Below are 288358 nucleotides of genomic sequence, written 5' to 3'. Positions count from 1 at the left end.
TACATAGAGTTGGGAGGAGAAAACAAAACAAAATCAGGGGATTTCTCTGGAGGTTCATTGGTTAAGCATCCACACTTCCAGTAGAGAGAGTGAGGGTTCTATCCCTGGTCGGGGAACTAAGAGCCTGCACTCCATGTGGTGAGGCCAAAACAAACAAACAAACAAAACAAAAAATAAGGCTTCAGAGATAGACTGAGTTTAAATCCCAATTCTGCCACTTCTTACTAGGTGCTTGACCTTGGACAAGTCACTTCAACCCTCTGAGCTTCAGTGTGTCATCTTTAAAAGTGGGCACAGGAACTTTACTTGATACTCTTTAATGACTTATATGAGAAAATAATCTTAAAAAGAGTAGATATATGTATAACTGATTCACTTCACTGTACACTTGAAACTAACACAACATTGTAAATTGACTATACTTCAATAAAATTTTTTAAAAATTAAAAATAAATTTCAAAGAGGTGGGCTGAAGGAACTATATTCATTATCTTGTAATAATCTATAATGGAAAAAAATCTGAAAAAGAATATATATCTATAAAAGAATATATACATATACATGTGTATATATATATATATATATATATATAATGGAATCACTTTTCTGTGCACCTGTAATTAACACCTGAACATTGTAAATCAACTCTGCTTCCATAATAAACACAAATAAATAAATATAAATTAAAAAGTGGACTGAGAAAGAGTGGTCGTGTGGACATGCCTTCTGTGTCCTGAGCACTTAGTAAATGTAAGTTCTGCTCTAAGGAATGAAGCTCTGATTTGAACTCAGCAGCGCTGTCTTAATTCTGTTGCTCCCAAGACTTCAGCATCCTTGCCTTTTTTTTTAAATGAGAAAGAATACAAAGAAGAGCTGCATTTTAATTGTTTCACTGCTCAACTGCTAACTGTTTTGATAGATTGAACAAAGTCCATTGATTCCTCATGGAGGAGTGCCTGCTGGAGAGTGTGAGTCAGTGTCTGCGTTATTAACTTGTTCAGAAGCTTTTTGTGGCAGATTGATTTAAAAGCTCCCAACAACATGGGAGGATTTTATTTAATAGAAATATTGTCAGGACGGCATTGAGATTTTGAGTTTGGCTTTCAAATCAAGCAATACAAGTTGAATAAAGGTCTTTCTTCTGGCAGATTGAAGAATCATGATGGGTTGTGGAAATACTCTGCATCATCTTGTAGGGCTTTGCCTGGGGGAGGTAATATTCCCCTGGAGCACCCTGACGCCAATCAGCGGGCATGGCTTTCTTTTGTAAAGGTGAGCATATGGATTTGATATAGAGAGCTGGTGAAATATGGTCACTAGTACTTTCAACCTATAGGGTTATGTGGTTTACCTGCATTGAACAAAATGAGTGTGTCCGACTGTGTCTCTGTGGGTTTCCATCCTGTGGTTCTGGGATTAAGGACAAATAAAAGAAAGTTGTTAAAGAAAAGAAGAATGTTTCCATAGCGCCTTCAAAAGCAGGCTCCAGATTGGTATCCTCCAGCCTGGAAGGAAGATATTGTCTCCTTCCGGAGGAGTCTCACATGCAGAGAGTCGCAATATTCTTTCTTGAGTGTCTTGGTCCTTATTTGGACTCTGGGCTGAAACATCCGGATCAGTTTCACAGAAGAGGTTTTGAGTAGGTTCCTTGCAACCCTGAAAGTCACACTTCTCTGAAATTGGTTTTAACACCAATCCAAACCCCACTGGTGTTCCTGTTACGTTTTACAGCTATTCATATGCCCTTTAGTAAATGACCTCTGGAGAGAAAGAGGGATCACTAGTTCACTGTGCAGGAGGATCAGGCCCTCACAACTGGCCACAGCTTGTTCAAAACCTGCATTGCTTCACCAGAGTTTCTGACATTAGGCAAACTTCTTCTTAAAGGGCCAGTGAACACCCTTTTTTTTTTGGCTTTGCAGGCCACAAGGTCTCTGGCATAGTCCTTCAATGCTGCTGTCATAGCTCAAAAGTAGCCATAAACAGTAGGTGAGAGGGATGAGTGTGACTGTGTTTTAATAAAACTTTATTTACCAAATAGGCCATTGGCCTGCCACCCCTGGTTCGCTGACATCTGCGTAGATCATCATAAACTTCCTGTAACCTTGTGAGTGTGAAAATTACACTTTGGAGTAAAAAACTCATTTGAATATAAATTTGTGTTTAGAGTTTCCATATTGATGTATCACAATGTTTTCTTACAACTTACTTAGTTTTTATTTAAACATTCCACGTTTATTGCCTCAAAATTGGATTCCTCATTTTCATTGCTTGGTAAGGACACTCATGTTTGATAGGAAACAAATTAATTGATAATGTTGGAATTCCTATTCATAATGAAGTTCGCTTTTACTTGCCAGTGACATTTTCAGCACCCTGTTCCGAGTGTCTCTTCTTTGTAGCAAATGCAAGCATGGGGTCTACTCTGGAGGTGCCATACTGGGCCACTCTCCTAGTCTTGATTCCTGCCGGGAGAAATTCTTCTGGTCATAGTTCACATTAATACATAGGCTTTGTGGCACTGTGAGATCCTGGCTACATTACTGCTTTCCCACAATTTACAGTCTCTCACTATTAAAACCTTCGATTTCTCTCACAAGAGCGTGTGAGCCAGGTTTGCCGGATTTTCAAAGTCATCCTCTATTGCACGTGAACACTGGCTGCACCCGGAGCTTGGCTGTGAACTGACTATTCTCACCACGACCTGTTAACACAAATTCCATCACTCCCAAGGCTAAAAATATGCCATATTTAACACTTGGAAGCAAAATTCCAAGCAAATATATAATCTGCTTTGATTGAATCCTCATTGAAAATGTTCATGGTGGAGTCAAGTGCTGACTTTTAAGGTGGAAGATTACCCCTGATAACTCAGTTAATAAAGAATCAGCCTGCAATGCGGGAGACCCCGGTTCGATTCCTGGGTCTGGAAGATCCACTGGAGAAGGGTTAGGCTACCCATTCCAGTATTCTTGGGCTTCCCTGGTGGCTCAGATGGATTCTTTACCATCTGAGCCACCAGGAATCCTCCTGCAACACGAGAGACCTGGGTTCGATCCCTGGGTTGGGAAGATCCCCTGGAGAAGGGAACAGCTACCCACTCCAGTATTCTGGCCTGGAGAGTCCATGGGGTTGCAAAGAGTCAGACACGACTGAGTGACTTTCACTTAAGGTGGAAGATTGCATTCCTTCTGTGAGCAGGTAGATAGAAATCAATTCCCCCTTATCAATTGATGTAATCACAGAGACTAATAGATGCCTCAGCCTCAGCATCCAAAATTGCACTAGTTCATCTTGTTTAAGAGTATTTCCCCTCTCCCCAGAATTCCTTGGTGCTCCAGTGGTTAGGTCTGGCTGCTTTCACTGCCATGGGCCCTGGTGTGATCCCTGGTTGGGAACTAAGATCCCACAAGCCACATGGTGCAGCCAAAATAAAAACAAAAATGTGTGTTCTCCCTCATTTGTGGCACAAAGCCACTGAGGATCAGGCTTATATTTAAATCATGGTGCAATGTTAGAGGACTTAGCAATATTTAGTGTTTGTGTGTCCAGCTAGTGTTTGTGTAATATAAAAACATGCTTAGGAGATAAAGCTATTAATAATAGTCATTTGTGAGTGATGGAATTATAGATGATTTTAAACTTTCTTCTTATACAGTTTTTCTGTTTTACAAATGTTCAATAAAGAATATGCATTACTCTGAGAAAAACAGCACAAAGGCTTTCAAAGTTTTTTTGACCGTGACCCCCAGTAAGAAGTAAAATTTACATCCTAACACAGTACAAACATGCATTTATATAGTATACAATTAAAGCAAGCATTTTATGAAGCGTTCATTAACCTTAATGCTACCTGTCCTTATCTCCTGGTGTTTTCAATTTTTTATTCAATTTTATTGACATAGAAAGAAAGAGTGCAGGTATTGACCAACTAAAATGACCTCATAAACCCCTGATGGGTAAATTGAAAAATACTGGCTATTGTGCAATAGTGCCAGTCTTTTATTTCATGGGTCAGTAAAATTTCGAAAGAAATTTTGGCACTTGATGCAAGATCAACTTTTTATGTTGCAGAGTAAGGCTATTTAAAAAACTTCTGCTATTCTTTTCATTAATTTTTCATGTTAAAATTTGTTTTTTATGATTGGGGGAAATTTTCATGTGAAATGTCCTTTATTTTATGGAAGTATGTTTGAACATGAAATGATTTCAGGATTTAAACAGTGAGTAAATTTAGCCTTATGAGAACAGACTACACTGGCTTTGTTTTTTTCCGTTTGGCATTGAACCTGTGCAAACTTGGTGACGCAAGAGCACTTGGGAATCATTGAGGAATTATTATCAGTGCAGCCAAAAGAGTTCCACTTTGGAACAAACACAGTTGCAGCTCTGCATCCCCACTACTTGGGAACAAATCACTTAACTTTTCTGATCTGAACCCCATTCTGCTCACCTGTAAAAGAAGTACCTTTCACACGTGTAAAGGTATGATTTATATAGAGTTTAAGACAGTTTCAGATGCAAGGGAGTTTATAAATGGTAACATCTCAGGAACCATTAACTCTTTCTGCTTCTCTGTACTATAAAAAAACTTGGAAGTTTTAAAGACATTTATTCATTAGATGTTTCTACTTTATGATGAGCTGCCCCTTTAACTATCATTAATATAAACAACACTTTTTTTTTTTTACGTTTCCTGTCTTGTCTCACCGTCAAGCTTTACCCTTCTTACTATATTTTTTCCCATCTTTTAACCTCCTGTCAACCTCTTGATACCCTTATTCATGATGGGAACATGGCTCGTCTGGCAGTTTTAGGGGACAGTTAGAAAATATTCCTTGACAGTACCATGAGCTTGCAGTTTTTGAGTTGTGGTTTTGGCTAGAGGGGACTTAGATGGTGAGCGGAATACTAAGAATAAGGGAAGGATGTGCTTAAAATAGATCTTGTGAGCCTTCTGTTTAATTACATGGTAATTTGTAAAACAGACTGGATTCTGTGGCCTTGAATACTAATGTAGATTTGTCCCTTACTAATCTTAAAAGCATATATCCCGAGAAATGCATAATTCACACATTTCCACACATTTTATGTCTTCAAAGGCTCCACGTGAATCAGTCTGAAACCTTTTCTTCATTTATCTTTTAAAGTGGGGACTTTTTTTGGACAATGGGCTGTATGTTTATTTCATCAGCAACACCTATATTTAAAATGTCCTCTGTTTGGCTTAGATATTTTCAGTTTCCGTTGGTACCAACCACACCCCCATATTTCCCCAATGGATTAACCCTCCAGGAAAGTTCTAGCTGTCTGAAACTCTCAGGAAACAAGCTGGGTGTGCCTGATAAGGAAGGTTTAACAAAATCATGTACATTTTTCTAGAATGTTTTCTATCATAATAGCTAACATTTTGCTGGGCTTGCTATGTTCTAGAAACTTTGTTAAAGGCTTGCGGAACATCTTATTGAATCCAAAGAAAAAAGTAAATATTTTTCTGCCTTGATTGCTTGAGAGATCTGTTGTAAAGATCAGCAGTTACAGTGTATCCTATGGATTTCAGTTCTGTGGTACTATTGTTCTCATTTAGCTTACCAGTATTTACTGAGTAGTTATTATGTGCCAGATACCCTTCTGGGCACTAGGGATGTGCAGCCACAAGTCACGGAATGCCTGGCACCACTAGAAACTTCCTGCCTTCTGCATGCGAGGACCCAGATATTAATGTTGTTGTTGTTCAGTTGCTAAGTCGTGTCCGACTTTTTGCGACCCTGTGGACTATAGCACGCCAGGCTCCTCTGTCTTCCACTATCTCCTGGAGTTTACTCTGATTCATGTCCATTGAATTGGTGATGCTATCTACCAACCATCTCATCCTCTGCTGCCCCCTTCTCCTTTTGCCTTCAATCTTTCCCAGCATCAGGGCCTTTTCCAATGAGTTGGCTCTTTGGATGATAATGTATAAACATACAAATATAATGTCAGGTAGAGACTCTAAAAAGGCAGGATAAAGGAGCAGGGAGTGGCAATGGGGAAAGTGATGGGGAAGGCCTTTGATGAGATGACATCTGAGCAGAGACCTGCATGAATCACGGGAAGAAGCCTCGCAGATATTTGGCAAAAGAGCCAGTTGCTTCTGCACTAAATGGTTCTCCCTCTCCTGCTTTTTATAGTCTTCCTGTCTCCTCCTTGCTTGAGCCAGACCAACGGAAGCCAGATCTAGAGAGGAGACAGAACGAAAAGTGTGCAGTAGGGAAGGCAAAGGACTTAGCTGCAGCTGCGGAAGCAGGTCTGGACACGTGGGTGACACCACATGGGAGAGTGTGGTGGCTGCTATGATCCACACCAAGCTTGCAGACAGATGCATCACCAGAGGGCCAGCCAGCCCTGGGCAGTGGAACCACCTAGCTATGGGAGAAGATGCACCCAAAGAGGAGTCTGACGGCCAGCAGAGTACAGCACAGGCTGGGTGTGGGTATTGTCAGCATGGGGCAGAGGGGCCGAGACCACAGGTAGCACTGCTACTGGGGCTCAGAACAGAACCTGGTTCTCCGAGGAGATGGAACAGACCAAGGCAGAGGGCAGACTGTATTGGGCTTTGGGGGCCTGGCCAGGAGTTTGGGATGTTGCCTTTTTACTGCGGGAGCCACTGAGAGTTAAAAACAGGGGAGTGACATGATTTGATTTCTGTCTCTGATGTGTGGAGGGCTTCCCTGGTGGCTCAGGGGTAAAGAATCTGCCTGCAATGCAGGAGACCCGGGTTCAATCCCTGGGTTGGGAAAATCCCCTGGAGAAGGGAATGGCTACCCACTCCAATATTCTTACTTGGAGAATTCCAGGGACCTAGGAGCCTGGGCTACAGTCCGTGGGGTTGCCAAGAGTCGGACACGACTAAACAACTAACAGTTTTCTGATGTGTGGAAAGTCAAGGCAAGAGGAGGAGTGGGGATAAAATGGAACCAGGGATCCTTGGGCTTCAGGGATGTTGAGGTTCAGGGATTCATGCTGATGGCCTTTCAGGGGAGGTGGGATACTCAGTTATCAGTTTAGTGATAGCCTTCTGTGGGGGTCCAATAGTCTCCTCAAGATTCATGCTTGTCCGGATCCTCAGAATGTGACCTTATTTGGAAATAGGGTTTTTGCAGATGTAGTCAGTTAAGAAGTTAAAAACCTTGAGATGAAATCATTCTGGATATAGGATGACAGGGATCCTTATAAGAAAAGAGGAGACAGACACAAAGATGGCCTTGTGAAAGTGGAGGCAGAGATTGAGGATATGCAGCCACAGGGATCTCCTGGGGCCACCGAAAGCTGGAAGAGGCAGGAAAGATTCTTCCCTACGGCCTTCAGGGGGAGTGTAGCCCTGCTGACATCTTGATTTTGGACTTCTACCTACAGAGCCAAGTGAAAGAAAGTGAAAGTGAAAGTCGCTCAGTTGTGTCTGACTTTTTTCGACCCTGTGGACTATACAGTCCCTGGAATTCTCTAGGCCAGAATACTGGAGTGGGAGCCTTTCTCTTCTCCAGGGGATCTTCCCAATCCAGGTCTCCCGCATTGCAGGTGGATTCTTTACCAGCTGAGCCACAAGGGAAGCAAGAGCTGTGAGAGAGTAACATTTCTGTTGCTTGAAGTGACATCGTTGGTAGTACTGTCTCATTGCTGCTACAGGAAACTAATGCTGTTCCTAAGGATCTTTGATCGCTTAGGAGGTTTCACTGGGGTAGAAAGTGGGAGTCTTACAGGCACATTGGCAGCTCTATAAACCTCCCTTAACGTCAAGGAGGGTGGTATTACCAAGAACTTGAATGAGCATTAGTAGCCCTGAGGAGGCAGGGCTGGTTGAATGAATGAATGAAAGAGTGAGTGAATGAATAGGTCTGTCTGTGAGCGAATAGGGCCTTGTCTGCCCTGAAGGTCATTAAATAGCCCCAGTCATGATAATTATAAGCAGCCATGGACAGTGTGTGGGCGCTCCTTTGCTGTGTGCCTTCTAAGCTCCTGCAGGTTGAAATACCAGATTAATTAATAATCTGTCTTAAAATATGGATGAGGAGGACTGAGTTCCTGAGTGAGAGCCTAAGTACCTCTCTAATGCATAGACTGTGTGGATTTTAGAATCTGGACCCTTAACATTGATTTTCTGAGCTGAGAGGTAATTTTCCCTTCCTCCCTTTTAAATGTTTATTAGCTGGGTCAAGTTGGGAGAACTGGAGAAGCAATCCAGAAGTATAATCCTCTACCCCAGCAACAAAAAGCAGTCCCGCAGATGGTTTATTGCTACTATTTGTTTTTGTTTTGTTTTGTTCAGAGGTTGCAAGTGCTGAAAAAGGAGAGGAAACTCCAGGACACAAACATCTGATTTTATTGTAATCCTGCCAGAGGCCTACCCGCTCTGCTTCTATAAATTTCCCTTGGCCTGTCCTGTAGAAAGTGTACATGGACATCGATCAAGCTTTTTTTTTTTTTTTCACTTAATTAAACTAATGGACTGGCCTCTCTTCCATAAAACACAGATCCAAGTAGTGATGCCCTGGCCAAGCATCCGCCTCTCCCAGAAAACCTGGCCCTTTGTCTTCATGATACAAATTCCTGGTCTTGTCTGAACATACAGCAGGTCCTGAATGAATGCTTCTTTAACTTAAACCAGGGCTGAAATGCAAAACTGGTTAGGCACGAATACCTGGACAGTGTCAGCTTCTATGTCAGTTTCTCTTCTGTGTAATTGATGAGCTTCCTAATGTTGATTTAAAAAAAAAAAAAAGCAAACCAAGCACTGTATTTAGTTAATTAAAAAAATACAGACTAGGATTCAAAACAGCTGTGTTTGCTGTTGGCGTGGCCTTTATCCTCCTCATACTTGTGTTATGTCACAACAATACCACATTGTAGAAACAAAAGTTTAGAAAGAATAAGGATGACTTTTCTCCCTCCAGTTACCAGTACAACCCTCAGCCTCAGCTCATAATATTTATTTAATTTTGTATCTGGTAATAGGGCTCAGAGACAATTCTGTGAGGCAGATGTGTGAAGAGCTGATCCTTATGGAAGCTAATTTCTTGTAGAAATAAATATACTCAGAGGCCTTGGACAGGCCATTATTCTAAGATCTTCCCTTTTGAGTACACTTGAATATGTTCATGGGTTGTGTAGAATTTTTTGCATCCTGTTATCCAATTTATCACTTTGGCCACATTTCTTGGTTGTAAGTTTCCCGGTCAGTGTCAGTGGTGAATAGAGAAAGAAGATAAAGGGAAGAAGTAAAATGAACAGGGATAAAACGAAGCAAACAACTAAGTAAAAAAAAGAACAAAACAACACAACACTGAAAACCTCTTTCACAGTAGGCAATACCTTTGAATGTAAAACTTATCAGGCAGGCTGGAGGAGAGGGATATGTCTGCTTAAAATGAGAGCTGTCAGTAGGCTGCATTCAGGTTATCACAGGTCACCCGTAGCCTGGAGGGCAGCCAAAGCTAGGATGAGGCTAGTGAGACATGCCCCTGGACCCCAAATTGATGGGGAAGCCCCCAAACTCAATAATCATGATGAATAATATTTTTAATCTGATATATTATAAAAACATCATTAATATAAAATATCCCATGCTGAATAAAATATCCAAATGTTGAGTGCAGGATCTGACCCTGCACTGGTGAACTCAAACTTATTCACCTCCCACTAACCGAAAGTAAGTTACTGAGAGCTCAAAAGGAAAAGTTTCTCCTTGCTCTAAGCCCGGCTTTGCTCTGGGTTTAAATTTTAGTTCCTTTATGACCAGCTCTGTGACCTCAGGCTCATGACTCAACCTCTCAGAGCTTCCTTTTGTAGAGAAAAGATAGCACTTTCCTTTGCAGGACTTTGGGATGGCTTAAAGTTACACCTGTGAGGCTACTGGGTGCATGGTAGATGGCCATTAAACCATGGCTTGAAATAATTCATAGTTATTCACAGGGAATTCAGTTCTTCAGGCAACCCAAGCAGGTCCTGCCTCTTAGACGAGTCTTTTACACATCTGGCAGGGTTAACACAGCTGTGCTTTCACTTTATAGGATGTCTCCGAGTATAGCCTGGTGCCTGCGCTTTGAACACTCATACATCCGTTCAACAGCTAAGGAACCAGTTTCCTGTTTAGTCATAGCTCTTTGCCTGGGCTGGGACATGGGCAGTAAGTTGATATCTCTGTACCTCCCTCTCAGAGCAAGTCAGCCTTCCAAAGCCATCCAGAAGTTAGATTTGATAGCAGCTCTTTTTCTGGCTGCTCTGGGCATGTGGGATTCCCCCACCAGGGATCAAAGCCACTCGCTCAGGTGTGGAAGTACAGAGTCTTAACCACTGGACCACCAGGAAAGTCTCATAGCAGCTTTCTATTTATTAAAACCTCCTCCATCATTGAGTCTCTCTTGAGCGCATTTCCACACCTAGTGATTTATCTGGATAACGTGTCCATGATCCTGAACGGCCTCTGATTTGCTCCACAGAGAAGAGGCCATATTCCATAACATAGGACTGAAGCTAATATGGGGCAAGTGGAAGTCACATGGGCAGGAAGGTTGGAGTGGGAATCTGGTTACTATCTGATACAGAAAACTGTAAAGCTCCCTCCCCCCATCCCTTCTCTCCTATTGTCCCAGCCAGGTGTAACCAACCCTTTTTTCAGCCTTTCTTCTAATCTGATCATAGCTGCAGAGACAATAAAGCAGAGCCCTCATTTCAATTACTCTCCTCCTTGGTCCTAAGGATACAAAATGAGATAGGAGAACGACAGGAGAGTGTCACTCAAAAAGCTTATTAGACTTTGGGGGTCTTAGTTATCATGAATGGGGATTCATCACTGCTCCCTGCTCTTCAGCGAGAGGCAGTTTGCGAAACAGTACCACACACTCCTGGCTTCAGTGGTGCGTGCTTTGGACTTAAGCTCTTCTTTGCCACTTAATTAGTTAATAGGAATTTATTGAGTTGGGCACAATATGATACAAAAAGCTAGGAGAATGGAATTTTTGCCCCTGAAGTGTCTATGATGTAGTTGGGGAGAATAAATTATACTCCAGCTGAGGCTTTAGGCTTATATTCCTACTGTGTTCGTGCATTCTCTCATTTCTGCCCTAGAAACGTTGCTTGAATCCGGCCTCTTCCTCTTTCACCCTCCGGGCGTTTGCTCTTGCTTCGGGGCTGTCCGTCCTCATTTACTGCCCAGGCTGTGGCAGAGCCCTGCCAAGCTCTTACAGGCACTTTCAGGCAAAGAAAACTGTGCACCCCATGTCCACTTACCAAAATATCCTCCCATACTGAGAACCGAGCAGGAAAAGTTAATAAAAGCTCCACAACAGTGACCAAAAAAAAAAAAAGAAACTATATATTAAGCCTCATGTTATCCAGTCTGTTCCAATATCACTGTCTACCTTTGTAAACCCACCCAGCATGGTGGAGGGTGGGGCTTGTGGAGGTGGGGTGGTGTTTTCCATTGCAAATAAGGCAGGGTGGTAAAACAAACAGCAACATTCTGTTTTTACCTACAATTTGGATTTTGTTTTCCCTCGTGGATTTTTTTTTTTTTGCTTTAATTTTGATTTCTGAAAAGGAAAATTGCATTAAAATAATATTCATCCGGATCGCTGAATTCTTCGGTGTCCCTGTAAATTTTGTACCTCACTTGATCACCCTAAGCCTGGCTCTGATCCGTTGCAAAACCCCATGCCAGCCTGTTAGGCACACAGCTGACAGTGACCTTCCTAATAGACCAACAACGATCATGTTACTTCCGCATTTGTTCCTGATTGTCTAAGAGGTGAAATCCGGCCCCACTGGCTTGGCTACAAGCCCCTTCTGGTCTGTATGCATGTTAGTCGCTCAGTCATGTCCAACTCTTTGCAACCTGGTGGACTGTAGCCCGCCAGGCTCCTCTGTCCATGGGATCCTCCAGGCAAGAATACTGGAGTGGGTTGCCATGCCCTCCTCCAGGGGATCTTCCCCACCCAGGGATCAAACCCAGGTCTCCTGCCTTGCAGGCAGATTCTTTACCATCTGAGTCACCTGGGAAGTCTTCACAGTCTGGGCCCACACTTACCGTGCCAGGGCATCTTCCGCATCTGACCCTGTTCCTTCCTCACCACTCCACTTCAGAACTGCATCTTGCTGCTGCTGCTGCTAAGTAGCTGCAGTCGTGTCCGACTCTGTGCGACCCCATAGACGGCAGCCCACCAGGCTCCCCTGTCCCTGGGATTTTCCAGGCAAGAACACTTGGTCCAGGCCGTATCTTCTGCCAGAGTTGTACTCCTGGCCCCAAACTCATTCACATTGGACGTCCCTGCTTAGCTCTTGAGTTCCACTTCCTGGCTGCACTGCCTTTTTGAGCTCCCCAAAGCAGGCTTACTTGCTCTGTTTTCCCATAGAAACCTGTTTGTTTCCACTCGATTTCTGTCCTGGCTGTTTCACTTACGTTTCCACTGTGATTTATCTGTTTACCTGTGTCCCCGGTTATACTGCCAGCTCTCCTTGAGGAGAGCAGCCGGGCTTTTCATGTCAAGTGAATAATGAATACAATTGGATACAGTGAAAGCAGTAACATAAGCAGTGACAGCAACTATGAAATAATCCATGAAAAACAATAGCACAGCCAAGAGGCTCTGCTCTTAACAGCCCTTAACGTCAGGCAATCCTGTGTTTCGAATGTCGGTTGTCATTAGCTAGCTTTGTGACACTAAATATTTTCAGATTTTTACTGTGGAAACTTTCAAACAGAAGCAAAAGTAGAGAGACCCCTCTGATGAACCCACATGGGCCCACCCCACAACTACAACAGTCAGCTTATAGCTAATCTAGTATCTTGTAATACCCCACCCTCCACTCCTATTCTTGGATTTTTTTAGAAGCAAATCCCAGATGACATATCATTCCACATAGAATCACTTCAATAAGAACATTAAACTTTTAATTGAATGCAAACTAAGTATCATCCATGTGCAAGGAAGCGCTGCCAGTGGGCTAGGGTCATGGGAAAGCCTTTTTAAAGCAAGCCTTGAAGGATGAAGATAGATTTTAGCAAACAAAGTTATTAAGTGGGAAGCTGTACATCTTGTGTGCGCAAGGTGTCAGCACATAGTTTTTGCTGAAACAGAGGTCAGGGCAAGGAGAGGCAACAAGAAGGAAAACCTAGGTGTGGAACAGATAGGGTACCAGGCCCTTGATGCTTTAGAGGTAGCCTTGTAGGTGAGGGGATGGACTGTGGGATCTTTTAGTTTTAGGTAACAGTGTGTTCTTTGGAGGTCTCTGCTCACAGTTGTGACACGGGGCTGAGGACAGTAGTAATATTGACTTAGTGCGCCTCAATTGTCTCTCAAAGCACTTTGTTTGTTAACTGATTTCTCCTTAAACAGCGAAAGAAATTGTCACAGAACATTTAAAGAATTGGTGCCTGTACCAACCACCAGGCTTTAGTGGAGAAGAAATGGGAACTCGGTTTTCCACGCTCAGCCCTATGCAAAGATGACCTGGCAACTGTGTATTTTATCCCACTGAGCTTAATCCTTATTATGAATAACAGAGCGAAGCTTTGTTATTCACGGGAGTGGATTTCTGCTGCTGGGAGAATTAGCTGCACTCTTATTCGCAAGGTGCCTTCTGATGCAATGAGTCCTTTTGAACTGTGCATAAATAGAGGCTATTGTTTAGGCATTTGGAGGTAAGGCTTCGATTGCCCCAGAATTTCCAATCAGACTTCAGGTATCTTTGTTTGACTGATTCTATTTTTTTTTTCTTTTCTCCCCGAGGCTACAAGTAGTAGTTTTCTCCATGTTGCTTTAGCGACTTGCCTTTTCATCACCTTCTAAAACTAGGGCACAACCAACCCTTTTTCTGGAGGCTTTTCAGCTTAGAGAAGGAGGAAATTCTTCTGAGTTCCAAAAAAAAATAGAATGGAGAAAAAATGAGCAAGCTTAAGCAGGATATCACACAGAATTGGAGTCTTTGGTAAAGAAATAAGTTCGTTTCCGATTAAGATTAAAAAAAAAACCTAGGAGAAATAGAAGCATAGAATCTCATAAAAAGATACTTCAGGATCTCTAAAGGAGACTTGATTATTTGCGTAAGTCTCCAAGTTTGCACACCCCAGTTGCCCAGCACAATAAGTCTTTCTGGGTCTTTGGAGCGGTGGATGTGAAACTCTGTCTTCAAAACCACAGAGAGAAGTCTCCTTTCTTTGAAGGTGTCAATTTTCTGAAATTTTCACCTGGGATCCGAAAACACATGGCTGTTTTGGGGTTTTTAGGTGTTTTTTTTTTTTCTTACGCGAACTTTTAAGATCTACTGTCTTAGCAACTTTCAAATGTATAATAGCATATCGTTACCCACAGTCTCCATGCCAGTATGTCACATCTCCAGGACTTAATTATCTCACCACAATGTTTTTCTGGAAAGGCTTATTGAAAATGATTTATGGGCTTAACCTGGGTATTTTCTTTTTATCACCTTGGTCTTTGTGTGTCCCTGACTATGTGCCTGTCTGTGGTTCTTCCACCCAGATTGAAGTCATTTTCTCATCCAGAACCAGATGCTTCCAGTATGGGGGGGAGCTACCTCAACATGCAGAAGAGGGTACCAGGCTTCTCCAGGACCCAGGAAGCTGCCCTTTGTAGGTGCTTCCTGCATTCTTTATTCACATCTTCATGTTACCTCTGTTTCTCCCTTCCACTGGATCTGTCTAGAGCCACAGGGTCAGTTCAGTTCAGTTCAGTCGCTCAGTCGTGTCCGACTCTTTGTGACCCCATGAATCACAGCACGCCAGGCCTCCCTGTCCATCACCCACTCCCTGAGTTTACCCAAACTCAAGTCCATCGAGTCAGTGACGCCATCCAGCCATCTCATCCTCTGTCGTCCCCTTCTCCTCCTGCCCCTAATCCTTCCCAGCATCAGGGTCTTTTCCAATGAGTCAACTCTTCGCATGAGGTGGCCAAAGTATTGGAGTTTCAGCTTCAACATCAGTCCTTCCAATGAACACCCAGGACTGATCTCCTTTAGAATGACCACGGGGTCATTCACCCCTTTTTTGTGACTGTGATTCTCATCCTTCTCAAGGGATAAGATCTTCTGGTAAAAAGTCCTGTCTCACCACCCAAAGACAAAAATTACCATTAGTCTGTGTTTACTGAACTGCAAAGGTGGATGCATCACCTCTTTTAAGCGCTTACCACTTTTATCTCTTCGCTCTTTCCCGCCTGTCACCTGTGCCTTGTCACCCACATGATTAAAACCATTTGGTTGTATTTCTTTGATTTGCACTGACTTCCTAAGGAATGTCCACATTGACATAGCAAAGCCCCTTCTCTTGCCTTTTCTCCGCCGCAATGTTTGATTTTGGAAAGACTTGGTGTTTGGAAGAAGTTAAAAGTGACCCCCAAAGACTTCCTTTGGACGATGCTGATACACAACTTTTGACACCTTAGATTGGGTAGTGTCGATTTAATTTGGAGTCTATCAGCTTCTTACATCTGATCATTGGTTTTGAAAGCTTGCTGAGGACCTGTGATTATTTGTTAAACCACCATTGGAATAAACACACTTTTCTTTAAAGGGAAAAGAACTTTTTAAAGAAAGTAATAACCATACCTTTATATTTTCTTGACAGATATCAAAGGAAAATATCTTCCTGCTTTTACCTTGACAAGACATCTAACATCTTTGGGAGGTTTTACCTGCATAAGAACTTCAGCATTATAATCTAGAAATCTCAAGCTCAACAAATTTCTCTGTCTGGGGGTGAGGAAAGGGGGATGATAAAATAGTTTTCTATACAGCTGGTTACCAAAATAGTCAAATATGAAAGCTAACTCATCTCCTTTTAAAAGGTTAGTCTTTTGATATATGAGTCACAATTGATGCTAAAAGGAAAGTGTTAGAAACATAAACTTTTTTTCTCTGCTAGTTCAGGTTTTGGATGTTTTAATTGCTTAAATGTTTATCTTTCTGGTAGTGAGGTTAGCGCTGGTAGCCAGTGATTACCAACAATTAAAATAACAAGTCAACCAAGACAACACTTGCAGGTCCAGAAAACTGAATTAAAACCACACTTCTTCTTTTGCTCTCACAGTTTAGAAGTAAACTTTGAATCAGTTTCATGAATCTTGTGGTATTTTTTCAGATTAATGACTTTGGACCTTTGGACACTGAGGTGTGTGAATGCTAAATGTGTTTTTTTCCCTTTGCTATCAATTAGATATTTAAGAACGCAACTTATGAGGAAATAGCCATCTAAAAATGGGCTAAAGGCCACAGTCCTGTATCCTTCTTTAGAATACTGCATAGGAGACTTAAAAATATTGTGGTTATATGTGTCATAAAATCTACATTTTAACTTATTTTAAGTGTATAGTTCAGTGGCATTAAGTACATTCATAATTCTGTGTAACCTTTGCCACTACTCATCTCCAGAACTTTTTTGTCAACCCAAACAGAAGCGCCGTACCCCTTAAACACTAACCCCCCCGTATCCCCTCACACCACCATTCTACTTTCCGTTTCTAGGAATTTGACTATTCTAGCTACTTGTATAAGTGGAATAATTTGTCTGGATTATTTCACCAAGTGTAATGCTTCCTAGTTTCATCCATGTGGTAGCATCTGTCAGAATTTCCTTCCTTTAGAAGGCTGGATAATATTTCATTGTATGTAGGTACCACATGCTGTATGTGTATCCACTCATCTGTGGCTTAATGCACAGGAAACTTTTAAAATATAATTTTTCCTTTCATCACACACATACACAAAAAGGTAACCACAAGAGGAAATATGTTAATGAGCTTGACTGTAGTAATCATTTCACTATGTATATGTATCCCAAATCATCACCTCATATACCCTAAGTTTGTGTGTGTGGGATCTGAGTTCCCTAACCAGGGATTGAACCTGGGTCCCTACAGTGGAAGTGCAGAGTCCTGTCCATTGGACTGCCAGGGGATTCCCAAGTATATACAGTTTTTATTTTAAAAAATAGGATAGTACAAAAATTATTTTTAATATGTGCCATTGGGCATCTTTCCTCCTAATTTCCTGCTATGCTTTCACTTGGGGATCATTTTTTGAACCCTACATGATGCCATGTGCTGAGAAGACAGGGACAAATGAGCTCTACCCTGCATGCAGAGAACGTTTTGTCTGGCCAGGTAGACAGACCAGGAAACTGGGTTTCAGGCTTGATGGGCTGCCACCTAAGCAGAAGGCATGGAGAAGAGGGTGACTCGGTGCTCGGGAAGAGCCACATCCACTGTGGGTGGGGGCCTGAGGAATGCAGTCCTCTAGGTCATGTTCTAAGTTCTCTTACCCAAAAGGCTAGAAAGAGATGTGAGCAGAATTAAAGGTCATGTGTAGAAGGAGAATCTGTTATACTGCAGTAGTCCACCTCTAGGCATGACTTCTTGTAAATTATTTTCAAGTTTTATCATCAAAGACACCTCTCTCCTAAAATAATAGAGCACAACTTTAACTCCTTTGGCCCCTAAATAGACAGGAGGTTGTGTGTGGTAATGACTAACTTTCAAGCAGTATTGCCATGTACTATGAAACACATTTTCAAAATTTGATCTGTGCATCCTATTCCCATTTGTACATAAAAAGAATATAATTAACTTGTCCATGGTGGAAGAATAGAGTATAAAATCTGGCTCTTCTGGCATTTAGCCTACTGTTCTTTTGTCTGTATTTCCTAGTACCCTGTATACAATAATCTGTGAAATTTTTTGTCCTCTCCATGTGTACCATTTGGGAGCATTAGGAAGTTAAAGAAGTAGATCTCCAAGGTACCAACCTGCACAATACATTATTGACAAGAGAGTAGAACTGATGTGAATATGGTTGGTGTAGATGAGCTTAGGGCAATAGATGGACTGACCCACCTACCCTTAACTTGAAAGAGCAGAGTAGTACTCATATTCACCGTAAGAGAGTTTCAAAGACAACTAAAGCATGCACCTTGCTTTCTAGATAGCAGATTCTATATGGTCCAGATTGCCTCTGATATGTTCAGCATTCTGCTCTCCAATCTATATATCTGTTCTCAGTTGGGGCATCATCTTTGGCCTTGTTCGTTTTGAGATCTCTAACTGCAAAAATCGGTTGGCAGTCTGCTGGGAGCAAACCGAAGAACAGCAACACGGCTATTGCAAGGGTGAGGGACGCCAGTGTGCACCGACGCATGCGCAAATGTGAGTCAGCGCACAAGACGTGCACGTCGCACCACCAAGGCTCAAGCGCCGGGCGCCATTTTGTAGCTTTCTCTGATGAAGAAACCGCTGCCACTGCCACATCCGTGAGGCTCTTGTCAGGGTGGTAACGCTGTTCATCGGAAACCTGCTCTGGGAGGAAGAGCAGGAGATCCACTCTTTGAGCAGCATGGGAAGGTGCTAGAATGTGACATCATTAAGTGCTATGTCTTCGGGAATGTGCTGGCGGTAGGTCCTGTGGTTAGGAAGGACCACTGAGCTTTCACCATCAGTGAGGGCCAGCAAACTGTCACGGGCCGGGTTCCATCCCTGGTCAGGGAACTTAGATCCCACAAGCCCCGCCAAAACAACAAAACAAAACTACAGCAACCAAACAAAACCTTCTTTGTGCACATAGAGAAAAAGATGCAGCTGAGTGTGCCATATGCAACCTGCACCAGTAAAAGCTGCAGAGAGTGAACATCAATCAGGAAGCCAGCAAGAATAGGAACAAAGCGTCAAGCAAGCTGCATGTAGGCATCATGTGTCCTGTTTGTACCAAACGAGAGCTTCAGGACAAGCTTGAGGAGTGTGGTCCAGTCGTGGAATGAAATGTGACGTCGTGAAAGGTTATACCTTCCTACACGTGGAACGGGCAGAGGACCTTGAGTCACCGAGTTTCAAGGCAAATGAATGCGCGTGGCGTTGTACACGAGCCAGCTTCCAATCGCCCCTGGTGTGGGAGAAGACCAGGGTGGCTGCTATCAGTTGTGGAAAAGAGGAGCACTGGTCGAAAGATATCGAAGGGATGACATGGTCGACTTTACTGAGTAGTACAGTAAGAAGTATGGAGCGGACCCCGTGGGCTATAGGGAATCCATGTATGCTGCTGCTGCTGCGTCGCTTCAGTCGTGTCCGACTCTGCGACCCCATAGACGGCAGCCTACCAGGCTTCCCCATCCCTGGGATTCTCCAGGCAAGAACACTGGAGTGGGTTGCCATTTCCTTCTCCAGTGCATGAAAGTGAAAGTGAAGTCGCTCAGTCGTGTCTGACTCTTAGCGACCCCATGGACTGCAGCCTACCAGGCTTCTCCGTCCATGGGATTTTCCAGGCAAGAGTACTGCATTGGGGTGCCATTGCCTTCTCCGATCCATGTATGAGGAGGATGCATTGGGAGCACTCGGCTGCTGACTAGGCTAAGCCCATACGGAGTCCACTTTCAGGAGGCAATGGCAGCAGCAGCTTCCTTGTACAGCTGCGTGTCCCATGTGCTTCAAGACCAGAGCACAGCTGTGACCAGTCACCTCACCTCCAGGTTTTTTGTTTGTTTGGACTGCACCGCATGCGAGATCTTAGTTGCTTCTCCAGGGATCGAACCTGTGTCCCCTGCAGTGGAAGTGCAGGATCCTAACAACTGGACCAGCAGGGAAGTCCCTCCACTCCTGTTGATCCCTGGACAGACCCCCCCATAGGCAAGCTCAAACCAAGCTGCCACCTCAGCTGCTATGACTGTTGCCACTGCCACCACTAGATTCTATTATGAAAGGGACAGGAGCCCCACCACCCCCATTCCTGCCGCAGCTATGCTCCCACAGCTGGAGAGGGCTTCGTTATGGGCCGGAGGGTGCGCTGTCTCAGGCTTCACCAGCTGCGCAGAATTTTCGGTATGATGTGGCCCGGTATGAGGAGGAGCAGGATGTGGACAGAGGAGTGGTACTCAGCCTTTTACAAACTGGAGGTAGGACAGTGGCAGACTGAGCCTTTGGGCTGCGGTCCTGTAGGAGAACTTACTCCATACAGCCCTTTTTGCTGAGATGGTTCCATTCTTTCATGTTTAGGTTAAAAAAAGGAGTCTGTGACCAACTATGTTTTCTTAATTTAATTTTCTAAGTTGACTTTTTTTCTTCCTGATACTAGTCTCAATAGCGTTTTGATCCATTCTGTATATTCTCAGCCACTGAGCTGCCCAAGGTAAGGATGATGCCGGCCATCCCTTTTTTCCTGTGCAGTGGAATCCCTCTCATCTTGCTTTCCTTAAGAGTTGAACTCTCCTCTCTGTCTACCTGCAACATGTCCGTTTCCCTTTATTTTTATTTGTTTAAAATTTGAAATGAAAAAGATTTTTTTCATTTGGCTCCTGTGCATGGCATGCAGGAATCTTAGTTCCCTGACCAGGGATGGAACCTGACCCCCAGCAGTGAAAGCAGAGTCCTAACCACTGGGAACTACCTCGTCCTAACCAAGGGCACCACCAGGGAACTCCTCTCTTTTCCTTTTAAAATGACTGTGAGAAGGCAAGCAACCTTTTACTTTTCTCTGTTAGCTCTGGACTCTAACATTGAAGCTAATCTTCTGAAATTACTAGGACCATTGGGGTTTGGGTTGTTGAGTTGTTTATGTCTGACCTATGGTCATGGTACAGCATTAGCTGAAACTTAGCCTTGTTTTACTCCACTCTTCCCATATTTCTAAAAGATATTTTGACAAATAAATGTTTCTAACCCTTTAAAAAAAAACAACAGGAGAAGGAAAAGCATTTTCTTAATGTCTTTGCGAGGACAGAGTAGACGCTATAATTAGCCTTTTTTGGGCCTTCATGTTTGTGAGGATCTTAGTTCCCCCACCAGGTATCAAACCTAGCCCCCAACGTTGAAAGTGTGGAGTCCTAACCACTGGACCACCAGGCAGTTCTCTGTAATTAGCCTTTTTGATTTTGAGCCATAACTTCTTGCTGTTTGTCTCAGTCCATAGGAATCTTAGTTCAGTGGTTTCAGTGACTATTTCTTTGCTAAGGTTTCTCCAAGCCACAGCATCACCTCCAGTCTTTCCATTTCTGCATGTTTGTATGCTGGATATTTGTACTTGGATATCTTGATAGCATCGCACAATCAACCTAAGACAATATTTATGTCACCTCTTTCCCCCAAACCTGCTTTTGCTCCTATTGTGGGCTTCTCTGATGGCTCAGTGGTAAAGATTCCACCTGTAATGCAGGAGATGCACTTAGACACAGGTTTGATTCCTGGGTTGGGAAGAACCCCTGGAGGAGGGCATGGCAACCCACTCTAGTATTCTTGCCTGGAGAATCTCATGGACAGAGGAGCCTGGGGGGCTACAGTCCATGGGGTCACAAAGAGTCGGACACGACTGAAGCACGACTGAGCACTCAGCACTCATCCTTATTTGTTTTAGTGACACCTAGAAATTTTCTTCTTTCCCACCACCTCATTAGAAACTAAATAGTTGGTTCTATGTCTTTTACCTGGACACTGCCTGTTGCTTTTTTCCCTTTTACATTGCCTTCTGAGTTACCTTTCTAAAACTCAGATGTGATAGTCATTCACCCCCCACCTCAAATTCCTTAGTGACTTCCCATGACCTGTGAGATGAAGTACCAACTTCTTACCACCTTTCTATTTTCTCACTTACCTAAGTGTAGCCTAGCTTTTAGTATCACCTCTTTCTTTTCTTTCCCTAAATCCTTCTTAAGTTTTCATGCCTTCCAGTTCCAGCCTATGCATACTGTTAAATCCCTGTTTCAGTTAAATGTCCGTTATCAGAATATTACCTCAAAATTTCTCTCTTCTAAAGCTTTCCTACATTTTCTTCCAGTTCAAGCATACAGCTGCCCCTTTGCTCCTGTAGTTTTGTTTTAAACGGCTTTATTAAAGCCTCATTTGCATGCCATAAGTCCACCCATAAGTGTACTGATGAGTTTTGGTAAATCCATACATGTTTGCAGTCACAACCACGATTCAGTTGTAGAACTTTCCATCACCCTGCAAAGTTCCCTTTTGCCTGTTTGTAGATAGTCCTTGCTCTCACCCTAATCCTGGGCAACCACTGATTTGCTTCTGTCTCTATAGTTTGTCTTTTCTAGAAATATCTTTTTAAAACATACAATATACAGTCTTTTGAGACTTGCTTCTCTCCCTCAGCATGCTGTTTTTGAGTTCACCCATGTTGTTGAGTGTATCATAGTTGGTCCTTTTTTATTGCCAAGTAGTGTTCCATTGTGTGGATATACGACATTTTGTTTATCCAGTTACCAGTTGATGGACATTTGAGTTCTTTCCAGTTTGGAACTATTATGAAAATACTGCTGTGATCATCTGTATACCAATCTTGGTATGGATGCATGTGTCCATTCCTCTGGGGTAGATACTTAGGAGTTGAATTTTTGAGTCATATGTTTAACTTTCAGAGAAACCACCAGGCCATTTTCCAAAGTGACTGTTGCATTTTATGTTTTATGTTCTAACTAGCACTGTATGAGGGTTTTGCTTTCTCCACATCCTTGCCGATACTTAGTACTGTCTGTCCTTTTGATTATAGATACTTGAATGGGTGTGGTGATGTCTCACGGTGATTTTAATTTGTATTTCCTGTAGTCATTTAAAACTGCTTCTATTATAAAATGTGTTTTGTTGTATTGATACATATCTTCTGATCTGTAAGCTGTGCTAGGGTATGTTATGTGAATGAATGAACAAACCCATACTTAGGATGGGCCAAATTCTCAGTTATTTTGGTAACGAAAAAACACTGAAAAGTTAACTTCAGAAATGACATAAAAGTCAATCTCTTCCCTTGAGCAAATTTTTGCTAGAAGCAATGACGTTGACTGTACTAAGTTTTACTTTCTTTTTTTAGTGCACCCCTTGATGGGAGGTAATGGATAAATATATATATATAGACATAGCAGTAGAAAGAGCTGTAGAATAGCTTGAAAGAGAGAACCATTAGGGTTCTTGGTTACTCTGTGGTTCCAAGTGTGTGTGTGCTTAGTTGCTCAGTCATGTCCAACTCTTTGTGACCCCATGGACTGTAGCCCCCCGAGGCCCCTCTGTCCATGGGGATTCTCCAGACAAGAATAATGGAGTGGGTTGCCATGCCCTTTCTACAACTTTTTATTGATGAAATTCAAAACAGAATAATAATAATGAAAGGGTACAATTTTCTATAATGCAGGTCTAGTTATGAAAAGAATGGAAAATTTTTTTTAGTTTATTTAATTCATTGCTGCACGGAGGTTTTCTCTAGTTGTGGTGAGCAGGGGCTACTCTTTGCTGCAGTGAGCAGGCTTCTTATTGTGCTGGCTTCTCTTGTTGCAGAGCACAGGCTCTAGGAGTGCGGGCTTAGTAGTTGTGGTGCATGGGCTTAGCTGCTCCATAGCATGTGGGATCTTCCTGGATCAGGGATTAAACCCATGTCCCCTGCATTGGCAGGTGTTTTCTTAACATTCAGCCACCAGAGAAGTGCTTGAATTCTTTTTTTTGCCCTGGAATTCTTTTGAGGAGGGTGACATTTTGGTTAATTGAAGTTCAGAATTTGTGTTTCCTATCATCATGAGCTTTCCAGATGGCATTAGTGGTAAAGAACCCCCGCCTGCCAGTGCAGGAGATATAAGAGACGTGAATTCAAACCCAGGGTCAGGAAGATTCCCTGGAGGAGGGCATGGCAACCCACTCCAGTGTTCTTGCCTGGAGAATCCCATGGACAGAGGAGCCTGGCGGGCTACAATCCATAGCATCACAAAGAGTTGGACACGAAGGAAGCAACTGAGCACAGCACATTATCATGGTAGAAACAGGGCCCATTCTCAAACAAAGCTTCCCTGAAACACTGTGGTCTTCCACCCTGAGATTCACCTATGCAGATCTGCCCTCACCATGGTGGAGGATTTTTCACATGGAGGAAACAGATTAGGTAAAGTCTGGGGTAAGACTCCTTGGGTTTGAATTTCCGCAAAGACTTGATAACTATGAGATCTTGGACTACTTACCTGACCAATCTTGGAGCTTCTCTTCCTTTGTCTATAAAACAGGCCATAGTACCAACTTCACAGGGTTGTTGTAAAGACTGAATACAAAGATTAGAATGACAGATTATAAATATTATTCTGCTTTTGATTTTTTTCGAGGATTTAAAAATGTAAAACCGTTCTTAACTCACAGGCAGGGTGGCAGGCTGGATTTGGCCTGCAGGATATAGTTTGTGGATCCCTGCAATAGAGTAAAAACTGGAATTATTGCCACTTACTTTAGAAATAATGATTGCTCCCCCGCCGCCCCAACTGCAAAGCACCATACACTCATTGCAGACAATTTGGAAAACAGAGGAAAGCACAATGAAAAAAGTCATTCAGAATCTCTGCCATCCAGAAGTGCCTCACTGGTGGTCCTTTGTCTGTTTACATATATACACATATGGTTTTTTTTAATTAAAACAAGCTCATACTATGCATAATGCTTTGTTTCTTTTTTCACTTATTAATATATACTTGTCATTAGCAATCTTTTATAACCTTAACCTGAATTTCAATAATTGCATACTATTCTGTTATACAGATGCATTACAGTTAAGCAGTTCCCAACAACATTAAAGTTGTTTGAATTTTTCACCATTACGTGTAACTCAGTTATAAACTAATACATACGTGTTTGTACACACCTCTGATTAATTCCTTGGGATAAATTACAAGAATTGAATCACTGGGCTAAAGAGTATTTACATTTTTAAAGTTTTTGTATATCTTACAAAATTGTTTTCTAGGAAAGGTGTATAGTTCAACCCTCCCAAATGATATATAAGAACATTGTCATTTACTGTGGTCTTATATTTTTATTTGATTATAGGACTTAATATATTTAAACAGTTAAAAAAAAATTTTTTTTTGGCCATGCCGCATGGCATGTGGAATCTTAGTTCCCCCAGCAGCACTTGAAGCTATGCCTCCTGCAGTGGGAGCTCGGAGCCCTAACCGCTGGACTGCCAGCACTTATTTTTGAAACAACTCAAATAGATTAAAATATATCGACAATAATGAAACTTGCACCTGTGTACCCGCCAGAACGATTACAGAAATGTTAACATTTTGCTGTGTCGCTGGTGGCTCAGGTGGTAAAGAATCTGCCTGCAATGCAAGAGACCTAGGTTCAATCCCTGGGTTGCGAAGATCCCCCCGAGAAGGGAATGGTAACCTACTCCAGTATTCTTGCCTGGAGAATTCCATGGACAGAGGAGCCTTGGGGGCTACAGTGGACTACAGTCCATGGGGTTGCAAAGAGTCAGACATGACTGAGTGGTTAACATTTTCATTTCACTTCTTTGTGTTATTTTAAGAAAAATGTATTATAGACTCAAAAATAAATCTATCATTATCATCCCATTTTACAGATGAGAATAGGATCTCATCTCATTGATGAGATCAATAAGTCTTGTGTAAGAACCAGTAGTTGGTTTAACTTAGTGGTAAAGTAAGTAAGAGGTTTTTATTTATAAGAACCTCTTGTAAACAGCATATGGCTAAATTTTAACCAGCTATTTTAATCTGTTTGCATTTATAGTAACTATTGATATTTTAAATTATTTCTCTTACTTCATGTTCTCTATTTCCCATAGTCTTCTTTGCTTTCTTTTTCTCCTTTCCTATCTCTTACTGAATTGAGTTTTATCAATTCCTCCCTTTTTCCTTCTGCTGAATTTATTATCCTTAAATTTGTGTTCTTAGAAAGCAGTCTGAAATTAACTCCAATTATCCTACCTACCAATTTATTTTCTTTTCATTTAGTTCAAATTTCTCCTTGTTTTTGGCATTTTATAGCCTTTGATATTCTGCCATTTAACTGTCGCGTGTGTAGATTTGCTTTGATTTATTCTGCTCGGAACTTGCTATTATTCTCTACATGGAGGATATATGGCTTTTACAATTCTGGAAAATCCTTCACTATTGTCTCTTAAAATATTGCTCCCCTTCATTTTGGCAGCCATGAAAACATACCTCCCAGATCTTCTGCTTTGGGAAGCATAGTTGAGAGACCCCAGATGCTGTGTCTCAAGATTTACTCAAAAGCCACACTTGCCCTGGGCTGTTCCCAGTTGCTGGCTTAGTAAGACGTGCGTACTAGTGCTAGCCCATTCCTGCAGGATGTAGAACTCGTCTAATGCATGACTTTGGCTCAAGGTCTCTCCACTGCATGACCAGAATTTTCTTAGAACTGAGCTTTACTCTGCGTCTCATCCTATCCAACACTCCTTCTTTCTCCCTTTCCTTTCACAGGTCCCACTTGCATCATGGTCTGAGGCTTCTCTTTGCGTATCCCTCTCTTCCCAACATCTTTTCTTGGCATCTGCTTATTAGAGGGTCCAAACTGACACAGTCTCTCTATTTACATCATCTGAGTCTTGCATTAAATGCTTTTGGAATCAAGCTATTCTTTCATGCCCCTTTTATTTCTGTGCTACACCTTGGCAATTTCCTCAAATCTGTCTTCCATTTTACTTAATTTTCTCTTTATTTGTGTCTAATCTGTTTAACCTAATCTGTTGACTTTTTAATTTCAGTGATTATAATATTCATTTCTATTTGGCTTATTTTTACATCTGACTGTTTTTCATATTTTTTCCCTCAGGGTTTTATTCCCTACTTTTATGTCTTTTATAGTTTTAGACACACTTATTTTGTATTTTGTATTCTCTTTTTCAAATTTGAATTTTATGATCCCAAGTTCCTGGCATAATAACAATTTTGTTTGTTGTGGTTGGTGTTTTCTGCTTCTGGTATACTGTAATTTTACATTTTTCTTATAAGCTGATCTTGAGTGGGGATTACTTTTTGTGTGGGGGGATCTCATGTGGCCTGATAACAGAACCCCTCCAGAACAATTTGCATTGCTTATTCTAGAACTCTCAGGAGTATCACTGGTTTGGGGCCAATGTTTCTGCTAATTTTTTAGTTTGGAACTTTCTGGATTATTTTGTTAAAGGCTCAGGTCTGGATATCCGTATTTCAGAGGAGAGGTTTTTTTGTTTTTCTTTTTCAGTCAGAGTTCAGGGACACACAGGCTTGTCCTATTGGATCCCTTTTCTAGGGGGTGAGCTTTTCGCCCAGTCTTCATTGGGGAAGCCACCCGTTGAGGATCCTGCCTCTCCTAAAGGGTTTTAATTTCAACTCTCTGCCTCGTGGCAGCTCATGGTTTTACTCCTTTATCCACTTGGGTTTTATAATGCAAGTCTGTAAGTTACCGAAGCAGTCTCAGAATCCACTCATATGCTCTCACGTGGCTTTTTCCTTTTTCATATTTTACTCAGTTCTTAAATATTTGTAGTGAGAAATTTTTTTTCCACATTGTCTTAATTTGCCACCGTATTGCTGCACCAGAAAGTCCCATTTACCATATTCAGTTCTGTGCTGCAGTGCTTCTCAGGGTACCAGTTTCTAAACAGTATCATTGGTGAAACCCATAAACGCATCCATTGTTAGAAAAGCCAAGTGCTTGTGATCCTGTTGAGACTGTGGATATATAGGTGTGTGCTAAGGGATTTGGGAAGAAAGCTAACTTTATTTTCCAACCCATAGTCACTTCATTGGTACATCCAGAAAGTGCTGTAAGATTTTACAGATGGAGCTGATACTTAGAAAACAGTGACACTGCACATCATCGTCATCATCATCATTATTTCTTACACTGTACAGGCCAAAGGATAGAGCTCTTCTGTTTTTCTTCCTTTTTTCTCCCAGTTTTCCCACCATCCTTCTCAATTTGTCCTTTGTCAACAGGGCAGAAAAGAGAGGCCAAAGTGATGTATGGGTATAATCCACTGTGCGCTGCTAAAAAGATAAATTTAAAGGAGGTGATTTATTACCTGTGGCAGGTATTCTGCCCCCAGAATTATCTGTCAGAGTGAGTACTTGTTGATTTTCCATGCTTTCTCTGTCAGCCTCTGGATTGCCACTGTTCATTAGAGATGGATAAGGAGTTTAAGGTGCCAGGGTATTTTCCAGCCTCAGCACCCTGCTGCAGGGGTTAGCTTTTATTTGTGTTCTAGGGCTCAGAACTCTTTCTTTCTCTTGCCTAAAACTGTGTGTATAAGAGCAAATCCCATGGGTACCTCAAATTACTCAAATTAGAAGTAAAACATATTCTGTATTCTCATTTTGAAAATGCTTCTAAAATTTTCCTACTTGAGTCAAATAGATAATAGGTGTTAGTAGAATAGCACAGAATAGTATATAGCTATCAGGGCAGTGCCTGAGTTAGTCTGGTCTGTCTTAGAAGAAAGATACTCCATACCCTTTGGGAACACATGAAATAGGTAATTTTTTTCACTTAAGGGGACCACACACATGTCATTTAGGACATGTCTTTCCTGTTTTTCTCCAAACCTATCCCATTGTGTTAGAGAGTGACAAGCAAAATCTGTCCAGCAGCCACAGTGCAGCCTTGGGAGTCAGGATCAGTGTCGTGGAGTCTTAGCAATGCCTAGGTGTTGAAGAAATAGCCTTAAAAATCTTAGAATTTTGAACTGGCATGGACCTTAGACCATTTCATCCAGTGTTTTAACTGTAGATGAAGGATATGAAGCCGCAAAGTATGTTATAACTTGCTCATCATCACAGAACTAGTCAGTTACACAGTCAGCACTCAACCTGGTCCTTGGATTTCCTGCCCATCGCTGTTCCCTGGGGAGTTTCTCTTCCACGTCTCACTGGGTAACATTCCATGTGCTTTCACAGTGTACTGCTTGAATTTAAAGATCACTGTGTTGTTGTCAGCTCTCATCGTTGAAATTCGTGTGTCTGGTCCTTTGACAGGAAAGTGTTTTGCTGATTATGAGTTGGGAGGAGGGACCTTAGCTACAATTTTGCTTTTTCCTTTTTTTCTGTTGCATGCTAAAATGTGGTGATGTGGACAAGAACACCACATAGCAGGCACTTTCCAAACACACATTGTGCTGGAAAAAAGACTACTGTGCTTGTGCTGTGCTTTAGTTGCTCAGTTGTGTCCGACTCTTTGCAACGCTTTGGACTGTAGCCTGCCAGGCTCCTCTGTCCATGGGATTTTTCTGGTGTGAATACTGGAGTGGGTTGCTATTGACTGCTTTTGCACCCCGCTCCAGTACTCTTGCCTGGAAAATCCCATGGACGGAGGAGCCTGGTAGGCTACAGTCCATGGGGTCGCTAAGAGTCGGACACGATGGGGCGATTTCACTTTCACTTTTCCCTTTCATGCACTGGAGAAGGAAATGGCAACCCACTCCAGTATTCTTGCCTGGAGAATTCCGAGGACGGTGGAGCCTGGTGGGCTGCCGTCTATGGGGTCGCACAGAGTCGGACACGACTGAAGCGACTTAGCAGCAGCAGGGAAATTATTTACATAATGTAATAGAGTTTTCTAAATAGCATGTTACAGGGAAAAAAAAGACTATTTGGATCACTGAATCTGTTGGTTCAGTTCAGTCACTCAATCGGGTTGGACTCTTTGTGACCCCATGGACTGCAGCACGCCAGGCTTCCCTGTCGCTGAATAATTATAGTCAAATACATAGATTGTAGTTATATATATATACACATGTATATAATGTAATGTAGTACTTGTATTTAGCATTTGTGTTTTTTAAGACGATAAGCATCCTGTAGTAATCTGGACTTATAAATGCCTTTGCATAGCAAGTAACAGTTTATAGTAGCTAAAGAAAGATAAACACTCATCCTATTTTTCTCTTTGTACCTCTGATTGACAGGTAGGGAGAGAGAACTGAAAGCTGGATTTGGGTTAATTTTGTTTTTTTTCAATACTTAGTTACAAGACTGTTTAATCACTTTCTTAATTGAATTTGTGGCATGTATTTCCTTAATATGCATTTATGGCAATATTGATTCAGCTTTCCCTGAGCCCATACCATCAGTTCTTACAAGTTAAGCAGGATGTTGTTGTATTCATGCTATAATAATGTTGTACTTCATTGAGTGCTTTGGGGGCTTCCCAGATGGTGCTAGTGGTAAAGAACACACAACACACCTGCCAATACAGGAGACATAAGAGACGTGGGTTTGACCCCTGGGTCAGGAAGATCCCCTGGGGGAGGATGTGAGAACCCACTCCAATATTTTTGCCTGGAGAATCCCATGGACAGAGGAGCCTGGCGGGCTACTGTCTTCACACAGTCTGACATAACTGAAGCGACTTAGCACACACGCATGCTCATAGTGCTTTGGAAGTCAGAGGAAGCAAATTCAGCCCCCAGAAGTCCTTAACTTAGAGTTGAGAAGCATCACTGATACCAAGAGAAGCTACCTGAATATGTATTTGGTGGTAAAAGTGAAGAGATATTTCATGTGTTCAGACAAGCAGAGAAAAAAAATGTGTAGACCCGCGTTCTATTAATTTTCTTCCCTGTGTTCCCTAGTGGCCTGATTATTCATCTGGCTGAGATGTAAGATCTTTTGAGTTTCTAACATAATAGTTATTCATAAAGGCATTTAGACTGATGGCTTTCTCAGAACGTCCTGCTGTTCAGGATGGACTTCATCTTTATTTCAATGAATTTCTAAATGAAGGAAACAGAACATTTTCCCTTTGATTAAACCATTGGTTTCTTTAGCCCTTAAGGACCCATATGCCAGAGAACTCCAAAAGGAAGTCAGTAAAGGAATAATGGTAAATTGGAATTGGAACCATGAACTGGCCCCATAAAAATCTTTGAACACCGTCCTAAATTCAACATCTGAAATATAATGGAGCAGGTAAGATTTATGAAAGCTAATTTTAAAAGCTAATTTAAAATTGTACCAAAGAAGCACATTGTTATGAGTTGTAAAAAATTCTTAGGCTGTTTCAGACCACTCTTTTACAACTCTCTGGCTTTTAACTGCTTTGCCCAAGAATCAAGTGCTTTAGCAAGTTACAACTGGTTAGGTTACATTCTTGGGCTGTTCACTAAGAGTATGAGCTCTGGAAATAAGATTTTAAGATTTTACGTTGCTGGATGTACACTGTCCTAGAGTGATCCCCAGAGGTCAGCCCTAAGATGAGAAGTGGGGAGGTAATCCTAGGAAGCCCCAAGAGGAGCACAGGGCAGGAAGAAAGGCGAAGGAGGGAAGGCAGTGGGGAGTGTATGTAAAGCAGAAAGTTTCCTGCTGATCCTGTAAAGAGGAAACAGCCTTGGAAAACACCAAGGAAAGATCATCTGTGCTGTGATTCTAGCACCAGTGCAAAATCTCATTTTAAATACCTTTTTGAAAAAGACTTGATAGCTGACGTAACTCTTTTTTGCCTTATAAGTGATCTGTGAGATTGGATTTGCCAGTGTTTAGTTTTTCCCAGCTTGGGTACATGGTGTCCAGTAACTAGCAAAATCAGCCTTTTGTTGTAGAATCTTTTTAGGACATGGCTCTGTCACCCAGATATGGGGGATGCATCTCCTTCTGATATCCTTTGTCTAATCGTAATAAGGAAGCACCAGGACATGAGCTTTCTCTCTAGTGTTTGGGGCATCAGTGGGCTTGGGTCTTAGTCTTCTCTGCCTAGTTGTTCTCAAGGGAGCACTGGAGTCCTTGAACTGGAAATTCTCTTCCCACGATCTACCAACCACCCCCCCACCCACCCCAAAACTTCAGGGAAGCTTAGTTACCAGGATCTTGGGTCAGGTTCTTTAGAAGTCAAGAGATTTGCATGGAGATGATGTGTTAGTCTAGGGATTGGGGGTGGGCAGAGGGGCAGGGTGGGGCTTCCCTGGTGGCTCAGACAGTAAAGAATCCGTCTGCAATGCCAGAGACCTGGGTTCGATCTCTTGGTTGGGAAGATTCCCTGGAGGAGGGCAAGGCAGCCCATTTCAGTGTTCTCGGCTGGAGAATCCCCATGGACAGAAGAACCTGGCACGTTTCAGTCCGTGGGGTTGCAAAAAGTTGGACATGACTGAGCAACTAAGCACAGCACAGAGTGGCGGGGCAGTGGAGGAAAGGTGAGTTTTAGCTGGGTTGTTGAGGAGCTCTGTCTCCCCTTGCCCAAGGGTCAGCTTTTTGCTCCCCTCTCCCAGGTCAGCCATTGATTGGTTTTGAGCCTCCCTCAGGGTAAGTATAACCTTCCAGGTGGAGATACTCCTATAGGCCAAAGGCCGTTTTACAGACTAGGGGACCAGATGGGACCCATTAGCAGTGACACTTACAGCAGCCCTTACCCAGTAAAGGCACACATGCAGGGCACTCTGGCCTTACTCAGCAGAGAATAGGGCCAGGCACTCGCCTTTTCTTACTCGTACTCTTTAACACAATTCACCACTCTTCCAAGTGTCCCTCTTCAAAGACCTTCCAAATACAGTGTCCTCAGCCTGCTCCCTTGAAAAACCTACTCCTGGACACCAGAAAGACGAATCAGATGCCCATGCCTTCTGGTAGGTGTGGCTTGAGTTGGATCCCACTGGGGGTTCCCTGGCTCTGGGAGGAGTGGTGGCTCCTGGCGTTGATAGGATGGGAGATGATAACGCTTTCATCCTGATCCATCTTTCAAACACTTGCTTCCAGAGTCAACTCATGGCAGACAGGACTCAGCAGTGAATATTAATTTTCTGCCCCCAATAATTTTCCTCCTATTAACAGGGCTTTGACCCTACTGTTTGCAAAATAACAAGCTGGCATTCTTGTGCTAAGGTTCATTTGATTGCTTCTTGAACCTGCTCTTGTTTGCATTTTAGCTGAGAAGAACTCTGAGGCATCCAGCTTTTTTCCCTGACCTCAGATTTCCAGATACAAGATGAAGGGAGGGAGGTGTGGACTGGTGGGAGAGGTTTCAGTTGTACCTGTTTCATATTTACTCTGATGCAGAATGACTGGGGTATTAATTTAATGGATGTTGTCACCAAGGCTTTTGAAATGGTTGTGGTCAGTAAGTGAATGGCTGTTAAAAAAAATTCTAAATTGGGGAACCAGCTATTGTTCTTTTGCTACACCAACCTGTCACTTTAGGCACGTTATAAGGTTTGCTTTGCCTGTGCCCCAGCCAGATTTGCTCTGCAAATTAATGTCACTCAGGGTGAATGCTATGCTATCTGTGCACCAAAGCCACCTGCCAGCCACACCCAGGTGTATGATGCATTTGGATATTGTGTCAAGATATCTCAATGACCTCTAAGAATAAAACTGCCAGAAGTCATCCTGATAATTCTAGAAAGCTGTCCCTGGGACCTACTCCATTCATTAGTAGTGAGTCACTGAATCCAGCCTATATTCAAGGGGAGGGGAATGAAAGCTCTACCCAATAGAGAGAGGAGTATGAAAACAAGGTTGTTCACAGGTGCTAAAACCCCCAAAGTGATTGATAAATGCTTTTGGAGAGATGCTCTGAGGCTGTGCAAGTATCTTGTTTCTCCTTTAAAAACTTTGAACTTTCATCAGTGGATCTTACCAGCAGCCATTATTACCATTGTGCTCTGCTAGTGATTTTCTATTTTTTTTTTTCAATCTTTTCTACATTTATTACTTGGAATTCTTCTGTGAGGATGTTTTGTTCCTTCTCTTCCATTTATTTATTTATCCAGTTACTTGTTTATATCAGTATGGACTCAACAAGTATTTGAGTCCTGTTTATTTTATTCTCTAGGTGAGAGGGGGAAACAGCCTCTCTGAACCAGATAGAGGGAGGTGGTGAGGGAGAGTGTAGATGCTCAGGAGTAGGTCATGGTGGAGGGAGCATAGTTCCTGAGAATCAGGTCCAGAAGGGGGGGAGGTTGGCAAAAACAGGGAACACTCTGTACTCAAAAACAGGGACAGAGAAAGCTTGGGAGGGTTGATTTTTGTCTCCAGGAGGGAGTTCCCATTAATTAGCTTTTGTCTTCCCAGTCAGGATGTTTTTTGGTAACGACAGTAGGAAATTGACTTTTGGAATTTAAATTTTCTTGGCTGAAATTCCTGGCCTCTAGAGGAGGCTTTCTTGAACCACAGCACCGTTGGCATTGGCTCATTCTTTTTTGTGAGGGGCTGCCCTGTCCTTTGTAGAGCGCTTAGCGGCATCCTTGGCCTCCACCCACTAGATGCCAGTTGCATCCTCCCTTCTTTCCCCAGTGTGACCACCAGAATGTCTCCTGTGCCACCAAGTGGAAGCAGTGCCACCAGATGTGCTCTGGAGAATAAAATCACCCCTGGCTGAGAACCGCTGATCTTAAATAACATACACCATTCTGGCCATGCACAGGGTTCCTGAGTGTTACTTCTGAAAGACTAAGACGATGGCATTCATTCTAGTTCCTGCACAGAGAACTCAGCTGCCCTGATGTGGACATCAGTGTGCCCACGGTTGATAAGGGGTGGGAGGTTCTTAGGAACAGCTGATGGTATTCTCAGCTCTCAGAGGGAACAGAGCTCTGGTTCCCAGAGGGTCTTTGTTCTGGTGAGTGTTGCTGAGGTTATAGCCTTGCCTTATGGTGGTGGGTTGTTCTGTTTTCTGTGTGGATTTGAGAAGAAACTTCAGTGTGATATCAGCTAGGGACAAGAGGCTCTTCTCACTAGTGGGGTTCCGCAAGCCTGTTTGTTCTAAATCCAACATGACACTAACCTAGCCTAGCTTGGGTACCTGTTGCTGGTAAAATTGTTTTCTTAGTGAGTCAGAGATGTCGAGGTCTCTTACTCCTTTATTACTCTTGTTTTATTATCCAAAGACACTTGCATTTCATTTTGACTCTTTTTCTTCTTTTTTTTTTTAACTTTCAGTTAGTTTTTAACAAGACATTGCATTTCATAGATAGCAAACGTGACAGAGATTAAGGAACCAGGCCAAGGCCGAAGCTGAAAGGACCTTGCACGACCACTGATGCCATCTGTTGGTGGCTGGCAGAACTGATGCCCTTAGACGCTTTGTTTATTGCACAGAAAGTCCAAAATTGGCAGCAGAAGACCTTTCTTGCATCCAGGGAGCTCGGGATTGTCATTTAAGAATCACAACGCACTGGGCTTGGGGCATTAACAGAACAACAGGGAGATCTCAGCTAAAAACCATTCTATTCCATAGAATTAGCATGCAGCTGATATTTGTGAAATCTGATTAATCAGGGACTATGAACTCATTCCAATCAAGGAAATTAAGAACTCAAATAAAGTAACTATTATATTTTATCTTCTTTCAAAGTGCTTTCAGAAACACTTGTTTCTATACCAATCCATTTCGGCCAGCATACCCCCTTTTTTGGATATCAAACTGAGATTCCTAGAGATTAAGTTTCCTGGGTCCACATACCTAGTTGATAAGGAGAGTCAGAATAGTCCAGCTAGTGGGTCCCCAACTCTGCTTGCATATAAAACTCACCTGGGAAACTTAAAAAAAAATCCCAGTGGTTGGCCTCACTGCCACAAATACTGATTTAATTTGTCATGGGAAGGACTGGGCCAGGGGTTTCCCTTTCAGAACTACAGTGATTCTAATGTGTTGCCTGGGTTGAACTGTTACAACTCAGAGTATGGTCTGTAGACCAGCAGCAGAGCATCATTTGGAAGCTTGTTAGAAATGCAGAATCTCAGGCCCCATCCTCTGACCCCTTCTGAGTCAGAATCTGCACTGTAACAAGATTCCCAGGTAAAGTTTAGAAACACTGGGTTTTGCCTCTGAGGCAAGGTTTCCTGAGCTGCCCATTGGTATCGCCACTGGTGACTCCAGGTTTTATTTTTACCATTCAGATAGCATTCAAGGATTGGGTGACCTCTGTTGAGGGTCCTGGCTTCCCTCTGCCCTGTGGGTTCTCCTAGATTGAGAACCCTGGTGCTCCCCTCCTCCCCCTTAAAGTCTTTCTCAGCACTTGCATGTAGAGTGTTTTCACAACCTGCAATTTCTAGGTGCATCATAGTATCATCACCAAACCAAGACTCCAGTCTGGGTGCCTCCAGGCTCTTCCTGTTAACAGCTATGGCATCCGGCTGTGATGAAACGGTCACCTTGTATACATCCCCTGAGACTCTCACTTTACCTCTAGCTTAAAGCCTGCTTGGATTAGCAAGGAAGGAGGTAGTGCCTTTTTTTTTTTTCTTCCAAAAGAGAAAGTGCTCTGGGTCAGTGTTTGTTTTTTGAATATTTGAATGAAATAAAGCCTGTGTGGGTATCTGGGAAACTTTTTGACATTACAAACAGGCTTTATCCATCCTAGCTGGACTTGGGTTTTGATGGAAGGACCTCTTACCCAGCAAATCCATCTATTGTCTTTCTAAAAGAGATCTTTTTTTTTAGTTCATTTCTTCAAATCCAGTGCTATATAAGTGATCTTTTCTAAATCCGTAGTTGCATTTTGGGTAGTGCCTGAAAGAGACACAGAAGTCCCTGTTCAAACTCTTTTTGGGAAACTGAGCATCTTGGCTTCTTTTCCACGCATCCACTGCCATTTTTAAGAACAAGCCCCCTTTGATGAAGGGCCATTCCGAGCCAGGCAGAGCCAGCAGTTTCTCCCCTCTTCTACGCTCCACTCCACCATCTCCTTTCCCTCTTCCAACCTTCCTCCTTGCAAAACAAAACAACAACAAACTAAACTGGGAAAAAACAAGGGAGGTTTGTCCCCATTTGTGAAATCCTTTGAAAGGGTGTTATTGAAAGAGGATTCAAAAGTGCGTGGAGGGTTTCTGTGTCTCTCTTTTTCTGGAAGCCTTGGGAGGTCTCTGTGCACCCAATCTGGAGAGACTGGAGTGGTCATTTCTGTGCAGAAGCCATTCATTAGTGGCTACCACCAAGAAGACCTTGCCAATTGCCTGTCGTGCCTCTAATTCAGAGGTTTTGAAAAGACCCTAAACAGGGCTTGTGGCTTTCTTCAGTCTAGTTGTTTTTTTTCCTTCTCCTGTCGCTCTGTTCTCTGCTCAGTGTTTCTCCTCTGTTGCCCACAACAACCCCAGCAGTTGGTACCAGAGTGAGGGGAGCAGGAGGCCAGGTTACCTCAGAGTCAAGAAATCCTCACTGAGCAAGTCACCAGAGCCAGACAAAGGAATAGGTTTCTCTGAAAATTTCTGACTCAAAGCACCCTCCGCAGCTCCCCGCAACTGCCACCTTGCCTTTCCAGAGAGGCCTGTTTCTTCTGATCCCTGAGAAACCAGGAACTGAGACACCCAGGGCCCCACCTCTGGAGGCATATGTTTACCAACAGTGCTGCATAAACTCTGTAACACGTTTCTTGTCTGCTCACACTTTCCCTCCACACACAGAGTCGCAGGCTTTTCTACAGTGGAGGGTGTTACTGAATCTAATATCACTCTCCCGATGCAGAGAGACAGACTAGGGGAAGAATTAGCCCATGGCCACCCGGGTAGAATAGGCAGCCAGGCTGTAAGTTTTTTCGTTTGCTCTTTACCACAAGAAAGCGCTTTGTCGAGAGGAAGTGCTAGTGTCGTCATGGAAATAAATGATCAGGTGGTGGCAGCCAGATGAATTGAGCCGCTCTTAATTTGGGGGACCTCTTCCATTAATACTTCTAAATCTCGGCGTACAGATGAGCATGGATGACTTGATCTGGGACACTTCTTGCAATTCTTTTGCACCTCAGTTAGTAAATTTCCTTTCCCTTTGAATACCACAACACTCTCTCAGACCCGGAGAATGAGCAGGTAGAGTGCTAAAGAGAGACCAAGTCAAAGAAGGTATATTTTTCTGAAGGAGGGAAAAAAGCATGAAACGTGAAATAGTGTTCCTCATTTAGATCCTGCCTTCTAATATCTTAAGTGTACCAGTTCCTTTAAATTACAAGGACTGGCGGGCTGTTTGGATATTTGTCAATGACAAGTGAAGTATGGGTTGAGTAAAGGCATTTTCTTCTGCAGTGTCCGTTTTTCTATTTCCATGGTTTGCCTCAGTCCTTTTCTTTAATTAATGCTGTTTATGCTCACTGATGAATAATTCAGAGTCATACAAGCAACAGATGTCAGAGGATTCAAAAGGACTTTCTCTGAATTATTTATTATTTCCAAAAAAGTAACAGGTTTGTTGAACAAGTAATTGGCAATACAGATGTAGATCAAGGTTTGTCAGCAGGAAACAAGCTCTACTACTGCTTTCCTTTTTGTACATGTTACTAGCCAGGACTACATTGTACAGGGAGAATTTGTCTTATATGTGTAGGGAGTCAGTTATTAATTCCAGGTGCCGACTGGGAGCTGGACCTTGTTTGGCTTTTCTGGTTGACAAAACATAAATAGGAGTTTGTTCAAAAATATAATGAGTGAAGGCAGCCTTATAAATACTTATCAGACATATGATTTAATGTAGGCCCCGAGAAAGAGGGAACATCTTTGCAGATTTATGCTGAGAATAGAGACCTAGGGGAAAAAAAAACCTGATGGATATGTAAAGGTTTGTGTGCAAAAATGTTATCTGCAGTGTTGTTTATAACAGAATTTTTAAGAGGAAAAAATGCAAATAGCCAACAATGAAAAGTTAGCTGAGTTTATTTTGATAAATCCAGGCGGTAGAATATTATATAGCCATTAAGATTAAATGTATGTTCTGCTATATTTAAAATGGATAACCAAAAAGGACCTACTGTATAGCACATGGAACTCTGCTCAGTTGGATGGGAGGGGAGTTTGGGGGAGAATGGATACTTGTATATGTATGGCTGAGTCTTTCCACTGTTTGCCTGAAACTATCACATTGTTTGTTAATTGGCTATACCCCAATACAAAGTAAGTCTTTTTTAAAAAGATTAAATGTATATATTTTTGATACTGAAAAATATTAGGAAATTCCCTGGGGGTTCAGTGGTTAGGATTCGCACTTTCATTGCCAGGGCCCTGGGTTCAATCCCTGGTCAGGGAACTAAGATCCTGCAAGCTGCAAGGTGCAGCCAAAAACAAGAAAGAAAAATATTAATAGATAGAAGATGATATGAAGTAAGAGAGGCTGTATTTCTGTAGAAAAATACATGTATGTGGTTCTTCTCTAGATACAGAGAAAAGTCAAGAGGTTAATAATTATTAGGTGGTGTAGGGTTCAGGTGGCTTTTCTCCTGCTTCTCGTATTTTCTCATCCTTTCCACTATACATACACATGTATTGAGTTCAGTTCAGTCGCTCAGTTTTCCATATTTGCTGGCATATTGAGTACAGCACTTTAACAGCATCATCTTTTAGTATTTGAAATAACTCAACTGAAATTCCATCACCTCCACTAGCTTTGTTCATAGTGATACTTCCAAAGGCCCACTAGACTTCGCATTCCAGGACGTCTGGCTCTAGGTGAGTGATCACACCATCGTGGTTATCTGAGTCATGAAGATCTTTTTTGTACAATTCTTCTGTGTATTCTTACCACCTCTTCTTAATATCTTCTGCTTCTGTTAGGTCCATACCATGTCTGTCCTTTATTGTGCCCATTTTTGCATGAAATGTTCTCTTGGTATCTCTAATTTTCTTGAAGCGATCTTTAGTCTTTCCCATTCTGTTGTTTTCCTCTATTTCTTTGCACTGATCACTAAGAAAGAAGTCTTTCTTATCTCTCATTGCTTTTCTTTGGAACTCTGCATTCAAATGGGTTTATCTTTCCTTTTCTCCTTTGCCTTTAGCTCTCTTCTTTTCTCAGCTATTTGTAAGGCCTCCTCAGACAACCATTTTGCCTTTTTGCATTTCTTTTTTGGGGGGATGGTCTTGATCACTGCCTCCTGTACAATGTCACGAACCTCTGTCCAAAGTTCTTCAGGGACTCTATCAGATCTAATCTCTTGAATCTATTGTCACTTCCACTGTGTAGTCGTAAGGGATTTGATTTAGGTCATACCTGAATGATGTAGTTGTTTTCCCTACTTTCTTCAATTTAAGTCTGAATTTTGCAATAAGGAGTTCATGATCTTGGAGAAGGAAATGGCACCCCACTCCAGTCGTCTTGCCTGGAGAATCCTGTGGACAGAGGAACCTGGTGGGCTGCTGTCCATGGGGTCGCACAGAGTTGGACACGACTGAAGCAACTTAGCATGCATGCATGCATTGGAGAAGGAAATGGCAAGCCACTGCACTTTTCTTGCCTGGAAAATCCCAGGGACGGAGGAGCCTGGTGGGCTGCCGTCTATGGGGTCACACAGAGTCGGACACGACCGAAGCGACTTAGCAGCAGCAGTTCATGATCTGAGCCACAGTCAGCTCCTGGTCTGTTTTTGCTAACTGTATAGAGCTTCTACATCTTTGACATGTATTAGTTAGAGTAAAAATCCACACTGCTAAGAAATCCACAGTATAAAGACAGTGAATTTCTCTCTCATTTAGCAGTTTGACATAGGTATTCCAGATATGCAAGGGGGTTCTGGTCCATTCAGATATTCACAGACATGGGTTCCTTCTATCCTGTGTCTCCTCCTTTCCCCAGGGCCTTGTCCTCTTGTACATGGTCAAGGCTGGGTGTTGTCACAAGAAGGAAAAAGGGGAGTGGAAGAGACTCTGCTCCCAAAGTGGCACACATCACTTCAGCTCACACTCCTTACCAGAGAAACAGTCACATGGCTATACCCAACTGCCAACCACAAGGCAGGCAGGGAACAAAATCCTGATAGGTATCTAAGTGGCCAGCGACAGTGCTAATCTATGGAGGAAGGAGAAAATGAATTTTGCTGGAAAGTTTTCAGTCTCTGCTAAAGGTATTACCTGTATAAGAAAATATGATTTTTTCCTAAAGGGATAAAACTTTGGATTAGGTGTCTTCAGAGGGCAGTTCATTTAGGAGTTAAACTTTACCAAGGAAATATAAAATTTGGATACCGCCTTCAAGGGATTTACAATTCTATGCAGTAACTAGGCCAGTAACAATTCAAAGACTTATATGCAAAGAGCCAAAAGAGGAGCCATATCAATGCAGAGGAGAAAATTGGCTAGGATCTTGGAATAAGGCTTAGGGTGAATTGAAAAGTTTGCAATTCTGCTTCATTGAACTACAAGGATTACTTGTACCTTTAGAAGAAGTAAAACTATTTGTGTTTTGTGGCATTTTACAGTACTATGATCCCCCTTTACACCTTAGAGGATCTGAATCATGATTTCCTACTGATTGACCGTCAGTTAGCTGTTGTTTATTGTATGTCTCTGTTAAATCTGTAGTGATCTTTAACTTAGGATATTTTAGAAGGGCTACAATTTGAACAGACCTCAACAATAATTTATCAGTTATTTTAAAAATAAATTTAAAAAATAGTTCTAAAGTTTTAAAATATAGTTATCTGTAGTAGAATATTTCTAGACTTGTGTGGAAGGCAAACCAGAAGTATACTATAAAGAGTTTTTTTTTTTCTCCTTTGGATTGAAAATTTTCTATCTTTGTTATATTTTTAGTAATCAAAGATACATTACCTCCTTCACAATAGGATCAGATTTTCATTATCTTTTACCTAACATCAGATTTTTCAAGTCTGTTTCATTTAGGCTAACAAAACTGAAAAAATGTTCTGGTTTTACATATTAAACTTCTGAAAGTCAAATGGTGGGTTTCAGTCTCTTGTTTTCTTTTTTAAAGTATAGATGATTTATAATGTTGTGTTAGTTTCAGGTGTACAGCAAAGTGATTTATATTCACATTATAGTGTATTACAAGATACTGAATATAGTTCCCTGTGCTATATATATAGTAGGTCCTTACTGTTAGTCTGTTCTTTCAGTTCAATTCAGTTCAGTCGCTCAATCGTGTCTGACTCTTTGCAACCCCATGAACTGCAGCACGCCAGGCCTCCCTGTCTGTCCATCACCAACTCCTGGAGTCCACCCAAACCCATGTCCATTGAGTTGGTGATGCCATCCAACCATCTCATCCTCTGTCGTCCCCTTCTCCTGCCCTCAGTCTTTCCCAGCATCAGGGTATTTTCAAATGAGTCAGCTCTTTGCATCAGGTGGCCAAAATATTGGAGTTTCAGCTTCAACGTCAGTCCTACCAATGAACACCCAGGACTGATCTCCTTTAGGATGGACTGGTTGGATCTCCTTGCAGTCCAAGGGACTCTCAAGAGTCTTCTCTAACACCACAGTTCAAAAGCATCAATTCCTCGGTGCTCAGCTTTCTTTATAGTCCAACTCTCACATCCATGTATGACCACTAGAAAAACCATAGCCTTCACTAGATGGACCTTTGTTGACAAAGTAATGTCTCTGCTTTTTAATATGCTGTCTAGGTTGGTCATAACTTTCCTTCCAAGGAGTAAGCGTCTTTTAATTTCATGGCTGCAATCACCATCTGCAGTGATTTTGGAGCCCAGAAAAATAAAGTCAGCCACTATTTTCACTGTTTCCCCATCTATTTGCCATGAAGTGATGGGACCGGATGCCATGATCTTAGTTTTCTGAACGTTGAGCTTTAAGCCAACTTTTTCACTCTCCTCTTTCACCTTCATCAAGAGGCTCTTTAGTTCTTCACTTTCTGTCATAAGGGTGGTGTCACCTGCATATCTGAGGTTATTGATATTTCTCCCGGCAATCTTGATTCCAGCTTGTGCTTCCTCCAGCCCAGCGTTTCTCATGATGTACTCTGCATATAAGTTAAATAAGCAGGGTGACAATATACAGCCTTGATGTACTCCTTTTCCTATTTGGAACCAGTCTGTTGTTCCATGTCCAGTTCTAACTGTTGCTTCCTGACCTGCATACAGATTTCTCAAGAGGCAGGTCAGGTGGTCTGGTATTCCCATCTCTTTCAGAATTTTCCACAGTTTATTGTGATCCACACAGTCAAAGGCTTCAGCATAGTCAATAAAGCAATAAAGTCAATAAAGTCTCTTCTTTAATCCACCCCAAATATGGTCCCTTAAGACATACTGGAATCCAAATGCCTGTGACTTGACATTAATACTTCCCTGATAGTTCATGAGATGCAACAACATGTTTGAAGGAAGACATTAAGAATCATTTGGTGCTTTGGGGTTTTTTGTTTTGTTTGGCTTCAGGAAATGCAGGATGCAGAAGCCCCATAGGCAAGAATTCTTGCAAATGAGGCCCAAATTCGAAAATTGCTGTTTTGTAAATTGTGCTTATCCTTGTAATAAAGATTTCTACAGTTGGAAACAATTTTAAAACTTGGGTGATCCACTTGCCCTATTTTGCAGATGAGGAACTGAGATGCAAACAGGTCAAGTCACTTACTGAGGTCATATCATTCATTTATGGCAAAATTCAGAACCATGGCTTTGACTTTCTATCCTCAAGTCACGGTGTCCCACACCATGCCATGTCTCTCTATCTTATGCCTCTGAGGATTTCCAGCTTGCTTTCTACCAGTGACAAGAGCCTCAGATAGAAACTCCAACGAAGAGAGGGCAATAATTTTACAGCCCCTGACCCATGGGACTGATGGGTTGGCATCAGGATGAAGTGGGAGTGAGGGCACCATGTTTATACCCCAGCTCTCCCTGCCCCTTTCTTGATGCTTTGTCTACTGAACATCTGCAGAGATGTTCTGGACTCATCAGTTCAGTACAGTTCAGTTCAGTCGCTCAGTCGTGTCCGACTCTTTGCGACCCTATGAATTGCAGCACGCCAGGCCTCTCTGTCCATCACCAACTCCCGGAGGCTACCCAAACCCATGTCCATCGAGTCGGTGATGCCATCCAACCATCTCATCCTCTGTCGTCCCCTTCTCCTCCCGCCCCCAATCCCACCCAGCATTAGGGTCTTTTCCAATGAGTCAACCCTTCGCATGAGGTGGCCAAAGTATTGGAGTTTCAGCTTCAACATCAGACCTTCCAATGAACACCCAGGATTGATCTCTTTTAGGATGGATTGATTGGATCTCCTTGCAGTCCAAGGGACTCTCAAGAGTCTTCTCCAACACCACAGTTCAAAAGCATCAATTCTTCGGTGCTCAGCTTTCTTCACCATCCAACTCTCACATCCATACATGACCACTGGAAAAACCATAGCCTTGACTAGACGGACTTTTGTTGGCAAAGTAATGTCTCTGCTTTTAAATATGCTATCTAGGTTGGCCATAACCTTCCTTCCAAGGAGTAAGTGTCTTTTAATTTCATGGCTGCAGTCACCATCAGCAGTGATTCTGGAGCCCAAAAAAATAAAGTCTGACACTGTTTCCACTGTTTCCCCATCTATTTCCCATGAAGTGATGGGACCAGATGCCATGATCTTAGTTTTCTGAACGTTGAGCTTTAAGCCAACTTTTTCACTCTCCTCTTTCACCTTCATCAAGAGGCTCTTTAGTTCTTCTTCACTTTCTGCCATAAGGGTGGTGTCATCCGCATATCTGAGGTTATTGATATTTCTCCCCGCAATCTTGATTCCAGCTTGTGTTTCTTCCAGCCCAGCGTTTCTCATGATGTATTCTGCATATAAGTTAAATAAGCAGGGTGACAATATACAGCCTTGATGTACTCCTTTTCCTGTTTGGAACCAGTCTGTTGTTCCATGTCCAGTTCTAACTGTTGCTTCCTGACCTGCATACAGGTTTCTCAAGAGACAGGTCAGATGGTCTGGTATTCCCATCTCTTTCAGAATTTTCCACAGTTTATTGTGATCCACACAGTCAAAGGCTTTGGCATAGTCAATAAAGCAGAAATAGATGTTTTTCTGGAACTCTCTTGCTTTTTCAATGATCCAGCGGATATTGGCAATTTGATCTCTGGTTCCTCTGCCTTTTCTAAAACCAGCTTGAACATCTGGAAGTTCACGGTTCACGTATTGCTGAAGCCTGGCTTGGAGAATTTTGAGCATTACTTTACTAGTGTGTGAGATGAGTGCAATTGTGCGGTAGTTTGAGCATTCTTTGGCATGGGCTTTCTTTGGGATTGGAATGAAAACTGACCTTTTCCAGTTCTGTGGCCATTGCTGAGTTTTCCAAATTTGCTGGCATATTGAGTGCAGCACTTTCACAGCATCACCTTTGAGGATTTGAAATAGCTCAACTGGAATTCCATCACCTCCACTAGCTTTGTTCGTAGTGATGCTTTCTAAGGCCCACTTGACTTCACATTCCAGGATGTCTGGCTCTAGGTGAGTGGTCACACCATCGTGATTATCTGGGTCGTGAAGATCTTTTTTGTACAGTTCTTCTGTGTATTGTTGCCACCTCTTCTTAATATCTTCTGCTTCTGTTAGGTCCATACCATTTCTGTCCTTTATCGAGGTCCATACCATTTCTGTCCTTTATCGAGCCCATCTTTGCATGAAATGTTCCTTTGGTATCTCTAATTTTCTTGAAGAGATCTCTAGTCTTTCCCAATCTGTTGTTTTCCTCTATTTCTTTGCACTGATCGCTGAGGAAGGCTTTCTTATCTCTCCTTGCTATTCTTTGGAACTCTGCATTCAGATGGGAATATCTTTCCTTTTCTCCTTTGCCTTTCGCTTCTCTTCTCTTCCCAGCTATCTGTAAGGCCTCCTCAGACAGCCATTTTGCTTTTTTGCATTTCTTTCCCATGGGGATTTTCTTGATCCCTGTTTCCTGTACAGTGTCACGAACCTCTCTCCATAGTTCATCAGGCACTCTGTCTATCAGATCTAGTCCCTTAAATCTATTTGTCACTTCCACTGTATACTCATAAGGGATTTGATCTAGGTCATACCTGAATGGACTAGTGGTTTTCCCTACTTTCTTCAATTTAAGTCTGAATTTGGCAATAAGCAGTTCATGATCTGAGCCACAGTCTGCTTCCAGTCTTGTTTTTGCTGACTGTATAGAGCTTCTCCATCTTTGGCTGCAAAGAATATAATCAATCTGATTTCGGTGTTGACCATCTGGTGATGTCCACGTGTAGAGTCTTCTCTTGTGTTGTTGGAATAGGGTGTTTGCTATGACCAGTGCGTTCTCTTGGCAAAACTCTATTAGCCTTTGCCCTGCTTCATTCTGTACTCCAAGGCCAAACTTGCCTGTTACGCCAGGTGTCTCTTGACTTCCTACTTTTGCATTCCAGTCCCCTATAATGAAAAGGACATCTTTTTTGGGTGTTAGTTCTAGAAGGTCTTGTAGGTCTTCATAGAACCGTTCAACTTCAGCTTCTTCGGCATTACTGGTCGGGGCATAGACTTGGATTATCGTTATATTGAATGGTTTGCCTTGGAAACGAACAGAGATCATTCTATCGTTTTTGAGATTGCATCCAAGTATTGCATTTTGGACTCTTTTGTTGACCATGATGGCTACTCCATTTCTTCTAAGGGTTTCTTGCCCACTGTAGTAGATATAATGGTCATCTGAGTTAAATTCACCCATTCCAGTCCATCTTAGTTCGCTGATTCCTAGAATGTCAACGTTCACTCTTGCCATCTCCTGTTTGACCACTTCCAATTTGCCTTGATTCATGGACCTAACATTCCAGGTTCCTGGACTCATAATACTAAATAAACACATTTGGGGCAGAGATCAGACTTGCAGCCAATTTTGTAAGAAGATTCACTGCCAACACATAGATCCAAAGGAGAAAAAAAACCTTCTTTATGTGTAGTATATTTCTGGTTTGCCTTCCACACAAGTCTAGAAATACCCTACTCCAGATAACCATATTTTAAAACTTTGAAACTCTATTTTTTAAAGTTGATTTTTAAAATAACTGATAAGTCATTGTTAAGAGTTCCATTCAAACTGTAGCTCTTCTAAGAAGAAGTTTTATTGCCCAACACATAAGAAATTTCAAGGTTGAGCACTGAGAGTTGAAATCTCACAGTGACTATGAAAATGAAAGATTTTCTTCTTGTTGTAAAGTGGTCAAAGAGCTAAAAAGCTATTCCATCTTTAAAAATCATTTTCTTTTTCTTTTTTGATCAATATTAAAATGAATTGTGTCTTTGGGGTGTGATTCTGGTTTAATTGGTACAAATGTTATGGAAAAATTTTTATGACCTATAGGTTTATTGATTTCAAAGACCATAAATCCGTCTGTCCATCTCTCCATCACCTATCTACCCGTCTGAGGGCAGAATGGTAGAATGGAAAGTTTGCAAGGAAGTACCAACAGCTTTAATTGGTGGGTAACGTGTGCAGACTTAGTACTTTATACTTTGATTTTTCTACTTGAATACTTGAATAGCATATAGATCTTAATTTTCAAAATATAGCTCTGTTAGTAATGGAAGAGTAGTATAATGTAGCCAACATTGTTGATTGTCATAAAATAGCCATCCTCCCTTTATCCTTATTAACCCTTTTCTTTATTCAGTTTCCTTGCTTGAAATATGGGCATAATACCTAGCTCAGAAGTGCCTATGTGGTAGATGCTTGTGTTAGTTCTCACTGTCTCGCCTTGCCTAATTAGATTTCTGTTAAGTTTGAGATCATTTATAGTCAACTTTTTCCAGATTAAAAACATAAGCCTTTGTAGAGCTATCTTGTCATTCTAAATTGGGACCATTTTGACTTTGTATTAAAGAATTCATTTTTAGTTCAGTTACCATATAAACTGGCTTAATCCTCTAGGGGCTGCTGTCATTGTTAATTTACATCTGACCTTGTTCTGAAAAAAATATTTAAAGCAGTAGAACCCTGATTTAGAACTTGCTGGTGCTTGCTTTGCCTATTTGTCTGGACCTATAAAAATTAGTCCAGTTCCCTAAGAAATCAGACTAAAGATTTTGATAAAAACTTCACATGCCACCCTAAGTACCAGAGCTTCTTTTGATTCTTGGTCATTGCATCAGCAAAGGTAGATACAATCAGTCAGTATTCCCATCTTACAAATAGGGGAAGAACAGAGGCTCAGAGAGACATGGTGACTTACCTACTTCTAACCACTTGGCCAGATTCTGTGTGTCTGTGTGTGTGTGTGTTCCCTCGTCCTCAGGCTACTGGGAGCATCTGTCACAGGCACAGTGGGAAGTGTGTGGAGCATGCTAGAAAGCGTCTGGCTTTTCATCTGGATTTGTGGGTTTATTTCATAATAGGGTATCTGCCAGACCATGTGCCTGGGAGTCAGCAATAGCTGTAGTTGATGAATGTTTCTGGGGGAGAAGAACAGACTTGCCAAGTCAGTCTGGCATGTCAGAAGTTGAGAGACATTAGAACTACAGAAAAAACATTATTAAAGATGACTCATAAGATGTCAAGAGGGGAAAAAAAATTACTCCTTGGGTCAGAAAAGCAAAAGCGATCACACTCTGTGAGCCCTGCCCTGTGAGATGGCTTCTCAAGGACAGCTTAAATGTATTAGATTAGTCTGCAGTGTGGATTAAGGGACTGTGGGATTTAATAACTTGTGTATTAAAGAAAGGCCCTGTGAATGTTACTCTACCATAAAAATGTAACCACTCTAATTGAATTTAGAAGCGATATTAAAATTACTCTTTTGGTGATTCTTTCTAGATATATTAAATAAAATAACAAAAGTCACAGTTGATTAAACGGAAACTTCAGTATGTAAGTTATTAAGCACTAAATTTTGCTGCTAGAGGTTTTATTTTATTTATTCTGGACTGTATAAAGAAATTTCTCCTTTTACACAATTTATGGTCATGCCACTATTTCAGTGAGCCAGAGAATGTACTGAGAGCCTTAACAGTGTTTTGGAACACAGTATATTATCTCACTGTTGGGCTGTATGTATAATGAACACTCAATATCAATTGATGGTGGTATTTCATGAGCTGAATTCTCTCTTATGGGCAAAGACAGGAATAGGCTGTTAAGTTAACATACAGTGCTTAGGGCGGTTTTTAAGGAGCAACGGTGGAAAAATACACCTTTTTTTCCTCCTCCCATGTCAATATGTGTAATAGTTTTGCTCGCCTTATGTCTACACACAGAGACCTGAGAAGATGACATTGATCTGGGGTGGTGTGTATGGCTGGGATGCTGCTGTCCACATACTCTATGGGCCACTTCATAGTTCCAGAGTTCCGTCGACTCCAGAGAGCCTTGTGGAAATCATGAAGCACCCATGGCAGTTATAAGCAAGGGAGTCTTTTTCTTTCTGTCCAAGCAAGGGGGATCTTTTCCCTTCCATTCATGGGGCAAACCTGAGGTGGGAGTGGAGGAGGCAGGAAGGTTACGTTTATGTGTCTGAATTCAGATATGTAATGAGGAATATAGCTGAAAAATGTCTATGCATTTGGAGCAGATGGTAGCCATTAGGAGCACCTAGTAAACCAGCTTCCCTTTTGCTCTTCAGGCTGTCTTCTGGAGTCCCCAAGGTGGCATGCCTTATATTATGGAGTATTGTGAAACTGATTTGTAAATATCAATATGGAAAGAACCCATAAAAATATGGACACTGGTTAAAACTTATCACAAATAAGTCATATTGTTTAAGTTAGATTTCCTTTTCCAACCATGGACAAGAACCTCTCCCCTTTTCTGTTATTGCTCAGATGTAGGGAAATTTATTTTGTCTTGCAAAACCTTATGCCAAAGAAACAAGTCAGTGTTTCACTGTGTCTGAGCTCAGTAGAAGGATGTCCAAGTACTTAATCCAACTCCTGTTGAGTGATTGACTTCTGGTAGAACTGTTAATTTGCAAATTCTTAAAGCAGAAAGTTTACATTTTTCCAGCTGCCAAACTTTGGGCTTCCTGATGAATCACTGGGACAGACTTTCTGGGTCAAGTGTGAGTGGTGCTCTGGGGCTGCCGGTCCGAGGCTGGAGAATCATGACAAGCTTTTAGATGCCTGGCCAGAGCTCAAACACGTTGGCTTGGGGAGCAGCCTCTAGGGCCCAGGTGACTTCCCCTAGAAAACGTCTTCACAAGTCATCCCCTGTATAGAATCATCACAGGGTGAAGGAAAGGGTTAGGACCACTGATCAGAAAAGAGCTGCACATTTTTTCCTTCTCTGTCTGCCGCAGAGATGTTAGTCAAGGAGAAAGCTTACTCACTTGAAAGCTGTGGATTACAGAGCAACTCAAAAAGAGCCATTGGTGACGGAATTTTCTCCTTATTGAATATGTTCTTTGCCCCTAGAATACCAAGCCAAAAGGAAAGAAAAGATGAAAAATAAGTCCCTGTTTCACAATACATTGGAGTCAACCCACCAAAGAGGAAACGAGATTTCTCAACTAACAAATAAGTGGCATTACTGCATTTGGGAATTAGAAAAAGGCTCCTTGATAAAGTTACTTGGGAATTAATCATCAGTTGACACCTCATAGACACAGAGCACATCAGAATTCACCTCGTCTTGTTTGGAAACTGGCAGCTTGGTGATTATATAGCATGAAACGCAAGGCCGGCCCTCAGTGTGTCCCCGGAGGAGTCACGAGGCTCTCTAACTCTTTCTTGAGTCAGTCAGTCCTGCCAAACAGATTTCAGCGGCCTGGGGTATGTTGGGCATGAACCTCAGACTTCACAATTTTATAGATGACACATCTACCTTGTGATTTTTGTCCTCAATAACCTTTGCCAACACCAGAGAGAAGTAAATGAGAGGCACTCATTGGGTGCCCCCCCTACTTGCTAAGAAATATACCATCTTAAGCATTTTAACTAATTCAGTGGCATGGAGTACATTCACATTGTTATGCTACTGTCACCACCATCCCTCCAAGTTTTCATCTTGCAAAACTGACACTCTGTGCCCGTTAAACAATAATACTCTGTGTCCTCCCTACCCCCAGCAACCATCATTCAATTTTCTGTCTCTATGATTTGACTACTCTAGGGGCTTCATATAAGTGGGATCATACAGTATTTGTACTGTGACTGGCTTATTTCATTTGGTGTAACGTCCTCAAGGTTCATCCATGTTGTAGCCTATATCAGAATGCCCCTTCCTTTTTCAGGTTCAATAATGTTCCATTATCTGTATAGAACACATTTTCTTTATCCATTCCTCTGTTGATAGATGGATGGATTGCTTCTACCTTTTGGCTGCTGTGAATAATGTTGCTGTGAACTTGAGTGTAGAGACATTTGTTTGATTCCTTGCATTTTAGTCTTTTAGTTATATACCAAAGTGTGGAATTGCTGGATCATATGGTAATAGGTGCCCTTTTTAAAAAGGAGAAGTATCATGAGAACCTGTGAGGAGTACAGGACCTGATTGCTTGCTATGTCCCCCTTTTCTCTAGTTGTAGCCTGCGTGCTTCTGTAACCGCAGGCGTGGTGGGGAAAGGTGACCTTGTCCCAGGCTGAGATCACCAGTGTAAATCTTCTCGGTTTGACCACACATCCAATTAGCCTTCTGAAGCACAGAGGATGACAAAGTAAATTGAAGATCATATCATATAAATGACCCCTCCCTCCTCTTTTCCTTTTTCTTTTCTTTTCTCTTTTTTCTTTTGAAAACTATGATTTTATGATTTTGGTCTCTACATAGCTGTTTTGGTCTCAGTTTTAGTTCAGTTCAGTTGCTCAGTCGTGTCCGACTCTTTGCGACCTAATGGACTGCAGCACGCCAGGCTTCCCTGTCCATCACCAACTCCCAGAGCCTACTCAAACTCATGTCCATTGTGTCGGTGATGCCACCCAACCATCTATCTCATCCTCTGTCGTCCCCTTCTCCTCCCACCTTCAATCTTTCCCAGCATCAGGGTATTTTCCACTGAGTCAGTTCTTTGCATCAGATGGCCAGAGAATTGGAGTTTCAGCTTTAGCATCTGTCCTTCCAGTGAATATTCAGGACTGATTTCCTTTAGGATTAACTGGTTGGATCTCCTTGCAGTCCAAGGGACTCTCAAGAGCCTTCCTCAACACTACAGTTCAAAAGCATCAATTCTTCGGTGCTCAGCTTTCTTTATAGTTCAGCTCTCACATCCATACTTGGTCTAACCTCCAGTTAATCAGTGGCACTCCAAGTCGTCTATACATTGGAGTCACCTGGTTGCTACTGCCATCCAAACCCCACACCCATAGATTCTGACTTAATTCGTTTGAAGCCTGACCTGGGCATGGGGGTTTGGGAAAGCCCCCAGGTGAGTCTGCTGGGCAGCCAGGATTCTGAAGCATCAGGTAAATGATTGAATATAAATGAATATTTTCTCCATCCTTTTCTTTCTGTCTTCTTCTTAGTTATTTCTTTAGAACACATCTGCAGATTTGTAAATCTCAACCCAAATTTGAGTCTTTTAATAGACTTTTTTTTTTTAATTAATGAGGCCTCATGATGTAATTTTGAAACCAGGAGTGAGGAGACCTGGGTCGTACATTGTGTTTGACATTATCTAAACAGGGCTGATGAATTACTTAACTTGTCAGGATCACAGGTTTCTTGTGTTTTGGCTTTAAAATTAGAATATGGCTTGGCAAACCAGTTAGAAGAATAAAATTAAAGATTTTGTAAAAAAAAAAAAAAAAATGTCCTCTCTAGCTCTAACATGCCATGACTCTGAATGAATAGGTGGAATTGATGGGGAGTGAGGCAGGCTTGGACTGTAGTTCCATAAGTGTGAATTACATCATATTCTAGTCATAATGAGCAAGAGGATAAAGAACCTCCCCACACAGTGCTGCTGTGAGTTCTGTCCCAGAAGCAGCCTCAGGGCAGTTCTGATCAGTTACTAAAAGGATACAAAGTAAAGATCTCAAAGGCTCTGTGGTTAATCAGAAAGCAGGAATGTCTTGCTAGGTAGACTGTGAGAGAGTCTTGGGGCTTTTTAAATGATGGAGAGAACTAGCAGGACTCAGAAGCCCCCTTCTCCATGAAAATTGTCACCTCTTTGCCACCATCCACCTTGTGCTACCTGCTGTTTAAATCAGTATTTCTTCTTGGAAATTCTTTCAAATTTTATACTTATTTCTCTCCTCTAATCCTGTTTGAGAAATGTGAATGGCTTGGTTTTTTATCTTTGGTTTTTTCCTCTCTCCAGATTAACACAGCTAGTGTTGAATTATAGTGCTAGGAGCTATTAGTGTAGAAAAGCAGAAAAGGGAGTCCTCCCTTGGACACCTCTGGCATGGAATTTTACTTCCATGGTGACTTCTTAGGCCCATGGGAAAGTGAGAGGAGGCGGCCTCCTGGGGGGCAGCCGACTCAGCCTCTGGAACAGGGAGCTGGAGCCAGCCCCATAGTGTGTGGCCGTCAGGATGACGCAGAGAGGCGTGTGAATGCAGCCAGCTGCTGCAGCTGGTGCACTTGACTCTGGGCAGTGCGTTCCCAGGAACCCACAGGACACTGAGGACTGAGGGTGATGTAACCCAGATCTGCCAGATGTGGGAGCCAGTGTGAGTCACGCTGGACGGTTGATTAAGAACATTTTCTGGGTCATCTGGGCAGGAAACACTGGCTGCTTTCCCTGCCATCTGGGGTTGGAGGCACCCAAGTCCACACACCAGGAATCCCCAAATTTATGAACATCTGTCTAAAATGACAGCCTGGTTTCCTGAGATGACACAATGCAGAACTCGGACCTTCTGATGGCCCCTGGCTTATAATTTGTTAAAAGATTTCACCACTTTGGGTAGTGGAGGAAGGGGGAAGTCAGTTAATAAAAACATATGTGGAAGTTGCTGTGAGGTTTCTGTACATTCTGCTAAGAGCCAGAAGTGAGATGGGAGGTTGTAAAAAGCCAAAAACTCTGCAGGCATTGTGGCCAATGAAATGCCAGGGATTGTGGTCTTCTTTTTCCTTAGATGTGTGCAAGATGCCTCATGGTGAATAACAAATGTATTTCTGAGAAGTTGTAAGCTGTCTTTAAACAAAAATTCATGTGGGTATATAACATACAATCAGAAAAGTGCATGTATGCATCACTGGGTAAAATTTCACACCCAAGTAACTGTAGTGGTTGAATGATGGCTCCCAGGAAGAGATGTCCTCCTGAACCTGTGAATGTGATCTTATTTGGAAATGGGTCTTTGAGATTAAATTAAGGCTCTTGAGATGAGATCATCCTGAGTAGTCCCTAAATCCAATGACCAATGTCCTTACAAGAGACAGAAGAGGAGAGAGGCCATGGGAGAGAAGACCGCGTGACGATAGAGACAGAGATTTGAAAGATACAGCCACAAGAACAGCTGGAGTCACCAGAAGCTAGAAAAGGCAAGGAACAGATGGTCCCAAAGAGCCTTCAGAGGGAGCCTGACCCTGTAGACATCTTGATTTCTGACTTCTGGCTTCCAGAACTGAGAGAATAAATCTGTGCTGGGTTAAGCCACCAAGTTTGTAGCAATTTGATATGGAAACTAAAATGATAACCAACACCCAGCTCAAGAAATAGTATCCTCACGCCTCATTCCTGTCTTCTCATCACCCCAGGATAACCACTGTCCTGACTTCCAACACTGTAGATAGATTTTATGCTCTGAGAACCTAATTAAATGGAATCATATGTGTGTGATCTTCCATAGTGGGCTTCTTCCACTCAGCACTGTGTTTGTGAGATGTGTCCTATTGTTGTATGTTTGATCATTCCCATTGCTGTGTAGTCTTTCATGGTGTGAAGATGCCACAATTTATTTATTCTTCTCCTGGGGACTTTGAGTAGCTTCCTGTTTGGAGTTATTACAAGTAGTGCCTTTAGGGAACATATTGTGTATTTTGTTGGTGATATTCTCAGGAATTGAAATGTTGTATATTCAGCTTTAGTAGATATTGCTAGTTTTACAGTTCATTTTTAAAATATCCAGTCATATTTGGAATCCTTTTGTTAAAAAGAGAACCCAATGGGGAATTCAGTAGCTGTTCTTTAATGTGGATGTTTTGTAAGATCCAAATGTTGGACATAGGATTTTCTAGGAACAAGGACCCTCTTCCTTAGGTGGGAGCTCTGCATTCTCAATGAGGAATACTTCATGTGTCAGAAGCTGCTGCTGCTGCTGCTAAGTCACTTTAGTCGTGTCCGACTCTGTGCGACCCCATATATGGAAGCCCACCATGCTCCCCTGTCCCTGGGATTCTCCAGGCAAGAATACTGGAGTGGGTTGCCATTTCCTTCTCCAATGCATGCAAGTGAAAAGTGAAAGTGAAGTCGCTCAGTCGTGTCCGACTCTTAGCGACCCCATGGACTGCAGCCCACAAGACTCCTCTGTCCATGGGATTTTCCAGGCAAGAGTACTGGAGTGGGGTGCCATTGTGTCAGAAGACCCCATCACAAGTTGGCAAGTGTAAGAGCCCCAGTTTTTGAGAATCAGAGAAGGTGCTAAGCTACTGACTGTGAATTCTAAATACTCTTCACCCATCACTGGAAAGATGAATGGCACAGCTTCTGTGCCTTCCACTTGAGTCTCAGCAACGAATTTGCAGTCTCGTAAGAGCTCTAGTTTTAAGTCACCTTTATAGATTTCAAGTTTAGTTCTGTGCTCTATAACTTAGAGAGTGATCAAATGATACGAGATATCAAATGATGTCAAATTTCTAAACATCCTGCTTTGATAAGTCTGTAGAATGAGTACTGGTGTAGTGGAATAAGCTAGATTAAAATGCAGGTCCACACCTATCTAAAGTGGAGGCAGCTTCTCATTTGCCTGATGCTTCTAGACTCGGTGGAGCTAGGAGAGGGTGGGCGTGACCTTAAAGTACTGAAATGGGGCTTGAAAAAGGGAGGAAGATGTGGTAGCAGCAACCGAGCCATCACTCTAAAAAAATGTCTTTGTTTTCTGACTCCAAAAGCAATTCATCTTCCTTGTAAGAATGAGAAAAATACAGGTCTACCAGAAAGTATCCACAGACTTGATACCCAGAGTTAACCACTGTTGAATGTATTTGCATATACACTGCATATATAAACCTTCCATTCTATGCAAACATCTGTTTCTGAAGTTAACAAATATTTATTGAATGCCTGCCATGTGCCATCCCTAGGGATAGAGCATAAACAGACAAAAGCCCCTGTCTGCATGGAGCTGACATTCCAGGGAGATTATATATACAATACTAAATACTAAAATGAGATCATACGGCACACATTTATTATCAGCTGCTTTCTTCCACTAAACTATACTTTTAACCTCTTTCCACAGTATCAGATATTCTGGTATAACTTTTGTAGATTTGTCAATGAACAAAACCCGAACTAAACGTCTGCTGGTAAGAAGTCTGCTATTATCAGTAGTCAGTCAGCCTGCCCTATCTCTAGGCTCAATTTGCTTTGTATGTGTGCATGCTCAGTCGTGTCCAACTCTTTTGCAAGCCCATGGACTGTAGCCTGCCAGACTCCTCCATCCATGCAATTTTCCATGCAAGAAATACTGGAGTGGCTTGCCATTTCCTTCTCTTAAGGCGTCTTCCCAACCCAGGGATTGAACCTGCATCTCTTGCTTCTCCTGTATCTCTTGCATCTCCTGCATTGGCAGGCAGATTCTTTACCACGTGTGGCACCTGGGAAGCCCCCAATTTGCCTTGGAACAAATCAAATCATAGTAAATCAAAATTTGAAAAATAAAAGAGCCTTTTTCAGAGCATGAGTTACCATTGGATGAAATTTACCTGAGCACCTTTTGTTACGGAATTTGTGCTTTGGTGTTGTCTAGAAATGGGCCAGCCATTGGTATTCTTTACTGTTTGAGCCGCCAGGGAAGTCCAAGAATACTGGAGTGGGTAGCCTATCCCTTCTCCAGCAGATCTTCCTGACCCAGGAGTTGAACTGGGTCTCCTGCATTGCAGGCGGATTCTTTACCAGCTGAGCTACCAGGGAAGCCCCCATTGGTAGCCACATGAGATATTTTCTTTTTTTGATGGAAGACCAGACTCTTGATTATTTATTTGTTTTTCCAATTTGACTGAGCTATAATTGATATGCTGCTGCTGCTGCTAAGTCGCTTCAGTCGTGTCCGACTCTGTGTGACCCCATAGATGGCAGCCCACCAGGCTCCGCCGTCCCTAGGATTCTCCAGGCAAGAATACTGGAGTGGGTTGCCATTTCCTTCTACAATAATTGATATGCAACACTGTGTAAATTTAAGGTGAATAGTATAATGATTTGACTTACACATATTGTGAATTTTTTCTGTTTCTTAAGGAGTGGCCTTTACTTCCTTCAGTCTCTTGAATTTCCCACAGTGAATATTTCTAGTGTATCCCTCAGTTTATTAACCATGTCACACTCACTAAAGTTATTCTCAGTCTTGCTGGCTTTGTCATCTCTTGACTAGCATTTATCATTATTCCCAGGGAAAATTAATTTCCAGGATAAAAGGGTCCCATGGTTGGGAATTGGTGGTCCGATGGTTAAGACTCTGCACTTTCACTATGAGGGCACAAGTTCAATCCATGTCAGGGAACTAAGATCCCACAAGTTGTGCAGTGTGACCAAAGAAATAAATAAAAAGTTCCATGGTTAAATAAATTTGAGATGTGCTAGGTTAAATAACTATGTCCTATGATAAAGAACTTTTCAGAGCCTATGCCCGTGGGCTTTGGGATCTCTTTGGAAAGGCAATCTTTTATTCATTTAACTACTGTTTATTGAGCATCCAGGGCTTCCCTGGTGGCTCAGAAGGTAAAGAATCTGCCTGCAATGCAGGAGACCCAGGTTCAATTTCCTGGGTCAGGAAAATCCCCTGGAGAAGGGAATGACTACCCACTCGAGTTTTCTTGCCTGGAGAATTCCATGAACAGAGGAGCCTGGCGAGCTACAGTCCATGAAGTTGCAAAGAGTTGAACATGACTGAGCGACTAACACACATATACATACACATGCTGGTTGATGCTGGGATTACACTAGTAAACAGGACAGACAAGGTCTCTCTTTTCACACGCTAAGTGGTTGAAACAACTACAAACAAGTAAATCCATACATGAAATAAATGAGTAAATAATTTCTGATAGTGATAAAAGCTGAAAAGATTGTAAAACAAGATGATATGATAGAGTGGGGATTGAGTGTTTTCACTTTGGGAAATGTTGCTTTTGGTATAAAACTGTAGTTTTGTGCATCTTAACTTTTTCTTGCTGTTGTTGTTTAGTTGCAAAGTTGTGTCTGACTCTTTTGCGAACCCATGGACTATAGCCCACCAGGCTCCTCTGTTCATGGGATTTCCCAGGCAAGAATACTGGAGTGGGTTGCCATTTCCTTCTCCAGGGGATCTTCCTGACCCAGGGATCTCCTGCATTGGCATTTGGGTCCTTTACTGCTGAGCCACCTGGGAAGCCCTTCTTGATGGTTCACCATTAATTTTATTACTACGAAGTGTATTTAAACTATCTTCATCTTGGACTGCCACTATTTTAACATTACAAGTTGACCTTTGGAAATGCAGGCATGTATGACTCACTACTGATGCTTCTAGTGACCAATAACAAGGCATTTGCCTGGAGTTAGACTCAGAGCTGATGGCCATTACCTGATGTGTTAGTACTGTCCTATAGCAGATGTGATTGGTACCTTGCCCATATTCTTTCATCTTTACCACTTCAGTACTCATGGGCCTGACTTCTGAATTACAGAACTTGCATTTCTTGGCCTGAGGATTTTTCTGGCCTATAGATCACTGTGCTACCCCTGAAGGAATACTTGCTTCCCAGGAGCAGCCCAAACAATGACTGACAGGGACTGGTATATAAATACCCCAGCTCCCTCACCCTTTGGAGTGGGTAAGTCTAAGGTGTTCATCTACATAGTTTTTGCAGGTTCTGCTAGTGAGGTTCAACTCAGTTGCTCAGGATGGCAATTGGCTTGAAACACACCATTTATCTCATATCTTCCCTTCCATATATCACTTTTCCATTCCTTTCACCTCCCAAATAAATTGCTTGCACTTGAGTTCTTATTTCATCATTGACTACTGGGGAGAACACATGTTAAGCACTAGCCCATGTCAGAATCAAAGCTATGACCTTGAATTTTACTCCCAGTGATTAGTCAGATAGATAGATGACTGGTCTTGTCATTTAGCTGATCAAGACAAATGAAAAAAGAGAAGACAATCTAATGACGTCTATCTATAGAATTCTTCCAACATGAGGGAACTCAAGTCTAGAACATGTGACCTGTTTTTAGTGGCTGTCTTGACCAATGACTTGGGGAACTGTATGTTGCATACACTGATAAGTAATTAAATGTGAGTTAGCAGTTTGTAACTATATATTAATCAATATAAATTCTGTCTTAAGAAAGCCAGAATGATATCTTAGATAACAGCAGGCAACAGCTGCCTACTTTCCATTTAGACATTTGATTGAACTGGCAAATCACATTTCTGATTTTAAAAAAATTAATGGCTAAATGCATCTGGATTTTAGCTCAGATTGTTTTAGATAACCTGAAAAGCTAGACATTTCTCTGGCTTGATATCCTGTTATGCCCAAATAATGAGATAAAACAGGAAAAGGTTTGTACTATTACTAATGCAGCAGATCCTAATAATTAGTCACATTTCCTCCTTAAAAAGCAAACCTCTATAAAAAATCAAATAGTGAAAGTTTATTTTTTTTACTTCTTAGGCCTCAAGAAATACTTACAAAAGATAGAATGATATATGGAGCTGGGCTGCAAACTTGAACTTGTAAAGACAACCTTGATGGGGATAAAGCTTTCTCAGCCTAGAGGCTGACATCTTGGTATTGTCACCCAGATGGAATTCCAGAACATTACATCCACTTTGACAACAGAATTACATTAAAAAAAAAAACCCGAAACAAAAAAATCCCACCTATTTTATAGTCTTATTTCTAGTGTTTTTGAAAAGCTACCAGTTATTGTTTGTTGCTGTTCTTCAAATATTTCTAGTACTCTCTTCCTGGACATACAAGAGAACCGTGTTCCTGGCCTTTTGTGGCTGAGTGAGGCGATGTGACTCGTTCTGGCCAATGAGCTGTAACACGAGTGACAAAGTGTCACATTGCACGTTTCCTTACTGGTGTGGGCTCTTGAAGAGTTCTCGGTTTCCCTTTTGTATGGTGACCAGCAAAGTTCAAGGGGGTGACTGCTCTGTCCTGGTGATGAGGAGAATCAGAGCAGCCTTGTTGACCTGCTTGAGCAAGAAGTAAACTTTGGCTGTTTTGAGCCGTGGAGATCTTGGGATTCTTTGTTACCACAGGGTTAACAAAGAAGACAACTCTTGACTGTTGGTCAGGTTACAGACCAACCCTGACTGATGCAGCTACAGGCATAACATACAGCAACCTTCAGGGAGAGCCCTTCTAGCTAATTCTATTATGTTATCAAAGTGACATTGATGTAGAGTTTTTGTTGGTATTTTAAAAAACTGGACACATATAATCAGCATTTAGAAATAAATGTCTTTGGATATGGGATAGTTTTTTCTGTATCAGCCATCTTTTTTTTTTAATTGAAGTTTACATGTATATACATATTATTCTCCGTTATGATTTATTACAGAATATTGAATATAGTTTCCTGTGCTATACAATAGGACCTTGTTATTTATCTATTTTTTTATGTAGTAATTTGTATCTGCTAATCCCAAACTCCTAATTTGTCCTTCCCCCACCCTCTTACCTCTTTAGTGACCATAAGTTTGTTTTCTATGTCCTTGAGCCTGTTTCTGTTTCATCAGTAAGTTCATTTGTGTCATATTTTAGATTCCACATATAACTGATACACATGATATTTGTCTTCCTCTGTCTGACTTACTTCACTTAGTATGATAATCTCTAGGCCCATCAACGTTGCTGCAAATGACATTATTTCACTCTTGTTTATGGTTGAGTAGTATTCTATTGAGTACGTATACCACATCTTCTTCATCCATTCATCTTTTGATGGATTCCATGGCTTGGCTTTTGTAAACAGTGCTGCTATGAATGTTGGGGTGCATGTATCTTTTCAAGTTAGGGGTTTTGTCTTTCCTAGATATACGCCTAGGAGTGGGATTGCTGAATCATATGGCAACTCTACTTTTAGTTTTTTGAGGAACTTCTGTACTGTTGTCCATAGGGGCTGCACCAATTTACAGACCCACCAACAGCGTAGGAGGGTTCCCTTTTCTCCACATCCTTTCCAGCATTCATTATTTGTAGACTTTCTAACTGATGGTCATTTTAACCGGTATGAGATGGTATTTCATTGTATTTTTGATTTGCATTTCTCTAATAATTAATGATTTAGCATCTTTTCATATGCCTATTGGTGTATTGACCATCTTTCATTTAATTATTATGCTTGAGATTTGGAAATTCTGAAATACAAATGAATTGTTGGTGTTGTGGGGGAGTTAAATTCTGAGAAGAAAACGTTGCAGGAATTATAGAGAGCATTTTTGGTGTCGTGCCAAGCATAGAGAAAAAAATGCCAAAGAGCACAACTCGAATTGGCGGAGAAAAAAAGAACAAATTTTCAAAATACCACCCCTCTAACAAATATTTTTCTGAGAGAGAACTTTCCCCTTCCCCGTTATTTTTCTTCTCTGTTTCCTCCTACTATTGAACTACAGATTTTTGCATGTGGTAATTTCCCCATGAAAATTACACAAAAAATATTTTCAGTTCTCTAACTACATAATCAAATATGTCGGTGTTTAACTAGTTCCATGAGACATCTAAGTCCCATTCCTGGCTTTCTTTGAGTTGAGTCATGTAAAGGTTATTGCTTGTTTTTGCAAAAACCAAGATAGATTGGGTCCATTCGTGACTAGTCTTACCCCAAAATTGAGCCTTAATCTCCCCCAGTTTACTGTGGAATTTCTGAGTCAGCCTTTGAATTCCAGTTCACTAAGGCACTTGGAAAGCACTCACTGTTCCCCTCTGGTTGAGCCCTCCTGAAAGTGTTAGGTGCAATTCATTCTAGAAAAAAACATTTTCACTTCTGTTAGACTTCTTGAGTGATTTTAACTCAGACTCATACATGGTGATTGAAAGAGTTTGTGTTTCATAGGAGATTAGCAGAATTATTTCTGTTTAGAACAGAGAAGAGAAGGTTGAGGGTGATAATGTCAAAAGTGGATGAGTGGGTATTTTTTTTTTATTTGAAAGTGATACACAAATAGCCCATGTATATTTAAAGTCGTCTTTCAACCTTGCCAATTTTGTCCCTCTCTGCAGAGTTTATCGACATCAAAAATGTGCTGTTTATCCTTTCAGACTTTATTCTGTGCATTTATAAACATGGGAATAAAGACTTACCTAGATTTGTTTTTTTTTTAACGTAAATGTCCACACAAGACACATTGTGATAAACTCGTTTTTTTAAAAACTTTATTTATAATGGAAGTCTCTTTGCAGGTACGCTTTTATCTACCACTTTCTTTTTAGCAGCAGTTCATCAGGTAGATGACAAGATGTAACTATTCCCTTAACGATGGACATTTTAAAAGTTTCAGTTTTTTGCTTATTGCAAATAAGATAAATCTCCATTTCCACAAACTCATTTGTGTGTTTCTTTATGTCTTTGGTGCAGATGTGAGCATTTTCCCAGGATGTATTCCTAAGGTGGAATTGCTGTTCCAAAATATGCGTATCTTCAGTCTGGGGAGACACTGCCTTCGTGCCTTCCCAGAAGACTTACCACCTCATAGTCCTACCAACAGTGTTCCATGATCTGTTTTTTCCCAGTTGTTTCTGTTTCCTTCTCTTTCATTCGCCATAGTTACTGGCTATCCATAGAGTTGTCAGATAAAACATAGGATGCCCAGTTAAATTTGAGTTACAGAGAAAAAATAATTTTTTTAGTAAAAATATGCCCCAAGTATAAAAAAAAAAAAAAAAAAATATGCCCCAAGTATTGCATGGGAGGTACTGATACTAAACAAATTTATGTTGTTTGTCTGAAACTCGGATTTAATTGGATGTCCTGTGTTTTTCTTCATTGAACCTGACAACTCCAGCTTAGCTAATACCAGAGACAAGACCTCACTTGCTCCTCAAGGAACTTACCTTCTAGTGATTGAGAAAGACTGTTGGGAAACTCTGTTTTCCTTACTGCTGCCAGAAGGATTATTTTGACAAGATCCTAATCTCTCCTTGTCGAGATGAACCTTTTCCTTCAAGATATGCACCCCCTGCTGAGCACAAGGCCCATTTCCCCACCACTAACAGCCATGGCTGCTTCAGCCATATATGTCCTCCCCTCTGTCAGCTTTTTTTTTAATTGTGGTAAAAAAAAAAGCACACAACCTGAATTTACACTCTTAAAAAGGGTGTTTTTTTTTGAAGTATATAGTATACTATTAGTAACTTTATGCACATTGTTGTACAACAATTCTAGAACTTTTTTATCTTGCATGGTTAAAACTCTGTACTCATTCTCAGGTGAGCTTTCCTGGTGGTTGGTTCAGTGGTAAAGAATCTACCTGCCAATGTTGGAGATGTAGGTTTGATCCCTGGGTCAGGAAGATCCCTTAAAGAAGATCCATGGGCAATCCCATGGACAGAGGAACCTGGCAGGCTACAGTCTGTGGGTCACAAAAGAGTTGGACGTGACTGCGTGACTAAACAACAACAACTAATCTTCTGGTAAACCTGGTGACCACCATTCTACTTCCTGCTTCTGAGTTTGATTACTTCACATACCTTATTTAAGTGGAATCATGCAGTATTTATCTAGTTTGTGGTTGGTTTATTTCACTTAACATAATGTCCTCAGATTCATCCATGTTATAGCATATGGCAGAATTTCTTTTTTAAGGCTGAATAGAATCCATTGTATGTTCACACATTTTTTTCCATCCATGGATTGTTAGATGGATGCTTCCATGTCTTGACTATTGTGAATAATGCTTCAGTGAACATGGGTGTAAAATATTTCTTTGAAGGAATGCCCTAGCAGTCCAGTGGGTAAGGCTCTGCACTTCTACTGCAGGGGGCCCATGCATGACCCCGATTGGAGAACTTAGATGCCGCAAGCCACACAGCACAGCCAAAATATTTTTTTTCCTTTGAGGTTGTATTTTCAGTTCTTTTAGATATGTACCTAGAAGTGAGATTGGTTCTGAATATGGTCGTTTTAATTTTTTGAGGAACTTCTCTTCCATACTGTTTCCCATAGCAGCTGCACCATTTTATATTCCCACCACAAGGATTCCAGTTTCTTCACATCCTTGTCAGTACTTGTCACTTTCTGTGTTTTTGATAGTAACCATCCTAAGGGTGTGAGGTGATGTCTTATTGTGATTTTGATTTACATTTTCCTGATGATTAATAATGTTGAGTACCTTTTCTCCCATTTTTACCTGCTGACGTTCTGGATAAATATGGCATATCCATACAATGAAATGTTATTTGGCCATGAAAACATATGAAGTACTGATACATGCTCCAAGATGGAAAAAACTTGAAAATATCATGCTAAGTGTAAGAAGACAGACCCAAAAGGCCACATGTTAAAAAAAAAAAAAGGTCACACACTGTGTGATTCCATTTATATGAAATGTCTAGAACAGGCACATCCAAAGAGACAGAGAACTGATTACTGGTTTCCATAGGCTAGGGAGAATGGGAACTAAGTGCTCATGGATATGAGACTTCTTTTGGGAGTGATGAGAATGTTCTGAAATTAGATAGGTTATACAACATTGTGTGTGTGTATTCAAAACAAATGAAATTAATATTTTAGAAGAGTTAGTTTTAGGAATTCTCTGGTGGTCCAGTGGTTAGAATGCTGCACTTTCACTGTCGAGGTTCCTGGGTTCAATCCCTGGTCAGGGAACTAAGATCCCACAAGCTGGTGGAGGAAGGGAGCAGAGTTAGTTTTATGATCTGTGACTTCTATCTCAATTAAAGAACTCTTAACAGTTACATGCCATTCTATCCCTAATACCTTTGAAAGTGAAAGTGAAAGTTAAGTCGCTCAGTCGTGTCCGACTCTTTGCGACCCCATGGACTGTAGCCTACCAGGCTACTCTGTCCGTGGGATTCTCCAGACGAGAACACTGGAGTGGGTTGCCATTTTCTTCTCCAGGGGATCTTCCCGACCCAGGGATCGAACCCGGGTCTCCCACATTGGAGGCAGAAGCTTTAACCTCTGAGCCACCAGGGAAGGTTGTTTCTAAAACTTGAACACCAGTAAGCAACATTTATATGATTATTTCTGTGTAAACACTTTCACTGCAGATCCAAGGGCTATATTATTTTCTCTATGTCATTAAAACCACAATGCATTGACCACCTAAAAAAACAGTGTTCATGTATCAGGATCCAAATGAATTCTCTTTTCTGTACTATCCACTACAGATTTTTTGTTTTCCTGGAGTTTCTACTTATCTTTCTTTTTCATGTGGGCAAAAAATAATGTATTTCCATCACGTAATGTGATTAAAGGACATCCTCTTACTTCACAGAGTCATCATCATTTTGTCCCAAGTCACTAGTCAATGTCCTTATCATTTCACTGCCTTGGCTCATCATTTTATTGAATTTCTTGTCCTCTTTTTGTTCCATTCCCTTATTTTGTAGCTTCTTGAATGGGTATGTTGCAGGAAAGGGGACCGCTTCCAGGGCCTGAAACTGAGCTCTTGTCTAACACTTGGAAATGAATTGCCTGAGGAGACACATGTGCTGACAAAGCAAGAGATTTTATTGGGAAAGGGCACCCGGGTGGAGAGCAGTAGGGTAAGGAAACCCAGGAGAACAGCTCTGCCATGTGGCTCGCAGTCTCAGGTTTTATGGTGATGGGATTAGCTTCGAGGTTGTCTTGAGCCTTTTCAGATCAGTGGAGAAATAACTACAGAAAGAATGAAGGGATGGAGCCAAAGCAAAAACAACACCCATTTGTGAATGGGACTGGTGATAGAAGCGAGATTTGATGCTGTAAAGAGCAATATTTCATAGGAACCTGGAATGTTAGGTCCATGAATCAGGGCAAATTGGAAGTGGTCAAACAGGAGATGACAAGAGTGAACATCGATATTCTAGAAATCAGTGAACTAACATGGACTGGAATGGGTGAATTTAACTCAGATGACCATTATATCTACTAGTGTGGGCAGGAATCGCTTAGAAGAAATGGAGTAGCCATCATAGTCAACAAAAGAGTCCGAAATGCAGTACTTGGATGCAATCTCAAAAATGACAGAATGATCTCTGTTCATTTCCAAGGCAAACCATTCAATATCACAGTAATACAAGTCTATGCTCCAACCCGTAACACTGAAGAAGCTGAACTTGAACAGTTCTGTGAAGACCTACAAGACCTTCTAGAACTAACACCCAAAAAAGTTGTCCTTTTCATTATAGGGGACTGGAATGCAAAAGTAGGAAGTCAAGAAATACCTGGAGTAACAGGCAAATTTGGCCTTGGAGTACAGAATGAAGCAGGGCAAACACTAATAGAGTTCTGCCACGAGAACGCACTGGTCATAGCAAACACCTTCTGCCAATAACACAAGAGAAGACTACACATGGGCATCACCAGATGGTCAATACCGAAATCAGATTGATTATATTCTTTGCAGCCAAAGATGGAGGAGCTCTATACAGTCAACAAAAACAAGACCAGGAGCTGACTGTGGATCATATCATGAACTCCTTATTGCCAAATTCAGACTGAAATTGAAGAAAGTGAAGAAAACCGCTAGACCATTCAGGTATGACCTAAATCAAATCCCTTATGACTGTACAGTAAAAGTGAGAAATAGATTTAAAGGACTAGATCTGATAGACAGAGTGCCTGATGAACTATGGATGGAGGTTCGTGACATACAAGAGATAGGAATCCAGACCATCCCCAAGAAAAAGAAATGCAAAAAAGCAAAATGGCTGTCTGAGGAGGACTTACAAATAGCTATGAAAAGATGGGAAGCAAAAAGCAAAGGAGAAAAGGAAAGATATACCCATTTGAATGCAGAGTTCCAAAGAATAGCAAGGAGAGATAAGAAAGCCTTCCTCAGCGATCAATGCAAAGAAATAGAGGAAAACAATAGAATGGGAAAGACTAGAGATCTTTTCAAGAAAATTAGAGATACCAAGGAAACATTTCATGCAAAGATGGGCTCAATAAAGGACAGAAATGGTAGGGACCTAACAGAAGCAGAAGATATTAAGAAGAGGTGGCAAGAATTCACAGAAGAATTGTACAAAAAAGTTCTTCACGACCCAGATAACCACGATGGTGTGATCACTCCCCTAGAACCAGACATCCTGGAATGTGAAGTCAAGTGGGCCTTAGGAAGCATCACTACGAACAAAGCTAGTGGAGATGATGGAATTCCAATTGAGCTATTTCAAATTCTGAAAGGTGATGCTGTGAAAGTGCTGCACTCAGTATGCCAGCAAATCTGGAAAACTCAGCAGTGGCCACAGGACTGGAAAAGGTCAGTTTTCATTCCAATCCCAAAGAAAGGCAATGCCAAAGCATGCTAAACTACCGCACAATTGCACTCATCTCACACGTTAGTAAAGTAATGATCAAAATTCTCCAAGCCAGGCTTCAGCAATACGTGAACCGTGACCTTCCAGATGTTCAAGCTGGTTTTAGAAAAGGCAGAGGAACTAGAGATCAAATTGCCAACATCCGGATCATCGAAAAAGCAAGAGAGTTCCAGAAAAATGTCTGTTTCTGCTTTATTGACTATGCCAAAGCCTTTGACTGTGTGGATCACAATAAACTGTGGAAAATTCTGAAAGAGATGGGAATACCAGACCATCTGACCTGTCTCTTGAGAAACCTGTATGCAGGTCAGGAAGCAACAGTTAGAACTGGACATGGAACAATAGACTGGTTCCAAATAGGAAAAGGAGTACATCAAGGCTGTATATTGTCACCCTGCTTATTTAACTTCTATGCAGAGTACATCATGAGAAACGCTGGGCTGGAGGAAGCAAAAGCTGGAATCAAGATTGCTGGGAGAAATATCAATAACCTCAGATATGCGGATGACACCACCCTTATGACAGAAAGTAAAGAACTGAAGAGCCTCTTGATGAAAGTGAAAGAGAAGAGTGAAAAAATTGGCTTAAAGCTCAACATTCAGAAAACTAAGATCATGGCATCCGGTCCCATCACTTCATGACAGATAGATGGGGAAACAGTGGAAACAGTGGCTGACTTTATTTTTCTGTGCTCCAAAATCACTGCAGATGGTGACTGCAGCCATGAAATTAAAAGACGCTTACTCCTTGGAAGGAAAGTTATGACCAACCTAGACAGCATATTAAAAAGCAGAGACATTACTTTGCCAACATAGGTCCGTCTAGTCAAGGCTATGGTTTTTCCAGTGGTCATGTATGGATGTGAGAGTTGGACTATAAAGAAAGCTAAGCGCCAAAGAATTGATGCTTTTGAACTGTGGTGCTGGAGAAGACTCTTGAGAATCCCTTTAACTGCAAGGAGATCCAACCAGTCCATCCTAAAGGAGATCAGTCCTGGGTGTTCATTGGAAGGACTGATGTTGAAGCTGAAACACCAATCTTTGGCCACCTGATGCGGAGAGCTGACTCATTTGAAAAGACCCTGATGCTGGGAAAGATTGAGGGCAGGAGGAGAAGGGGACGACAGAGGATGAGATGGCTGGATGGCATCACCGACTCGATGGACATGGGTTTGAGTGGACTCTGGGAGTTGGTGATGGACAGGGAGGCCTGGCGTGCTATGGTTCATGGGGTCACAAAGAGTCGGACGCGACTGAGAGACTGAACTGAATTGTCTTTATCCAGTCATTCTGACTCAGAGTCCTTCCTGGTGGTGCACGCCTTGTTCAGCCAAGATGGATGCCAGAGAGGATTCTGGGAGGTGGTCAGACATGTGGTGTCTCCTTTTGACTTTTCCCGAACTCTTCCGGTTGGTGGTGGCTTATTAGTTCTGTGTTCCTTACCAGGACCTCCTGTTGTAAAACAGCTCATGCAAATGGTTGCTCTGGTGCCTGGCCACGGTGGGCGGTTTCAGTCAGTGTGCTTCCCCTAACAGGTATATCCTCTTGGAAGTTCCTCATAAGAAAATGTGTAAGAGAGAGAAACTTTTTGAATCCTAGCATGTCTGATGGAGAAGGAAATGGCAACCCACTCCAGTGTTCTTGCCTGGAGAATCCCAGGGACGGCGGAGCCTGGTGGGCTGCCGTCTATGGGGTCGCACAGAATTGGACACGACTGAAGTGACTTAGCAGCAGCAGCAGCATGTCTGAAAATATCTTAATTTTAGTCTCCTGCTTTGCCTGTGGCTCAGTTCTCTCATCTGTGCAGTAGGAGTGATCATAATTGCACCTGTCTCAGAGTTATTAATGAGGATTAAAAGAATTAGTGTGCAGAAAGCTGTTAGACAGTCTTTGGCACATTAAGAAATTTGTTCAGTAAACATTAGTCCTTAATGTCCTAATTGAAGCCCTTAGATGAACCATAGTGTTCAGCACTCTGAAAACACTGTATGGACTAACAGTAAAGTAATAAGATGAAAGTTTGTGTGATTAAGTAAATAATCCTATTACCATAGCTGCATCATAGGCTTATGAATTATTAATATTTATTCCTTAGTGTTTTTCTTCTCTCTTTTTTTATGAACTCATAAGCAGGGTTGTAGGATTTACTTGTGCTTTTTTTCTTTTTTTTTAGAGTCACTAGGCTGTTCTCAGCTCTCTGGGATTTTAGTAAAGTACGATCTTTTCCAGGAAATGGCTTTAAATTGTAATGCAAATTTGGTTTAAATGTTTGAAGGTAGCTTGAGAGAGTAACAATGCAAACTACTTAAGGAGTTTGAAAAAATTAGGACATTGAATATTTAAGGAGTAAATTGGCTCAGGTACAAAAGCACTAAAACATAAAACCATCAGGCTGGTCAATCTGTAGGGGCCATTGAAGAGGATTATGGAGGCAGTTAGGCTGTTGACAAGTAAGTGATGTCTGCCACTGGAGAGTTGGTACATTTGTCAATCCCGGTCCCACCTTAACCTTTTCTCAAGAAGGAAGGGACAATGGGTTATAAGGAGGCTCTGACTGGGAGAATGGATCTAGTCTTGGGTACTCAGGGAGAAGTTTGGTGAGCTCAGTCAGATAATGTTAACTACGCAAAGGAAAGGAGATTGAGAGAACCATGCATTCAGAAGCTCCTAGGAGGAGGGGAGTAAGCCAGTGTATCTGAAACACAAAACTGTAAAGGCGAGGAGGGTACACCCTCCAGTTAGAGGAGGTACCCAATCCATCAGGGTGGGCATCTGTCATGGACCATGCTGAAGCCTGGGGATTGATTCCAAGAGCAGTTGAAGGATTTAGTCTTGGCAACACTGAGATGACCCTGAGGGATGGGACGGGGAGGGAGGTAGGAGGGGGGTTCAGGATGGGGGACACATGTACACCCATGGCTGATTCATGTCAGTGTATGGCAAAAACAACTACAATATTGTAAAGTAATTAGCCTTCAATTAAAATAAATAAATAAATTTTTTAAAAAAGAAACAGATTTATAGTGAGGAGAAAGAAATGGAGAGGGACAGGAGTGGATTCGAGCATTGCTTTCTGGAAGCTATTATGGGGTCCAGAAATGGTTGTATCTTTGACCAGGGCAACGGCTGTGGGATGAAGAGAATCAGTGGAGGTGAGAGTTATTGAGAAATAAATCTCCAGGATATGCTGGGGGGTGGAGTAGGAAGGCATAAAGGATGACACCTTGGATTTCCCATTTATAGAACTGGACAGAAGGTGCAGGAACTTGGAGAAATTATCACACACTGAACCACTTCCTCTCACTCATGAGTGTACGAAAGCTTAGCAAAGCGAATGGACTCTGATTTGAAAGGAAAAGGGTTTCTGGGTAACTTTTTTACAGCCCTGGTATTTTCTTCAACCTTCTAGGAGTCTGTGGAGCATCTGTCTCCAAAGGAATAGGACCACTTGACCACTCTATTGAACATAGGTTGTTTTTATTTTACTTTGTATCTGCCTGGAAGTTTACAGCAAATGAAAACATGACAACACCGTATAAACAAAACACAAAAAAGTCACTTGTATCTTCCTATTTTCTGAGGTTGGTGCCAAACAGGTCTTTTCTAAAGCAACTAAAAAGGCACAGAGGTAATAATTGTTTTGCTGTTCCAGGAACTGGCAGCTACATGTGCAAAACTATTGAAGAGCACAATTTTAAGCTTCTGCTAAAAAGTTATAAGAAAATGGCTAAAAATCTTTCTAGAACTCATTCTCCACCCTGGGGCAAAAGGACCTGGAAAACATATTCTAGCAAAGCAGTGTTTAATGATATTCCTAATTTGAGTCATCTGTTTTCTCGGTCAGTCTAGCTAAAAGATTGTCAATTTTGTTGATCTTTTCAAAGCACCAACTTTTGGATTCATTGATTTTTCTCTGCTGCTTTTCTCTGTTTTAACTGCATCTCATACTTTTTGATATGTTTTGTCTTAACTTTTATTTCTAATTTCTCTTGTGATTTCTTCTTTGACCCATTGGTTGCTTAAGAGTGAGTTGTTATATTCATACCTATTTGTGAATTTCTCAAATTTCTAATTTCATTCCATTGTTGTCAGAGAACATGCTTTGAATGAAGTCAGTCTTTTTAAATTTATTGAAGTTTGTTTTGCGTTCTACCATTTGGTCTCTTCTGGAGACTGTTCCTTCTGCACTGAAAAAAATGTATTCTGCTGTGTTGGGTGGAATGTTCTGTGGTTATGTTAGGTCTGGTTGGTTTTTGGTGTTCAAGTCTTTTGTTTCCTTGTTGAACTTCTGCCTAACCATTCTGTCCATTATTGAGATGGAGTTTCGAAGTCTCCAAATTAATCTATTTCTCCCATTAATTTTTGCCTTATGTATTTCAGAGCTTTTTTAGGTGCATACGTATTTATAATTGTATGTTCCTGAGAAGTTGGCCCTTTTATCATTGTAAATTGTCCCTCTTTGTGTGGAGAAAAGGGCCTCCTACACTGTTGGTGAGAATGCAAATTGGTGCAATCATTGTGGGTAACAGTATGGAGGTTCCTTAAAAAAACTATAACTAGAACTGCCATATGATTTGGCAATCCCACTCCTGGTCATATAAGTGGAAAAAACTTTAATTCGAAAAGATACATGCACTCCAGTATTCATAGCAGCACTATTTACAATAAGCAAGACATGCAAGTAACCAAAATGTCCATTGACAGATGACTGGATAAAGATATGGTACTTATATATGATGGAATGTTACTGAGCCACAAAAAAGATTGAAATAACGCCATTTGCAGCAACATGGATGGACATAGAGATGATCATATAAGTGAAGTAATTCTGACAAAGACAAATATCAGATGATATCGTTTATATGTGAAATCTAAAAAATGATACAAATGAACTTACAACAAACCAGAAATAGAGTCACAGATGTAGAAGACAAGCATGATTATCAGGGGGAAGTGTGGGGAAGGATAAATTGGGAGATTGGGACTGACATATGTATATTACTATATAAAATAGACATATTCACATTAATATATAAAATAAGAACCTACTGTATAGCACAGGGAACTCTACTCAATACTCTGTAATGAGCTATATGGGAAAAAATTTTTAAAAAAGAATGGATATATAAATATGTATAACTGATTCACTTTGTTGTACAGCAGAAACTAACACAATATTGTAAATAAACCATTCTTCAATAAAAACGTTTTTATAGTTTACTATAGTAACCTGCTTATTTACTGTTTCTGGCTCTCTTCATTGGTGTCTTGGATATGAGTTACCATCTGGTACCATTTCCTTACTCTCATATAGCTTTGTTCATACTCATCTCCTCTGTGCACTTATTGTCAAATATACTACATTTCTGTTATAGACCCAACAGTACACTTCTAGACATACTGTTTTATACTACTATTGAGATGTAGTTGATTTACAATGTTGTGTTAGTTTCAGGTATACAGCAAAGTGAATCTGTTACACACACACACACACACACACACACATACACGGCTTCCCTGGTGTCACACACACACACACACACAGGACACACACACACACACACACACAGGGCTTCCCTGGTGTCTCAGTGGTAACACACACACACACACACACATACACGGCTTCCCTGGTGTCACACACACACACAGGACACACACACACACACACACACACACAGGGCTTCCCTGGTGTCTCAGTGGTAACACACACACACACACACACACAGCGCTTCCCTGGTGTCTCAGTGGTAAAGAATCTGCCTGCAATACAGGAGATGCAGGAGATGTGGGTTTGATCCCTGGATTGGGAAGATCCCCTGGAGGAAGGAATGGCAACCCACTCCAGGACTCTTGCCAGGAAAATCCTAAGGACAGAGGAGCCTAGCGGGCTACAGTCCATAGAGTTGCAGTGGGTTGGATACTTCTGAGCTCACACACATCTATCTTTTATCTATCTGTCTGTCTGTCTATCTGTATGTATATATCTGTGCATGAGTGCTTGCTCAGTTGTGTGCATCTCTTTGAGACCCCAAGGACGGTAGCCCACCACTTTCCTCTGTCCATGGAATTTTCTAGACAAGAGTACTAGAGTGGGTTGCCATTTCCTTTATCAGGGGATCTTCTTGGCCCAGGGATCAAATCTATGTCTCTTGTGTCTCCTGCATTGCCAGGCAGCTTCTGTACCGCTGTGCCACCTGGGAAGATATCTATATCTACACCTATATCTATATCTGTATCTATATCCTGTACTAAATCAGTTAAGAAAGAAGAGATATGTATTTGTTCTATATTTTAAATTACATTATTACCTTTACTGGCACTTTTTTAATGTGGGTTTGAATTGCTGCCTGGGGTTGCTTCTGATATTTGAAGTGTCATTTATATTAACTCCCACCTATTTGTTTTTTAAAACAAACAAAAAACCCAAAACAACACACAACAAAAGAGGAAATTCTCTTCAGCCATTTATTTTTTTTCCCATCAATTCTGTAATGCAGATGCTGTCCTATCACACTGGTAACCTTAAAAACATAGCAGTCACTGAACTGTCTGCGGTTCCCCACTTTCCTGAACGCTTGACTTTCCCTAAACAGGCAGCAGCGGTTAGGAGTTGTCAACCTGTGCACACCATATCCCATGTTCAGGCACAAGACCAGAGGATGGAACTGTGCTGAAACAATAAAACCAGGCTAGTAATAACCATCAACAGGCTGGTGCTTAAAAGTCAAAGAAAAGGAGATAATTTTAATTGCCTTGATTATTTTGGCAAGATGTTGTTTTGTTTTGTTCCTACCCTCTGATGACTGTAAATTATGTTTTGTTGTGCTTTTAATTTTGTTCTGATTATAAAAGTGATACTTTCTCATTGAGAATATTTAGGAAACTCAGAAAGAAAGAAATTCCACAACCCAGAGATAGCTACTCTTTAAATTGTTTTTCACTCAATGTTATGGAGAGTCTTTTCTTCCTTCCTCCCTCCCTTCCTTCCTTCCTTCCCCTCTCTCTCTAATGTGTATATGTTTATATGTACATATAGTATTTAAATGGCATCCGAATTTGGATTTAGGTTGCTTTAAGCAACCTAAGAGTTAGATAATAGTCATGTTCCCATCGGTTTACCTTGCCTCTGATAACAACTTTTCCTGTATCACCTAATATTTAATATGAAGTGTTCCTGTTGTTATTTTCTATTTTTTAATTGTTTGTAGCTGTAGTTTTGATTTCTACCATAACCAAAAGTTTATCAAAAAGGATTTTCTTAAGTTTCCAAGAGTTACGGTTTTGATTTAGACTTCTGCTGTTTTAAGTGAGTATTTTAGAGGATGAGGGAAGGTGTGACAGTGAGTCCAATATAGTTCCATTTGGAATTTATTTAGGTTTTTATTGTGATTTACTCTATGGTTAGTTTTTTATAAATGTTCCATGAGTACATAAAAAGAAAATACAGCCTCTGTTATCATGAATCATAGTCAGTTCATTTTGTTTGTTGTCTGCCAAATCTTTGATCATCCTTTTATTGTGACCATTTCTGTCTCATTTTGTTTTAGTCCTGTCTCTTATAAGCAAAGTGTCACTGGATTGTATTTTTTCAACCCAAATGAAAGTTATTTCCTTTAAACATGGAAGTATAGCATCTTCTTAAAATTAATAGTAAGATCTTATTTCATCTTATTTTATTTTTACTTTTCCTTTAACATTTGCTATTTGCTCTATGCACTATATTTTCTCTATGACTTGAAAATTTACATCCTGTTTTAATTCTTCCTTTAAATTTTGCAAAAGCATTCTCAACCTTTGCTTTTTCTGATTACCAAAGTCAATGTAATCAGTACGTGGAGAAATACGTTTTTTCTTCCCTCCCCTTCTTCATTTATGTTTTCTCAAGCCACTGTCACCTACTATAATATGTAGCACTCAGAAAATTATTAGTATTTTTGGCATTGTATATTACAATTTTTATTTTCAGTCAGTATTTTGTATTTCCATTATTTAGACATAGCTATTTTGCTGGTTTCCATGTACATCATTAGATCTTTTCTGCCTTGATTTATCCTATTTTGAGCTCTTAATTTTGATACTTCTTAGGCTTCTAGAGGAGATCTTCAAATAGTAGTTTCTGAGAAAAAGATATGGTTGAACCTCTGCATATGTACCTTTTCACACAAATGTCAGCTGGGCCATGTGTAAAATTGTGGAGTAACATTTCTTCCCATGTTTGTTTGTTGTTGTTTTTTTGTATTCTGGCCAGCAATGTGACTTCTTCGCCTAATTAGCACTGGGGCTTCTCTCAAGGCTTTTTGGCCCTTTGCCTTGTCCAGTTGTTGGCCCACTACTGTTAGCCCATTCTTGAAGCCCCTTGCCTGCCCTTATGGGCACTGAGCTGATCTCAGTCCCATTCAGTTCCTTTCCATTTCCTCTCCTCTCCTTCCTTAAATCATCATGCTTGGGAGATACAACTAAGTGACAGGTGGATTAGTTAGTGATACTGAAAGTTCACTTGATTGTGAGCAAGTGCATAAATGCAATTTAACTAGCTTTTACCAACTGAAAAAAGTCAGTATGTTTTAATGTGATGAGATATACAGAAGAAAGGATAAATGAAAAAAGATGAAATAAGATTTTCACAGATTTCTAGATTAGACGATACTGAAGATCTGTAGAAGTTTTCTGAACATGCAGTCTCTCTGTAGATTTACGATATTGTTGGTTTTGTTCACATTACTGCCTTACTTACGGGTTTCAGTCTTTGGAAGAAGATGCGGTGGCCTTCATGGGCTGGGGAAGGCAGTGCTTTCTTCAGTTCTAATTTGCTTTTCTGACTAAAGTTTATAAATTCTGTAAGTCCATGTTATCACAGAACCTGAAAACAACTTTTTTCCACTTAAATGATTTATTTTCAGGAATTCCCTGGTGGCCTAGTGGTTAGGACTACAAGCTTTCACTTTGCGCCAATAAATAAATAATTTTTTTGCTATTTGAATGCTGAAGTAAATTGAGAACAGGAATTGGCTATTGCTATCGATAATAAAATTCAGTTCAACAAATGTCTTCTGAATACTTACTATGTGTAAATATACTTACTATGTGTAATGCGCTGGAGTAAACAAACATTTTTAAAATTCTTATTTGGTAGCTGGGAATTTGTTAAATTATGTCCATACAATGGGCTACCTTTTGCGCTGTTAATAATTTTTGGAGCATGCGTGCTGTGCTCAGTTGTGTTTTTGTGACCCCATGGGCTGGAGCCTGCCTGGGATTTTCCAGGCAAGAATACTGAAGTGAGTTGCCATTTCCTTCTCCAAAAATATTTTGAAGAATATTTAAAGATACAGGAAATGCTGACAAAATATTAAGTTAGGAAAAGCACTTTACAAAGTGATATATTCAATTTAATTTTAATTTAGCTTAAAAACATTTCAAGAAGCTAAAAAGAATATGTCCCTAAATGTTACTATTGTTTACTTCTAGATGAGTTGAAAAAAAATACCTTATACATATTCTAATTTTTCTATAGGGAAAACTAACCAACTTAGTAACCAGATGATAATATGATTTTGTTGTTTTTTTAAGGATATAGCCCAGCTCTGTAGGATTCTCGGAGATGGGCCCAATCATCCCCATTTCAGGACTCTATTTTCACCTCTCAGAAAAGGTGGAATGGAAGCAGGGCCTTGAGAGGAGGGCAGAATATCACTAGGCAGATACGCAGAAAGAGTGACACTTGGGCCTCCCAGATGCACGTTGGTTAAAGAATCCGCCTGCCAATGCAGGAAATGCGTTTCTGTGATGTATATTTTACCACAATTAAAAACTAAAAAAAGTAAATAAAACCTGTTCAACCTGGTTTGAACCAGTTTCTCCCAGACTTGTTTGATTATGGAGTTCTCTGATCAAAAAGAAAAAAAAATATGTTAAAGTGGAACATATATTCACATCCTTTAGATGTAAGAAGAACATACTTTGGGGAACATTCACGCTTACCTGGGGGCAGGGAAGAGGAGTTAAGTTCCTCATTTCCTCACACCCTGTTGGAACTCAGTGCATTTCTTTAAAAAAACATTATTAGAATGGTGGTTGGGCTTTTATTTAGGAAAATTATGGATCAGTTAGTCTTTCCCAGCCTGACCTAGTGACGTTATTTCTATGGGAGCTTTAAAACACTTTAGCCTGAAAAGGAAATTCTAGAACCCAATCCACTCAAATTAAAGGCAGATTTACTTCAATAAGACACAGTCTCACTTTATGCAGAGCTTTGCAAATTACTTTGAAAAGTTAGGAGCTTCTGCCTATTTTGGGCAACTTCTGCCCTCTCTTCTCTGGGCCGCCTTCTAATAATAACCTCCTGTCCTGCATAGATATCAAGACTGCTTTGGTTACCTTTCTGAGTTCTTGTTTCAGTTAACAGTTAGTTGCTCAGTCATGTCCGACTCTTCGCGACCCCATGGAGTGTGGCCCACCAGGCTTCTCTGTCCATGGAATTCTCCAGGCAAGAATACTGGAGTGGGTTGCCATTCCCTTCTCCAGGGGATATTCCTCACACAGAGATTGAACTCGGGTCTCCTGCATTGCAGGCGGACTCCTTACCATCTGAGCCACTAAGAGCCTATCTAAAGCCCCAAGCCCTGTACGACTCAAGAAGGTGTTCTTGTGCAGTACACAACCTGTGCAGCTGCCCTTTCCCAGGAACAACCTCAAGTCGCTTCCTTTTTCTAATGTCCAACCCAGGAATTGGAATCCTGCCTCAAAATTTCAACATAGGGTCACCCTTTCCATACTAACTTATTTCTTTAATTGAAAAATACATGCTTTTTATAAAACTTCAAACCTTATCAGAAGTACATTTCCCACAATCCCATCTTGGATAATTATCGTTAACAACTGACAGATAATTTTTTAAATTTTTCTTACCAATTCATATACTAGTACACACATGGGCATTTTACTGAAACTCCTGCTTTACCTATTGTTTGCAGCTCACTTTGTTTTTTCTTCACTTAAGTATGCATCTGGGGCCTCTTTCCATTTTGGCAAATAGAGATCTATTTCATGATTTAATGGCTGCATTGTATTTCACTATTTGGATCTACCTTGTTATCTAACTGGTCCCATTGATAGACAATTGGAGTTTTTCCAGCTTTGTGCTGTTGCATAAATGGAGCAATGAATAATCTGAAACGTGTACATCTTTGCACAAATGCAAAAGAGTTTCTCTAGGATATATTCCTAGATAGAGTAACTAGGTCAAATGATAAAAACATCTTAAAATTTAACAGACAAAATCATCTTCTCCCTTTGCTCTCCCACCAGTGTGGTCAAGGATCTGTCCCCTCCACCTCGCCAACACTGGCAAGCCTTTTTCGTCTTTACTAATCTAATAGGTGAAATGTATTAGTTTGTGTGAAGAAAATTTTTTTTTACCTGTCTTCCCATTGTGAAATTCTGGAGTCATACTGAATACTTGCGGTTGAACATTTTTCACTTGTTTATCAGCCGTTTGTATTTCTTTGAATTCTCTCCCATGCTTCTACTTGTTTGTGCACTTTAATTCCTCATTTCTGTGTTCTACCTGCCAGGATGGAAAATCTGTTGCTTCCCTCCAGACCCCTGTGCTGACCACCACTTCCTGCCTCAGAGTTAGAGAGGATGATTGATGCCCAGCCCAGGACTCTTGGTGGCAAAGACCTGGGGTGACTGCCAGCTGCTCCACGTATTTGTGTGACTTCTGGTAATTTTCCTAACTTCTCTATGCCCCAGATTCCTCATTTGAAAACTGAGATGGTAAAATTGTCTACAAGAAAGGGTTGCCTTCAGGATTAAATGGGATAATTGTTATGTAAAGCTCTTAGTCTAAACGTTCAGGAAACACTAACTAGTATTATTATTGCTCTAATAAAGTGTACTTGTTTTCTGATTTGTGCTTTCTGGCCAGTATCAGTACTGGGATGGTGAAGGATATGGAGAAAGCCTTTGAAAATGGAGCTATGCTAAAACATTTACTGTGTTCTTATACCTTCTTTATTCCCATAATTGTCATGGGACTCAAACATGAATGAGATAGCTTGGCTCTGAAGATAACACTTTCCAGTATTATTCTGTGCACATCTGTTTTCTCTCTTTATTGTAACTGAGTTACATGTAATCAGAGGTTACAACCTAATGTGGATAAATATTTCAATTTCTCATGTTTATAGAGTGTTGTGGGTTGTTTTTTTTTTTTTTTTTTAAATTTCAGCCAGCATTTAGAAGTTAGGATGTTCATATAAAAATCTAGATTTCCAGCTTTTCTTGAGTAATGGAAATGTTAACAGGCATCTGGGCCTCCCTGGTGGCTCATGCAGTAAAGAATCTACCTGCAGTGCAGGAGACCCGGGTTCTATCCCTGGGTCTGTAAGATTCCTTGGAGAAGGGAATGGCTACTCATTCCACTATTCTTGCCTGGAGAATTCCATGAACAGACAAGCCTGGTGACTGCAGTCATGGTCTTTGACTGTGCGGATTACAACAAACTGTGGAAAATTCTTAAAGAGATAAGAATACCAGACCACCTTACCTGTCACCTGAGAAACCTGTATGCAGGTCAAGAATCAACAGAACTGGGTATCAAACAATGGACTGGTTCCAAATTGGCAAAGGAGTACCTCAAAGCTGTATATTGTCACCCTGCTTGTTTAACTTACATGCAGAGTACATCATGCGAAATGCTGGGCTGGATGAATCACAAGCTGGAGTCAAGATTGCTTGGGGAAATATCAACAATCTCAGGTATGCAGATGGTACCTCTCTAGTGACAGAAAGTAAAGAAGAACTAAAAAAACCTCTTATGAGGATGAAAGAGAGAGTGAAAAGGCTGGCTTAAAACTCAACATTAAAAATACTAAGATCATGGCATCCAGTCCCATCACTTTGTGGCAAATAGAAGAGGAAAAAGTAGAAACAGTGACAGATTTTATTTTCTTGGACTCCAAAATCAGTGTGGACAGTGACTGCAGCCATGAAATTAAAAGACGCTTGCTCCTTGGAAGGAAAACTGTGACATACCTGGACAGTGTATTAAAAAGCCGACAAAGGTCCATATAGTCAAAGATCTGGTTTTTCCAGTAGTCATGTACGGATGTGAAAGTTGGACCATAAAGAAGGCTGAGTGCTGAACAACTGATGCTTTCAAGCTATGGTGCTGGAGAAGACTCTTGAGAGTCCCTTGGACTGCAAGGAGATCCAACCAGTCCATCCTAAAGGAAATCAGTCCTGAATATTCATTGGAAGGACTGATGCTGAAGCTGAAGCTCCAATACTTTGGCCACCTGATGCGAAGAGCCGGCTCATTGGAAAAGACACTGATGGACTGTGGAGTTGCAGACAGTGAAGGCAGACTGCCTGCCTGGCTCTAGTACAGCTCTCCCTGAGCAACAGGGCCCACCAGTTTCAATTGAGGAGGTGAGGTGGAACCCCTCTTGTACTTGAGACCATAGCTAGGGTGAATACTACCTCAACTTGAGCAGCCTCGTGGCCAATATCCCCCCAAAATAACCAGACAAAGACCTGGGTGGTCAGGCCCTGATGACAGATTCCTCATCACAGTGCTGACCCCTCCCGGCTTCCCACAGGCAGACATGTATCTGAGGGCTCCATCCTGTGTTCCCAGGCAGCTTGCACTTCCTTTTCGAGTATTTATATTTTATCATCATTTTCTGTTTATATATCTATTTCCCTTACCAGAATGTAAGCGCCTTGATTGCAGGGACTGTACTTTATCACTTTAATATGCTTGGTGCCCAGGGCATAAGTTTGATAAATATTCTCGAATGGATTTAAATTTTCATAATTTTATTGACTCTTTTGCCATATGAAAAGTTGTTTTCTAAATGCAACACAGGGAGGTTTAAAGTGTAGTTTATATTCTGAAGGAGCTTGTTATCCAGTTGGGCAGATAAGCTCAATCAGTCATTCATTCATCAGTCAGTCATTTGACATACAGTGAGTGTCTAAGTCTGGAGCTTGGCGTTGGGGATATGATATCCAGGTGTGTACTCCACTCTCAGGTGGCTTTCAGTTAAGGAGAGATGTATATAAAATGATATAAAGTGAGTACAACATAAGGTGATAAGTACAGTGATAGGATTTCTAAAAATTGTTAAAAACACGGAATAAAAAATAAATAGCTCAAAACAGTAATGAAAGCACCAACACAAAGCAGTGCATGACTTGGTAGTTGTGATTAGAAGAAAGGCCCAGGTTTCCTGGGGTCCACCAGGGGGGTATTGAGAAGTGTCTGCTGAGAAAGAGTTTCCTGTGAAATCAGTGGTTCACAGTATATATCAGTACACCTAAGGTGCAATGAAAGCCCACATTAGAAACACCTGTTATACATTGCTTGGGCTAGTGTTTCCCAAGCTTATGTGAGTGTGAAACTCTTTTTCTCCCCATTGTTTAACATCCCATGGAACTGACATTCCTTGAAGGCATTCTGGGAAATACTGATGTAGATACCATCTGTAATTATTACTATTTTTTTGGCCTCACCACACACAGTGTGGGATCTTACTTCCCTGACCTGGGATTGAATTCGTACCCCCTTGCAAGTATAAGTGCAGAGTCTTAACCCCTGGACCACCAGGGAATTCCCACCATCTGTAATTAGATAGCTAGTGACTCTTAACATTTTAGGAGATGTGGGTCTTTTGAGAAGTTAACAGTGAGGGGTGGGGAAAATTGTGCACACTTCATGCATTCCTTGAAGCCCATCCAAGACCCCTCTCCATGGTCAGCAAAAGAAGTTCAGTTCAGTTCAATTGCTCAGTGGTGTCCAATTCTTTGCGACCCCATGGACTGCAGCATGCCAGACCTCCCTGTCCATCACCAACTCCCAGAGCTTGCTCAAACTCATGTCCATCAAGTTGGTGATGCCATCCAACCATCTCATCCTCTGTCGTCCCCTTCTCCTCCTGCCTTTGATCTTTCCTAGCATCAGACTCTTTTCCAATGAGTCAGTGCTTCCCATCAGGTGTCTAAAGTATTGGAGCTTCAGCTTCAGCATCAGTCCTTCCAGTGAATATTCAGGGTTGATTTCCTTTAGGATTGACTGGTTTAATCTCTTTGCAGTCTAAAGGACTCTCAAGAGTCTTCTCCAACACCACAGTTCAAAAGCATCAATTCTTCATCGCTCAGCTTTCTTTATGAAAGCTTATATCCATACATGACTACTGGAGAAACCATAGCTTTGACTAGATGGACCTTTGTTGGAAAAGTAGCGTCTCTGCTTTTTAATATGCCATCTAGGTTTGTCATAGCTTTTCTTCTAAGAAACAAGCGACTTTTAATTTCATGGCTGCAGTCACCATCTGCAGTGATTTTGGAGCCCAAGAAAATAAAGCCTCACTGTTTGCATTGTTTCCCCATCTATTTGCCATGAAGAGAAGGGACCGGATGCCATGATCTTAGTTTTTTGAATGTTGAGTTTTAAGCCAACTTTTTCACTCTCCTCTTTCACTTTCATCAAGAGGCTCTTTAGTTCTTCTTCGCTTTCTGCCATAAAGGTGGTGTCATCTGCATATCTGAGGTTATTGATATTTCTCCCAGCAATCTTGATTCCAGCTTTTGCTTCATCCAGCCCGGCATTTCTCATGATGTACTCTGCATAGATGTTAAATTAGCAGGGTGACAATATACACCCTTGACGTACTTCTTTCCCTATTTGGAACCAGTCTGTTGTTCCATGTCCAGTTTTAACTGTTGCTTCTTGACTTGCATACAGATTTTCCAGGAGGCAGATAAGGTGGTCTGGTATTCCCATCTCTTGAAGAATTTTCCACAGTTTATTGTGATCCACACAGTCAAAGGCTTTGGTGTAGTCAATAGAGCAGAAGTAGATGTTTTTCTGGAATTCTCTTGCCTTTTTGATGACCCATCGGATGTTGGCAATTTGATCTCTGGTTCCTCTGCCTTTTCTAAATCTAGCTTGAGCATCTGGAAGTTCACGGTTCACATACTGTTGAAGAGAAGGGAGCAAAAGAAGAGAAGGGAGCAAATCCCAGGTAGGAGGGATCCACGTGGGCAGAGACAAAAGAAGTTGGGGAAAAAGGGTTTAGTGCCCAGCAGTTCGACTTTGAGGGAAGGATAGATGGGGCAGAGAGAGAAGGTACCACAGTGCAGTTGGTGGCAGCCAACTGTAGAAGCCCTGAGAGGGCAGGCATGGAATTACCAGTCCTTAATGACCAATTGCCTGTGAAGGTTAAGGGAGATCCAAGGCCACGAACGACTCTACCAACCGAGTCTGGAGTCAGAAGAATTATTCACAGAAACAGCAAAATCATAGAACTGAAATCTTTTACATGTCAAAACCTATGTTATTATCATGTTGAAATGCTCCAACTTGCCTTTTATCCCCCTCCCTCCCCCAAGTTACCTTTATTAACTAGTGCTGAATCTCCCAACTGAAAAATTCACTTTCAGAATTGGATTTGCCATCTAACTGGGCATCCTACCTTGAACAGTTAAAAATCCAATTGGTCTGACTTCTAATTTTAGAAGGAATCAAGCTGACCTTCATTGCGCTGTTGCTAACTGGAGCCGGTTACCTGGGTGACTAGATTTACAATATGTCAGTATGCAAATACCATCTGCCCAAGAGGAGGAAGGAAGGCCTTCCTCCTCTGGGGGTTGTCAGCAGTTCTGGAAATGTCTTCCTCTGGGAGTGGAGAGGAGGCTCGCCAGAGAGGAGGGAAACCAGAAAAGATGCAATTTTTCAATATTACAGTCTACCTCACTCTAGGAGGGAGCACAAGAGTTTGTGGTTTGCCTTATGGACTGTCCTTTAAGGTAGACCACTAGGGATATATGTGGAGGTCTTAGATTTTGCATTTCTTGGGCAGGGAGGGAGCCAACAAGGTAGGATAGCATCTGTTACTTTAGTGTATTTAGATTCAGATAATTGCGATAGCTTAATGAAACCTTTCAGTATGCGATTCTTGTTTTCCACAATGCCTTTAGAAATCTAATTTCAATTGATAAGAGTGCCTGAGCAGAGAAGGAGCCTGCTGCTTTTCTTGGGCTCTCAAGAAGGTTGAAGAGAAGGGGATATTTCATCTCATTTTCCCTCACATCATCTTCACTGGGGAAGCTGAAGAGGTTTTCTCCACAGAATATCTATATTCAGCTCCTGTCCTGTGTATGGTTTCAGGCTAAGGTTTAGAATCACTTCTGGAAACATTTAAATCCGAAGGCAGGCAGGGAAGTTCTTTTCCTTTTCATGAAATAACTGTCACATCAGCTGTCACTGCAGGAATTTCTTCCACCCACGTGTTTTCTGAGTCCAAATTAGATGGACTCATTAATTTTTACTTTAAAACCTCAAGGACTTGTATGCGTGTGTGCTTCCTTTAATTGCCATGTGTCAGGATTTGTGTAGGAGGAAGAGTTTCCAGCAGTAGAGTGAGAACCGCTGGGCTCTTAGCGTCTAATGTTGTACCCCTGGTAGCTTCCCCTGTGACCTCATCTCTGCTTGCTCTTGTTGGTACTGCTGTCTCCCACCTCTTTGGGAAAAAAAAAAAAAACTCCTAATATCTACCTCAAACTGTCAGCAGCATGAAAGAGTGAGGAGAGTCACTTTACTTCCCAGAGTCCTTTTACCCAGCCTTATGAATAAATAGCCTTTTATTGGGATGTCAAGCAAATGGCTGTGGAGATTAATGCCAGAGACAAAGTATGGTAAATCCTGGAGCTCGACTGCCTGGGTTCAAATCCTTGCGCTGCTACTTTCTAGCTGGGTGATGTTGGGCAAGTTACTTAACCTCTCTGTGCATCAGTTTCTTCACTTGTAAAATAGGGATTTAAATAATGCCTGCCTTATAGAGTTGCTATGCAGATTAGATAAGGATGGAATGCTTTAGGACCATGCTGACCCTAGAAAAGTTAGAACTGTGTAGCAGCATTTTTTTTCTTTTTTTTCCAAACAACCAACTTTTTAATTGATTTGCAATGTTGTGTTCATTTCTGGTGTACAGCAAAGTGATTCAGTTTTTTCCAATTCTTTCTTATAGGTTATTACATGCTATTGAAGATATAGTTCCCTGTGCTAGTCTAGTAAATCCTTGTTGCTTAGTTATTTTATATATATTAGCTGTGTATCTGTTATTCCCAAACTCTTAATTTATCCCCCACCTTTCCCCTTTGGTAACCACAAGTGTGTTTTCTATGTGAGTTTATTTCTGTTTCATAATTAAGTTCATTTGTATCATTTTTTTAGATTCCACATACATCATATGATATTTGTCTGATTTACTTCACTTAGTATGATAATCTCTAGGTTCATTCATGTTGCTACAAATGGCATTTCATTCTTTTTTATGGCTGAGTAGTATTCCTGTGTGTGTGTGTGTGTGTGTGTGTGTGTGTACACCACATCTTTGTCCATTCATCTGTTACTGGACACTTAGGTTGCTTCTGTGTCTTGGCTACTGTAAATAGTGCTACCATGAACATAGGGGTGCATGCCTCTTTTTGAACTAGATTTATTTTTCTGTAGTACGTCTTCAAAGGTCCTGGAACATAGTGAAGTTTTGCTGTGAGCGAGTAAATGTCCAGGATTTATTTGCAGGCTGTGATTTCCTCCTGCTTCCTTCTTAACAGGCTAGTGTCTCTCCACATACAGGTCAAGCCTCATTTTCTATGTGACACCCTTCTGGATATCTGTAGCCCATGCCACTCCCTTTCTAACCCTCACACGCTTTCCATATGTGGATCTGCTATCTTAGCTCCTAATTGTAGTGGCATGTTTAGCTCTTTGTTGTCCCAGCAGAGTAATGAAAAGACACCATGAGGCTGGATACTTGCCCAGGGTATCTGTTGACTGAATGTGCCCAAGTGTCAAATGTGGTGACATGAGCAAGCAAGGCCGTACTTGTTCCATAATTTACTCTTGGTTTTTGAAGTCAATTGTTTGATTTTCTTATTTCCACAGGTAACTTCAGTTCAGTTCACTTCAGTTCAGTCACTCAGTCATGTCCAACTCTTTGCGACCCCATGAATCGCAGCATGCCAGGCCTCCCTGTCCATCACCAACTCCCGGAGTTTACCCAAACCCATGTCCATCGAGTCGGTGATGCCATCCAACCATCTCATCCTCTGTTGTCCCCTTCTCCTCCCACCCCCAATCCTACCCAGCATTAGGGTCTTTTCCACTGAGTCAACTCTTCGCATGAGGTGGCCAAAGTATTGGAGTTCGGCTTCAACATCAGTCCTTCCAATGAACACCCAGGACTGATCTCCTTTAGGATGGACTGGTTGGATCTCCTTGCAGTCCAAGGGACTCCTAAGAGTCTTCTCCAACACCACAGTTCAAAAGCATCAATTCTTCGTCACTCAGCTTTCTTCACCATCCAACTCACACATCTATGCATGACCACTGGAAAAACCAAAGCCTTGACTAGACGGACCTTTGTTGGCAAAGTAATGTCTCTGCTTTTAAATATGCTATCTAGGTTGGTCATAACCTTCCTTCCAAGGAGTAACCGTCTTTTAATTTCATGGCTGCAATCACCATCAGTAGTGATTTTGGAGCCCAAACAAATAAAGTCTGACACTGTTTCCACTGTTTCCCCATCTATTTCCCATGAAGTGATGGGACCAGATGACATGATCTTAGTTTTCTGAACATTGAGCTTCAAGCCAACTTTTTCACTCTCCTCTTTCGCTTTCATCAAGAGGCTCTTTAGTTCTTCTTCCCTTTCTGCCATAAGGGTGGTGTCATCTGCATATCTGAAGTTATTGATATTTCTCCCGGCAATCTTGATTCCAGCTTGTGTTTCTTCCAGCCCAGCGTTTCTCATGATGTACTCTGCATATAAGTTAAATAAGCAGGGTGACAATATACAGCCTTGACGTACTCCTTTTCCTATTTGGAACCAGTCTGTTGTTCCATGTCCAGTTCTAACTGTTGCTTCCTGACCTGCATACAGGTTTCTCAAGAGACAGGTCAGGTGGTCTGGTATTCCCATCTCTTTCAGAATTTTCCACAGTTAATTGTGATTCACACAGTCAAAGGCTTTGGCATAGTCAATAAAGCAGAAATAGATGTTTTTCTGGTACTCTCTTGCTTTTTCGATGATCCAGCAGATGTTGGCAATTTGATCTCTGGTTCCTCTGCCTTTTCTAAAACCAGCTTGAACATCTGGAAGTTCACGGTTCACATATTGCTGAAGCCTGGCTTGGAGAATTTTGAGCATTACTTTAGTAGCATGTGAGATGAGTGCAATTGTGCGGTAGTTTGAACTTTCTTTGGCATTGCCTTTCTTTGGGATTGGAACGAAAACTGACCTTTTCCAGTCCTGTGGCCACTGCTGAGTTTTCCAGATTTGCTGGCATATTGAGTGCAGCACTTTCACAGCATCATCTTTCAGGATTTGAAATAGCTCAACTGGAATTCCATCACCTCCACTAGCTTTGTTCGTAGTGATGCTTTCTAAGGCCCACTTGACTTCACATTCCAGGATGTCTGGCTCTAGGTGAGTGATCACACCATTGTGGTTATCTGGTTTGTGAAGATCTTTTTTGTACAGTTCTTCTGTGTATTCTTCCCACCTCTTCTTAATATCTTCTGCTTCTGTTAGGTCCCTACCATTTCTGTCCTTTATCGAGCCCATCTTTGCATGAAATGTTCCTTTGGTATCTCTAATTTTCTTGAAGAGATCTCTAGTCTTTCCCATTCTGTTGTTTTCCTCTATTTTTTTGCACTGATCACTGAGGAAGGCTTTCTTATCTCTCCTTGCTATTCTTTGGAACTCTGCATTCAGATGGGAATATCTTTCCTTTTCTCCTTTGCTTTTTGCTTCTCTTCTTTTCCCAGCTATTTGTAAGGTCTCCTCAGACAGCCATTTTGCTTTTTTGCATTTCTTTTCCTTGGGGATGGTCTTGTTCTCTGTCTCCTGTACAATGTCACGAACCTCTGTCCATAGTTCATCAGGCACTCTGGCTATCAGATCTAGTCCCTTAAATCTATTTGTCACTTCCACTGTATAATCATAAGGGATTTGATTTAGGTCATACCTGAATGGTCTAGTAGTTTTCCCTACTTTCTTCAATTTCAGTCTGAATTTGGCAATAAGGAGTTCATGATCTGAGCCACAGTCTGCTCCCGGTCTTGTTTTTGCTGACTGTATAGAGCTTCTCCATCTTTGGCTGCAAAGAATATAATCAATCTGATTTCGGTATTGACCATCTGGTGATGTCCATGTGTAGAGTCTTCTCTTGTGTTGTTGAAAGAGGGTGTTTGCTATGACCAGTGCGTTCTCTTGGCAAAACTCTATTAGCCTTTGCCCTGCTTCATTCTGTACTCCAAGGCCAAATTTGCCTGTTATGCCCGGTGTTTCCTGACTTCCTACTTTTGCCTTCCAGTCCCTTATAATGAAAAGGACATCTTTTTTGTGTGTTAGTTCTAGAAGGTCTTGTAGGTCTTCATAGAACCGTTCAAGTTCAGCTTCTTCAGCATTACTGGTCGGGGCATAGACTTGGATTACCGTGATATTGAATGGTTTGCCTTGGAAACGAACAGAGACCATTCTGTCGTTTTTGAGATTGCATCCAAGTACTGCATTTCAGACTCTTTTGTTGACCATGATGGCTACTCCATTTCTTCTAAGGGATTCCTGTCCACACTAGTAGATATAATGGTCATCTGAGTTAAATTCCAGTCCATCTTTGTTCGCTGATTGCTAGAATGTCAACGTTCACTCTTGCCATCTCCTTTTTGACCACTTCTAATTTGCCTTGATTCATGGACCTAACATTCCAGGTTCCTATGCAATATTGCTCTTTACAGCATCGGACTTTGCTTCTATCACCAGTCACATCCACAGCTGGGTATTGTTTTTGCTTTGGCTCCATCCCATCATTCTTTCTGGAGTTATTTCTCCACTGATCTCCAGTAGCATATTGGGCATCTACCGACCTTGGGAGTTCATCTTTCAGTGTCCTATTTTTTGCCTTTATATACTGTTCATGGGGTTCTCAAGGCAAGAATACTGAAACGGTTTGCCATGCCCTTCTCCAGTGGACCACATTCTGTCAGATCTCTCCACCATGACCCATCCATCTTGGGTGGCCCCACATGGCATGGCTTAGTTTCACTGAGATAGACAAGGCTGTGGTCTGTGTGCTCAGATTGGCTAGTTTTCTGTGATTATAGTTTCAGTGTGTCTGCCCTCTGATGCCCCCTCACAACACCTACCATCTTACTTGGGTTTCTCTTACCTTGGATGTGAGGTATCTTAGAATTAAAATTATCTAAAGTAAGTATGAGACATTATTGGTGAGAATGTAAAATGGTGCACCTGCTATGGACGTCTGGCAGTTCCTCAAAAAGTTAAACATAGATATGGCCAAGCAAGTCCACCCCTAGGTATCTACCCAAGACACATGGAAGCAAGTCCACACAAAGACTCATACACATACATTCATTGCAGCATTACTCGTTAATAGCCCAAAAGTGGAAATAACCCAAATGTCTGTCAAGTGATAAATGAACAAATGTGGAATATTATTTGGTAGTTAAAAAGGAAGGAAATACTGATACATGTTACAACATGAAGGAATCTCAAAAACATTATGCTAGCACTATTTATAATAGCCAAGACATGGAAACAACCTAAATGTCTATTGACAGACGAATGGATAAAGCAGGTGTGTTATATGGAATACTACTCAGCCATAAAAAGGAATGAAATATTGCCATTTGCAGTAACATGGACAAACCTAGAGATTATCATACCAAATGAAGTTAAGTCAGAAAGAGAAAGACAAATATCATATGATACCACTTATATGTGGAATCTAAAATATGGCCCAAGTATCTGCGAAACAAATAGACTGGCAGACATAGAGAACAGACTTGTGGTTGTGGAGGCAGGAAGGTGAAGGAAGGATGGATTGGGAGTTTGGGATTAGCAGATGCAAACTATTATATATAGAATGGATAAACAACAAGGTCTGACTGTATAGCACAGGGAACTATATTCAATATCCTTTGATAAACCATAAAGGAAAGTATATGAAAAAGAATATATTAATATATGTATAATTGAATCACTTTGCTGTACACCAGAAATTGACACAGCATTGTAAATCAACTGTGTGCTTATGTGTACTTAGTTGCTTCAGTCATATTCGACTCTTTGCAACCCTATGGACTGTAGCCCACCAGGCTCCTCTGTCCATGGGATTCTCTAGGCAAGAATGCTGGAGTGGGTGGCCATACCCTCCTCCAGGGGATCTTCCTGACCGAGGGATTGAACCCGCTAAGCCACAGGGGAAGCCCAAATCAACTATACTTCAATTTAGAAAGAAAGAATACACTAAGTGAAAGAAGTCAGTTACAAAAGTCACACATATTTTATGATTCCATTTATATTAAGTGTCCAGAATGGACACATCTGTAGTGACCAAAAGTAGATTAGTGGTTGCAGGAGCTGGGAGGAGGGAAGAATGGGGAGTTAGCACTAATAGGTGTGGAGTTTCTTTTGGGGATTATGAAAATATTCTGGAATCAGATAGTGGCGACGGTTGCACAACCTTGTGAATAGACTAAAAACTACTGCATTGTGTACTTTAAAAAAAACAACTAGCAAGTACTCAAAACTACTTAAATCTAATGCAGAGTTTAAAGTCATTTCCAAGATTACTTTTTCAAGAGTAGCTGTCACCTAAAATAGAATGAAGAATGGCTTAAACTGTAAGAAAAACACAAAAACGGCAAATTACCAAGAATGACTTTTTTTTTTGCCTCAAATCTTTGACTGTAAGTCATACACATTTGATTCATAAGTAAATTCTGCAGGACTGTTTGCTGCCTTCTACATTGTGATTCTGTAATTTGCTGCGTTCCTGGCTGGGCCATCTAAATAATGCTGTATGCAGCTTCTATAACAGAAATAGAAGTGCCTTTTCAGGTCATGCCCACCACCCCCCACACCCAGACTCCCTAAGGTAATGATTCATAGCTGCTTCTTTGTGGTGCCCTTATAGAGTGATGTAACTATTGTGAATATGTTGGGGCCTTTTTGACTTAAAGGGATTTGTTGCATTTTCATCTTCTGTTTGCAGACAGAGCATTTCAAAGGGACACCCTCCAACCCCCTGAAAAATGATCATCTCAGTTCATCATTGCTTTATCAGAAAGGTCTTCTGACTTAAATAAATGGTAGAGTTGAAATCTCTCCCGGGGCTGTCTCAGTACTTATTTTGGAAGACTGATTTGACATGCCCAAGCACCACTTAAAATGAGCCTTTCAAGAGTGAGATCCAAGAAAGAAATTAGCATTGACTCTAAAACATCATGTGACCACATCACACCCATTAGGATGGCTATTATTGAAAAATAAACAAACAAAAACCAGAAAGTGACCAGTGTTGGCAAGGATGCAGAGAAATTGGAATCTTTGTGCATTGCTGCTGGAAATAAAATAGTGCAGCTGCTGTGGAAAACAGTTTTGCGATTCCTTAAAAAGTTAAACATAGAATTATCATATGATCCAGCAATTCCCCGTATAGGTGTGAGCTCAAAAGAATTGAAAGTGGGGACTCAGATACTTGTACAGCACTGTTCATAGCAGCATTAGACACAATAATAGCCAGAGGGTGGAAGCAACCCAAATACCCATCAGCAGATGAATGAAGAAGTATCTATGGTACACACATACAATGGAATGTTTTTCAGCCTTAAAAAAGAATGACATTCTGACACATGCTACAGCATAGATGAACCTTGAAAACGGGATGCTAAAGTGAAGTAAACCAGTCAAAAGGACACCCATTGTATGATTTCACTTATATGAGGTGTCTAGAACAGACACATCAGAGAAGGCAATGGCACCCCACTCCAGTACTCTTGCCTGGAAAATCCCAGGGATGGAGGAGCCTGGTAGACTGCAGTCCATGGGGTCGCTAAGAGTTGGACACGACTGAGCGACCTCACTTTCAGTTTTCACTTTCATGCATTGGAGAAGGAAATGGCAACCCACTCCAGTGTTCTTGCCTGGAGAATCCCAGGTACGGGGGAGCCTGATGGGCTGCCGTCTATGGGGTCGCACAGAGTCGGACACAACTGAAGCGACTTAGCAGCAGCAGCAGCAGAATAGACACATTCGTAGACAAGAAGTAGATTAGAGGTTACTAGGGACTGGGCGGAGGATGAAAATTGCTATCTAATAGGGATGGAGTTTCTTTTTGAAATGATGAAAAAGTTCAGAAATGGACGGTAGTGATGGTTGCACAAATGTTATGAATGCACTTACTGCCCCTGAATTGTACATTTAAAAATGGCTAAAATGGTAGATTTTGTTAAGTATATTTATATGCCACAATTTAAAAAGATGAAAAAGAGTATCCTGTGAATAGCAACATTCCAGCTCATCATTTTGTCTCTACATCCTTTTTTCTCCCCACTCTTTGAAAACATGGTGAACTATATTTTATCGTGGCATTGCCTCCCTTAGCAGGATATGCACAGAGACGAAAGGATTACCAATTGCTTATAGAGAAAGAGCAGGGCCACCACTCGGTCTTAAAAGTACCGGTTGATAGAATCTCTCTCCAGGTCACTAGAATAAGTCTGAGATGTGTCAGAGAGTTATTTATTTATTTATAATTTTATTGCAGTGTAGTTGATTTATAATGTTCTGTTAGTTTCTGATGTACAGCAAAGTAATTCAGGTACACACATACATATTTTTTCCATATTCTTTTCCATTACAGTTTATTACAGGATATTGAATATAGTTCCCTATGCTATACAGTAGGGCCTTGTTTTTTCATCCAGTCTAAATATAAGAGTTTGCAATGGCTAATCTGAAACTCCCAACCCATCCCTCCTCCATCACCATCCCCGCTTGGCAACCACAAGTCTGTTCTCTATGTCCGTGAGTCTGTTTCAGCTTCATAGATCTCATAAGCGATATATGTTTGAGAAAGGCAAATATAGTCTTTCTCTTTAAAGTCTTTCTCTTTCTGACTTACTTCACTTAGTATGATCATCTCCTGGTCCACCCATGTTGCTGCAGATGGCATCATTTCAGTCTTTATTTGTTGTTGTCGTCTAGTCGCTCAGTCGTGTCCGACTCTTTGCGACCCCATGGACTGCAGCACACCAGGCTTCCCTGTCCTTCACCATCTCCTGGAGCTTGCTCAAACTCATGTCCATCATGTCGGTGATGCCATCCAACCATCTCATTCCTTTGTTGTCCCCTTCTCCTCCTTCCTTCAATCTTTCCCGAGGTCCTTTCCAATGAGTCTTAGTCAGCTCTTCACATCAGGTGGCCAAAGTATTGGAGCTTCAGCTTCAGCATCAGTCCTTCCAATGAATATTCAGGGTTGATTTCCTTTAGGATTGACTGGTTTGATCTCCTTGCAGTCCAAGGGACTCTCAAGAGTCTTCTCCAACACCACAGCTCAAAAGTATCAATTCATCAGCATTCAGCCTTCTTTCCAACTCTCATATCCATACATGACTTCTGGAGAAATCATAGCTTTGTCTAGACGGACCTTTGTCAGCAAAGTAATATCTTTGCTTTTTAATATGCTTTGTAGGTTTGTCATAGCTTTTATTCCAAGAAGCAAGTGTCTTTTAATTTCATGGCTGCAGTCACCATCTGCAGTGATTTTGGAGCCCAAGAAAATAAAGTCTGTCACTGTTTCCATTGTTTCCCCATCTATATGCCATGAAGTGATGGGAGTGGATGCCATGATCTTAATTTTTTGAATGTTGAATTTAAAGCCAACTTTTTCACTCTACCCTCTCACCTTCATCAAGAGTCTCTTTAGTTCCTCTTCACTTTCTGCCACAAAGGTGCTGTCATCTGCATATCTGAGGTTATTGATATTTCTCCTGGAAATCTTTATGGCTGAGTAGTATTTGTGTGTGTGTGTGTATGTGTGTCTGTGTGTATACCGTATCATTATCCAATTATCTGTCGATGGACATTTAGGTTGCTTCTATGTCTTGGCTATTGTGAATAGTGATGCTGCGGAACATTGGGGTGCATGTATCTCAGAATGATAGATTTTTAAATGTATCAATTTCTGGAAATGTACCCAATTTACTCTATTTTGCCTCCCTTCATTAACTATCTCTGGAGAGCAGGAATAAATGACCATATACTTTTCTCCATCAGTCATCTTCCTTTTACCAAGGAGGAAACACCTATAGGATGCTATTGCTTAGGAGAATGGTACCTTCCCTGCAGCCAACCACATATCCTATGAGCATCTATGGGCTACAGGCACCACTGCAGGCAAGTGAAACCTGGGGCCAGTCCCCCAAAGTGGGGTGAAGACAGATGCTAGAATTTTTCCAACTCTGATCCACAGATCTAACTCAGTCATAACTCTCTCTCCTCATTGCTAGATAGTTAGCAGAGTGCTGAAACCATTTGCCATGCCAGCTAGCACTTAAGCAAGCAAAGAGGTTCAGTGACCTTCAAATATTACTGAGATCTTGTTGTTCTAGGCTTGAAGTGGCTTGAATAATTCTTCAAAACATTAAGTTGTTCATTGTTCAGTTGTACATGAAGCAATAAGGGCTTCTCTTTGCATTCAGTGTGCCCTTCTGTTCCCAGAAGGTCTCAAAGACACTGAAACTAATTGCTATCATTCCTACAAGTGTATTTCTAGCTTTAACCAAAACAATAGCATCCTTTGATGCCACCGAGTGGGTGCAATAGGCTTCAGAAACAGGGGCTTTTCCAGTTCTGGAAAGAGCCTGTTACCTCCATAAGGATAGACCTCTTTCCCAGAATCACTTCTGGAGAGGCCAAGGTTAGGGAGGTGAGCAGTGACACAGGCGGTGTGGCAAGAAGATGACACAGGATACATTTCCCAGGAAAGTACTATCTTAGTTTTCTCCCTTTTTGGTCTTGTGATTGACTGTGGGTTTCCTCTTGGTAGTAAACAAAGAGACTTGATTGCTTTGTAAAGGTCAGCCCTGTCACCAAACCTCTCCATTTACTTGAGTTGCATTTGATTTCTCATTTCTTGGAAAATGGTTCGATGGCTATGATGTCAGCCTCAAGTTCCTTGGGCTTATAGGCCTTGTATATTTGAGATGGAACTCGGAAACGCTTCTCTTTGCTGGAGACCAGGTCAACCTTGTTTATGGCTCTACCTCCAGTGTCTACAGGGCCTAGTGTACTCTATTAGTTCAATGCATGAACCAGAAGGAACTGGACTCTCTACACCCAGAGTGTCTCCCAACCCATGTCTGGAGAAATCCCATGTTCTGCCCCAAGGGCAGACTACCCTTGTGGTTTTGAACTGAGTCCTGGCAGTTCCTGTCTTTACTCTCTGTGGTTTCACACACTGCTCTCTAAAAGCTAATGTGTTCAGCTTCTCATTTATCAATACTGGGGAATGACACCTCTCACTTGAGCTAATGCTTATAAAGTAGCCTCTATGTGCTGATAGTTATCATTTTGGCTTTTAAATCTGTGCATTAAGTGAGTTCTCAGGGCTAGAATACCTCCCCCAAGGATAAGTCTGTGTTGGAAGGAGCAGTTAAAGTATGCACTCTTATTTTTCATATACTACACCCTCCTGTACTCAGTCAAGTGGATTATGCTCCTAGACCTCCCAGTGTACTGGAAACAATTTGCGGTTTTGCACAGTTATAAGCATAGAGTTCTGGTTGCACCAGCACGAAGCATACCCTCAGCCCTTCCCCTGGCATTAAGTTGCTCTATTTCTATTCAGTTCAGTCCAAAACTTAGGACAGGTTAAGCACCAGCATATGATGCTGTTTATATTAGTTTGTCATGAAAAGGGGATTTTTGAATTAAATGTCGATAACCCAGCTCCTTCTTAAATCTTTTTATCAGCTTTTCCATTCCTGCACCCTAGCATAATGACAGGTATTACGTAAACAACGCACCTCTGAGGGCTGCTTATAAAGATCCAGGAGAAAAGATAAATATGTGATGATGCACTGATATCCTGACATATGAGCTGCAGGTTTGTATTCTCTTTGTGGCATCGGATATTGGTTTTCGTGCTTTATTGACCTGGCAGGGAGAGAGCTGACGAAACACCGAAGAACTTTACACCTTTTTTTTTTAAACCTCTCTGTCTATATGGAGAAATCTGAACATTGAATCACAGAGCCAGAAAGACTGATGGGGCTAGCCAGTGTCTTTGCAGAGCCCAAATCAGATTCAACCCTCAGAAGTAAAAATACACACCTTACCTTCCCAATGGAAAAAGGAATTGGAATTGGGTTTTTTGCAGAGTTGCTCCCAGGCAAATGGAGGAGTTGGGCTGTGAACTGTAACAGTCCTGTTCAATAAGAAGCTGGTGTTCTCAGTGACCTGCGTTAAGGTCGGCAGGATTAGAGTGAGTTTGTATTCGGTTAATCACTCTTTCCCTTCTGTCAGGGTCTTTGTCAGTACTGCGTTGCTTGGGAACATCAGCAACAAGAATCCTCCAGAATGCTAATGTTAAAGACATTTAAGTTTAGGGCAGAGTGAGCCAGACATCTCTTCCTGCATGACAGGAATCAGGCATCTTGTAGAGCATTGTCTCTGGAGGAAGTCATTTTATAATTCTGTCCCCTGGGCTTAACACCTTCAAATAAGCTTCTAAACCAAAGATCCAGCAAATACAAAAGTCCCTGTCCTTAAAAAAAAAAAGAAAGAAAAAACTTTTGCATAATCATAAAAATAGAATCACTGATAGATGGCCACCTTGAGGTGTGAAGTAAGTAAGCCACACTCAGGGAGAAAATGACATGTTCCAAGTTTTTGAAAGAATTGTGATGAAATATACATCACATAAAATTTACCATTCTAACCATTTTTAAGTGTACTGTTCAGTGGCATTGAGTGCATTCACATTGTTATGCAACCATCAACACCATCCATTCATCCCCAGAACTGTTTCATCATCCCAAAGGGAAACTCTGTCCTGCTGAGTGCTAACTCCCCACCCCTGGCAACCACCATTCTACTTTCGGTCTCTGTGAATTTGACTAGGGATGTCATGTAAGTGGACATTCCCAAGCTTTTTATAATATTTTGGGAAGTGTTTGATCTGACTTCCATCTAAGAAAACTTTTACAGGAGGAAACGATGGTCTTGGGCTGATGGTCAGGTTTTCCTGATTTTTGCATCATAGCGGTGTATATGGTGGATGCCTTGTTCTTTTAGCCTTCATAGAACTATAGCCAAATGGAAACAAATGAAACAGATCTTCACCTCCCAGTCAGATGTGTTGCCAAACAGGAGCCATAGCTACTTAGTGTAGTTTTACATTTTAATGAAGCATATTAATTTGTAAGTTTTTTTCTCACTTGATTCTCACCATGTCCTATGAGGTATTTGCTTAGTCACATTTTAATGATGAGAAACTGTGGCTCAGTTCAGATTGTCTAGGGCTACAAAACTCATCAACAGCAGAATCGGGACTTTGGCCGCCAATTTTCAATTTTAAAAGTGCAGTGCCTTCCACCATAGCACACTGTGAACAATTATCACCTCTCTGGAGGTCCACGCAATGCTAGCCCTCAGAAAAGGAAGGCTCCTCCAAATTTCTCCCTAATTATCTGTGCTCTCCCTCACTAGCTTGGAAACACATGGAAACCCTTGACCTGACAAGCCAGCCTCCAAAGTCTTGGTGTGGACTGAAGGCCTGACTGTCTGTCACTGATGGCCAAGTTTAGGGCTTAGGCCAGCACTGTCCAGTAGAAATACGTGAGCCACAAATGCAAGCCACATATGTAAAAGAAACAGGTGAAGTTACGTAAGAATAGATTTTAGGGACTTCCCTGGCCAGTTCATCCTAAAGGAAATCAGTCCTGAATATTCACTGGAAGGACTGATGCTGAAGCTGAAACTCCAATACTTTGGCCACCTGATGCGAAGAGCTGACTCATTTGAAAAGACCCTGATGCTGGGAAAGATTGAGGGCAGGAGGAGAAGGGGACGACAGAGGATGAGATGGTTGGATGGCATCACGACTCAATGGACATGGGTTTGGCTGGCCTCTGGGAGTTGGTGATGGACAGGGAGGCCTGGCATGTTCATGGGGTCGCAAAGAGTTGGACACGACTGAGTGACTGAACTGAACTGAACTGAACTGGCAGTCTGGTGGGTTAAGACCCCACACTTCCAATGCAGTGGGTTTGGGTTCAATCCTAGTTGGGGAACAAAGATTCTACATGCCACGGGGTGCAGCCAAAAAAAAAAAGAATACATTTTAGTTAACCTCATATCTCCAAATTATTTCAATATGCAATCAGTTTAAAAATTATTAATGAGCTATATTACTTTTTTGTTATTATCAAGTTTTTGTTGTTACTAAGTATCCATTTTACACTTTTAAGCAATCTCAAGCCAGATGCTAAAATTTTATCAGAGGTACCTGATGTGAATTGAGATTTCATAAAAATTTCCAGTTGAAACAGTAGGTTGATGTAGCCGAAGGTGTCTCACATATATGGAAAAGTTTTCTTATAGCTGAATTGAGTATCAGTTTTAAAATTTAATTTAAAAGAAGGAAAATTTAAAATTCAGTCCCTCCATTGCACAAGCCACATTTCAAATTTTCATAAGCTACATGTGGTGAGTGGCCACCATACTGGACAGCACTGGTTAGGTGAGCAGCTAAGGCTGCCCCAGACTGGACCCGGCAGCACTGGACTAGACAGGGGTCAGCAACCTTTTTCCTAAAAGGCCAGATAGTAAATATTTTCACCTCTGCAAACCACATAGTATCTGTTGAAATTCTACTCTGATATCATGAGAGCAGCCTCAGAGTGAATGAGTATGACTGTTCCAATAAAACTTTATTTTACAAAACAAGTTTGCCCACTGCTGGACTAGAGCATTTGTTCCGCTGCTTCACCCATGCCGTGAGAGTCTGGAACACAGCCGGCTCTAGCCTCTAGTTTTCTGAGATGAGACTGTTAAAACCTGACCCCATCGTATCCCCTTCCCAGTGTGTAATTACAATTTTGGCACCACCTGGCGTGAAAACTGCAGTGCACCGGAGTCCTGGGTGACGTTTTATCTTTCAGACACACTCTTTGGGGGGCTCCTTGTACATGGGGAGGCAATGGCTTCACAATGCTTTCAGGTCTGTGTATTGAGAGTGGAGAAAACTGGGGGTAAAAAAGCCAATAAAAGCATTATGGGTGATGTGAATAACATGTGAAACTCCAAGGAATACCAGGGTATACCACCCTCTACTCTTTGCTCTCTCCACACAGCCAGAGAGAGGCAGGAATCATGCCCACTTCACAGATGGAAGCATACACAATAATCATGTTAAATCAGAGGGACAGATATTTCTCCATGGTTATGATATTATGTGGCATGCATCCATTTTGATGTTAAAAGCAAAAGTAGTTGCAAATTCTGATTCCCAACCTGGGGTCTTGAGGTCTTGAGTCATATCATCAGGAAATAACTCCATCCAGACTAGGTAATATTTATTGCAAAGCAATGGTCTCATTGCTTTCACATCATGATGTTTGAAAATGGTATCGGTACTAATGGAGAAGAGAAAGAGGACAGGAAGGGAGGGATTGGAAGAAAGATAACACCCCATGGTTCTTTAGGGAGGGGGAAATATAGGAGTCTGGCCTTGCAGGGATCTCTGAAGCTCAGCAACTGGGGGGAAGGGGCAGTTAATTGAAAATCAGTCATAGCTTGGGGTTCTATTGAACCTAACTCTTCAGGTCCAAAACTTTTTCCGGCAAGAATGATGTTCAGGTGTTGGTGGTGGTCATTTAATAATCCCTTAACTTATGCAGGAGTTTTGACTTGGGGGTCACCTTTTCTAAAATCAGGATTTGAGGCTGAACTGAATTAAGTACCTTGATCACGTCTGGTCCCATTTGCGAAGTACAAGGTGATGAAACTGCTTGGTTTTTCCAGGCACATTATGCAACTCTGCCTTCCCTCAAGTTCTGCAGCTCTATTAAATGTTCAGTGCTGAGTGCAAGTGGGAAAGATCTGCATCCCCATGATGGGTTTTATTTTTTATTTTTTTTTGACTACAGAGATAATTATTTGGGGTAGCTGTTCTGATGATGGCTCACACGGAGGCTCAGCCCTGCAGCGCAGAGCTGTCTCTAATCGTGATTGCCTGTAATGATGATTACCCCAAACTCTGGAATTATAACAATAGATTTTACAAAGTTAGAGCATAATTACTCCGCCGTTGCATATGTGAACACAGTTTAAACATCTTTGATCTTTTGAATGATATCAGGCTTTTGTTCTTCATCTTCTGAAACAGTGAAGTTCAAAGGCAGTGGCTCCAAACTGTCCCTCTTTGTTCCTCATAGTGAGGTCAGGTTTATTAAAGCAGTTCACCTGTTAGAGAAATAAGGGCTGAATTTGGGTGGAGAAGAAAGAGTACATGCCTGTGGTGTTCAGATCCCAGTTCTGCCACCTGGAAGCCACATGGCAGGAGAAAGTCTCTAGCCTCTTGGAGACTCAGATCCCTCATCTGTAAATACCTACCTGGCTGAATCATTATGAGTCTTAGAAATGAATATAAAGCACCTAATTGGTGCCTCACACCGATAGGCAATCAGTGAAGCTTTTTCACCACCACCATCATTATCATCGCCTTCACCATCATCATCAATTCTGTTGTTGATTCTCTGGATTTAACATCTTCAAAATCCTTCTGAGTCTATGGATTTTGCAGCCTTCACTTTACATAAAAGTTAGTTTGAAGCTGGTGATCTGTGGTGTGGTGTTCTCACTAACTTAGGGATGAAGCTTTATGAGAAATTAGTGTTAAAGAGGAAAGAAGAAACAGGCCCTCTAAAGATGGAACATTCTGGTCTTGGTTCCAACTGGTACTGAGCAAGTGAATGAATACCTTCTTCACCCTCTGCAGAAGTGGTTCTCAGCTTTTAGCTTGTGTTTGAGTAAGATCCCAAACTCCCTATATCTCACAATGTGAATGTAAAATGGGCTGGAATTGACCCAGGATTTAGCATTTTTAGGAATATCTCTGGTGATTTTGAGACATGGTTCAAAGACTCTCTGTTTTGCCCTGTCCCCTCCAGTTGAGAAACTTCTAGATGCATGTGTCTTTGAGTGAATTTGTGTTTTAAAACCTCTACTTCTGGATGGCCCAGCTCAGATGGCCACAAACAGGCCTGATTTGCTTGAGAGCAAAGGAGGTGACAGCTGCAGAGCCCTTGATCATCTCGGTGTCTGGGCTTGAGTGTCCCGCCATCCCCAGCACTGTCACCCACGTGACTGAATCCAGCGTCTGTCGGTCGCCCACAGGCTGACGCTATCTTAGTGAGCTAACCCTGGTGTCTGCCCTGCGATGGCTCATTCAGGAGCCACTGGAATGATCAATGAGGCTGGGCAGCCAGGCCCTCCTCTGGCTGCCGGTGAATCAGCCTCTGGCTGCCTTGGCCCTTTGCTTTCAACACAGAGCAGGAAGCACTTGAGCTGAGCGCAGCCAGGCTGACTTGAGTCTGGCTAATGGCTTTTCTGTGTCATGCATCGTCCTTGGTCCCATGTGTTTCCATGCGTGAGTGGGTTGAAGCTCCTGGAGATGGTCCAGGAATAGATAGCCCTTCTGCATCCCTGCCCCTGACTAAAGCCCTGGACAGCATTTTGGTTTAAGGGTATCTGCTTCGGAAGCGGGGTCAACGCTTTAAAACAAATTGAAGTTGTCAACTCAAGAAAAATTCGCAACCTAAAAGATGTGTTAAATTGTATTTGAGGAGCTTACTGAGAACTAGAGAGAGCTCTGAGAAGGGAGGAGCCAGAATATATAGGAGTTTTGCCTGGGGGAAAAATACCATGTAGTCGAACAGTAAAAAAAAATACCATGTAGCAAGAAAAGCTATGCTAATCACACAAAAAAACAGACATCTCAAGTTAATGATTTTAGTGCTTTTTTTTTCCATGAATGGGAAGGTGCATGAGTCTAGGTTCTCTGAAATGTCTCCTTAGGTTTGCATCTGGGGCCAGTGTCCAAAGCACAGAATGTTATCTGTTGTTCTCCATCCTGAATTCTGCTGAGGGCTCAACACTGAGGCTTGTTGTGGGTTGGAGTCAAGAGGCTACGGTGGCTGATGGCATGATGGCAGGCAAATATATTCGTTGTTTACTGGAATGGCAGCAACATTCCCTTTCCACAAGGTAGAAGTCAGATAACACAGAATTAACCATTTTAAAGTCAATTCAGCAGCATCTAGTACATTCACCACATTGTACGACCACCACCTCTAACCAGATCCAGACCTTTCATCACCCCAGAAGGAAACCTCGTAATCACTGTGTTGGTTGGCTCGGGCTGCCATAGCAAAGCACCACAGGATGGGTGGCTTAATCAACCAGCATTGTAAGGGCTGACAGTTGTGGATGGTGGAAATCAAAGATCAAGTGTCAGTAGTCAGGACTGGTTCCCTCTGGGAAGGCTGGGAGGGAAGGATCTATTCTGGGTCAATCCTTGGCTTGTAAATGGCCATCCTCCTGCATCACTTCACCACATCTTCTTCCCTGAGTGTCTCTATGTCCATCTTGCCCCTTGGGGGCTTCCCAAGTGGCACTAATGGTAAAGAACCGATCTGCCAATGCAGGAAACATAAGAGACCTGGGTTCAATCCCTGGGTCAGGAAGATCCCCTGAAAGAGGAAATAGCAGCCCACTCCAGTACTCTTGTCTGGAGAATCGCATGGACAGCGGAGCCTGCCAGGCTACAGTCCATAGGGTCACAAAGAGTCAGACACGACTGAAGCAACTTAGCATGCACATAAGGAAACCAGCCCTGTTGGATTAGTGCCCATACCAATGACCTCATTTTAATTTGATTGCCTCTGTAAGGAGCCTGTCTCCAAATAAGGTCATATTCTGAGGTACTAGGACTTACATTTGACTTTTGGGAAACACTATTCAACTGGTTAACACCCATGAAGCAGTATCAGTATCAGTACTTCCCTCCTTTTTATGGCAGAGTAATATTCCTTTGAAAGTAAACATATTTTCTTTGAACACCAAGTACAAAGCAACTTCTAGTGAAATCTCCATCCCCTGGGCAGCTTGGCATTCTGTTCTAGGCTTGTGTGCCTATCCATATAAGGTGGAGTGTTGGTCTCACAGGTGTATCTCACAGATCTCCAGCCTGTAACCTTTTTCTCATTGTCTTCCTCCTGGGAAGAGGGTTAGTTAGTCTTTATGAGCAAAGGAAAGAGGACTTACTAAAGGGAAGCTAAGACAAGCTTCTAATCCCAAAATGTGTTTAAAAATAAATTTTATCTTTGATTTCCTTTCTCCTCTCGCTCCCTTCATCCTTAGCACAGACACAGATACATTAAAAGCATTTTAAATGCAGACCCTTCTGGGGAGGAGTGTGGCACAGACAGGAAGCTCTGCCCTTTGAGAAGAGCCAGACTCTGACTGCTCTTTCCATTGTCACGGTGACTGGGCCTGGTCCCTTGGGCTGACCTCACACCAGAGCCTTTCCTATTCTCTTCACACTCCCCTCCCTGCACCTGCCTCAGAATAAAACAGGGACCTTCAGACCTGTGAGTCCTCTCAGCTTTAGAACTGACTGCACTGTTGGTTTGTACATTTCACCTTGCCCCCTTAATTTAAAATCTATTTCTCTTACGCACATAGACAGGAGACCCACATCCCTGCTGACCTTGGCTCTTTGGGAATAACCCAGAACCGTCTAATGAGCTAATGCTCACTGCAGGCTCAGGTCCCTTCCCCCATCCCATGGGCCTTGATGATGCTGACACTGTGTTGTTTCACACCAAATCTGCAAGAAGGACCACAGCAGGGTCTCATCACCCTGCCTTCTGATTCTGAGCAGACTTCCTTCATGCAAAAGTTGTTTTACTCCCTCCTTCGCCTCTCTTTTTCTTCTTTTCCCCTCCATTAAATTAGTTTTTGTCACTTGGGAAGTTCACTGGGTGAAGAGATGCATGCTGGCTCCAGGGTTTTCAGAGAGGCAAAAAAGAGACTGGAACAGCTCAAAACAGCAGACAGCACAGAAAATATTCACATTACGTGTTATTCTATTTTATCATTTTCATGTAAGCACATGTGCCTTCAGGGCCCTCAGGCTAGAAGGCCACACACTGTTAGTGGAATTGGTTGAGAAGGATTTATACTGTATAGATATTCTCCCTTGTGGACCAGAGTAATGGTGGGGTCACAGTTTCCACTCAAGGAAGAGTCTGGGCATCTGGAGTTTTTTTTAAGCTTCCAGGTCATTCTGATGTCCATCCAACTTTGAGAACCGCTGTTCTAGGGGACAGAGACCTCCAGGAGAGTTTTAATACTTTGAGAGAGGCAACGAAAGAAACAGGTGACATCTAATCCTCTGTGTCCAGCAATGCAGTTAATTAGGCAGAAAGAATGGACAGAAATAACACACCCTGGTCTGTCTTGTGCCAAGCAAAATAGGAATTTAGCTCCACTTAACCCTGTAAGGCCCGTGTAAAAAGGGAGATTCCAGTGTGCCCACCTCCCTGCTGCTAACTATGGGTTGGGTGATTGGCTGCCAAACCTTGAAGACCATCAGCCCCCTGGTGAACATTCGCCAAGATGATGCAAATGTTCACAGGAACAAGCCGTTTCTGCATTCTACTCACAATTAGTTCTCCTTCTTATTCCTGAGGAAAAGTAACATCAGGCCCCCGTGCCTGCTTTCTTTTCTCAACAGAAAGTGCTGATGCCATGAGTTGCTTGCAGCACCATCATTGGGAAGGGTTGTCTTTAAAAGTGAGTGGTGGGGCTGACCTGTCTGCATCCGTGTGTTTTGTAGTACAGAATTGGACAGCTGTACATGATCAGCAAGCACAGCCACGAACAGAGTGACCGAGGAGAAGGGGTGGAGGTCGTCCAGAATGAGCCCTTCGAGGACCCTCACCATGGCAATGGGCAGTTCACAGAGAAGCGAGTATACCTCAACAGGTAAGTCCTGGCAGCTGGCGCTCCACCTCCAGGCGCCTTCCTGCCCAGGAATCCCTCCCACCTGGCTTCATGTCACCCAGTAGAGGCTGTGACGGGGATGAAAAGATGACTTAGAAAGTCTTTAGATCTGCCCTCCAAAACCACCAGTCTAGTTGCTTCTCCCGCATTCTGCAAAATAGTCCTCAAATGCATTTTCATCAGGAGACGCTTTCCTCTTACCATTCCCAACCCTTCCACCACATGTTAGGATGAAATCTGATCTTAAGGATTAAAGGACTTTGTCTTCTCCTTTGGTTCTGGGATTTGCAGAAGGAAAGAGGCAGCTTTGCCTGTAAGTTGTAGAGAAGTAAGTGCTGAAGATAGTCGTATGCCATTCAGGTCTTAACTCAGTAAGATTTCCAATTCCTGTCAGGTGACCACTCTAGTGTCCCCAAAGGGATTGACAAAACTAACAGTCACCTGTGACCAAAGTGAGATACAGTATGCACGTGTCTCCTATTTCTCAACCACTTGAGAAACTTTATAGCTTTTCCTGCAACAGAACAAGAAGTGGTCAGCTGTCTCAGTCATGTCTGTTTTCTCTATCAAAATATTCACATTTATCTTAATGGAGAGTAATAAACATTAGTAAGAGGGAAATTTGTTATAAATAAGATATTTGGACTTTCAGTAATAATTCCATTCTTCCCAGGGTGAAGGATGTCACCTCTCCTTTGGAAGGGTAAAAATTCAAGGATGATCATCCAGCACTGATCAAGACTGTCATATCTGTTTTGCAAAATACATTTTTTAATCTTTTCTGTTTTCTTATCGCTAATGACATAATTGATTGTTGGGGCTTGTCTGATGGTCTCCCTACCTTACACCCCCCTCTAGGTCATTTTCTTCCTTTTACTTTTCTGGGTCAGAACATTTGTAGTCACATGCCATATGGGGTGTATTTTCTTAAAACTAACTGTCTATGTCAGTGAACCAGTGCATGACCATTCTGGTCTTTGCTATCCTCTCCATGAATACTCTACTACCATCTATGGCCTCCCTTATTGGCCCATTTCTCATTATTCAGAAAACACTACCAACATAATAGTTGGACTGTGTCCCCATTTTGTCCACTGACACTTGTGAATATTTCTCCATTCTCGGTGCTTTGACCACAAACAGATTTTCCCTAGAGAGCCATATTTGGATTTTCTCGTTCTTGCATGACCTCCACCCTCCGACAGGCTGAAGGGGACTATTTCTTCTTGATGGGAGTGTTTGTGTTCTGTCACTAGAGTGTTTGGAAATCTCTCAGGCCAATATCCTGACACTGAAGGCCTTGGGCTGTTTAAACCAACACATTTTAATCAGCCCAAGGATGCAGTACCAGGGAATTCCTGAATCATTATGAAATGCAAATGAGATTGATCCTGTTCACCTATTAGTAGCTGTGAATTCCCAGGATTTGGAACCAGTTCAGCCTGCAACCAGCTGTTGATTTGCAGGAGTAGCTGAACTCCACATCTAGTCTGAGGATGGCTTCCTTCACAGAGAGGTTTCTCAATATGCTGCTTTGACATTCTTAGTGCTAAGGGTGTAAATAAAATATTGAGCATCATTCACCTCTGTAGAGCAAAGAGAAGTGAGGAGAGTGCAAGAAAATAGATACAAACCTACAGAAAATTCTATTTCTCAGCAGACAATTGCATTTTCCCAAGTTATTGCCTGGGGAATGTTCCCTATGTACCAAATTTAAGAAATTAGAAAACTTTATAACTTTTCCTGAAACAGAACAAGAGGTGTCCAGCTGTCTCTGTCATGTCTATTTTCTCTATCAAAATATATGACATTTATTTTAAAGGAGAATAATAAGCATTAGTAGGAGGGAAACTTGTTATAAATAGAATATCTGGACTTCCAGTAATAATAACTAAAAAGATTAATATAGACCTTCCCCCTGCACCTCGTATGACAAACACAGGATGAAATATAACAATATAAAACTGAATTCAAAACAAAGAAAGGGAAATCCTCAGATACTAGAAATAAAGAGGAGACTCTAACAGGAGTGGAAAGCAGATGAGCTAATGCTAGGGAAGCTGGGGGGTGTCAGAACTGAGTGTGGGCCCTGCCCTCCAGGGGTTGGGGGTGTCATGCCCATAGTGTTAGTTGCTTAGTCGTATCCAGCTCTTTGCGACCCCATGGACTGTAGCCCACCAGGCTCCTCTGTCCATAGGATTTCCCAGGCAAGAATACTAGAGTGGGTAGCCATTCCCTTCTCTGGGGATCTTTCCAATGCAAGGATTGAACCCCGGTCTCCCACACTGCAGGCAGATCCTTTACCTCCCATAAAGGGACAAGAAATGAGGTAAATGGGGCATTGTGATTAAGAATCATGGAAAAAAAAAAAAGTTTTTGACAAAGACTGAGAAAACTTACTACTAAGAGATGCACACTGAAAGAACTGCTGGGACTTACCTGGTGGTCCAGTGGCTGAGTCTCTGCTCCCAGTGCAGGGCGCCCAGGTCCAGTTTCTGGTCAGAAAACTAAATCCCACATGCTTCAATGAAGATCAAAGATTCTGCATACTGAAACCAAATAAGTAATTAATTAATTTTTTAAAGTACTACTGGACTTCCCTGTGGTGCAGTGGATAAGAATTGGCCTTCCAATGCAGGGGACACGGGTTCAATCTCTGGTCCAGGAAGATTCCACATGCTGCGGAGCCACTATGCCCGTGCACCACAACTACTGAGCCCATCTGTGCTCTAGAGCCAGCGAGTCGCAACTACTGAGCCCTCAAGCTGCAGCTAGTGAGCTGGTGTGTCCTAGAGCCTGTGCTGTACAGCAGGAGAAGCCACTCCAATGGGAAGACCACACACCACAATGAAGAGTAGCCCCTGCTTGCTACAACTAGAGATAGCCTGAGCACAGCAGTGAAGACCCAGTGTAGCCACAAAACGTACGAATAAAGGCTGTATTTTTAGGTAAAAGGAAATTGAAACCAAGAAGAATGAGGAGGGAATCTAGAAGAAATAGTAAATATCTGGACAAATCTGAATAAGCATAGAATGCTGCAAATATATGAATAATGAGTAATTGGAAATATACTCATGGAATTTAAATAATTCAGATAACAATAACAGAAGATGTGATGTTCAGTTCAGTCGCTCAGTCGTGTCCGACTCTTTGCGACCCCATGGACTGCAGCACGCCAGGCCTCCCTGTCTATCACCAACTCCCGGAGTTTACCCAAACTCATGTCCATTGAGTTGGTAGGGGTAGTAAAAAAGAAATGCTGTAAGTTGCTAATATTATATAGAAAGAGGAAAGACATGCTTATTAATTGTAAAAATTTAAAGCAAATATGCTTATCCAAAATGTAAAAGTAACCTCTAAAAGAATAGTAAAATAATGTTTTGATCATACATGGTTTTAGAAAGCATGACCAATCCAATAGAAGGCAGAGGAAGAACAAAGAGAAATCTACAAAAAATTATGGTAAATAGAAAACATAAATTGTGTTTGTCAGATGATAAATCAAAATATATCAGTGATCACAATAATGTGTTAAATCCTAAACCTGAACCTAGCTCAACAAAGATATGGTAACACTGACAAAATCATAAACGCCCTAAAGTTATAACAGGAGATTTTAACCTACTTCTTTAATAAACTGATAGATCAAGTAGACAGCTTATTAATAACAAGCATAAAGAAGATATAAACAACTGAATTACAAGCTTGACCTAGTGAATATTAATAGACTGTGGAACCAGCATACCTTTCAAACACACATGAAAGTATATAAAAACTGAATACAAAGTAGGCCAGAAACCAGTCTCAAATACTAGAAAATTGATATCATGTAGGTCCTATTGGCTGATTTCAAGGCATGACAATAACAAATTGCTAAAACAATAAGTGAACTCCCACAACATATAGAAATATAAACATTTCTAAGCATTTAATGGGTTGAAAATGTCAGATAAGATACTTAATTTCCCAGCCACCTTTGCAGCTAGGGGTGACATGTAACCTAGTTCCAGCCAATGAGATGTGAGATTTTCCTCCCTGATTAAAAAGGGTAAGATATTCAAGATGCTTCTAAGAAAGAGGGTGAGAAACACGTGGTGATGGATGAGAAGGCAACAAATAGTGCCTACCACATGAATCTTGATAACAAAACTGAGCAATAACATTACAAAGGGAAACTTACAGATCGATTTCAATTAAGAACGTAGACATGAAAATCCTATATGAAACTTTAGCAAATCAAATACTTCAGAGTATAATAGTAATAATAATTCATGACTTGATCAGATTTTTGTTCATTAATATTAATATGAGAATTTGACAAGATTCCTGGGTATAAAATCATAATAGAAAAATCAATAGCACTATTACACAGTGGGAGCAATAAATGGAAAAAATAAGTTTTAAAAATTCCATTTATAAGAGAAAAGGAAACTTAAGGTACCCAGTAAAAAAAATCTACAGATACACAAAAATCTTTTTGGAGGAAAATATGAACAATTAGTAGAGGACATTTTTTAAAAACCTGGACAAATGAAAGTATTCATGAATGGGACATGCTGCGTTATAAAGTTCTGATCAATTTTCAGGTCCGTTGTAAATTTAAGGTAGATCTAATTAAAATGCCAACAAGGTTGTTTTTAGATAGAATTTAAGGATGTAATCCTAAAATTCCCAATTACTATAGCTTTATAAATAGTCTTGATGTCTGGTAAGCTAAGTCTCTCCTACTTACTGAACATTTCCAAAATTCTTCATATGAATCTTAGGATTAGAAACCCAAGTGATGTGAAGAATACTGGATGAAGCCAAGGACATTTAACCTGGAAAAGCTATATTAGGGCATATAATGGTGTGATCAGGTGGGAGAATAATTAGGCCCATGTATTCTATATGACCTCAGGAGGACCAATTAGACTAAGACCAGTGGGTGAGAATGCCAAGAGAAAGATTTAGGCTCAGTTTAAGGAAGAAATCTAAGTATTCAAGCCATCAGAAAACATAGTAGGGTGATTTATATAGTACATTATGCTATTGCTGGGGGTGTTTGAGCATAGGTAGAATACTCAGTTCTCAGGCAGATTCAGACATCAACTAGGTGGTTAAAATAGCCTTTCAGATCCTTTTGAACCCTAATTTTCTACTCTTGAAGTGTGTTTCAGACATTACTCCAACTCTCCTCCAGCATACGTAAGTGAGTAACCAACAAGACACAGGAAAAAGAGTACTTTTAGCTCCTTTCCCACAAATCTAAGTAAGTCCATTATTTTGTCTCAGAACCAGGAAGATATGGTTTAGTAAGAAAAGAAAAAAATTAATATGTGACATAACTATAAAATACATATTTTCATAGTCATAACCATAAAAGTAAACCATCTTCCCTGGTGGCTCAAACTGTAAAGAATCCATGTGCAATACAGGAGAGCCAAGTTTGATCCCTGGGTCAGGAAGATCCTCTGGAGGAGGAAATGGCAACCCATTCCAGTATTCTTGCCTGGGAAGTCCCATGGACAGAGGAGCCTGGCAGGCTACAGTCCACAGGGTCTCAAAGAATAGGACATGACTGAGTGACGAGCTATGGCATGACTATGGCGTGACTACGCCAAAGCCTTTGACTGTGTGGATCAAGTTGCCAACATCCGTTGGATCATCAAAAAAGCAAGAGAGTTCCAGAAAAACATCTACTTCTGCTTTATTGACTATGCCAAAGCCTTTGACCATGTGGATAACCACAAACTGTGGAAAATTCTTCAAGAGATGGGAAAACCAGACCACCTGACCTGCCTCTTGAGAAACCTGTATGCAGGTCAGGAAGCAACAGTTAAAACTGGACGTGGAACAGACTGGCTCCAAATAGGAAAAGGAGTACGTCAAGGCTGTATATTGTCACCCTGCTTGTTTAAACTTATATGCAGAGTACATCATGAGAAACGCTGGGCTGGAGGAAGCACAAGCTGGAATCAAGATTGCCAGGAGAAATATCAATAACCTCAGGTATGCAGATGACACCACCCTTATGGCAGAAAGAGAAGAAGAACTGAAGAGCCTCTTGATGAAAGTGAAAGAGGAGAGTGAAAAAGTTGGCTTAAAGCTCAACATTCAGAAATGAATATCGCATCCGGACCCATCACTTCATGGGAAATAGATGGGGAAACAGTGGAAACAGTGGCTGACTTTATTTTTTGGGCTCCAAAATCACTGCAGATGGTGATTGCAGCCATGAAATTAAAAGATGCTTACTCCTTGGAAGGAAAGTTATGACCAACCTAGATAGCATATTAAAAAGCAGAGACATTACTTTGTCAACAAAGGTCCGTCTAGTCAAGGATATGGTTTTTCCAGTAGTCATGTATGGATGTGAGAGTTGGACTATAAAGAAAGCTGAGTGCTGAAGAATTGATGGTTTTGAACTGTGGTGTTGGAGAAGACTCTTGAGAGTCCCTTGGACTGCAAGGAGATCCAACCAGTCCATCCTCAAAGAAATCAGTCCTGAATATGCATTGGAAGGACTGATGCTGAAGCTGAAACTCCAATATTTTGGCCACCTCATGCGAAGAGTTGACTCATTGGAAAAGACCCTGATGCTGGGAAAGATTGAGGGCAGGAGGAGAAGAGGACGACAGTGGACGAGATGGTTGGATGGCATTACCGACTCAATGGACATGAATTTGAGTAAACTCTGGGAGTTGGTGATGGACAGGGAGGCCTGGCGTGCTGCTGTTCATGGGGTCGCAAAGAGTCAGACACGACTGAGCAACTGAACTGGCTGAAGCGATGAACACTTTCACTACTTTGTAGTTACAAACTAGAGTTAATCCACCTCAGGCTAACACATGTCCTGCATGCAGAGGTCATGGGATGCTCATTATGGTGAGGCTGCTTTATAATTGTAATTCATTAATTGAATATTTATTGAAATTGACAGTGTGTAACAAATTGTTCTGGTATTAAAGAGAATCTCTTAGTAAGTAAGACGTGGTCCTTGAATTCTGATCAAAGTAGGGCCTAGGTCAACTGGTTTCATTATTTGTAAGTCCAGCTGTTCATCTTATGGGTGGTGTCAAGGAGGAAAAACTTGTCTTCCACCCACTCAGTCGTGTCTGATTCCTTGCGACCCCGTGGACTGCAGCACACCAGGTTTCCGTGTTCTTCACCATCTCCTGGAGCTTGCTCAAACTCACGTCCATTGAGTTGGTGATGCCATCAAAACATCTCATCCACTGTCATTCCCTTCTCCTCCTGCCTTCAATCTTTCCCAGCATCAGGGTATTTTCCAGTAAGTCAGTTCTTCAAATCAGGTGGCCAGAGTATTGGAGCTTCAGCATCAGTCCTTCCATTGAATATTAAGGGTTGATTTCTTTAGGATTGACTGGTTCAATCTCCTTGCAGTCCAAGGGACTCTCAAGAGTTTTCTCCAACACCACAGTTTGAAGGCATCTGTTCTTGGACGCTAAGCTTTCTTTATGGTCCAACTCTTACATCCATACATGACTATTGGAAAAACCATATCTTTGACTAGACGAACCTTTGTCAGCAAAGTAATGTCTCTGCTTTTTAATATGCTGTTTAGGTTGGTCATATCTTTTCTTCCAAGGAGCAAGCATCTTTTAATTTCATGGCTGCAGTCACCATCCGCAGTGATTTTGGAGCCTAAGAAAATAAAATCTGTCACTGTTTGCATTGTTTCCCCATCTATATGCCATGAAGTGATGAGACCGGATGCCATAATCTTAGTTTTTTGAATGCTGAGTTTTAGGCCAGCTTTTTCACTCTCCTCTTTCACTTTCATCAAGAGGCTCTTTAGTTCCTCTTCACTTTCTGCCATAAGGGTGGTGTCATCTGCATATTTGAGGTTATTGATATTTCTCCCGGCAATCTTGATTCCAGCTTTTGCTTTATCCAGCCTGGCATTTTGCTTGATGTACTCTTCATATAAGTTAAATAAACAGGGTGACAATACACAGTCTTGATGCACTCCTTTTCCAATTTTGAACCAGTCTGTTGTTCCATGTCTGGTTCTAACTGATGCTTCTGGACCTGCATACAGATTTCTCAGGAGGCAGGTCAGGTGGCCTGGTATTCCCATCTCTTTAAGAATTTTCCACAGTTTGTTGTGATCCACGCAGTCAAAGGCTTTAGTGTAGTCAATGAAGCAAAAGTAGATGCTTTTCTGGAATTCTCTTGCTTTTTCTATGATCCAACAGATGTTGGCGATTTGATCTCTGGTTCCTCTGCCTTTTCTAAATCCAGGTTGTACATCTGGAGGTTCTCAGTTCATGTACTGTTGAAACGTAGCTTGGAGGATTTTGAGCATGACCTTGCTAGCACGTGAAATGAGTGCAATTGTGCGGTAGTTTGAACATTCTTTAGCATTGCCCTTCTTTGGTATTGAAATGAAAACGTACCTCTTCCAATCCTGTGACCACTGCTGAGTTTTCCAAATTTGGTGACATATTTTGCTAGGTTGCTTCAGTCGTGTCTGACTGTGCGCAACCCCATGGACTGTAGCCCTCCAGGCCCCTCCATCCATGGGATTTTCCAGGCAAGAACACCGGACTGGATTGCCCTTCCCTTCTGCAGCACTTTAACAGCATCATCTTTTATGATTTTTAAATAGCTCAGCTGGAATTCCATCACCTCCACTAGCTTTGTGCATAGTGATGCTTTCTAAGGCCCACTTGACTTTGCATTCCAGGATGTCTGACTCTCAGTGAGTGATCACACCTTCGTGGTTATCTGGGTCATTAAGACCTTTTTTTGTACAGTTCTTCTGTGTATTCTTGCCACCTCTTCTTAATATCTTCTGCTTCTGTTAGGTCCATACCGTTTCTTTCCTTATTGTGCCTATCTTTGCATGAAATGTTCCCTTGGTATCTCTAATTTTCTTGAAGAGATCTCTAGTATTTCCCATTAGGTGTTTTCCTCTATTTCTTTGCATTGTTCACTTAGGAAAGCTTTCTTATCTCTCCTTGCTATTCTTTGGAACTGTGCATTCAAATGGGCATATCTTTCCTTTTCTCCTTTGCCTTTCGATTCTCTTTTCTCAGCTGTTTGTAATCCACTTAGTATTGGTGATTTGGGTCCTGCAAATTAAACTGAAACTGATAGATTAACAGGAGAAAAGACATGTCTTTATCCATGTACATAGGCAAGAGCATCCAGAAAAATATGACTCAAAGGAGTGGTTAGAATTTGGGGCTTATATACCATTTTAATAGGGGAGGGAGAGAAAAGAGACTTATGGGAAAAGAAGTGTCTTGTATGAAAAATAAATGGGGCCTTAGGAGAATGGATGAGAGAGAAGATAGCTTTGTGATGATGTCTATTTAGGTGATTTCTTGTCCTGGTGCTTACTTCTTGTCTTTGGTAATAGGAGTCGATCTTCTCTGGTTGTAAAACTCCTGGAGAGGGGATTTATGACAGTTGAATTCTTTTGGGAGGCTCTGTTTTTATGAGAATAAGCAGAATTCAGAAAAAATGTCTTCCTTCAACTGTTGGATTCTCAAATGTCTTCAGCTCAGAATAATCCTGATGTCACTGTAGCATGTTATGGACCCCCTCACTGACCAAGGTAAATGGGTTCTAAAAGCTGGACTGGAAGTTGCTAAGATGTTCCAGTGCTCACTTAATAACTTACTCAGAGAAATATCAATGTCCTAAGGACCTGAATTCATGATCTGGCAAAGGGAATGGATTCCCTTCTTTACATCAATTTGTATGGCAAGACAAATCACATTCAGAAACTGCTTTATCGATTTATAACCCAGAGCAACTATTTGGAGCACTGGAAGTACTCAGTGTCTGTGTCATCAGGGCCTCCTCTCCAGGTCTCTCTTGATCAGAAAGGACATTTCATGGAAGGATGTTAGTGGTCCACAGAATTATCTGGAGGCTTGAGACTGGATAGCTATCAGGTCAGGGCAGCTCCAAGAGGCCAAGAACAACAATGATGACAACCATCTTTAGTGAAACTGACCTTTTCATTTTGCCATTACCGTCATGGCTGCCATGGGTAGGCCTGAACTGTCCATTTTTTCTTTCTAGCCTTTGTTCTAAAATACCAAACATAGGGAATAACTCTGGTGGTCTAATGGTTAGGATTCCAGGCTTTCACTGCCATGGACCAGGTTCAATCCCTGGTTGGTGAACCAAGATCCCACAAGATGCACAGTATGGCCAAATAAAATAAAATAAAATTCCAGGCATAAACATCCCATTGAGTTCCCAGGTCAAGCCCGGCTGCTAGTAAGTGCGGAGAGGGACTTCCAGACTGTTTTCCAAAGTGACTGCACCATTTTACACTCCCTCCAGCAATGTATGAGGGTTCCAATTTCTCTGCATAATCACCAACACTTGTTATTATCTGTCTTTTTGATTACAGCCATCCTGGTGGGTGTGAAGTTGTATCTTGTTTGAGTTTTGATTGGCATTTCCCTAATGACTAATGATATTGAGCATCTTTTCATGTGCTCATTAGCCATTTATATGTCTTCTTCGAAGCCATGTCTATTGAAATCCTTCGCCCATTTTTAAATTGAGTATAGCGTCTTTTTCAAATGCCATTTATCCTTTTAGTTCTTGTCACTTACCTCCCTGGATTGTGGGGTTACTCCATTCTCTGGCCCTTCCTATAGTGTCTGATACACTGTTGTGTGCAGTACATTTGGGTGGCTGCCCTAATGCATTTAGAACATTACATTAGTACTAATACATTAGTACATTTGGTGGTTGTCCTTGGGCCTTCAGTCCAGTTCAGTCAACCAAATAAGTGGTGTTTCTTGGCTTGTCTGCAAAAATCCTGATTTCAACTGGCATCTGGGGAAAAGAGTCAAGATACTAATCTGGAATAGTGACTCTGAATAAAACCCGTTTCCAGAATCATACGAGGATGGAGCTTTTCTTTTGTCCCCTTTCATTTTCACCTCATTCCTAGCTTCACTTCAGTCCCCTCTCACTGAAACTCATGAGGGGAGAGAAGCAGATGGGGGCGGAGGGGAATTGGAGAAAAGATGGAGCCTATTTTTAGGCTTGTTTATCAGTCATGAAGTGTCATGTTCTTCTCCACTACGGCTGCTGGATTAATTAGGCTGCACTGGCAGCTGCCAGTCAGGGAGGGTTGCCAGCTTCTAGCGGTGATTCCGCCTAATGCCTGAAATGATTTGCATGGCGAAGACCTTTCTCCCACTACATGGCTCTTGCCTTCCAGGGCAACCTCTCCTGGCTTCTAGTAGCTCTGGGTAGGAGAGGGGGCAGCTTCCCTAAGCCATGAATCTTGTTTAACTGGATAAGCAAAGCCACCAGACTGTCACTTTACCTACCAGCTCATTGGTAGAGCCTTGATGCTGTGGCTTGGGTCTGTCTTTCTCATTTTTTCTTCCTATTCTCCCAGATCTTCCCCCAAAGTAAGAGCCTAGAGCCACAGTTCATGTGGCAGTGGGAGAGCCCACTGCCCAGGCAACAGATCATAGAGGAAGTGTTGGAGCCAGAGATTCTGACCTAAGAGCTTATTTCCACGCTATTTTGAAAGACTCTTCATGGTTATTATTGATTTCTGAATATCAAGAGATGATCTTCATTCATTCAGAAAATATTTATTAAGCACCTGCTGTGTGCCAGTCATCATTTTAGGTGCTGGCTGGGGGAGCAGCAGTGAACAGGACAAAGATCTATACCCTGGTGTGACTTGCATTCTAGTTATGGGTAACAGGCAGTACACAATAGCCATCTATATAAGAACATTATATATTTTAGAATGTTTAGTCATATATCCTAAATAAATATTCAATTCATGTCTATTGAATATAATATTAAATAAATTAATAGTATTTTTAATGTATATTGGGAAAAATAGAGCACGTAAGGGCCCTCTTTCAGACGTACCTTTCAGTCCATGCTCTTCATTTGGTCCCCATCTCAATCCTTAAGAACACATCAGGCATTTTCATGGTGCCAGGCCCCCTGCCTTCTGTCCCTTTGACTACTCCCATGGAAAAACCACAGAAGCAGGATGTCTCGGCCTTGTTGGGGTCTTCAAGGTCATTCTGTCAAGCAATTTCCACCTTGATTCTGCCGCGCTCCTACCCAGTGATGCTGACACATGTGGCCGACTCCTCTAGGTGCTCCCCAGCACCCCTGCCACGTTACCCTAACACTGTTCACACACGGGGCCTTCCAAGAACTGACACAAGGTAGGCTTCTTTTCCTGGAATCCAGAACATACTGTCCTTTTATAGGAGGAGTGGCAGCAGTGTCCAAGTTCAAGGAACTTCTGTGGGTGATAGCGCGGCAGCTTTATCTCTCACAGGTAATGGCTCTAGTCTGGAAACTATGTTCATCTCTTTGCTGCAATATAAAGAATTACATTAAGATCAGAACGAAAAGACCAGCCAGAAGACAATGCATTAAGGAGTAAATGATTAAGTCATAGCACCAGAAAAGAAATATAAAGACCTCAGAAATCACTGTACACACAACTGGAGAGGGACAACTGATGATTATCAAATGACTGTCAAATGTCAGATTGGGGCACAAAAAGGAAAAGATCAGAATATCCGTCCTGGACCAGTGGGAAATGGAGATATGAAGGTAGCTAAGACCTTTTAAGAAACACTTAAATGGGACTTTGCTGATGGTAGAGTAGATAAGAATCCACGTGCCAATGCAGGGAACATGGGTTCGATCACTGGTCCAGGAAGAATCCACATGCCGCAGAACAGCTAAGCTGGTGCATCACAACTACTGAAGCCGACAAGCCTAGAGCCTGTGCTCCACCACAAGAGAAGCCACCACAATGAGAAGCCCATGCACAGCAACAAAGAGTAGCCCTGGCTCACCGCAACTAGAGAAAGCCCGCACGCAGCAGTGAAGACCCAGTGCAACCATAAATAAATAAATAAAATTATTTTTTTTTAAATCAGTTAAATGAACTGCAGTTCTTTTGACCCTAATCTTAGCATACGTAGTGGCTAGTTTCAGATATGCAGTTTGGCAGAAAATATTGTGTGACGATGCACTGTTTTTTTGTTTGTGTGTTGGTTGGTTTGGGGGTGGGGGTTTTGGCTGTACCACATGACTTTCAAGATCTTAGTTCTCCAACCAGGGATAGAACCCAGGCCTGGCAGTAAACATGCCGAATCCCAACCACTGGACCCCAGGAAATTCTTCCCAAAGCACTATTATTCTGTGAACTCAGAAGGACTCCCTGCCTGAAATGTTTAAGTTCAAAGTGTCTAGTTGAGACTGTCATAATTCTGACCCCTGTTGAGAAAATGAAATTAGACTCCATTTGGACCACATTTGGCCTGATGATGTTCAAGAACCCCTGAGGCCAAAAAATATTCCCAAATGAACATAAATTGCAAAATGAGATTAGATATGCTGGAGAATGTGGTGATAATCTGTATTGTAAAGCGATAGAAGGGAGAGATGGTTTAGGATTCAGTTCCAAAAACTCTTTATGAAGTAGATAAACATTCTTAACCTGAGGCAAGTTCAGATTATGCCTGCCTTGGGGCATCCTCGGCCTCTCCCTACTAGATGCCGGACCAGCATCGCTCCCCATCCGCACCCCCCAGCTCTCACAACTGAAGATGTCTCCAGACTTTGCCAAATAGCCCCTGGCGGGGGAAATTCCCTCACCTCTTTCCTGTTGAATTGAGAACCACTGCTCTAGAATGACCAGCTTCCCATTTTGCTCATGATCAAAGAATTTAACATGTAGGACCTTTCACTGCTAAAACCAGGACAGTCCCATGTAACCTGGGACAAGTTGACCACCTGGCTGTCATTGATATGTTCTATTTCATACAAAGTAAAGATGTAAATATGCCAGAAAATCTGGAAAACTTCAGCAGTGGCCACAGGACTGGAAAAGGTCAGTTTTCATTCCAATCCCAAAGAAAGGCAATGCCAAAGAATGCTCAAACTACCGCACAATTGCACTCATCTCACACGCTAGTAAAGTAATGCTCAAAATTCTCCAAGCCAGGCTTCAGCAATACGTGAACCGTGAACTTCCAGATGTTCAAGCTGGTTTTAGAAAAGGCAGAAGAACCAGAGATCAAATTGCCAACATCCGCTGGATCATCGAAAAAGCAAGCGAGTTCCAGAAAAACATCTATTTCTGCTTTATTGACTATGCTAAAGCCTTTGACTGTGTGGATCACAATAAACTGTGGAAAATTCTTAAAGAGATGGGGATACCAGATCATCTGACCTGTCTCTTGAGAAACCTGTATGCAGGTCAGGAAGCAACAGTTAGAACTGGACATGGAACAACAGACTGGTTCCAAATAGGAAAAGGAGTATGTCAAGGCTGTATATTGTCACCTTGCTTATTTAACTTATATGCAGAGTACATCATGAGAAATGCTGGGCTGGAAGAAACACAAACTGGAATCAAGATTGCCGGGAGAAATATCAATAACCTCAGATATGCAGATGACACCACCCTTATGGCAGAAAGTGAAGAAGAACTAAAGAGCCTCTTGATGAAAGTGAAAGAGGAGAGTGAAAAAGTTGGCTTAAAGCTCAACATTCAGAAAACTCAGATCATGGCATCTTGTCCCATCACTTCATGGGAAATAGATGGGGAAACAGTGGAAACAGTGTCAGACTTCATTTTTTTGGGCTCCAAAATCACTGCTGATGGTGATTGCAGCCATGAAATGAAAAGACGCTTACTCCTTGGAAGGAAGGTTATGGCCAATCTAGATAGCGTATTTAAAAGCAGAGACATTACTTTGCCAACAAAGGTCCGACTAGTCAAGGCTATGGTTTTTCCAGTAGTCATGTATGGATGTGAGAGTTGGACGGTGAAGAAAGCTGAGCACTGAAGAATTGATGCTTTTGAACTGTGGTGTTGGTGAAGACTCTTGAGAGTCCCTTGGACTGCAAGGAGATCCATCCAGTCCATCCTAAAGGAGATCAGTCCTGGGTGTTCATTGGAGGGACTGATGTTGAAGCTGAAACTCCAATACCTTGGCCACCTCATGCGAAGAGCTGACTCACTGGAAAAGACCCTAATGCTGGGAGGGATTGGGGGCAGGAGAAGAAGAGGACGACAGAGGATGAGATGGTTGGATGGCATCACCGACTCGATGGACATGGGTTTGGGTAAACTCTGGGAGATGGTGATGGACAGGGAGGCCTGGTGTGCTGCGATTCATGGGGTCGCAAAGAGTCGGACACGACTGAGTGACTGTACTGAACTAAACTGAAAATATATAAGAAATGAAACAATATAAAAAGTCTGCCCTTGGGAGACATGGACAAAGGTTTTAGAGAAACACGGTATTTTAGAGTTTTGTCTTTTTACTCAGTGTCTCTAAAGCCTGAGCCATGGTGAGCTGATTTTGGGAGGTTTGATCTCTGCCAGTAGACCAAGAGAACATGATTCAAGTCATGCCACCTTTCCAGCAGAGAGATTCTTGTTTGACGCCAGGTAGCAAGTTTGAGTGACAAGCTTCTCCTTGGAATTGTAGGCTGTGTGGCAGTATACATCATGAAAGTGACAGCAGCAGTGGAGTCTAATTTAATTCCATTTCCTTTGCAGCCCTGATAAATCATTGCTGCAGGGAAAAATGAATTTTACTTTCTCAGACAAAAACGATTTGAGTAATGATGTGCTCTGGGGAAGTCAGGGGCTAAGAGAAGGTCTGTAGCAGGCTTAAAAATATTTAAATGGTATATCATGGAATTTGTTCCAATGCCTCCTGTGCCTGGCCTAATTAAAGGCTTATACCAGAAGGGCCTGCTTCCCAGACTATTTAGAAGAGTCACATAAAATCATATCAGCCATCTTGGCTAAATGTTGTTTTAGGGTGCCTTGGAAAGGGTATTTGATGATAGTGCGGCATATTCTGCATACATTGGCAGAAGAGACAGCTAAGATAAAGATTCTAGAGCCTGTAGTCCTGATCACTTACAAATAGGACAAGTCTCAACATGAATGGAAAATGACTGGCACTTGTCATCTTCCTTCCAGAAAATGATTGTTGCTTAGGAATATGGTTCTGCTGGGAGGCTTTTTAATAATACAGGGAATGAGTTATGGAGGGAGGAAGACTTGGACCCCAAAGTACTATCAAGAGGCTGGTGACTCGGATGGGGGATGGGGGTGTGCAGTGTAGATGAAACAGTGGAGAATGGTTTCTAACAGCTTGAAGGGAGACAAAAAGTACTTGGTCTAAGCTGAACAATGCCTAGCTTACTTTGGGGAGCTTCTACAATCCCATTTCAATCCTTTGAAAGCACGAGAAACCAATTTGCCTATGAATAGAATCAACATCTTGTATGACACAATGGCATATCACGCTGGGGTGTGGGGGCAAGCAGGAGGGGACCCCGGGGGACCTGGTGATCGTGATCACTTCCCGCAAGCCAGCCCAGCACTACTTTCCCGCTCTCAACGTCAATCCCAGTTACCCTCCAGCTTCAATGACTGAAAGAATAAATCCTAGGAGAAAGCTGTAGAATCCTCTGTTGGGAAGCAAGCCTCTTCCTTCCTAGTGGAGCAAAGGGAAGGTAAATGAGCAGTTACTGCAGAAACGATTTTATGAGAGTGAGACATTCTGCATTACAGCAGCAAAAAGAACTGTTACGTGAATTATAATACCGCTCTGCACGACCCTCACAGCGCACCTAGGAGCAGTGGCCTTCATCCGATGCCCACCCGGCTTCAGGGGGGACTCTGATTTCCCCATTTATCTTAACCATGATAAATGGCCCAGAGCTTTCTTTGAGTTAGGTCTGGCCAACCATCAAAAATACGTATTTGTGTTTTAAAAAGCAGATCCTGGATACTGTCAGAAAGAAGAGAAGCAATTTGGGAAGACATACAAGGTGCACAGTATTTTACTGGCTCTGGATGTCATTTAAACCCTGTGTCCAAGAGGGAGATTTGGGGTTTATTACGCCACTGGTGTCCCCACTCTCTTTGCGAGATCAGCTTGCAATTCACAACTGCTTCTTGATGTTTTTTATTGCCAACTGCCGAGAGTCTGCATCCTCTCTCTGGGTCTGATGTACTGCTAGACGTTGGTGTCCCAGACACTTAGCTGTAGGCACCAGCACAGGAAAGAAACGAGGTAGTAGCAACCGGAAAAACAGAAAGCCCCGGAGTAGAGTGTGGGGGGAAATGAAATGCAAACATATTACAGGAATATATAAGGAATTTTCTGGGCCTGCAGAAAGCTGTAAAGTTTGCCTCGGAAGGAAAACAGAATGAAGCAAAGCAAAATGTAATTAGTCCTTGGTTACTAAGGGTAGGATCTGTGCCCTTGGGTTTTCCCTGTTTTGAGAATGTTTTTTTGCAAATGACTGCCCGGGTTCCTGTTCCAGAGAAATGGCTCTGTCGTTGCCTTAGTTTCCTGGGGCAGCAGTAACAAATTGCGGTGAACTGGATGGCTTAAGACAACACACATTAATCCTCTCCCAGGATGGAGGTCGGAAGTCTGAAATCAAGGTATTGGCAGTGTTGGTTCCTTCTGGGGAACCAGTCTGTTCTGTACCTCTTTCCTGCCTTCTATTGTCTGTGGCCATCCTACATGTCCTAAATACTAATACGAACAGAGGACAGTTTAACAGTGATGAAGACCAGGGAGATAGGGACCAAGTGGCCGTGGAGAGGAGAGCAGCAGTAGAAGCCCTCTGATTTCTCTAGCAGTCAATTTCTCTGGAAAGATACGGTAGCAGGGGGAGACACTGGACAGACTCTAATTGTCGTTTTTCTTTCTTTCCTCTTAGCAAACTGCCTAGTTGGGCTAGAGCTGTTGTTCCCAAAATATTTTATGTAACAGAGAAGGCATGGAACTATTATCCCTACACAATTACAGGTAAGTCCTTGTACACCCAATATGTCACAAGCATCCATGCAAGGACATAGGGGGATTCAGATTTCACTGATTGAGCATGGATCATCCCAGCAGGGACTCACAGGAGCCCTGTGACACCTCCCTGACCCTTTGTCTCCATACTTTTAAGTCAACCCTCTTCCTAGCAGGAGGTTGTAGGGGTTGAGCTAAACTATTCTATCTTCCTTCTTGAAGTGATCATTGTAAATAGCATATGGAAAAGAAAAAGGAAGCTCTACTTAGTGACATTTCTAGAGGTTTCATTATCCTTATTTCTCCCTCTTTTTTCAATAATTCCCAAGTAATTTTAAGGTGTGGTTTGTTCATAATCAAGTTGTTTATATTTTGACTTCTTTGCTTTGCAGACACCTTCTCCCCCACAAACACACAGAACAAAACTTGACTATTTTTATAATTTATATAAAAGGTTGTTGGGTCTCTCTGCTCCAAACCACTTCCTTTGCAATCAGATAATATGAAAATCATTTTCCTCCTCACTTTTAGTGGAGTGATAACGACACTAAAAATGTTGATACTGAGCTACAAACTGGCCAAAAAAATTTAAAAGGTTTGGTTCCTGTCCTTGAACACATGAAAATTCAAGATCCTATTTGAATATCAGCCTAACAAGCTCTTTTTATTGGTTTTAAAAGCTGCTTTTCCACTTAAAAGATTTCCTTTGTGGTTAGTGAAATGCTCTACTGGAATTGTTAGTCTTTAATTCTGCTTTTATAAGGCCAACTCTTTAGTTTTTAATTAGCCACAAACCTATAGGCTAATTGAATCTTGTCTTACACTCCTTATCTACACAACCGCAGAAGTATTATATGAAAGAGTTTCAAGAACAAACATGGAGACATTTAGTATTTATGAAAGTTTAATTCTCAGAAGGTTTCTTTGCCACATTTTTAATAATTATAATTCAGCAATATTTGTTAGTTCTGTGGTTTTATATTGCATATAAGTGTGGTCTTAATCATCATTTTCTCTTTTTTCTTTTCCTTCTTGCCCAAATGAACATCTGGGACCAGAATACACAGTAAGTTTCATTTAATCATTTAAAAATATTCAGCCTAAGATCAGTGGAGTAATTGAAACTTCCCTTGTACTTCTCATCTTATTAATGTAATTTAAAAAATAGAGGAATAATTCAGAATCAGAAATATTTAAATATATGCCATTATATAGTTATATACAGTGCAATAATTTGAATGTTCTTATTTGTTCAAGAATATGAATGTAATTTAAAATGCCTTCATAGTCACTTTACATTATTAACTTTTGCTTGTATTTTTAAATAGCTTGACTGCTCTACTTGTGGTAGTTCACTATAATAGAACAATTTCTAGCAATGTGGTATTAAAGGGATGATGGTAATTGTCGATGGAGGGCGAGGCTTTTCCTTATAGTCTGTGATCTGATCCCTTATAGAAAGACCTTGAAACTAAAAAGACGTACATTCAAACTATTTTACTCAGATGGGACAGTCTCAGTGGCTTGATAAAGTCATTTAATTCCTTCCTGTCCTAAGAGCCTCTAGCATCATTGCTTACACTAAAAAGGAAGAAGTCTATAATGTCATTGTGTTGGTATTTTCATATGGATCATTTTCCTCAATGGCAAACAGATCAAACTGTCATAAGAAGAAAATGGTTAACTGAGCTCAGTCAGGTTTAAGAGTGTTCACACAGCTATATTTAAAATGGGTAACCAACAAGGACCTCCTGTATAGCACATGGAGCTCTCCTCAATGTTACGTGGCAGCCTGGATGGGGTGGGAGTTTAGGGGAGGATGGATCCACGTATATGTAGGGCTGAGTCCCTTCAGTGTTCTCCTGAAACTGTAACATTGTTAATCGGCTATACCCCATAAAAAGTTTTAAAAGGGGGGAAAAGCAAGATAAAAAAATAAACAGGGGGTTATTTTTTATTTGTTATTAAAGAAAAAAGACTGAGTATTTAGTCTTTTTTAAAGATTCATTTATTCTTATTTATTTTATTTTTGGCTGTGCTGGGTCTTCACTGGCTGCTTACAGGCTTTCTCCAGTTGTGGAGAGTGAGGGCTGCTCTCTAGTTGCGATGCACAGGCTTCTCACTGCGGTGGCTTCTCTTGCTGTGGAGCACAGGCTCTAGAGCAAAGGCTTTGGTAGTCGGGGCACACGGGCTTAGTTGCTCCAGGGCATGTGGGAATCTTCCCAGACCAGGGATCAAATCCATGTCCCTTGCAGTGGCAGGAGAATTCTTAACCACTAGACCATCAGGGAAGTCCTGAGTGTTTAGTTTTAATCAAAACAGCCAAAGGTTGGGACTTCCCTGGCAATCCAATGGTTGAGAGCCTATACTTCCACACATCCCTGGGTGGGGGACTAAGATCTTACATGGAGTGTAAGTACATGCAGTGTAGTACAGCCAAAAACAAAAACAAACAAAAAACAGCCAGAGGAAAGAGAGATGGTAAGAAAGACATGGAGAAAAATGATTCATGATTTCCTTGGCATGAGCATGGTTCCCTGCACTAGTGAATGACAGAAGAAACGCATGGGTCAGAGGTAGATGGATAGTCCCAACAGATACGAAAGTGTCACCTGTTTTGAGACCTCTGGCTCTGCCACTTACTAGCTGAATTTCTTAAGGAAGTGACCCTCAATTGCCAGTACTTGAACTCATGCTGGTCCATGACTGCACTCTCACCCACCCTTTACAAAATGGGGGGAGAAAAAGCTTTTCATAAAATTAAATTTATTCCACTTAAAGGACTGTTGATAATTAGAACCCTCATTCTTGGATATTAAAATGTCTTTTCTTTCATGAAATGAAGGAATATACATTTAGCACCATCTCTAATCTTTGGGAGAGAAAAGGCAATTCTGTGGCAAAATACAGCTTTTATATTTTGGAAATCAGAGAAACACTGTTCTAGAACAAGAGCTTAACTTCTGTGAACCTAAGTTTCTTCATCTCTACAACTAAGATAATCCCTTTTTAATAGATCTGTTAGTATTAATAAAACGATTCAATGATCTAACACAGGAATCAGAAGACATTTTCTATAAAGAGTCATATAGTAAATATTTTCTGTCTGTGGGCTGAACAGTCTCTGTCCTTGAGAAACCATCCAGAGACTATATGTAGAGATATAGGCATGAGCATATTTGCCCAGGCAGCAGGCCACGTTTGGTCCTCAGGCTATAGTTTATCAACCCCTGATCTAGCGGATGGAAGACTGTTAGCAAATTGCCTGTAAAGAGCAGGAAATCAAATGGTTCCCCGCCAGCAGCACTCCCAGCCTCATCAATTGTACAGTCTTCAAGAGGAAGACTTTGGAAACTTTTGAATCCTCCCTCCTTTTAACAGTTGTGCAGATTAATTCCTTTTAAGTCTCTATTTCCTGTCTCATGAGGCTAATAGGAAGATTTTGTCAAATAATCCACATGAACTCTCAGCCTAGTCCTTGGTGCATGGTGAATAAACATTCATTATTATTATTTATCATGGGGCTTCCCAGGTGACACAGTGGTAAGTAACCTGCCTACCAATCAGGAGATGTGGGTTCGATCCCTGGGTCAGGAAGATCCCTTGGAGTAGGAAATGATAACCCACTCCAGTATTCTTACCTGGAAAATCCTATGGACCGAGGAGCCTGGCAGGCTGCAGTTCATAGGGTTGCAAAGAGTTGGACATGACTGAAGATGCACAAATTATCATATATCATTCAGTGCTAGAATGAAAATTCCATGGAAGTTCTATGGACAAATAAATTGGAATATATCTTGTTGTGTCTCCGTGCAGACTTGGCTCATTAGGATTGTCTAAGATTTGATTTGATTGGTAGCTGATGTTATCCCACTTCCTACATCTCCAAAAGCTTGTGCATGGACTTCTCATTTGAAATGTAACCCATAGTTGCATGGGTAAGAGAATTCTTGTCCCTATCACTACGCAAAGACAGTTATTTGCTGCCTTAGAATTGGGTCACTCTGGCTTGACCCAAACTAGTAGCATTTATTCTTCATAAACTCATGACACTACGAATGAAATGTGGGAATAATTAACAGAGAAATGAAGTCTGAAAAGTGTTTAGTGATATATTGTCTTCATTTTTTAAGTGTGTATATTAAAATACTGAGGTTCTGAAAACAGAAGGCAACAGAATGGAAACCATGGTTCCTGACAAAGCCACCCCACAGGGATGTACCTCCCAAACCTTTCCTGCCAGTCTCTCTCACCATGGATCTTGGTCTCTTGTGCCCATCTCTGTGCAGACGACAGAGGATTTCTGAGGGACACATAGCCTTTATTTCTGCCCAGCCTCTGACTCACAGTACTCATGCAGTTCTAATCATATGGTTCAGATTTGTAAAGGGACACAAATTATGATGTTTCTGTTTGAGGAAATTTGGAGACAAAGCATAAAGAAGTTATAGTTATATAATCTCATAGTCAGCCACTTCTAACTCCCAAGTATTATTTGATTTCTTCTAGACTCTCATTTTTTGGGTCGATAATGTAATCTTTAAGGTAGTTCCCTAGAGCTGTCATAGCAAAGTATCACAAATTGGATCACTTAAAACCACAGAAATTTATAACAGTTCTGGAGACTAGAAGTCTAAATCAAGTTGTCATGGGACAGAAGAAAGACCTCTCAGCCAGATCTCCACTGGGTTTGAGGAATGACTTTCTTTCTTCCCCTTGCAGGGGAAAAAGCTTTCTTCACTGGTACATTTAAAGCTCCCTATAGATAGGGAGGTACCAATTTCGGACAAGTGCCATTGCAACACGGAACACTCAGAGAACCTGAACTTTTAAACTCTGGAGGTCTGATCTTGACTGTTGGCCACTGCTGGGTCTGTCTGGTGTTTCAAAGGAGTATTGGGTGCTGCAAATAGGAACTGAAGGGGTAAACTTATTAAACCCATTAAACCTGTGGAAAAATAAATAAATAAGTCAAGTTGTCAGCAAGGCAGTGCTCCCTCTCCAACCTTTTGGGAAGAAGTCCTTCTTTGTCTCTTGTTAGCTTCTGGTGGCCTCTGGCATTCCTTGGCTTGTGGAAGCACCACTCCAATTTCTGCCTCCATTTTCACATAGCTGTCTTCCCTCTGTGTGACTCTGTCTTCACTAGCATCCTCTTCCCTATGTATCTCTCTTCTTCTTTTTTATAATTGTATTTCTTTATTGTTGGTTGCACTGAGTCTTTGTTGCTGTGTGTGGGCTTTGTCTAGTTGAGGCGGGCAGGGGCTACTCTTTGTTGCAGCATGCTGGCGTCTCATTGTGGTGGTTTCTCTTGTTGTAGAGCACAGGCTCTAGGTGCGTGGGCTCAGTAGTTGTGGCCCACGGGCTTAGTTGCTCTTTGGCATGTGGAATCTTCCTGGACCAGGGATTGAACCTGTGTTCTCTGCATTGACAGATGGACTCCTATCTTCTGTACCACCAGGGAAGTCTCTCTTCTTTGGAATCAGTCATATTGGATTAAGCACCTGCCTTAAAGTTTGCCCTCATCTTAACTAATTACATCTGCTATGATTCTTAATTCCCAATAAGATCACATTTTGAGGAACTGGGGTTAGGAATTCAATATATATTTAGGGGGGGACACAATTTAACCCATAACACCATCTTTTAACTTTAGATTAACAGTAATTTATGATAAAGCATCAACAATGTGTAAAACATCATGCTATATGCTAGGTTTCATTAAACAGTAATCCCTGCCCCTTTGGGGAGTCACAGTCTGGTGGGAAATAGTTAGATATTCCAGTTAAATCCTGGGAGTCATCTGCAAGTCATGGAGTTTTCCGGAGGCAAAATGGGACAGGCCATCACAACAGCTTAGAGGACAGGCTGACACTCAGACCTGGATGAGCTCTGAACTGGGCTCACAGCAGAGGTTCAGACCAACAGGCAGAATGAATGGCACTGGGATCCAGCCAGACAAGCAACTACAGAGTGAAAAGGAGAGCCCTGGCCCCTGCAGTGGGGCCATAAGCTTCATAGACAGGACTGTGGTCCTCAAGAAGACGTACAGGCAAGAAGATAACATTCCCCTCTTACATAGGTTACTTGGTCATGAGATGCTAGGGTGAGAAAGTTACTAGCTTTAGCAAGGAAAAATACAGAGTGTCCATTTGTTTGAATTTTCAGATTCAAGTTCAGTCGCTCAGTCGTGTCCAACTCTTTGCGACCCCATGAATTGCAGCACGTCAGGCCTCTCTGTCCATCACCAACTCCCAGAGTTTACCCAAACCCATGTCCATCGAGTCAGTGATGCCATCCAACCATCTCATCCTCTGTCGTCCCCTTCTCCTCCCGCCCCCAATCCTACCCAGCATTAGGGTCTTTTCCAATGAGTCAACCCTTCGCATGAGGTGCCCAAAGTATTGGAGTTTCAGCTTCAACATCAGACCTTCCAATTAACAGCAAGTAAATTTTTGGTATGTCTCAAATATTGCATGGGCTATACTTATACTAAAAGAGGGCTCATCTCATATTTTATCTGGCAGACTTGTTATGGGGAGGGGCTGACAGTGGGGCAGAAGTGATCTCAGAAACTAATATACAAAAATCAGGTTATAAGAACAGGGGCACATTGGTAAACCAAGGAAAAGAGAGGAGAGAGAATTTTGAAACTCAGGAAGCTGTCCTGCAGCTGACATACCACGTTCATGTTAGGGCCAATCAAGTGACACATTAGGACATTAGTACTTCCTGCCTCAGTTAGGATTGGCTCAGGGAGTGAAATGGACTGAATGGTGCAGAGTAGGAGCTGCAGGAGATGCAGGTTCAATCCCTGGGTCAGGAGGATCCCCTGGAGAAGGAAATGGCAACCCATTCCAGTGTTCTTGCCTGGAAAATCCCATGGTCAGAGGAGCCTGGCAGGCTGCAGTCCATGGGATCACAAAGAGTCAGACACTACTGAAACGACCTGAGCAGGGGAAAATAAGGTGAGAGCAAATTAATACATAGCTGTCAGTATTTCAAGGAAGACCAGGGCTAAGTGTTAGAGTCAAAGTGCAAACAGAGAGTTGTGCAAAAAAGAGAGAAATTCTGCCTGGGAGAAAGGTGGGAAGATTCTTGGAGCAGGTGGAGTTTGAGCTGGACCGTGGGGAGAGTAGAACTCCCACCTGCAGACACCTGCTCTTAGTCTGCCTGGGCTGCATCACAGAACACCGTATACTGGGTGGCTTAAACAACACACATTTATTTTACATAGGTCTGGAGTCTGGGAAGTTCATTATCAAGGTATCAGCTGGTTCATTTCCTATTGAGAGTTCTCTTCCTGGTTTGCTAACAGGCATCTTGCTGTGTCCTCATATGGCAGAGAGAGAGTGAAAGCAAGCTCTTTGGTCCCTTCTTATAAGAACACTAATCCCATCGTTAGGGGCCCCACCCTTATGACCTCATCTAAATCCCATTACCTCCCAAAGGCCCCACCTCCAAACACCATCACAGTTGGGGATTAGGGCTTCAACATATATAGGGAAGGCACAAACATTCAGTCCATCACCTGGTGATTCCAGGCTCAGTGGGCAAGTGATCTTTCTGGATCCTGGCTGCCCAGACACATGGAGGGCAGGTCATGGTAGCTTTGAGTCTCAGGGCAAGGTCTGAATTTAATTCTCCATAGGGAAGCAACATTGTTCCTGGCTAGTCCACTTTTATTTTCCGTCCCCAATATAGCACAGCTTTTCTTTCCATCTCCCCAGTGAGGATCTCTGGCTTTTTTCCTCTCTGGCTGCAGGTGCATACTTTCAGGCTCACAGTTCTGATTTTGAAGCTGCCTCCCTCCTTCTGACCAAGTCTCAGCCATGTTCTCACGCTCTTTGCCTGGGAGGAAGAGCCCACTCTTCTCTCTAATGACACAGGGTCTGCTCCCAGGATTTAGGACAGATGCTTTCAGTTGTCTTCATCTTTTCCCGTTTTCAGTGGGCTCTCTATCCCCTGATCTTTTAATCCTGAATACTTCTTCTTAATGTCATTCCAAACCCCATATTTCCTGTCTGTGCCCCAAAGCAAAACTACCCCAAAGCCAAATTCCCAACTGCGGTCACCACACTCCACCCTCCCTCAGGGAGGCAGAGGGGCTCTTAATAATACTCCGGACAGGTATCTTTCCTCATAGGATTAGTCCAGAGCAGTGTATGTCTATTTCTAGGATCCCCTGGGTTTTATTTCTGACTGTCCAACCTATTATTGAGAGCTCACGCTGCCCTCATTTGTGAGAAATCCAGCTAAGAGAACTTTCTCTTTAGGGTCATCTCGGGCCTCAGTTATTATCACGGTTATTAAGACGTAAAAGCTTTTTCATCACTATGAGTGACTGTGTGTGTTTAGGATTATGTGGAAATGCTGTTTGCACAGGAAGTGGAAAAAAATATCTTTACCTCAGTTATAGGAAAAAGAAATCTTAATTATACAGTAAACAAAGAACGACATGACGACAGTTTTCCAGAGGACAGATCATCTAACCAGTTCTTCAGAACCTGCCGGTTCTTCTGGAGTTTATAAAGTCACAGAGGAAGGTGCCCGAGGAGACTGGCTCCTTTCCAGAGTAGCCGATTTTGTTTTTCTAGGGCTAAAAAAAGGCCACTCTAGAGTATGAACATAGCTCGGCAGCATCAGTTCAACCTTGGTAGTAATGAAGCAGGGGAAAAAAGGGTTTTCTTCTCATTTGTAAGAAATTGAAAACTCAAGTCTACAAAGTCAAGAGCCGTGACCTAGAATATACAGTTGTATATATTTTGCTACTGTGACCACCCACTCCACCAAAACATCTTTTAGTAAGAATCTGAAGAAGAGGTGATGACAAATGGAAAGCACCTTTTCTCTTAGTTGGAAGGGCTGACTGTTCCCCAAAGATAATAATGGGCTGTCCAGTGCTACCCAACATTTAAATTATTTAGTTGAAGAGGTAGAAAAAGTCAACTATAACAGACCAGGGAGTAGGAAATGACTCTTGCATGAGAACCTCCAACAGTACTGAGCCACAGTGAGAGGGTTGTTCAGGTTTGGGTTAGTCCGGCCAGGGAAGAGAGTTGGGCTACTCACAATTGGGTCATCAGTCACCCAGGATGACAGGTTATCTTCCCAGGGGTAGCACTAGGGAGACTGAGGTATTTTTCTGAAAGCAGCTAACTGTCCTGGATAGGAGTTTCACTTTCTATCTTGACCTAATCAATTTCCCCAGTAAATGAAAGAGCTGATGGGTGCTGCGTGTACAGACCAACCTCCATTCTTCTCAAGTCCTCTCATCCTTCTTAAGCTTCTCCTCCTCCACCTTTCACTGAGTCCCAGCTAAGGATAGTAGAAACCCCAAAATTACATAACTAGGAAATAGTTACAAGTCTAGGGAAGATACATTATTATACCTGAACTCTGGGATTGGTCTTGTTTGGAAGACAATTAGAAGACAGTCAGGCCATCTAAGCTACTATGTAAGCTAAGATAGAATTGTTACTGTTATTCAGTAGCTAAGTCCTGTCCGACTCTTTGCGACCTCTTGGACTGCAGCCTGCCAGGCTCCTCTGTCCTTCGCTGTCTCCCAGAGTTTGCTCAAATTCATGTCCATTCAGTGATGCTGTCTAACCATCTCATCCTCTGCCGCCCCCTTCTCCTTTTGCCTTCAATATTCCCAGCATCAGGTTCTTTTCCGATGAGTCGGCTCTTCACATCAGGTGGCCAAAGTATTGAAGCTTCAGCTTAGCTGGATACAGTCTAGAACATTCATAACCACCATTAAGATGGTTCATAGCCAGTTAAGTAAGGGAAATGCCTGGTTATACAGATTTTAATAGATCTTGTCATTGCAGAATAGCTACATTGTGAATTGCCAAAAGGGAGCCATAGTATATAATACTTCCCACACTTATTTGTCCATAGGACCTTGGATTTTGCAAAGCCAGTCTTCTAAAACTTAGAGATGCTCCAGAAGCTTCCCTCAGGGTCAGAGCTATTACGTGCCCACTAAATAGACTCATTGCAGAGTCAGACATGACTGAGTTACTGAACTGAACTGGACTGAAATAGACTAGTGGATCAATTCTATTTCAGTAAATGTTACTTTTCTCTTAAATTTTAGTGGATTAATATGTTGTCTGAAGATTACTGTGACTGAAACACCAGAGTTTTTTTTAAGAGCTCCCAACTGTAATGGATTTTTGAAGAATCAAGCGACACAGAACCTGCAAGTTCCTTTTCAAGCAAAATCAGTTCTGTTAGACCAAAGCCAAGGCAGCAGTACGTGGGGATGACAGCCAGTTTATGCATTCTGATTTATTTCAATTTAGAAAATGAGCTGGTTGTACGAGTGACCCTGTTACAAACCAGCTTTATTCGCAGATGTGCCTCAGTCCTTGCTCAGGGTTCGTACTTGTCTCCACATCTCAGCAACCCAATTGATTGGTGCCTGGGGAAGCAGGAACCTTGGAACAACCAGCATTGTTTGTCCAATTTATCCCATTTCCATTTACTCTAGCTCTCCCAGTCTCTTCTTTGTACAAAAATTGATTCAGCTATTTTTGGGTGGGGGGGGAGCAGAAGCTAAAATATGCTTCCCATGAAATTAAAAGATGCTTACTCCTTGGAAGGAAAGTTATGACCAACCTAGACAGCATATTAAAAAGCAGAGACATTACTTTGCCAACAAAGCTCCATCTAGTCAAGGCTATGGTTTTTCCAGTAGTCATGTATGGATGTGAGAGTTGGACTATAAAGAATGCTGAGCACTGAAGAATTGATGGTTTTGAACTGTGGTGTTGGAGAAGACTCTTGAGAGTCCCTTGGACTGCAAGGAGATCCAACCAGTCCATCCTAAAGGAGATCAGCCCTGGGTGTTCATTGGAAGGACTGATGTTGAAGCTGAAACTCCAATACTTTGGCCACCTCATGCGAAGAGTTGACTCATTGGAAAAGACCCTGATGCTGGGAAGGATTGGGGGCAGGAAGAGAAGGGGACAACAGAGGATGAGATGGCTGGATGGCATCACCGACTCGATGGACATGAGTTTGGGTAAACTCCGGGAGTTGGTAATGGACAGGGAGGCCTGGCGTGCTGCGATTCATGGGGTCGCAAAGAGTCGGACACGACTGAGTGACTGAACTGAACTGAACCATAAGGTAGTGTTTTAAAGTTATTTGCATATTTTAAAAATTGAAGTATAGGTCATTTACAATGTTGTGTTACTTTCAGGTGTACAGCAAAATGACTCAGATATATATGTATCTGATTCTTTTCAGATTCTTTTCCATTATAGGTTATTACAAGGTATTGAATATAGTTCCCTGTGCTATACAGTAGAACCTTGTTGTTAATCTATTTTACGTATACTATTGTATATCTGTTAATTCCAGACTTCTAATTTATCCCCCCCTTTCCCCTTTGGTAACCATAATTTTGTTTTCTTTTTTAATTTTTATTAATCATTTTACTTTTGAGTGCTCTGGGTCTTCGTTGCTTTTGTGTGGACTTTCTCTAGTTGGAGTCAGTGGAGGCTACTTTTCATTGTGGCTCATGGGCTTCTCATTTTGGTGGCTTCTTGTTGTCGAGCACAGGCTCTAGGCTCTCAGCTCTCAGGCTTCAGTAGTTGCATCATGCAGGCTCGGTAGTTGGGGCTCACAAACTCGACTCTATAGAGTGGAGGCCCAGAAGTTTGGCTCACAGGGTTAGCTGCTCCTTGGCATGTGGAATCTTCCCAGACTGGGGATTGAACCAGTGTCCTCTGCATTAGCAGGCGTATTGTTATCCGCCATACCACCAGGGAAGTCCTCATAATTTTGTTTTCTGTGTCTGTGAGTCTGTTTTGTAAATAAGTTTGGTTTTTGGTTTTTTTTTTAGATTATACCTGTAAGTGGTATCATATGATATTTATCTTTCTCTGACTTACTTTACTTAGTATGGTAATCTCTAGGTCCATAAGAATGACTTAACAGAGGACAGTCACCAAAGGAAAAAATATTTGTTGAAAGGCATTTTCCAAAGAAGATTTCCCTAAGAAATACTCTTTTCCTTCTTTTCTACTTTCTGCTTGTACTGAAAATTAGATTTCTCTTCTAATACAATTTATTGATGTCTGTGGAGTTGTGTTCAGTTCAAGTTGGTAGGATCAGAATAATACAACCAAGAATATTTTGTGGGCAGATTTCTTTCTGCAAAAATAAAATTAAACACGTATAAATATGGATACACTGAAATAGTACATTTCAGAGATTAAATAAAGTGAATGCAAAATTGTCCCCACATCTTTCAACCTTTCTAATCACTAAGATACTCTGAACTACATGACAGTATGTATTTAGGTGAGGAATTTGCCCAGTTGGTTAAGAGGGGGTGATTGTTAACCATTTTTAACTGAGAAGGCTTGTAATATGGAAGTTTCCTACCTGGCCATATACCAGCCTGTATATGGGGAGTCACTGATTTGTTCCAATCTCTTATTTACATACAGTTCTTTTTCGTTTACATGCAGTTTCTTTCCACCTGCTCCTTAACTCCTTGTCCTGCCTTTATCATGTGTAGCTATTGGTATTCACCGTCATCCTCTGCTTATTTCTGCCTTGGCAGGTCCAACTGTAGATTGAATGAGCCTGGATTTAGTTTCTCTCCTCAATTTTCATAGAAGCACCAGTAGCAAACCATTCCCCATTGAGAAAACTTACTTTCATTCATGCATTTGCTCCCTCTCCCTCTTGGCCTTGCTTCTCCAGTGAGTGGCTGTTACTCAGCATATCAGAAGAAGGACGAGGCTCCATCAATGGAGGAACTAATGAATGAACAGAAGCCTCAGTGTAGAGTGCAGGCTAGTGAAAAGCAGCAGAGAGGCTGGTGTTCATTTCCTCACTGTGGGCTGGAGTACAAACAGCTGTTTTCCTGCTGTACTGCCATGCTCTGCCTTCCACACACCCCCTTTCTCTCTCACCTTCCCCCACTTCTCTTTCAGGTCCCACTGCTCCTTTTGGCCCCATTTTTCTTCTGATTCAGCCTATATTGGGGAAACCACTCTCCAATTCATCCTCATCTGTATTACTTATATACTATTCCTTTTTTTGCCTTCTCTTTGCTTTAAAATTCTTCTACTTTTTTCTCCACTTGGGTTCCCCTTCTCATTTTTCTGGACCTATCTTCTTTACAGTTTTTTTTTTTTTTGTAACTACTCTGTCATTAGGGCCACCCACCTAGATTGTATAGTCATATGTGACCCTGGGAACCCAGAACAGCCAAGAAGCTCAATTATCTCCCTTATTTTATTTACATCAGTCCCTGCAGGATGACTGAGATTCTAAATAGATGTGGGACAGCCAGACATACAGCTTCTTGAAACTGTTGTGTCTATTAAAGATTTTCTATGCACAAAAGAGTTTATATTACCTTCCAACTATGGGACAAATTTTCAGTCAAAATAGAAGGGTAAGAATTTTCCGATGAAGACTTTAAAAAGTTGAAAGGTACTTTAAAATCTAAGTTGTCTACTGCCTCTACATACAGGTTCACCACCCACAGTCTACTGTTTTACAAACAGCACAGGCTTCAGCTCTGAATTCCTAGAAGATAATAAATCTTAACCATTAGACTTATTTCACTAGGTTCACTGGAACATTCTGAATGTAAGTCTCCTGTTAGTGAAAGGAGGAGACATTTGAAAGTTCAGTTTTATGAATGATCCCATCTCAAGCTGAAATTCCTTTTATGGCCTTGGAGTGTATTTAATATGATAATACAGAATATAGTACCAGAGAATCAATGTCTTCATGGGGGTTCCATTAGAGAGAAGATCAAGTCTGATAGAGTTTCAGAACAAGATGGTCAGAGAGGAATGCATTGAATTCCAGATAAACGCTAAAAGGAAATGATCTTTTAAAAGCCTATAAGTACTTTATCTGCCCCAAGCCAGACTCTCAACTCTTATATTTAATTTTCTTGACTCCAAGCCTCCTTGTAAAATGCTGGCTCTCAGACATGGAAGAATTTCAGCTGGTAACCAAAAATAAAGCATTGTATTACTGGGCTCAGTCATTGATTTTCAAACTTTTCTTCTTTTGGTCCAGGAAGTTCCATGAACATGCCTCACTAGCCACCAGATACTTACCTAACATATTATTTGAAGAAAGAACTCTGATGCCATTTAAAAAGTGGTTTGAACTACTGAACTGTATCACCTCTCAGATCCACCTTGTTCTAAGACTCCATAGAAGTGTGATACAGGAACCACTTGAAACAGTGAAAATTTTTAGTCATCTTGTGACTTCCATTAGAGATAATATAGTCACTATGGGATATCATGGATGTGTTTATGTACTTTTTTAATTGGATTTGAATTTTTTCTGCTTACTGAAAAAGTAAGTATTTATTATAAAATTCAAGTACTACAAGAAACTGTATCACAGAAAATTAAAGGGCCCCATAATTTAACTTTTCTCCTCTATGAAAATATTTTGATATCTATTCCTCTGTTTTTTCCGTGCATATGCTAACATGCTTTTTTTCCCCCTCTTTTTGCAATAATGAGGTTGTTCTGTTTTGCACTTTGCTTTTTAAAAACCTTTAGAGTTCACGACAGTGTACTTAACCAACATTCTACTGGTGGACTTTGGGGTTGTTTCCCTGCCCTTTATAGGACCAACAGTGCAGTAATGAACATTTATTCACTTGTAATATTTTTTTCACACCTGAGAATTCATGCCCTTCTGGTTCTGGGCAAGGTTTTTGAAGTACTTCCAGGGGAGTTCCCTGGAGGTCCACTGGTTAGGACTTGGCGTGTTCACTGTCATGGCCCAGGTTCAGTCCCTGGTCAGGGAACTAAGATCCTGCAAGCCACATGGCCAGAAAAGAATCTTTAAAATAAGAGCACTTCCACAGTAGGAGTTATCTTAAGTCATCATGTTGACATCTGAATTTTTGAAAATGATTGTATTTTAAAGGTACTAGGATATTTTGGCATTTTAAAGGAGTACCACTGTAAATTTCTTAAATTAATAATTATTTCCCCAATATATCTTTTGGGTGCCTCCTATTTGAATAAGCCTCCTTGGGCTTATTTAAAGTAGGCACATCTATCATTAGATGGTTGGACGGCATCACTGGCTCGATGGACATGAGTTTGAGCTAGCTCCATGAGTTGGTGTTGGACAGGGAAACCTGGCATGCTGCAGTCCATGGGGTCACAGAGAGTCAGAATGACTGAACGACTCAACTGAACTGAGCATTAGATGGATGTACACGCACATGGTTTCTGTCTGTCAGTGGCCACAGGACATACTGAGGGACCTTAACCACGCTCACCCCCAGCTGAGCACGTTAACTCCAGTGGAAACACTCACGTGCCTTCCTCATACTCAACAGGCACCAGGATGTGGAGTCATGAGCTTGAACTCAGAGCCAGACAGCCTGAGTGAGTCCATTCCAGAGCCGTCAGGTAAATGTATGATTTGGGGCATACTCTTCAACCTGTCCCTGCCTTTGTTTTCTTGTCTGTAAAATGACCCTCACAGAGTTGTATAAGAGGGTTAGTTCAGTTCAGTTCAGTCACTCAGTCGTGTCCTACTCTTTGCGACCCCATGAATCGCAGCACACCAGGCCTCCCTGTCCATCACCATCTCCCAGAGTTTACCCAAACCCATGTCCATCGAGTCAGTGATGCCATCCAACCATCTCATTCTCCGTCATCCCCTTCTCCTCCTGCCCCCAATCCTTCCCAGCATCAGGGTCTTTTCCAATGAGTCAACTCTTCGCATGAGGTGGCCAAGGTATTGGAGTTTCAGCTTCAACATCAGTCCTTCCAAGAACACCGAGGACTGATCTCCTTTAGGATGGACTGGATGGATCTCCTTGCAGTCCAAGGGACTCTCAAGAGTCTTCTCCAACACCACAGTTCAAAACCATCAATTCTTCAGCGCTCAGCTTTCTTCACCGTCAACTCTTACATCCATACATGACCACTGGAAAAACCATAGCCTTGACTAGACGGAGCTTTGTTGGCAAAGTAATGTCTCTGCTTTTAAATATGCTATCTAGGTTGGTCATAACCTTCCTTCCAAGGAGTAAGCGTCTTTTAATTTCATGGCTGCAATCAGCATCAGCAGTGATTTTGGAGCCCAAAAAAATAAACTCAGCCACTGTTTCCACTGTTTCCCCATCTATTTCCCATGAAGTGATGGGACCAGATGCCATGATCTTAGTTTTCTGAATGTTGAGCTTTAAGCCAACTTTTTCACTCTCCTCTTTCACTTTCATCAAGAGGTTCTTTAGTTCTTCTTCACTTTCTGCCATAAGGGTGGTGTCATCTGCATATCTGAGGTTATTGATATTTCTCCCGGAAATCTTGATTCCAGCTTGTGTTTCTTCTAGCCCAACATTTCTCATGATGTACTCTGTGTATAAGTTAAATAAGCAGGGTGACAATATACAGCCTTGACGTACTCCTTTTCCTATTTGAAACCAGTCTGTTGTTCCATGTCCAGTTCTAACTGTTGCTTCCTGACCTGCAAACAGGTTTCTCAAGAGACAGGTCAGATGGTCTGGTATCCCCATCTCTTTCAGAATTTTCCACAGTTTATTGTGATCCACACAGTCAAAGGCTTTGGCATAGTCAATAAAGCAGAAATAGATGTTTTTCTGGAACTCGCTTGCTTTTTCGATGATCCAGGGGATGTTGGCAATCTGATCTCTAGTTCCTCTGCCTTTTCTAAAACCAGCTTGAACATCTGGACGTTCACGGTTCACATATTGCTGAACTTAAGAGGGTTAAGGAGTGAATAAATGAATTATTATATACCAAATACTTGAGACAGTGCCTGATGATAGTACAGTATCCTTAGTTTTGTCATTATTACCTCAGTGTTGAGTCATGTCTGTGTGTCTCAGATTGGACTGAGGAATGGTTACCTTGGATCATCATTTTGACCCAAAGTTATTCCAGAACTTCCTGGGGTTGAAAAACACTGGACAATTACAAGTACTGACAAGGTTATGGAGAACCTGGCACTCTCGGATACGACTGGTGGGAATGCAAAATGGTGCGGCCACTTGGAAAACCATCTGGCAGTTCCTCAAAAAGTTAAACATAACCATGTGACCAACAGTTCCACTCTAAGTGTATACCCAAGAGAAATAAAAAGATATGTTCACACAAAGCATCTACAAGAATGTGCATGGTAACATTATTCATAATAACCAAAGAGTGGGCACAGGTACACATCAACTGATGAATGGGTACATTTAAAATGATATATCCATACAATGGAATATTACTCTGCCATAAAAAGGATGCTGAGAGAATCCAAACACAAAAGACCACATACTATATTATTCCATTTATATGAAATGTCCAGAATAGACAAATCGGAGACAGAAAGTAGATTAGTGGTTGCTTCAGGCATAAGGTAGGGGAGGAGGTGGGAATGACTGCTAATGGGTATGGGGCTTCTATTTAGGGTGATGAAGTAGTCTAAGATCAGATTGTAGTTATGGTTGCACACCTCTATGAATAGACTAAGAACCACTGATCTGTACACTTGAAATGAGAGAATAATATGGGATGTGAATAAAGCTATTTTTAAAAAGACAAATCAAGTTCTAGGTTCACATCTGGGCTCTGGGACTCCACCAACTTTCTGAAAGCAAGTCATTAGGAAAGGAGACTAGGATCTGTTTTTAACAACCGCACCAGATGAGGTTAAGTTTTAGAAACATACTGTTAGAATACGATTTTTGCTTCACTGGTATGGGAGGGATTAGTACCCTTTAGCTTGCAGTTTCCACCATGCACTGGGCACTGTGGGGGGTATCGTATGACAATAATGATGATCTCAAAGTGGATAATGCAGGTCTTCCAGAAGTTTCACCTCTGCATGTTTTTGAAGTATGGAGCCCCCAGAGAGCCTCAGACTTGTTTCCCTGGCCTGTTCTCTACAGCCACCATCCCTTCTCTCCTTCAGCAGGTGTGAACAATGCAGCCAGGCTCCCAGCACCACCCAGAAACCAACTATAAAATTTCCGGTGCACTTGCCTCTTTCACTTTAAGACTCACTTACATTCACTTTCCTCCTCGTAAGTGATTCTTATTGCCATAGCGACCCTAATCAATCACTGGACTAAAAATAGCTCTTTCGTTTTTTCCAAAGCATGTCTGTAGTGAATAGAAAATTGAGCTCTGCCTTGCATTTTGCATATGCTGCTTTCCCTTCCTGACATTGAACTGGGGTGTGTCTGTGTCTGGAAATTATTCTTGCAAGGAGCCCAGGTACTTCACTTGTCTTTCCTGGATTTCTTCTTCCTGACTGCAGATTCCCCCCATCACTTCCAAGAGATACAAGTACATGTTTTTAGTGTTCAACAGGGAACATACTTTCCTGCACATTCGGTTTCAGGTGCTGGAGATTTCACAGCTACCTGATGCTCACTTTCCAATAAGAGGTTCATTCCAGTGGATCACATTGTGTTTGGAAGGCAAATTAAGGATGCTCAGATGCTGGGTACAAAGGAAGTTAGTCCTGGCAGGGAGCAGATAAGAGTAACACTAGTAAGACTCTTCTGGCTTAGGAGGATCTAAGCTAGAAAATCAAAGAGGAGATGACAAGAGTTTCTTTTCCTCCTTTCCCCAGTTTCTCCATGATACCTGTGTTATTTTTAGGGTGTTAGAGGCAAAATAAACCCTGGATCTAATAAAGGGAATATTTGTTACGGTCCTCTGGCCAAGCTGCTTTTCTAGTCAACAAGAGAGAGAAAGAGATTTTTCATGAGGGAGAACGTTCCAGATCTTGAATGGGCCCAGGGGAGGAGGCGGGCAGAGGAGCGGCTGAAATGAACTCATGAAGGTCCCCTAGGCTCTGGGGGACGAGGCTATTTCACGGCCCCTCTCTCTGCTTCATTGTGCTGCTCTGCAGTCACTGCCCCAACCCTCTGCCTGTAAGCAGGCTCATCTCATGGGACCCTCTGGGGCTCCCAAACGCTGTCTTTTGATGCTATTTCTTAGCTTCTCTGAGCCTCAGTTTTTTAAAATAAGGCTAAGTGAACCAGCAGGCATAAAGCCTTTAGATCTAGGAAAGAAGAAAACTCGTGGAAATTCTGGTAGTCTTCTTGTTTCCCTTTGTGAAATTGGCAGAGGGGTCAAGGAAATCTGAGAAGAGGTGAAAGGAAAGGGCCCCTGTGCAGAAAGAGGAGCTGCTTTAGGAAAAGGAAGACAGTAAAGAGGACCTGGAAGATGTGTTGACGTGCCCTCAGAATACAACAAGTTAGGGGTCAGAGCAAGGCTGGAAGGACTCAAGCCTGCTCCATGGCTTAGCTGCCATCCGTGTCACAGAAAGGACCAACCAGGTGTTCCCCTGTTGCTGCCGCTTCAGCAAATCCACAACCGCCCAGGGCATCCTTACACACACACAGTGGAGGGTTCTCCCTACACACATGCCGTCTCTATTTAGTCCCCATCTGGTCTGTGGGATTTCATGGAGAGGAGTACAAAGAGGCACACCAACGTTTCTGTAGTATGTGTTCAGCCAGACCTTGGCCTGGCCTTGGACATTTATTATCTCACCCCACAGCTAAGAGATTGGTATCATATCCATTTTACAGACGAGAAAACTTAAGCTCAGAGTGGTTAAGGAATTCTCCCAAGGTCTCAGTTTGTGTGAAAAGAATCCGGAGTTTGAATTAAAGGTTGTTTCACTCCAAAACCTGTATTCTTTCTACTGAACAACCGCACTTTCTCCCTGTGGGCTAGGTGCACCCTGCTGCATCTGGACATCAATCAGTGGCAAGTTTCATGGCATCAGTTTCTAGTAAATATCACCCTGGGCAGTTAGCAGTGGCCATTGGCAGAGGGGATGACATAACAGATGGAACTAAGTTAGAGTACAAATTCCCCATCCCATCTTCCTAGATATGTTCAAATCTCAAAGTCAGTGACACTTTACTCAGATAAGAGCCAAATGAGTGATTTGGAAGGGAAGCAGTGGTTGTATTCTTGAGGTTGAGTGTTATATTGGTTTTCTATTGCTGTATAATAAATGCCCCACAAATGTGGTGACTTAAAACTTCGCAAATTTATTTTCTCAGCGTTTCCACTGGGGCTCAAGTTAGCTGAGTCCTTGGTTCAAAGTCTCATCAGGCCGAAATCAAAATCTCAGCCATAGTTGAAATGTCATCTGAGTCTCAAGGTCCTCTTCCAAGCTTACTGGTCTTCGGCAGAATTCCGTTTCTTGTGGTTGTAGGAGTGAAGTCTGGTTTTCCAGTTGGCTGGCCTCCAGGGGTCACTCTTGGCTCTTAGACACTTCCCTCAGGTTCTAGCCACATGGCACTCTAGGGCATAGCAGCTTACTTCCTTAAAACCAACCTGCTTTGGACTTCCCTGGTGGTACAGTGAATAAGAGTCCACCTGCCAATGCAGAGGATGTTGGTTCGATCCCTGGTCCAGGAAGATTCCACATGCTGTGGAGCAACTAAACCTGCGAGCTGCAACTACTGAAGCTCAAATGCCCTAGAGCCTATGCTTCACAAGATAAGACCGCACACCACAATGAAGAGTAACCCCCACTCGCCTCAACTAGGGAAAGCCATGCACAGCAACAAAGACCCAGAATAGCAAAAAAGAATAAAAGAAAAAACCTGCTTCTAAAATGAAGTCTTTTATAATGTAACATTATCTGATCCCGGGGGGCTTCCCTGATGGCTCAGCTGGTAAAGAATCTGCCTGCATTGTGGGAGACCTGAGTTCGATCCCTGGGTTGGGAAGATCCCCTGGAGAAGGGAATGGCTACCCACTCCAGTATTCTGGCCTGGAGAATTCCATGGACTCTATAGTCAGGGGGTCGCAAAGAGTCAGACACGACTGAGTGACTGCCACTCCACACGATCTGATCCCCATGAGAATCTATTCAGAAGAGTAGTGAAAGTGAAAGTGTTAGTCGCTCAGTCATGTCCAACTCTTTGGGATCCCATAGACTGTAGTCAGCCAGGCTACCCCATCCATGGAATTCTCCAGGCAAGAATACTGGAGTAGGTTGCCATTCCCCTCTCCAGGGGATCTTCCTGACCCAGGGATCAAACCCAGATCTCCCACGTTGGAGGCAGATTCTTTACTGTCTGAGCCACCAGGGAAGTCTCTATTCATAGGTCTCATCTACACTTAAGGGGAGGGATTATGCAAGATGTGCAGTTATACCAGGGATTATACCAGGGGCTGGGAATCTTGGAGACCATCTTAGAACTCTGTCTACCATGGGTATTTTAGTCTTTCCTCCACGATGCTAGGAAGGATTGAAGGTGAAAGGAGAATCGGGTGATAGAGGGTGAGATGGTTCCATAGCATCACCGACTCAATGGACATGAATCTGAGCAAACTCTGGAAGATAGTGAAGGACAGGGAAGCCTGGCGTGCTACATGTAGTCCATGGGGTCACAAAGAGTCAGACACGACTTAGCAACTGAACAACAACCAGCATGTTGCTATGGGCCAACCAAGTGACGTGGAGAACATAGGAGTATTCTGAATCCCTTAGACAGTTTTAGCCAATGAGTGACACTCCTGATAATCTCTCCTCTTGTATCATGCACGTTTGGTTATGTCAGGATTCCCAACTTTTTTTCCACTCCCACACTTCTGACGGTTCCCTCAGTGGTATGGAATCCCCCTCATTCTAGGAAATGTGTCCAAATCCCTAGGGGATAGCATGTATTTTGAGAAAGTCCATGGTTGGAAGATGGGGTGCTCCCTTCCCCACCCCCTAGATATGTGAGAATGACTAGGTTAAGTGGTCGGAGAAGGCAATGGCATCCCACTCCAGTACTCTTGCCTGGAAAATCCCGTGGACGGAGGAGCCTGGTAGGCTACAGTCCATGGGGTCGCTAAGAGTCGGACACGACTGAGCGACTTCACTTTCACTTTTCCCTTTCATGCACTGGAGAAGGAAATGGCAATCCACTCCAGTATTCTTGCCTGGAGAATCCCAGGGACGGCGGAGCCTGATGGGCTGCTGTCTATGGGGTCGCACAGAGTCGGACACGACTGAAGCGACTTAGCAGCAGCAGCAGCAGGTTAAGTGGTATCTTCCCAGCTGGAGCAAAGCCGTTTGTCACAGAAAGCAGACTCAGGCAAACTGGAGGTAAAATAGATGCTTTGATGCCTGAATAACTGGGGAGACAGTGACTCACACCATTCCTAATGGCGGCGGGTTATAGGGGAGGGATCCTTCTACTGGAATGGCATTGGAGCTTGTCATCCGGTTGGTGAGCCGGACAAACAGACAGCTCAATGTGATGATGGAAAAGGAGATAAATGCTGTGACAAAAATACAAACAGGATGCTACCTGTATACACCGGATAATCATTCTGAAGTGGTGTTTGAAATGGTAAGATTTAGGAAAGAAATGTCAAGCTAAGGGCATTGTGGGCAAAAAACATGGCAGCCAGAAGTGTTTCATGAAATGGGAAGTGGTCTTCTGTGACTGGCTATGGGATGAATACCAGGCAAAGCCAGAAAAGAAGATTCAGGTCAGAAGCAGAAGACTCCAGGTCTTCCCCTTAAGGAGAGAAACTGAGTCAGCAGGACTCAGCAGTTCACTGTTTGTAATGGGTGAATGTATCAAATAGTAGGTGGAATAACATCCCCCTCAATATTCATGTCCACCAAAACCTCAAGTGTGACCTTATTTAGAAGTAGGGTCTTTGCAGGTGATTATCAGTTAAGCACCTTGAGATGAGAGATGAAATCACACTAGATTTAAGGTGGGATAAATCCAGTAACTATTGTCTTATAAGAAGAGGACAGAGGGACATATGGAGGGAAGAAGGTGATGTGGAGACAGCGGCAGAGAAAGGAGTTGCAGCTACAGACCAAGGAGCCCCTGGGGCCACTGGAAGCTGGGAGAGGTGGGAGAAGCTAGGCCACTGGAAGCCTAGAGCCTTCAGAGGGAGCACGACATTGCCAACATCTTGATTTCAGACTTATGGGCTCTAGGACCATGAGAAGATACATTTCTGTTGTTTTAAGCCGCCAGATTCATGGTAGTTTGACAGTTCTGGGAAACTCGTACAGTGCAGAATGTTCAGATTCAATACGGATGTTTCAGGTTTGATGTGCCTAGAGGACCCTCGTCGGGGACAGCTAGTGAGCATCTGGACCTGTGAGAAGGGCAGCCAGGGTGAGACATGTTCATTTGGGAGGATTCATAAAAATGAGTCATGGAAAAGTCAGAAACAGATGAGATCAATTGGGGAAGTAAATAGAGTGGAGGGCAGAACCTAAGGGACCACTTTCATTGAAGGAACAGAGGAGGGAAGAAAGCTGCACAGGAGGAATTGCTTAGTCGTACAAAACAGTGTGGGCTTTTCAGGTGGCACTAGCGGTAAAGAACCCGCCTGCCAGTGCAGGAGACATACGAAACACGAGTTCGATCCCTGGGTCAGGAGGATCCCCTGGAGGAGGAAATGGCAATCCAGTATTCTTGCCTGAAGAATCCTGTGGACAGAGGAGCCTGGAGTGCTATAGTCCATGGGGTCGCCAAGAGTCAGACATGACTGAAGCAACTTAACACACACAGACACACACACAGACACAGACACACACACAGACACACACACACACACACACACACAGACACACAGACACACACACACACACACACACACACACACACACACACACACACACCCCACAGGTTAGGGAGGCCTACAGGGTGTAGATGGAGAAGCAGTGCTGCTTTGAAAATTCTCTGATAATCAGTCCTTTCCATACCATATTGCACTGCTTGAGAAAAAAAGATAGGAGGTGGAAAAGTAGAGCCAGCAAGCATCAACTATTCTTTTAATAGAGTTTGGTTGTGAAGACAAGGAGGAGTGGGGCAGGTTGTAGATCAAGGAAGAAACATAACTGAGGATATTTGATGCTTGTTTGTTTTTTAAGAGTATGACCCTTTTCATTATATTTTTAGGCAGTAGGAAGGAAGCAGGGAGAGGATGCAAATAATCAATGAAACAAGTTTCCAGAGAAGAAACTTACAAATATATTTAACCATGCACCTACTCTGTGCCAGACACTGTGCTGGGTTTACCTGAATGATCCTCATTGATCTTCTCAGCACGCTACAGAGTAGAAAAAAATTGTCCACGCTGGGGATGGGAAAATAATTTGCCCAAGTCGATACATCTCAGGTCTGATGACCCCTCTATCTCTCAGTTCTGATCATTATATTTTTTTTTCCATTGGGATAAAGAAGGCAGCATCTTTCTCTGATTCACGAAGACTAGGAAGCAGCATAAAAAAGCAGATTTGCAGCAATGGAGGAGAGGGAAAACGTAGGTGTTTTGTCACGTGATTGGTGTCATTGTTGAACTATGAACCAAAATTATCAACTGCAAGGAAGGAAGAGTAAAGCCAAGCACAGGGTCTTGAGAAGGGAAGGAGTTTAAGATAACCTCAGTGGTGACATACAATAGGAAGCTAGCCAGGGGGAAAGGAAAGAAAGCCTTACTCAACAGTTTAAACTTGGTTAGGATTAGAGGAAGAACAGACTGGCTCCAAATTGGGAAAGGAGTATGTCAAGGCAGTATATTGTCACCCTGCTTATTTAGCTTATATGCAGAGCACATCATGCAAAGTGCCAGACTGGATGAAGCACAAGCTGGAATCAAGATTGCCGGGAGAAATATCAATAACCTCAGATATGCAGATGACACTACCCTTATGGCAGAAAGTGAGAAAGAACTAAAGAGCCTCTTGATGAAAGTGAAAGTAGAGAGTGAAAAAATTGGCTTAAAACTCAACATTCAGAAAACTAAGATCATGGCATCCAGTCCCATCACTTCATGGCAAATAGATGGGGAAACAATGGAAACAGTGAGAGACTTATTTTGAGGGGGGCTCCAAAATCACTGTGGATGGAGACTGCAGCCATGAAATTAAAAGATGCTTACTCCTTGGAAGAAAAGCTGTGACCAACCTACACAGTGAATTAAAAAGCAGAGACATTACTTTGCTGACAAAGGTCTGTCTAGTCAAAGCTGTGGTTTTTCCAGTAGTCATGTGTGGATGTGAGAGTTGGACTATAAAGACAGCTGAGCACTGAAGAATTGATGCTTTTAAACTGTGGTGTTGGAGAAGACTCTTGAGAGCCCCTTGGACTGCAAGGAGATCCAACCAGTCCATCCTAAAGGAAATCAACCCTTAATATTCACTGGAAGGACTGATGCTAAAGCTGAAACTCCAATACTTTGGCTACCTGATGCAAAGAACTGACTGATTGGAAAAGACCCTGATGCTGGGTAAGATTGAAGTCAGGAAGAGAAGGGGATGACAGAGGATGCGATGGTTGGGTGGCATCACCAACTCAATGGACATGAGTTTGAGCAAGCTCCGGGAGTTGGTGATGGACAGGGAAGCCTGGCATGCTACAGTCCACGGAGTCGCAAAGAGTCAAACATGACTGAGCTACTGAACTGACTGACTGAGAATTAGAGGGCTGGATTTTTAAGGAAGCTAACCTACTTGGGAGAACCAGGAGTTGATCTCAAGATGGACATCTAGTTGGAAAGATTTTAGTGATAGTGTCAAAAATGCCCCGAGCCAGAAACACTTCAGATTTTAACATGAGGCAATGTATACTACAGGGCTCTGAGAATCAGCCATTGATATCCTAAGGGGACTATCAGTCCCAAACCACTGCTGAAGGAGATAGAGCTGAGCAGCCTGGGACTGGCCTGTCTGATCCGTGTCTTCCCACTGCCTTGCCAAAAGCAAGTACCCTTCGAGCCTCTTGCAGCGTTGCCATTCTGACATGAAAATAACCTAAGTCCCTTGACTCAAAAATAACAACATCTGTTAATTTGCATAAGAGTTTTGCATTTCGTATTTGGGGTTTAACATCCAAATGCTAAAATTCACTTGTTTGACCTTAGTTAAGTGGTTTAGAGATTCAGCCGATTAAAAATTCTCTATGGGTTCCACTCTGACTCCCCTAGACCCACCTCCCACCCTGGACAGCTCCGTTCTTTTGCTACTTGGTACTGTGCACATGTTGGACTGAGCCTCACGAATTACGGGTTGTGTGCGTGCTAGTTGCTTCAGTCATGTCCAACTCTTTGGGACCCTGTGGACTGTAGCCTGCCAGGCTCTTCTGTCCATGGGATTCTCTAGGCAAGAATACTGGAGTGAGTTGCCATGCCCTCCTCCAGGAAATCTGCCCGACCCAGGGATCGAACCCATGTCTCCTGTGGCTCCTGTGTTGCAGTTGGATTCTTTCCCTGGCTGAACCACCAGAAAAGCCAAATTATGGACAAATCAATTCACCTGAAGCTTGTTATTTTGAAAAGCCTCTGCAGGTTCATGTTCTCAAGTTCACATGGCTATTGAGAGCTCTGTGGTGGGGCTCTGAGCTGCTCCATCTTGATTCGTGACATGTGGCCCCTCCTTGGAACTCCCTGGGTCTGGATGTGAGGGCAGCAGTTGTGCAGTGAGAGGTTTGGGAGGAGACAGCAAAGAAGGTGTTAAAGAATGATCGCAGGGCTTCGTTCTCCATAGAGGCAATTACTGGGATTGATTGTTTCCATGTTTCCTTAGTCACGGTTCAGCTTGCTTGTTTCACTCAGATTAAGACAGATGAACGCTGAATGCACACAGACATGTGATGTCAGGAGAATTATCAATGGCACATCGAAGGCCTCTGCTTTCTTGCAAAGATGCCACTTGAGGGATCTCAGTGGAGCTGAAAGGGGATCACAGGCACATGGGATGACCAAGTGGGGCACGGGTGTGTATGGTGGACTGCAGGATTTTAGATAATTCATCGTCTCTCTTTCCTTCCCATACATGGTATAGTGGGGTGGTTTTCCAGCTTACACCTGCATTAGCATGCTGGAAGGCTTGACAAAAATGGTTGAGCCCCATCCCCTGAGTTTCTGATTCAGTGGGTCTGGCATTGGCCCCAAGAATTTGCCTAAGAAGTTCCAGGGTGCTGCTGCTACAGGTTCAGCAATCTCATGCTGAAAACCGGTGAGGTCCTCGTCAAGAGCATGGACCCTGATCAGGCCACCAGACTTTCAATCACAACTTTACTTTTTACTAGCTATGTGATCGTGGGCCATGTACTTAACCAATAGCCAGGACATGGAAGCAAGCTAGATGTCCATTGACAGAAGAATGGATAAAGAAGAGGTGGTACATATATACAATGGACTATTACTCAGCCATAAAAAGAATGAAGTTGAGTCAGTTGTAGTGAGGTGGGTGAAAGTTGAGCCTGTCAATGCAGAGTGAAGGAAGTCAGAAAGAGCAAAACAAATATATATTAAAACGTATATATGAAATCTAGTAAAATGGTATTAATGAACCTATTTGCAGGGCGGGAATAGAGGTGCAAACATAGAGAACAGACTTGTGGGCATAGTTGGGAGACTGAATTGAGAGAGTAGCATTAACATACGTACACTACCATATGTAAAATAGATAGCTAGCAGGAAGCTGCTGTAGAGCACAGGGAGCTCCGCTTGGTGCTCTGTGATGATGGCCTAGTTGGGAGGGGTGAAGGAGGTTCGGGAAGGAGGGGTTAGACATATAATTATGGCTGACTTGCATTGTTGTACAGCAGAGACCAAAACGACATTGTAAAGCAATTATATTCCAATTTAAAAAAAAAAAAGGGTAATGATAATAGTTCCTATTTCATGGGATAGTTAGAAGGAATAAATGAATTAGAACTTGGAAGCACTGAAACCAGTGCTGGGTCTATGTACACTGGATAAATAAAAGAGGCAACCTCTTGGAACTGGGAGCATATGGACCCGAGCCTCACTCCAATACCCGCAGCTCCCAGTGGAGTGGCTGGGTCCTTTTAGCCTGTAGTCTGCGATCCTATCTCTGGAGGTCAAGAAGGTTAATGCCCAGCTCAGGGCCAGTGCCAGCAGGAGGAAGGCCACATCGACCTCCATCAAAATCCTCTTCTCAAGCCACACTAACCCTTCGTCTACTGAATACATGGAATGGGCTCAGTGAGATGAGGATGTCAGGGTGATGTGCTTTTGGGGTTTTTCTCCCCCATGCTGGCAAAAAGAGAGGCTGTCTTTCATGTCACGTTCACATGCAGCCTTATACTGATTTGTTAAATGTTTGCTCGATACCCAGCACTGATATGTTTTACACACGTGGTTTCGTTTAACCTTCACAATGTCACTGTTAAGTAATCATTGCTGTCTCTGTTTCAGTATTGCTGGGGTTCAGATAAGTTCAATGACTTGTCCAAAGTCACATGGCTATCAAGTGATAAACCCCAAACTAAAATCCAGGTCTGTCTGACTTTAATAATTTATAACTGTAAAGCTCTACTCTACCACCTCTAGCTTATTATGAATATTTATATAATGGTTAAGGCTGGCCTGCAGGTATCCAGCTGTGGTAGCTGCTCCCTAAAGGGAAACACACTGGAACTGGAACTGGAACTGTCTCTGTTTCAGGGGGGTGCTTTTCTATAAAGCCTATGGTCGGACTCACAGAACATACTCCTTTGGGAAATGTCCTCTTCGCCAACTTGTCTTATTGCCTAGTTATTCTCTCTGGCCTGACTCCTGGATGAAATTGTGTTCACGTTGCCAAAGGTAGCTTTGCTTACATTTGGATATGGACTTAGTGTCTTAACATCACTGGTGGTGGACAGTGGTCACAACCAGAAGGCCAGGAGAGCCTCTAAACCCAAGATGTGAAGAGAGAAAAAACTGGTGTGCTGATGAAACCTTTCTCTTTTCCCATAGTGTTCCTTTCTGCCGAAATTCTCCATTCATATAGAAACCAAGTATGAGGACAACAAAGGAAGCAATGACAGCGTGAGTAGCCCCCTTGCTCTCCCCACCCCACCCCCGCCCCAGTCCACACTGTGTTCTCCCCTCGTGGACAGAGCCAGCCCCACCATCTGTGCCTGGGACCGCAGAGAAGCTCTAGCTTTTCTTCTCGTTTTTATGTACTTTCTGTGGGCCTCTATGCAGAAATTTCTGTCACCTGGAGTGATTGTTGTCGGGGATCAAGAGGGATGAGGGGGACCTCGGAGTCTAGAATTTGGTTTCTGGTCATTGGATTGAACACACATCTTATCCGTGACAATTGACATTTACTGAGAAGGATGAATACAATCAGATGTGTGTGAGCATACTGTACATATTTTCTGGGCTGTGCATATGTTCACATACACACACTCATATGTGCCCACAAATCCCACCTTAAAAATCAGTGTAACCCTCCTGCAAGGTGTTTTCCTTATGTTTGACTTTTACCCCACCTCTTTCTGTCAGAGCAATACATTTCTAAATTCCCTTCCCTTTATGAGTGGATGATTTGACCTACAACAACCTCACCCTGACCTTGAGCTGTGGGTTCCATCAGGACCCATGAGGGAAGACTCTGTATCTAGAAGCTGCAAGGTTTCACCTGTTTATTTCTGCCTCAGTTACATTTGTGGAGAATGATGAAAATTGAGGCTGTATTGGAATGAACGAGAGAGAGTCTCCTGACAAAGTGACCCCTTTGGTGCCTTCACTGAGCTAAGGGAATACAAAACAAGATGCAGGAGGTTTTGGAGGTGCCTAAGCACCAGAAAGAAATACCGAAGGGCTCATAAACATTGTCAGTTTACAGCTTTGGCCAGGCCATCGTGTTAACAGCTTCTAGAAACATCTTCCAGACGGTTCCTCCCCTTGGCAAGAACAGATTCTCCTAGAATACATGGATGCATTTGTGCAGCACTCAGATGGTCCCATTCAAGGTGGAGTCTGCTGGAACAGAGCTTGAGTGGTTCCCAGGAGGGGTCGCCCGACAACTATTAATACAATTCACACCAGCATGAGAGAGAGGACACTGGTTCATCCACTCAGTATTTTGGAACACAGCTACATTCATTCGTCTGTGGCAGAAATGAGTACTTATAACAGAACTAATGTGGTTCACAAAGCCTAGAGGATTTCTATCTGGCCCTTTACAGAAAAAAAATTTGCTAACCCCTCCCTGGTTGGACGGAGAGGGCAATGGCACCCCACTCCAGTACTCTTGCCTGGAGGATCCCATGGACAGAGGAGCCTGGTGGGCTGCAGTCCATGAGGTCGCTAAGAGTCGGACGACTGAGCGACTTCACTTTCACTTTTCCCTTTCATGCACTGGAGAAGGAAATGGCAACCCACTCCAGTATTCTTGTCTGGAGAATCCCAGGGACGGCAGAGCCTGGTGGGCTGCTGTCTGTAGGGTCACACAGAGTTGGACACGACTGAAGTGACTTAGTAGCAGCAGCAGCCCTGGTTGGAGAGACTCAGATCAGAACAGCACCCACTGGGTCTCCAAATTTGACTACTTGATAGATCTGTCCCAGCTGAATGCCAACTCCAGAGTTCCTGAAACTATCCAGAGGAGAGAAGACTGCTACCCTCAAGGGTGCTTGTCCCCCCGTGAGTTCAGGACCCTTAGTGGGTGGCATCCCCTGGTGTTGGGTGACCTCAGAGGAAACGTTTAGTCCCACCTCCTTGTCTATAGCCTGAAATCAGGCTTCCCTGATAGCTCAGTTGTTGAAGAATCCGCCTGCAGTGCAGGAGACCCCAGTTCAATTCCTGGGTTGGGAAGATCCCCTGGAGAAGGAATAGGCTACCCACTCCAGTATTCTTGGGCTTCCCTTGTGGCTCAGCTGGTAAAGAATCCGCCTGCAATGTGGGAGACCTGGGTTTGATCCCTGGGTTGGGAAGATACCCTGGAGAAGGAAAAAGTTACCCACTCCAGTATTCTAGCCTGGAAAATTCCATGGACTATATATAGTCCATAGGGTTGCAAAGAGTCGGACACAACTGAGCGATTTTCACTTTCACTTTCACTGGGGCCAACTCCAGCAAAGTCTTGTGGTCTAAAGTAATGTTGCATGGTGTAACTTGAACTCTTACAAAGTAATGACTCTTTCTGATCGGAAAATTAACACATGATTCTTAAAACTTGGAAAATCAAAAAAAAAAAGTAAAGCAAAACCAGTAGTAATCTCATGCTTCTGAGATGACTGCTGTTAGCATTTTGGTTCATCCTGCAAAATATTAATGAATTTACTTTTCAACCAATTTCCCTAAAATTGAATCATACAACATGTTTTTAACATGTCACAAAATATCCTTCCCAGTAATTTTTAGTAGCTACCCTGCATTCCCTACTTAAATGTGTTTCTTTAAACTATTGCCAGTCACTGAATATGGGAGTGGGTATGACCATTTTGATGTATCTGTAGACCATCAAGAAAAGGATAATAGAGATCAAACATGCCTTAATTGCTTTTCTTGGCACAATCTAAAAAGCGTGGGGTTGAGGGAAGCAATAGGGGTTAAAACATCTTTTAGTCTTTCTAGACAGATTGTCTTGCTTTCTCTTTTTCTCTATGGCTCTGTCCTTTCTTCACGGATAGTTATAACCCATTCCCTTTGTAGAGGTTTGGAATGGATGTGTGGCCCCACGATGAGCCTGATAGGTTGGTAGGACCAGTGTAATCTTCTGGTTTATCCTCTGCTCAAGGCTAATCTAAAAAAGAAAAAAATCACATGGTTATCATTTATTGTCTTGTATTCCATTTTTGGCAGGCGCTAAGGTCTTTTCTTACTACTCTCCTAGGAATTTAGTTTTGTCACTACTCTCTTAGGAATTTAAAATACCAAGTGAGCCATCCTAAAGTCAGGAGCTATACCTAGAGCCAGCATTCTCAACCCATGCCAAAGGCCAGTTCTCTCTGAGACTTAGGCCAGCCTGCAAGAAAAGCAGTGAACCCCGGAGCACTTGTGAGCAGTCCTTGTCAACACAGCTTGCTTCCTCTGGGAGAAATGCCAGCTATTGCACCCTGGGGTGCCTCCTTCTCCCCAACTTGCTGGCTCTGAGACTGCCCATGCAGTCAGCTATGTATCTCTCTGTCATGGCACCCACCTTGCCCAAGTCCAAGTTCAGTAAGTGTTTTTGCCCAGTCTCGGCCTGGCTCTGATCCATACATCCCCAGGTCTCACTTCTGAGCTATTGGACCAAACAGGCCAGCTCCAGCTCAATTAGACTTCTTTGCCAGTTTGCCTTCTTCTAATTTCCATATTCAGCAGCAGCTGTTGGTCACCCAGCTGGTTCAAGCTTGGTCCCTGGAGGCAGAAAAGGAAGACTTCATTGGTTTTCATTCACACTTGTTAATGTTTCCAAATCAAAACATGAGGAATATGTATTTATGTAATAATACTTTATTGAAAGATAGCTTTGTCCAGGGGTTCAAAACTAGAGCCTTAAGCAGATGGCATGTGCCGGCATGCTCTTTTCTGTCCAGGGATGAGTATAGAGTTTCTGGTGGGAGGCAGAATTGCTAAAGAAAGCAGTGCAGTGGTAGATGTTTCTCTTGTCTCACTGCTTTGCCAAATTATTTAATAAACTCAGGCCATTTCTTTGCATTTTCTGGGTATATAGTCTTATCATTCAGCTACCATCCTTCATACTGCTATCTGCATCCTGTTTCTCTCCCTACCTGCCAGAACTTTAATGAAATGGATGACGATAAGAAGCACTAATTAAATTGAAAAACACTACTGATAATCATATTGATTACTGATTGAATGGAGTCCGTTTTGTTATCCTCTTATCAATCACCACCTATGTCATCTTTTACGTGACCCAATACCGCATATAAAAAAATAGAAATCGGTATATCTAGATTTGAATATCTTCTCCTTGTTAAAATAAAGCTAGTATATTTATGAATGTGAAAACCTATAAACCATGATTACATTAACCAGGACACAATGGGGAAGTTGTCTTAAATTGAGGCCCATTTATTTTATGCACATGCTGATGAGAATTATTTAGGCCTTAATTAGTGCTGGAGGATGGTACCATGCCAAAGTAAGGCTCTGTTGTTTGTCCAAGGCCATAAATCTAGATCTCAGAGAGTCAGTGCTTATCATTCGAGTGTTGGCCGCTGCCAGGTTACTGTCACTCACTGCAGTTAATGGTGGGGGCAGGCCTGCCTTCACTTCCTCCTCCAAAGCAGGTACCACTTAAAGCAGTGGTTCTTAGCCTTGGCTGCATGTTGGACTCAGAAACTCTAACCCTAGCTCCTGCCTGGTTTCTGCCCACCCTGGGATTCTGATTTAATTGGTCCTGGGTGCAGACTGGTCTAGGGCAGTGCTTCCTACACTGTGTCTCTAGGAATACAGAGTTTGCCAGTTGCAAGTGTGTGGACTTGTAGGGTCTACACTCTGGTCAAACCTGATTCATTCTCTTTGGAGGGTATAAGATAGGTCATCCCCACCCCACTTGAGGATCTAGGCCACTGGTTCTCAGTCCTGCCTGCATAGTAAAGTTACCTGGGAAGCTTTAGACTCACTGATGCCACTATCCCACTCCCCGGGATTCTGATTTCATTTGTCTGGGATGGGGGTCCAGTCATTGGGATTTGTTGCATTCCTTCAGGGTAACCTAAGAGCCATCAAGGCTGAGAACTACAGATTTAAAGGAAATATGAAGTGCTATTTAAAACCAAACCAAGTGAACCCTTAGGAAATCAGGTTCTCCACATTCCTTCATTTCTTCATACCCCTGAAAACATAATAGTTTACAAAAAATCATATTTATAACCACCACCACCACCCCACACACACAATGAAGGGGCCTAAGGGAACAATATTTCTTCTCATTAGCCATTATTCCTCAGCAACAAAACTTCTCTGATCAGATGGAAAGAATGTCCAGTTTAGTTCCTGGAAGAGCGAGGCTCTGTTCTTCACAGAACTCTCCTTCAAGTTGCCTAGAAGAAGTATTGATAATTTATTTAGTTTCTAGTTCAGTTACGTTATAATGGGAAAACACGGAGTTGTTCTTTGCAAAATGAAAAGATTCATATTGAATCTCCAGCTCTATGACTTAAGCAATGGAGTCTTCTTTATCAAGAAAACAGAGTAAATAATGTCTGCATCACAGTGTGGAGGATTCATCCAGGTTAATTTACCTGGAAGCACTTCATAAACTGTAAAGTGCTATACAAATTTTACGTTTTGCTTCAGTTATGGTCCTACCTTGGGATTAACTGCATTATGGATGATTTTCTAATGAGACTCTCCTTTTGTCTGAATTGTCAATAAACCATTTCTTGTCAGCAAATTTTGAGTACCTACTATGTGCCAGGCATTGCAAGAGGCAATGAGGATGCAGCAATCAGATAGACAAATCTCCACTACTCATGGAGTAGGGGAAAGCACATAATAAGCAAGAAAACAAGGAATTCCAGCTGTGGGAAGTGCTGAAAAGGCAATAAATAGGATGGAGGAGAGCTCAGCTAGAAGCCACGTGATCAGGAAGGCCTCTTAGAAGAGGTGACAAATCTGGTGAGACCTGAGGCTGGGAAGGAGCTGACCCTCTGAAGGGTTGTCCAGGCAAGGGGACTGTTGTAAGCTTAGTTGTATCCCCCCAAATTCATGTTGGAGTACCTGAGACTATAACTATGTTTGAAGATAAGGCTTTTAAAGAGGTGATTAAGTTAAAAGAGGAGTCTCTTGTAGCTTCATCAGTAAAGAATCTGCCTGCAATGCAGGAGACCAGGGTTCAATTCCTGGGTGGGGAAGATGGCAACCCATTCCAGTATTCTTGCCTGGAGAATCCCATGAACAGAGGAGCCTGGCGGGCTACAGTCTGTGGGGTTGCAAGAGTCAGACATGATTAGCAATTAAACCACCAAGTTAAAAGGAGGCTGTGAAGGTGGGACCAAATCTAAGCTGATTGGTATCCTTCAAAGAAGAGAAAACTTGAATACCCAAAACTAAGGATGTGCGCGCACAGAGAACAAACCACATGAAGATGACCAAAATCCTTTTTCTGTTCCAGCATTCAGTTTACCACTTAAAAATTTTTTTTTAATTGTGCCAAGTCTTAGTTTTGGCACACAGGGATCTTCCGTCTTCATTGTTATATGCGGGATCTTTAGTTGGAGCATATGGGATCCCATGGATGGAGGAGCCTGGTAGGCTACAGTCCATGGGGTCGCAAAGAGTCAGACACGACTGAGCGACTGCACTTTCACTTTCACTTACATGGGATCTAGTTCCCTGACCAGGGATCAAACCCAGGCCCCCTTCACTGGGAGCACAGAGTCCCAGCTGCTGGACCACCAGAGAGGTCCCCCAGCATCCAGTTCAGGATACCATATTACACTAGGTGATTTATGTTTTTCAGTGTTTGCTCTGGCCACTCTGTCAAGAGTGATGGGAGGACAGAAGGAATAGAAACAGGTATTCCAGCTGGCAGCAAGAGCAAGAATCCAGATCACAGATGATGGTGGCTTCATCTGGAGAAAGGGCAATGGACAAAAGATCGGTATATTTTGGAAACAGACTGACTAGGTATTGATGCATTAGATGGGAGCAAAGTAAGGATGACCTCAGGATTTCTGGGCTTCCCAGGTGGTGCTAGTGGTAAAGAACCCACCTGCAAATGCAGGAGATGTAAGAGATGCATCCAGATGATCCCTAGGTCGGGAAGATCCCCTGGAGGAGGGCATGGCAACCCACTCCAGAATTCTTGCCTGGAGAATCCCATAGAAAGAGGAGCCCAGCAGGCTATAGTCCATAGAGGTGGAAAGAGTCAGACATGACTGAAGCAACTTAGCAGGGAGCATCAGGCTTTCTAGCTTTGTCCATGGACCCTAGTGGGGAGTGGGGAATAGTGCAAGAGAAACAAGAAGTCAAGAGCCCCATTAGGGCACAGTCAGTTTGAGGTACCAGGGAGACTTCCAAGAGGATGGTAGGTAAGGAGTTGGATATATGAGTATGGAGTTCAGGGAGAGGTGTAAAGTCATGGTTCAGAGATGGAAATAAGTGAGGTTATCTAAGAAGAGGAATGACATAGGAAAGAAAGTTCTGGTTGCTCCAGGAGGGAGAGCACCCTGGTCCTGAGAAGGCCCTTCCCATGGCTTTCAATCTAGCTTCTGATTATTTTCTTATGTCCTTGGTTAAGACCAAGTCACTGAGTTGTGCTTGGTTTTAGGGAGTTAGATTATCTCATTTAGTCAACTACATAGGTCTACCTGAGAAATTGAGTTTCTTCCCCTGGATAGGTGCTTTCTTGGATGAATTGAGTAAAAATTTCAGTATTTTGATTTGTCTCAACTTACATTTCCTTGGAGACATGGCCAAGAGTTCTCCTCCTAACCACAAATAGTTCCCACTGGATGTTACCAACCAACAACTAACAAAGAGCTCATCTAAGAGCTCTATTTATTGAGGATTTGTTATTGCTATAGTCATCATGAAGTTCGTTTCATTAGTGGTATTAGTATTTTGAACATCAAGAGGGCAATATGGGTAGATGTAGAATAAAATAATTTATTTACACATTTTGAAATGTACTAAAATTAATTTGTAAAGCAGGGGTGCCAGTGAGAACTGTAGAATCCATATTTACAAGCCTCTTAAGCTGATTATCCTTTCTTTAAATGGTTTCTAATTGAGGATTATAGAAAGAAAAAAGCATTTGCTTTATTTTTAGACATGTCTGATGTACTGTTCTGTTTTTAACCTTAAGATTGTTACAACCAGCCACCTACAAAATCTGCAATTTTCTCTAATAAGTAGTCAGTAATGCTAAGAAGTTTGCACAAAACACCCCCATTTGCAGTTTTAAAGGATTATTATGCACGATAGTCCATGAAATGGAAATTCAATGTCCTTACTCAGTCTGTGTCTAATGGTATCATTTTGAGGACAATGGAAAACAGATCATGTTTGATTCCTTAAGATGTTGTCTTGCTCTTTGTAGTACAGTTTGCCATCTGAGAGTTGGTTGTAGGGGGGGGAAAGTGGGTAAGAAGAGCATCTATCCAGCATGAGGACTAGCTTTCAGGTTGAGGAGAGTCATGATGCAAGTTATCTCTACCTTCAGGAAAGCTAGAGCTAATTGGTAATAATCAGTATTATTAATAGATATAGCTTAAAGTAGTATTTGCTTTCTGTCTAGGTCTGGCTCATTGGTGCTGTGATATATCTGAAAACAGTCAGGCTGTGCTGACCTGTTGGTTTCGGAAGACAGTTAACCAAACTGGTCAAAAGCAGCATAATCAAAGGGATGAGGCTGAATCCCATGGTTAAGAAAGCAGTGGGCAGAGCCAGAAAAGCAATACCAAGTATCAATATCTAAGTGACCATTTCATAGCTACCTCAGTACCAATTCATTCAAGCAGGAGTCATCAATGGATGCCCAAGCCATTGAGTGTGAAACAGTATTAGGGAACAGTAATTCACACTGCCTCAAAGTGTCACTACAGAGATTATGTATTAATTACAAGCAGTAGAGAAGTCTAGTGGATGCCATCAAGTTTCCTTTGTGACATACTGAGGATGCAACATCACAAATAGTGATATGGATCATCCTTGCCAAAAATATTTAACCTGAATCTAATCAGGAGAAAGCAATCAGACAAATCCAAATCGAGGGACACTCCACAAAGCAACTAGCCAAAATTCTTCAATGAAGAATGTCACCAAAGACCAAAACAAAACAAAAACCTGGGGGACTATGCTAGATTAAAGGAGACTAAAGTAATTTGACAAGTACGTTTAACACCTAATCCTTGCTTAGATTCTGGATTAAGGAAAGGGGTAGGCTTGTGCAAGACACAGAAAAGATAGGACAGTTGGAGAAGTTTTAGTCTGGACCATGCGTTAGATACTAGTGCAGTGTAGTATTGAGTCAGTATTAAATTTCCTGCCTGCAATCATTATATTGCAGATATGTAGGAGAATCTCCTTGTTTTTAGGAGATGCATGCTGACATATTTAGGAATGAAGTACCACACAATATACTCTAACTTTCGTATGGTTCAGCCAAAAAAGATATTTATATGTGTATGTTTTTCCTTCTTTAAAAAGTCTTATAAAATTAAGAAACTATTCACATGTTGCAATGAGATTTAAAATAACTTACTTCAAAGTTACACAATGAGTTGTGTTGTTGCTATTTTTTGTAGTCATGAAGCAGAAGCTTTCAGTCTTCTCTCTCTTCTTTGGTAGTATCCTGATTTCATTAGTGAAATAGCAAAATAATTAGCCTAGTCATAAATATTGTCAGCATGTCAGCATCAACACTGAGTCCGTTCACCCAAAAGATGTTTATAAAGAGGAGACTTTTTGAATTGCAGAAACCCTAGTTTCTCTCTTGTAATTTCACACTCTGGGTTGTGTTGTGAAGTTTTGAAAAGGCAGATGGACATGATTCAGACTAGACTTCTAAGTGCACAACCCTCCAAAAGGTTAGAGCCCAGGATACATTTACAATGTTGTGTTAATTTCTGCTGTACAACAAGTTGATTCAGTTATACATATACATGTATATTCTTTTTCATATTCTTTTACATTATGGTTTATCATAGAATATCATCCAACTCTTCTATGAGACTCAAATCTCCTCTCTTTTTTGTAATCCATCCTCAGTTCATGTCACTTTGCAATTGTTTAAATGTTTGGCTTTTCTTCCCCCTAAGATACCTAATTACTGTGGGAAAACCATGTACTTTAAAAAAAAAAAAAAAAAAGCACAGCTTTCCTGTTTATTAACCTAGAGTTTGGTGTTGGCATTTGTTGAGCCCAGTTTTGGTACCTCAGAGAGTGGATTGCTCACAACAGATAATGACCGACAACCTTTGGATCTTGGAGCTGTTTGAATGAGGACACTTTAGGAACCTGCCAAAAGCTTGCAGCTGGCCAGGCCCATTTAGCAGGATGATATACTAGATTCAGAGAACTCACCAGCCTCAGACCAAACAGGGTCCAAAGCAGAACTTGGGAATTCAATGATAATAGGACTTCATTGTTCTGAACTTCCCCCCACCTCCACAGTGAAAAGGAGAAAGTGCCCATTCAGTGGATGATTGGGAGAATTCATTGAGATGGTGCATGTCAAATACTCCATAACAGTTGTTCTTTTCTTCTCTTTAACTTTGGTTATGCTTTGTGGAGACCACTTAAGAGTTAGACGCTTGCAAGTGCAAGATCTGCAAGTGGGGAGGTTAATCAGGGGAGTTCTTTTGGAAGGAAGGTGCTAAGTTCTCGTTTCCAAAGCCTATAGTTTCTACTCCTTTTCCATCATCCAGGAATGGGGAATCCTCAGACATAAGTTGGGAAGTCACATGTTTCTGGGAGCTTTTGAGTTTACTTTGGAGGGGCCGTCACTGGCTGGAGCTCTGGACCCTCCACCAATTGGCCTCCTGCCTGGAAGTTCTGGTTTCAGAACCCATCCTTCCTTGGCTCTCACTCACCTAAGGGAATCCTGATGGCACATCTTGGCCTCAAGAGGTGACCGCCACCTGTCCTGTTGTTTCACGGTGGTCATCAGTGTTTCCATCAGGATAGAGGCAAAATGGTGAAGAGATGAAGGCTGCAGGCACTGGAGTCAGACTAGTTGGGTTTGATTCCTGGGTCAGCCACTTAGCAGCTAGTTCAGCATGTTCCTCAGCTCTTTGTGCCCCTGTAAATGGGTAGAAAAATAGTCCCTACTCAATGGTTACTTGTGAAGATTGAATGTATTAATCTTCAAAAGCACTCAAAACAGTGCTTTAGTCCACCCAGTCCTACTCAATGTGTTATTGTTAACTGATATTTCCATATTTCATCAGTCCGAGGTGGCCATTATTTTTCATGTTTTAACAACTCTAAAAATGAAACGTTTAATAGTCAATGGCATCATACAATGATAAGCTTCAGCAGTGTTCTTTTTTAGAAGTATAACTGGTTGTGTCTTAGAATCAATGAATTCAGCGTAAGACCTCTTGCACAGGATGTTGAGATGTCTGGATAGCGAAGTTAAGCCATGAAGGGTGTTTGCATGTAAAGTGTGAACACAGTACCGGATTCTGCCAAAGAAAAGTCATTGAATAAATAAGCTCTTCAGTCATCCAGGCCTGGAAGGTTGTTTGTTAACTTTTTCCAGGTCACTGATCTGCTTCCTCATCATGCAAAGGACTTGATAGAGGTCCAAAAAAGGAGCACTTGAATCTTCCCACTTTTAGGTTCAGAGCCATCATCTTTATAAAATAGATTTCTCTCTAAAATCCCTGGGTGTCATCTATCTGATAAATACCTTCTAGAACTAAGTCTCCACTAGTATTTTAGTCTTTAGGAAAAAAAAGTGTTGCAACGGGATGATGATAGGAGCTGACCTTATAGAAAAGAAGTTAATGATTTCCAATGGACATGATTTCAAAGCAATTTTTTCCTTTTGATGCAGCAAAAGCATTGCTTCCATCTGCTCGTCTGCTTGTACACAGACTCTGTATTTGAATCAAGCACTGTGTCAGCTGTTGCCCGCCAAATTCTGTACTTGATCTTCTGAGACTGATAGTACTTCTTTCTGAACAATACTAAGCTGTTAAATTAAATTTAAATCACATTTCCCCCACTAATACCTACTGAAGACTTGTTTATAGTCCATCAGGCTTTACAGCCATTTGGGACATAAACTTAGTAAATAAAAACTTCATGGAGCTGCATCTGAAAATCTTTCATCGTATTTCCAGCCCTTTAAGGAGACAGTCATAAATACCTTTGGAATATGCAGACTATTAAATGGAGTAATTTTAATCTTATTTGGCTATGCCCATCAGATTATTATAAATAGATGTTGAAAAGCATCAACTAAATGCCACATCATGGGGTAGATACTCAGGAGTGGAACCAAATAATTGACTTTTTGGTGCTGAAATCTTTTATTATCACTCAGGTATACCTAAGTTCAGAGGAAATCAGAAATCTGTCATGAGTTTGAGTTTGTTATTAACTCAGCTTCACCTTGGTTGGCATGTCAAAACCAGAATGAAATATTGAAATGAAATATGGAACATATTAGGGAAGGACCTCAGCAATGAAGGACATGGGGAAGATTGATTTTTCTAGTAACTTAATTTTGATCTATGGGTGAAGCCTTGTTTTCAGCACCCAGCTAAATTTGCTTAGAACCATCTGGGTCTCTTGAAATAAATGATGTTAAACCAGCTACACCAGTTGCACACATGGTGCTTTTGTTGAGACTTTTTGTAACAGTTTGAAATAGAAAACACTGCTTTTCATAAAATAAAAAAAAAAAGAGTAGTTTCATGTGATATCTAGGATAACTTTAATATTCTGTTTTGGCTAAGAGTTCATATCATCCCATTGCTTCTTGTTTCTAAAGTTTCTAACATTTTATTCAAAAAATCACTATTGGGAAAAATATTCTCTCATTCAGTTAAGGATAAAAATTAATTAGTGACTCCTTTTGGGTATAGATTTTTGCAAGTTGTGTTTTTATGCCAGATTTGTTCTCTGGCTGCCCTGAAGACAGCCTTCTAGTACCCACGTTGTGAGTTGGCACCATGGGGTGTTGAGGGGCAGAATGTACAACGGGTAACACATATCATTACTCAGTGTACTAAAAGGAACGTCCAACATAAAGCACATTTGCAGCTGTTAGCTTTACCTTGTACCAAGCCATTGCCCTACAATTAACAGTTGTTGAGTAACACTGGACAAAGTCAAAAAGTGATTCTTGGGTCAAAACATTCAGAGACTTCAACAGGTTTTTCCTGCTGCACGGGTGGGGTAATGAACTTGAAGACTACTATAGAGTCTCAAGGACAATCAGCAACAGCCTTGAGAGATAGAGGAGCTGTGGCTGTTTTCAACACATCTAGGTTTACTCTTGTCGTTCCAGTCATTATTCTAAACTGACAAGGATGTGTAGTCTTTTGGTTTAAAGACTGTTCCCTTGGGTGTTCCTTACTCCCTAGGGGTCTAGTAAATTCTTATGTTTTAAAGATTCTTGCACTTGGCTTTTCCTTATTACCTTGGATCAGTTTTAAGAAAGATAATGAATGTTCTGTGAACCAAATACGTGATATAAGTCACCTATCCCAGTTTCTCCAGGTAATAGATGTTTAGTTAATACCAATTCTCTTCCTCCATCCTTTCGTTGTAACCTCCCAACAGGAACCCGAGACGACCTTTATTTTGCATTGAAAGGAGAGGATGATCTCAATAGCACATTAATTCATCATACAAGAAACATTTATCGAGCATCTATTTTGTACCAGGAGTTGTCAGTTTGGGGAGACAAATACTGTCATAGCAGCGTGATGTGATAGGTACTCCAGAGAACACAGGGTGGAGGATGAGACTGAAAAGAAAGGCAGGATTGTCATGCCAGGAGGGACTAGTTGAGAAAACAGGAGATTTGCAATAGATCAGATGAGAGAGAATGCAGCCCAAAATTTAAAGCACTAAGAGAAGAAATAGGAGAGGATTAATTAGGAAGAGGGAGAAACATCAGTGCCTAACTGGATTTGGGAATGGGTTGAGGACAGCTGGCTCTGGGGTCTGGCATGAGTCAAGGTTTTGTCATGGATCAGCGGTGGTGTCACCAGCTAAGACAAGGAATTGTTTTAAGTGGTTTGGAAGAGGTTGGTGAGTTCACTTTTGGTCCAATTGAGTCTAAAGTGCTTATGGAAAATTTAGTGAAAATAACTGGTGAGAAATTGAACCTAGGACTTCCCTGATGGTTCAGTGGTTAGGAATCTGCCTGCCAATGTGTAGGGGACACAGGTTCGATCCCTGGTTTGGGAAGATTCCACATGCTTTGGGGCAACTAAGCCCAAGAGCTACATTTACTGAGCCCATGTGCTGCAGCTCCTGAAGCCCACACACCTAGAGCCCATGCTCCCCAACAAGTGAAGCCACCACAATCAGAAGCCCAAGCACTGCAACTAGAGAGTAGCCCCCACTCACCACAACTGGAGAAAGCCCAAGGGCAGCAACAAAGATCCAGAGCAGCCAATATATATATATATATATATATATATATATATAAAGTCGCCATCTTTATATATATAAAGAAATTGGACCTATAAATCCAAAGCTGAGATCTAGAGATATAGATTTGAAAGTCATAAAGTAAGGATAGTTCAAAACCATAGAAATAGAGAATATTACCCAAAGGATATGTGAGGAGTAAGGATGGAGCTTGTGGGAGTATTGACATTTCAGGGGAAGGAAATGGAAGAGCATCGCATAAAAATGGGTAAGAAGAGGGGTCCCTGAGATATAGGAGGAGAATTGAGATGCCAGGAAGTCACAAAGGCCCAGGAAAGAGAGAGTCAAGAAAGAAAGTGTCATCAATGATAATAGCAACAGAGTTCAGGAAGATAGAATTTAAAGGTCCTTTGAGAGTGAGAAATAAGACAATCATTAGTGACCTTTATGAAAATGAGTGAAATGGTAGCAGCAGAACCCAGCTTGCATTGTACCAAAGAGGAATTCTGAAATGGCTGGCTCTGGAAGGAAGAAAAGAATTTGAATCAGAATGAGACTCAGGGTTGAGGGGAGAGGCCTATGGAAGACTTCCCATCTTGGTGGAAAGTCATATTCATGTTCAAATGTCTCTCCTCTGTTCTAAACACTTAGGAATAACAACATTTTTAAAAAAGAAAACCAAAATGTTATAGCTAAAGTCATGGAAACAGGACAGAGATTCAGGAGGGCTGGAATGCATGGAGTGGCTGGACTGTGAGTCTGGGGGCAGGTGTTTGTGGGTCTTATAAGATGAAAACTGCTCCATACAAACAAGGGATGAGAGCCAAATTCAGTGTTTGAAGAGGCTGAAAGCATCTCTCTTGATAAAAGGTAGGCTGAAAGCATCTTCTATGATTGCTTCCTGGGCCACAGCTTAAAAGTACTGGTTTTGCCCTTGGAAGGCAATAGTAAAACCTAACAACTGATGTGAAGAGTGGGAGATGAGTTGGAGATGGAGAAAGATAGCACCAACCAAAAAAAGAAGAAGAAGAAAAGAAGCTTCCCACTCAAAAAGACCCCCAAACCAACTGTTAAGAAGGATAGCCAGAGACTTCCCTGTTGGTCCAGTGGCTAAGACTCTGGGATCCTAATGCTAGAGGCTCAGGTTCAATCCCTCTTCAGGGAACCAGATCCCACGTGCTATTAATACAGTTAAAGACTCCAAGATCCCGCATGCTGCAATGCAGACCCAGTGCAGTCAAATAAAAAAATTTTTTAAGAAATATGCATCTATATTTTTAAAAAAAGGAAGATAGCCATTATAATCAATAATCAAAACACGAATTGAGTGCAAATTTTAAAACTTTTTATATGGCTCTGATTAAAATAATATGTTTGTGCTGCTCAAAGACAAAAATAAAGAATGAATGTCCTTTTTAAAAGGATGAGGGAATTCCCTGGCAGTTCAGTGGTTAGAACTCTACATTCACTGCTGAGGGCCTGGGTTCAACCCCTGTTTAGGAAACCAAGATCCCACAAGCAATCCGTGTTGTGGCCAAAAACAAGAAAAATAAAAGAGAAATTAAGAAACAAAACTTACAAAAAAGAAATGAAGATTTTAAAAAGAAGCAATTAGAAATTTAGGAACTCAGTTACTGAAATGAAAGACTCCATGGATAACATAAACTGTAGACACAACTAAAGACATAATTAGTATAAATTGGAAGATGGTATTTAGGAATACAACCTAGTTTATAGCACAGAAACATGAAAGAGTTCTAAAAGATAAAGAGCTAACAGTACAATCACTATGGAGAATAATATTGATAAAATATTATAAATTAACTCTTGACTATGAAATACTGAGAAGGAGCCAGAAGGTGAATAAGAGTTTAGAAGTAGAAGAGGAAAGGCCTGTTCCCAGAAGTCAGAGGGTGAATGGTCTTCGTGAGCCCCTAAAAAGAAAATGAAAATCAGAGGGCAGAGAGCAGGGCAGGTAAGGCTATGTCTACAGGGAAGGCAGAGTCACTGGCCTCACACTTGATGGTCTCCAGTTTGCAGTAATGTGAGAAGAAAGGTCATCTACTGAAAGGGAAGGAGACAGGGAAAGGACTTAAGGAAGAGGATGAAGGTCAAAGATAACCTGAAAGGGAAATGGATAAAGGAACCAACTCCAGAAGAGAAAAAGGGTCACTTGAAAGTTTGGCAGTCTGGTGATTTGGGAAGTTCTGAGTAAGTTGTGCCACCAGCCTAAGTATTGGTGTTATTTTCCCAGCTGTGCTTTGCAGCCTGCCTGTCAGGACAGAGGAAATGGTAAAATTGACTCAAGGTTTGCTTTCAGGGAGGTTTCAGCAGGGTATGGAAAAGTGGAGTGAGAAAGTGAAGGTCATTGTGAGCCGTGAGTCCAGTGGAGGCTCTCAGGGATCAGAGAACTAAACCAGGTCAAGAAGGAAGGGTCCCAGGAATGAGAAGATTGAGTCTGAGTTTAAGAAAGGGGTACCTAGAGTCTTCAGATTTCAGAAGTGGACTAATTCCAGAAGATTCAAGACCAGAGTGGGGAGGGAGAGGAAGTGGGGGAGGAGATCAAACAGAAATAAAGGTCACTGGAGGAGAAGTGGAAGAGGATTAGGAGGCTGAGCCTGTGGTGTTGCATGGGTTGTCCATATGGACACTGAGATCAGAGATGTGGGCATGAGTTGGGGTAAAGCAGAACCTGGAATGTGGTCCACGATGTTCTCTGACGTGAGGGGCCTGGGGTATTCAGATCAGTGGTCTGTAACTAACACCGGTCAGCATGACCATGTGGCTAGAAAGCATGAGGCTAGAAAGGAGGAGGGGACCCCCACACACAAAGCACCAGTCATTCTACAAGTGACCGCTATAATCTCTAGAAATTTTAATGTGCTTTTGACGTTTCTCTCAAGCATCTTCTGAAAGTGGCTATATTAGCAATTCTAAATACACTGCCTCTTCAATTCTGAGCTCTATATCCTGAGGGAGCACATCTCTTGTACTTCAGGCTGGTGACCCAACTTATTACAGACATGTGCCAACCCACAGGGGCTGTGGTGTTTGCTGGGTGACAGACCCTGTACTGTGCTCTGCTTAGTCGCTCAGCCGTGTCTGACTCTTTGTGACCCCAGGGACTGTAACCCACCAGGCTCCTCTGTCCATGGGGATTCTCCAGGCAAGAATACTGGAGTGGGTTGCCATGCCCTCCTCCAGGGGATCTTCCTAACCCAGGGACTGAACCCAGATCTCCCATATTGCGGGCTGATTCTTTACTGTCTGAGCCACCAGAGCCAGTGGGTTCCTTTGGCCAATCTAAGCAATAATCACAGAATTCAGTAGTCCTCTCAACCTTTCCCTCAGGCTCCAAAGTCTAGAATCAGAGCCACTTGCTGACTTGGGGGATGATGGGAGGGCCCCACCTAATGGCCCGTTTGCAAAGTACAGGTGGAACAAAGCAGCTCTTTGATGCCCCTTTGCCCAGCAAAAGGAAGGCAAAGAGGGTGGAGGGTTAACCAGCAGACCCCAACTATGAAGTAACTTCTTCAAGAATGGATGGTCATAGTGGTAATAGTAATCGTTGTTACCTTCATCATCGTGAGGTAACTCATGTGGATAATGGCTAGTGATGATGATGATGATAGTTCTGTGGATATTCTCAGGAATATTTACTGAGCATGAACCTAGCATTCTGCTAACCTATTACAACCATGATCTTATTCAGTTCTGTTCAGTCATTCAGTCATGACCGACTCTTTGTGACCCCATGGGTTACAGCACACCAGGCTTCCCTGTCCATCACCAACTCCCAGAGCTTGCTCAAACTCATGTCCATCAAGTCGGTGATGCCATCCAACCATCTCGTCCTCTGTCGTCCCCTTCTCCTCCTGCCTTCAGTCTTGCTCATCATCAGGGTCTTTTCCAATGAGTCAATTCTTCGCATCAGGTGGCCAAAGTATTGGAGCTTCAGCTTCAGCATCAGTCTTCCCAATGAATATCCAGGAATGATTTCCTTTAGGATGGACTGGTTGGATCTCCTTGCAGTCCAAGGGACTCTCAAGAGTCTTTTCCAACACCACAGTTCAAAAGTATCAATTCTTCTGTGCTCAGCTTTCTTCATGGTCCAACTCTTAACATCCATACATGACTACTGGAAAAACCATAGCTTTGCCTAGATGGACCTTTGTTGGCAAAGTAATGTCTCTGCTTTTTAATATTCTGTCTAGGTTGATCATAGCTTTTCTTCCAAGGACGAAGCATCTTTTATTTCATGGCCGCAGTCACCATCTGCAGTGATTTTGGAGCCTAAGAAAATAAAGTCTGTCGCTATTTCCATTGTTTCTCCATCTATTTGCCGTGAAGTGATGGGACTGGATGCCATGATCTTAGTTTTTTGAATGTTGAGTTTTAAGCCAACTTTTTCACTCTCCTCTTTCACTTTCATCAATAGGCTCTTTAGTTCCTCTTCACTTTCGTGCCATAAGGGTGGTGTCATCTGCATATCTGAGATTATTGATATTTCTCCCTGCAGTTTTGATCCAGCTTGTGCTTCATCCAGCCTGGCATTTCACATGAGGTACTCTGCATATAAGTTAAATAAGCAGGGTGACAATATACAGCCTTGGCAAACTCCTTTCCCAATTTGGAACCAGTCTGTTGTTCCAGGTCTGGTTCTAACTCCTGCTTCTTGACCTGCATACAAATTTCTCAGGAGGCAGGTAAGGTGGTCTAGTATTCCCATCGCTGGAAGAATTTTCCACATTTTATTGTGATCCACACAAAGTCTTTGGCATAGTCAATAAAGCAGAAATAGATTTTTTCTGGAACTCTCTTGCTTTTTCTATGATCCAATGGATGTTAGCAATTTGATCTCTGGTTCCTCTGCCTTTTCTAAATCCAGGTTCAGCATCTGGAAGTTCTCGGTTCACATACTGTTAAAGCCTTGCTTGGAGAATTTTGAGCATTACTTTGCTAGCATGTGAGATGAGTGCAATTGTGTGGTAGTTTGAACATTCTTTGGCATTGCCTTTCTTTGGGATTGGAGTGAAAACTGACCTTTTCCAGTCCTGTGGCTACTGCTGAGTTTTTGAAATTTGCTGGCATATTGAGTGCAGCACTTTCACAGTATCATCTTTTGGTTTGGTTTGGTTTTAGTCGCTCAGTCGTGTCCGACTCTTTGAAACCCCATGAATCACAGCACGCCAGGCCTCCCTGTCCGTCACCAACTCCCAGAGTTTACCCAAACCCATGTCCATTGAGTCAGTAATGCCATCCAACCATCTCATCCTCTGTCATCCCCTTCTCCTCCTGCCCCCAATCCTCCCCAGCATTAGGGTCTTTTCCAATGAGTCAACCCTTCGAATGAGGTGGCCAAAGTATTGGAGTTTCAGCTTCAACATCAGTCCTTCCAAGAACACCCAGGACTGATCTCCTTTAGGATGGACTGGATGGATCTCCTTGCAGTCCAAGGGACTCTCAAGAGTCTTCTCCAACACCACAGTTCAAAAGCATCAATTCTTCGGCACTCAGCTTTCTTCACCGTCCAACTCTCACATCCATACATGACCACTGGAAAAACCATAGCCTTGACTAGATGGACCTTTGTTGGCAAAGTAATGTCTCTGCTTTTAAATATGCTATCTAGGTTGGTCATAACCTTCCTTCCAAGGAGTAAGCGTCTTTTAATTTCATGGCTGCAATCACCATCAGCAGTGATTTTGGAGCCCAAAAAAATAAAGTCTGACACTGTTTCCACTGTTTCCCCATCTATTTCCCATGAAGTGATGGGACCAGATGCCATGATCTTAGTTTTCTGAACGTTGAGCTTTAAGCCATCTTTTTCACTCTCCTCTTTCACTTTCATCAAGAGGCTCTTTAGTTCTTCTTCACTTTCTGCCATAAGGGTGGTGTCATCTGCATATCTGAGGTTATTGATATTTCTCCCGGCAATCTTGATTCCAGCTTTTGCTTCTTCCAGCCCAGCATTTCTCTGATGTACTCTGCATATAAGTTAAATAAGCAGGGTGACAATATATAGCCTTGACGTACTCCTTTTCCTATTTGGAACCAGTCTGTTGTTCCATGTCCAGTTCTAACTGTTGCTTCCTGACCTGCATACAGGTTTCTCAAGAGACAGGTCAGATGGTCTGGTTTTCCTATCTCTTTCAGACTTTCCATAGTTTATTGTTATCCACACAGTCAAAGGCTTTGGCATAGTCAATAAAGCAGAAATAGATGTTTTTCTGGAACTCGCTTGCTTTTTCGATGATCCAGCGGATATTGGCAACCTGATCTCTGGTTCCTCTGCCTTTTTTAAAACCAGCTTGAACATCTGGAAGTTCACAGTTCACATATTGCTGAAGCCTGGCTTGGAGAATTTTGAGCATTACGTTACTAGCGTGTGAGATGAGTGCAATTGTGCGGTAGTTTGAGCATTCTTTGGCATTGCCTTTCTTTGGGATTGGAATGAAAACTGACCTTTTCCAGTCCTGTGGCCATTGCTGAGTTTTCCAGATTTGCTGGCATATTGAGTGAAGCACTTTAACAGCATCATCTTTTAGGATTTGCAATAGCTCAACTGGAATTCCACCATCTCCACTAGCTTTGTTCGTAGTGTTGCTTTCTAAGGCCCACTTGACTTCACATTCCAGGATGTCTGGCTCTAGGTGAGTGATCACACCATCGTGATTATCTGGGTTGTGAAGATCTTTTTTGTACAGTTCTTCTGTGTATTCTTGCCACCTCTTCTTAATATCTTCTGCTTCAGTTAGGTCCATACCATTTCTGTCCTTTATCGAGCCCATCTTTGCATGAAATGTTCCCTTGGTATCTCTAATTTCTTGAAGAGATCTCTAGTCTTTCCCAATCTGTTGTTTTCCTCTGTTTCTTTGCATTGATTGCTGAGGAAGGCTTTCTTATCTATCCTTGCTATTCTTTGGAACTCTGCATTCAGATGGGAATATCTTTCCTTTTCTCCTTTGCTTTTCTCTTCTCTTCTTTTCCCAGCTATTTGTAAGGCTTCCTCAGACAGCCATTTTTCTTTTTTGCATTTCTTTTCCATGGGGGTGATCTTGATCCCTGTCTCCTGTACAATGTCACGAACCTCTGTCCATAGTTCATCAGGCGCTCTGTCTATCAGATCTAGTCCCTTAAATCTGTTTGTCACTTCCACTGTATAATCATAAGGGGTTTGATTTAGGTCATACCTGAATGGTCTGTGGTTTTCCCCACTTTCTTCAATTTAAGCCTGAATTTGGCAATAAGGAGTTCATGATCTGAGCCACAGTCTGCTCCCGGTCTTGTTTTTGCTGACTGTATAGAGCTTCTCCATCTTTGGCTGCAAAGAATATAATCAATCTGATTTCGGTATTGACCATCTGGTGATGTCCATGTGTAGAGTCTTCTCTTGTGTTGTTGGAAGAGGGTGTTTGCTATGACCAGTGCGTTCTCTTGGCAAAACTCGGTTAGCCTTTGCCCTGCTTCATTCTGTACTCCAAGGCCAAATTTGCCTGTTACGCCAGGTGTTTCCTGACTTCCTACTTTTGCATTCCAGTCCCCTATAATGAAAAGCACATCTTTTTTGTGTGTTCGTTCTAAAAGGTCTTGTAGGTCTTCATAGAACCGTTCAACTTCAGTTTCTTCAGCGTTACTGGTCGGGGCATAGACTTGCATTACCATGATACTGAATGGTTTGCCTTGGAAATGAACCGAGATCATTCTGTCATTTTTCAGATTGCATCCAAGTACTGCATTTCGGACTCTTTTGTTGACCATGATGGCTACTCCATTTCTTCTAAGGGATTCCTGCCCACACTAGTAGACATAATGGTCATCTGAGTTAAATTCACCCATTCCAGTCCATCTTAGTTCGCTGATTCCTAGAATGTCAACGTTCACTCTTACCATCTCCTTTTTGACCACTTCCAATTTGCCTTGATTCATGGACCTAACATTCCAGGTTCCTATGCAATATTGCTCTTTACAGCATCGGACTTTGCTTCTATCACCAGTCACATCCACAGCTGGGTATAGTTTTTGCTTTGGCTCCATCCCATCATTCTTTCTGGAGTTATTTCTCCACTCATCTCCAGTAGCATATTGGGCACCTACCGACCTGGGGAGTTCATCTTTCAGTGTCCTATCTTTTCGCCTTTTCATACTGTTCATGGGGTTCTCAAGGCAAGAATCATCTTTTAGGACTTGATATAGCTTAGCTGAAATTTCATCACCTTCACTAACTTTGTTCATAGTGATGCTTCCTAAGGCCCATTTGACTTTGGACTCCAGGATGTCTGGCTCTAGGTGAGTGATCACACCATTGTGGTTATCTGGGTCATGAAGATCTTTTCTGTATAGTTCTTCTGTGTATTCTTGCACCTCTTCTTAGTATCTTCTGCTTCTGTTAGGTCCATAGCGTTTCTGTCCTTTATTGTGCCCAACTTTGCATGAAATGTTCCCCTGGTATCGCTAATTTTCTTGAAGAGATCTCTAGTCTTTTCCATTCTATTGTTTTCCTCTATTTCTTTGCACTGATCACTTAGGAAACCTTTCTTATCTCTCTTTGTTATTCTTTGGAATTCTGCATTCAAATGGGTATGTCTTTCCTTTTCTCCTTTGCCTTTAGCTTCTCTTCTTTTCTCAGCTATTTGTAAGGCCTCCTCAGACAACCATTTTGCCTTTTTGCGTTTCTTTTTCTTGAGAGTGGTCTTGTTCACTGCCTCCTGTACAATGTCACGATCCTCCGTCCATAGATCTTCAGGCAGATTCTTCAGGCAGAGGGCCTACTGTCAAGGGAGGACTGGACCAGGAGTCCTGACGCCTGTGTGCGTGCTCAGTCAGTCATGTCTGACTCTTTGTGACCACATGGACTTCAACCCTCCAGGCTCCTTTATCCCTGGGATTTTCCAGGCAAGAATACTACGGTGGGTTGCCATTTCCTCCTCCAGGCGACCTTCCCAAATCAGGGATCAAACCCACATCGCCTATGTGTCCTGCATTGGCAAGCAGATCCTTTACCACTGAGCCACCTGGGACACCTCCCATGATCTTATTAAATCCTCAAAAGTGTTATTATCCCCATTTTACAGCTGAGAACTTAGGCTTCATGAGATCAAGTGGTCTGCACATGATAAGAACTAGCAAGTGTCAGACCTGGAACTTGATTCTAGGCTGGTTTAGTCTCAAAGCATAAGCTCTCATATAATGAATATACTCTCTTTGGCTCTAAAAATAAGAGTTATGAGACTGTATGTGTGGAATCTGCTGCCTGAGTTTTTAAAGCCTGGTGAAAGGTTTAAACTTTCACTGTGAGGAAAGGGAAATAGTCCTTCCCATGTTACAGAAGCAGTGTCCCAAAACAATTTTTTTTCTCTTTCCAAGTTTTTCAGAACAGTAGATTTTCCTGAAAGGAATTGTCGTGTTAATGACACCCTTTGTCATCTCAGTTTTTTAAAAAACTCTTATTAGTAGGAATTTTCTCAGAGGTTTAGAGCCTAATAAGGCATGTTTGTCAGTTGGGATAGTCAGGGAGATTGCTTTCCAACCCTATCTTCAGTTTTTGTATATAATGTCTTCTAATATGAGTGGTGGGACAGAGCTGGGTCCTCTTGAATCTGGCTCCAGTCACATGTGCATGCGTGCTCAGTCATGTCCAACTCTTTGTAACCCCACAGACTATAGCCTACCAGGCTCTTCTGTCCATGGGATGTTCCCAGCCAGAATACTGGAGTGGGTTGCCATTTCCTTCTCCAAAATAATTATGGACTGCTTCACTAATTTGCATGTCATCCTTGTGAAGGGGCCATGCCAATCAGTTACCTTGGGATTAGAAGGGCAGGATGTTCAGCCAGGAGAAGGATGCTGGTGGCACAGCAGGGATAAAGGGGTAAAAAGGACTAGATTCTGAGAAAAAGAAGATCTCGGTGGGAAAGAGACTGGCCCCAGAGACAAAGGCAAAGGAAATCAGTTAAAGATAAAATGAGGCCAGTGATAAACCCCAGGGCTCCTTGAAGGAGCACAGTTGAACCAAGAACTCTATTCCTAGACCCCAGTGTCTGAACAATTTGTTTTCCCTACCTTTTAGTCACGTGCCTTTCTCAGCTGAGATCAAGTGCCAAAGGACATCTCAAAATACCCACAGCCAAACCTACTCAGCATATCTCACCACATGGAGAGAGAGACTGCTCTGCAAAAGCCTTTGTCCTGAATTGTTTATGGATTTTCCATAGTCTGTGCGATACTTTGGATATATGCCTCCTGCCAACTGGCAGCCACCATCCAGCCTGGGGATAGACCTTGCCCTCCAGGCTGGAGAGTCTTCATTGGGTTTATTGTGACTTTCTCCTGTTTTGCATATTCATCCTGAAAACCTCCCAGTCTTTTCTTAATGAAGATTTTAGTTAGGAAAAATTGCATTAGTGGGCTCATGTATTTCTGTCATTCCTTCTCTATTATGTTAATGATTATGAAAGTAGTACAGTAAGTCCTTGTATTTGTTTTGGGCTGTGCCTGGGAGTCATAATGGACAATAAAACAATAAGTAATGGGCAGGAAAGCAGCTCTTAAAACCAGGTCGGAAAACTCCTCCAGCACCAGACAGGAAAATGGCTCTGGCAGTTACCAGGAAATCAAGTGAGTTCAGTTGGCATTCATAGGGCTCCTATTAGGTACCAGCACCCAGGCATGGTACCTGACATTTAAAGGGTATTATCTCAGTGAACATTCACAACATCTCAAGGGTAGGTATGGTTATAATCAGTTTGCAGATGAGGGCACTGCTGCCGAGAGAAGTTTAAATAAATTGCTCAAGGCCACACAATTAATAACTGACAAAACTGAGGTCCCCCTAGTCTTTTGATAGTGTGTTGTTTGCTCTTTCCACACTCCACCTCAGCTGCCAAGAAGCAGATCCTACAGCCAGAGTGGACCTCAGTGAGAAAGCATCAGATGGAAGCTTTCTGCCCTAACCTGGCTCCTCTGAATTAATGGAACAATGGACGATGGGGGACAAATGAGGGAATTATTCAGTAGTTGGTTAAAAAAAGTCTTCAATATGTAAACAGGTCTTACGTAAGTCATGAAAAATGGGGTTGGGAGAAATGAGAGAAGAGAGTAAAGAGATAAAAATGTTTTTTTATCAAGCCTTGGAGAAAAACATTCTTTCCTCAAACACCCAACTTGGTATTTCTCTCTCTCCTTTTCTAATTGCTAAGACAAGTGACCCTTTTATACTCAAATTCAAATGCCTTCAAAGAGACGTTTAAAGAATGAAGCATTGCATTGAAAACCATCTTTTCTAAAAAGCTCAATGAAGCACCCTTATATTTTGCCAAGTGGCCATGAAGAGAAAAGGTATGTAAATTCAGGCTGGAGGTGCCTGGCCCACACTTGGAAGACCAGGTGTGGAATAAGGACCCTTTGCCTGGAAGACTATACGTCGATTTCAGAAATATTTTTGAAGCTGAGCTTCATAATGGAAACGCCGACAGAACCTGCTGTCAGCAACCACGATACTAAACAGGCGCCGGGCCAGCAGCAGTGGCCTGGAGCCGGGGAGGAGAGATGAGCATCACAAGTAAGAGATTTTAGGCTCTGAGCCAGGAGAGGTTTTGTTTTGGTTTTGGTTTTTTGTTTTTTTCATTAAAAAAATAATAATAAAAAGAGAAAGAACCAAAAAAAAGAGGAAAGATACAGAAGAATTCTTACTTAGCAATCCTTTCTCAGGTGGTTCTCCTGCAATATCCAGATAAGCATAAAAACAAACCGCTGTCTTGTTTGAAAATTTGGCAGTTGCTTGACCTTAAAATGGTCTTGGCGGAAACCCTGCCAACCGGCCACCCTCGGCTGTCCTCAGCTGGCCCATGTTCAGGATGGGGTACATTATCTTCAACAGAGGGAAGTAGTGGTCAGCAAGGTTCACTTTCCACTTGGAGCTGGAGGAAGCTCCATTTGAGCAAAAATTCAGAGTTGCTACCTTCCCGCCCTGCAGAGCTCTAAGGAAGAAATGTTCAGGAGATGGAAGCGACTCCCCAGAAGGGTGAGCCTCAATCATGGGGCCCAGTAAGACCTCTTGTAAGACAGCTTTTTTTCTAACAAGCTGCTTCCTGTGGGGTGCCGCCTTTTGAGATTTTGGGAGAGGGAGCCAGCCCCGGAGTTTCATGATGCTGCAGAGTTGAGGTAGCGTTTTCTAAGAGATCCATGGGACTGGCCAGCCTCATCCAGGGCATGCGGAAGGCAGACCAGTGTTCTCTTTTGCAGGTACAGTAACTCTTGAAAGTGGGTGCTGTGCTCAGTTTTCCTGTTGGCAGTTGCTTCTGGCATTTTAGCAGCTTTCTCCAAACTAGCAAAATGATTGATTGGTTATGACTTTCTTTCAAACTTTTTATTTAAAAAAATGTCAGATCTGCAGAGAAGTTGCAAGAATAGCACAACGATTCTAGATATTCACCCATGGTTAATGCTTTTCTACATCTACTTTGTCTCTCTCCCTAAATATTAACACATTATTATTATTTTTTCCAGAATTCTCTGAGATTACATTGCAAATGTCACTCACCTTTAAGGACTCCAGTGTGCATGTCCTAAGAACAGGGACTTTCTCTTACATGGTCACTCTGCAGTAAATTCTGGAAATTTAGCATTGATGCAAAACTATTATCTGATATTGAGTCATATTTTTGTTGTTGTTCAGTTGCTCAGTCATGTCTGACTCTTTGCAACGCCATGGACTGTAGCAAGCCAGCTTCCCTGTCCTTCACCATCCCCCAGAGCTTGTTCAAACTCATGTCTATTGAGTCAGTGATGCCATCCAACCATCTCGTCCTCTGTCATCCCCTTCCTCTCCTGCCTTCAGTCTTTCCCAACATCAGGGACTTTTCTAATGAGTTGGCTCTTTGCATCAGGTGACCAAAGTATTGGAGCTTCAGCTTCAGCATCAGTTCTTCTAATGAATATTCAGGATTGATTTCCTTTAGGATTGACTGGTTTGATCTCCTTGCAGTCAAGGGACTCCCAACACCACAGCTCAAAAGCATCAGTTCTGCCAATTGTCCTGGTCATGTGTTTTATAGTGAACAACCATAGAAAACCTTAATGATTTGTGTTTTCATCCAAGCACACCCATTACATTTAGTAATTTTCTTTGGACTTCTTTAATCTGGAATAATTTCTCTACTTTTCTTTGTCTTTCATGAAACTGGCATCTTGAAAAAACACAGGCCATTTTAGGGGATGTCCTTCTTTCTTGAGTTTTCCTAGTTGTGGTCTCATGATTAAATTCGTACTTGCATTTCCGGAAATTCTATAGAAGCAACATTGGGTCTTGGTGGACTTTCAAAATGTCCTTCCCTGACATGTGTGATTTTCCCGTTTTATTTTCTGGCCTTTGAGGAGACTGTGGCCTCCTTCAGTTTTCCAGGCTGTATTTATCACGGAGCTGGAGTTGGGGGCCCAGTGTGTGGGGTCTTCATCAGCCGAGGCTCAGGCTGATGCCTTCTAGGACTGGAGAAGAAATTGTGGCTGCCTGACCCGAGAGAGAGAGCAGGAAAAATCCCAAAGCAGGGGCAACAACGGACTTCTGAGCCGACCTCTAACTTCTGCAAACTGCTGATGAAGCCCTAACAGGCTCCTTCAGAGCAGAAGTGGGTCTGATGGGATTTGAGGGAAAAGAGGCCAAATTCTTTCCCTCCATTTGCCTTTTGTACCCAAGTTGCTGAGCTGGAGAATTCCATTTGTATGCTTTTCTTTCCTAAATAGTATGTCCACCCTATCTTCTCCTTTTCACCTGCTGTTACCCTAGTTTAGCTTCTTACCTCTTTCTAGAACAGTCTCTCACTAAAGCCGTCTCCCACAAAGCTGCCTGAGGGAAGATCCATTTAGACCCCAAACGTGATCATTTCACAGTGACTTCCACTGCCAGGATGGAATTCCATCTCATCACTACTTCCCTCTACAGTTTCTTAATTTCATACTCCCTGCCTCACACTATTTCCTGAGTATCAGATGTTTATAGAATCTTCAGCATCACCTGGGAGTTTGTTAGAACCTCAGGCCCTACCCCAGACCTTCTGAACCAGACCTGCATTTTAGCAAGTTTCCCCGGGTAATTTATGTGCACATCAGGAAGTGCTATTTAGAATATGCTGGAAAGATCTTAACTTGCTCCTCAGGCTCTTGCTATTGTTGGTTTTGAGGCGTGAGTCTCAAACTATTCTTTCATCAAGGGGTTCAGTGTCTAATATTAAATTTTGCAATTATTTTTTCCAACTGGCAAGAAAGAAGGAAATTTCATGGATGGGCTTTTTCTCAATTTTTCTTTTTCCTTGCACAATTTTCTTTTTCCTAAGCTTTGACATCTGCTACTACTTGTTGGCTAACATGATGTGATCTGCTGCTGCTGCTAAGTCGCTTCAGTCATGTCCGACTCTGTGCGACCCCATAGATGGCAGCCCACCAGGCTCCCCCGTCCCTGGGATTCTCCAGGCAAGAACACTGGAGTGGGTTGCCATTTCCTTCTCCAATGCACAAGAGTGAAAAGTGAAAGTGAAGTCGCTCAGTCGTGTCTGACTCTTCGCGACCCCATGGACTGCAGCCTACCAGCTAGCGGTCAACAAAATGAACCAACTACCAGCAAACAAATGCTAACGTTAAAACTCAAAGTTGGTGGTATTTAGACCAACAGTTCAGTTCCACAACAAGAGAAAAAAATAAGAAAAGACTTAACTGTTGTGCTTTGATTATATATGAGACATTGAAAGATTGAGAGATGCACTGATGAATGAGATACAATTTGCTGTAGCCTTTTGCCTACTTGGGGGCCACATAGGCTCATAGTGCTGGGACACTTAATGGGACTAGAGTCTTTGGAGTGCTGCCTATCCTTATTTGTAGAATTCAGTGAAATAAAAGCCTTTTGCTGTCACCTGTCAAGTTTATTTTATCTTCCATGTCCAGACAGCTATCTAAAACAGTGCAGCCGGGACATTCCTCCAGATTCTCCAATTTAATGGTTTTTTAAAAGAAAAATCACAATGGATCTGTTGCCACTTGCTTGATTTCACTTTCCTTGGAGAGATTTCAAAAGCCAGGAGCTGAATGATAATTGTTCAACCTTGAGTGTTAATGACTTACGAGCTTCTAATTTAACTAAAGTAGCAACAGCTGAGACAAACCACTTACTAGAAGTAGTGTTTCCCCTGGCAGGTCTGTCAGGGAGATATGCATCGTGATTTCTGGGAGCCCAAAAATTTAACCATAACCAAATATTATGCAGAATAATGAACTATACATGTGATTGCTTTACTGAAAGATTATCAAGAAAGGCTTGGTATGGCTTGGCATGAGCTTGAAAGATGAGTTGATGTGAGTCAGAGAGATAGGGTGGGGAAGAGCCTTTAGGGCAAAAAGATGAGCAAAAGCCAGGGTGTGGAAAGTTGAAATAGTGAGTTGTTAGGAAGTTTGACACTCAGAGGGGTGAGTGGGGCACGCCTGGAGCAAAGATGAGAGAAAGGAGGAATACCAGACAACATGAGTTGACAGGTAGAGGCAGGTATACCAGTTCCGTACATTTGTGTAACATTTTGGAGTTTGCAAAGTACTTTCATGCCTGGTTATCTTAACCAGTGCTGACTGCTCAGTGAAGGGGCAGGACACAGAGAGAGCTCACTTCTGGATGACGAAATGGAGGTCTGAAGGGGCTTCTGGGCTGACACAACTCATGAAACCAGGGTTAGACCCAGATATTTTGGTTCTTAGGCTCTGCCCTTCCCACAATAAACTGCTATGTTCCAGGGGCAACAAAGAAACCTGCTAGCATAGTGGGAAGAAAACTCAAGGGTGGATATACATAGATGGATGGATGATGGAAACCTGACTCTCAAGAGAAAGGATATTAGGGATTCCGCAGTTGTCCAGGTGAGACAGAGAACAAAGGCCTGTCAGGGAGATGGATTGGTGAGATATGGAGGCAGATATAGAAGAATTCCAAGAACTTACTACCTGACTAGATGCAAGACTACGAAAGAAAGAAGAGCCTAGGATGGCACCCAAGTTTTTACCTTGGATGATTCAAGGACCATAAGAGGAAGAAAGGAAGAGCAGATTCAAGTCTTGGACCCAAGGGTGTAGCGATAAAGACAATAAATATAACTTTGAATGCATTAATTTTTTTTAAATTTTAATTTTATTGGCATATGGTCGATTTACAATGTGGTTAGTTTCAGGTGTACAGCAAAGTGATTCAATTATATATATATATATATACACACACACATACACATATATATTCATTCTTTTTTAGATTCTTCTCTCATATAGGTCATCCCAGAATGTTGAGTTGAATTCCCTGTGCTACACAGTCAGTCCTTGTTGGTTATCAGGCTTATATATAGTAGTGATATCAGCATGTGCACGCTCACCCCAAGTTCCTGATTTATCCTACACACACACACATTTCGTCTTTGGTAACCATTGTTGTTGTTTAGTCACTAAGTCATGTCCGACTCTTCGTGACCTTGTGGACTGCAGCACACCATACTTCTCTGTCCTGAACTATCTCCTGGAGTTTTGGTAACCATAAGTTCATAATTTTGAATAAAACCAGAGACTGGTATCCAATAGTCAGTTGATACCAAAGGTCTGGAATTCAGGAATCGTGTCTGGGGTATACAAGTGATTTGTTAGGTCATTAGCAATCAAAGGTTAACATTTTATTACAAGTGTTTACTGTAATATAAACAGTGTGGGGAAAAAAAGAGAAAAGACAAAAAAGGGACCGTCTTAAACACTTAACAGTAGGAAGAGTGGTTCATTTATGCCACAGCTGTATAATGAAATGTGATTCATACCTTAAAAATGGGTACTGGCCTTGTGATTTTTTTCCTCTGTTAGTGATACTAACATCTAACATCACCAGGGTACTTACCACCATGTCAAAATAAAGTGGGCGTTACCTGCCATTAACCAAAATCCCAGAAATAGAGACCTGGTTGAAATTAAAAGGAGTCACAGATTCAAAGAAGTATTTGAATTGTATTCCGCCAGACTACAAAATGGGGGAAGCTTATGAAAGCAAAAAACTGCAAGGTTACAGTGAGTTTACATGAATTGTTTCTCAAGAATTGTATTTGGAGCCGGCAAGGAGTAAGCATGTTTGGTAAGGACAGATTGGTTGGGATCTGAACTGTTGCATGGGTAGAAAGGGAGACCTTGAGACCATAAGGTTGCAACTGGCAGGTGTTGTTTTGAGTATGGCTGGCAGTGTCCTTGGGTCAGGTACAGTTCAAAGAAAGTTCAAGTTCTCAGTGGTGCAGAGACATGTCTGAGACCAGATTCTCCATGGCCACCGGGCTCCATTTTTCCTGCCTAAACTGCGATTATTCCATTTTCATTTCCATTTGTCATCACTGCTTTAAGTCATCGTGTCCTCGCTGCTGCCGGGTGAGGCAGAAGCCAGAACTGCCCTTCCTTCACAGACGAGGAGAGTAAGGCCAGGTCATCCTCAGCAGTGACCCCAGGTTGCCCAGCCGAGCCACGGAGCCCAGGTCTGCCAACTGTGGAGTCTGGGCTCATCACCACTGCACTGTATTTTCTCTTGCTACAATTTTCTGATTCTGTTTTCCATTATAAAGAAGTACACAGGAACGACAGGCCCTTTCGCGGGCCTCTGGTCTAATTACGCCATGACCTGGGATAGCGCTCAGGAAGCAGCCCCCTCCCCTCTGCTGGCCCCTGTCTGCCTCACCCACACCTCGTGAGCTCCTTCCGGAGCCTTCCGGTCAGCTGCCCAGGGCAAGTCTGTGGAGCTCAGCCAGAAGCCTAGTATCCCGACTTTGCCTTGCGGGAGGCATTTAACACCAGTCCAGGCAAAAGGAAAAACCGAACACAACACAATCTACTAGGAAAATGTAACCGTTTGTTCCTCGATTATGTTTTGTCTGACAGTAGATGCGATCTATCAGGATTCCTAAGTGGGTTTGGGCTGGTGCCCATTTCATTGTGCCTCCAGAAGGGCATGCCAGGAATGAGCTAGAAAGAGACACAAGGTCCTGAAGTACCTCAGGATGCTTGTTTGGGGAACAAGAGAAGGAAACTGCGGCCTCTAGAGAGTAAGACTGCTGGCAGCCTTCTTGGGACTCTCGGCATTGTTTTTTGACTTCCCGGTGTGGCCGCCTGACCAGGCACAGGCCTCAGCAAGCCGTCTCCCTCAGCATTTCAGTCCCTTCCCTCCAGGCTGAGTTAGTAGCATCTCAGTGAAAGAAAAGAAGTACAGGTGGTTTTCTTGTGTCAGAAATGTTACCTCTCTGTGCAAAGGATTCATTGTTTGGCCCAAAAAGGTTTCAAGGACAGACCCAACATCACCTTGACAAACACTGAGGCTAGTGTTTGTCACTAGCCGGGCTGGCCCGTCTTGAGCCCCAGAGCGTTTCCAGATGAAATAGCCATACTTCAGCTTGCTGAAAAACCAGCAGTTCTAGTTCCTGGAGACCACCCTGTGAATTAAAATCGGAAGGAACAAGGAGAAATTGAAACTATTTTAAGCTCGGCCTCTGGGACTTATTTTAGGAAGCATTATTGATCATACTGCAGGGAAACCATGTGTGTTCTCGGGTACCAGGAGCCAGTATCCACATGTACCCGTGTGAAGTGTTGGTTTGATCTCATGACACAGCCTATGGGTCCAAAGGGGGCTGTGGCCACAGAAAGAATTCAGGTTGAGCCTGTTCTGTGCTGAAATGAGACTGAGCTTATAAAAAGAGCCTTGTTACAGCTGCCCTGGGAACCGTAACTTAGAAGCGTTTTTGTGCCATTAAAGCCTTTTCAGTAAATGAATTGAGTCATAGCGTTTGTGACCCTTCTGGGTTGTTTTAATGTACTTTTTTGTTCCTTTCTTAATTAGTTACCGTGATCAGAGCACCTTATGAGAAAACTGTTCTGCCAGTCTGAATCTTTTTCTCATCAGTCACCATGTCACTTTGATTACTGTCTTTTGAACTTTATTCACCCTTTATCTCACCCAGATGAACCAGGGGTCACCACTGTTTCCTGCGTGGGACTTCAGGTCACAGCACCAAATGGCTCTCAACTCTCTACTAGTTTTGCTGGCGCTGTTTCTAGATACATATACTAGGATAGAAAGAAGTGTTCTTTTACTGAAAAGGAGCACCCTGTGAGTTCATGTCCACTGTGTTATGTCCTTTGACCCTTAGGTCTCTGCCCTGCCCCTTCCCAAGGCATCCTTTCCTCTAACATCTTTCTGTGTTCTCAGCCTCAGGTGTGTTTACTAGCAGCTTTTTGTTTTGAACTTCACTGATGAGCATTGCCCTACGTTACGCTTTCCTTCGTTTCCACTGTTGTCGTCAGGTTTCTGCCTGTTGTTTTTGAATTTTCTGCAACCTTTGAGGTGGGTGGAGAAAGGAAAAGGACAAATCTCCACCACTGGTCAAGGTTTAAAAAAATAGCTGTTCATGACACTTGGTGAAGTCAGGCTGACGGCAGGGTGCTGGCATGGTGGGGTTCTGGGTTGCAGACTGCCAACTTCTCCCTGTGTCCTCACATGGTAGAAAGGTCTAGGGACTTCCGTGCTACTGCTGTTTAGTCGCTAAGTCGTGTCTGACTCTTTGCAACCCCATGGACTGTAGCCTGCCAGGCTCCTCTGTCCATGGGATTTCCCAGGCAAGAATACCTGGAGTAAGTTGCCATTTCCTTCTCCACTGGGGACCTCTATGGAGCCTTTTTTTCTGAGGGATCTTTTTTATAGAGTGCTGATCCCATTATGAGAGCTCTACCCTCATGACCTAATCATTCTCCCAAAGGCCCCATCTCCTGATACTGTCACACTGGACATTAGTTTTCAACAGGTTTGGGACAGGGAGATACAAACATTAAGTCCATAGCAATCTTTAACTAACAACATCTGCAAAGAACCTATTTCCAAATAAGGTCACATTCTGAGGTTTGGGGTGGGCATGAATTTGGAGGAGTTACTAGTCGATTTGTCTCGGGAGTATTGATTCATCTGCTTGTAAAGAAAAATTAACATAACATCCTATAACCCAGCCATCCCACTCCTGAATATGTACCCTAAAGAAGTGAAAACTTGTATTTACACAAAAACGTATCCACAAATACTTTTAGCATCTCTGTTCATAATATTGTCCCAAACTTTAAATGGGGGAATAAACAAGTTGCTATACATTCATACAGTAGAATACTACTTAGCAAGAAAAAGGAATGCACTTTGATTTCCACAACCACAGGATAAATCTCAAAGGCACTGTCCTGAGTGAAAAGACCTAGTCTCACAGGGTTAAAAGCTACATGATTCCATTTGTATGACATTCTTGAAAAGACAAAAACCGGAGGGTTGGAGAACACAGGAGTGGTTGCCTGGAGTTAGGGTGTGGAGAGATTGTGATGATAAATTAGTTTCTTGGGGTGGTGAAACTGATATGAATCTTAATTGGAGTGGTGGTTGCAAGAATCTATACATGTGTTAAAATTCATAGAACTATACATTCCCCCAGAAATCAATTTAAAAAAAGATTGTTTCAGGGGCAGGGAGTCTGAAAAAACAAGGATCAACATCTTACTAAAGGTGCCGAGTTGTCTTTGTGTGTGTGAATGACAAGATGGCCCTGAAATGAAATGAAATGTTAGTTGCTCAGTCATATCCGACTTTCTGTGATCCCATGGACTACAGCCCGCCAGGCTCCTCTATCCATAGGGTTCTCCAGGCAAGAATACTGGCGTGGGTTGCCATTCCCTTCTCCAGGGATTGAACCCGGGTCTCCCGCATTGCAGGCAGATTCTTTACTGTCAGAGCCACCAGGGAAGCTCTAGCTTTTCTATAAAGTTTACTTTTAAAATTTTGTCTCTCCTCATAGAAAAAAACTTATGGTTACCAGAGGGAAAGGGGAGAGAGGGATAAATTGGGAGTTTGGGATTAACATATACACACTACTATATATAAAATAGATAATCGACAAGGACCTGCTACATAGCACAGGGAACAGTGTATATACAATATCCTGTAACAACCTATAATGGAAAAGAATCTGAAAAAGAATGTCACACACACACACACATATATACATATATTCTCCCTTGCTAGATTTGGAATGAAATACTTCTTGTCTGATACATAGCTTTTAGTACTTATTACTTAGTAACAGATATAATATCTTATATGATGCTGTTAAGGCTTCCCTGGTGGCTCAGACGGTAAAGCGTCTGCCTACAATGTGGGAGACCTGGGTTTGATCCCTGGGTCAGGAAGATCCTCTGGAGAAGGAAATGGCAACCCACTCCAGTACTTTTGCCTGGAAAATCCCATGGACAGTGGAGTGTGGTAGGCTACAGTCCATGGGGTCGCAAAGAGTCAGACACTACTGAGAGACTTCACTTTCATTTTTTCTTTCGCTTTCATGATGCTGTTAATTAAATCTTGCAGCGAATCGAGTCTTCTCTGCAAAATCATAAGCCTCCTTGAGAGTGTACCTCATCTTACACATTTTAAGAGGCACAGTGTTGACCACATGTGTGTTAGTTGCTCAGTCATGTCCGACTCTTTGCAAACCCATGGACTGTAGCCTGCCAGGCTTCTCTGTCCATGGAATTTTCCAGGCAAGAATACTGGAATGGGTTGCCATTTCCTTCTCCGGGGATCTTCCCAACCCAGGAATCAAACTCAAGTCTCCTGAATTGCAGACAGATTCTTTACCATCTGAACTACCAGGGAAGCCCTGTTGACCACATAGCAGATGCTTAATAATTATTTGCTGATTTATTGATTGCTGTAAGCCTGGTCTCTTTTCTTTAGAGAACTGTTGTTAAGTATGTCCACCTTCAGCAATTATTTTTTCCGCTATAACAAATAGAATAAATAACAGCCCTTTATTTTGGGAGTTGGAAAGAGGCAGAAATGTTTTTAAAGAGATGGAAGAAAACCGTCCTTTTTTTTTTTTATCTCTATGTTAATGGCAATGGGGAAGACAAGTTTCATGTTCTGGGGTTGGATCATCTAGCTTACACATTCATGAAATGGTCACCACTGAATTGCATGGGCATGAAAATGTTCTTAGTAGGAATACAAGTAGAGAGGGGTAATGAAATGATGGTTGTCTTCATCGATAACTTGGACTATTTTTTTTCTGGCCATAAGTGTTTTTGAGGCTCTCCCTACAGGTATGCTGCCATTAGAGAATAATCAATAAAAAACCATGAACCAACTCTAACCCCGTATGCCTAACGTATTAACCAGGGACCCACATCCTCTGCACCAAACCAACTGGCCACTTTGCAAATCCAGAGCATTGAAATGAAAGCAATGTTAAAACAATAATTCTGCTTCCAGTGTTCCTTCTTACTGAACCTATTCTTTGTTAGTGTGTCTTAGTCAATTGCTTCCCCCCGAAACCTCCCAAGTACATTGAAAAAAGAGCAGAACAGTAGCTTAGCTGGGATTCTTCATCCCTTTAATCATATGTGAAGCATAAAACAGGATGACTGATCAGCCACCCCTACCTTGCATCCTTAGTAGCTCGGACAGATGGCAGGAAGAAGCTTGGATTGCCCCCCCTCCCCACCTCAATTTTTTTTTTTAATATTAGACTTTATTTTTTAGAGCAGTTTTAAGTTTATGGAAAAATTGTGCAGAAAGTACAGACAGTTCCCATCTAAACTTGGATCATAAACCACAGAACTTACTGTTATAGAGAAAGGGGCTACAAACCCATGATTCTCAGGACCGTGGATTTCTGAAAAGCTGCTATACACAGTGCTCTCCCTGGCTGGACAATCACAAGAGAGATCACAAAATCTAGAAATGTCTAAAAGCAAAACAAGAAATAATTAAATCTGGAAAGACACTGCAGTTCAAGGAAGAAATCTAGTGCGTCCTTAAAACACATTCCACATTTATCAGTGTACCTTTCCCTTCTGAGTTGTGTGAGTTATGACCACATGACTCAGCATCTGTCTGTATTAAATATGGGCATCTCCCCTTCTCCATCCAACCCACGCCCATGTTTACCCTCCTGGGAAAGTCTTTTTTAAGAATGGAGTTATTAATGGCCACATAATGGTTCATCAAATGGATTTATCATAATTTCCTTGGCCATTCTCCCATACTGGAATATTTTGGCTGTTTGCTTTTTTTTTTTCCCTCTTTCCCTGTGTTTTTTCTTGCCATTATATTAATGTTGCAATGAAAATCTTTGTGCATTAAGCTTTTCATTTATTTAAGATCCTTAAGATGAATTCTTAAAGCTTAAGTTTACCAGATCAAAGTATATGAAGACTTTAAAAATACTTGATATTTAATGTTCATAATGCTTTACAAAAAAGGGAAAATTACCCCCTTTTCATTATGGAATCTATAAGATAGTATTTACTCAGGAGATTTGCCTTCTGGTTGTAATATTGCTTAGTTCATATTAAAAGAGGGAGTTTATTGAGTGTTCATTGCCTAGTTGGGGGAGGAAGGGGGCAGAGGTCAGAAGAGTCAATCAGATTGGCACTGAAACCCACTACAGATGACTTGTGGGTGGATATGTCTGATAAATAACCACAGAGGGGAGCATTATGATTGAAGGTATAGAGAAGGTACCACATTTGAGTCCCAAACCCAACTCCCATCTCAGAAAGGGACAAATTCTGCCCAAGAAGCTCCCAAGAGCATGAAGGCACATAGCACCTATGTCAGGTGACAGCCTGATGGAGCTTTGGCTTAATGTACCAACATTAAGGGGCTTCTTCCCAGTTGGTGCTAATGGTAAAGAACCCACCTGGCAATACAGGAGACCTAAGAGATGCAGGTCCCATCCCTGGGTCAGAAAGATCTGCTGGAGGTGGGCATGGCAACCCACTCCAGTATTCTTACCTGGAGAATCCCATGGACAGAGGATCCTGGCAGGTACATTCACAGGGTCACAAAGAGTCAGACACAACTGAAGTGGCTTAGCACACATGCACACCAACATTAGGATGTATCTCAGTCCTCAGCTATCTCAGCAGATCTCTTATTCCACCTCACAGAGCTGGTGGTTGGACCAGAGTTCTGGCAGCTTCTGCTGCTGCGACTGCCACTGAGGAAGCCCCAGTGAATAGTTACTCTTGCTGTTTTCCTTTGAGGCCTGGCTAAGCCTCTGTTTGTAACAGTGTTGGCTTAATTCTAGATGGTGCCCTAAGCTAAGCATGAAGATGAGACTGTTTCACCCCTGCCATAGCCTCTGATTACATTACGTCATGGCCACTTCCTGCTTCCCTGTTGCAGCCCCTCTGTGCACCACCCAAGTCAGCTGGATATGGGGTGAAGGAGCAAAGAACAGGATGTAGGAGCCTAACAAAACCCAGAAGTCACTCAATATCACTGATATTTTAACTGGAAAGAACTCTAGTGGTCATCTAGGTCACTTGCTCTCAACCTCATTAGGGCCACAGATCTCTCTGAAATCAGGTGAAAGTGGTCAAACTCTGTTGCCAGAAAGAAAGCATCTCCCCAGGTGTTGGGTACAGCTCCAGGATATTTCACAATTCCCTGATACCCATCCATCTAGACGATGCCTTTTATTCTGCAGATGAGGCCTAAAGGAGGTGCAGGGTCTTGCCCAGGGTCACACACAGGAGATAACTGAATTCAGACTCAGCTCTCCTGATTTTCAGTGTGGGACCCATCAGCCAATACTAAGAGATTTCCACTCTCCATTGAGGTCTATATTGGGAATTATGGAAAGTTAGGGTGCTTACCGACAGATAGAACTGGGGCTCATGAAAAGAACCTAAGATCAATTACTAAGCAATATTCCTGCCATAGATTCTTCTCTGGAAGATAGAAGCTAATGTCTTCCAGTCATTCAGCAGCATGTATTGAGCACCTAGGAGCATCTTCTAAAAGCTGTAATCATTGGGAGATTAATAATTTATTGGAAATTAAGACTTTTTGTAATCTCAAGCCTGAATAGAATGTTGAGGTCCTCAAAGTGATCTTTTTGTAGCTTTGTTCAGGTGGTGAGAAGCACACCCTGAAACACTGACTGCAAAAGTGCTTGTTATTTCATGGACTTGGATGTAAGAATAAGTGTCATATTAAAGAAAGAGTCCAGAGTTGAAACTTAAAAACTACCTAAGTATATTCTACTGCAGTCTCAACAGAAAAGCTCCAAGTCGTTGGGGAGTTCCCAATAACAGCTACTCAGGATATATATTTTTCAGTAGCAGGAGGAGAACCAGATTCTAATTTCATCTTTCTGGAAAGAAACAGGAAGCACTTTTGATTGATATTTATCTTCTCAGTTGGGTGCCAAGAGGCAGCCTTTTTATCACTGGAGGAGTCTGATCGTGAAGCCTGGAGGCTTGCCCTGAATCTGAGCTTCTCTGCCAACAGGCAGTGTGACCTCGGGCAAGGCACTTTACTTCTTGTGCCTGCTCAGTCATTCAGTTGTGTCCGACTCTTTGCGACTCTGGACTGTAGTCCGCTAGGCTCCTCTGCCCATGGGATTCTCCAGGCAAAAATACTGGAGTAGGTTGCCATTTCCTCCTCCAGAGGATCTTCTCAACCCAGGGATTGAACCCACATCTCCTGCGTCTCCTGAGCCTTAGTTTTCTCATCTGAAAAGTGGAAATAATAATACTACCCTGACCATGCAGTTGTGGAGTCAACATAAATGACTCCTGGCCTGACAGCCTGTTCTTTCTTTTGGAACGAATATTAATTCACCTTGTATTTTGGGGAATAGCTTCCCAGTCTGTCTCTCTCACTAGATGATAACTTGTGAAGAGCAGGAACTCAACCCTTATCTTTGCAGCCCTCAAAGCCAAGGGCACCATTTTATATGCAATTGAGTGTATAAGTCGGGGCCTGATTAGGAGGCCTAAACCACAAAAAATTTGAACAGGGAGAGTGTAATATAAGGAATTATTAAACTTTGATGGGCGCTGGAGCAGCAGCTGCGCGGTGCTGGAGTGACTTTGAGGATATGTCCAAGGGCAAAGGAGAAGCCCAGCAAGGTGGTAGGAGGGACGAAATCGTGTTTAGAATCAAACCCCATACGCGCCAGAGACACTTAGAGGGCTCAAATAACCCTTGTGCACACCAGGACCCAGAGACCCCACAGAGACTGAGACAGAACTGTGTTTGAGTGTCTCCTGCAGAAGTACAGGTCAGCAGTGGACTGCCACAGGGGCAGGGGCTTTGCGTGCAGCAGACCTGGGTATGGCATAAGCCCTCTTGGAGGAGGTCATCATTAACCCCACCATAGAGCCGCCAGAACATGCACAGGACTGGGGAAACAGACTCTTGGAGGGCACAAACAGAACCTTGCGCACACCAGGACTCAGGAAAAAGGAGCAGTGACCCCACAAGAGACTGACCCAGACTTGCCCATGAGCGTCCAGGAGTCTCTGGCAGAGGCCTGGGTCGGCAGTGGCCTGCGGCAGGGTTAGGGGCACTGAAGGTAGCAGTGCATGCATGGGACCTTTTGGAGGAGGTTGCCATTATCTTCATTACCTCCACCATAGTTTGGCCCCAGGTAAATAACAGGGAGGGAACACAGCCCCACCCATCAACAGAAAATTAGATTAAAGATTTACTGAGCATGGCCATAGCACTGGTCATAGCAACACAAGAGAAGACTCTACACGTGGACATCACCAGATGGTCAATACCAACATCAGATTGATTATATTCTTTGCAGCCAAAGATGGAGAAGCTTTATACAGTCAGCAAAAACAAGACCAGGAGCTGACTGTGGCTCAGATCATGAACTCCTTATTGCCAAATTCAGACTTAAATTGAAGAAAGTGGAGAAAACCACTAGACCATTCAGGTATGACCTAAATCAAATCCCTTACGACTGTACAGTGGAAGTGAGAAATAGATTCAAGGGTTTAGATCTGATAGACAGAGTGCCTGAAGAACTATGGGTGGAGGTTCGTGACATTGTACAGGAGGCAGGGATCAAGATCATCCCCAAGAAAAAGAAATGCATAAAGGCAAAATGGTTGTCTGAGGAGGCCTTACAAATAGCTGAAAAAAGAAGAGAAGTGAAAGGCAAAGGAGACAAGGAAAGATATACCCATTTGAATATAGTTCCAAAGAATGGCAATGAGAGATAAGAAAGCCTTCCTCAGTGATTAATGCAAAGAAATAGAGGAAAACAATAGAATGGAAAGACTAGAGATCTCTTCAAGAAAATTAGAGATACCAAGGGAACATTTCAGCAAAGATGGGCACAATAAAGGACAGACATGGTATGGACCTAAAAGAAGCAGAAGATATTAAGAAGAGGTGGCAAGAATACACAGAAGAACTATACAAAAAAGATCTTCATGACCCAGATAATCACGATGGTGTGATCACTCATCTAGAGCCAGACATCCTGGAATGTGAAGTCAAGTGGGCCTTAGGAAGCATCACTATGAACAAAGCTAGTGGAGGTGATGGAATTCCAGTTGAGCTACTTCAAATCCTAAAAGATGATGCTGTGAAAGTGCACTCAATATGCCAGCAAATCTGGAAAACTCAGCAATGGCCACAGGACTGGAAAAGGTCAGTTTTCATTCCAGTCCCAAAGAAAGGCAACGCCAAAGAATGCTCAAACTACCACATAATTGCACTCATCTCACATACTAGCAAAGTAATGCTCAAAATTCTCCAACCAAGGCTTCAGCAATATGTGAACCAAGAACTTCCAGATGTTCAAGCTGGTTTTAGAAAAGGCAGAGGAACCAGAGATCAAATTGCCAACATCCATTGGATCATCGAAAAAGCAAGAGAGTTCCAGAAAATCATCTACTTCTTCTTTATTGACTATGCCAAAGCCTTTGACATTGTGGATCACAACAAACTGTGGAAAATTCTTGAAGAGATAGGAATACCAGACCACCTGACCTGCCTCTTGAGAAATCTGTATGCAGTTCAGGAAGCAACAGTTAGAACTGGACATGGAACAACAGACTCAGACTGGTTCCAAATCAGGAAAGGAGTACATCAAGGCTATATATTGTCACCCTGCTTATTTAACTTATATTAAGAGTACATCATGAGAAACGCTGAGCTGGAGGAAGCACAAGCTGGAATCAAGATTGCCGGGAGAAATATCAATAACCTCAGACATGCAGATGACACCACCCTTATGGCAGAAAGCGAAGAACTAAAGAGCCTCTTGATGAAAGTGAAAGAGGAGAGTGAAAAAGTTGGCTTAAAACTCAACATTCAGTTAACTAAGATCATGGCATCTGGTCCCATCACTTCATGGCAAATAGATGGGGAAGCAATGGAAACAATGACAGACTTCATTTTCTTGGGCTCCAAAATCACTGCAGATGGTGATTGCAGCCGTGAAATTAAGAGATGCTTTCTCCTTGGAAGAAAAGTTATGACCAACCTAGACAGCATATTAAAAAGCAGAGACATTACTGACAAAGGTCTGTCTAGTCAAAGCCATGGTTTTTCCAGTAGTCATGTATGGATGTGAGAGTTGGACTATAAAGAAAGCTGAGCACCAAAGAATTGATGCTTCTGAACTGTGGTGTTGGAGAAGACTCTTGAGAGTCCCTTGGACTGCAAGGAGATCAAACCAGTCAATCCTAAGGGAAATCAGTCCTGAATATTCATTGGAAGGACTGATGCTAAAGCTGAAACTCCAATACTTTGGCCACCTGATGCGAAGAACTGACTTATTGGAAAAGACCCTCATGCTGGGAAAAATTGAAGTCAAGAGAAGGGGATGACAGAGGATGAGATGATTGGATGGCATCACTGATACGATGGACATGAGTTTGAGTAAACTCCAGGAGTTGGTGATGGGCAGGGAGGTCTGGCGTGCTGCAGTCCATGGGGTTGCAGAGTCGGACACGACTGAGCAACTGAACTGAACTGAACTGAAACTTTGATAAGAGTAATTATAAAGATGTAAAGAGAAGTCTAAAGGGTACCTAAGGCTGAGGAAGTGGACACTAAGAAGAACAAACTCAGAAGGGGCCCACCTCCATGGCTGGAGCTTGATCTCCTTGCAGAGATTTTGATCATAGCCCACTGGATGGCAGAGAAGTTTGCTGGGTTTCCTGGACCAGAGGTGGTCCACAGTTGCTGGGTGGCAGAAAAGTTCCCTCTGGGTACAAGTGAGATGAGACTGGTGGGCAGGTATATAGTCAGGGCACCATTGGCAATGTGAGGCTGGAGCAGAGGGGTGCCTACATCAGAAGGGCCACCATGAAGGCCAGGACTCCAAGGTCAGCAAGCAGCTGTGCACTCTGGACGTGCAACTGAGACAGAGCAACACTGCATTCCCCTCTCCCCCCAGCAGACTGTGCAGCAGGAATAAGATTCACACCAGGAAGAGAAGCCCCCTTCTTCCTGCAAGTTTCCTCTAATACATGGCTTAGTGTCATACTCACTGTCAAGAAGAAGTGCTTACAGGGTCTAGTCTGTTAAAGCAGAAACTAAAGGGTGAATTTGGAGCAGAAGGGCAATAATGTAATAATGTGATAATGGGTGATCCAAAACTATGTGAATTAAATTAGGAAAAGCCACCTAATCTGTCAATAACTCCCTTAACCCCTGTTCATTTCCCCTTCTTTCAGTCCCATAAATTTTGCCACCAATAAATGTCAAAGCTCTCTAACTTCTCTTGTAATTTACTCTGTAGCAGCTCATTTGCCTCTGGGGTGTTCCGTTCTGTTTTGTTTTCTTAATGAGGCACGTGTCTTCTCACACACACTTAAAAGAGACTCAAGCGAAAAGAGAGAGAGTGAAACACACAAACACCCTGAGACCCGGTGTTTCATTTCGTGTTTCATTTCTCCACTTGAACTTATTTTCCCTCCATTTTTCCATTTCATTTCAAAGCAATCTACCTATCCCTCCCAAACACTTTGGAAGTGTCTCCAAGCACTTGACTTCACCTGGCCGTGTTCGGAATCAGAGCTGATCCAGGAACCAGTCTTCCTCTGCCTTTAAGGAAGATGCAGTGGCCTCCTCAGTTCAGACTGGGGAGTCAGTCTCCTTGAACAGATCCGAAGAGTCCAGTGTCTAACCATTATAGAAGGAAATGGTGACAGAGCAAACAGCAGCCTGGGCAGATAATTGCCAGCACAAATATTATTCAGAAAGCATTTGGAAAGGACTAGCAGTTTCAACTTGTAAAGAGCCCTCCAGATGCTATCTTGAGGGAGAACATGTTATTAATAGGCTCCAAATTTGTGTCAAGACAATGTTCTTAGGCATCAACCACCCTCTTCTTCCAAAATATTGCGTTCTCTTCTGGAGAGTCAGATTTAATTAGTGTTAGCAGATGATTCCCTTGTAGGAATTAGCTAAACAATGAGATAGGGATACAGTTAAGGCTTTCTCCAAGGATGAAGTGATTTGCGAACTTAATCATTTTACTATCCTTCAGAAGTGATGAAAAGATATCCCTGTAAGGTCAGAAAAAAATGGCAGTGGGGAAAATAGAGGAACTTAGTCCTCCCACCAGAGTGTATATCTATATACGTGGCTCTCTTACATATTTCTTTGCAAGTGTTGGGCATTCTGGGCCAGTAAAACCAAACCTAGACTGACAAGAAGCCATCTCAATACTTTTTCAAGCTCCACCTTCATACCCCTACATGTACCAAAGAAATCGTGCTCTTAAATGATCAAGAATAATACAGTGGGTAATAGGATTGTGGACAATCTTTATTTTCTTCTTTTTGTTTATCTGTATTTTCTGCAATGAGTGTATGTTATTTCCAAAATTAAATATATGTAAACACTTTAATGAAAAAAAACAACCTTATTTTTCTTCTCTAAATCTCAGGCTATATTACTGCTTTTTGTCTCCTATCTACCCAGAACCTTTTTAGCCTCTTCCCTCTCCCTGTTCAGATTAACTGCCAAAAATCAGCAGACTTCCTTTTTGGAAGAGATTTATTTCTTCACTCTTAAACTTCTAAAACAGCTTGTTTTATCTTCCTCCCCTCACCAAGCGGTGATTGATGCTACACCTGCCTCTGATGTGACAAAATGTAAGCGGTGAATAAAAGCTTCTCATGATTCTTGCACACTCTGAGGTAGTGGAAAGCTCTCACTAGGGGCACTGAGCCATGTGGGATGCTCTGTGGGGAGTTATTCTGCCTCACGCACCACTGGGCCAACTTGCTGCACCTTGAAGATTGCACCCACCGTCACTAACCTTTGATTTGTTGCTCTGCTCTTTCAGATTTTTGACAATGAAGCCAAAGATGTGGAGAGAGAAGTTTGCTTTATCGATATTGCCTGTGATGAAATTCCAGAACGTTACTACAAAGAATCTGAGGTGAGCAATAGACGGGGTGTCATGTGGAAGCGAGTTATTCTTTCAGCAAACTTTTGTTAAGTCCACCCTGACCCAGGACACATCCATCTGTCTTTGTGTTGCTTCAATTTGCTGTTACGTCTTACTGAATTCTTGACTGCGAGTCTCAGAGTGGAGTCCCTACTTCTCGGGGCCCCTCACTAACCCCAGCTACCACTCAGTCTCAGTGTAGCCTTCTGTCCCCCCAGCTCTGCCATCATTCTGGGCAGCAAAATAACTCGCAAGGCTGAACCAGCCAACTGATAACTGGCCTATAAAACACAGTGGCCACCTCTGGCTTCCTGTTTGGCCAGGCCTGGGGCCAGCCTGTCTCCCCCCTCTGCAGGGGCTGTGTTTTGTTTCCATCTTTGGGATCTAACACAAAGAAAAGGCTCAGTGAGTCCTCCTGAGTGAATATTGAAACTTGGGCAGCTTGTCTCTGCCCAGAAACTTTGTCTCAAAACTGAAAGGACCTTCATAAAGCCCTCTCCTTTTTTTTTTTATCTTGACTGAGAATAAATTTAAGAGAATATCTTTCTGTATGATTTCCACCTACCAGAATCCACTGTTTGCCTCAGTGCAAACTTTTATCCTGTTAGTTTAAGTCCCCACTTATGGCCTGTTAGTATTTTATTAATGGCTGCTGATGGAACTTGGGTGACTCCCTTGTAAATAACGTCTCAGCCCTGCAACAACAGATGCTGGGCTATTTTTGTTGTTTAGCAACGTGCAGCCAATCACAGTATGTTTGGACTCGTGGCCCTTTTCTCGTCCTTGAGCTGTAACACATGGACCTTGAAACTCTTTCCTCGGCTTCATTAAGGCTGATTTAAGATGTAATAAATAAACCCGGTAAGAATGAATTCCACCGTGACACACGCTGGGCTCTGAGTGTGGTTCAGATTTTTTTTGCCTTCACCTTTTGGGATTCATTTGGATGTCAGAGTCTAACCCAGTCTTAGCGAATGCCTAGCTTCTTAATTGCAGGCATGTGCTCTGCAGCTGCTGTCCCTTCAAATCTGGGAGAGGCTGATGGGAATGACTCTTGGTGGGACTCAAAGGCTGAGCCTTTGAACGTCATCCATTTACATTATACTCTGCAGCCAGCCACACTCATGAATTTTCAGAAAAACAAAGCAAAATGCTCTCTGCATAACTGTGGACCTGCTCAAGAAGAGAAATTTGGCCTCCCCTTGTCTTTCTTTTCTGTGGTTTCATCTCAAGGCCACCAGTACTTACGGGGCTTCAGTGACGGGGAAAGCATCATGCAGTGCACGGGGTGAAGCTGTTGCCTTGTCGCCTCTGTGGCTCCTTGAGCCTCGGGGGCTGTTGTCTTACCTGAACATCCTGGTCCCTTTGGTAGCTCAGGTCTTCTAGAGAGGCAGTGGTGCCAGAACACTCTGAACTGATTTCAGCTCTTCTTCTTAGATGGCTTCAATGTGGTCCTGCCTGGCATCGGGGAACCCCTGATTCAGTGGAAAGTCTTAGCGCAGATACAGAATACTAATTACAAAATCGGCAAGACTCATTTCTAGTCAGCCAGTGCCTGACTCATCTCCCCGTGCTTTGTGCTCCCAAGAACCACCACTGGAAAGCTTTTCCTCATTGACACAGATACTCGAGGAACATTTTTTTCATGCTTCGCTGTCATTCATTTTCCCAGGCCATAGTGTATTCTTTTCAAGATACAGTTTGACCAAGGAAATGAGAGGGGAATAGTCATTCATGCAGTAAATATGTACTGAGTACTCACTGCGTGTCACAGACAGTATTTAGATGGGGACATGGCAATGAACAGAAGAGACACAGAGGATCTCTTCCCTTACAACACTTCCAGTCTAGCACGGGAGCCAGACAATAAAGAACTAATTCCAAAATAAACGTGTGGAGTTAAGGAAGTTTGCAGGGAGAGACCGTAAGGAAACTGAACATAAGATGATGGGATCAGGAAAGATGCTCGGGAAGACATGACCCGCAGGAGGAAGAGAGCTGGGGTCAGTGCTCCAGGTGGAGGTGACAGCATGCATGGGGGTCCCATGGTGACACCTGTGAGGAAGCAAAAGAGACCAGTGTGGCGGCAGCAGCAGAAGGAAGAATGGCAGGAAGGGAGGTTGGGAAATGGGATGAGGCCACGTTAAGATGCTTAGATTTTATTCGCCTGCGGTAGAATGCCTCTGAAGAAATTAAAGCTGGGGCATCATGTGCTCTGATTTATCCTTTTAAAAGTTTGCTCTGGGTGGAGAATGGACTGTCCAGGAGCAGAGTGGAAGTCAGGAAACCACTGAGGTCATCGGAATTATCTACTTTGTTGGTTATTTAGGTTATATGGTAACTTGAGCTGGAGGGCTGGGAACAGAGGGTTCTGAGGTATCTATTGAAGACAGAATTGACAGGGATTGGTCATAGACTGGGTGTGAAGATAAGAGAAAAGGAAGAGTCAGGATGACCTTAAGGTTTACTGCGTGGACAACAGATAGATGGGGGTGAGAGAAGAAAAGGAATGGGCTTTGGAGAAAGATGGATGGATTTTGTGATGCCAGTGAGACATCTGGAACAAACAGAAATGAATCTGGAGCTTAGATAAGAGATCTGAGCTGGAGACAAATTGGGGAGTATTTTGGAAATAGAAGAATTTAAAGTCCTGAGGATGAATGAGAGTGAACAAGCATAAAGTATAATGGGAAGGGAGTTCAGGTCCTAGTATCACATTTAGGACAGTAGTATTTGGAGATCAGGGAGAGGCTGGAGAGGCCCCAGGAATCTGCAAAGAACCGGACAGAGAATTAGAAGGAAAGCAAGAAGAGGACACCAAGGAATGCAAGTTTCAAGAGAAGAGAGCGAATGGTTATGCTTAGTGCTGCTGAGAAATCAAATAAGATACGAATGGAAAACTGTCTCCAAGAGCAGTGGCTCTCAACTGAAAGCATCCTTACCCCACAAGGATGCTTACAATGTCTGGAGACATTTTTGGTTGTCACAACTTGGGAGTGCTACCAACCACTAACCACATTCTAGAATGAACAGGACAGCCCCCACAACAAGAGTTGTTGTTTAGTCGCTAAGTTGTGTCCGACTCTTTTGTGACCCCCTGGTCTGTAGCCCGCCAGGCTCCTCTGTCCATGGAATTTTCCAGGCAAGAATACTGGAATAGGTTGCCATTTCCTTCTCCAGGGGATCCTCCCAACCCAAGGTTCGAACTCGAGTCTCCTGGGCTGCAGGCAATCAGGTTCTTTACCTCTGAGCCATCAGAGAATCCCAACCCTCACGTGTTAGTATGCCAAGGCTGGAAAATCCTGCCCTGAAAGTAAAGGTCATTGGAGATGAATTGGATTTCATTCATTGGAGATCTGGATTTCGCTCATTCATTCATTCATTGGCGATCTGGATTTGCTCTCACACCCAGAGCCACCCTTGCCTGTCCTGGAATCCTAGGGTTACTTAATGGATGTGGGCGAAAGGGACCCCAGAAGGCTCGGCCCTGCACATTGTGTCAAGCACTGCTTCCCAAATGATCACCAGCCTACATTACCTGTAGAATTTTTTCTCACTCTCCCTGGCAGTTAGACCACAAAGGAAAGAGCATAATTGGGAATTGCAATAAAACCATAGGAAAAGTGTGTTCTGTGGGATTCCCTTGTGACCCAAACCCACCATCATTCGACTTCCAGAATCCAGATTGCAGTATGAACCCACCAGAAGGGAGAGAGTGAGTTTCCAAGTCTGTTTGGGTTGTGTGTCTTTAGCCAGGACTGAGAATGAGGGATAGAGATACCAAGGAAACATTTCATGCAAAGATGGACACAATAAAACACAGAAATGGCATGGACCTAACAGAAGCAGAAGATATTTAGAAGAGGTGGCAAGAATACACAGAAGAACTGTACAAAAAAGATCTTTATGACCCAGATAACCACAGTGGTGTGATCACTCACCTAGAGCCAGACATCCTGGAATGTGAAGTCAAGTTGGCCTTTGGAAGCATCACTATGAACAAAACTAGCGGAGGTGATGGAATTCCAGTTGAGCTATTTCAAATCCTAAAAGATGATGCTGTGAAAATGATGCACTCAGTATGCCAGCAAATTTGGAAAACTCAGCGGTGACCACAGGACTGGAAAAGGTCGGTTTTCATTACAATCCCGAAGAAAGGCAATGCCAAAAAATGCTCAAACTACCACACAGTTGCACTCATCTCACATGCTAGCAAAGTAATACTCAAAATTCTCCAAGCGAGGCTTCAACAGTACATGAACCGAGAACTTCCAGGTGTTCAAGCTGGATTTAGAAAAGGCAGAGGAACCGGAAATTAAATTGCCAACATCCATTGGATCATCAAAAAAGCAAGAGAGTTCCAGAAAAACATCTACTTCTTCTTTATTGACTATACCAAAGCCTTTGACATTGTGGATCACAACAAACTGTGGAAAATTCTGAAAGAGATGGGAATACCAGACCACCTGACCTGCCTCTTGAGAAATCGTATGCAGGTCAGGAAGCAACAGTTAGAACTGGACATGGAACAACAGACTGGTTCCAAATTGGGAAAGGAGTACGTCAAGGCTGTATATTGTCACCGTACTTATTTAACTTCTATGCAGAATGCATCATGTGAAATACCAGGCTGGATGAAGCACAAGCTGGAATCAAGCCTGCTGGGAGAAATATCAATAACCTCAGATATGCAGATGACACCACCCTTACGGCAGAAAACGAAGAACTAAAGAGCTTCTTGATGAAAGTGAGAGAGGAGAGTGAAAACGTTGGTTTAAAACTCAGCATTCAGAAAACTAAGATCATGGCATCCGGTCCCAACACTTCTGGCAAATAGATGGGGAAACAATGGAAACAATGACAGACTTCATTTTCTTGGGCTCCAAAATCACTGCAGATGGTGACTGCAGACATGAAATTAAAAGACACTTTCTCCTTGGAAGAAAAGCTGTGACCAACCTAGACAGCATATTTAAAAGCAGAGACGTTACTTTGCTGACAAAGGTTCGTCTAGTCAAAGCTATGGTTTTTTCAGTAGTCATGTATGGATGTGAGAGTGAGACTATAAGGAAAGCTGAGCACTGAAGAATTGATGCTTCTGAACTGTGGTGTTGGAGAAGACTCTTGAGAGTCCCTTGGACTGCAAGGAGATCATACCGGTCAATCCTAAGGGAAATCAGTCCTGAATATTCATTGGAAGGACTGATGCTGGAGCTGAAACTCCAATACTTTGGCCACCTGATGTGAAGAACTGACTGATTGGAATAGATCCTGATGCTGGGAAAGATTGAAGGAAGGAGGAGAAGAGGACGACTGGGATGAGGTGGTTGGATGGCATCACAGACTCAATAGACATGAGTTTGAGCAAGCTCCGGGAGTTGGTGATGGACAGGGAGGGCTGGTGTGCTGCAGTCCATGGGGTCGCAAAGAGTCAGACACGACTGAGCGACTGAACTGAACTGGGAATGAGGGAAACAACTGGTTCAGAAGTCATACCATTTCCAAACAAACTTCTCCTCTGTCTACTGTAAATAATTAACATCCTTCTCCCCGCCACAAGAGTTTCCTTCTAAAATGAAATCAGAGCTTGTCATTTTCTGCTTAAAAGCTCAGTCCCTTAGTATGGTCCTCTGCCTTCTCCCCTTGCTGACCCTCACCACCTCTGTGCCTCTCAGTTGGAGAGCTTCTAGTCATTAGTGTTTAGAGTTCCATCAAACATGACTTCTACTCTGGGGGCTTCCTGGGCACCTCACTCCCTACCCACTGGACCAAGAGTTTTGGTCTGTGGTTTCTAGATGATGCTAGCTCCACAAAAACAAGGGCTGTCTTCTTTATCACCGTACCCCAGCAGATAGGATAGCACCAGCACATCACAGCTGCTCACAGAACAGTTGTTGAATGAATGAGTGAAAGCCATGGGCTTTATTTTTCTCTTCTAGCAGTGACAATCTCAGAACGAGTGCTATCAAAGAAGATGCATTTGTAGCCATTAAGCTAACAGTTGTGCATCAGTTCCATATATATATATATTTTTTAATCTGAGGTCTACAGCTTTATGAGCTTTTTCTTCTAATCCATCTTTATAAGTTGACTATGTCAGCATCATAAATAGGAAACACATTTTCTGCAGAGAAGGCTGAAATGCTGGTGGACTCAATCTGTTCTGAGATTTTTGAGGTTTATCCATTCAGACCAGGGTTATCTGGGTCACCACTCAGCTCCCGTGTGTGTCTCTCTCTCACACACATACACATACTGCCACCCAGGACTAAGCAGGGGGTTGAAATATTTTCTTTTCTTTTCCCATTTATCCCTGGAAACTTCCAAACCACATGAGAGGTGAGAATGCCTCTCTCATTAAGGTGACTGGAGCTGGAAGTTTTCCGCAGGGTGCCCTCTGTCTGGTGGCATACGAGCCCCCACTAACCAGAGTTTTAGCAGAACTCGAGACTCAGAATCTGCTGAGAGCCCAGCCCAGCACTGTCTTTATTATCATTTTGCCACTGTTTCCCAGCCACATCGGGGACCTGAGCTGCAGCTCCCAAGAGCCTCTCAATCTCAAGTTTTTTGCTCTTCTACGTGTAGCAGGACTTTGCAGGGCAGCGCTGCATTGTTAAAAAGTCAGTGTGACTTCTCAGGCACAGAGGGCACCTCCATGGGTCTCCACGCAGCCCCGCCAAGGCCCTGAGCCCATCAGAATCATAACTCTTTGGATCAAGTCACTTCCGCACCACCCAAGCAGCAAAGACGAAGTGAAGCCAACATCTGAGCAGGTTGTACTTGTTATGTGGTTGACACGTGGGTTCTTTCCTCTGCCAAGATGTCCATCCCTTTGATGCTCTGCCAAGATTTCAAGGTGAAGATCCTAGCCCAGGAAGGAGGAACTGGAGACGATAAGTCATAGCATGCGCTCAGAGGACACGGGCAGTGAGCCCACACCTGCCAAGCTGAGCTGGCCGTTTGGGGTGAGGGAGCACATCTCGACACCCAGCCTCCAGGATTGGTCGAGCCTAGACAATCTCCAAAAGTCAGGCTTAGGGAGTTGTGACTCAGAGGCTTTTGTGTTGGCTTAAGTCCAACCCTCTTTCTCCTCGATTCACTGCAGTCGTTTTTATTTTGATTTGATTTGATTTGATTTTTTATTTTTTTGGCCTTGTCCCATGGCATGCAGGAATCTTAGTTTCCCCCAACCAGAGGTCAAATCCAAGCCCCCTGCATTGGGAGCACAGAGTCCTAACCACTGGACCATCAGGGAAGTCCCTCATTTGCATTTATTAAGTGCTTACTGTGTGCCAGGCTCTGTGCTAAGCACTGAGGCTACAAAGGCCATAATCTCACCAGTCTCCACCACTGTTTGAACTTGATTTTCTTTTTTTTAAATAGAAAAAGGAAATTTCTGCTTCCTTTTGGAAGATGTAAAAGAAGTCTTCATTTTACCAGTGATAAAGAGCACAATAATTCTAATGGAGAAATTAAAGGAATTCACATTGTTTTAAACTTGGGTATCAGTGAAGGAGAATGTGAGACTGTCTGAGAAGCAAGTACCCCTGGTATAATTGGAGGTAGGAGGGTACAGGAAGTCTTAGGCAGGATTTGACTTAGAGCTTTCCCTTTGAGTTGGTTAACTGGGGAACTCTTTGGAACTCAGCCTCCAGGCCCCTGGGTTAGAGTTTTTCTGAACTAAGAAATCCTTGGCAGCCAGTTCATTGGTCTCACTGATGTAAATATCTGCTGGATTGTCTCTTAAGGGAGAATGAAGGGAACAGAGATGTGTCTAACTTTCCCAATAACTGTCAAGGGTGAGAGATTAAATGCTTTTTGCTGAGTACAACGGGCCCCCAGAAGGGGAACAAAGAGATGAAATGAGCAAATATTGTCATACATAGCTGCACCCTTCAGTACAAAGTGCTTCTTTCGAATAACTCTGCTCCCTCAAATTAAAAATATTTCCATGTCAGTCTGTATCTTGGTGGTTGAGGGTGGTCAGAATTTTCAGTTATCTCCATATGGCCAGATTTAACATAGCTGCCTCCCGCTGGGGTGCATGGTGCAGTTCAGTTTGTTGTTGTGTTGTTATTGTCATTTTTTTCCCTTTTCCCTCTGTCCATCTGTTTCTTTCTGAGAGTATAATGCAGCTGTTTGGTAATAGGCTCCAATTTACCAGTGCTGGGTGCCTCTGGGAGAATAAGAACTGGTTTGCTGGTGTGGGGCAAAGCCCCTGCTGCCAAAGTGCTCCCTGGTGACAGCCACCAAAGCTGGGGCAGGAAGTCTGCAAGGAGAGGGTCAGGGTAAGGGTCCCCCAGAGCTGCTGCATCACAGGGTCTCCATGAGGCCAGTTCCATTAGAGACAGAAGCTTGTGGAGGCCTCTGAAAGTGGCCAGAGCAGTAGGTGAGAAGGAAAGCCCTGGGAAGAAGAACATTCTTCAGTGGAGCTTCTTTTAAACCGCTTCCTCCGAAGCCTGGGTGACAACACAGATGCCGCCAGTGCTCCCAGGAGGAGAACAACGTGGTGACCATACTGTCATTCCAAAGGCCCTCCTGATTGTGCAGGACAGTGTGAGTCATCTCCTGGGCAACTGCCTTTCCTTCCCCTGCCCCCCAGTCCCCTTTGCAAGTTGGATGACGTCCTGTTCATTAATCCAGGTGAATGGCACTAGAAAAGCAAGGGGTATCCCACCCAGTGAGAGGCTTCGATGATATTTGAGTGGCTCCCTTTGTGTGTGGGAGTGGCAATCCCATCACCTTAGCCAGGAAGACTTGGTCCCAGCAGGGCTGCAGAGAAGTCTGCCATTCCCATGATCTTCGAGAACATATCCTCTGTGAAGACGCAGTGTGAGACCTTGGGTGTTGACACAATCAATGAGAAGTAGGACACCCTCACCTTTAAGAAGCCCGTGATCTGGTTGGGAGGATAAAGACTGACAGCATAGGCTAAATGACAACCTAACCTGAGGCAGCAGGAGAAAGGCCTTCTCCATGTGGGATTCACTCCCCCAAAATTCCTCTTCTCTGCCATCATCGCGTGAATCAAGAAGGGGGCAGCCCCATAAACAGAAGTGGTCAGGGGGGACTTTATAGGAGTAATGAAGTCTGAACTGGGCCTTTAAACAATGTCTACTTTTATTGTTTATCTGTTCACAAAATAATTTGTGATCCTTGTCTAAAAAAAAAAAAAAAAAGTCCAGGATGTCCTTGACAGTTCAGTTAAGATTCCGTGCTTCCAGTGCAGGGGGCACAGGTTCGATCCCTGGTCGGGGAACTAAAATCCCACAAGTTGCAAGGTGCGGCCAAAAAAAAAAGCACAACATGACATAAATGTATAACATCAAAAAAGCAAATGTCCTGTGATACCTAATCACAGAGTTAAGATGTTGTTGAAGTTGGTATTTGTGGTGTTCATACTGTAAACATAACACTGTTTTATAAAATTGAGCTCATAGGAGGCAACTTTGCAACATTCATTTTCTCAATAATGATTTAAGCTTGCTGTCTTTCTGGTGCAGCACGCATCTCTCTGGCAGGCTTTGTAACAACTGTATAATGTGCCAGTGTACAATTATGCCATACCCTTATGGAAATTTAGAGTGTTTCCATTCTTTTGCTGTTACAGTACTGCAGCAACATCCTCCTGCTATATTTTTTTGGCATAGTTTTAATATTTCTGTAGAATACTTTCTAAAAGTCAAATTGTTGTATTAGTGGGTATGCACTTAGGGAGGCCTCCCAGGTGATCATAGCCATTGGGCTTCATCAGCACCACTGATTCACCATTTTGAATCTCTTCTTCCATTCAAATGAGTGGATGGATGGAGAGGTGAGATGAGATGAAGTGAGATGTTGTAAAAGGCAAGGCATTAACATGCTCAGTCCTGGCACATAGTTAACATTTAATAAATGTTCCCTTCTCTCTGCTTTGATGCTGGCGTTGAGATCTGCAGATGTGTTGCTGGTGTGGTTGGTCAGCAGAAACCAAGTGTCTTTGGAAAGTGGCTGCCATGAGTGGGGCTCTGGCCATCAGTTTGCATGTTGCTTTGTACCTGTTGACATGAACGGAGAAAAGAAGCAGAGGATTGATGTCAGTCACTCCAGTTCACAAGATGACAGAGTTCGCTGCAGGTACAGCGAGATCCTTCAGAAAATAGAGCCATTTGTACAGCTGAGAGTTTTTTAAAATGTGTTATTATTTATTACTTCTGTTATTGTTTAACCTGAATTCAGACTGGCATGTGCCTCTGATAGTTCACCCCTAAGAAACTTTAGAGGTTACATTTACTGTTTGTTGTGCCAAATTGGGACACTCTGTGGCCCTGGGGTCCAGGATGCTTCCCGAGGCAGTTTGAGCATTTTATCAACTGATTTCCATAAGCCTTTTACCAAGTGTATTTTACTTTATTTTTTTAATTAATTAATTATGGCTGCACTGGGTCTTTGTTGCTGCACATGAGCTTTCTCTAGTTGCAGCGAGCCGGGGCTACTCTCTCTAGTTGCAGTGCATGGGCTTCTCATTGTGGTGGCTTCTCTTGTTGCAGAACATGGACTCTAGGGTGTGAAGGCTTCAGTAGTTGCAGCATGTGGAATCTTCCTGGACCAGAGATCAAACCCATGCCCCCTGCGTTGGCAGGTGGATTCTTAACCACTGAACCACCAGGGACGTCCCCAAGTGTATTTTAGAAGAATAAGAGTTAAGACTTTAAAAGAAGGAAGCAGGGTCCACAGGGCCCAAGGCTTTCAACCAAAAGTGAACAGATGCAACCAAGCTCTTCTTCAGCCCCATCTCATAGAGAACCTCCCTGTGTACTTTCAAGAAAGCAGACATTAAATCCACACCTTGCTCAGAACTTGGGTCACCTACCTCAGCCCCTGCTATTGTTTTGTCTTATTAAAACACCAGAACTTCTTGACCCTTAGAGCTGAGTTCCCAAATCAGATTAGAATCCCCTTACCTAGAACCCTCTCTGGACCTACCTAACCAGATGCAGAAAGATGGGAAACAAGGATAAATGCACCAGGTTTAGGGGGGAAGAAACCCTCCGAGCAGAGCATCCCAACCTTTTTCGTGGCATGATGCACATAGAAAATGATCAGTTTTGACTGGCATGTCGGGGAGCTCCTCATCACAGAGGACCGCCCGCAGGGTCAGGATGTCCAGTCTTCTCACCCAGGGTCCAAGTAAACCAGTACCTTGTCACATCTATTATCCATTCAAGGTAAGGAAATTCTGCCTAGAAGAGATGCATTTACCATGTCCACATTTTAAAAGCATCTTAATGTTACTTAATTTTGTAGAGGCAAAAGGAAACAGCAACATAAGCCTGGAAGACTGCCCATTCCCCTACCGAGGGAGGGGTCAGTACCTTTGAATTTCATTCCATCTGTTGAGAATCTGATCCCATCTGTCATCTGTAGAGTCATACTCTATGCCTTCCTTGCCAGCCAATAGTCTTTTTATAATATACATTTGTGCAGTTTTCTCCTAAGTTGCTTCTGAGTTGGGGGCCGTCTTCGGTTCATCCAAATTTATTTTCTTTCATTAAAAACCATAGTCAGTGTCAATCAGATCCTCTGGCTAGGTCTTGCCCAAGCCATTTCCCAACTAGCTCTAAGAATCTAGAGTTGTGACTGGGATGATGGGAGTGGCATTTTTTTCCCTTGAGAAATAAGACCTGACCCACTGATTGCCTCCTTCACTTCTTCTAATTTTTTTGCAGACTCCAAGTACAACTGTTCAGCTTCTGCTCCAAAAATATCCAGAAAAGAATAGGTGCTATTAAGTTGCTTGTCTTCATCTTTTATCGGTAAGGGACCCAAAGAAAGACATACAATTACCAGCTCATTAACTTGAGCCTTAGAAGTTTTAATAGATTTCTCACCGAATTGCTAAACCCGACTTCAGAGGGACAGGAACTAACTTTCGAGAAAAAGAAAAGTCCTTGCTAAGTTGTTTTATTCAATTATATCTTTTAATGCTAACTACAAAATAGAATAGATATTGTTTCCATTTTACAGATAGGGAAACTGAGGCTCAGAGAGTCTCAGTAGCTTGCCAATGTTTCAGGAAGCCTTGATTCAAATTCCAAAGATTGTGCTTCTCCTGCCTCACCAAGCTGGCTCCTTCAGGCAAAGCTGAAGGTACAGACACTCTTGTCTGTCTTTAAAAAACACTGCAGATATTTGTTTCCTTATGAAATGTAATTCGCTAACCCCAAATCTCAACGACCGAGTGAGTGGGGAATTGTTGGGAAAGACAGAGTAAGTAAGAGGAAGGGCCTTTCCAGTCCCTTGGTTACCCTCTTTAACTTTTTTTTTTTTTTAATATTTATTTATTTATTTTGGCTATGCTGGGTCTTGGTTGCATCACTCAGGATCTTTAGTTGTGGCATGTGGGATCCATTTCCCTGACGAGGGTTCAAACCTGGTCCCCCTGCATTGGGAGGATGGAGTCTTAGCCACTGGACCACCAGAGAAGTCCCCCTCCTTAGCTTTAATGATCTCATGAAAGTTGACTCCCCATCTTATAGGTAAGTAGTAGTGATTGAAGCAAACCTGGTCGGGAAAAAAACAAAACCTGGCCATCCCACAACTGAGTAATACAGGAGCCCATTAAAGACAAAATAGAAGTCATAGCCCCTAAAGAAAACACCCACCGACTTCCAGTTTGGGAAGCATTCCTTTTCTTGTTTTTATCATCCCCACAGCAGTCCTGTAGTTAAATAATTTGCCCAGGTTCACACAGGTAGTAGTTGCTGAATCAGAAATTCAAACCCATGGATGTCTCATTCCAAAGCTCTTCTGGTCCCCCATTCAGTTCTGCTCCACAGAACCTAGGGCCCCACAGAGGTGCTTCTTGAGCCCAGTAAACAATGACATGAAAGTGAAAGTGGTAGGCACTCGGTCATGTCCAACTCTTTGCGACCCCCTGGACTATAGCCCGCCAGGCTCCTCTGTCCAAGGAATTCTCCAGGCAAGAATACTGGAGTGGGTTGCCATTCCCTTCTCCTGGGGATCTTCCTGACCCAGGGATCGAATCTGGGTCTCCTGCATTCCAGGCAGATTCTTTACCATCTGAGCCACCAGGGAATTCAAATAGTGAAGGTTGAAATAGTACAAGGAATCCACTCTTCATTTTTACCTGCTTTATATATTGGGATTCAAAATAGTATTTTTTTATAAGCTGCAGCTTGTAGCTTTTTATTTAGTTAGTTAGTTAATTAGTTTTGGCTGCCTCAGGTCTTAGTTGCAGCATGTGGGCATCTCACTAGTTTTCGTGTGTGGGCTCCAGAGACCATGGGCTCTGTGGTTGCAGTGCACGAGCTTAGTTGCCCCACAACATGTGGGATCTTAGTTCCCCAACCAGGGATCGAACCCACATCCCCTGCATTGGAAGGCATATTCTTAACCCCTGGACCACTAGGGCAGTCCCCTAAATAATATTATATTTTGAAAAACAAAATGAGTTCCAAAGCTAAAATAAGTTTGAAATCTATTCCACCTTTAAAAATGGGAATCTTTTATTGCCTCCAAATACAGAGCTTATTGACTATCTCTACCCCAGTTTCTGTTCAACAAGTTGGAGGTCCAGGTTTCCCAAAGTAATACCGTATATGAAGAGCAAGCTTAGATTCAGGGACAGTTAATCCAGTGCTGATCACTGTTGCCATGTTGCAACTCATCAAGAATATTTGTTAGTCTATTATCAGCTTTTGATTTCAGGAACTTACGCTATCTATGGGCCAAATTGTGTATCCTCAGTATGGATAGATGATACGGTTAGTTATGTTTCATACCGTGTGTCCAAAGAACACAGCTAAGATCAGAGTGAGTGCAGACAGTCCACAACATGCAGTCCCAGCTCAAAGTCTGTGAACAGAGCCAGGTCCTAACGGCACTCCTTTCTGGAAAGAGCTTGGCTCCCAGACTATTAGGAGAGCTGGTGCCTGGCCTCTCACTGCCGCATGCAGTAAGGCAGGGGATCCTCTCCCAGTGGGCCCTTGAATAACTTTATTGGTTTTGATTAGAGGTGATGTTATACATAAAAAGTCATCTCTGCCTAAAGGAGCAGATTAGCTTTGTGTAACAGGATATTAGGGAGCCATCTCTTTGTTGCTCTGGAATTGGGAACCAGGCCCAAAGCTGAGGACTGCTGCTGCTGCTGCTAAGTCGCTTCAGTCGTGTCCGACTCTGTGTGACCCCACAGACAGCAGCCCACCAGGCTCCACCATCCCTGGGATTCTCCAGGCAAGAATACTGGAGTGGGTTGCCATTTCCTTCTCCAGTGCATGAAAGGGAAAAGTGAAAGTGAAGTCGCTCAGTCGTGTCCGACTCTTAGCGACCCCATGGACTGTAGCCTACCAGGCTCCTCCATCCATTGGATTTTCCAGGCAAGAGTACTGGAGTGGGGTGCCATTGCCTTCTCCGAAGCTGAGGACAAGAAGTTGCAATTCCACATTCCCCAGCAGCTGCTCATCACTGAGGTCAGGTACCCCAGGACTGGCCTAGATGGCTCAGCTGACCCTCTTGTCACGGCGCTTGTCTTCCATCTCTCCCCCATTCCCAGTCTGTATTTGGAGATGGGGAGGCGAGCTCTCAGAGTCATTTTGGGTATCCTTGCCTACTCCCAAAGCCATGTGAAGGGAGTATTCCAAGAGAATTAATTACAGAAATTGGAGTGAAAGTGAAAGTCACTCAGTTGTATCCGACTCTTTGCGACCCCATGGAGTATCTGGTGGGAAAAAAAAAAAAAGCTATTTGCCAAGTTGGGGACCTGCATATCCACACGCAACTCTGCCATCTCATGAGTCTGGGGCAAAGCTGCAAAGTGGCCCTAGAAGTTGGTAGGGGAACAGAGAGACTGATGATGCCTGCTTCCCATCTGGAGATGTCTAAAGAAGGAGGCTGTGGAAGGAGCCTGTGACAAGGGCGCTGAGATAGAGCTATGTAGAGTGAGTCTGGAAATAGGAAGGGGGCATTCTTTAGAGGTTTTGTAGTGAGGGAATTTCTGTTTGCTCTGAGACCCACAAATTCTCCAATTCTCTGATACCAACCAGGTGTCAATAATTCAGTTCAGTTCTGACACTTCCTGGCTTTAGCATCACATAGCACAAGTTCAAGGACTGAGTCCTACAAGACCACTTGCATTTCAGATGCCAGTCACAAGCCCAAGGCCACCACAGTATGGTTATTTTTCCCTTCCTCCCACAGCATCATCCTCACATTCGAGAATTTGCTGGAAAGGCTCACAGAACTCAGGAAAACAGTTGACTTACATTTATTCGTTTTTCAGAAAGAGTACAGTTTAGGAGCAGCCGTATGGAAAAAATGCATAGGGCAAGTATGAGGGAGGGAGGTACAAGCTTGCATGCCCTCTCCAGGCATGCCCCCCACCCCACCCACAGCCCCGGCTTGGAGATGTGTTCACCAACCCGGAAGCTCTCCAGATCTCATTATCAAACAATTGTATATTTCAGTTGCCAGCCTCTCTCTCCCCACCCCAGAGGACAGCCGACTAAACACTTAATCTTTCTGAAACCCAGCCCCTTCCTGAGGCCATCTAGAGACCGCACCCTGAGTCACCTCACATATATTTCATCTATCACAAAGATTAAATGAGAGAGTATACTCAGAGTGCTGGATCCAGACACTGGTTCCCAGCAAGTATTTGATGAGCATTAACTGGTTTCATGACTTTTCCCGCCTTCCATCCTCCACTTTCTCCTGACCACCCCTCTGAGGGTTCTCTTTTGCCTTCTCCTTTTCCATAGCCCCTAAAAGGCATCACCCTCAAGGCTAGAGGCCTTTGACTGCTCTTTGGTTTTGTGGTTTGCTCAAATTTTCCATTCTCATGCTTCCTCTTCTTCAAGTAGAGAGTCTTGAGTTTTTCTGGCCTTGAATTAGAACCGAGAAGGGCTCAGAACACCCACCAAAACACTCCCCCCACCACCACAGCCACGTTTTTCTCTGCCCTTCTGCATGTCAGACACACCTTCTGAGTCAAGCTCCTTTAAGTGAGTCGCTTTGCAGAGGACTAGCACAAATCACTCTGTGTTTGCGGTACACGCTAGTGCCAAGAGCAAATGCTTTAAAAATAGAACTTTAGGTATTAACTGCTAACAAAGCAAGAATTGGCTGCTTCTGGCCACAATTTGCATTTAGGGTTTTATTTTTTTAAACTGATGCATAGCAGGTGACCTTTTAGTAAAGTTTTCGGTCAGTTCTCAAGTGCACTGTGATGAAAGCTCCTTAGTTCTGTTGGGTTTTTTTTTTTTTAAATACCTTTATGAGATCCAGCTCATGTACCGTACAATTCACCCATTTAAAGTATAGAATTCAGTGGATTTTAGTATATTCACAGATGTGGGTAACCATCATCCCAGTCAAATTGTAAACATGTTCAGCAGCCCAATAAAGAAACCCTGTATGCTTTGGCAATCACACCCCCTATGCTTTTACCCTCAATCCCAACCCAGCCCTAGGCAGTCACTAATTTTCCTGTCTCTGAATTTCCCTGTTCACTTCATATGAATAGAATCCTTTAATATGTGGTCTTTAGGGACTAACTTCTTTGAAAGCTCTTTACTTTTTCTGTGCATCCCTTTTAGGATTCAAGTTCAAGAAATGTTGGTCCAGGGAATCCCCTGGTAGTCCAGTGGTTAGAACTCCACGCTTTCACTACCAAGAGCCCTGGGTTCAGTCCCTGGTGGGGGAACTAAGATCTGCAAGCTGTGCAAAAGAAATATTGGTCCAAATTAGGGGCTAAATCTTAACCTGATCGAAAGGGCCATTCATGGAAGGGGAATGAAAATAACACCACCTTGGAGTCTTCAAGAAAATTCCCAAATGCAAGGAAGAAAATCTGATGTTTTTCAGATGGGTTAGTTCATCCTTACTTAAGGGCTGAGCCTTATAGTTACATAATGTAGCATTTCCTATCCAGTGACTGCTTAGCCCTTGTTCATTTAACATTTATCAAAGACTTCTAATTTCAATTAACAGGGCAAGCCCCTGTTGGCTATATAGTCCTTTGTGGTTCAAATTGAAAGAGTAATTAATCACAGAGACTTTATATCTCAGTGAATGTCGGCCAATAATATTGCCTCAGAGATGCAAGCTGTGCTCCAGCCAGGCTGAGATCTCCTGCGGGTTTCTCCTTGCACCTCCCAGGTATGAGACAGATCCTGACAAATGCAGGGACACAGTTTCACGTCGGCTGCACTAATCAAAGCCCTTAGCGTCATCTTTGTTCTGCTTTGTCCAAGTGCGAGGTAGGTGAAACCTGAAGGTGTGACTGACCCCGGGGTGAGGAAGGAGGAAGCCTTCTAAAGAAGATGCACCCGCGCCAAAGGAAGGGTGGCCAGTAAGGTCCATCTGGCCTCGTGGAAAAGCCTTGGCACCAGCTCAGCTCCCTCCATACAGATGGGCTTTAACGACAAGCGTCCAATTTGCCATCTGCCAGGCCTAGGGAGCACCGACGGGATTCAGAGCCAGGGGTCTCGCTGTGGATGAATTTAGAAGCCCCTGGCCAGAGGAACTTGCAGACTGGCACATGCTCAGCTAGCCAGCCGCGGGGCGGAGCCCTCAAAGCAAGAGCATTGACCAAGTGGGTGAACACGCTATGGAGGAGTCAGAGGGGAACCTAGATTTCCCTTGTGAAAACCTCTCTGACATGGTGTTAGAGGTTGACCTGGGTGCCCCCCCAAAAATGATATGTTGAAGTCCTGACCCTCGGTACCCGAGAGTGTGACCTTATGTGGAAATAGGGTCTTTACAGAGGTAGTCAAGTGAAAGTGAGGTTCGGTGCGCCTAATCCGATATGACTGTGTCCTTAGGAAAGGGGGCAGTTTAGATGCAGAGTCAGACGTGCACGGAAGGAAGATAATGTGAAGACACACGGGTGAATACCATGTGACCAGAGTATACATCTGCAAGTCAAGAAACACCAAAATTCTCAGCAAACCAAACCACCAGAGCTAGCACAGAGGGGCGGGACAGATTCCCCTTCACAGCCCACAGCGGGATCTCAGACCTCTGGCCTCCAGAATCCTGAGAGAGTATATTTCTGCTGTTTAAGCCAGCCCATTTGTGGTACTTTGTACAGCCACCTTAGCAAACTTACATACATCTGGGTTCCCCATTAGGGAAACAAGCTCCACCCTAGCTGGAAAGATTACTGAAAGGAAAGGATTGCATTTATCTCTGTGTAGGTCTCAGCTCTTCAGGAGGAAAGCTATTAATAACCCCTAGGATGCTCAGATTGTCAGATTCAAGGCTGGCCCATCCCGACACGGGGAGCTAGCCACCCAGGGTGTCCACCTGCCAGGGAAGCTCCCAGCTTGCATAGACCATCTCCTGTGTGTTCCCTCATGTAGTTCCAGAGCCTGGTGCCATCAGTAAAATCCCTTCCTCTAAGGGAGCAGCCTACAGTGGGGCAATCTGCCTTGCTCTCTGCTTTGTCAACTTTCTTCCTGAAACATAAGAGAAAGAGGGAAAGGAATTGGTTCTAATGTTGAAGACTGTCTTTTGTCCTTGGCCCAGAACCTAGTCATAAGCATTCAATAAGCAAAAACCCTTTTCTTGGGATTTCTTTCACCCCCATCATCACGGACACTGATGAGCAACAGCTTCCAGAAAATGGAAATGCCCAACTGCCTCTCAGGGGCACAAAGACACCAGTATGATGGTGGGCAGCCGTATTTTTTGGCACTCATTTTTCTATACACTCAACCACAGGATGACAATGAAGTAATCATACAGCGCTGAAGATATTCCCGCTTCCTTTCTTCTGAGGAGCTTAATGAGATTAGAGGAAATTGAATTGTGGTATCTCTCAAGGATGTTTCAGTATCATATGCTTCTTATCACTCTGGGGCATCTGTGTCTCATGCATCACCTATCGGGTATTGGGCTGTGGACTTCCCGACATTATCCAGCTTAAGCCCTGCAGCAGTCCCACAATGGAGTTAGTGTTAACACCTTCGTGCAGATGAGGAGACTGAAGCTCCCGTCTGACAGATTGTGCCAGAATTTCAGATGAGAATCTTCATAGTCTCGGTGCAGGGAGCCCAGGTCTGGGAGTCGATTTGACCTGAGCTTGAGTCCTAGAGGACTGTGGATACATCAGCTATTGTCTCTGAACTTCAGGCTCCTCATCTGGAGCACAGAGATGACATTTGTACCTTAGAGTAGTGGTTAAACCTCAGCACCTGGGAAGCTTCTGAAATGCTGGATGCAGAGACCCCACCCAAGACAAATTTGATCAGAGGCATTGGGGATTTAACCTTACTCCTCAGCCTCTGAGGTTTCTCTCACAGTTCTGGATGACAGAAGTTCGTGACGGTGGGGCTCTAGGGGGAAATCCTTTCTTGCCTCTTCTAGTTTCTCTTGGCTCCAGGAGTTCCGTGGTTTGGGGGGCCTTTACCTGTCCCCTTTTCTTGTGTGTAAGGAATAGACTCCAACCTCCATGACCTTCCCTGAGTCCCAAAGGGCAGATTCTAACCATTGCAAATCATTCAAAAAAGCTAAGATGATAGCATCTAGTCCCATCACTCATGGCCAATAGATGGGGAAGCAATGGAAACCATGACAGACTTTATTTTCTTGGGCTCCAGAATCACTGTGGACGGTGACTGCTGCCATGAAATTGAAAGATACTTGCTCCTTGAAAGAAAAGCTGTGACAAAACTAGGTAGCGTATTAAAAAGCAGAGACATTACTTTGCTGACAAAGGTCCATATAGTCAAAGCTATAGTTTTTCCAGTAGTCATGTATGGATGTGTAAAGAAGGCTGAGTGCCCAAGAATTGATGCTTTTGCACTGCGGTGTTGAAGAAGACTCTTGAGAGTCCCTTGGACTGCAAGGAGATCAAACTAATCAATCAATCCTAAAGGAAGTCAATCCTGAATATTCATTGGAAGGACTAATGCTGAAGCTGAAGCTCTATACATTTTTGGCCACCTGATGTGAAGAGCTGACTCACTGGAAAAGACCCTGATCCTGGGCAAGATTGAAGGCAGGAGGAGAAGGGGACGACAGTGGACGAGATGGTTGGATCACATCACTGACTCAATGGACATGAGTTTGAGCAAGCTCTAGGAGATGGTGATGGACAGGGAAGCCTGGCGTGCTACAGACCATGGGGTTGCAAAGAGACCTGACTGAGCAACTGAACAACAACAATCAGGGAAGGGCGGGGATGCAGAAACAAGGGAGGAGACCACCTGAGGCCAGATTCAAGGAACCGAAGAAACTCACCAGGAGACCATCTAAGGTCAGAGTAAAGGACTACGGGCTCTGCATACACCCCATCCTTATTAGCAACTCCACCCTTAAAGCATTGCTATAAAACTCCTCACCAAATCCTCCCAGGTTGGAAACTCACAGTTTTTGAGGCACAAGCCCACTTTGCCCCCCTCTGCCTGGCAAAGCAATAAAGCTGTTCTTTTCTGCTTCACCCAAAACTATCTGCAAGATTTGATTCAGCACCGTTGCACAGAAGCCAGCTTTTCAGCATCAAGATGAAGTTGGAGGTTTATAAATTTTATTTTAAAATAAGAAAACCTGGAAATGAAAGTTTAAAACATAAAACAATCCAGTTATTGTATTAAAAATAAATGATATCACTGAGCTTGAGTCAGAATCAAAATACTATATGATACAAAATACAATCAGAATACAAAATACTATAGCCATAGAAAGAAACACAAACTAGAAATTTTAAAAATAAAAAAGACTTTAGAAGTTGTAAGAAAGGTCAACTGCTGTATGAATGGGACAGTTTAGATATTTATGTTCACAAACCCAAGTGAGAGAATGAGATTTGAAGGTAAGGATTTCAAGAGAAATGAGTACTTGGGGAAAAGGTAGGGAAAATGAATAGAGGGGGAGGGATAGACTGTGTAAAGGGGGACATTTGCAGTGACCAGAATACTTCAAATAAGACCTGGTGGTTGGGTTGGATTTTTAAATTTTTTATTTGTATATTTATTTATTTTGCTTATTGTCATCCAGAGGCATTCAGCTGAATGTTCATTTCTGATCTTGAGTTTTGAATTAATGGAGTCCTCTGGTAAATCCTTCTCCCTCGCTTCCCTCCAGCTCTTTGAAAGTGAATCCCTAATTATAGGCCATGTATGAGATTTACTAGATGAAATCAGCAGCTGTGGATATGACACCAGACTCTCAAAAAATCATCACACTGTTACCATAAAAAGCCCACTTGTTAATTGCTTCTTTGGCATCTGGCTATAACAAAAACACCCTTTCTCTAAAACTAAATGTAGTGGAAAGAACATTGGACTAGAACTAGGGGAGACTAGTATTCTTGTCCCAAACCTGTTACCAAGCGCCAGTGGTTTGAAGACAAAAAACATTTCATTCTTTGAGGCCTCAGTATCCTTATCCATAAAATCAAGGATATGAAGTCAAATTACCACTTCCAACTGAAAAATCCCATTCTGCATCTTAAAAATACAATACACTCTTCTAACTTTTTCCCAAAGCTTTATTTCATGATAGCCTTATATCATTTTACAACTTTGTAGTTCCATGAGGAAAAGGAACCACATACAAATTTAAGCATCTGCATAGTTTTCACTCTGCAGGCAGTACTTTTCTGGTCTTACTCAGATCCGAAGTTTGTTGTGAGGCCCCACAAGTCTTAATGACTGTGGAAATGCAGTCTACCAGCGTTTCAAATTTAATATTACAGAGCCTTATTTTATTCTTGAGATGTCTGGAATCTACACGAAGATTCTACAGTAGGTATCGTTTCAAGTTCTGCAGTGGTCAGCTGAAAGAAAAAGTTGGGGCTAGTCCATGAATCAGGTACTAGTGTAGGGAGGGTGAGTGTGGGGTGCACCCAGCTGACCCAGGGGCCTCCATATTAAGGCCTTTCTCAGGCCCACTGCACAGGACCTGAGACAAGTGAAGGCAGCTCAGGCCACGACCACACTTGCTTTGTTTGCTGGGTCCTTTGTCTCTTACATGTCTGGGTTGCCAGGAGCTTTGGCCTCTTGCTTTCAACTGCTTACTGGCTCTGCAACTATCCTTTGTTTACGCAGTTGCTAACCAGAGTAGGGCAACCATCGCTCAGGTTCGCGAGGGTTTGCCTTTATGTATTCTGATCGGCCACAATGTGGAAGCCATGTCTTTTGAGCTTCAAGATAGTTGTTGGTGTGCTCATTATTCACCATCACTTCCCTCTTGTGGGAAAGTCAAAGGGCAGATGGGAAAAGAAACCAGATTCCCCTGTTTAACTTCAACTTTTGTATTTTAAGTTGCAAGGATGGCTTGGCAGTGTACATTTCCTTGTGTATAGTTTTCGGGCATGTAGCTACTGGTATGAACTTTTGAGAGTACTGGGAAAGAACAAAGCAGCATTCCTTCCCTTTTGTCTTTGGAGATCCAGTTATTGCTTCTGTTTGGAATCCACATGAGGTTTCTGTTTTGTTCTTTTGCTAAGTAACAGTTCATCCCAGAATTTAGCAGCTTATGGGAATTCCCTGGCGGTCCAGTGGTTAGGTCTCTGTGCTTTCACTGCCTGGGTTCAATCTCTGGTTGGGGAATTCAGATCTCACAAGTGGCACAGTGGGGGGGGAAAAAAAGGAATATATAGGAATATATAAGCCAGTAATAGGATGACTGACTAGCCATTTAGGAAAACAGAATTGAGTGATTTAAAACAACGGTGTGGTAGTTCTCACAATTCTGCCATCTCAACTGGGCTTAGCTGGACAGGATCTCCTGTCCCTCATGGTATAGGCTTGAGCTGAAATATTACAGATGGCTTTATCGTTCATGTGCCTGACTTCTCAGCTGGAATGAGTGAGCCTGTCTCCACGTGGCCCTCCATGTGGCATGCTTGGCTTGGGCTTCCTCACTCCATGATGGTCTCAGGATACTCAAACAAGACATTCTGCATTGTGGCAGACTTCTGGTTTCCAGCTTCTCTTAAAGACCCAAACTGACACAGTGTCTCTTCTGCCACATTCTTTCAGTCAAAGCAAGTCACAGACCAGTCTAGATTCATGAGGAGGGGAAGCAGCCTCTACAACTTGGTGAGAGGAGCAACACGCAGGCACAGTGAGGGAGGGAGCGAATAGGGGCCATCTTTGGAGATTAGCTCCTGTAATCTCCCTCGTGGTATTCTCTTGATTTGTTGGTCTTCTCTCTTTGTTCTTACTGGCATTTTGTGGTGTAGGAACACAAGTCAGGCAGGAATTAGTTGCATCGTCTTAAACATCAGATCTTTTACCAACGATTCCAGGGTGCTTTGGAAAGGCACTGCTGTCTCTTTCCTGGACTGTAGGGCTGAGTATCAGAGGCTTCACTGACTGCCTTGGGAAGTACAATAATGGCCAACATCAGTTGAGCACTTGCTATGGGCCAAACTCCATGCTTATGCCTTTTTCATATATAACGTTATCATCATCATCTTCCCAGGTCTATACATATAATTTCAGTGGCAGTTCCTGGGTTGGTTCAGGTGACAGCATGGCATAGTTGGTACTGAAGATTCAAAAATGCTGTGTAGCCACACTCGAGATCACCAGCCCTTCCCTCCCCAGAAGTACCTTCCTTGAGATACTTCTTATGGTGACTGGTTTCTTTCACTTAGCTTTCCATATTCATTTGTTTCATATAAATGATGGTTGAACTTTTAAGTTATCATCTCTTTGGTGTATTTTTTTCCCCCCAGGATCCTAAACACTTCAAGTCAGAGAAGACAGGACGGGGACAGTTAAGGGAAGGCTGGAGAGATAGTCATCAGCCCATCATGTGTTCCTACAAGCTGGTGACCGTGAAGTTCGAGGTCTGGGGGCTTCAGACCAGAGTGGAACAGTTTGTACACAAGGTAAGTGAATGGTTGGCAGTTCCTGGGCTGTGGGCAAAGTAACTGTCTTTGTTGTGAGTTGGAGTGCCCAATGCCCAACAGATGTATAAGCGCTGAACCAACACAAGTTACCTGCATCTAGAAAACCCTGTTTCCATGAAAATGAATTTTGCCTACTGTTTAACTTTCTTCTACTAATAGATATCTTACACTTCATCTCTCATTTTGTGACTTCCATGTCTATTGGGTGAGTATCCTCAGGAAGTTGGGCTCTCAAAGTATGGTTCTCTCGGGCTAACCTAGTCCCAAAGAGAAGTTCTTGTACTTGGTACTTGGGCAAGTACTTGGGTACTTGGGTTCCAGGCAGAGGCACAGGGTTTATCTGTGTGCACTGTCCCCCCAAGGATAGTCCTTGCTCAAAAGATCCTGCAAATGTAGACACCTGAGGTAGAAGATGCCCCAAGAGACAGAAGAAGAAACCCCAGTGATCCCATTAGATGATGTACCCCAGCATTTCTGCCCTTTTAATAACTCTGTTACCAAAGAATTATTGGCAAGCTCAAAACACAGGTTTTAGTTGTATACCTCCTTTGGCTAAACATGTTAATTTTGTAGCAGGAACCCATTTAATGATGATTTAAATTTATTGGGTGCTTCTAACATAACTCTTCCAGTAGTCATGTATGGATGTGAGAGTTGGACTATAAAGAAAGCTGAGCACAGAAGAATTGATGCTTTTGAACTGTGGTGTTGGAGAAGACTCTTGAGAGTCCCTTGGACCACAAGGATATCCAACCAGTCCATCCTAAAGGAGATCAGTCCTGGGTGTTCACTGGAAGGACTGATGTCGAAGCTGAAACTCCAATACTTTGGCCACCTGATGCGAAGAGCTGACTCATTCAAAAAGACCCTGATGCTGGGAAAGATTGAGGGCAGGAGGAGAAAGGGATGACAGAGCTTGAGATGGTTAGATGGCATCACCAACTCTATGGACATGAGTTTGGGTAAACTCCAGGAGTTGGTGATGGACAGGGAGGCCTGGCGTGCTGCGGTTCATGGGGTCGCAAAGAGTCGGACACGACTGAGCGGCTGAACTGAACATAACACTTATCCTCATGGAAATTAATTGGAAATGCAGTGCTGAGCATTGCCCTTTGTAACTCCTATTTTCTTGAGAATAAGTACTATCCAAGTTGTCCCTACATTCCAGATAGGCTGGATATCTGTTTATTTTTCCACTTAAAAACTGATAAAGAATAGCTTTCTGAAATTCTTTTGGGGGCACTGGAATTTAACCTTAATGCACTGAGCTGTTTGTTACTTAGATGGATTTGTCTACTGAGCTTGGGGAGCCAGTTGATAGTAAAATGTGTAAATCTTGAATTTGGGTCCAAGAAATAGATTGAACTTGCTTTCCTGATAATAGCAGGGCCTGGAGCAAATTTGAGACAGAGAAATGTACTAATCTGCTGAGCTCCAGAATCCATTTCTGCCCAGCCAGAGGTGAGAGCCAAGTGGCACGGATAGAAATCAAGTTCTGGGACCTGCTGTTTTCCTGCTGTGTCCCAGTTATTAAGCAGGAAGACAGTCTAGGCTCCCAGAGTAAATATTTTCCAGCCTCAGCTCTGTGTCTGTCTCTGAGAGTATATTCTTGACTTCCTACAACATCCCACCTTTTTTTAAAAAACCCCAAATGATCTCCTCTTACTGGGGCCACTACCATAGTATGTTTCATTATCTCATCTTCTCACAAAACATATTTAGATTGCCACAGGGGTCATTGTGTTTCTTTTCTAGTTTTGAGAATCCGTTTCTTTAAAATACCTGTAAGAATTACGCTCTAGCAATAGGCATTCCCGTTGCCCATTTCCAAATATAATGAAGTGTCATCAACACCCCCAAAACACACCTGCTGAGGCACACGAGCCACTAATGAGAATCTGAGGCTCTTATTTGCATGGGTTTCAAGTGCCAGGGATGCCTTTCTCTGAACACCTTTGTTTTTGAAGAATCTATTCACAGTTAATGGGAAAAAAATGTTCGAAAGCGAGCCATTAGCACATTATTGAATTCTTGTTTCCAGCAGACAGCTGTGTTGTGCTTAATGCAATAGGGAGTATTTACTGATGCCTCAATGTTGTTCTTTTAATTTCCATAAATTTGACACACTCAGCACTCAAGTGTGCATGGCTTCGTGTAGTTTCTTATTTTCATTACATGTTTCCTCCTTCCAAATCATAAAAGCCTCACTAGATATCCATAGGCCTGGAATAATAAACACTTCATTATGAAGGCTTCCCTTGTTTCTGCAAATTCACTGAATTGAAATCCTTCATTTCTTGAAACATGCTTGAACCTTCTACAAGAGGTTTTTGACAATTGCTAGATTTGTTTGTCAGGAGGAAATGTTGGAAGGAGAGCACTGAGTATCTAAGAAAGATAAAAAGGCATGCTGTATTTATATCGATAGAAGACAAAAAAAGAATACCATGAAATGAAAGCACGTAATGGTATAACACACAAACTCTTTACAATTATTTTTCTTAATCTTCTATTGCCATTATGTGTCACCATAAGAAATAATTTCAGTCCTTTCATCTCCAGTCAAGTTCATCATTCCCATTATGTTCTACTCTGGTCCAGGTCTCTTATTTCATGACTTTCAATAATAGTTAATATAATAGTTGACTTAACTGCTCCCTCTGCTGACTTCTAATACATGAAAGCTAAGCTTAGAAAGATTTTTACTTATTTTGAATCCCACACCTTCAACTATTAAAAAAAAGATTACCAATATTTAGGATACTCCACTAGAGAAGAGAGAGTTTTAAGTGCTTTGGTCTTGAAAGTGATTTTCTATCCAAACAAATGTGCTTGATTTCCAACATTTATGACCTCCTGGTGCCTGTGAGATGCACCCTTCACAAATGGAAAGTAGAACCTGTTTAAGGTAAAGATAAATGAAGAGAAAAATCTGAGGATGATTAGCCCTGGAGACTCCTTCCAGTCGCTGTTGTGTGACTGCCAAGTCATTGTCATTATTTTGAATAGCTTCCAGCCCAACTTTCAAATAAGATAAAGAGGTTAACTTACAGCAAGTATATGTACACCATGGAAAAGGGCTGAGAGTAAGTATGTCTGCCTCTAATTGTCATCCCATATGGACAGAGGGATGGAGAAATTTGTAACTGTCAGGTTTCCTAGAATTGGAAACCATTCCTTTTCCAGATAGTTTTCATCAAACCTGGTATTCTGTCAACCTCCTTCTTTTGCTTTTTTAGGTGGTTCGAGATATTCTTCTGATTGGACACAGACAGGCTTTTGCTTGGGTTGATGAGTGGTATGGTAAGTCAGCTCCCCCAAAATCAGTTATAGAACAACTTTGTAACACATTGGCTTGGACTTTCAGTCCATCTGGCTTCAACTGCTACCTAGAAAGACAACAACAAAGGCAGAGCTATTGCTTCCTGTATTGAAAATAGCATTGTCCATGGGACATAATGAAGAAGAATGTGATGGTAGAAGCTTGGTCTAAAATAACCACAGTACTTAATTATTGACTAAGTAGGACCTCAATATGTTTGATGTTTGCATGCTTGATAGTGTAGGGTTCTATAATCCTCTGTTGGATTGGCTTCAAACCCCTCCTAATTTATCCCAGACCTCAAGATCAATGCTGCCTTGATCTTGTCGTTAAGCATCATAGCAGGTGAAAGCAGTCCTTTGACTTGAGTCCTTTGAAACACTCCCTCACCAAAAACATAAGGACTCCGCAAGGATTCAAGGGCAAAGGAATTGATGCCCCCTAATTCTGAGACTGTTGTTCTAGCTTTTTAAAAAATGATTTGAGAAGAATTAAACCAGTTCTGTATATTTCCAGTAAGTGAAAAGAAACAAGGTTTGTTTCATCCCATGATGGATGAACCACACTTCCCATATCTGCAGTGCTATCATTTTGTCCACGTGAATCCCCTACATTCCCAGAATCAGTCATCAGAGGCTTGAGTCCTTGACTATAAAAAGAAACAAACACACCCAGTTGGTGACTGGGGTCAGATCTGATTGCCTAATGAAAATGCTCTTCTCTTTGGCCTTTTCCTAAGTCACATTGAATTTGTTCTGTGCATAACCTCGATTGCATTTTGGTGCCTTTGTATCATTGTTTCACCAATCCCCTCTCTCTTCTTAGCTGAAGGCATCAAATTTAAAGTGAAAAGTTACAGTGGACTGAACTGACAAAGACAGTGACTGTTAGCTGTTTCTGAACCATATTTTAAAAAATAGGGTTTTGTAGGCTATGGGTGTGCTTTTTTTTTTTTTCTTTTTCTTTTTTTGCACAGTTTTCCCAGATCCACATCTTCTGAAAAGCATATACATCTTTGCCTGTTCCTTGGTTTGCCCAAATGCAGACCTCTAGAAGAGATGCCTCTGAAAGATCACCATTTGCTCTCTCTTAATCACACGCCCTTGGGCTTCCCTGGTGACTCAGTGGTAAAGAATCCGCCTGCCAATGCAGGAGACTTGGGTTCGATTCCTGGGTCGGAAAGATCCCCTGGAGAAGGAAATGGCAACCCGCTCCAGTATTCTTTCTTGGAAATCCTATGGACAGAGGAGCCTGGCAGGCTACAGTCCATAGGGTCACAAAGAGTTGGATACGACTCAGCAACCAAACAACAATGATCACACCCCCCCAGGACCCAGGATGCTGTTCCCAGGCAACACTACAGTGACTGGCCACACTGTCACAAGTTTCCCCAGCACTTCTTTGTGGTTGTTGTGAGATGGGAGGAGGGAGAATCTCCTGTGATTACTTCTCCAGATCATTGAACAGATCTTTCTGGTTGTTTTTTCTGGGGAGCTTTTCACAGATGCTTAGAGGGACACCCCAAAGGTTAACAACTGCTGGTCTCCCCCAACTTGCACTCGTCCACGCTCTTGGCGTCCTAAGGTAATTTCAAAAGGATATTCAAAGAATAATAGGCTCAAACTGGTGAGAAATTTGGTCAGTGAACTGAAGCCTGAAGAGCCAAAACTCGACCGTCTTGAAGACCAGGAGACAAGGCAATGTAATAGATTTCTTTGGAATACCATGAGGCCTTCGAGGACTTTTCAGAAAAGGCAGCATGAAAAAGGGTAGCTGCACCCTAACTAAGAAGACAAAACACTGCAAGCCTGTTGATCAGAAAAGAGAGTCTTGAGTAGAGGCAGGATAAAGGACAAGAAAATGTGGGCAGGCGTCTAGTAAAGAAATGGCTGGGGTGCAGAGGACAAGGGCCGATTTTTTTTCCATCCCAACCAAGCCCTCAGCAACCAAGAGACTTAAAGATTTTTAGTCCAAAAAAGAAAAAAAAAAACAACTCAGACTATTACAAGGGCCCAAAGCTAGACCAACGCATCAAAGGAAGGCCTTTAAAAAGAGAACACCTACTTAAGATGGAGAGGTGGAGACAGGAATTAACTCAAGGAGCCTACTGACAAAAAGCTCTTTCTGTATCTGAGTGCAGAAAAACAGCATGTGGTTTAGTGGATGTAGATCATCAGGGCACTGTGTACTCCCCAGAGAAGGCCTCCACCCGCTATATATACAGTCCTAGCCCCAACCAAAACAAGCAGCCTTTTCACTGAGCAAAGGGTCTGAGACCCACCCCATCAATTTCATGTAAATTACTGGCATCGTTTTCCCCAGCTAAGCGGCTTGCCAGGAAAGTGGTAGCTCCTTCATTACACAGATGCAGATACTCAATCAACTAAATGCTAAGAACCCTGCCCACAACCCCTTATTCAAGGTAATGCTGCGAACTGCAAGCCTTTCAGGTAAATGGGCGTGTCATCGCCCTCCAGAACAGCCCTTCAGCTTTGGGTACCTGAAGTTGCTTATTTTTCTTTGGTCTATACAGGCTCAGTGAGGCTTTCACTAGTAAACATGGAAAGGGTTCAAAGTAAAGAAACTCTTTCCCATAGCTTAGGGCACTTACTCTCCCAGTGAAGTCCTGGGCCTGCAACCTCAGCATCCCTGGGGTTCAGTTCAGTTCAGTTCAGTCGCTCAGTCGTGTCCGACTCTTTGCAACCCTATGAATTGCAGCACGCCAGGCCTCTCTGTCCATCACCAACTCCCGGAGTTGACCCAAACCCATGTCCATCGAGTCAGTGATGCCATCCAACCATCCCTGGGGTACTTGTTTCAAATTCTCTGACTCCACCCCAAACCTGCTGAATCAGATACTCTGGGGGTGTAGCCTAGCACACCCCCTTGTGTTTTAACAAGCCCTCCAGGTGAATCCTAAAGGTTTTTTTATTTTTCGGTTTTTGGCTTTTGTTTTAATTTTTTGGCCACGGTGCAGGGGATCTTAGTTCTCCAATCAGGCATTGAGCCCAAGCCCCCCTGCATTGGAAACGCAGAGTCTTAACCACTGGACCGCCAGGGAAGTCCCAAAAGTTTTAAGAACAACTTTAAATCAGATTAGATTGAAAGGACAGTTTAATTAATTCAGTCCAAATTTAATTAGACTAGAAAATGGTAGATGTCTTCAGGGCCCACTGCTGAACTCTGGTGCCTCGTAAGCATTACAAAAAGGCGCCTCTTCCAAGCAGACTCAGCGGGTGCTATCGGCTGAGGGCTGAATTTTAGTTCCATTGGCCCTGGGCTGTGCTCCTACAGTGCCCAAACTGTATACCTTTATACACTGGCAGCCCTGTATGATGTCTTTCTCCCTAATTACACTCACCACCTCCAGTGCTTAACTGAGTTGTATTTTGTTCTGCTTTTTTAAAAAGGACACCATAGATGACAGTAATCATTTCTTGCCCAAGGATTAATTTTGTGTCCTTCCTGAATTTTAGCATTTGACTGTCACAATAACTATTTCCCTAAACAAATTTTATTCTGCTCTTATTTGTCCTAAAATACAACTGTTTCTACTGTTGGAGTAGATGAGTTTGGTTTTCAAAGCCTTGATTGGTCTTTATCCATGAGCCTTGGGTGTCTCCTGCATGACTGGAACACTAATCAGAAAAAACAACTGCATATTTCAGAAGATGGGGCTAAAGAAGAGGTGAATAAAAATAGGCAGCCCAGCTTCACCAAAGCGTGGTTTTGCTTCACAAATCTGACAGTATTTTGAGAGGAACACAGAGGGTTGCCCAAGGGAGACTGTGATTGAGTGGAATTTCATGAATCTTGACCCTTCTAAAAAATAGGGGGTTGTTCTGGCTAGTATAGATGAAACTCCCTCACAAAAATGACTTAGAGATCATTCTGGAGTCCCAAGAGCAGTCTAACAATGAAAGAATCAAGCTGAAGTTAGAGAAAAAAGCTGACTCAAAGGCTAGCATTAGCTGGTTGATTTCACCAAGCCAGCATTTTCCAATGGCCGCAGCTTTCCTGAATCATGAATTTAAGTTCCATGTCTCTTATGCAGCATTTTATGTGTGTCTGCTTACATTCATTTTTCTGGAAAGAACCCATTGCACTCCATCACATTTTCAAAATGATCTGTGACTCTGCTCTCCACCTCCCCAAATTAAGAACTGTAGAAAAAATCATAACTGTAGATTACAATTCTAGATCTTGTGATCTGAATTACAAGGAAAGGGTATACACCAAGCCTTGAGGATTAGCTACTTTCACTACAAAAAAAAAAAAGTAAACTATTCATAATAAGCACCTGTTGAATTTATAGCCTTTTTTTTTTTTTTTTTAAGAAAAGCACTTCCCAAAGGATGGGCCACCATTTTGTTGAAGTCAAAAGGGTATCAGACCTAATTCTTGATTGCTGGAGCTTCCTCTGACCTCTGACCCAGCCACTTGTTTAAGACTTCCATTTTGACTAAGAACAACAACAAAAGAAAAAGTTACTTCTGTTTAGGCTGACAGACTTGGAAATGGAGAGAAAATATTTGTAGAAGGAAATAAAATATAATGTGCCATTGGATAGGTCATTGAATTAAGCTATATGACTCTTTACTAAAACTGTAATGAAGGAAAATTCCTGACTGCAGACATTTTGTTTGGTGGCATTTGTAGTGTCTCTGTACATTCAGCTGACTTCTACCCTAAAGCCCTTTCAGATATACAATCTTGCCTCCACTTCCAGTGAAATCTTTAATAAAATTATTGAAAGAAAATTGCCACCATAAGCAAAGCTGACAGATTAAGAGAAGCTATTTGCAATATATGTAGCCAACAGAGGACTAATATCCACAATATATAAAGACGTCCTATAAATCAAAAATCCAACACTCAGGAGAAAAAAGGTAAACAACCTTAATAGGTAAACCATGGAAGAAGAAATTCAAACAACCAATAGCCTCTGTACTAATCACAAGAAATGTAATGAAATGAAAACGGCAAGAAGATATGACATTTGCCCATCTGATAGCAAAATTTAAAACGAGCAATAATAATCCAGTTTTGGATAGGTGGGAGAACATACTAACAGTTTCTATAAAAACTGATGATGGTAAATACGAATAATCTATGGCCCAGTAATCCCACCTCTAGATACTCATTCTTAAGGAATACACATACATGTTCCTGAATATAAATACAGTGTAGTGTTGCTTATAAGAGCTAAAATCTAGTCTTCATGTAAATGTCCTTCAACATTTATGGTCAATATGGTCAAGTAAATTATGATACCACTCATATGATAAATATTGTGTGTTAAAAAGAGTAAGGTAGTTCTATATGTACTGGTATGGAAATATGTTCATTTTCCACTAGTGGAAAAAGTAAGCCAGGGCAACTTGTATCATATAGTATACTATAGTATGATTCCATAAATGTGAAAATAAATGAGACTGTATGTGTATGTGTGATACTAACATACATGCAAATTCATAGAAAAAAACTTGTCAGTGGTTATCTCCAGAAGGAGTAGGATTGATAAGGGAGGTTAAAGGAATCAAACTGTTTTCTCTATATAATCCAGTACTATTTGAATTATTTCTATGGAATATAATTCACACATTAGTTGAGCAATTCAATAAGTAAATAATAATTGAAATCCACATTTTATAACAAAGCAGAAAATAGTTGAAGCAGATCAAGACTCATACAGAGGTATATTTTGCTTAGTTCATGGTTTAAGAAATTGAAGGAGCTTCTTAACAAATCCTCTGAGTCCAGAGCTTCTTTAATAAAGCTGGGCTGGTGGTAGAGGAGAGGGTTCTACCCAGGCCAATTTAGTGTGACTGGGGTCTGCTTACTCTCTTCACCTGAAAGAGGGTGAGAAAGGGAAGGACAGAAACAGTCTTGCAAGAGGACAAAAACAGGAGATCTTGCAACAAAGAGAATATTTATACTGCCAGATGATCACCTTCTAATGGCCAAGTGTCAAAGATGCTAGGATATAGCTTCCTTATCAAAAGAATTTTGGTACTAGTTTCAGTAGTCTCTTAAATCAGGCCATTAGGCCAGGGTTATTTGTTTAAGAAGACTTCAGTTAAGAAACTCTACTTCAAAAAAGTAAATTATGACCTTTCAGATCTATAAATTAAGGGATAATTAAATTCAGTTATTTGCAAAATAATTGACATAGGATTCCTTTAAGAGTTTATCTGATATACATAAGCACCTTTTTGCTGGGGACAAAGAGATCTGAACCTAAACTGTAAGAAGTCATTCTGATCATTGAAAATCAATTAGTAATGAAGATGAATCAGCTCCAAAAGTATAATCCATCATTGGGCATATGTAATTGACTTTACTAAAAAATTGACTCATTTATAGATTTTGAGGTAATACACTTTGCCAAAGCAAGATGTAATGCATTCTATCAGATAACCTGAGTAAGAACATTTTCACTTGATTAGTCTTTTCATAAATTACTGAGGAATATTGACATCATTTCCATAAGCATGTATGGTATGAGAGGATAGTTCACGATTTAGACAAACATATTTTCCGTCAGCATTGGCTGGGACCAAATTATCATTATCTTTTAGAGAACCCCCTGTACTAGAAGGTTCATTCTTTTTTCTTTTTTTGTCCATGGCAGTAAAAACACTGAATCCTAACCACTAGATCACCAGGGAACTGCCTAGAAATGTTCATTATTATGTGGTCTAATTGAGAGACTTTTTTTTTCTTTAAGATGAAGTTTTCTGCAACTGTTTCTTAACTCTTCATTTTAAAAAGGGGGGATCGTGATTCTAAGAATCTGGCAAATACTCTTTTCTGAAGTGTATCTTCTTATGCAGGTGCAAATTGATGGTATCCATCTTCTAATGGATACCAAATAATTGATTTTGAAATAACATTCTCTTTCTTTCTTACAGAAGTAATTCATATTTGATGTAGAAAATTTAGAAAATATAGATAAGTGAAAGGAGAAAATTAAAATTTCAACTCCTCAAAACAATCACTGTTAACATTTAGAAGTGTACCCTTTCATTTTTTCTGGAAAAAGTGATTTCTTTTACCTCCAATTTTTATTTAACAATATACCAAACACATTTCTTCATAGTGTTCGATATTCTTATGCATCATTTTCAATTGCTGCATAATACTATCAGGCCCCAGAGTTGTTTTCAGTTTTTCACTATTATGAACAAGCTAATAATGAGTATCTTCATTATTAAATCTTTCTTCACATCCATAAAAATCTTGGAAAGCCCCTAGTCACACAGTTTAAGCCCCTCTGTTAACATTGAGCTAATTAAAGATAAAGAATGATTTCCGTTGAGATTCACTAGAACAAAGAAATGAAGCCTCCTTTATTTTTGTTTTTAAAATTACTAGCATACCAGTAAGGGGGAAATAAAGTGTCTAATGAACATATGTATAAAGAAATTTCTTTAATTTTAAACTTTTAACTTTAAATGACCTCAGTATTCATTCCAGGTATATTTGTGTTTGAGAACTTTTGATAACCAGCCATTGAAATTAAAGTGGTTGTATTGAAAGGCTGTTATTATTGTTAACAAAGATGCATTTGTTCTATTCACAAAGCAGCATCTCTTTACTGCTTTGCAGCTACCTTGATTTTCTAAAAGAAAAGCATGCTCTTCGCTTGGCCAGACTGTTGCTTAGCATTCTTGATATCTACATTGCTTATGGATGGCATTTTTGATTAACAGTTTCAGGGTGTGGGGGTGTCACCGGCTAAATAATATCGCCCAGGTCTGGATTTAGAGCTGCCCCTCCATCTTGGCCCCAGATGACACTGAATTAATTCATAAACTTCTTGCAAGTCTGCCCTTTGGAATTGAAGAGATTCTCACGTGACACACAAGGACTGATATAGAAAGACACCAGACCACATGATGCAGAAAACACTAACGGAAAAATTCCAACTGTAAATACTCGCTCTAAATCCCCACCAAGCTAATTAGTGATCAAGGTGGTAGCTTGATTAACCAGTTGTTGAGCATGTACCCTTCATTGTAAAGAGGCATGAAGGTAAATTCTGCCACAAAAGTGGCAGAGGAATCCCCATCTGGGGAAACTGCTAATGAATTGTTGTAAAATATCCAAGGAGTGGAGTGGGGAGTGCAGGATAAAGCAACAGAAGCATTTAAAGTAAGACTAATTATTATTTTTATGCATTGCACATACCGAAGATAACAGGTTCTTTGTTGAAGTTTTTTATCCCTTGGATTTAGACAAGGTTTCTCAACCTCGGCACCACAGACATTTTGGGCCAGATAATTCTTTGTCGGGGAGGAAGGGGGACTGTGCACCGCAGAATGTGCTACCACATCCCTGGCACCTCCTGGTCGCTTGCCAGTAGCACCTCCACCTCTATTGTGACAACCAAAAGTGTCACAGAACTGTCCCCTGTTTAGAACCACAGGATTTAAGAAATTATTATTCTGAAATCCTGAAAAATCTGCAGAATCAGGCCAAACAATCGTAATGTCATGTGCCGTTTTATTTATAGAACTGTGTGGGTGGGAGTAGTGCCAGCCCGCTTCATGCTGCTAGGCTAGACCTGAAGTTCAGGGTAGACCTGCACTCTCTGACACCATGTATTCTGTGCAAAAATACATCTCTGTGTGAGCATTGCACCTGATCTCACCAGGAGCAGTGGACGTCATTTATCTGCCCTCAATGTCATGTCTCTTACAATAGCAATCAAAGTGTCCTTTCTGTTGTTGAATGCATTGCTGTAACGAATCTCCAAATCTATTTTGAAAGGTATCTGAAAGGTAAGTATTAAACCACACAAACCTGACCCTGTCCCTTACAGGGATCTTCTAACCATGCTTTTAGGAGATCTCAGGCTACAGCCCTGTCCACAAGCTAATACGTCCTACCCACCTAACTCACTGTACAAGAATCACCCCTAAATAATCTCCATTCTTCTCAGCTCTAAGACTGTTTTGACTTAACTCCCTTGTATTCACTCCGCCTTTGGCTGATTCAGCTAACTTTATGATTAACTCTTCATAAAGTTAGTGAGTTCCCCGCTTTTTTACTCCTCTCTTTGGCTTCTGCTAAGCTGCCATCATCCCTAAAGTCTCCCCCATTGAAAGTTCGCCTTTAATAACGGAAGTTGCCAACGTCTTGACCTTCTTTCAGATATGACAATGGATGATGTTCGGGAATACGAGAAAAACATGCATGAACAAACCAACATAAAAGTTTGCAATCAGCATTCCTCCACTGTGGATGACATAGAGAGCCAGGCCCAAACAAGTGTATGTAGAATTTTTAAAACATGTTGCCCACTCTTTTCCAAGCGTACCCATAAACCAATCTTTGAAATGACTTCAAACGCATCAGTCCTCAAACTTCCACAAAAAAGTGTCGCAGCCCAGAGGCTGTTGGCGAAGAACCTGAGCTGGGTCTTAACTGGACAGTGTTATCCCTTGCTTCCAGACATTTCTATTCTTTAAAGCCACTTGACTCGGCGGTTAGGTTGTCTTGGTCATAAAACCAAGAGCATCGAGAATGGAAACATTTTGTGGCCTGCACCACAAAAGAACAGACGGGTAGAAACGGATGTCACACGAAAGCTAGAACGTCAGCGCCAGTAACTTTTAAAGACATAGTTAACGTTCAGTCATTCATTTCAGGGAAGGCTATTGGCTCATCTGGTATTTTCAGTTTCTTTGCATTTGCTCTGAAATGCTTTCCATGGCTCTTCATAGCTGTCTTACCCTCGGTTCCTTTTTACTTAGGTTCCTGTCCAGATGGGGCCGTTGTCCATGCATACACACTGGCTGAGCAGTGAAGGTGGGGTGAGCTAGGTCTAGCTGGGACTTAAGCCTCGGAGAGCCTAAGGTTATTTAATGGCACGTTGGTGACTGAGAGCCTGACAGTATGCTGTCTACCTGCCAGCATCTTAAATTCAGTTCTATCAGTCATCTGTGCTCATGAGGAAGAATTACAGATAACAAAGAAAATGTAATCACCAAGTCATTTTCCTCTATCTTTGGCTAGAGCTATGGTCTCTTTGGGTGCCAGCTTGAGCCTGTATGTCTGTCAGCCCCAGAATAATGCATATTAGCTATGTAAGGAACTGACAGTGTAGTTTTAGAAAATCGAGAGATGGCTCTTGTTGTGAATGCTTTAGATTTGTGAAGACCTCTGGTTGCACCTTGGAAATGTGGAGTGAACTTCTGAGAGCATGTCTTGGGAATGTGCCCTGTCAGGCATCATGTGCTGCTGTTGGATGCATGTTTCAGCCCTTGAGGTTGAAATGGCCCTAACTCTTCTTGCATGCAGTGATTGGATTTGCAGAAGCTGTTTGGATCAGACTTAACTGAAGTGTTCCTCTGGGGGCGCTGGCCAGTTCCTTTGGGCTTCCCCCTTTCTCTCTCCCCATTCTAAAGTTAGAAGTGCTCGTAAGGAAACCGTCCTTAAATTTCCATCACTCTCAGTTACCTTTTCTTTAGGAATGTTGATACCTGTCCCCTCTCAGCCACTGTCCGAAAGCCACTCCCTATATAAGCATGACAAGACAAAGGAAGCCAGAGGAAGGGGGAGGATGCCACGTAGCGAAGGATACTACACAGCGCTTTCCTCAGTCTTAAGTTCTTACAGCTTAAGACTCTTGGTTTGGTTTTCTTTCCATTTTACTCTGATTATTACTGTTGGAAAGTCAGTTTACCGTTTAGACAGTGACACCTGGAATGGGTCTCACCATGCATTCTCTGGCTGCAACTCAGAGCCCTTCCCATAGCTTCAGTGTCAGAAATGCCCGTCTCCTCAGAAGTTACACAATGTGGTTATCTTTAAATGCATACCACACTTGCCTTATTCTTTGAAATTCCATCAAATTGGGAAGGGTCATTGATTTCTCCATACTTTTCTTCTCTATCATAATGAAAAAGTTGAAATCAAGAGGCTGCTGTCCATCACAAAAATTACATGTGTGCTCAATAAATTTAGATCTGCTTCCTGAGCAGAGACAAACTATGTTAAACTGGGCAAAATGAACACCCATGGCCCCAGCAATAAGGAAATAACAGTCTCCTTTTCAACTGAGCGGTTTCAACATGTTTCAAGGAAGAGAACTAAGGGACTCTGAACAGGAGTGGAGAATCAAAATTCTGTACTTTGGATGATTTCTGCCCCCTGCTGGATGTGTGCAGTAGCACACCATTCAGCCACTTGTAAAGAAAACCTGATTTTTCAAAGAAACTTTGCTGAAATTCACTGAAACTTTTCTGAGTCTCAAATTTATTTTGAAATACCTCTATTGAAAGAACTTAATCTAATTTCTTAGCTTGTCTAATAGCCTTAGTATTCTAAGTGGTAAGTTTACAAGTACAGTTCTTGCTATTTTCTGAATTTTATATTCTATCAACATGGGCATAATTTTTTATTTCCTTTGTAAAAACTTTTCCCTTCCAGAAAATTTTAATAATTGTTCCCAGGAAATACTCTTAAGGATTTTTTAACATATTTCTGGCTTGTTTGTATGTTATGATATGACTATAGATCATACATCTTAATGACTAATACTATGTTATGAATATTCACTCCATAGTTAATATTTCCGAAGTGTCTGTATGTTTCATACTGGTTTATGTAGTGTCATCCAATGAAGGCTCACCAACTAAGTTCAAGGAAAAGGACACAAGTGAAAACATGGGTCTCTGGGAAGATAAAGCAGGTACAGAAGCCCATGGCCAGCAGGTTTCACCTTTTACACCAGGACAAGCTTGTCAGCCTTCACTCAGAGCTTTTTTAATAAGACCAGTTACCTGTTTTCCCAGTTACCAGTAACAAAATTGGCAAAGGATACCAGAGATAGCCAGACTGAGAGTAATAATCGAGTTCCTGAGAATGAGAGAAGAAATACCACACTCTATGAAGCAAATCAGTCCTAAGAAATGAGTCACCACTGTATTGTAGCACAGTGATATTCTTTCCATATATTATGTCTAATTGGTAGTAAGTGTGTGTAATACATTACTTAATGTATTTACATTAGGGAAGGCTTTGCATTTAAAAGAATTTTTTTTAACTTTCTCACATAAGAACATTTCAGACATTTGGCAAGTCTGTATCATCTGACAATGCCCGTTAATTAAGGCATCACTGAATTTATTTCTTGGATGCCAAATAATGTTCTTTTTTCTTTTAAATGCAATTTGCACTGATTTTGTGATCCTCTCTTTTTCTTCTCTGCTCTTTTTCTTTTTATGTTTCCTTGAGAAATGGTTTTGTTTCCTTGGTTTGGCGATAATTAGGAAAGTTTGTTGTTGCTGTCACATCTTACTTGTTTTTTTCCTCTGAAAAGATCTCAGGATGGATACATAGTTAGGAAACAAGTAACTCCTAGAATGCAAAAAGTATATTTATTTAACAAGAGGATAACATGTTGAGAAATTCTGATGATCTGCCTGTTTACCCTGTAAAGGTAAACTTGTATTTTCATGATCTAAAGTAGTTGTTAATATGTATCACTTGGGGGCCACTGATTGCTTTAATTACCTTCCTTTTGTAGAAAAGATGGCCAAGTCTAATAATAGCTCCATATACCACACCATACCCACAGCACACGGATGTAGGATGTACAGACACACAACTTGGTGTGGTTCTGTGCTCTCCTGATAAATTCTTCTTCAGAATACTTAAAGTACTCACTGAAAGTGCTTTGGAAAATCTTGGATGGATATTCATAAAGGAATATTTTTTCAGAGGTCAGCCTCAGTAAAAAAAAAAATTCAGGGTTTAGCATTTCAATGATAATTTGGGCTAATAATCTGGAGAGACCCCTTTATCATAGGATTCTGATAGAACCTTTAAACAGACAGAGAGATGAATCCATTTGTATCTCTTCCAAATACCTGCTCATTTTTTTTCTTTCTATTTTTTGCCTTTAAGACATGACAATGGATGAAGTCCGAGAGTTTGAACGAGCCACTCAGGAAGCCACCAACAGGAAAATTGGCATTTTCCCACCTGCCGTTTCTATCTCCAGCATCCCCCTGCTGCCTTCTTCAGTCCGCAGTGCCCCTTCGAGCGCTCCATCCACTCCTCTCTCCACTGATGCACCAGAATTCCTGTCAGTTCCCAAAGATCGGCCCCGGAAAAAGTCTGCCCCGGAAACTCTCACACTTCCAGACCCTGAGAAAAAAGCCACCCTGAATTTACCTGGCATCCACTCTTCAGATAAGCCATGTCGGCCCAAATCAGAGTAACTTCATATGAATATTTCATGGGGTTTTATATTTTCGGTTTTGGGTCCTGTTTGTTTTTAAGGATCTTCTGATATAGAAAAAGACTGCTTTGTCACTCAGACATGTCCCTTTGATCTCTTGAGTGTGCATGTAGTTAAGTAATTTCACATAGAATATGACACCCTAAGTCTGCCACACAGTGTCACGTTAGATGTAAAATGCAAGACTTGCGAAGGACAGAAGAGATCTTCTGTGGCCGCAGCTGGTCGCCAGGGAGGAAGCCTTGTTTATTGGGCATTTGATGAGGTTGGCGTGGACTTCAAGAGTAAATAAATGAAAACTTTACACCACTGTGTTACAAGGTATAGTAAAATAATGAAGTTAGTTTCCTCCCATCAAACGTGAAGTTCTCAAAAATTTTCTCAGGCATAACACACCTAATTGTTAAATTTTGAACTGCTCCTTACCAATACTTGAATACCAGGAGTTACTGAGATTCCTATTTTGGTTAGTCTGACTCAGGATTTGGGGCCTAATTCTCTTTAAATTTTTTGGAAATTTTAATTATCAACTTGTAGAGGCTCCAAGTGCAATTAACAATAACTTATTTATACCTTTCACAGAATTTAATAAAAATGCCACTTGTTTCTGTCTTTTAATAACTTCCCCTTTGTCCCCTTGTGGCCTCAGAAATCTTTAAGAATTACATGGATAAATGTGACCATAACAGACTGATTTTGAATGGTTTGGTTTAGGAACCAAGAGACCCAGGTGAGGCAAATGTCTTTTTTTTTTCCCTACAGGTATCAACGAGCCTTACATCATTTGTTAAGATTCTCAGAATTTGCAGTTAATTGAGTAGAATTCATTGACTCTTTGCTCATTCAGAGAAGTTCAGGGTACAGTAAGCTGCCTGGACTTTTACTACTGTCAGACTTGTCTCCATCCCCTTAATGGGATGGGGATACTCTTAATAATATCTGGACCTCCCTGGAATACATTGCCCATCACTGGACATTAGAAAAGATTGCCATTCTCTTGTTCCTTACTTGAAATCTAAATATCAGGAATATCGCAAAAGTTGAGTCAACACCATCAAGTGGGAGGAGAAAGTGAGCAGAATGGCTGACTCTTATTTATAGAGTAAAAACAAGTTATAAAAGATGCCCCTCTGTCCAGCTTTCTTTTCTGAAGGTCTTAGTAATGCAGGATTAGACTCAAGGTTGACAGGAGACAAGATCATTCACCAAAGTGGCAGAAAGAGAACTCTCTTTTGATCTAAAGAGAAACATGTGCCACCTTTGCACCTCACTGCCTTTAAACACAGAAGGAAGAACAAACAGAATCTAGCATTTGTCCTCCAAGGGAGGAAGAGAACAAGGTAATTGGGCAACTCCAAGGCCCCAGCTAGCCTTCCTGACCATAACCTCCAACCTCAGGAAAGGGACCTTCCCCAAACGCAGATTCCAAAGGAAACCACACAGACCGCAGAGCGTGTCCTCTTCCTCTTACACAGGCTCTCAGCCGGTGGACCCTGCCTGCCTCTCTCTCTTGTGCCCAGCACTCGGCATAGTGTCCTTCAGGTGGACAAACTCCCCCAAGGTGCGGGTGCTGGCCCCAGGAGCCCAGCACCAAGCGTTCCAAGTCATATGTCAGGTTGTCAAGATCATTTCTTAACCTATAGGTTGACATTAAGCTTAATAAATATGTAAATAAGCCCAGAACTCAAAGGAAACCCATTGCAAGTAGCTTAGATCAACCATGCATCTCTTCCCTAAGAATGATAGCACCACAGTAAGACGCCTTCTTTGCATGGTATGGTAGCATGATTTTTGCTTGTGGGAAAACTCGATCTTTTATCCAGATCTCTTGGACTTCTCAATGGCTCCCTTTCAACACAGTATTACTTAACAAGAATGTCTGGCTTTAGGAAGCAAAATTCTCCGTTCAGAAGACACTTGCCTAGTGTATGTGTTTGCTTCACATTTGCAAGCTGAAATCAGGATGGGGTGGGATCATGGTATTCGCATGGAATGGATTTGTTTTGAGCACATTGTTAACACATCTGGCACCTAGTTTTTCTATCGATGCCATTGCTCATTTTCCATTTTTGTAAAGTAGCTTCCTCTATCAAGGTCAACAATTCTATATGCTTCAGAAAGCTAATTCCTGGTTTCCTACTGTGAATTTTCTTTCTCTTATAGCTAGTACAATACCACAGACATTACTTGCAAAACTACCACTGATAGTGTGATTCTTAGCCAACAAATATGTGTGGTCTTAGAGTATGTTCAGTTTTTCTGTCTACATGTGGTTTGTGTGCATTTTCAAAGGGGGGAGGGGTGCAAATATTCCTTTAGCTGCTTCGGATGTTTAATCCAGTCATCACAAGGCATACATGGCTTCAATATTTTATCTATCTTGATTTTCAAGTGTCATTTCACAGTCTTCACACATGGATTTGTTTTTTGTGGGGTACAAGCCTTCAATGAATGTGTATATAGAACATTACTAATTCCTATAAGGATGGAAATTAAATGGCTGCATGATGGAAACTCAGAAGAAAAAAAACAGAAACTTGAATTCATTAAGCATGTTTTGGGGAAAAAATAGAATCTTAACTCAGTGCCTCTGTCTGCAATGTGGAAACCTTCAACTTTGTTCACCAAAATTGTATTATACCTGTATATATATAAATATAGTATGGCAAATCCAACACCATCAGTTTTAAGTCTCTGGTAGCCAAATTAAAATAATCCACAGGATAACATGTATGTTCACCCCGTCTTTGTCTCTCATGTTAGTGGAGACCATCAAAATGAACATAAATTTCATTACGTTGGATGGACTTCAAATTACAAAATGCCCCTGTGCTTTTCATTGGCTGTCAAACGGATCATCGCTTTAGCTGTGCTTTTCCAGGACAAGAAGGCCTCAGTGTTTTTCCTGCATAAACTTTGTCAGAAGTCAGCTCTGAAGACCTCTCATTTTCCTACTTTTGAGCTAGAATAAGGCAAAGCAAAGAAAAAGAGTGTAACAACAGAGGAGTCCGTGACATTCTTCAGTTACATTATAACTGAAACAATATGAGTTCATTGGCGAACTAATTTATAAACCCTTCTGTATTGGTTTTGCATTTGTGTGTGGGGAAAACGGCTTTAATTTATTTGAAGGCATTTATTAGCCACGTTTTTGGTTGTGAAAATAAATCTCTAACTAGCACAATTGTGCATGTCTTATGTAGACACTTAAGAGCACAACGGGACTCCCAAATGTTATTATATGGTTTTCTTCCAAGACACTGTAATAAACAGTGACCTAAAAGAGTAGATTCTGACACTTCTCGAGAAATCATTTTTCCATGAAAACTTAATGGCTAATGAATTTATGTGTACTTTTAAATCCTACTCGCCTTCATGGCTCAAAGACGACTTGTCACTGGCTGGCATAGGTCAACAACAATTGTACTTTTCAGAAGGGCCAGAGTATAACTTTACTCCATATGTGATGCGTATTCAGATACTCCAACACAGAAGGATTGTTTAAATAGTTTTAGTCTCTTTCTGATCATCTGGTTCAGTAGGCTGGGTGACAATATGCCATCTGAGCCATAATTCTTAAAATTAAAAAAAAAAATCTGTCCAGAAACTGCAATTGATCATAAATAGAGTGTTTAAAAGTATTCTTTCCTGCTGAAAACGAAATGTTACAGAAGAGCACAGCAATGGCATATGGAGGCAACACATACTGGGTTCTTCTGTGTTCTACCTTCAAAACAGTCTGTTTCATTTGAAATGTGTTTAAGCTTTTTAGGAGTTAGTGCAATAAGAGAATGTGAATATGTTGAGACCTTTCCAGATGCTGTTATTAATTATCATTTTGTTGTTAACAAACGCTTTAGGATAAGCCTCTCTTGATGTTTTTGCTTAAAATCGAAAGCCTGTCAGTTGAATTGCAAGTCTGCCCTCAGTTTCCGTGTGTCTCCAAGAGAGGCTGTTTGAACTGATGTTATACCTGTGCCACTTACATGTAGCTTCAAGTGTCAGTTTTAGTGTTTACATTGCGAACTGGGATCTTGATTAGTTAAATGGCCGATACACCACTGCCACAGCTGAAGGACCAAGTTCTGGAATGCACAGTGTCATAGACAGCAAAGCAAACAGAAGTTGATCTTCACACATCTTAACTGTGCGAGGAAGCCATCCTCCTATGTCATTTTGCAGCCGTTTTGTGTTTTTTTCCTAGTTATTTATTATTGATAATAACTTCCTTTTTCTTACATTCTGTTGTAAATAAAGTACAAACCAATCTTCTTTCCAAGTGTATCTTCCTCTCTCTCTTTCTCAGCTCTTTCCAAGGGAATGTTGACAAATTGGAACTTGTGGGTTGATGGGGAAAGAAGCTAATCAAGGGAGAAAGAACAAGCCAATGGCCGGTTCTTAGACCCAGTTCTAGGGGACTTGTGTGCAAAGAAGTGTCTAATAGGTGTCTTCGGGGCTCAGCCCTTGGCAGGAAATGCCTGGGTGCCAGTTCTATCCCGCTAAAAAAGTCGTCCAGGTGAATCGATAACCTAGTGGGATCCACCCAACAGATCCTTGGTGCCCACTCATCAAATGTGAGGCGACAGTCTTGAGTGATAACCAAGGAAAATCTCCCCAAGGGAATCTATAGGAACACCACTCCAGGGGAAACACCAGAGTCTCTCCACAGCAGGGCAAGCCAGTTTGAGTTGAGCTGAAATCACTCTGATCTGACGAGAGTTTCTCCAGCTCGAGTAGTTCCTGTTGTTCACAGAACGGTCCTCTGGGGAAGGAAGAGTGAGCACAGAAATGCTTTACCCTCCTTGTTCCGTAGCGGCCTCGGAGTTTGGCCAGAGCTCTCCCTCCTCTTCTCTTCAACCCTGTAACAAATGTCAGCGTCCATATTTATTTTGTTGAAGTATAGTTGATTTACAGTGTTGTGTTAATGCCTGCTGTGCAGCAAAGCGATTCCATTATGTATATTCTTTTTCATATTCTCTTCCATATTTCATATTTTCCAGTTTTTCATATTCTTGTGATTTGTCACAAGATACTGAATATAGTTCCCTGTGCTAGAGTAGGACCTTGTTGTTCATCCATCCTATATATTAATACAATAGTTTGCATCTGCTCATCCCCAACTCCAGTCCTCTGTCCCACCATCCCCCCTCCCCCTTGGCAACCACAAGTCTGTTCTCTATATCTGTGAGTTCTATTTGTACATATGTTCCACATCTAAGTGATATCGATTATGGTGTTTTTCTCTTTCTGACTTAGGTCGCTTAGTATGATAATCTCTAGATCTGTCCATTTGCTGCAAGTGGCATTATTTCATTCTTTTTAATGGTCAAGTGATATTCCTTTGCATGTAAGTACCATGTCTTCTTTATCCATTCATTTGTCAATGGACATTGAGGTTGTTTCCATGTTTTGGTTGTTGTAAATAGTGCTGCCATGGACACAGACGTGCATGTATCTTTCTGAATTATGGTTTTGTCTGGGTATATGCTCAGGAACAGCCACATTATGTGCATTGATCTCTGCATCGTATCAGGCCTCAGCTTCCTCTAACTGCACCACAACTACGCTGAGGATTTTCCCCAAATTTGTTGTTCAGTCGCTAAGTCATGTCCAACTGTTTGCGACTCCATGGACTGCAGCATGCCAGGCTCCTCTGTCCTTCACTGTCTCTCGGAGTTTGCTTAAATTCATGTGCATTGAGTCAGTGATGCTATCTAACCATCTCATCCTTTGTCGCCCCTTCTCCTTTTGCCTTCAATCTTTCCCAGCATCAGGGTCTTTTCCAATGAGTTGGCTCAGGTGGCCAAAGTATTGGAGCTTCAGCATCAGTCCTTCCAGTGAATATTCAGGGTTGATTTCCTGTAGGATTGACTCGTTTTCCCCAAATTATGTAACACTAATTCAGTTACTTAAAACACGCTTGAATTTGGAGCTCCAAATTCACCATTACCACTCCTGCCCTGCCTCTTAATTCATTCTTCAAAGCACATAAACTTCCCACACATAGTTGCTGGCTGAAAGACAACTTGGTACAAGCAGGCTAGCTATTTATTTCTGGGGCCAAAGCAGTCCACTCCAGTATTCTTGCCTGGAGAATTCCATGGACAGAGAAGCCTGGCGGGCTATAGTTCATGGTGTCGCAAAGAGTCAGACATGACTGACTAACACACACACAAACTCTATAGGTGATGAAATATTTGGATGCCCGATGTTAAATGTGTAGATGTTTATCACACCCCGAGTTCCCCTGGTCAGCTTTTAATCATGACATTCTCTCATTTGAGTGTTACTCTTAGATTTCTGAACACCCAAGTTCTTTTCTAAAACTTCCTATTTACTTCACTACATTCACTTGGAATTTTTTGCCTCCAACTTCCAACTGTACCTTGGCTTCCTGAGTTTAAGATAAATCATGTGTTGTTTCTCCAGCCCTAATCTGAAATATCCCTTTATGAAAATGTTAGTGTCAAACGTGAAGCTCTGATGGCTTTGGAAAAACAATCAACCTATGTGTACATGCATGTTCATGTGTGCACATTGTGTGTGTGTGTGTGTGAGCCTGTAACTTGTGTGGCTGACCCAGGCAAGGTCTGTTTTCCAGTTTATTGTATTGACTTTCTCTGCTTAATTATTAGCCCTCTGCTATTCACACCGCCATAAATTCTCCCTTTTCTGCAGCATCCAACCTAATAGGATGTCTCATTCAAGTCCAAACATTTAACTACTCCTTCGCCTGGGAAAATGAGAAACAGCTTGTAACTTTGCCTTAATGTTCTTGCCCTGGTCCCAGTATGGAGGACTTGAGCTAATAAGTAGCCAAAGAAACTGGACATGGCCTCAGGTTCTACTGGGTCCAGCCGTTCAGTACAGCAACATTAAACCACTGAATTATACACCTGGAATCTAGGGGATAATTATGTTTAACTAGAAGTACCAACCGTCTGCACTAAAGACAGGCACAAAGGACCAGGAATCATCATTTCCTCTCCTTTAATTTATAGAAAGGAGATTTGGTCATCTGTCACTCAAGGGTGTTCAAGGACAGCCAGATCTGAACCTTTGTGATTTTGAAAAACTCATATTCCGAAATAACTTTCCTGCTCCCAAGGGATTCTGCATGCAAGATGCTGGCAGTTTACTGCTCTCCAGCAACCCCTGGGAATCGTTCTGTGATCTTCAGCACACAGGGGATTATATTCAGAGCAGTCCAAAGATAGCTTGCTACTCTCTGTGCAGTCCGTTCTGAAAGCCAGTCGTGAGTATTAATGTGTGCTGTGCTTCTTCCCGGAGCACAACTTGAAAATTTAGAAGTATGGCTACAAGTCTGAATTTTCCCACTCCTATCTTGGAGTTATTCCATTTTTTTGCATTTTGGCCCAGATTGTGAATTTTCTTTTCACCTTCATTAAGTACTTTGGAATTTGCCCTTTCTTCTGTGGAAGGTAACTCATAGATGCATATCTTTCTACCAAACACTTCAAGAATTTTGAATTATTTTGTAAACTACCTTTCCATTTGGTATATAGCATGGCCATCGTTTTTCATAGCTGTGTAATATACCACTTTGGTTGGAAATCTATCATTTATTTAGATAGTTTCTTATTATTTGGCATATAGGTTATTTTCTGGATTTTGTTATTATATATAGGGTTGTTGGGAACATCTTTGTAATATAGGTTAGGTCTTCTTTTTAATTATTTGTTTTGGATAAATTCCCAGAAATTGAATCCTGGATCAAAGGATATAAATATTTTTATGACTTTGAGTATTTGCTGCCCGTATCTCCTCCATAGAAAAATTGTACCAATTTACAATTCCACTGACAATATATGAGTGAGAACATTTGTCTTTTTAAACAAGTTTTGCAGTTTTAAAAATTCGCTATTCTCAACTCACTAAGCAGTGGCTAGCATCCATTTCCCATGTAAGTCCTTTGTTCATTTAATACCTTTTTACCCTCTTTCTGGGTGCTCCTGTGAGGAAGGGAAAACCTAGACAAAGAGGTCCTCTGATTTCTTTAGATGTCCAGTGGCTTCCCTGTCTTAGAAACATTATCTGCTATAGAAACAAAAGCATAAGCAATTGCATTTAACTGAATAAACACATCAATTTTTTCATTTATTTCTTATTTTATACTGGCGCATAATATACATGCATTGGTGGCTCAGAAGGTAAAGAATCTGCCTGCAGTGCCAGAGACCCGGGTTCATTCCCTGGGTCGAGAAGATTCTCCTGGAGAAGGAAATGGAAACCCACTCAAGTATCCTTTCCTGGAGAACTCCACGGACAGAGGAGCCTGGTGGGCTACAGTTCATGGAGTCGCAAAGAGTCGGACACAACTGAGCGACTTAACACTTTCATCCTGCTGCTTTCTTTCTTTCATAGTTGATTTGCAATATTGTGTAAGTTTTCAGATGTACAGCAGAGCGATTCAATTATTTGTTGCTTGTTGTTTAGTCACTAAGTCCTGTCCAACTCTTTCGTGACCCCATACACTGTAACCCACCAGGCTCCTCTGTCCATGGGATTTCTTAGGCAAGAATAACTGGAGTGGGTTGCCAGTTCCTTCTCCAGGGGATCTTCCCAACCCAGGAAAGATCGAACCTTCATCTCCTGCATTGGCAGGTGGATTCTTTAACCACTGAGCCACCAGGGAAGCCCAATTGAGTTATACATATACCTGTTTTCATTCTTTCTCAGATTCTTTTCCAATATAGGTCATTACAAAATGCTGAGTAGAGTTCCCTGTGCTACACAGTAGGTCCTAGTTGGTTATCGATCCTGTATTACAGTAGTGCGTATATGTTCATCCCTCCACCCAGCCTTTCCTCTTTGGTAACCATAAGTTTGTTTCCAAAGTCTGTGACTGTGTTTCTGAACAAACATCAATGTAAAGCCATTTTGTTTTCAAGTTTTCACTGATAACAAACACTGAATGCGTTTTTCACTTGAGGATTTCCTGGAAACCACCATATATGTGCCATCCAGTCTTTTTTGCTTTTTTTTGTTTGTTTGTTGTTTAACCAAAGGAGAATCAAAGTAAAAACGTGAAAATTTTCCTTTAAAATTAGTGATTTCCTGATTCTAACAGAACCTGGCTAAAGGACAGAGCAGAGTCCTTTCAAAGTCTTTCATTTAACTTCTTGCAAAGAACGTGATGATGGATTGCACGTGTGCTCCAAAAAAAGGAAGGTAACAGTCAGTGCATATCCTCTCGTGAGCCACGTGAGAGTCCTTCTGGAGGGACAGAGAATCCTTCTTCTCAAGGAGGTTGGCCATTTCTCACTCATAATAAGGACAAGGTATAAAATTAAGCCTCAAGTTAGTTTGGAATCTGACTGCAGTCTTTCCTTTTTTTGTTGTCAGTGTTATGTGTTGATGTCAGCTTTCTATTTTGAAATAATTACAGATTCAAAAGAAGTTATGAAGAAAGGTACATGGATGTTCTATACACCCTTCACAAAACTTGCCCCAGTGATAACAGCTTGTATAACTACCGTACCATATCACAACCAGGAAACTGATATGGATACAATCCATAAAGCTTATGCAGATTTCACCAGTCTTACACACACTCATTGATGTGTGTGCAAGTGTGTGTGTTTGATTCTATGCAGTTTTATCACTTGTGTACCTTCCTGTAACTATTGTCACATTCAGTACACAGAACTACTCCATCACTGTAGAACTCCCTCATTCTGTTCCTTTATTTATTTATTTTAGGTCTCACCAAGTAGCATGTGGGATCTTAGTTTGCCAACCAGGGATCAACCCATACCACCCACACTGGCCTCGCAGAGTCTTAACCACTGGACCGCCAGGGAAGTCCCTATACTGTCACTTTATAACCAAGTCCCCTCTTCCCACACCACCCCCTCACCCTGCCCCTACAAAACCTTTAAAAACAAAATATTTCACTGGGGGGAATGCTGCTGCTAAGTCGCTTCAGTCGTGTACGACTCTGTGCGACCCCATAGACGTCAGCCTACCAGGCTCCCTCGCCCCTGGGATTCTCCAGGCAGGAACACTGGAGTGGGTTGCCAAATCGTTCTCCAATGCATGCAAGTGAAAAGTGAAAGTGAAATCACTCAGTCGTGTCCGACTCTGAGCGACCCCATGGACTGCAGCCTACCAGGCTCCTCCGTCCATGGGATTTTCCAGGCAAGAGTACTGGAGTGGGGGCCATCGCCTTCTCCGAGTGGGGGGAATAAACATATCAATTTTTCTTTATATTATAACACACTCATTACAGCTCTCACACTTCTATTAGGCTATGTTTCAATTGTGGTCAAATATACACCACATAAGATTTATCCCGGAGAAGGCAATGGCATCCCACTCCAGTACTCTTGCCTGGAAAATCCCATGGATGGAGGAGCCTGGTAGGCTACGGTCCATGGGGTCGCTAAGAGTCGGACACGACTGAGCGACTTTACTTTCACTTTTCCCTTTCATGCACTGGAGAAGGAAATGGCAACCCACTCCAATATTCTTGCCTGGAGAATCCCAGGGACGGCGGAGCCTGGTGGGCTGCCGACTATGGGGTCGCACAGAGTCGGACACAACTGAAGCGACTTAGCAGCAGCAGCAGCAGCAAGATTTATCCCTTTAACTATTTTAAGTGTATAATTCAGTGGCATTAAGTATATTCACAATGCTGGGTGAGCATAACCAGCACTCATTTCCAGAAATTTTTCATCATCCCAAACAGAAACTCTGTAGATAAACAGTAACTCACTATCCTTCCTCCCTCCAGCTCCTGGTAACCTCTATTCTACTTCCTGTCCCTATAAATTTGCCTGTTCTGGACATTTGCTATAAATGAAATCATACAATATTTGGCTTTTATCACTTTGCAAAATGTTTTCAAGTTCCATTCATTTTAAAGCATGTGTCATCATTTTAAAGGGATTATTTTATTGGAAATAAACAGGCCGATAAACACACCTTCCTGTGTGTTCCATTTTTTTAACAGAAGCTTTCTAAAGCTGTGTGATGTTGTGTAAATCACTTCATCTTTCTGAGCCTTCATTTCTTTATTTAAAAATAGTTTTATTTACTTTGGGCTATGCTGCATCTTTGTTGCCGCAGGGCTTTTTCTCTAGTTGCAGCGAGTCAGCGCTGCTTTCTAGTTTGGGTGCTCTGGCTTCTCGTTGCAGAGCACAGACTCTAGACATGCAGACTTCAGTAGTTGCAGCAAGTGGGCTCAGTAGTTGTGGCTCCCAGGCTCTGGAGCACAGGCTCAGTAGTTGTGGCACACGGGCTTAGTCGCTCCATGGCATGTGGGATCTTCCTGGATCAGGGATTGAACTCGTGTCTCCTGCATTGGCAAGTGGATTCTTTGCCACTGAGCCACCAGGGCCGCCCAGGCTTCATTTCTTGAAGTGTAACAGTAAGTGGCGTATTTTATAGCTCAATGGCAAGTATGCAAAAATAAGATTGCCACTTGGTTGTGGAAGCTGCTGCTGAAGAATCATGAGAAAAAGAGAGGGTGCAAGCAAATTCGAACAAAAGCCCCACACGAAAGATCAGGTAGCTCATGAGAAAGAGCCGTTGACCATTCCCTAGAGCTCCATCATTATGCGAAGCTTCTTTCATTTTGAGTCTATTTTGAGTGAATCTCTTCCTTTCAACCACAGGAGGTAACTAAAAGCAGTTGGGAAGTAGGTTGAAATGTCCTTTATAGAAACAAAGTTTGCCAAAGGAAACAAATGGAAGAAATGCAAATTTGTGTTTCCTTTCTAAGACTTCAACAAACATTAAAAACATCCCAAGTGAAAAGAACGATGTTTCAAGAATAAGGTGAAAGACATTTCTACTTCAAAAAGACTATACAGATGAAACCAGACCCGCAAAACCGGCTTCATTTTCATGCATGCAAGTTGTAAAATAATTGTTTCACTCAAGTAAAGAGGGTTAAATGAGGATACTTGGATATTTTTCTCCAACTTTAAACTTTATTTTGTACTAGGATATTGCCGGTTAACAGTGTAGTGGTAATTTCGAGTGAACAGTGAAGGAACTCAGCCATACATATACATGTATCCATTCTCCCCAAAACCCCCCTCCTATCCAGGCTGACACATAACAATGAGCAGAGTTCCACGTGCTATACAGTATGTCCTTGTTGGTTATCCACTTTAAATACAAAGGGCACTTGGTTTTTTTAAACAACAACAACAGCAAACTGACTAGTGTATCTGGTGGGTTAACACTGTGTTGTATTCACATTCTTTTGAGCAGTATGTTTTCTGTTCATTGTCAGAATATAAAAATGTCCAAAAGTTCCCTTTTTTTCTGATTTGCAGGTGTAATTTACATCTAGATGAAAAAGCTTCTTAGCATAATGAGACCCTCCCCAACCTGGTGAATAGCTTTTAAGTCAGATCTGAGTAATACACAGAAAAACTCAACCAAGAAAGGCCAAGACTTTGATTGGCTTTGCTTAATACCAGTACCTCAGCTAAAACTTTTCAGTGATTCCTTTTAAATAAAATTGAACCAAAAGTACCCAAAGAAGCATTCATAGCTTAAAAGTGAATCTTCAAATCTGAATCCAAATAGGAATCAACTGTTTTCATTGCTTTGATTGAGTTCCTTTCCTTCCCTCCTCACTGCATCTTCCTTGATTCTTCAAAGGAAAACCAAGGACTTCCCTGTTGGTCCAGGGGATACGACTCCAAGCTCCCAATGCGGGGGAGCCCCAAGTTCCATCCCTTGTCAGGGAACTAGATCCTACACGCCGTGACCAAAGATTCCACATGCCGCCACTAAGCCCAGGTGCAGCCAAATAAATAAATACTGGGCTTTCCTGGTGGCCCAGTGGTTAAGAATCTGCCTTGCAATGCAAGGGATACTGGTTCCATTCCTGGTCCAGGAAGATCCCTCATGCCGAGGGGCAACGGAGCCTGCGCTCTGGAGCCCATGAGCCGCAACTGCTGAAGCCCAAGCACCTAGAGCCAGAGCTCCACAGCAAGAGGAGCCACGGCAATGAGAACCCCGAGCACTGCAATTAGAGAAAGCCCTCGCACAGCAATGAAGACCCAGCATAGCCAAAAATGAATAAATATTTTTTAAAAAAAAAAGAAAAAGAAAACCAAGGAAAGGTGCATTAAAAAGTAGACCATCTCGCTATCTCCTGAGTGGACAATCTTAGAGTCTTTCTTCCCAGTGGGAGCACTGAAACCTGTAAAGGGACCCCTGAGATTTCATATGGTATTCTCTTCTCTCCCATTCCAAGGCTTTTGCTATTTTACTTTCCTCTAAAAGTACTTTTTACTTTCCTCCCCAGCCCAAACATCTGGCTTATTCATGACTGATACACATAATGGTTCTCTAATCCTAGTCCCACCTGACGTAATGCCGGCCACTGGGTCTCCAAGACCTTCCCACAAACCCGTCTCCCCACCCCCCAACCCCCAAGACAATGGAAACCATCACCCTTGTCTAGACGCTAGCAGAGAAAGATGTCTCTCTGACACCCCAAACTCTTAAAACATTTTCCTATTGAACCACGGTCACTAGGGTTTTGAACACTAACATAAAAGTGATACTGATGGGCCTTCAACTGCACTGAGATTGGCCTGGTTTCCCTAAAGAGCATGAGGAAATTTGGACCAAGTTCAGAACAACTGACCCCTCAAAGTTGTAAAGTAATTGTTTTGTAAAGTTGTAAGTAATTTTTCCTTTGGGAACACAGCTCTTCCAGAGTTTGGGGATTCCTTGTGTATGTGCATATTTGTAACAACATTTATAGATACCAATTCAATGTAATTCAGGGAAGAAGTCACCTACTGTTTGAGATAATGAATTTAATTTTACAGGAATTTAATCTCATTTAATTCCATAAAAAATAATTTCCTGGTATGAAAACACTATGTAAGCTGCAAAATTCTAAGCCACTTTATCTCCAGTTATCAAAATTTAGATGACAAAAAGAAAAAATATCTAGGTATAGCTAACGTTTGCCATGAAGACAGCCCCCAAAATAATGTTTAGCAGAAAAATGGAAATGTTTGTGTCAAGAGCACCAGCTCTCTTGCTTCTTTCCTACTGACTTCATTACCTCATTTGTCATTAAGACAAAACTTAAGCAATTTATAAATCTATATTTAACCAAAAAAAGGTAGTCAACTAAAAGTTTAGGTTGAGTAGAATGATGAAATTGGGACTTCCCTGGCAGTTCAGTAGTTAAGACTCTGTGCTTCCAATATAGGGGACCTGGGTTTGATCCTTTGTTGGGAAACTAAGATCCTATGTACTGCACCATGTGACCCCCCTCAAAAAAATAAAATAATTTAAAAAATGAAATTATTTTGGAGGGCTGGTTGAGAAGGAGGGGTTTATTGCATTGTTTGTCTCTAATTGCATCATGTTGCTTTTCTTTAGTCCACACACACTCTCATACTTACTCATAGAACATGGGCACGGAGGGGAACAATTTCCAGACAGCTGAACAGGGCCCTAGTCCAGATCCACTTGGCCTTTCCCTTAGCAGCAATTCTACAAAGAAGTTCATCAGCACTGCCCCCAGGCTGCCCGATTTGCCAGACCAAATACAGATTAGGGGTAGAAAAGATTTCAGTCAATTCAGTCCAGTCGCTCAGTTGTGTCTGATTCTTTGCGACCCCATGGACTGCAGCACGCCAGGCTTCCCTGTCCACCACCCACTCCCGCAGTTCATTCAAACTCATCTCCATTGAGTAGGTGATGCCACCCAACCATCTCATCCTCTGTTGTCCCCTTCTCCTCCCGCCTTCAATCTTTCCCAGCATCAGGGTCTTTTCAAATGAGTCAGTTCTTCGCATCAGGTGGCCAAAGTATTGGAGCTTCAGCTTCAGCATCAGTCCTTCCAATGAATATTCAGGACTGATTTCCTTTAGGATGGACTGGTTTGATCTCCTTGCAGTCCAAGAGATTCCAAGAGTCTTCTCCAATACCACAGTTCAAAAGATTTAAGCAGCCTCAAACCTCTTCCTCAGCCTCAAACCCACCCCGTCAATGTATTGGCACAGACTCTTAAGTCACTCTCTTCCTAGGCTGATGTGAGTGCTTTATCTTCCACTTGCATCCCCTCCCAGCCCTCCCTGTGAACTGGGTCATAGAGCCAGTCTCTTTGGTCCTCATTCTGATCCTGATAGGATTTATTCTCTAATACAGTCTTTCATCCTTTTCCTCCTTTTTCATTCCTTCTTGCCGTTCACAGTGCCTATTATGTAGCAGACACTAGGAGAGCACAGGGGACACAAAGGGGAGCAAAAATAAATCTGATCTCTCACCTTATAGTTTAGTGGAAAAGCTACATAGTACTTACAGTTCACACAAATAAATGTGTCATTGCTACTCCATACAGGGTCAGTGAAGGAAAGTTACATCATTCTGGAAGAGCAGAAGAGTTCAGGAAAGAGGGCTGAGATGTGGAGACTGAGATGTGAAAGGTGAGTGGCAGTTAGCTGATTTAGGAGGAGCTAAAAGCATTCCTAGCAAAAGAAAGAGTATGTACAAAGCCCCTGAGGTGAGAGAGGGCATGCATGCTCAGTCGTGTTCAACTCTTTCCAACCCTGTGGACTGTAGCCCACCAGGCTCCTCTGTCTCTGAGATTTTCCAGGCAAGAATACTGGAGTGGGTTGCCATGTCCTCCTCCAGGGGATCTTCCTGACCCAGGGATCAAACCCACATCTCCCACATCTCCTGCATTGTCAGGCAGATTCTTTACCACTCAGCCACCAGGGAACCTTGAGAGAGGGCATAGCCTGTTCCAAAACAATGTAGCTTGAGTCAGAGAACAAGGGACATTTGATGAGAGACGATGCCCAGAGTCAGATCTTACAAAGCCCTTGTGGGTAGGGTTGCCAGATTTAGCAAATAAAAATACAGGATGCCAGGTTGAATTTAATTTCATATAAGCAATGAATAATTGCATGGGATATATTTACACTAAAAAATCATGTGTTACCTGAAATTTAAATTTAACTGGGCATCCTGTGTCTTATTTGGCAACCCTACTTGTGGGTCAGGTAAGGATTTGATCTGGTTCATCCTGAGACCAAGGTATTAAAATATTAAAGGATGTTACGCAGGGAGTGGCATAATCGGATTCAAATTTTGAATAGATCATACTGGCTACAGATTGGAAGGGGTCAAGTGGAGAAGCAGGTGACAAGCAAGCAGTTACAGTGGCCGAGTAAGATGGACTTGGACTTGAAGGGTGGTGGTGGAGGAGAGAGGTGGGCAATTGGAGGAATTTTTTTTTTAATTTCTTAGTTTTAATTTCAAATGTGGTCATTATTTTGTTATTGTTTTTAAAATATTTATTTATTTATTTGGCTGTGCCAGGTCTTAGTTGCCAAACATAGGATCTTTAGTTTTGATGTATGGAATCTAGTTCCCTGACCAAGGATCAAACCTGGGGCCCTGTATTGGGAGGGCAAAGCCTTAGCCACTAGACCACCAGGGAAGTCCCTGAAGTGATTTTTAGTAGATAAAGTCAGTAGCACTTGGGATCTACTCCAGTCCCACTGCTTTAGACACCTTCCAAGTGCCAATGAGGCCCAAATCCACATCTCCAACCTGAGTGTCTGCCAGGAATTCCGGGCTCAGATGGGCTACCAACTTATTTGGCATCTCCTACTGAACACAGTCAAAATAGAACTCTGGCTCTGCCTCCCCAAACCACTCCTTGTGAAACCGTCTCCCCTGCCCACCCTCCCCCCTCCCCCATGTCAGTAAAGAACACCCCAATTCACCTGGTCCCTCAAGGCAAACATGCCCTTAATTCCTCTCTTCCTCTCACTCAATCCATCCTCCATCCTGTTGACTCTACCCACTAAATCCCATTCTGAACTGGTCCATTTTTTTCTATCTCCACTGTTATCACCCACCACAGACCACCATCTATTGCATCTAGAAGACAGCCAGAGCCTCGAAACTGCTGTTTCTCTTTCTACTTTTATTCACCTCTGAACCATTCTCCTCTTGGGAGCAAGGATGATCTTTTCAAAACAGAAATCAGACCTTAGGTTAAAACCCTTCGGTGACTTCTTATTACATTTGGAATATACCAACTCCTCATCTAGCCTACAGAGAGCCCTACAAGATCAAAGGTCCCTGCCTTTCTCAGCCTCATCGTCTTTCATTCTTTCCCTCACCTGACCCCTTCTTGTCTACCAAATCTCACTGGAAAGATCTCATCTTTAGGGAGACTTAAAAAAAAAAATGATTTGGCTGTGTCAGGAGTTAGTTGTGGCACATGGGCCCTGTAGTTAAGGAGAGTGGGCTTAGTTGCCCTGTGGCAGTTCCCTGACCAGGGACTGACCTGTGTCCTCTGCATTGCAAGGTGGATTCTTAACCACTGGACCGCCAGGGAAGTCCCTGGAAAGGTCTCGTCTTTCAGGAGACTTTTCTTGAGCAGATTGTCTCCTATTGCTGGATTGCTAGCTTTCTGAAAATAGGAACTTCCCCTGTCTCCTTCACTGCAAAATACATAGTTCCTAGACACTCATCAGGCTTCCCAGGTGGCTCAGTGGGTAAAGAATCTGCCTGCAATGCAGGAGATGCGGGAGACATGGGTTCAATCTCTGGGTCAGTCCCCTAGAAGAGGACATGGCAACCCACTCCAGTATTCTTGCCAGGAGAATCCCATGGACAGAGGAGCTCGGCGGGGCCCAGTCCACAAGGCTGCAAAGAGTTGGACACAACTGAAGTGACTGAGCATGCGGGCACTCAGGCACTCATCAGTACTTGAGAAATAAATAAATGCATTGGAGCAATTTGGATCTGCGAGACGAGGGATAAGAAGGATCAGTGGTATCCAGCCAGATCTGAAGGTCTGTCCTGCTCCTGCTTCACCCTGATCCCCAGCCCAGTGCCTGGAAACTTCCGGTGACCAGAACTTTCTTGGGTTGTTTATTCATTCACCTGCCAGTACTCCCTTTTCCAGAGCTCTGGTCGCTGGTCAGGGCTTCTCAGACTTCAGCTTGGACCCCTGGTGATGACAAGTTGCCCAAACTCTTCCTGAAGATTGTTGGGCTCTGTGAGCACTTGACTGTCCACCTATCTGAAACCCCTCCAGCCAGGTCTTCTCTCCCACTTCCTTATCCTGTTACAATTAAATCACAAGTGCTGGCTTTACCCCAAATTCCAAACACATCCATTGGGAGTTTGGCATTCACAGGGAGGGCACTAGCAAGAAATTGAAATGTACGCAGATTATGACAAAAGAGTTTAGATTCTTCCTTTATGTCTGATATTTGCTGTGGGAAATATCTTCAGAGGTGCCTGCCTGAGTGCCAGTCATATTGTCCAGTTCACGTCTGTGGTCTTGACATTTACCGCAACGGCATTCTGAGATTCTAAAACTGGAAAACAGATCTCAGGATATCTTAGACCTTTATTTAAGAACCATTACAGCTTCCATATAACATTGGAGATTTGGTAGAATATATCTATTACCATCCATCCTGCTCCCAGAATGGCGCTTCTAGAAATGTTCCTTTGGCAAAGCACTTACTATATCCCACTCATGCAATGCACAAGTCATCAACTGTCAACCTTCCATGAAAAATCTATAATGGGTAACATCCTCCCTTTTGAATATGGGCAGGCATCCCTACTGTATAATTAGACTTATTCATTGTATATTTATCACCTGATTCTATTCTAGGAATCGAATATGAGAGGCGATTATCTTCCCCCAGCCTTCATAGCTAGGCAGCCAAGCAGCATAAACATGACAAGCAATCCAGACAGAATGAACATCCACAGCTCACATAAAAATGTATAGGGTCACAGATGCCTTTGAAGACCAATTCTTAAACGTCTCTAACCAAAGATGGATAGCCTGCCTTGTTCTTGCTCATTGACCTTGATTGATTCATCTTGGAAGAGGAACGCTTTGACCCATTCTTATCTTAAGCTAGGTTGCAGAAGACTCCTAGTTCCTTCATTACAGCTGGTGTCCTTCCAAAAAGGACCATGATCTCCTTTAACTGCTTACCAAACTTAGACTCAAATTTACAGACAAACATGCCAGGGCAGTTCAGGGATTCTCTATCTGTTAAGTCTTACTTTATCCTAACAGGTCAAGTGCACGTCCCATTTATTACAACGGCTTGCCATGTAAGTGTGATTTATTCAACAAGCATATATTAAACTCTTTATATGGATCAGACACAACTGCTGGTGCCATGAATACAAAGATGTAAAGTGATTCATTTCAATCAAATGGCACATTTTTACTGATTGTCTACAAAGTGCTAGGAAATGGGGATGCATAAAGAAATAGGACAGGCAGGGCCCCTCTACCCTCAAGAAACTTATGATACAGTGGGAAAGCTTAGGTGAGTGAGCAAACAAATAGATAAAATAGGTAAGTCCAGTTCAGGTGCCCAGTCCTGTCCGACCCTTTGCAACCCCAAGGACTGCATGCCAGGCTTCTCTGTCCATCACTAACTCCCAGAGTTTGCTCAAACTCATGTCCATTGAGTTGATGATGTCATCCAACCATCTCATCCTCTGTCATCCCCTTCTCCTCCTACCTTCAGTCTTTCCCAGCATCAGGGTCTTTTGCAAGGAGTCAGTTCTTCACATCAGGTGGCCAAAGTATAGGAGCCTCAGCTTCAGCATCAGTCTTTTCAATGAATATTCAGGACTGATTTCCTTTTGGATTGACTGGTTTGATCTCCTTGAAGTCCAAGGGACTCTCAAGAGTCTTCTCCAACACCACAAATTACTAAAATAGGTAAAAACTGTGATAAAAAAGGAAACAGATAAATTGAATTGCGGGTGGGGGTGGAGGATGGGTGCAATTTAGCCCAATGACATCTATCCAAAAAAAGAAAGAAACAAAGAAAATTTAAAAATCTATCTCCAGGCTTCCCAGGTGGCGATAGGGGTAAAGAATCCACCTGCAATGCAGGGGACCCAGGAGACGTGCATTTGATCCCTGTGTCAGCAAGATCCCCTGGAAGAGGGCATGGCAACTCACTCCAGTATTCTTGCCAAGAGAATCCCATGGACAGCGGAACCAGGCAGACTACAGTCCATAGGATCGCACTGGACATGACTGAAGTGACTTAGCACATCTCCAGTCTCATAATCTTTGCTAGGGCTAAAAATGAGTCAGAAGTTGTTCCAGTTCTTAGCATCTGTAAGAGTTCAGTAACCTTCCTAGTGCAGCTGTTCTGTTACCTGTCCTTGGGCATCAGGAAGGTAGGGCTTAGTTTTCACTTCCAAGGTGAAAGCCCTCCCATATCTCCTTCATATTTTGACTCCCTCAGGGTCTTTAGACCCATTTCAGACTCCAGAACTCAGGAAGGCTTGCTCCATTGCTCTTTTCTTGAACCAGGAACTTTGATTTCACCCTTCCCAGGCAGATAAACTTGATCGCTATGCTTGGTCCTCAAGTACAAATCAAGGTCTAACCCTTGGAAGTCCTGAGGCCCTTTCAGGAATTTCAGGAAGACAAACTGTCCAGATGTTATTTTCCTTCGGCAGGGACACTATGGAGCTCTTTTGGTGTGGTATGACACATGATTCCATGATGGACTGAATTACAGAAGCAGATATGAGCATCCAGCTATCTTTTATTAAGGTGAAAGCGAAGTCACTCAGTCGTGTCCAACTCTTTGCGACCCCATGGACTGTAGCCTACCAGGTTCCTCCATCCATGGAATTTTCCAGGCAAGAGTACTGGAGTGGGTTCCCATTTCCTTCTCCAGGGGATCTTCTCAAGCCAGGGATCAAACCCAGGTCTCCCACATTGCAGGCAGACACTTTACCACCTGAGTCACCAGGGAAGCCCACGTTTTATTAAGCCAGACATCAAAGAGATTTTCAAAAGGGTAAACCAATGCCCCTCTTCTCACTAAATTGTTTTTTCAAATTATTTTTCATAAAAATATTACTTATGTTAACATGTAACGAGTTTATTATTATTTACCTAGTGGCTCAGACGATAAAGAATCTGCCTGCAATGCAGGAGACCTGGGTTCAGTCCCTGAGTTGGGAAGATCCCCTAGAGAAGGAAACAGCTACCCACTCCAGTATTCTGGCCTGGAGAATTCTATGGACTGTATAGTCCATGGGGTCGCAAAGAGTCGGACATGACTGAATGACTTTCACACACAAAAAAATGAATACATATTTCTTACTTCCTCACCTTTAATTTCTAATATAGTAAATATCAATATATATACCCCATAAAATAGAAGTCTTTTGTAATCCTCAGTCATTTCTAAGAGTGTAAAAGGAATCCTGAAATCACAAAGTTTGAGAATCCCTGTTTTAAAGTCTTCAAGCTGAAGATGAGGAAAAGCACAAATACAGAAGAATAAGTAAATTTTCACTCTTAATTCATTAGTCCCACAAATATTTATGGGACAGGCACTATGCCAGATACTAGTGATAAATCTAGAGTCCCTTCAAAGAAATAAATATAATGGGGGAAATATATAAGTAACTGGGACATCCCAGTTCTGAACGTTTCAACCACACTGGTGTCCTGAATCAGACATTTAATTCAGTCTCGGAGAGTCAGGGAAGACTTCCTGGAGGAGGAGGTGTCTAGGCTGGCATCTCAAACATGGGTAGTAGGTGCAAAACACAGTTCAGTAGAGAAACTGGTTTTGTTGTTTTTGTTTAGTAGCTAAGTCGTGTCCAACTCTTTTGAGATATACTGGAGTGGGTTGCAATTTCTTTGTCCAAGGGATCTTCCCAACCCAAGAATCGAACCTGAGTCTCCTACTTGTGAGGCAGATTCTTTACTACTGAGCCACCAAGGAAACGGAGAGAGGCTTGGAGGAAAACAAAAGTTTCAGAGAGGCCAGGATATCTATGCTGAATCTTACTGTATTACTTTTACAAATAACAAAGGGGCCACAAATTCAATGTCAACCACCTTAGTCATTTTGAAAAATAAAAGACCTATTAATCTTATTAAGAATTTACACCCTGGAGAAGGAAATGGCAACCCACTCCAGTATTCTTGCCTTGGAAATTCCATGGACAGAAGAGCCTGGCAGGCCTTCTCATCCTCTGTTGCCTCCTTCACCTTAAAAAAAAAATTTCTTTTTTACAATAAGGAATTCCCTGCTGGTCCAGTGGTTAGGACTCCCAATGTAAGGGGCATGGGTTTGATCCTGGGTTGGGGAACTAAGACCCCACATGCTTCATGGCTCAACAGTTCAGTTCAGTTCAGTTCAGTTCAGTCGACTCTGAGACCCGTGGACTGCAGCACACCAGGCCTCCCTTTCTATCACGAACTCCCAGAGTTTACTCAAACTCATGTCCATTGAGTCAGTGATGCCATCTAACCATCTCATCCTCTGTCATCCCCTTTTCCTCCCACTTTCAATCTTTCCCAGTATCAGGGGCTTTTCAAATGAGTCAGTTCTTCGCATCAGGTGGCCAAAGTATTGGCGTTTCAGCTTCAGCATCAGTCCTTCCGATGAATACTCAGGACTGATTTCTTTTAGGATGGACTGGTTGGATCTCCTTGCTGTCCAAGGGACTCTCAAGAGTCTTCTCCAACACCACAGTTTAAAAGCATCAATTCTTTGGAGCTCAGCTTTCTTAATAGTCCAACTCTTACATCCATATATGACTACTGGAAAAAACATAGCTTTGACTAGATGGACCTTAGGTGGCAAAGTAATGTCTCTGCTTTTTAACATGCTGTCTAGGTTGGTCATAACTTTTCTTCTAAGGAGCAAGCAAACGTCTTTTAATTTCATGGCTACAGTCACCATCTGCAGTGATTTTGGAGCCCCCCAAAAATAAAGTATGTCACTGTTTCCACTGTTTCTCTATCTATTTGTCAGGAAGCGATGGGACCGGATGCCATGATCTTAGTTTTCTGAACTTTGAGTTTTAAGCCAACTTTTTCACTCTCCTCTTTCACTTTCATCAAGAAGCTCTTTAGTTGTTTTTCGCTTTCTCCCACAAGGGTGGTGTCATCTGCATATCTGAGATTATTGATATTTCTCCCAGCAATCTTGATTCCAGCTTGTGCTTCATCCAGTCCAGCATTTCTCATCACGTACTCTGCATAGAAGTTAAATAAGCAGGGTGACAATATACAGCCTTGATGTACTCCTTTCCCAATTTGGAACCAGTCTGTTGTCCCATGTCCAGTTCTAACTGTTGCTTCTTAACCTGCATACAGGTTTCTCAGGAGGCAGGTAAGGTGGTCTGATATTCCCATCTCTTGAAGAATTTTCCACAGTCCTTTGCTGTGATCCACACAGTCAAAGGCTTTGGCATAGTCATTAAAGCAGACATAGATGTTTTTCTGGAACTCTCTTGCTTTTTCAGTGATCCAACAGATGTTGGCAATTTGATCTCTGTTTCCTCTGCCTTTTCTAAATCCAGCTTGAACATCTGAAAGTTCACACTTCATGTACTATTGAAGCCTTGCTTGGAGAATTTTGAGCATTACTTTGCTAGTGTGTAAGATGAGTGCAATTATGTGGTAGTTTGAACATTCTTTGGCATTGCCTTTCTTTGGGATTGGAATGAAAACTGACCTTTTCCTGTCCTGTGGCCACTGCTGAGTTTTCCAGATTTGCTGGCATATTGAGTGCAGCACTTTCACAGCATCATCTTTGAGGATTTGAAATAGCTCAACTGGAATTCCATCACCTCCACTAGCTTTGTTCACAGTGATGCTTCCTAAGGCCCACTGGACTTCACATTCCAGGATGTCTGGCTTTAGGTGAGTGACCATACATCGTGGTTATCTGGGTCGTGAAGATCTTTTTTGTGTAGTTCTTCTGTGTATTCTTGCCACCTCTTCTTAATATCTTCTGCTTCTGTTAGGTCCATACCATTTCTGTCCTTTACTGACACTTTCATGAAATGTTCCCTTGGTATCTTTAATTTTCTTTATGAGATCTCTAGTCTTTCCTGTTTTATTGTTTTCCTCTATTTCTTTGCATTGATCGCTGAGGAAGGCTTTCTTATCTCTCCTTGCTATTCTTTAGAACTCTGCATTCAAATGAGTACTTCTTTCCTTTTCTCCTTTGCCTTTTGCTTCTCTTCACAACTATTTGTAAGGCCTCCTCAGACAACCATTTTGCCTTTTTGCATTTCTTTTTCTTGGGGATGGTCTTGATCCCTGCCTCCTGTACAATGTCACGAACCTCCATCCATAGTTCTTCAGGCACTCTGTCTATCAGATCTAATCCCTTGAATCTATTTGTCACTTCCACTGTATAATTGTAAGGGATTTGATTTGAGTCACACCTGAATGGTCTAGTGGTTTTCCCTACTTTCTTCAATTTAAGTCTGAATTTGGCAATAAGGAGTTCATGATCTGAGACACAGTCAGCTCCTGGTCTTGTTTTTGCTGACTGTATAGAGCTTCTTCATCTTTGGCTGCAAAGAATATAATCAATCTGATTTCACTCTTGACCATCTGGTGATGTCCATGTGTAGAGTCTTCACTTGTGTTGTTAGAAGAGGGTGTTTGCTATGACCAGTGTATTCTCTTGGCAAAACTCTATTAGCATTTGCCCTGCTTCATTCTGTACTCCAAGGCCAAATTTGCCTGTTACTCCAGGTATTTTTTGACTTTCTACTTTTGTATGGCTCAACAACAACAACAGAAAGGATTTACAGTAGAGGAGTTCCCTGGTTGCCTAGTGGTTAGGATTCTGGGCTTTCACTGCAATGGCCCGGGTTGGATCTCTGGTGGGGGAACTGAGATCCCAAAGCACAGCCAAAAAGAAAAAAAATGTACAGTAGATATTTAATTCTTTCATGATTGCTGCATTGGGCTTCCCTGATAGCTCAGTTGGTAAAGAATCTGCTTGCAATGCAGGAGACCCCAGTTCAGGAAGATACCCTGAAGAAGGTAAACCCACTCCAGTATTCTTGGGCTTCCCTTGTGGCTCAGCTGGTAAAGAATCCGCCCGCAATGCGGGAGACCTAGGTTTGATCCCTGGGTTGGGAAGATCCCCTGGAGAAGGGCGAGGCTACTCACTCCAGTATTCTGACCTGAGAATTCCATGGACAGTCCATGGGATCCCAAAGAGTTGGACACGACGGAGTGACTTTCACTTACTTTTTTCTTTGATAGCTGCAGTCTCCTTTCTCCTATGTTGCAATGCTGTGACCATAAGCAAACACACACAAGGGATGATCTCTGTGGATGCTTAATCTAAACTGATGTGGAGGCATTTTACCCTGTGTTGTAGCACATGGTACATATTTGTTAATAATTGCCTGTTTAGATGATTTCTCCCTAAGAACATACACACTTTCTCTTTTCTGAGTTTTTGTGATACATTATTGACTGAATCAGTCATGTTTATCTAAAAAAATCTCTCCTGGAAATGGTCTTTTTCCCCAAAAATTGCCCAGGGGAACCTTTCACATCACCTGCTGCATCAGACAAGTTTGAATTTCTTATAAGCTGGAGAGATTTCCACAAGGGTGCTCAGAGAAACAGGCGAGACAGACAACCCAGGAGGCCCAAAAGGCTGCAGAGACTCGACCTTTGTGGCCATTTCTGAGAAGTGGCGAGACTTAAGTATTTTTTCAGCTAGGTATAACATGTAGTCGTGGCCGAGTGGTTAAGGCGATGGACTAGAAATCCATTGGGGTTTCCCCGCGCAGGTTCGAATCCTGCCGACTACGGCACATTTCTCTATTGAGGCATAGCCAGTTGGGGAAGAATGCTGTTGCCTTAGAGAAACTGGATTGTTCTCCAGCCTGGCTCTTTATGTTTGGTGTTGAAAGCCTCCACGAGCACAAATTGCGCTCTTTATTTCAGCGATTCCCAGGTGGTGCAGTGGTAAAGCACTTGTTTGCCAATACAGGAGTGGCATAGAGGCGCGGGTTTGATCCCTGGGTCAGGAAGATTCCCCTGGAGGAGGAAATAGCAACCCACTCCAGTATTCTTGTCGGAATGTTCCACCGACCGAGGAGCCTGGGTCGCAAAAAAGTGGGATGCACTGAGCACGACCCCACGGCACGTTAGCCACAGTTAATCAGCACAGAAAAATGTTTTTCTTTGCAGACACTGTCCCATGAAGCCGTGGTAGGAATACCTAGAGAGTTCACTTCCACTAAAAGATCTACTTTATTTATATTCTGCCACTTGCCACGCCTACCCTTCAATCCCTCAAGCACATAGTCGCACAAGGCGCGGCGGATTTAGTTCCTAACAGGTAAAATCTCCCCCTCCCGCCCAGTTCTTCCCTTTCAGAGCAGTACATCCGGGACTCGGTGGAGTGGCCTGGAAGGCGGAGCCTTCCCGCAAACTCCAGGCCCCGCCTACTCGACTCCGTTCGCTGCGCCGCTAGCGATCTCTGCCCGGCAGAGGTCGCAGGCTCTGAGAGCAGATATTCCAGTTTCCGAGTGCTAGATCCAGCCGGCCTCTTAGTTCTCGCGAGAGAAAGCGCGAAGCCTGCCGGGAGGAACGCTAGGCCGTCCGTAAGTAGGGCCAAAATGGCAGACCTGGAGGAAAGCTTCACGTTGACTGCGGTACCCCTGGGTTCCGGGCCTGACGGACCCCTCGGAGTGGAGCAGAGCGACAAAACCGACCAGTTTCTAGTGACGGACAGCGGCAGGACCGTCATCCTCTATAAGGTGAGAGCGTTAGGATCGAAGTGCCGCCGCTGCCGTCTCGCCCCTTTCTGAGCTCGGAGCCCGAACCTCGGATTTCTCACAGCTTCAGAAAGAGCGCGTGCAGCGGACTTATCAGAGAGCCGGCGTGGCCTCTTCGGGACGCTGAATGAGGTCTAGAACTTGACTGGGTTGTTTTCCCTGAGAGAGAGGCGTGTTTCCGAGTTGCAGGCGGCAGAGCGTTTAAGTGCACGTGGGCTAGACTCGGAAAGGAAACCTGTATTTTCGCTTCGAGTCTCCCGGAGATAGCCATCCTAAGATCCCCTTCTGGGGCCTCTGTCACCCCAGGTGCCCGCTGAAGGATTGAACGGAGATTGGTTGGTTGGGAGAAGATGTCACTGCCAAAACAATGGTTTAGCAGTGTATCCCTACACTTCTTACGCGCTCATGAGGGAGAAAAGTTTTGTCGGTGTTTTGTTTTGGTTTTTTGCTTTGGGGGCAGCTTAATGGGAATCCTGATTCTGAGGGACATGTCGGTTGCCACCTATGGTTCACCCTGTGAATTCTGGATTATTTCCTGGAAGTCTACTCTCTCCGCCCCCTTTTCAGCCTAGCCCAGGCAATCCTCGACCCCTGGGACACAGACTGGTTGGTGGCCTGTTGAGAACCAGATTGCACAGCAGGAGGTGAGCCAGCAGGCAAAGCTTCATCTGTATCTACAGCTGCTTCCCATCACTGGCATTGCTGCCTGAGCTCTCCTTCCTGTCACATCAGTCGTGGCATTAGATTGTCAAAGGAGCTTGAACTGTGGATGCCAGGGATCTGGTTGCACCCTCTTTATGAGAATCATCCTGCAACTATCCCCCACCCCTGTCCACGGAATAGCCATCTTTCATGAAACCAGTCCCTGATGCCAAAAAGGCTGGAAAGTGCTGGCCTAGGTTGGTACAGCACACCTAAACTTTGCTTTTAGTGGTGGTGTAGAAAGTAATTGTGTTTATGTGAGCTTCTGAACATAGTTTTCACTGTCTTTAAGAAGCTTGCTATCTCAACATTGCTAATTATCAGAGAAAGGCAAACCAAAACCACAAGGAGATATCACCTCGCACCTGTCAGAATGGTTGTCATCAAAAGAACACAGTAAGTGTTGGCGAGGATGTAGAGAAAAAAGAACCCTTGTACCCGAGGAATGTAAATTAACACAAACAACATGGAGAGTTCTCATAAAACTAAAAATTTTGTCATCATTCATTTGCTCAGTCATGTCTGACTCTTTACAACCCCATGGACTGCAGCACACCAGGCTTCCCTGTCCTTCACAGTCTCCTGGAGCTTGCTCAGACTCATGTCCTTGAGTCAGTGATGCCGTTCAACCACTTCATCCTCCGTCATCCCCTTGTCTTGCCTTCAATCTTTTCCAGCATCAGGATCTTTTCTAATGAGTTGGCTCTTAGCAACAGGTGGCCAAAGTATTGGAGTTTCAGCTTCAGCATCAGTCCTTCCAATGAATATTCAAGGTTGATTTCCTTTAGGATTGACTGGTTTGATCTCCTTGTAGTCCAAGGGGCTCTCAAAAGCTTTCTCCAACATCACAGTTCAAAAGCATCAATTCTTCCGCGCTCAGCCATCTTTATGGCTCAATTCTCACATCCATATGTGACTACTGGAAAAGCCATAGCTTTGACCATACGAACTTTGTCGGAAAAATAATGTCTGTGCTTTTTAATATACTGTCTAGGTTGGTCATAGCTTTTCCTCCAAGGAGCAAGTATCTTCATTTCATGGCTGCAGTCACCCTCTGCAGTGATTTTGAAGCCCAAGAAAATAAAATCTGTCACTGTTTTCATTGTTTCCCATCTATTTGCCATGAAGTGATGGGACTGAATGCCATGATCTTCATTTTTGAATGATCAACATTCATTTTTGAATGTTGAGTTTTAAGCCAGCTTTTTCACTCTCCTCTTTTCACTTTCATCAAGAGGCTCTTTAGTTCCTCTTTGCTTTCTGCCATAAGGATGGTATCAATCTGCATATCTGAGGTTATTGATATTTCTCCCAGCAATCTTGATTCCAGCTTGGCTTCATCCAGCCCACCATTCTTCATGATGTGCTCTGCATATAAGTTAAATAAGCAGGGTGTCAAAATACAGCCTTGACGTGCTCCTTTCCCAATTTGGAACCAGTCTGTTGTTCCATGTCCTGTTCTAACTGTTGCTTCTTGACTGGCATACAGGTTTCTCAGGAGGCAGGTAAGGTGGTCTGGTATTCCCATCTCTTGAAGAATTTTCCAGTTTGTTGTGGTCCACAGTCAAAAGGCTTTGGTGTAGTCAATAAAGCAGAAGTAGGTGTTTTTCTGGAACTCTCTTGCTTTTTCGATGATCCAGTGGATGTTGGCAATTTAGTCTCTGGTACCTTTGCCTTTTCTAAATCCAGTTTGAATCTGGCAGTTCTCAGTTCATGTACTGTTCAGGCATGTCTCCAAGCCTAGCTTGGAGACTTTTGAACGTTACTTTGCTAGCATGTGAAATGAGTGCAATTGTGCGGTAGTTGAACAGTTTTTGGCATTACCCTTCTTTGGAATTGGAATGAAAACCTCTTCCAATCCTGTGGCCACTGCTGTTTTTTCCAAATTGGCTGGAAATTTCTCAAAACTAAAAAATAGAATAGTTATATAACCCAGCTGTTTAACCCGTGGCTATTTATCTAAAAAAAACCCAAAAACACTAACACAAAAAGATACATGCACCCCGATGTATATAGCAGCAGCATTTTTACAATTGCCAGAATAAGGAAACATCCTCAGGGCCCATAAACAGATGAATGGATAAAGAAGTGTATATATACATACATACACACACACAATGGAATAATGTTCAGTCATAAAAAATGATATTTTGCCATTTGTAGCCAAAAAATAGTCTCCTCTGTCCATAGGATTCTCCAGGCAAGAATACTAAAGTGGGTTGTGTGCCCTCCTCCAGGGAATCTTCCCAACCCAAGGATGGAACCTTTGTCTCTTAATTATCCTACCTTGGCAGGTGGATTCTTTACCCACTAGCCCCACTTGGGAAGCCCAGCATGCAGCAACGTGGATGGACTTGGGGGGCATTTTATTAAGTGAAAAAAGTCAGACGGAGAAAGGCAAATGCAATCTGATAGCACTAGGTTCTGAAAACTACAACAAACTAGTGATGATAACAAAAAGAAGCAGACATAGATACAGAGAACAAACTAGAGGTTACCAGTGGGGAGAGGGAAGGGAGGAGAGGCAGAATAGGGGTGGGGGAGTAAGAGATAAAAACTATTATGTATAAAATAAACTGCAGGGATATATTGTACAACGTGGGAAATATAGCCAATGTTTTATAATAACTGTAAGTGGAGTACAACCTTTAAATTGCTAATCACTATGTTGTATACCTGTAACTTATATAATATTGTGCAGCAATTCTACGTCAATTTAAAAAGAAAGCTAGCTGCCTGCTTTGAAGTTTGGGGAACAGGTTGCCAAAAGTTCCCTATACTGGTTTTTTTTGATACTTCTGTTGATACCATTGGTTTTTACCTGGCTGTCAAGGGGACCTTTTGCAGTTTTTGCATAGGAGTGGAGTGGCTGATTGCAATTGGTATTATTCCAGCCATCGTTACTTTGTTTCCCATGCCTCTGTTCGAGAACACAATGGAATCAAAAATTTTTTTTAATGTACTAATATTGTTCATTATCAAAGTGTTGTTTCTAATTTTGCATTTTGGAAACTAATATTTTCAATTTAAGTACTTTTTTAAAGTGTGGTATAGTACATATAACAAAATTTAATATCTTAATGACTATAAGTGTACAATTCAGGTTATTAAATACATGCATTCACATTGTGGTGCAGTTGTCATTACCATCCATCTCCAGAACTCTTTTCATCTTTCAACTGAAACTCTGCACCCATTAAACTCCCTTTAAATTCCCAGTTCCCCCAACCCCAGACAACCATCATTCTACTTTCTGTTTTAAGTGGAATCCATATAGTATTTGTCTTCTTATTTTTTAATTTAGGAGCTTTATTAAATGCTGTCATTTTAATGATTTCTTCTTTTGTTTCTATTGTAAATTTAGTTGCTTTCGAGTCTGAAGCTGACTTTCTAAATTATCATATGTTCATTTCATTAGGTTTCTGATCAGAAACCCTTGGGGAGCTGGTCAGTGAAACAAGGACAAATTATAACATGTCCAGCTGTGTGCAACTTTCAAACTGGCGAGTATATTGTTGTACATGATAATAAGGTGAGTTTGCAAAACTATATATATAAACAAATCAAATGTTGATTTATTAATTGTTCATGTTGTATGTAAATGGATATTGGAATGCTTTTTTAAATTGTATGTTTTGATTTAAGGTCTTGAGAATATGGAATAATGAAGACGTCAACCTGGATAAAGTATTTAAAGCTACAGTAAGTCTTTGGATTTTCCAACATACTAATTTAGTTTATTGGTGAGATGGAATTATTTGTAATGTGGTAGATATTAATCTTAAAGGGTCTGTGAACATGACATGAACATTATAATCAGTTTTTCATTCTAGTTATTGTACAGTATATCTTGGTAAAATGTCTCAATTTATGAGTGAGTATGTTAGAAAATGTATGTTATTTTCGTATGATATTGAAGTAATTTAAATCATTAATGAATGATGCATTTATAGTTATTTCCATGCACTTAAATGTTGCTGGTGTGTCCCTTGCAAGAACAAGTGAACTTGATGGTTCCCTTTCTTGAAGTAGGTAGAACAGACTCTGCAAGTTTTGTGCAGTTATACATTTTAAGAGTGGCACATAATGAAATGAAAAAGCACCATGATCAACTAACTGCCTTTTCTCCCAATGACCCTTAAGTATGTTAATTAACTTTTTCTTATAAAATGAAGATCTTAAACTATGTTAATCTCGAAAGCTCATTCTGGTTTTCCGTATCTAACTCTCAATATAATTGGTGCATTTTAGAAGTGGTTCACAATGGAGCTGATACCGTTTTAATGGCAGTTGTCACCTAGACTCTTGAAACTTCTAGCTAGCTACATGTGCTGCTTCTTGGCTCCAGTCTTTTTGTTTACCCTGCAGTAACATGATCCTGAATTTTACACAACTTTTTTTTTTTTTTAATCCCACGTATGGTGTTTTGGGTTTGCAGGTCAGTTTTTTATATAGTGCATGTATTTATGTATGGCATCTGTCTATGGCATCTATAACTCTGCATTAATGATTTCGTTTGTAATTCTCTTCACCTCCAAGTTTGAGAGACCCAGCTTGTGGCCTAACCTCCAGTATTTATAATGGAAAGATAAACCAAAAATGAATACAAGTGATTACTTATAGGGGAGAGAATAGAGAGTATGGGAGCAAAAGTTAGACTTTTAAATGTATTTATTTATTGTAGATTTGACTTTGGAACTATACATAATTATTAAACAAAGGTGAATCAAAATGAGAATAAATCAGTACCTTAAAGATAAGCCTTCTCTAACTGTCCTTATTCTCTTAGGTGGCAATTGCATTAGAATAAAAATTTAAATGTTTCTATGTTCTTCTAGTTGTCGGCTGAGGTGTATAGAATACATTCAATACAGGGAACAGAACCCTTGGTGCTGTTCAAGGAAGGTGCAGTTCGTGGTTTAGAAGCTTTGCTTGTAGAGCCCCAGCAGAAAATTGAAACTGTTATCTCTGATGGAGAAGTGATTAAGTAAGTTCCAATACTTATAATTTTTACCAAAAGAAAATGCACTCTGGGGATTCCAGACTCACAGCTTCCAACGCAAGAGGCAAGAGTTCGATCACTGGTTAGGGAACTAAGATCCCACAAACCTTGGGGCACAGCCAAAAATTGTTAAAAATAAAAAACAAACCAACAAAAAAAAAACTAGCTGAAAACCATCTGTAGAACCTTAGCCAAAATGACATCCTCCAAAAGCCTCTGGTATGATAGCGATTGAGGAATCTTGGGCCAAATGAGTCCTGTCCTAATGACACAACTGGTCAATCTGTTACTTGAACATGAAGTGAGTAATCCTACAAGACTGAAATCTTCTGTCATATAGCCCTGACTGCAAGGTCAGAACTTATTCCCTTGAAGAAATGTGCAGCTTGTTAGTGGAATCACGATAGTGCTTTGGAACCTCCTCTTTTCCCGATTCTGGGATAAAACTGGGAAAATAACTCACTCAAATGATAGAAGGAAATGTCCTGATTTCATATCTTTCCAATCCCCATTCTTTCATCACATTTCTTTTTTTTTTTTTAATTGTTTTATTTTATTTATTGGACACACAGCATGTGGGATCTTAGTTCCCCAATCAGGGATCGAACCCATGCTCCCTCCATTGAGAGCTCAGAGTCTTAACCACTGGACCACCAGGGAATCCCCCTCACATTTCTTGCTTAATTAACTTGCTGCCCCTCCAGGTGCACCTGATGCAAACTAAAAATCTAAAAGTCCAAGCAAAGACTTTACGTAATCAGTGAACAGTGTGGATCCTGACCAGTTATATATATATATTTTTTTAAGTCGCTCTGTCATGTCCGACTCTTTGTGACCCCATGGACTGTCCATGGAATTCTCCAGGCCAGAATACTGGAGTGAGTAGCCTTTCTCTTCTCCAGGGGATTTTCCCAACCCAGGGATCGAACCCAGGTCTCCTGCATCGCAGGCAGATTCTTTACCAGCCAAGCCACAAGGGAAGCCCAAGAATACTGGAGTGGATAGCCTATCTCCTTTCCAGCAGATCTTCCCAACCCAGGAATCGAACCAGGGTCTCCTACATTGCAAGCAGATTCTTGAGCTATCAGGAATCTTAGACCTAATGAATGCCTCTGAAGTGTCAGCAACTGTATTTGAAAGAAATCTTTAGGGGAAAAGATATAGGTAAAAGGAATTATCTTGCGGTCCAGTGGTTAGGACTCCATGCTTTCACTGCCATGGGCCCGGGTTCAATCCTTGGTGGGAAAACTAAGGTCCCACAAGGCTTGCAGCACAGCACCCCCCCACACACACACAAAAAAGATACAGGTAGAGAATCTGGGTTCTAATCCCCACTTTGCCAGAAGATGGTTGTGCAACTTTGGTTTCAGGCCATTACGCTCCCTGTGCTTCAGTTCCCACTGTAACTTGAAAAAGACAGGTGAGATGCTAACATTTTCCTGAGAACACCAGTCCTCAAAATGACCCTGAAAAAACGAGGCAGGTCAAAAAAGTGAGAAAACATTGCATCTGGTCTCATACACCCTCAGTTCATGCTATTATCTTTAAAGCTCTGGGAGCATTGGCAACTTGCATTTAATCCAGGGATGATTAACAGAGGAATGCCTCCTGGGTTCCTGTGGGAGATATTTTGAAACACCAAATCAAGTGTATTCTGCTCTCTCTCTGGCTCTGGAAACTATTTAATAAAAAAAAAAATCTCTTAAATTTAGATTAAGATGTGTTTCTCTCAACTGGTGATTCAGCATTTTATAATTTTTCTTTTTTTAGATGGACGAAGTTTTTCATGGTATTTAGGCATCCTGTGCTAATTTTCATTACAGAAAAAGTAAGTGATATCTTTCATTCTGGCCCATTTTGTGACATTTCAGAGTATGAGTTTTAAAACTAAAATTGGAACTTCAGTATTTCTTTCAGAAAACTTTGATATCTTGAAAATACTAAAAAGCCTATAGTGATAATTATTTCTATGCCTGAATTAAACATTTTTATAATGTCTAAGATTTAGTTGGACAAGAGGTTTTTAAGCATTCATTAAAGTAATTACAGTGGGGCAACTGGTCTCAACATTTAAACACAGTTGGTGAAAATGGGAATATTTTTAAAATAAAATATCCTCTTTTATTTTTTTTGCAGCATGGAAGCTACTTTGCTTATGTACAAAAGTTTAACTCACGTATCCTAAGCAAGTACACGCTTTTACTTGGTCAAGAAGAAAAATGTGTTATACAGAGTTTTAGTACGTCTGTAGGTCGGAAATTCATCTCTCTAATGTCATTAAGTAAGTATTTCTTTAAACTTTCAGAGTTTATAAATAAAAGTATATTACAGGATAATATTTTTCTTTTAAGTTAGAGTCATTGGATTTTACAGTTTCCTGTTGCAGTACTTGCCTTTCCATGCTTTTTAACGAGCATGCATGCCCTCACTTTCTGCATTTTGCCATGTGTACTCATAGTTCTCTGCAGGTAATTTTTATGTCTTAAAATTTATCATAAGCAGTAAGTAATAATAAAACACCAATAAAAAAGGGCAAATCACTTTTTATGGTAAGTCCAGGTTTTTTGATATATTGTAATTAATACCTAAGGTTGGTACTCCCATTTTCTCTTTTCCAACCTTAAGATATAGTGGGCCCTTCTTTGAACAGGGACAGAGACAAAAGGACACTAACAGAGCAGTATTGGACTCAGCCTGCATTTTACAGTTGTTGTTGTTGTTGTTTTTATTGCCTTGGCGTTTACCTAATCCTCTAAAGTTTAATCTCAGTCTTATGTATCTGGGTGGGGGAAAATGCCTTTGCAATAATTCTATCCCCCCCCCCGCATCCTTTATGGCTTCTTTTGAAGTTGTTTTGAGAAGGTTAAGGGAGGAAGAAACAAGAGCAGTATTTAGGAAGCATTTCCTATTATCAAAATTTCAAATCTTCGTGAAGCTTTTCAATGTGTATGCAGATTTTTACAGTGGCTGTTAAGAAAAAGGCTCCTATCATTTATCATGTCTAGAGGATCGTTGTAATCTGCTTACTACCTTTGCTTAAGAGGGACAGGTTTTCTTAAAGTTTGGCTTATAGGACATATTTATTGTTGAACAGAAGTTTGTGACTTATGTTTCAGCTTTTGAACATTGAAGTAAAGGAGTCTGAACCAAAGGGTCATAAAATCTTCATATAACATAGCTAGAACCATGTGAAATCGCCAACAATTGACCTGCAAAACCCAGCCAATTTTATAGGGTTTTCAGGGTGATGTAGTAATAAGAAATGTAATGTTTAGACCAGAATGCTAATTAATTTCTAATAAGAGATGTAGCCATTTACTGACTGGATTGTCTATATTCATGGCTATCTCCTCATATTTTAAGTTATAACAGATACTTAAAATTTTCATTTCAGGGAATTATGCCATTTCTTACTGAGATTTTTAATATTTCTTCTCCCTCAACTTGAAGTTTGTAGTATAGTCTTTATAGGAAACTATAGAGTAATGCAGTTGTTACATTTGTTTATTTTTCTGGTTAAATCCTCTATCAAATTGGTAAAATCTTACAAACAACTTAGTACATTTAGCTATAATAGGTATAGAACTATCCTTATCCAGTAATGAGGAATAAATACTTGTTTTCAACAGGCTCTGATGGATGTGTATATGAAACCTTGATACCAATACATCCAAGTGAACCAGAAAAAAATCAGAGGTTAGTTCAGTCACAGTTGCTCAAGTCTGTGGTGTCTGGCAGTGCTCGAAATGGTGTTGCACTCACCATCCTGGACCAAGATCACATAGCAGTCCTGGGAGCACCACTGTCAGCTTCTAAGGGTAACTGAAATTCCATCAGTTAAGAAGTCCTTTGGATTTTTTCCATCAAAATGTACCTTTTAGTCTCTTTCTTTTTCATTTATTTATTACCACCCTAAATCATTCTCTTTCCCACTGTAGACTCTTAATTCTTGAATACGTCTTTGACTTCATCTTACCTTGATCAATTTCTCTAAAAATTTCCTCATATCACTACTACCTGAATAGACGTTTTTTCAAAGAAGAAATGCAGATAGCCAGTATGCACATGAAAAGATGCTCAGCATTGCTATCATCGGAAAATGCAAACCAAAATCGCAGTGAGATACCACCTCAGACCTGTCATCAAATAACACATGTTGGCAAGGATGTGGGTGGAGAAAAGGGAAGCCTCATACTCTGTTGGTGAGAATGTAAATTGATGCATCCACTGTGGAAAACAGTACAGAGTTTCTCAAAAGAGCTAAAAGTAGAACTACCATATGACCCAGCAATTCCACTCCTAGGTATATATCCAAAAAAAACAAAAACTAGTTCAGAAAAAAACTTGGACCCAAATGTTCATAGAAGCATTATTTACAGTTGCCAAGATATGAAAGCAACCTAAGTGTCAACAGGTCAGTGGATAAAGAAGTGATGTGTGTGTGTATATGCATGCACACACAATGAAATACTACTCAGCCATTAAAAAGGATGAAAATTTTGCCATTTCGCGGCGACGTGGATGGACTGGGAGGGCACTAATGAAATAAGTCAGAAAGACAAATACTCTATGACGTCACTTACATGTGAAATCTAAGAAGTACAACAAACTAGTGAATATGACAAAGGAGGCAGAGTCACAGATACAGAGAACAAACTAGTGGTTACCTGTGGGGAAAGGGGGAGCAGACAAAACAGGATAGGGGAGTAAGAGGTACAAAGTATTATGTGTAACATAACCTATAAGAATATGTTGTACAACATGGGAATATAGCCAGTATTTTATAATAACTAAATTGTGAATCACTATATTGTACACCTGTAACTCATATAATATTGTACAGCAAGTATACTTCAATAGAAAATTAATTAAAAATTAATTAAAAAATTTTTCTTTTTCTTAAAGCAGTTTAATGTTCACAGCAAAATTGAGGGAAAGATACACAGATTCCCATATACCCCCTCCCTGCACATGTGTCCACTTCTTACCATGAGATCTCACATCTTTGATTTTCTATCTTCATTACTCATTTTTATACTTATTAAAGTAAGACTTTTGTGTTTAACTTTCTGCCTTCCCTCTGCCCAACCCTCCACCCAGCATCATATACTTATTCTTGGAAAACTTTGGAATTTGTATGTCTTACTTTATAGAATGCCTCTCTGTATGGAATACAAAATTTCAAACGCTACAGACTTCAAAAGAGTTACCACAAGGGACCAGCGGACAAGTAAGTTTTTTTCACTTTGGCTTTTTTTTTTTTTTTATCTAATTATTTTTGTGTTTGCTAGATATGTTATAAGGGAAGAGACCTCTACAGATATAAATATTTGTCAGTTTTTGATTAAAATAAATTAAGAAATATTTTATTTTCTACCTACAAGATTATACTTAGTTTGGCTATTATTTTAACAGTTTCCTTACATTTGTCACTTTCAAAAGACTAAAACATAAGCCAATTTTAGATCAGGAGAGAACAATTACAGTTAATAAAACTTTTTAATCTCACTTTTGTTTGATCTTTTACTTTTGTATTTTGAACTATATCTGAGGGCTGTTACTTTGCCTAATAAATTAGTCTTTTAAATTACATGTTAAACATATCATGGAATTACATAAGAATACTTAAAATAATTAAAATTTAAGCTGACCAGACTAAATTATCTGAGGCAAGAGTCTCTATCTTTCTTGTTCTTCGTCATATCTCCAGTGCCTAACAGGTGCTCAGTAAGTACTGATTGCCCAGTGAATGGATATTCACTCAAATCAAGATACAAGATATATGTAAATCATGATATAGGACATTGTTGATCATTGTAATTAGAGGATAAGGAGACTAGATTTCTCAGCAAAGAATTCTAATTTATATTTATACAGAATTAACCCTTCACAATTCTGCTGTTCTAACAGACTTCACTTTTTTTCCAGACTTCACTTTTGATTTCATGTGAGCTTTTTATTCCTATACCTATCTCATTTTTACAATTTTATAATTGAGATCATGAGATAGAAATAATATTAAATTCTACTTTTTCTTTTTAGTACATCAAAGCAGTTTGCTTATGTTATAAGTAGCCTTTGTGAGTATCATGTTAATAGATGTGTAATAGTGACAATATTTATTTTAAACAATTCATTTGTTTTAAATATATGTATTAATCAGATTTTTATGAGTTGAAAGAAAATATTCTCTAAATTATGCTCTATTCACACATGGGCAAAAATAACAGCTTTGTAAACCTACCTCAATTAATGAATTGAATGTGTGAGATTATTCTAGAAAGTTGCTTACCTTTGCCTTATCCTTTTCTGTCATATTAAGATTCCTTACACCACAAGTTACTGTTTTACGTTATATGGCTTTGTTGAATCAGATCTTAGAAAAAGGGTTACTTACATTTTTGATAACTTCTTTTTTTGTAGCTCTGGTATTATGGGGAAAATTTGTTTATGCTACATGGAAAATTTCTCACTGTAATTCCATACAAGTGTGAAGTGTCATCACTAGCAGGTGCTCTTGGAAAACTCAAACATAGTCAAGATCCAGGTAGGAACTTAAATGTTTGTTTTATTACTAAAGACCATTGTATAAACTTCTAGTTTGATATGTAGGTTTTCACAGCTATCAGTTTGCATAATCTGTTCTTAATGTTGAAATTTGCCACTGTTAATTCAGATTTCACTGGTCTAGGAAGCTACATTGAGAACAATCCACATTGTAGGTACTGCTGCAGGCTAGAGAGCTACACTGTGTTTTAAACAGCAGTGTTCTGACTTTAGGGGTAATGGAAAAGTCCTGCAGACAAAATCAGTGATGCTTTTTCCTCCCTGGTTTGTCAGTAGCCTCATCTGTCGGCTTAATGTTGCTGGGCACATGGCCTTTAGGATGTTATGATTTACTGATCTGTTATTGGTAGAATGAAATGGACGATAAAGCCTCTCTTGAATTGTGCCAGAGTGGTTGTTTTTTCATTGTTCTTTGTTTGATTGATTGGCTGAGTAAATATCAATAGGTCAAAAAATTCCAGAAATTGTGTGTTTTATATTTTCTTAGGCACTCATGCCACACCTCATTTTGTAAACTGGGAAACATCACAGGGATGTGGACTTGGATCTCAGAACTCAGAGCAGTCGAAGAGAATTGTAAGTTTGGTAGTTTAAATAGAAATCTTAGTACAAATGTAAAAAAAATAGGAAAGGCTGAATTATTTTAATAATTTATATCTGTACTAGTTTCTTACAGCTTGCTCTTAATGATGGGGTGATTTGAAGCTTGAACCCTAACAGCCCTTATTAAAAAATTACATGTCATCTAGTAGTTTTTTAGGCATGTATATAAGACCCAACTGTAAAAACAGACCAGTTTGTAATTAGTAATAATACCTTCTTGAGCATAGTGATTTTATTTATTAAAAAATGAAAACCTTAAACTTTCAAGATATTTAAGTTAAAAGTTGAAATAGACCCACTTTTCACTTTAAGAAAACTAAACCCTAAAAAAGTTTGTGGTTAGAGCAAAAGTGTCCCAGTCTCTTTGGGACATTTATTTTCTTCTAAATGCCTGTTGGATCTTTTGAATCATTTTTGAGATCCTAATCAATTTACTGAATTCCAGTTAAGGAGAAGAAAAGTTGACGTGAGTGTACAGCCAGAGGTTCCAGCATCCACACAACTCTTAGCAACCATACAGGTAAATTTAAAAATATTAGAAATACAGAAAATCAATTCATGGTTAAAAGAAATGCCATGTACTTTTTATCTGTCTTCCTTTTGTGATCATTTTTAGAGCTGTGGCTAACATTTGTCTGATACGTTGAGGTTGTCAGAGTGATACTTTGACTCGCACCAAGCATTTTGTGAGGTTAATGTGATGGTGGTGGCCTCGTATCTCATTTAATTTTGCATTGAATGTTTGTAATTTAGTTTCTTAGAAGTTATGATTTCTAAATCCTTGTGGTTTTTATTTTTTTCTTTGCATTTTGTCTCTGTGCAGTAAATTGTCATATCAACTCCAGTTTCACAAGAATACATGAATGCTGTTAGTGATTTAAGAAAATGTTGAGCTAGGAACTTTCAAGTACAGAGTGACATTTATTAATTGGTACCATACTAAGCTGTTTACTTCTGCCCTTCCAGAAAGATTCAGAAAAACATATCGAAGTAGAACTACGTAAGTTTTTGGCTACTAAGCGGACCCCTGACTTTCATACCGTTATTGGGGATGTGGTAATAGGACTTCTGGGAAGATGTAAAGCAGAGCCATCATTTTATCCCCGCAACTGTCTGATGCAGCTTGTCCAAACACACGTGCTTTCTTATAGGTAAATATTTCTGTGGTTTTTACAATTCTGATTTTCATACTCTGAAAAAGCCTTATAAATTATTTGCAGTTGAGAGTTCCTTAATATATAAAAGTAATTCATGTTTTTGGTCTTAGCCTGTGCCCTGGCTTGATGGAGGTTGCCTTAGAAAAGACCGACGTGCAGATCCTACAACTCTGCATACAGCAGTTCCCTGACATCCCTGAGTCAGTCACCTGTGCTTGCCTAAAAGTTTTCTTGAGGTAAGTTAGAAGCTGATGGTCCTTTTCTGTCACTGCCCCTTTTTTTTTTTAGCCACACCACATGGCATGCAGGATCTTAGTTCACCAGCCAGGGATGGAATCTGTGCCCCCTGCAGTGGAAGCATGGCATCCTAACCACTGGGTCCCTACAGAATTCCCTTTCACTGAATTCCCCTGCTTTTCTAATCTATTTACTTTTTTGATTTCTAAAACTTTGAAAATGAAAATTTTGCCAGTAAATTCAAGTATTGATAAGAATTATTTCCTGCTTTCAATTAACATGGTAGCATTGGTGATGACACTCTTCAAGACACAGATATCAATGTGGAGTCAGTTTCTGACTATATGGATCCTGTACAAGATGGGGAAATGGAAGAACAAAATGCATTTCTTCAAAATGGCTTCAATCCTGAGGAAGATAACTATGACAGCGGTGCTCAGAAGTTGAAACAGAAGCCTCAGGCCACAGCAGACGAGAGCACTTCGTGCCCCATTACACCGAAAAGAGCAGCACTGTTGTATCCTTTGAACAGTTTCCCTTGTATTGTCTCTTTCCCAGGAATGTAATCAATACCAAGCAAAAACTAAGGGGTAGTTAGATAATTTAAGGTGGGTTTTTTTTTCTTCTTTCTTTTTTTCCATTTTTTTTTCAGATTCTGCTTGAAAATGGATTCCATTCAATGTCGTGTTTAAACAACTTACTTAAACCTTCTTATTTAAGAAGCTTACTAAGATAGAAGCTTTGTCAGTTCTAAAAATTGGCGTACTGAATGAATACCAGTTATTTATAATAGCAAAGCATATGAGATGATCTCTAGAGATGAGAATGTTCAATGATAGAACTTTTATAGAAAAGTAGAACTTTTGTATCCATTTAGAAAAAATTTCACTGGGGTAGAGAATTACTCATGGTTTCAGTTGAAAAGCCTTTATTTGTTGAAGTAAGATTTTCCTTTATTCCTAAGTAGAAATGCAATTCTTCACTCAGCGTACAGTGAGACGTTTCTTCTGCCTCACTTGAAGGACATCCCAGCGCAGCACAGCACTGTGAGTGTTCTTACAGGTCATACAGGATTTTATTTCTGTTTTAAATGTTGCTGCTTAACACTACCCAGCTTTTAGAGCATTCAAAAGGTTGTAGAGTTCTTTCACCTGAGTAAGAGGTTTCCCAGCCCTCGAGGTGAAAAATTGTGACTAGGAGACTAGAGTGATCTGAGGGGGCAGAGTTTGACATGATCCTGGTGCCAAACTGGAAGTCCAGGTTCATCCATCTAAGTTACAGTGGAGTAGAAACTAAAAGGGCTTCCCTGGTGGATCAGATAGTAAAGAATACGCCTGGAATATGGAAGACCTAGGTTCGGTCCCAGGGTTAGAAAGATCCCCTGGAGAAGGGAATGGCAATCCACTCCAGTATTCTTGCCTGCAGAATCCCCATGGACAGAGGAGCCTGGCGGGCTACAGTCTATGGGGTCGCAAAGAGTCACACACGACGGAGCGACTAAGCACAGCAAGCACAGCACAGAAACTAAAAAGAAGAGGAGTCTCTCTTCTCTACTTATTATTTGCAAACAAAATAAGCTCCTCACCCACCTCTCCCAAACCAAATGAACTCCTCTTTGATGGCAGAAAGTGCATTCAATTTGTTTTTGTGTCCTTAATGTCTATAGCATATTTGTTTGCTGTATAGTTAATTTTGGTAGCCTCTTAAAATTCTTTCCAGTCTCTTTGTTAGCTTTTTATAGAGAAAAATTTTCTATGAAAGTGATTGTCCTTTTTTCCGTCCACCCAGCTGTTTCTCCAGTATTTGTATTTCCTTTATCTGAAGTGTAATGAAAATGCTACAATGACTCTTCCTGGAACACACCCTCCAACCTTGAACCAGGTGAGATAATCTTTTTACTTTGATCTGATGCTGGGAAGAATGATAGATCTTTAGAACTTAAATTTCTTATTCTTTATTGTGACCCTTTTCAAGCATTTCCTCACCTTCACTGGGAGAGGGTGATAATAAGTGTCCTCTGAATAATCTATTCCTAGTTCCTCTTAAAGATAAGTAATACTCAGAGTTGCTTTTAGTCTAGAAATTTTCTGTCTTTATACCAACTTATCTTTCTTGTATCTTTCTGACATAAATAAGATTATAAGGTGCAAGCTGTTCTGCAGTTTGGGTTTTTCATTCAGTACTATGCTTTTTGCATTTTCTGGATCAGGATATATATACCTGCACACCATTTGATTTTATAGAAAATCTTAATTTGTTAGTACCCTGTTGATCAGCATTTAAATTGTTAACAGTTTTTTGCTATTATAAATGAACTTTCGGTGAGCATCTTTATACAGATATTCTTGCATATTATGATAGAACACCTATTGGGTTGATTCTCATTAATGAAATTACTGGATAAAGGGTACGTGCATTTTTAGTTTTGAAAATGCCAGGCTACCTTTCCAAATTGTTGTGACAAGAGGTACTATGGCCACAAAGGTCCGAGACCGACAAGAGGTACTATGGCCACAAAGGTCCGAGACCTTACTCTTTGCTAATCGGTAGGTAACAAATGGGTGTTCTAATTTGCATTCCTTTGGTAATGAGAAAGATAGACCATCAGTTCTTGCCCATTTATACTCCTTTTTGTGCACTGCCTAATCAGATTCTTTGTCCATTTTTCCATTGCATTTTCTGTCTTTTTCATTTTAACTTGTGAATTATTTATTGTATATTGAGATGTTCATCTATTTCTGTCAAAGTATTACAAATACTTTTTTCCTATCACTTGTCTTTTTACTTACTTTAATGTAATTTCTACCGTAGATGAGTTTTTAATTTTCATACTATTAAAATTGTTGAGCTTTTCCTTTGTGGCTTCTTTGTGGCTATGTCATGCTTAAGGCCCTTACCACTCTGAGTATAAAAATAGCCACCATGTGTTTTTCCATAATACATTTGTTTTCTTTTTCTGTGTTCAACTCTTTGATACATGTAAAATTTATTTTGATGTAGAGGGTACATAGGGATCTGCTCTCCCCCCTCCCCGCAAATGGATAATTGATTTCCTTAATGTTTTTTCATGACTGATATTTTCATGTTACCAACACCATTTGAAGATGTAGGCTACATAGGATACTTAAGTAAGTGTAAAGTAATTTTATTTTAGTTCTTGGCCATTCATCTACAATACATGACACCCTATTTTTGAGTCATAATGTATGTATATTTCAGAATAGGAGATGAGTGAGTTCCTTTTTTGTAGCTGCCAGTAGTTAATCAAAAAATTTTTTTGAATAAAATGTGCTCACTCTCCCTTGGATTAAATATCACTGTGGCTTTCTTTTTACTGACTTATCTGATGAAAAAGACACAATTATGCTAATAAAACGGTAAATATGAAAGCAGAAAAGAGCCTTTTTAAATTACTTAGAAATTCCTTCATCTCTAAACTAAAATGTTCAGAAGTTCTGTAAAGAAAGCTTATTTTTCCTATAACGGCTTGATATAATCATAGACTTCGTAAAATCTTAACTTTCCTTTTCACTCTTTTTCTTCAGATTATGGATTGGATATGTCTACTTCTGGATGCTAATTTTACTGTTGTGGTAATGATACCAGAGGCAAAAAGGCTTCTGTTAAGTCTTTACAAATTTGTGAAATCCCAGGTATGTAATTATTTTATATATACTGAATTCTGTTTGTAACCAAGAAGCATTATTATTAAAGTTTTTCTTGGAATAGCCCTAAGTAATTGTGGAGGATTTATTTATAAAATATTTTGGAACTTTTTTCTTTAGATAAGCATTTGTTCCGAGCTCAACAAGATTGAAGTAAGTTTTCGTGAGCTACAGAAATTAAATCAAGAAAAGAATAATAGAGAATTGTACTCAATTGAAGTGCTGGAACTCTTCTGATATTACTACTAGTTTTCCTTCATAGACGTTTTATGAAGCTCTTTTTTGTGGATTCTTCCTACTCAGCCAGGCAAGAGATGTGTTTTTTTTACTCTCTCTTCGATGACAAGACAAATACATGTGAAAGTACCTAGACCATCACTTACTGATGCTCCTAGGTGGGACTGCAGGTTTCACGTGAACCTCTTCTATGTTATGGACATTGGTGGGGTGAGGTTCTGAAACTTTTTAAAAAACGGAACTGAGCTGCTTTTAAGTAAACTTATTTGTGTATTGATAAAAGTTTAATTTCTTACCACCTGTTTGAATAGTTCTTTTAATAAAAAAAAAAAATCACCATCAGAGAAACAGTAATTCTAGGAAAAATATAGTTTTATCAGAGTCAGAAGCCATCTCGCCTCATCTGCATTCGTGGGGGAGAGAGGAAGGCAGTTCAACGGCAGGCTGGGGAGGGCCCTTGTACACACATGCGCTTACCTCCCGCCGTCTCCAGGTCTTTAGCTCTTTGTGCCACCTCTCATATCCAGGGCTTGAACATTGTCCCTCAGATCACCTCTGTGATGAGATGCTGATTGTGGTTGGATTGAATATTTTGGACTTCCCTGGTGATACAGTGCAGGGGACATGGGTTTGATCCCTGGTCCAGGAAGATCCCACATGCCACAGAGCAGCTGAGCTGGTGTACCAGAGCTGCTCTAGAGCCGATGAGCAAGAGCAGCCCCCGCAAGGAGAAGCCCACACTCTACAACTAGGGAAAGCCTGTGCGCGGCAACAAAGACCTAACACAACCGAAATAAAATCAGTTAATTCAATATATGTATTGACTATTTCTAGGTAGTAAAAACAGTCTTTTCTGAAAAAGTTTTATAGTTTGGTTGACTGTAGAATTTCCTGTTTTAACTCATTGAGTTTAGGACAGACAAAAGGTTTCATACAGAAGAAATAGAAACTTTTGTTTCTTAAAAATAAGCTCAAATTTATTTTCCTTGAAAGTGAAATCACTTTTTCAGGTGATGGACTAAGTTTCCCAAAAGTAACTTTAAACCTTTCTGAGCTATGAAAGTCTCTATTATTGAGTAAATCATTTTAAAACCTGTTTTAACCTGAAGAGTTGCGATATATATGTGTATTTTTTAATACCTGTAAATTCTAATGCATAAATATAAGTTCGAGTGTGTTTCTTGAGCCCATATTTCCAGAATCCTGATGGTTTAACTTAACTTGCATTAGAGAAGGGCTTTGTTTTAGGTCAGGCACTCGATATAAAGGTTGGTTACAACTACTGCAGTTGAACAAACAGGGTTTCCCTAGTCTTTTTTTTTTTTTTTTTGAAGTCTAGTTGATTTACAATGTTGTATTAATTCTTTAGTCATTCTTAATTTCTATTTGAATCCTGAGGGGAAAGAGGTACCAACAATAACAGCATGTATTAACAGTTACGCTCACTTAACATAGTGGGACCTTTTGCTCAGACAGTGAAGTGATACAGAACTTCTCAGCAAAAGTGAAAAATCCAAGTCTCCAATTGTTCATCCTCTTTTTTATGAACTATTTAAGAATTACAGACATCCAGACATAAAATTGTGGGTTCCTAAACTTTACCTACTGATTCATGGTGATGTTTGGCATAAACAAACACAATCTGTAAAGCAGTTAGCCTTCAATTAAAAAATAAATAAATTTTAAAAAATAACAAAGAAAACTTTGGGCTTTAGAGTAGCACATCCTTTATGATTTAGAGATCCTTTTATGGTGGGGTAAGATTAGCCAGGATATACAGTTTTTAGATTCTGAGTTATTTATGATTTAACTTAACAAGAACCCATAACAGATGAATCTCAGGTTAATTGAGAATTCTTTCAGTCAGAGAAAACAACCGAAATTCATAGGTGGTATACTCTTCATGTCTCCTGAGTTAATTGTACTTGAAGACAGCTTCTGCAGTGAAACTTTACTTGCCTGGTCAGGGTTCAAACAAGTAGAGGCCTTTGAGTGAGAGAAAGATTTCCTCTGCCCTCAAACTTGTGTCTGTTTGGAAGGGGCTTCTGTATAGGGTCCTTATAAAGCCTTTATTATAAATACTTCGGGTTGTCAATATTATGGAAGCAAATAACCAATTTTTAAAATAAATAGAACATTTTAATGGCTTTTAAACACTATTTGCAAATTATCTTTAGGTTGACTACAGTCTTAAGACTAAGTTTAGAAATTAAGGATTTTATAAAGAGTTTTTTTTTTTTATTGAGGTATAATTGACAGGAGACTCTTACAGGCTGAGTTCTTTAAGGCAGGGACTGTGTCTTACCCTTTCTGCACCTAAGCAGAGGACCACTGGCACATAATCAGTGTTGAGTAATGGTTATTGAATAAAATTACTGAATAATAGGTCTTATCTGTCCAAGTGTAATTCTGAGGGTTTGCAATATTTCCTTTTTCTGGCAAGTAAATCCTCTATGTTCACATACAGACAGTGTATCTTCTGCCTCTAGACTTTGATTTTTTATAACTAAACCTTGCCTCAGATTTGTTTCTGATTAGATATACTACATCTGTGTAATTGTTTCTTGCCACACTGGGCAGCTTGTGGAATCTTAGTTCCCTGACCAGGGGTTGAACCCCAGCCCCAGCCGTGTCCTCACCACTGTCCTGCCAGGGAATTCCCAAGAATTATTCTTTAAACTTCTCCATCTAGGAAATAGTTTCCTGCTGTAATTTAATAGTTTTTGAAGGGAATGTGAACTAACAGGTTATCATTACTACTTAAAAGTAGATGTTTGCTTTTTTGCCTCTTTAGCCTTCTTTGTAAGTATCAGGTGACTGTAGACTGTAGTGGAGTCCATTCTGGATCATGTAGAATTTTAAAACAAAGATGGACTTTTTTGCCCCACCTCTTCTAAACAATTTAATCCTAAAATAATTGCAAGGAAAAAACAATGAGTACTCCTGTATCCTTAGACTGAATTTGCCTGTTGGTAACATTTTGCCATGTTATTAATAGTTTTACACTATATATTTTTTCCTGAATCATTTGAGGGTTATTTCTGAACAGTTCAATCTCATAATTTAGTTTAATTCAATAGATACTTAAGCTTAATCCTGTAAAAGAAGAGCATTAATTTTACATAACCACAATGCAATTACCGAATTCAGGAAATTAATGGTAATACAGTACTATTTAGAATGATTACAGTCCGCCTCCAAATTTCCACAATTGTCCCAGTAATGTCTTTTGTAATTGAACTTTCTCCTTCCTAAAATCCAATCAAGGGTCATGCATTGCATCTGGTTTCCATGTTTCTTTAATCTCCTTTAATCTAGAACAGTTCCTAGATAATTGCATTTCTGAAGAGTCTAGGCCAGTTATTTTGTAGAATGTCCCTCAATTTGTCTTGGTTCCACATGATAGATTCAGATTAGACGTTTCTGACAAGAATGCTACAGAGAAGGCACCGCTTCAGGAGGCACTGATGTGGGTTATCCTATCACTGGTGATGCTAAATTGGACCACTTAGTTAAGGTAGGGTTTTCCAGCTTGTCTCACTCTTGTAACCTAAGTATTTAATCCTGTTCTGGAATATGATTCTTCCCCAACGATGGTTTTTAATCCATGGGTAATTTTTGCCTGAATTGATTATTATTTTGGTGGTGGTTATGGTTGCAAATGTAAAAATTGTTTTGACATCAGTCTGGAGTGGAATGCTGTGTGCCATGTAACCACCATTCTTATCTCTTCAGTCTGCTTTCTAAATCTGTAGATGGATGAGCAGATACAAATGGATGGAAATATTCCACAGATTGAAATAGTTATAATCACACTTGAGTATACAGTGTGTGATCTACTTTCTTCACTTAATATTTTCATAAAAACATGTTTTTACATAGGTAACATGTTTTGATTCATAAAAGTTTCAGACTCAAAAAACTAGAGCTGAGAAAGTTTACCAGTAAATTTAGTCATAATCATTAAGTGTCTTAGCCAGTTCCCACACCTTTATTTTAGCAAAGGTGAAATGTGATTTTAGATTATACTCTTCCACTTCTTTTAATCATCCTCAGTATAATTTGGGATGCGTTTTAAAACACATACCCACATCAGTGGAATTTTTGGAATTGCTTTCATTTGCTGCAGACAAATTTCTTAAGGAAAAAACTACTCAAAATTCTGAACAGCTTTTTTGAAGAGACTGGCATTATTTAAAAGAACCTCCCCAGAGCCTTTTCATCTCTAAGAAAGCAGTGTAATAACTATCTCATTAGGTTCTCCTTTTAGTTTCAGTTCACATACTATTACCTAGATTAACACAGCCAGTAATTAGACAGAACGGTGATTTTTGTGTATTAGATGTTTAGTGTATATATCATATTAATGCATTTCAGATCCCAGTTGCTGTGACATTCTATGCTTAGTTTTAGACTTAGAATATAAGTTTTTTATTTGTATTTTACCTTAGTAAAACATAACATTTGTATACTTACCATTTAAATTTATGATAGATAACATATAAACTATTATATATTTGATTATATAGCACTTACTGTGTGCCATCCATTGTTCTAAATGCTTTAGAAATATTAATTGATTTAATAGTCCTAAGCCCGCTTATCAGTCCCATGAAGTAGGATTTACTGTTGGGGAAATTGAGGCACAGACCAGTAAAGTAAAGTTGCATTAGTCCAAGGATGAAAAGAGTGATTTGAGTCAGAAAAAAATGTAGTGGTGTTTATACAGGGAAGGTTAGAGAACATGGACAACTTGTTAAGTGGAAAACCAAAAACCATACTGCCCTGGAGGGAGAGAAGGGAGTCTATGAGAGGTGCACATTGTTCCAAAAAGAAATTTTTCAAGTATTTTCCCTCTCTAACTCTGTACTTACCAAGCAATTGACATTAATTTGCTTTCCTAGAAACAACTTGGTATGAGAAGTGATGAGTTTCCTAGAATCCTCATAAATTAACAAATTGAAATTCTTCTCTAAAGCTGTAATTTCATGTTAGCCTAATTATCCTTGGCTGCTTTTCATTTCTGGATGAACTTGTTTGATTTGGGTTGTCAGCACCAAATTTCTTATGCCTTGTTATGATATATTCAGACCACAGGGCTTACAATATTTATTTCTTCTGGTCCATTTGGATATTTTATTGCCTTATTGTTAAATGTCATATGTTTTACCTTGTACATCAGTTAAGTTTGATGTTTTATTTTACTTTAAAATGAACTTGGATCCCAAGTACTTCAAGTGCATACTTGATGAGAAGACACTCAGTTGTGTCTGCCCCTTTGCAACCCCATGTACTGTGGCCTCTGTCCATGGAATTCTCCAGGCAAGAATACCGGAATGGGTTGCCATTCCCTTCTCCAGGGGAACTTCCTGACTCAGGGATTGAAACCAGGTCTCCTGCACTGCAAGCAGATCCTTTCCCGTCTGAGCCGCCAAGTTAGCCCATTCTTGACAAAAGCCTCTTGGATTTGCACAGACCATATGCACCATCCCTGTTTCATTACTAGGTTGGACAGCAGCATGTGATAGGCAAGAGTTTACACTCCACAAATGAAATTTGTACCATTTTCTTCAGTTTGAGGGCTTCCCTAATAGCTCAGTTGGTAAAGAATCTGCCTGCGATGCAGGAGACCCTGGTTTGCTTCCTGGGTCTGGAAGATGCCCTGGAGAAGGGATAGGCTACCCACCCCACTATTCTTGGGTTTCCCTTGTGACTGAGCTGGTAAAGAATCTGCCTGCAATGTGGGAGACCTGGATTCGATCCCTGGGTTGGGAATATCCCCTGGAGAAGAGAAAGGCGACTCACTCCAGTATTCTGGCCTGGAGAATTCCATGGACTTGTATAGTCCCTGGGGACTGAGCAACTTTCCCTTTCACTTCATCAGTTTGATTGGTGCATGATTCTCTTGAAATCAAGAGGCTTAAGATTTCTGTAATTTTGGTGTAAAGTTTTTTAATTTAGTTATACATTGCCTCTCAAAGAGAAATGAGTAAGCAAGTATAATAGAAATACAAAATTATGCCCAGGAAAGGTGGATACAAATATGACAACTGCAAAAGTCAAGAAATTTTTAATTTAAGCTCACAAAGACTACCTGATTATATATTTTAAGCTTTTACTTTGTAAGTTCCTCTTTTTCTTTTTTTCTTTGTATTGTGGAGAATTTCACACATACAAAAGTAGACCAAACTGTATAATTGAGTCCCATCATATATCATCCACCTTCAACATAAGTTATTTGAATCAGGAAAGTGATGTTTACATATTTGTGATTGATAAGTCTCATGACTTTCAATCTGTAGATTTTCTTACTATCTCTTGTTTTTTTC

General features: G+C 41.8%; 2 protein-coding genes, 2 long non-coding RNA genes and 1 other non-coding gene across 5 annotated transcripts; 4 read left to right on the top strand and 1 right to left on the bottom strand.

The window, feature by feature from the left end:
• The first annotated feature begins 1755 nt into the window (after window positions 1–1755).
• LOC145541163 (uncharacterized) lies at window positions 1756–8758 on the top strand. The gene is made up of 3 exons (XR_014078838.1): window positions 1756–1892; window positions 4252–6613; window positions 7558–8758. It is a non-coding gene; the product is annotated as an uncharacterized LOC145541163 (long non-coding RNA).
• A 40416-nt stretch (window positions 8759–49174) lies between these two features.
• LOC145541161 (uncharacterized) lies at window positions 49175–52204 on the bottom strand. The gene is made up of 3 exons (XR_014078836.1): window positions 51700–52204; window positions 49696–49776; window positions 49175–49576 (listed from the first exon to the last, which is right to left on the bottom strand). It is a non-coding gene; the product is annotated as an uncharacterized LOC145541161 (long non-coding RNA).
• A 43630-nt stretch (window positions 52205–95834) lies between these two features.
• Window positions 95835–241531, top strand: PITPNC1 (phosphatidylinositol transfer protein cytoplasmic 1). Its single transcript, XM_081583197.1, has 10 exons — window positions 95835–95848; window positions 96480–96516; window positions 104741–104889; window positions 122650–122738; window positions 123788–123795; window positions 151475–151546; window positions 196705–196800; window positions 220499–220654; window positions 223915–223978; window positions 236916–241531. Exons 1-10 carry the CDS (start codon window positions 95835–95837, stop codon window positions 237230–237232), a joined length of 1002 nt encoding a protein of 333 aa, XP_081439323.1. The 3' UTR covers window positions 237233–241531.
• Window positions 241532–262805: 21274 nt separating this feature from the next.
• On the top strand, window positions 262806–262887 carry TRNAS-AGA (transfer RNA serine (anticodon AGA)). Its single transcript has one exon. It is a non-coding gene; the product is annotated as a tRNA-Ser (tRNA).
• Window positions 262888–263681: 794 nt separating this feature from the next.
• Window positions 263682–284183, top strand: NOL11 (nucleolar protein 11). Its single transcript, XM_081576852.1, has 18 exons — window positions 263682–263841; window positions 267980–268093; window positions 268207–268263; window positions 269400–269548; window positions 271334–271391; window positions 271700–271844; window positions 273193–273381; window positions 274717–274793; window positions 275987–276110; window positions 276618–276706; window positions 277179–277253; window positions 277700–277884; window positions 278001–278126; window positions 278414–278644; window positions 279095–279173; window positions 279916–280008; window positions 281673–281780; window positions 281913–284183. Exons 1-18 carry the CDS (start codon window positions 263701–263703, stop codon window positions 282027–282029), a joined length of 2157 nt encoding a protein of 718 aa, XP_081432978.1. The 5' UTR covers window positions 263682–263700; the 3' UTR covers window positions 282030–284183.
• The last annotated feature ends 4175 nt before the right edge of the window (window positions 284184–288358 follow it).

Source organism: Giraffa tippelskirchi, chromosome 3 (genome assembly GCF_054371585.1).
Source record: "Giraffa tippelskirchi isolate mGirTip1 chromosome 3, T2T-mGirTip1v1.2.pri, whole genome shotgun sequence".
In the NCBI taxonomy this organism is placed as follows: domain Eukaryota; kingdom Metazoa; phylum Chordata; class Mammalia; order Artiodactyla; family Giraffidae; genus Giraffa; species Giraffa tippelskirchi.
Note: the sequence above shows the minus strand (reverse complement) of the source record. Positions and strands in the feature narration are given on the sequence as shown.

What these genes read in the sequence shown, in the direction of transcription:
- PITPNC1 (XM_081583197.1), top strand. An exon ending in ACAAAGGAAGCAATGACAGC is followed by an intron (nt 151,547 to 196,704) that starts GTGAGTAGCCCC and finishes CTGCTCTTTCAG; the next exon opens with ATTTTTGACAATGAAGCCAA. An exon ending in GTTACTACAAAGAATCTGAG is followed by an intron (nt 196,801 to 220,498) that starts GTGAGCAATAGA and finishes TTTTCCCCCCAG; the next exon opens with GATCCTAAACACTTCAAGTC.
- NOL11 (XM_081576852.1), top strand. Translation starts at nt 263,701, where the DNA reads ATGGCAGACCTGGAGGAAAGCTTCACGTTGACTGCGGTACCCCTGGGT. An exon ending in ATAAAGTATTTAAAGCTACA is followed by an intron (nt 268,264 to 269,399) that starts GTAAGTCTTTGG and finishes ATGTTCTTCTAG; the next exon opens with TTGTCGGCTGAGGTGTATAG. An exon ending in TGCCTAAAAGTTTTCTTGAG is followed by an intron (nt 278,127 to 278,413) that starts GTAAGTTAGAAG and finishes TTAACATGGTAG; the next exon opens with CATTGGTGATGACACTCTTC.